The 288,358-nt window shown below is 45.5% G+C and overlaps 1 protein-coding gene, 1 long non-coding RNA gene and 1 other non-coding gene across 6 annotated transcripts; 1 reads left to right on the forward strand and 2 right to left on the reverse strand.

Annotated features, from left to right (window-relative positions):
* Positions 1–30,794: 30,794 nt before the first annotated feature.
* PRKCQ (protein kinase C theta) lies at positions 30,795–162,452 on the reverse strand. Of its 4 annotated transcripts, none has more exons than XM_032473991.1 (18): positions 162,278–162,452; positions 113,346–113,472; positions 109,801–110,000; positions 106,674–106,734; positions 101,734–101,896; positions 100,475–100,506; positions 100,296–100,381; positions 95,983–96,112; positions 92,606–92,715; positions 91,739–91,856; positions 90,214–90,374; positions 86,447–86,620; positions 54,952–55,043; positions 52,972–53,034; positions 50,558–50,696; positions 41,838–42,026; positions 32,531–32,659; positions 30,795–32,036 (listed from the first exon to the last, which is right to left on the reverse strand). In XM_032473991.1, exons 2-18 carry the CDS (start codon positions 113,461–113,463, stop codon positions 31,881–31,883), a joined length of 2,121 nt encoding a protein of 706 aa, XP_032329882.1. In that variant the 5' UTR covers positions 113,464–113,472; positions 162,278–162,452; the 3' UTR covers positions 30,795–31,880. The 4 variants fall into 4 exon arrangements, with proteins under 4 accessions (XP_032329882.1, XP_032329881.1, XP_032329883.1 ...); XM_032473990.1 differs by lacking the exon at positions 162,278–162,452 and adding an exon at positions 117,468–117,822; XM_032473992.1 differs by lacking the exon at positions 162,278–162,452 and adding an exon at positions 113,720–113,792.
* Positions 146,931–147,038, reverse strand: LOC116661628. Its single transcript, XR_004317581.1, has one exon. It is a non-coding gene; the product is annotated as a U6 spliceosomal RNA (small nuclear RNA).
* LOC116661573 lies at positions 148,742–173,923 on the forward strand. The gene is made up of 3 exons (XR_004317519.1): positions 148,742–149,987; positions 165,609–165,612; positions 173,912–173,923. It is a non-coding gene; the product is annotated as an uncharacterized LOC116661573 (long non-coding RNA).
* Positions 173,924–288,358: the final 114,435 nt, after the last annotated feature.

A 288,358-nucleotide genomic window follows, 5' to 3' on the forward strand; every position in this document is an offset into this window, starting at 1 on the left:
TCCAGATAAAATTATCGGGGCACCTGGTCTGACCGTGAGTGCTTTGCCTTTGGATGGAATACTCAGCCTGTGGCTGTGGAAGTGCTGGGTTACGGGAAGTTCTGATGTTTAGCAGCAGGGTGCTATCGTAAGACGGCCTGGACCTGGAAGGTGCGAGGCTATAATAGATTCCTACTTGAGCTGATCTTGGAAGTGACTGTGGCTGGTGCTGAGGCGAGGAGGCGTGGGGAGGGTGAGGAGAACTAAATTTTGAGCTAGGCTTTTTTAACCGTAAGGAAGTAAAACGCATTTCACTTTACTGAGAAGGGGTATCTTGGGCTAAGTGTACGCACGTGCCTCCCCAGTTTTGCCTGGTCCTACCCGTCCCACCCCGGGTCCCCGCTGCCTGGCCAGCTGCAGCAGCTCCCGCACCCAATCCCCAGTCCCGTGCCGGTGGTCTCAGGGTGGCCCTGGCTGCTCCCCTCACATCCAGACCCAGACGAGGGGCTGCACTGTGGCGTGTGGGTTCCCAGGTGCTAACCAGGAGGACTCAGCTGGAAGTTCACACACCAAGGCGTGAGGACAGCCTTGAGGATGTGGGATGGGGAGGGGGGAGCTTAATGCCCGTGTAATGAGCTCTGACCATTGAGATGGGAGACAGGAAGCAGCTGGTACGTAAATTCCTCTTCCTCCTCTCCCCACCTCCCTGCTGCCCCCGCCCGTGGGCTCTTCTGGGCAGTGATGCCATGTGCCCTTCCCCTGAATGTCCCACACGACTGCACCACCAGCTGTGTTTTCTTTCGAGGCCCTGACTGCTGGGCAGCACACCCCGTGTGTGTATTTGCTTTCCCGCATTCTCACTTCCCTTTCCTCTCGGTCTGGCTGCCCTGGGGTTGCACCCACCTCTCCGTAAAGCACCAGCGTGTAAGATTTGCCGCAGGTTTTGTTTCCCAGGCAGCACAGGCCATATCGGGGTTTGTTGTGAAGGTGCTCAAGGTTTGTAAGGGTAACCAAGAAGCGAGGACCGCGCCACACCCAATTTCTCTTTCTAACTCAACTTGCTTGCGAACGTCCGGGTCCGCCTGGAGAGTGAACACCCTGGTTGTCTTCAACAAAGTGCATCCACGTCTCTGCGTGTGTTTACTTTGGCCTCCTCTTCTTCCCGATGAGCCCATTATTTCCATATTACTTAAGTCAGATCTCATAAGGAGCCAAACTAATTGGTTTAACCAACGACTATCACATTCATTGGACAAATATTTTGTTCTGAGTCAAGTCACTTCTTGGGTTGCTGGCCAGCTGACAGCTGGGCGACTCTTGGGTTTGTGGTTCTCTCAGATGCAAAGAACTGTCTCCTTAAATCAGACTCACAGACACGGAGAACAAACTAGTGGTACCAGTGGGGCAAGGGATGGGGGAGGGGCCGCATAGGGGTAGGGGAGGAAGCGGTGCAAACTATTGGGTATAAAATAAGCTGCAAGGATGTGTTAAAGCCAATATTTTGTAACAACTACAAATGGAGTATAACCTTTAAAATTGTGAATCACCATATTGTACACCTGTAAATGTATAGTATTGTCCATCACCTGTGCTTCAATTAAAATGTGTTTAAAAAATAAAGTCTGTTGGAAAAACAGAGTCAGAGGAAAGGAGAAGTTGGTATGGCTTGTTCAGTAGAAATGCCAATGAGACAAAAGAGGGGGTTTCCACTGTCACGGATGGGCTACTGGGTGCCTTTCACGGGCATGTTTGTCCTTAGCTACCCGGCCTCTCACGTAGCTCCCTCGTGGCTGTGGTTCTGTGTGTGGTCCAACCTCCCCATCCTTAGGCTCTTGGACAGTGACTGGTTATGCACTTAAGCTGTAGCTAAGGTGTGCTGTTGTGCAGGTGAGACGATCCCCTGTCCTAGTCTTCAGGAATTTGCTAGCTAATCAAGGGAAAATGTACAGACTCCAAACAATGAACCACAAAGTCTTAAGGAAGATGTTGATGTGGGGAGGGAACTTGGGGTGGGGGTTACCTGGCTTGTGAATGAAGTGGTATCCCAGAGGTAGGAAGCAACGTGGAAAAGACAACGTGGTGGAAAAGATCAAACATTGACAGGTTGAGCAATGAAGGATGATGAAGAGAACTAGTGAGGTGAGCAGCCCTGGGGCTGCATCGCCCTGAACTTCTCATTGGCAGCTCTGGGAAAGGAAGAGCTGATGGGGGTTGTGGGGGACATGGAGGAAGAGGAATCACCTGTAGATTGCTTGCTCTATGTCAGACCTCGACCCAAGGGCTTCATTTAGGTTATATATATATATATATATATATATATATATATATACACACACACACACGCACACATATATATATATGTATATATGTATTTTTTAACTGAAGTGCACTCAGTTACAACTGTCAATTTCTGGTGCACAGCACAGTGTCCCAGTCATGCATGTACAGACACATGTTCATTTTCATATTCTTTTTCATTAAAGGTTATTACAGGATATTGAATATAGTTCCCTGTGCTAGACAGAACAAATTTTTAAAATCTGTTTTTATATACACTGGCTAACATTTGCAGATCTCAAGCTCCTAAACGCATCCCTTCCCACCCCTCTTCCCCCATCACCGTAAGATTGTTCACTATGTCTGCGGGTTGGATTCTTTTATTTAACGATCATAGCAACCTGGTGAGGTTTCACAGAGGAGGAAATGGAGATATTAAGAGGGGAAGTAATTTGCCTGAAGTCCCATAGCTCGGGGATGGGGGACAGGGTTAGGATTCAGACTTTCTTGAGCTGGACCACCTGCTCTCCCCTCCCCAGTCTCCAAAGGTGGGAAGACTTGACAGGTGTTGAAAAGAACTCCCAGGTCACACTCGGATGTGTTTTTGGTAAACACTTTCACGGTCTCCTCTCTCCTGAAGGCTGTTTACCTTTCTGTTTAGAAACACAAGTCAGAGGTGACAATGGCACTGGCCACTTTACCGCTCTCAGTGAATCTGCTGGTCCTCACAGTCTTGCACAAGGAGGACCTGAAGTTGCATGTTTTGTATCAGCTTTGCATTTAGAGTCCCATTCATCTGTTCAATCATCCAACACACACTTATTGAGCACCTTCTGTATACCAGGTTCTATGATGACCTTGTACTGGGCCCTAAAGTTACAATAGTGAACGAGGCAGGCAAGATTCCTACCCTCCTGGGCGCACAGAGAGGTGCCATGGGAGCCACCGGCCACATCTGGCTGCTGGGCCCCTGGTATGTGGGGAGTCCCTGCTGAGATGTGCCAGAGTATACAGTAGGCACCACCGTCAGCACCAAAATAAAAGGTGCAGGCTCTCATCAGTGCTGCTCTGCATTGATTGCCTGTCAGGCCAAGAGCATATTGGACGTAATGGGTCAAATAGCACGTGTTGCTAAAATTTATATTGTTTGTTCTTTTCACTTTTTTAAACGTGATTACTAGAAAGTTTAAGATCCTATATGTGGATCGTGTTATATTTCTACTGAACAACACTGTTCTGGGGAGAAAACGGGGCCCTGGGCGAGCAGTGGGAGCAAAACGTGCTCCCGGGGCCGGAGGCGCAGTCGCGTCCACTCTGGACGGCCAAGGAAGGACGTGTGGAAAGGCACTTGTGTCTCTGGCAAATGGTAGGTTTTGTTATTTTCAGTGTCATTCCTACGGGCGGCAATCTCACTTGTGCAGCTCGTTTAAGGGATTAAGTGCCCCTTTGTCTGACCGCTGGACTCGGGCACGGATGATGATTAGGTTAGCTCAGCCCTTGTGCTCTGAAGGCCTGGCTGCATTTTGAGGATAAGCTGTCAATGAGGTGTGTGTGTGTGTGTGTATGTGTGTGTGTGTTAAAGGGGCAGTGCTTTGTGTTAATAGTGAGAGTTAACATTCACGGAGAATTTACTGCGTGCCTGAGATATTCTTTGTTTCCTTGGGGAGGGCATCTCAAGCTGGTGGCAGACATGATTGATTTAATAGCAAACAGTGCAGTTTCAGCCAACAGAGGGAAAACATGGGGAGGTGCTCCTGTGGCCTGGGAGGCACGACCCGACCACCACCCAGGGCACGCTGAGGCTGCAGTCGGAGGTGGTCCAGGGTGGAGGGCGGTCACACTTGCAGCCTGTACCACCTCTCGGCATCAGACCTCCTGGGAGAGGGGCAGTGGGAGGCCTAAGCCAGGGAGGCAGGGGCAGTGCCACTCTCTTCCTGTCAAAAGTTGTTAAGACAGTCGTCTCCAAAACTCAAAATATCCAGCCAGGAGTCCTACCAATGAACACAGATCGGTTTTATGTTTGACTAATTTCTCTGGGTTCTCCAGAGAAACAGAAGCAGGTCAGATACAAACACATACAAACACCCATGTATTTGTATTTAAATATAGAGAGACTGTGAGAGAGATTTATTGTGAAGAATTGGCTCACACGATTAGGGAGGCTGAGGTCAACGGATCTGCAAGCTGGAGATCCAGGGAGGCTGGCGATGTGACTTGGTCCGAGTCTGACGGTCTGAGGGCCAGGGAAGCTGATGGCCTAACTCCCAGTCCGGGGACCAGAGAGGATGAGATGAGAGGTCCCAGCTCAAACAGCGAGGCTGGGGAAAAGGGTGAATTCCTCTTCCCCCCTCTTTTGTCCTGCTCAGGCCCCCCACAGGTGGGCTGACACCCCCACACGGGGGAGGACCCTCTACGTTGTAGAGCCCACAGATTCGAATGCTAAGCCCCCCAGACACACCCAGAAGCCCTGTTTAATCCGGGTGCCCTGTGGCTGGTCACGAGGACACGTGGAATTAACCTTCGCAAGCGCTCAGGGCTGTCATTCATTCACTCACTCATTCACTCATTCATCCAGTATTTACTGGGAGCCTGTTGTGTTCCAGGCACTGAGTGTGACGTTCGGGAATCAGTGAGGAGCAAAAGCAGACACTGGCTGCCCCTGGGGCTGGTGGCTCAGAGGGGCAGGCGATGTTAATCAGATAATTGGAAAGGCTGCGGATTAGAGAGATGGTTTCTAAAATTAAGTCGTTCTCCGCAGTCTTGGGCCTCGTAACTCATAAAGAGGAGAGTCACCAATTCCTGGCAGTCCAAGGGCTCCGGTTACCAGGACTTTGCTGGCTGGCTGGGGAGGCTCCTTGGTTCGGCTTGGTCAACAGCCTCACACCGAGCCAAGGTCCAGTCCCGTTAGCCTGGTGGCTCCTTCCTCCACCCCAGCCCCCCTCCCTCATCCTGGTTTGTTATTTGTTTGTTTTGGGGGGCGGATTCCGTCTTCAGCGATGAGCAGGGCTTCCTGTCACACTGCGGGGCTGATCACTGGCCTCTCCTTGGGGTGCACCTGGCTCTGCCTGCTGCCCACGTGGAGCCAGACGCTCACAGCCACAGCCACACGCAGGGCGGGGTGGGCTTCTGAGCCCAGGGCCCCCCTCACCCCCGCGCTCCCAGCACCACCAGGGCCTCTCGGGTGGATTGTGGCTCCTTTGTTTACAGAGCAGGCGCCTTCCCTGTGTCAGGCACCGGCCGGAGGCCGAGGCTCCGCACATCCAGCCGTGGGGCTTCCTGTTTCATTAGGTAGAAGGAAAAGGTGGAAAGGCCCCCCCCTGCCACCATACACACACATATATACACACACACATATATACACACATACACACATATAGACACACATATATGCATATACACACATATACACAACACACATATACATATACACACATACACACATATACACAATACATATACACACATATACACAACACGCATATATACACACATGCACATATATACACAACATACATATACACACAACATATACACATACACAGATATACACACTGATACACACATGCACACATACATACACATACACACATATAGGCACATATTACATATACACACAAAACACATATACACATAATACACACATATACACATAACATACATACATATACACACATAACATCTATACATACATACACACACACACATTAACCCCCCTCATCCATTTATTTCTCTAGTTCCCCTCGATACTGACATGCAGGGAGAAGCGAGCCCCCAGAACACAGGAGAAAGGAGCTGCCTCTGCCCCCGCGCAGGACTGTTAAAACCTGGTTAGTGTATCTGTGAAGGTGCCTTTCTGCTAGTCCTTTGGTGGTCGGTGGGCTTTGGCACAGACCTGAGTGATGCTGACTTTGACACCCTAGTCCTTCCCCGTCTGCCTCCGTGTCTCACATCTGGAGGCCTGGTCTCCAGAGAAGATGCACTGTGTCCCCACACTCTGCTGGTTCACAGGGCAAACCGCACACCATGGATGGCTGGGGGCCCTGAGCTAGACCACTCACTTTTCTGACTTGCCATTTGTCTCCTGGAGTAGCGGGGGCAGGAATTATGTCACACACACCTGAAAACGCAGGAGGGACCTGCCTCGCCATCTGTCAGCTCCAGTGAGCCTTCCCACCCCTCGTTCTGGCCATAAACACGGCTTGCGGCCCGGTGGTGGTGTGTAATCACACACAGGTTGTAAATACACGCACCGGATTGTTGCGCCTGGAACACACACTGGACACTCTGTCGAGCCTGTTGAATTAAATGACGCCAGCACCACCGCTGACCTAGGAAAGAGGAAGTTACAACCGAGAAGCCAGCGGGAGGAGAACCCATGTTGCGGCCAGGAACCCGGGCAATGCGATCACCTGTCTTCTCAAAAACAAGCGATGTGCATGTCAGAACAAGATTGGTCAAATACGTGGGACATTTTTTTCCCTCCAGAAACACCCCTTTCGTGCCTTCTTTTCATGACTATTTCCTGAAGGTCCCCCGTGCGGCAGGGCAGTGTTGCTGTCAGTGTCCCCGCGCCCCTGAGGTCCTGGCTGGCAGCGCACTGCTGAGTATGTTTTTCAGAAGTCATCCTTCTGTTTCTCCTGGTCCCACTTTTTGAAAAAGCTATCACGACAGGCCTGAAAAACCACTGTAATGTTTCCTTCATTCTCTCCATCAGTAAGATGCATGCAGACGTAACGGGCTCCCCAAGCAGTAAGACCTTCCAGATCCAGGGACAAAAAAAATTAGTGGATATTAAACCTGCTCGATATCAAAGAGCTATCGATAGTGATGTCACTTCTGCTCTGGGAATGTGTTATTATCACACGTCAGTGGACAGTACGTTAAAAAATCATCACTGAGCATGGAGCTCCCACATCAGTTCTCCTTACCATTAACTAGACCTTAGCACCTTAGCTAAAAACATGTCTTTTTTTTCCCCTCAAGATATTTTTCGAACAACCTTTACGGACCTCTAATTCACATGCCACAAAATGTACTCCTTTTAAAGTATAAAATGCATTTTTGGGGGATGCATTTACAGAGTTGTGCAACCACCACCATCACCTAATTTTAGAACATTTCCGTCGCCCTCGGAAGAATCTCTGAATGCATTTGCGGTCACTCCTCTTTCCCCCAGTCCCCAGCCCTAGGCAACCTCTCATGTATCACCGACTACAGATTTGCTCAGGCTGGACATCTCATAGGAATGGAGTCATATAATAACTGGTCTTTTGTGACTGATGTCTTCCACTTGGCATAGTGTTTTGGAGTTTCACCGACACTCTAGCGTGTGTCAATGCTTCATTCCTTTCTATTGCTGAATCCATTGTGCGAGTGGACCATGTGGTATATCCATTCATCTGTGGACGACCTTTTGGGTGGTTTACACTTTTTGGTTATTATGGACAATGCTCTGTGTACAAACCTTTGTGTGGACATATGTTTTCATTCCTTTTGGGCAGCTACCTTTGAGAGGAATCGAGCCATTTGGTAACCCTGTGTTTAACCTTTAACTGCCAAACTGTTTTACAAAGTGACTGTACCATCTTAAATTCTTATTAGCAGTGTCTGATAATTCTAATTTCTCCACATCCTTGCCAACACTTGTGATCGTCCATCTTTTTAATTTCAGCCACTCAAGTGGGTGCAAAGTGGCATCTCACTGTGGTTCCCCTACGACTGGGCATCTTCCCCCTGCTTACTGACTCTGTGTATACTTTTTTTAGAGAACTGTCTATTCAAATCCTTCACCCATTTTAAAATTAGGTTATTTGTCTTTTCTTGTTGAGTCATAAGGGTTATTTGTATCTTCTGGATACTGGGCTTTTATTGGATATATGATTTGCAAATATTTGCTCCAAGTCTGCTGGTTGCTTTTTCTTTTTTCTTTTTTTTTGGTACTTTGTTGATAATATTTGAATTGTAAACATTTTTAATTTTGAAGTCCAATTTATCAATTTTTTTCTTTCATCATCTGTGTTTTTGGTGTCATGTCTAAGAAATCATTGCCTAACCCAAGGTCATGAAGATGTATTCCCAAATTCTTTTCCAAGTTTTAGCTTGCTTTCTTTCATTTGGGTCTGTGATCCATTAATTTTTGTGTATGATGTGAGGCAGGGCCACAGGTTCATTCTTTTGCATGTTGATATCCAGTTGTTCCCAACACCAATTATTGAAAGGACTGTTCTTTCTGCATTGAATTACTTTGACATCTTTGTTGAAAATCAGTGACCACTAGTGAATTCTCTGTTCCGTTCCATCGATCTGTATGTCTCTCCAGATGTTAGCACATTCGTGCTGTTTGATTATGGCATCTATGCAGTAAGTTTTGAGATGAGGGAATGTAAGTCCTCTAATGTCATAGTTCTTCAAAAAATGATGCCTGTTTTGAAACAACAAATACCCATACAGTTTGGGTATTTGTAGATACTTTTCGATTTTGAAAGATTTGGAAAAATCAGTTGATATTCTTTCTTTAGTGGAGGTCAGAAGCTTTGCATGCCCCACTGTCCAGCAGTAAGAACACTGCACATAATGTGTTTTCTCATACATCTGTAATGGCATGGGAGTTAGCCCTTGGCTGGTTGTGAAGATCTTCTTAAGGAGCCTTATTTCAGAAGTTTGATTTGTTCCACAGATGTTTACTCAGCAGCTCCCATGCGTTGTGGGCTGTGCTTGAAGCCGGGGAAAGACAGATAAATGGGGCTCAATTCCTGCATTCAAAATGCCCACAGCCTGGCAAGGAACTGGTCAGAATTTTAGCACTGACTTTCTGGAGATGGTCAACTTGAACTCTGTCACTTTATAGGTTTGAAAAGGAAGCCTAGAGAAAGATTTGTGCGAAAGCTGTGGTGTCCACATGAGTAAACAGCTGTGAACACCGTGCTTTGCACATAACAGGCCCTCAAGAAATAAACGCCACGGTTTGCTCACTGGATGGTGCGAAGGCTGGTGGCCGGGCCAGCTCACCGTGGAGGCACAGACTCAGAAGGCTGACAAAGCGCTCCAGCCCCTCTGGGGGTGACTTTCGCATTTGAAGGTTCCTTTGTGCTCTCTGCCTGGCCCTGGGCTGTTGAAGGTTCGCCTGGCAGCCAGCTTTGCCTTGCAGGCTGCACTTTTCCTTTCTTTCTTTTTTGGCCCAGGGTGTCTCGAGACAGGTTGAATAACCACCCTGGAGTCCTGCCAGAGTCACAAGACGAGGAAGGGCAAGGAGCACAGCAGGAGACAGAGAGCAGGGTGGGGAGCGGGTGGTGGGGGGGGTGCGGAGGCGGTTGGGCATCATGTGATTTCAGTGGCTCAGCCCTGCTTAGGGGCCAGGATGAGTTTAGCCATCGAGACTTTCCGAAAGCCTGGCCCTTCCCCTTGGGGTCGTTTGCTTCCTCCTGTCTGGTGGGTTTGTTTGGCCATTTCCCCAAACTCAGCAGCACGGAGTTCTCTAGGCAGAGGCTTCATCCGTGCTGGGCAGGCAAGCAGTTCCAGGGGCCCCACGTGCAGTGCGAACTCAGCTCTGACCCAGACCAAGTCATCAGTGGTGGCCAGTGTCTGGCATGAATGGAAGCGAGTTGAAAGGACGAGCTGACTTTGCGTGCTCCTCTCTGCCACTTAATGGAGGAAATGAATTTGAATGCAGAGCAGGGTTACGTGCACATCAGAACTGAGAGAGAAAACAGCGTCGAAGTCAAAAGCAGGAACTGCAGACAGAGGGCCTCAGGTGGAATTGTGGCCGCACACATGACATTTCTGTGCCCAAACGTTCCTATCCAACACGTGCAGTATCTCTTTCTTTTATCCACAGCACTATTACCTTTTAGTAGGCATGCAATATATTTATTTATTACATTTATTGTTTACTTCCTGTCTTTCTCCTCTCCCACCCTTCAAGGACAGAAATCTTTGCTTTTGTGGTTTTTGGTGTATCCTCAGAATCTAGAAGACTGAGACATAGTAGGTACTCAAAAATATTTGCTGAATATGGTTAATAATAGTACCAACCTCCCCTGGATTGTTAGGAAGTATATGAGTTAATACTATTATACGTTCAGGGTGGTACCCACCGCATAGTAAGTGCCACATTAGCAGAGTGACCATGTGTCCCATGTCCAGCTGGCCCAGGACATCCTGTCGTTGACGTGTTTCCTGGAACAGTGCCACTAACAGTGCTCTACTTCAGTAAGAAGAACAAAGACTTGTTTTTGATATTAAACTATATGGTTTTTCTACGTATAAGTGTTTTTACTCATTTAAGACGTTTTAAAAAAATGAGCTACTATTTTACAGGTACCATGTTAGATTCTAAGAGTCACAGCCATGGTTTCTTCCCTTCTAGAACCTTCCTTCTGTGGACTGTCACTGGGGAACTTTACGAACATGATTAAGTAGACAACCTCATGCTTGAACACATGGGTAATAATAATAATTGGATTTACCTCCATGTCATTCTTTGCTGTTTTAGGAAGAAGTTTTTCATTTATTAGTTCTTACATCAACCCACCAAGGCTTTTTACTGATGAAAACCTGGGGCTCTGAGGAGACAAACAACTTCGAGAAGTTTGCACAGGTGGAGAGTGTGGGTCCCGGGCTCTGATTCCTACACATTTTCCCACTGAGTCACATTGGCTGCTGAGAGGGTTGACCAGAAGACCTGACAGCCCTTTTGTGAGATGGACTCATTAATTCTGCATTGCTTTCTGATATGCAGCTTTCTTCTTATTAATTCTTTAAAAATATATAGATTACACTGATTAAAGCTGGGATACATATTTTGAATTAAGGACAAGGCAGAAGAACAGATTCTTCCGACTTTGAATCTTGCCTGATCAGTGAAGGACATCCATTGTCCCTTCAGGTCTAAGATAAGACTGTCCTGTGTGTGGCGGCGGCAGCTGCAGCTTTTCTACGTTCCTCTGCCTCCCTCTAGAGACTCCAGTCCAGCATTGCTGTCATATATTTTATATACTATTACATATGTACATATAAAACAGCAACATGTAATATAATAGTAATATGTATTATATACATGTATAATAAAATGGTCATGTAAATACACATGTATTTTCTGCAGCAGGGAGTTAGTGCAAAAACACAGAAGCTACCAGATAAAGCCAAGGCTTTATCCCTGCTTCTGTCCTGTCCACACTCGTGCCTGGTGCGTGGGAAACTCTGTAGCAAGTACTAAGGACACAAAGATAAAAGCCTGACACAGGCTTGTTTTGTGTATCCTCTTTTCCCACTTAGCACACTTGGGCAACCCCTTTTTGTACTGGGAAAAATAAAAACCAAAAAACCAAAAACCCCAAATCCAAAACCAAACCAAACGAAAAAACAAACAAACAGGATTTAAAATATCAAACCACTTGTTCCATTTCTGATCTTTCTCATAGAAGGTTAAGGGTGGTGTTGCCCTGGAAACTCCATCAGGGGCTGGGACAGGTTTTTATTCTGCGTCTGCACATTATCTCCTCACCACTGTCATCCTTTCCTTCCCTCCTCCCTGCCCCTTCCTGTCCTCTGTCCCCCCGCCCCATCCTCTTCTATTCCTTCACTAATGCTTTTGTATTTCGTCTTTGCTCTGCTCTGCCAACCAACATTCTAGGCAAGGAAGCCAGGGACACCAATGGCAAGGCTCAGCCCTGAGGGCTGCTCTCTCGCCTAAAGAGATCACTCACCTCTGGGCTAGAACATTTTGTTTCCAGTAATTTGCGGATGGTAAACACTCAGAGGCAGGGCAGGGCAGGAGTCAGACTTCTTAATGACACTGTCATCAAACAAACATTAAGGAATCTGCTACCAGACCCGGAGTCAGAGCAAGACAGGACTGTTGTGTGGGTGATGTCTTCGACTTGGAAACCGGGAAAAAGTGGTTCTAGCATGCTCTCTTTACAGCAGGATCCAAGTGGCTTGTTCTACCATTTACTCCCCAGGGTCTAGCTTAGCATCCAGGCCTCCATCACTGCTCTCCTGCCCCAGTGTCACTGGACCAGGAGTCCCTGGGTCTCTCCCAGCTTACGGCTGCCGGTGGTGGATCTCAGATGAGATGTTTGATGGCCACAGGAGCGACGCTTCTCCCCAAGCTAGGAGCTTGAGGGAACTTGGAAAGGTATAGGGACGTCTCATATAGAATGCTGCGAGATTGTTCTCCGTGCACCTCATACTATCGGCCCCGAACTCACAGTACTGCAACCCACTGTTCCTGAAGCTACAGGGCTTGAATTACGTGGATTTATTTTTGTGTCCCCCATGCCTGGGATGTGGTTGAGCTCATTAATTGCTTATTTCAAGAATGAAGGGATGAATGAGGGGAGGGTAGAGCTCAGTGGTAAAGTGCATGCTTAGCATGCATGAGGTCCTGGGTTCAATCCCCAGAACCTCCATTAAAAAAATGAAAAAAAAAAGTTAAGAAAATAAATTTAAAAAGAAAGAATGAATGCTTGAATCAATGAGTAGTAATTAGCCTGAGCCATACTTTGTTCTTAAAATCGGATGCATGCATATTTATTTTTTCCTGATTCCAGTTTCTAGATCAACAGATATGTATGCTGTGAAGGCTTCTGAGGAAGGTCTTCATGATTTTATAATCTTCATGATGAGAAATAGGAAGAAAAGACAGAAGATACTAGGCTACAAAGTCAAGGGGTAAAAAACCCAAAGACAAACTTTCTAATAAAAGCCACCCAGAGATCTGATAGCCGAGAGACAGTCTCCAACCATCACGGCCACAGTTTTAGCAGTAAAAGTAAAAGACACAGAATTCGACCTTTTCCTGACCGAGGTTAGTTAAAGGCAAAATCTGCACCATCATTAGGGGGAGAGCGTGATCGTGTGAGGAAAACGGAGGCAGGCGGAGGCTAGAGGACTTGCTCAAGTTCTCATATAACGTTTAGGTTAAAAATTCCCTTTGCTGCCAAACTCCTTGACAGTGGACCCATTTTCTCTGTTTATCCTCGGATAATGAGCGGATCTGCTTGTTCTGGCAGTGGTTTTCCTCCTGGCAAATCGGTGGCTGAAGGCGACTCTACGTTTGGTCTTTTCTCCACTGGACTTTCAGGGGCTGTTCCTGACCGTGTCCTGCCCCCTCTCTCCCGGCTGCACGCCCCAGACGCCGGCCTCGCTTGCCCTCTTTCTGGCGGGTCTTCCAGGGACATATGGATAACCGCCTCAGTGTTGATTACCGCGTGCGACGGGCGTCTCAGCCAGGGCGCTCGAAGCCCCAACAAAACCTTTCTGATCTAGGATGTTAAGGAAACTCTCTGCAGGTGGTGACCATCCTGGGACGTACACACGTGGTCGAGTCACTGCGCTGCGCAACTAACAGGGATACAGTGTTGCAGGTCAGTTATACTTCAGAAGGAAAAAACAGCAACAACAAGAGAGACTTTCAACAGTAAAACGTGAAGCCAGGTGGGTGGGAAGGCGGCAACTGTGGAAGAGGAAGTCTGTTTGGTGTCTTCTAAACCACTCCCAGGGGATGACTCAGGTTTTCATCCTGCTTTTTTCCAAAAGGACATTCAAGTGCTTCTGGATGTGGGGTTGGGGGTGGGGTGGGGGCGCTGGACCGCTCCTCCCGGAGGCACCAGGCTCTGAACTGAGGTTGCAGGGGGACCAGCTACTCCCCGAAACCGCCCGTGTTGTCCCCCAAGCCCCTGGGAACCGTGACGGCCCCAGCACCTAGGGATCTGTTGCCACGGAGACCCCCTGGCTGGAGTGATGACCTCAGTCCGGGGGCGCCACGCCGGGCACGGCTGCACAGGGCCTGCGCGGCCAGGGTCCGTCCCCGAGGGCAGCTTGGCCGTTTGTTTGTTTTGGGCCTGTTTCGTAACCAACGCCGTTCACATTTTATCAAAGGGGAGAAAAAGCGTAATAACGGCTCTACCCTTTGAAACTGAGATTGGCTTGTACAACAGGGAAGTGCCAAGTGCCAGGTGGAGCTAAAATGCACAACATTTTAGAAGGTTCTTGATCTAGAATTAATTTACGTTAGAACTGGAAGGACCTTGGAAGAGACGGACACCAAAAGTCATCCTAAGATGGTTCTTCTAAGAGGCGGAATTGTGTTCTGGTCCAGGCTCTGTCAGCCGCTCCCCAGGTTACTTTTGTTCGGCTCTGAAAGGAACAGTTCGCACAGCGTGGGCTCCGCGTTCTTTTCCGCTGGAATCTTACGCGTCCAGAATTTGACTGTAATGTTGACGTTAAGTCGCCCCCTAGCGGCTAACGTTATAACTGCCGATTATATCAACATGGAATTTCTAGATGCCGTAAGAAATCTAAATTCTACAAAAACAGAGCGATTACCCTTTTAAAGGAAATAACACAGATACAACAGTTGGCATCCGAGACCTCAGTAGATGGTGGGGATTACTTCCATGCACAGCCGGTCCTCAGGTGCTCCAGGGGAACTCCTCACACGTGTGAAAAGAAACCTTGACACGTGTTGACTGCAATATTGGAACAGCAAAAATTAGAAACGGCCTAAATGTCTGTCAGTATGGACATGAACTGTAAAACATTAAAAATTCTCTAAGCACGCTGACCTTCAGGCAGCCTTATTTAAATCCGGCAAGATATACATCTAATTCTCGGTTAACACGTGAGGTTATAAAATTCCTGTGGTTGGTGCTGTGTTGTTGGTCACATATTTTGGTTCCTTTTAAAATTTTAAAAATATCGTACACATCACAAAGAGTGTAGAAACTGCAAATGTGCAGTTTAGAGAAGAATAACAAAATAAATCTCCATACATCCACCAAAAAGGCCACACACTGGGATTAACTGACATCTTTTAAGTCTTGTTAAGTCTATGGCTTTATCTCCCCTTCCCCACCTGCCTTTTCCTTGCAATTTATTGAACGAAACCTTTGTTTTGTAGGATCACCCACTGTGGACCGCACTATGACATTCCTGAGTGCACTTTGATAGATTATTCTATGTTCTGTATTTCCTAGAAATCAGTACTTGGATGTAGAGGTTTCACCAGACTCACATTTGATTTATTTATTTGTTTTCGGCAAAGCTGCTTAGCGACAGTGCTCTGTTCTTTCGCGAGGCAGGTAAAATCTGATTGTCTTTCCGTTAGGTGTTAGGGGCTGCGGATGCTTACTTAACACTTAGGTCTATTAATTTATTAGGAATTATTATTTATTCGAATGTTTATGGGTATTTAGATTGTTTCCAGGTTTTTGCTGCTCTGAATAATATTGCTGCACATATTCCTGTTTTTTAAATAATATATAGTGTATATAATATATACATATAATTATACGTATACAATAAAATGTATATACATATACGATACAAATACATACACAATAAAACATAAAATAATACATATACAATAATGTATATAATATATACACATAATATTATGTATATTCTTAGCTATTCTTGTAAGACATATTCTTATGCTTTCGTGTTAGTAACTTGAGCAAGAATTTCTCCAGAAACGGACTGGCTGAGTCCGAGGCATATGCAGGTTTAACTTTACAGTCAAACTGAACTGCTTTCCAAAGCAGTTGTTCTAGTGTACACCCCCGTCAACAGCGGGCCAGCAGAGGTCTTGCGGCTTTTCTGTCTTGTCCAACTTGAGTTTTGTGCCTCTGGTGGGTGTGTAACGGTGTTCCGTCGTGGTCTTCGTTTTCACAGTAATGGAGAGGGGGGTAAAAGGAAATTAGCGCAAGGGTTTGAAGCGACCAAGGATGTCTCACCATCTAGTCTGAGATGGTGGACAGAGGACTTACGGAAGAAAGATTAAATCCAGATGTTTGTTGCTTCTCAGAGCCTCATAAAACAGGGCTTAGTACTGGTATTCCCCGCCCCTCCCTTGAAGTTGCAGCAGTTATTTCTTGTTCGTTTTACATGTGTTTTCTGGAATTTCTGATTGGCATCCCATTTCAGCAATTCCTGAAAGAACTTTCAAACACCACAGCTTTGATTCCTATAACATGTTCTCCTCCATTTGGGTTAGAGTGAGCCGGCCCGCGGAAGGGCACTCCCCAGCCTGCAGCGTGGAGGGGACAGCGTAGCAAGCACGCCGGTGCGCCGCACAGCTGTGCCGGTCGTGGACGGGGAGAAGCAGCCAGGATTAAGGCAGCAGACCAGATGGGTTCCTTTGTTCATGCAATTGCTCCAATGGCAAAATGACAAGGCTTGTAAATGTAGAAAGGTCAGTGCATCATGCTTTTGGTGAAATGTGTTAAAAAGCTGATTGATACCATGACAAACACAAAACCTGAGACCTCGTTTAACCTCGGACTGCCTTCCATAGGAAACGTCCAGCAGGAACGCCTTAGCTGTCGGGGAAGAGGTTCTGGGGCGGAGCACAAGCCAGGTCTTTACCACATTTTGGGTTCTCACTCCTCAGTAAATGTCTTCATGTATTGATTGGTTGATTTTGAGATGATTTACGTGTTCTAATTAAGGGATATTTATGGGACGATTTAACACGTTACCACCTTGGCAGGATGTGCACTTTTAAAGTGACTTAAATCCTTAAGCAAAGGAACTAGGCGCCCAAATTGGAATTTCAAGTGCCAGCGACCACGCCTGGTTCTCTGGCTGGGACTCTGCATGACACTGGCCGAGAGAGGCCGATAAGAAAATACTTTTGTCTTCAATGCCTGTTGCCTTCTCAGTAGGAAATCTAGGGCAGAGGGTGGAGCTTTATTTCTAGGTCAACAGCTGCCAGGGTTGACCCCAAACAGCTTCACAGCCAGGGTTGTAAGAAGCAGTGGTGTTTGGAAATGCAGAAGGGCATTCTTGCTTTTTCAAAATGGCCCCGGGGGTGTGGGTCGTGGGCATTACTGGCGTTTAGTGCTTGGGGGCCGGGGGGCAGAATGTCTCACAGTGAGTTGAGCTGTTCCACCCAGCAAATAATGGTTCTTCCCCAAACACCAATCACTCCCTTTGAGAAAAATTACAGACGTCTTAGAGGGAATAAATGCTTTGGTCTTTGTGTTTTATAGAAAACCCAAAAGTTTTTAGGCAATAAGTACTTTTTTTAGCTTTTAATGAGAGAGGAGTTTGAGTTCATAGCCCAGCTCGATTCTTTAATAGTGATGTGACCTTGGGCTCGTGACGGCCTTTCCACACTTCAATCTCTCATCAGAATGGAGGGTAATCTTAGTATCTATCTGATGTAGCTGTTGTGACGACTACATGAATGAGTGCCTTTAAAGCACAGAGAAAGTCCCCCGGCCCATACCGGGCACTCAGAAACGTGAGCTGTGACGATGCTGACTCTCATCACTCTTGGGAAAACTTGCCGCCGCCCAGCAGTTCCTGCAGACGCATCGCTCGGACATGGGGAATCTCCAGGAGAGGAGAGCCGTGTTCTCCAGAGGGCGAGGCAAACTCCTGCGGCGCCGAGTCACCGCAAAAAAGACAAAAGGGGTCGGTCGTTGTGAGACAGTTGGGGGACATCGTAAACAAGCAAAACTGACTTCCTGATTTTGTCTGGGGATTGGCGAGTTCTAGTCCTTGGGGACGTGGTGTTCGGCAAGTAAACCATATATTGGAACATGCGTGTGTTTTCACGTTGGCTAGGACTGCCTTCCTGTGGCGGAGCCAGGTAGCTGCAGCACAGCCATTATGGCCGGCGCAGACGAGAATATTTACTGTCTAGTCCTTTACAGAGACTGTTTCCTGACCTCTCTGGTCTAGCACATAATTCACCCTGTGATGTGGCTACTTATCACTGCCAGGGCCTTTTCTTAACATAGTTCAAAAGATAACAGCCAAGGGTTTATATCATGATAATATCACTGATGATTGTAGCTAATGCGCATTTGCTCACGATGGCCAGACATGCTTCTAAGAACTTTACAGGAATCCACCCTTTTAAATAAGCACCTGTAATAATGTCTGGCATTTTAGTACCTCCCTCAAGTGCCTTCAGGTAGTAACCGGCAAGATCTGCCTATGAACGCAGGCAATAACCAGATGTAGAGCAGAGGCTTATAAATGCAGTAAATTTATAATAAGAAGAATCAAAGAAGGCATATTTGGGCAAAGGAGAGTTTAGCTATCTTGGAATTTGCTTCACGGTAGAAAAGAAATCCATTATTCTCAAATCAGTTTATTTCAATGCAACCCCAATAAAAATATCAGGTGGGAGTTTTAAAAGTGCCGTTTAGGCTATTTTAAAGGTTTATTTGTAATAGTGTGTCAGAATGGACAAGAAGGTTTTGAAAAGGAGCAATTGCCTCGCAAGACGTCAGCATCTTATAAAGTGATAATAACCAAAGCACTTGTTTCTTGGTGGACGAATAAACAGCTCAATATATCATAATAAAAAATATTCAAAGATACGTATGGTCAAATAGAATTTTAAGCCAGTGGGGAAAGCACAAGTTATCCATCAGGTAAACGGTGCTGAGTCCCTTGGTTACCCATTTGAAAATCTGTAATGCTAGATCCCTGCCTCACACCATACATTAAAGAAATTCTCGGTTGATTAGATCAGTGCTTCCTGACCAGTGTGTCTCTGCACACTGGTAGCGTGTCAGTGGGTCACAAGTGGCTTGAGTCTTTGATCCCTTCAGCATTTAGGCCAGCTAGGCACATAGGGTGTTGCCAGCATTCCTAGGTTTGTTGCTGTCTTCCACAGTCTTTCACGAGTACAATTGTTCATGTATCCTTGTTTTCCGTAAAAAAGATGACAATTTTCTATGTGCTTCAACACCTCTCAGAAGGTTAGGCTTACTTTAGAAAACAAGAACAAATGAACTATAAAATGAAAGCTTCTTATCTGTTATGAACAAGAAAACAGCCTATCCGGCGTTCCTCAGGCCCTCCTGCAGCCATCTATTCTTCAACCTACTTAGTTTTAATTTGCAGGTAGATACAGACGTGGGAAGATAAAAAATGATGACACTCACAGATGCGAGGCCAAGAAGCACTGGATTAAACATCTAAATGTAAACACATCCCTGGTATCCACTGGGGATTGGTTCCGGGATTCCCTGGGGATACCAACATAAGCAGATACTCGAGTCTCTTACAATTGGCCTGATACCCATGGGTTCTGCATCTGGGGATTTTTGGTCTGCGGGCAGTTGAATCCATGGTTGGCTGAATCTGCAGATATGGAACCTGTGGCTGCAGAGGGTGGACGGTATTGAAAATGTTTGAGCATTTGGCTTCTAGCCAAGAGGGAGTAACTAGGGCTATAATTACCCTTCTGCCTGAAACAACAAAAACTCAGTGAAATAAATGGAATAATAGCTCTTGAGACATTGAACATCAGGTAAGAGAGGACACTGATCCCCTAGAGAAAGGAAGCAAATGAGGCAAACCTTAGCGTTCTACTCCCTGGAGAAAGTCTCAAGGTCATGGTGAGGGTGGGGAAACCCAAAGATTCTGGAAGTTTCCTTGAGTGGAGTAGGTGGAACTGGGAATCCAGAGAATCCAAGCCAGCTAGACTTCACAGGACCATGTATCAGAGAGGAGAGGGGAGCACAGAGAGGGAACTCTGGAGGTGTGCAGAGGATCCCACTCAGGTCATCACCTGAGTATGGTACAGCTCGCCGTCTGCACATGCGGAAACTCCCCGTCGCTGGCTAAGAAACAACCAGCAAGGACTGGAGAGGAAAGAGCCCACGTGAGGGCGTTTTTCCAGAGAGCAAACCCTCACCTTCCACAGGACAGCGGCTAAAGGATGAAGGGTCATGCCTCACTCATTCGGTAAAACTATCCTTAGACTAATAAACATGTTTTTAGTCTTGCCTATCAGGCTTAAGCAAGATCGGAAAGGATCAGTTTCCAAGTAACTACCACATCACAGAACAAAGCTCCCAAATAGTTTTCACACTACAGAAATATCCAGGACCCAGCAAAGAAAAATTTTTAGTGCCTACACCCAATAAAAAAATCTACCAGGCAGACAAAGAAACAGGAAAATAAATACTATAAGGAGAAGAAAAAAAATCAGTTAATCAAAACTGATCCAGAAATGACAGAGACGATAAAATTAATTGGCAAGGACGTTCAACGTATTATTATAACTGCATTCCATAAATTTAACAAGCTGGAAGAAATACTGAACATGTTTAGTACGAGCATGGAAGGTATTTCAAAAAAGCAAATTAAACTTCTAGAGGTGGAAACTAATGTCTGAGGTAAGCAATACACCGATTGGGATTAATGGCAGATTAGATATTGCAGAGGAAAAGGTCTGTAAACCTGAAGACGTAGCAACAGAGGCCAACCAAGATAAAACCCAGGAAGAAAGTGACCAAAAAACCCCCCAAAAACCCCCAAAATCAAATCCCAGTAACAGGACATCAGCAGACTATGGGATAAATGGCCAAATACATATGCAGCTGGAATTCCCAAAGAAAAGGAGTAAAAAAGAAAAAATATTTAAAGAAAAAATGTCCCCCAATTTCCCAAATATGGTGAAAACTGTAAACCCACAGATTCGATAAACTCAAGGAATCCCAAGGACAAGGAACAAGAAGGAAATGACACTAAAACGTGTCCCCAACTTCTTAGAACCAGTGGTAAAAAGAAAGCCTTAAGCCCAAGAAAGCACATGTATACACATACACTCAAAATTCGCAGGACAATTCCAGCTCCTTCATGAGCAGCAGGGTATGAACGCCCTAATTTAGACCAAGAAGATGAAGGCATGAGGATAAGGTCATGGTGAGGGAGAGGGAGCGAGTCACACTGCAAACCCACGGTTACGGTCAGGGCTGTTCTTACAGTTCCCTTTATGCTGAGAGCCCCGGGACCATACGTTTCCATGTGTTATTCTGGGATCGGTGGGGTCACAGCATGGATGGAGCTCCGTTGTTGGCAGTAGCCTGATGTCTTTCTCTTTTGAAAAAGGATCAGACCTGTCTGTAGTCTACTTGGCAATTATGCCTTCTGGGCAAGTCAAATATTCGCCATGATGAACCAATCTGGAGCCTTGATGTGGCTGACCAGACATACCATGAGAACGAGCTATAAAAGCTTCTTATTTTTATTCCACCCTGGGGTTCAGCCATTTTAGACTAAACCCAGCTAGTATGATCAACTGTCCTCTTTTTTTTTTTTTTTAATTGAAGTACAGTCAGTTGCAATGTGTCCATTTCTGGTGCGCAGCACCGTGTCCCCGCCATGCATATACAGACATATATTCATTTTCATATTCTTTTTCATTAAAGGTTATAACAAGATGTTGAATGTAGTTCCCTGTGCTAGACAGATGAAACTTTTAAAAAAAAAACCTATTTTTATATATAGTGGCTAACATTTGCAAATCTCAAACTCTCAAATTTACCCCTTCCCACCCCTCCTCTCCCCGGTAACCAGAAGATTGTTTACTGTGTCTGCGAGTCTGCTTCTATTTGGTAGATGAGTTGGTCGTGTCCTTTCCTCTTGAAAACGTCGCCATCACAGGTGCCAACCGTGTCATTTACTCTTGGAGAAGACACAGTGTTGGGACACTAGAGGTCTCCCCGTCACTTTACAGCAAACAGCGTCTCCGAGGAGCCTTTCAACGCACGGTTTCCATGGCAACGGCGAGGGGAATTTGTCCCTGAGAGTAGGAGGGGGGGGCAGTCAGCGTGACTGTGGGGGCAGTTCAAAAATGGGTGGTTTCTACTTTTCTCTTGGGTGGATGGGATCTGTTGATGTTCCGAAGTACTGACTGAAATTTGAGTAGGCTTTGCCGGACTTAGATTTTCCGCTTGTTTTTCAGATTTATATCTTTGGTTGGACACCCAAAGCCTTCTTAAAGCCTGCAGCACTGGAAAAAACCTTGTGGTCATTGCTACAGGCCCTGGCAGAGACATTCTCTTCCCTGGTGGATTTTAAACTGACTTTTTCCAAATAACAGCATCCCTGTTGTTAAATGAATGACATGCTGCTGTTCGCGTTTTAAAGCACCACACATGAATTCTGAGAACCTTTGGGTTTATTAAAAAGGAAGGAAAGGATGCGTCTCTAAAATCTGTGAGGCAGCATCTGACTTTGACTGTGAAACATGTTTAGATTGGCAGCGTTTCTTGATATTTGCCTCTTGCTGGAGGATGCTGCAAGCTAGGAGTGGACAGGAATGCTTAGAGTAATGTCTGGTAGACGACGCTCCGTCCTCTCAGAGGTCAGCTGGGGCCTCTCTGCCTTCCTCAAGGAGGCAGGAAGAGCACTAAGCCTGGTTCCTCCTTTCTTGCCATTCTCTCCTCTTCTCGCCCCAGCCCCGAGGGTCGCCACGGGATGGAGGAAGGGCAATCTGTCTACTGCTCCTAACCAGCTGCTCCCCGCCCCTCACCCACTCTTGGCACTCAGTTCAAGAGCTGTCCGTGACCTTCTCCATCCAAATGCTGATGGCTCCATGTGAACCTTAGAGGTTAGAGGGAGACTTGGTGGCTGATTCCATTGGCCCCCATCTCCCCCCGAGTCACCAGCGTTCTGAAATACTTTTATTATGTGTTTTCATGAGGATGTTTTTTTTCATTCATTTTACTGGCATCAAAATAGTCTGTTCAAACTGGAAACAGTATTTCAGTTCTGAGTCGTTTTCTTGCACTATTTATTTCAGAACTTCCTCCCCTCCGATCTCTGTTTCTCCTTGTATCAGCCCTTTATTTGGACATTGAAACTCAGGATGGAAACTTTATTTTAACATTTTCTAAGCTTTCCTTTTGATCTATTTTCTGGGAGATTGAACTTTGTTTTTCAATCTATTAAGTTAAAAAAATTTTTTTAATTTAAATTTTATTTTTAAATTGAAGTATATTTGATTTACAGGGTTTTGTTTGTTTCAGTTGTACAGCAAAGTGGTTCAGTTATACATATATATTCTTTTTAAGATTCTTTTTCGTTATAGTTTATTACAAGAATATAGTTCTGTATGCGATACAGCAGACCCTTGTTGTTTATCTACTTTATATATACTAGTGTATATCTGTTAATCCCAAATTCCTAATTTATCCCTCTCCTCCCCTTTCCCTTCAGTAGCCATAAGTTTGTTTTCTATGTCTGTGAGTCTATTTCTGTCTTGTAAATAACTTAATTTATATCACCATTTTAGAGCCCACATATACGTGGTATCATATGATATTTGTCTCTCTGTCTATCTTACTTCATGATTAGTATGATAATCTCTAGGTCCATCCATGTCCCTGCAAATGGCATTATTCATTCTTTTTCATGGCTGAGTAATATTCCGTTGTGTATATATACCCCACCTTCTTTATTCATTTCATCAGTCAATAGATATTTAGGTTGCTTCCATGTCTTGGCTACTGTAAATAGTGCTGCTATGAAATTGGGGTGCATGTATCTTCTCTAAATAGGGTTTTCATCTTTTCTGGACCCCAGGAGTGGGATTGCTCGATCATATGGTAGCTCTATTTTTAGTTTTTTAAGGAACCTCCATACTGTTCTCATTAGTGGCTGCATCAATTTACATTCCCACTAACAATGTAGGATATAGTAATTAATTGGCTGTCATTTTGTACAGCACAGATAGTGTGCATCTGTATGATTACAGAAAAGTCTGTCGGACAGCACTGAATCACAGAGCTTGGGTGGATTTTGTTCAAGACTGTGTTGGCAGCAGTGGGATTACTTCGTCACATGCTGTTAGGAAAGAGCTGAGGTGCACTCAAGCACTCATGACGAATGAAGGTCAAATGAATCAAGACGCATAACTGGTTCTTCTTTGATGGTTGCAAGAGAGAAAAGCAGCAGGTGGACTGAGTCATCATGCCGCACGTACACAGCCATCTAACCGCGATGAGCTCAGAAGGACTTGCCCTACGGCAGTCAGGCCGTGCTTACACCGGGAGTGCTGGTGTGGTTCCAGCCTCCCAGTGTCATCATCGCGGAAAGTTAACGTTGTTCATTTCAGTGTTATCATGTTTGTAGTTTTATTTGTGTTAACTTTGACAAACCATATCTTTTCTCTGGTTTCACAGCTGTGTCAGAGCAATGCTGTGATGTTTGTGGTTTTTTCCCTCTTCATATTTAAGTTCGACCCCCTCCTTTGGTGACTGAATTTAGAGAGAATTAATTCAGAAAGAAATAATTCAGATAGAATTATTTGTTTCCCTGTGGAAGAGGTCTCTAAGTTCTTTCGGGACATATTTGTGTAACAGCAACACTGACACGTTGACAGATGCCTGCTAGAGATTAGGTGGTTCTTCTAAGTGGCCTGCACTTCTGCAATGATCTAGGCACCGTCTTCACTTCTCCCAGTGCCCCTGTGAGGCGGGCCCTGCTCTTGTCCTCATTCTAGACATGCGGGGGCTGAGGCACAGTGCCTAAGTCGCTCGTCCTCGGTTGCACATCCCGGGGTAGGGGGTGACGCTGGGATGTGAGCCCACAGTCTGACTCCGGGCCCCCCTAGCTCAGCCACGATGCTCTCTGCATCCCCTGACAGTGAAGGAGGGCGTGGGTGTTGCAGTCAAATGCTCTTTTCTTAAAAATTCTGGGCAAGATATGCAACCTTTTCAAACCTCAGTGTCCTGCGCTATAAATGGGGGCAATTGTGCTGCCCTCATGGGGTGATTCTAACGAGTAAGTGGAAAAGAGACCTAAGGCCCCTCCCACAGCGCCCAGGAGTAGCCGCCCAGGGTCTTCCGTAGGGAAGTCTGTTGCTCCCCGCTTGCCACCTAGGGGCTGGCCCGACAGCCACTTCGGTCAGCGAAGGGAGAACGTTCTAATGATGACTTTTACTGCTGAGGCTTCCTCAGCAATGGAAATGACGTAGAAGGCAGAGGACTGCCAGGCAGAAAACAGGTGCTTCCCTGTCTCTGCGGGAATGTCACTCCTTCTCCAGACGGCCCCTGGGCGGGAGTTACTCCCAGCCCCCCGCCCCTGCAGGGCGCTTCCCCATCGGTGAGCTCAGGGCCATGTAGAAACCACCCTGGGAGACGCTGGTCTCCCTGGGCTCTGGCGGTGGCGGCCCGCCTTTAACCACGGCCACCGTGAAAGGCAGGCTGCGGAGGGAAGCACCTCCGAGCAGTGCCTCCTGACCCGGCCAGCAGAGGCCCATGCGGGAGGCTGGATCTTGACCTGGGCCTTAGGGTAGGTTGGTTTGGGGGCTGTTTGCAAGATGTGGGAGGGCCTTTCAGGCCTGCAGGAGAAAATGAGTCAAAGCTCTGGGACAGGAATACACACCAGGTGTGTAGGGGCAATGAGTCAACCAGTCTGATGCTAATGGCTGTGTGGTGTGTTTTGCAAGATCTAGTTAATCTCTCTCTATCTCTTTTTCTCTCTCTCTCACACACGCACAAACCCTAGAGACACACTCAGGACTCTTTGGGCTCAAGATTTTGGGGGATACAAGGAGAAACAAGGCAGCCAGGGCTCTGTCTCATTGCCAACCTTCATGGAGACTGGATGGTGTCATTGAGAGAATGGCTTTATCCAGGGACTTAAGGTCCCCCCCGCCTGCCCGCCTTGTGACTGGGGGCTCCCACCTCTGCCAGGATGCTCCCTGAGAGAATTAAGAGTGAATTTGATGAGTTAGAGGACCGACACAGGGGTGGCCCCAGGATTGTGCACAAAACTCCCAGCAGCCATGGACTGCTCAGTAACCCAGGATGTTAGAGCCACTCCAGGTGCCCCCAGAATCGGTTCACCTTTGGTCACTATGATTGCGGTTCCCTATTAGGGTGACAGACCATGCTCCCCATCACTGCCTCTTTGCTTGGTCTCTCCCTCCTGGCTTCTGCTGTTTGTCCCTTTCACTGCCTTGGGTTCTGTTTTTTTTTTTTTTTTAAACATTTTTTATTGAGTTATAGTCATTTTACAGTGTTGTGTCAGATGGATTCTGCTTTGATGCAGGTCTAGATCCATCCATGTTGCTGCTACCTCATTCCTTTTTTATTGCTGAATAGTATTCCATTGAGTACACACCACAGCTTCTTTATCCAGTCCTCTGTGGGGGGACATTTAGGTTGCTTCCATGTCTTGCCTCTTGTAAATGGTGCTGCAGTGGACATTAGGGTGCATATATCTTTTCAAATTGAAGTTTTCCCTGGATATTTGCCCAGGAGTAGGATTGCTGGGTCATAAGGCAGCTCGATTTTTAGTTCTTTAGGAAATCTCCATACTGTTTTCCACAGTGGCTGCACCAAATTACATTCCCACCAGCAGTGTAGGAGGGTTCCCCTTTCTCCACACCCTCTCCAGCATTTACAAGATTGTGAATTCTTAAAGCACTTAACAAAAAAATACCAAAGTGCCACAACTTCCAAACCAAGGACTAAACCCTAAAGTGCAACTTCTTTAAGAATCCTTTCTTGGGGGGAGGGTGTGGCTTAGCGGCAGAGCACGTGCTTAGCATGCACAAGGTCCTGGGTTCAATCCCCAGCACCTCCATAAATATAAATATTTAAATAAATAAGTAAAGCCTATTTACCACGCCCCCCCCCAAAGAAACCAAAAAGAAAAAAAAAAAGAAGAAACATTTAAAGAAAGAACCCTTTCTCTTGGTGTACCACAGGTATAAATCTTTTTAAACCGAATGTTAATAAAATCTTCCACACATTAAGAAGAAACATATTGGCCCACATCTTGTACGTGGGAAGTACCTCTGCCCTGTTTGTCTGCAGGAGCAGTGAGGGGTCCATTAGAGCAGCCAACCTCTGAGTCCCAGTCTTCCTACAAGAAACCCTGGCCTCCCTTTCCTCAACGCCTTTGACTGCGGCCCAAGGAAAAGTTCTCATTTCTCTAGGCAAGCCTGAGTCTAGGCAGAAGCACACGATGCTCAGACCAACGCTGTAAATCAACTACACTTCAATAATAATAATAATAATAATGACAACAACAAAGAAGTGTAGCACGAGAGAGAATTGGGGGTGCTGGTGAGAGGGCCAGACTTCCATGACTGTCTCCCTGTGCTGATTCCCCTGGAAATGGAACGGGGAAGGAAGGCCAGGTGTGCACTCGAGCCGGGGAGTCCATGAAGACAAAGTCTTCCTACTAAGTCGCAGGGATGTGGCGCTGATGGGGAAACGCAGCTGTAGCCTGGACAAAGCAGGATCTGCTGAGAGGTCGGGCTTCAGGCCTCCACTTGGTGACTTTCTATGTCCCTGAGTTTCACCTTCCTCACCTACTGAATAGATACATTAATAATCAGATTTCAGAGGGCTCCTGTAAGAACAGAATGAGGCGTATAGGTACTTTAAAATAAGTAAATATTAATATCGTTAGTCGTCCGGCAAATTCACCTAGGCACCATTTATTAGCAGTGAAACATTATTCTGGGTGTTGTGGAGGGGATTCCAGACGTGGATGTGATTACTTCTAAGACCCCGCTCTCAGCAGTGCCTCCTGCTAGGGGTCCTGTCCTGGTGGGGGTCTCTGGGCAGCTTGAGAGCACTGGGTGTCTGGGCAGGGGGTGTAGGGGGCCCGGAATGAGGGAGAGGAGCGCAGAGAGAGGAAGAAGGGGGCCCGCAGGTGCTCTCGGGTCTGCGAAGCGTGGAATCAGTGAGTGTCTGTGTGTCTGGAAAGTATTGCTCACTGACCTTTGCAGCTGCCCAGGATTTTGATTCAGATTAGAACCAGAAATGTTCGAGCTGAAAGACAGCTTAGATACCATCTTCGCTGAGCCTCCAAGACTAGATGACTTGTTCACGGTTCCGCAGTGGACCGGAAGCAGAGCCACGTCAGAACAAATGACTCGGGCATCTCTGACCCTGGGCCTGCATCCCTTCCCTGCCCTGAGCCGCTTCCCTCAGACCCTCTGTCCTCTTCCTCCTCCAAGTGGAAGTGCTGGGCAAACATCCGTGAGCGTTTTGTGCGGAGCAGGACTGCCTGTCCACACACCTAGAGACCTGAGGTCTCACTGCTATGCTCAGAGCAAAGGACCCAGAGCGTCTTCACCATAGGTTAATTTGAGGCCGGCGATGCTAACTTTGCCTGACTGCTTTCCCATTCTAATCACTTTATTGTAAAGGTTATGACCCCATCGCAGCATTACCATGGCTCTCCCTGCTTACCCTCTTCTCAGCCCAAGCTCAGACGGGTTTCCCGCAGGTTCCCACCTCCCTCCGCCTTCCTGGATGAGGCGGCGGCAGGAGTAACCAAGTCAGGGGCAAACAAGTCTTTCAATACCCTCTTTACTGGTCCGAAATGAACCCCTAAGCAAATAACCTGCTCCCGTACAGACGTCCTCGTTTCCTCCAGTTTGATGGTCTGCTGCTTTGTCTTGGCAAGTTATTTCACCTTTAATTAAGTTTATTTTCCTCTTTGTTTCATCGTGCTCAAGACTGGTCTGATTTAGAAGCATAAGACGCCGGGGCTTGCTTTGAATAGAGTGTCAGAAGAATTGCCAGTTGCATGATGAGTTAGGGTGGCCACTAAGAATCATGGGGAACACATCTTGTACCAGGAAATTCTGCCACGTGTCACAGGCATCCTTCACATTCTAAAGCATCATCGTTGACAGGAAACAAGAGATTTGATTGGAAAAATTATAGTATAATAAGACCTGCAGAAATAGGGGGGTGAACTGCTGGTAGGAAAAATCTAAGAGTGAAAGCAAGGCACACACCCCCCCATCCTACGCTTTTAATGGATCATTTGGTGGCATAGACTTTTATTGTTGTGCTCTAAAAATTTATACAAAGAGACATGGGATGGAATAATACGAAATATTTTTCTAGCCGCCAAGATAATGACTGTTAAATACGCCAGAGGGCTCCTGGCTCAGGGCGCGGCCATTCTGGCCCAGGCTGTGTCTGGCAGGCGGTGGGGGGCCCTCCGACTGGCACAGCACAGCGGTCTTGGAGGAGAATGGGAGAGCAGATTCAAAACAGATTAGGAATTACAGGGCTGCTGGTTCTACGCTTACTTCTGAAAACAGCTATGGAATCTACCTTTACACGGTTTGTTAGATTCTGAATTTTAGTGGTAGGAGCGACGAAACACACAGGCCTTTGTGGCCGAGTAGGTATCATTTCTCCATCCCGTTTACGCACCATCAGGACTGAGGTTCGAGATATCCACACAGCATGGGTGGCGACCAGTCAGAGCCCACACAGACTGATGGGTGCTTACCAGCCGAAGGTCAGCCCCACGCGGGGCCACGTGCTCCTCTCTGTCACGCTGAGCCTGGCTGCAGAACACCCGGAGGACACTCGAAAAGGGGGACTGGCTCTCTAGGCTCAGAGGCCGCCCAGCGCCCTCTGTGCGCGTGCAGTCGGGTAAAAGCGAGCAACGGCAGAACTGGCTGTGTTTTATTTTATTTTTTATTTTTTTAGTAGGGAGGTAATCAGGTTTATTTATTTATTTTTAATGGAGGCACTGGGATTGGCTTAAAAATTTTTTTTCTTTCCTTTTATTTATTTAAATTTTTTGGGGGGGAGGGAGGTAATTAGGTTTACACACACACACACACACACACACACACACACACACACACACACACAGTATTTATTTATTTATTTTAATGGCGGTACTGGGGACTGAGCCCAGGACCCCGGGCCTGCTACGTGCACACTCTGCCACCGAGCTCTCCCCTCCCTCCACAAAGCTAGCTTTCAAAGGACGTTTTAACGGTGTTATTGATCCGTTCTGTCCCTGGAGTGTTGGGGTTGTAACCCGCCTTACAGTTTATAATATATGTTGTAAATGAGAATTAAAATGGAGAGAGAGGAGTCTTAAGATGGGAAGACTGGTTCACAGGCTATTAAATAAACCAGGCATGACGAGTAGGAGGGAAAAGAGAGCTAAGTACGTATTCTGGAGAGACTGCAGAGGCAGGCTCATAAGGATTCGGCTAAGAAAGAGAAAGCGTGCGGTGGGGTGGGTTAGAGAGGGAGGGGGGCTGGTCAACAGTGACTCCGTGGTTCTGAGCCTGGACGACCGGGCCTGTGATGGTGGCTTTAGCAGAGTCGGGAAATACGAGAGAAAGATCATAAGAAAACAGGATGAGTTCACAGAACCTGTGTGAAGCCTGGCAGAGAGGTCAGAACTGGAGGTGAGGATTGAGGTGCTCTGCACTGAGTGATCCTTGAAGGCATGGGGTGGAAGGAGAAAACCAACGGGAAGTGAAGGCGAGGAGGAGAGAAGGGCGTTGGAGGCATTTGGGGAAGGAAGAGGAAAAGGGGCCAGACGGGGGGTGGGAGGCGGGTGACGACAGGTGGACGGGATGAAAGAGGAAAGGGCTGTGTGAGAGCATCTCAGGGGCTGAGGTCACAGAACAGGTCTTTCCTTGTATCCGAAGCTGCAGAGACGTAGAAGGGGAACAGAACATTCCACAAGACCAGGCCAGAGGGCCGTCCCTGGAGGAGGCAGTGTCAGGAGAGAGACTGGAGGGCAGAGCTGAATTTGGGGGTTGGAGACGTAGAGGCAACACACGTAGACCAGGAGGTCAAGAAGTCTCGTGGGGCAGGGAAAGAGGAACGTGAGACCAATGACTCAAGGTTTACCGACTTTCTCGCCCATTTGGGGATGTTTAATGATTCTCAAAATTTAAAACATCACCTCAGTGCTAGCTACATCTTGATAATAACCAAAACAGAACCAGGTTCTTGGGGGCGGTGGGGACAAGAAGGGAATTCAACTATTCAGAGGCATCCTTCTTTCTTTTATTCCATTTTTACATATCCACCTCTTCATCATTAAGTCACAACATTTTACCAAAATATACAAACAGCACAGGTACTTTAAACACGTATAGCTAGAATTCTAATTAAATAAGATCGCTGCAAACAGCATGCATGGGTCCTTATCTTGAACGACGTCTCAAGAGACTTACGAGTCATCAAATCACCCGTAATGGTGTAATAAAAAGATTGCTTTTCTCTTCTCTAGTAGAATTACGCACGTCATTTTTTTTTTTCTTGTTCTAATGTGAGGATGGTGATGAGAGGCTGCCACCGATGCTGAGATCAGCTGAGAGTGGATGGACGAAAAGGTTTTATTTGCAGTAGAATGTCTCTATCTTGGTTGGACTCGAAATTTGATTACTACGATAAGATAACCAGAATAGGGCTGTATTAAACCTTCCACATCAATGACACGAACTCTCCCCACCTTCTCTCTTTCCCACGAATTTCACAGCTAGTCAGAATGAATGGATTTGTAAATCTCAAGTTACAAGCTACGTTTATTATGAAGAATTCCCATAAGAACCTGCGCAGGGCTTCCCCCACTCCTTATTTACACCTTCCAGGGATGTGAACAGAGTAAAACGGCTTAGTGGTTTCTTGTCTGTGGCAGAGTGGAAGCCACAGCCACGCCAGGCCACGTGCTGGCTCAGCCTTTCAGGAGTTCGTGCTCACGCTGTGCCTTCAGTGAGCAAGGATTTCACTGATCGGCAGTTCGTGCCCAAGGGAGGGGCCGCGATTTAGAGCGGTGTTAAGTTTTCAAATCTTTCACAGCTCGGAGAACCATCTTTCATCAAGTAGATAGCTGGGGTTAGTAATGACCTGACGTCAAGCGTGGCTGTGAAGGAAGACCCAGGGGCCTCGTTAGTGACACAGAGCTGGTTTCTGCTGCGCAGCCAGCGAGGGGCGTTGGTGGGCTCAGCCTTTGTGGTTGAGTGTTTCTTTTCTTTTCCAAGACGAAAAGGAACCCAAGAATTGTCACTTGGGCCAGTTCACAGAGGAGAGGCGGCAGATCCCTTCGTGGACCCGGGGAGGTGGGATTCAGGATATCAGCCTCTCCATCCTGGGGTTCATGAAGGAAAAGTTTCTGAACATGTTCTGGTCCATGCTGTTGATCAGAGCTCTGTCTGCGCACGACAGCCGGGGCTTCTCATTCAAGAATTCCTTGTCGAAGTTGCTGCAGTCATGCGGTGATTTCTGGATCAGAGTTGAAGGTGGAGGAGGGGAGGAAAAGGGGAGAAAATCAACCACTGAAGTCATCATCCTCACTTCCGCTGCCCAGGCTAGTACCTGTGTGTGAAAACGCGGGCATCTGCACTAAAGTAATACTTACAGATGGTCACGTGGGGCTTTTATTCAACACCTCTAAGATCCTGAGTCATCAGTTTATCAATGGTATAATTAAATTCATATAAAGGAATTCCATCATGCGTACGTTCAAATAAGGTCTAATGTTTCTAGTTAATAGCTTACGTATGAAGCAGGCTGGCAACCTTTGAAAAAGTGGAAAGCCCCAATCTGACCACTGTCCTGTTCGTCTGCAGGGGACAGTGGGAGGTGGGAGGGGGTGGAGGGTGGGAGCAAAGGGACCAGAGGAGGGAAGGCGTTTTGCAGATTATATATTCCTGTTCTTTGACCAACATCCTTTACGGCCGTTGGTCCCCCCACCACACGGCCCCCGGCGCTCTCACCACTTTAGGCCTGAACGGCGGGTCAATCTCCTTTCTTTCCAGCTCCTCCCAGTTGATCTCCCGGAACAAGGGGTGCTGGCGAATGTCTCCCCTCACTCCCAGGCGGTTTTCAGGTTCCCGTACGAAGAGCTGAAAGGGGACAGAAGGGGAAGAGTTAGTTCTCCAGGGGATGAACCTGCCCCCCTGGATGCAGGCGCACTTCTTGGCGTGGGAGCCAGGACCACGCACGCTTGACTCCACCAAGGGAAAGGACCTGGTCGTGGCCCCTGCCTTCCGAACCTTGTTTTCCATTTACCATTATAAACGATCACATCAAACGGGGGTAACGGTCTCCCTCGAATGAGCCTGCTGACTATTCCAGAGTCTGGGCTTCGCCCTAGAAATGTTATCTTTTAAGTAATACAGACCCGGATTGAAATCAGCTTTGCCCTGGGTTATTCGCAGGGCCTCTGGCAAGTTCCAGAATGCTCTGGGTCAGTTTCCTCATCTGTAAGGACTAACCACAACACACACACACACAACACACACACACGCACAGGTGTGCACGAATTCCTGGTCTATGAAACACCACGGCAGAGCGTAAGGAACCAAAGCAGTGGTGGTCTGGCTGGCTGCCCAGCGATGGAGTTTGGTTTCTTCCAAAGCTGCCTGCTTAGGGTCACAGTCTTGCTCTCAGGAAAAGCTCACTTCACATGCACCATGAACTAGTCCTGACCATCAGCTTCGGATGTTGTAAGGCATCTGAGGATCCAGAATCACTCCCCACTCCTGCAAACCTGCTGGACGCTAACACTTAATTCAGATCCTCTTTAATCACCTCTGACTCGTGTGCATATGTATTTCCTTCTTCGCACTGTCCCCTCTCTTGCCGCTTTCCTCCAGGAGGTCGAAACGGACACTGGCCAGGACAGGAAAGAAACCTGAAACTCTTCAAACTTAAACAAAACATGTCAAGGGCTTTAAGGAGTGAGGAGAGTCCAGACATGTGAGCTAGAAAAGTCTTGGGTCTCCTGGGGGTCTGGAGGAGTCACCCTTTTCTTTAATTAGCTAGATGTTTACTTATGAAATAACTCGTACTTACAGGGTGTCATAAGGAGGCTATGGGTCTTGAAAACAGAAGCCAGGTCACCTGCAGTGATTTTTCCATAAAGTTCTGGCAGAACTTGGCCTCCATTTGCACCCACGGACCTCTTGGCTTTATACCGCTAATGAGAAGAGGCTACGTGCAGCCAGCCTACTGGTCTTAAAACACGGCTTTCCTTATCTGAAAATCTTCAAAAGCTCCCTCTGCTCTGCAATCACTAACTAACTAACCAACCAACTAACTAACTAACTAACGTGCTGCAGCAAAGTGTAGATTTTTTTCCTTTATTTAATTAAGAGCTTCTTCTTTTTTAAATTTTTAAATTAACAGAACTTTTATTGAGGGATCATCAGTTACAACGTGTCAATGTCTGGCGTACAGCGCAGTGTCCCAGTCACGCGTATACATACGTATATTCGTTTTAAGAGCCTCTTCTTAAAAGCCCGTGTGACACACACATGCAGCCACCTAACACAGCCAGGTGGTAAACTGCTGGCCTGGCCCTCTTCCCTCCACTATACGGCGGTCGCTGAGGCCCCTGTATGGAAACTTGGGGTTCCGAAGAACCCCCATAGAAAAACCACTGCACAGTGGAAGTAACACGAGAATGTCATCTGAGAGGCTTATGACCCAGTGGCGTGGGGCCAGTTTTCTGAGTCTCAATTTTCTCACCTGAAAAATGAAGGGTCAGACAAGGTGATCTTTATGCCCCTGTCCTGACACCCCCCTGAGCCCCGAGGCTGGCCTTCCAGGCTCTCTGTAATGCTGACGGTCATCCTTTGATTCCAGTGTGACCCTCTCTTCTGTCCAGACATGTCCACTCACTGAATACGCCACCTGCCTTTCCTATCTCTTCACTTCTCCAAGGACACTTCCATCTTGCAAGGACTTGCCTTAATCCACGCCTGCTTCTTTCTGCTCCACAACCCCCCCACCCAGCTTCCCTTGAGAGTCAGGTCTTCTGCTAGACCATCCTGATTTTAAAGACTGATTATAAAAGCGGGTACTGTTGAAGTGCAGTTGATTTACAATGTTAGTTTCAGGTGTACAGCAAAGCGATTCAGTCATACACATACATACATACATACATGTATATTTTTAGTTTCTTTTCCGTTATGGCTCATGACAAGAAACGGAATACAGTTCCCTGTGCTATGCAGTAGGTCCTTGTTTATTTTATATACAGTAACGTGTGTCTCTTAGTCCCAAACTCGTTTTGCTGTACACCTGAAACTAACCTTATAAGTCAACTATACTTCAATTAAAAATAAGAATTAAAAACAAAAGCAGGTATTTGATCCCAACTGTCAGCTGAGGAAACCAAGGCTCAGTAGCTAAGAAAGCAGCTGAAGACCCCAGGTCCAGCCAGCAGGAGCGCCTGAATGACCAGCAGCCCCTTCCTGCCTCTGCAGTTGGACGGTCTCTCCCCTGTGCTCCACAGACCGTCTCCCCTCCAGGAGAGGAATGAGCACACTGTATATGCATTTATGCTCAAAGACTGCCTTCCCCGCTAGAGTTTAAGGCAGGCACCACTTCTGTTTCTGTTTCTTGCAGAATCCAGCCCTGAGCCATGCATAAACATAACCCTCAGTACATTCTGTGGACCGTGTGAGTAAGCCGTCTTCCCCCTTTAGTTTTTCCAGATTACGTGTCTTCACTCTCCATCTTCTGTTAGCTCTGGTTTTCAGCATATAGAAAAGTTCGCAGTAACACACATTTTTCTGTAGACTCAAGACACCAGCAAGAGTCAACAGATAGAAAAGCAGATTGGCTTTTTTTTTTTTTAGAAGCAGAAGGAGTAAGTGACTTGCCCCGTCTCCCTTCCCTTGAAACGATCCTGGTAAATGACTGACTTCACTTCTGAAGGACGTTTGGATGAAACAAGATTAGAGAGAAGGGGTGAGAGCTTCAAGAATACGCCCAAACCCAGCCTCACGTGGCTAGAGTGAAATGCTGCAGGGAATGGTTAGAAGTAACTGCCTCAGGCCAAGGGCACACATGCTCGGTTTTCCATTAATTTTTCTCAGGAACATAAGCCATTTGTTCCAAGAGGACCATGACAAAGCACCTTCTGAGCCTGGTATGTATGCTTCTGAAATTAAAAAATAATTCTTTTAAAGATAAAATGTATAATGAGAAGGTAATATGATCTCCAGCTTCGAGACTCAAAATTCTTTCTAGTTTTGCACAGAAAAGTATCATCTTTTCTGCCTTGTAGCAGGTCACCCCCCCCCCCCAGTCCTGGCGATGCTTGGTGACCTTACAGGAGGTCGTTGGCTCTGCCGCTGAGAGGCCGCACCAAAGGAATCAATGTTCGTGAAGAAAGACTTGACTTTGTCCATAAAAGCCGTCTGAGGTGTGGTTTACATTTAGAGGAAAAAGCACAACTCTTACATCAATGGCCAGGACGCAGCTGGAGTTTGTTTAAATTTATTTGACTGTCTGGGCCAGAGAGCAGTGCTTGGTGGCTGTGGATGGCCTCCGTCCGCCCACCCGCCACTGGAATCTTTCCTCCCTCTTTAGTCCCTCCTCAGATGTATCTTTCTACAAAAGGGAGGGGCTATTTCTGTTTGAGATCATTAGTTTTCCATCATTTTCCAAAGGGACAGGACATCCTGGGTGAATAAATTAGGAAGAAAGGGGCATGTCTTTGGCAACTGTCAACTGGTCAGCAGCGTCCCAGCTGTAACTCTTAATTTCTTTAAATTTTTATACATTTTTAAAAGCTTGCTTTCCATTTACAGTTATTACAAAATATTGGCTGCATTCCCCGTGTTGTTCATCCATCCTTGAGCCTGTCTGACACCCGGTGGTTTGCCCCCTCCTCCCCACTGTTAGCCACTAGTTTGTTCTCTGTATTTGTGAGTGTGCTGCTTTTTTTTGTTATATTCCCTGGTTTGTTATTTTTTTTTATATTCCACATATAAGTGGTGTCATGTAATATTTGTCTTTCTCTTACTTATTTCATTTAGTGTAATGCCCTCTGAGTCCATCCATGCTGCTGCAAATGGCAAAATTTCATTCTTTTATATGGCTGAGTAGTATTCCATTATCCATCTATCTATCTCACATTTTCTTTATTCATCTGTTGGTGGACATTTATGTTGCTTTCATGTCTTGGCTACTATAAATAGTGCTGCTATGAACACTGGGGTGCTCACATATTTTGGGGGGATTATACTATTTTTTCATTTTTCAGTTTTATTAGGTAGAATTGTTACAATTTGCACATATACAATAAGTATATTGCATATAAATACATATATACAATATACTGCATATAAATACATACATACAATATATTGCACTTTAAAAAATTTACAAACATGTACTGTTCATTGTTTCTAAGAACACTTAGGAGGTGCTCATATATTTTGAATTAGAGCTTTTGTCTTTTCTGGATACATGCCCAGGAGTGGGATTCCTGGGTCATTGGGTAAGCCTGGTTTTACATACTGTTTTCCACCTTGGCTGCACCAATTTACATTCCTACCAACAGTGTGCAAGGGTTCCCTGTTCTCCATGTCTTCTCCAACATTTGCTGTTTGTGTTCTTTTTGATGTGGCCATTGTGACAGGTGGGAGGTGACGCTGTGGTTTTGACTGGCACTTCCCTGATTAGTGATGTCCAGCATCTTTTCATGTGTCTGTTGACCTCTTCATTTCCTCTTTGGAAAAATGTCTATTCAGTTCTTCTGCCCATTTTTTAAACTGGGTTGTTCTTTCTTTGGTGTTGAGTTGTATGAGCTGTTTGTATATGTTGGATATTAGCTCCCTACCGGTCATATCATTTGCAAATATTCTCTCCCTTTCAGTAGGTCGTCTTCGTTTTGTGTGTGGTTTCCTTTCCAGCTGTAATTCCTGATGTGCATTTGCTCAGTGCACTACATGAATCCAGGTCCTCTGAGGGCGACAGAGGATGGAGTCTGGTATCGACACCACTACACTTACAGATGTCACTACATGCTGTGTTGTTTAGCTTTTCCAAAGGACCCATTGCTTCTGGGTTTCACATTATGTATAATTCCCTTGAGGAAGCTTCCCAGAAATGGTACTACTTTTGATTTTTTTTCAGAAAAGGGAGCTCAATGATATGGGGGCTGTTGGATCAAAATTACAGAGCAAAAGAGGTGCAGAGATGACACTAGAAGCCAGTCTCACAGTCAGAAAACTGCATGATGGAGGAGGGAGGGGACAGCTCAGTGGCAGAGCACACACCTAGCAGGCACGAGGTCCTGGGTTCAATCCCCAGTCCTGCCATTAAAAAATAAATAAATACACCTAATCATCCACCCGGTAAAACAACATTAAAAAAAAAAAGAAAATTGCATGATGGAAACGGATTTTTATCAGCCCAGCTCCTAAAACATGGGAGAACTTTCTTCTTCATGGACAAGAACAGAGAATTTTTATTAACTCACATGGGAAGGAGTAAGTCCAGAATTTTCCACATGGATTTAAAACCTCTTTCACCAACTAGTCCTTTTTCCTCCCCGTCTTCATCCTCAGTTGTCTTGATTTCTGCTCTACTCACTAAACTCACTTTCTGCTCTCACAGTAAATCTTTCTTCCTGCCTCTGAAACTCTGCAGGCGACATTCTTTTTTTTTTATTTTCCAGTATTTAGCCTTAGGTTTAGTTTTGCTTTTAAGCTTTTCATTTTGAAACAATTATACTGCCTTAGTCTGCTTGGACAGCTATTACAAAATGCCACAGACCAGGAGGCTTAAATGGCAGATATTTATTTCTCATAGTTCTGAAGTCCAAGATCAAGGTGCTGACGTGGTCAGCTCCTAGGGAGACGTCTCTTCCTGGCTTGTCGACGGCCTTTCCTTGGAGCATGTGTTTGGAAGGAGAGCTCCCTCTTTCCCCTTTTTTCATAAGGGCATTAACCCATCTCGAGGGCCCTGCCTTCAAGATCTCACCTAAACCTAATTACCTCCCAAAGGCCTCATCTCCTATAACCATCATGTTGGAGGTTAGATTTCGACGTAAGATTTTCGGGGGGGGGGGCGCTGGGAGGGAACGCAGATAATCAGACCATACACAGAGAGTTACAGGAGGATGAAGAGACAGTAGAGACATGTTCTGTGTGCCTTTCACCCGGCTTCCCTGACGCTCACGCCATCTGTGATGATCCTGTGGCGTCAGGACCAGGAGACTGGCATTGACAGTGTGCGTTTGTCTTGCTCTACGGCGTCTTGTCCCCTGTGTGGGTCTGGCTACCACCAGGACAAGCAGGAAACAGAACCGCCCTACCACAGCAAAGACCTCCCTTGGGCCCCCCCCACCTCGTACTCACTCCCCCATCCCCACGATTCCTAACCCCTGGCAACCACGGATCTGCCTTCCCTCTCCCCAGTGTTGTCCTTTGAAGACTGTTACATAATTAGACTCAGCAGGAAGTGACCTTTAGAGACTGGCTTTTTTCCCCCTCACTCTGCTTAATGCCCTTGTGGTCCATCCATGCTGTTCTGTGAAGCCACAGTTCAGGCCTTTTTATTGCTGAGTAATATTCCACACACTGGACTTGGCACCGGTCCTCCTGTAGCTAGGGGGAGCCCTTTCCCCGGGGCGGCCTCTCTCTCCTTGGAAACCACCGCTCCGGCGTCCTTCCGCAGACTTGCTTCAATGCCCTCCAGCTGGCCCCCACCCCACCCTCAGCCGGTGCCTGCTGGGAGCAACCCGGCCGCGTAGGCGGACTCAGTGTGCGAGGCCCGGCTGTTCAGCTCTAAGTGCGGGCGGAGGCAGCCGCGCTCCGGGGCCTCCCGGCCCCACAGGCTCTGCCCTCATTTCCTTTTCCTGGTAGATTTGGGTGGTCCAGGCCTTCTCGGGGCAGCCCTCGGGCTATGGATGCAACTGTGTCTCCTGAAGCCCCAGTACCGAACCCCTTACCCCCAGGGGGAGGGTGCGTGAGGTTACACCGGGCCACGGGGGGAGGCTCCGTCCTCCGAGCGCGCACGCCGCGCGCTGGCGGCCGGCAAGCAGTCGCCTGCAAGCCAGGAGGGCTCCCTGCAGGAAGCCGCCCTGCACCCTGAGTTGGACTGCCGGCCCCCACGACGGTGAGTAAACACACTCCTGTTTAAGTCTCCCCCTCGTGGTGTTCCGTTATGGCAGCCGGTGCCGGCTGACGCCCTGCAGCCAGGGCCTTCCGAGAGCCAAGCGCGGAACGGCGGCCAGCGTCCCGGCGCCGAACGCTGCCTTTACGGAAACAACATGCTCGCATTCCAGTCCTGCTAAGTTATTTCTACTGTTATCTTTCTTTTTTCTTTTTTACAATTGGTTAATTTTGAAATTAACTTTCGTTCTGTGCGTGTTTTGTTCAGTCATTAAAAGTGAATTTAATTGGCCGTTTGGGGAGTCTTCCAAGCTCATGGCTTGTCTGGGTCCCTCAGCTGAGGGGAATGGACGCGGACTTTTAAATACAATAAACCTTGTGCTGGTCTCCCATGCGCTTTGTCAGCACCTCAGACTCGAGATACTGATGCCTCGGGGAGGACCCCACAGTGGCCTCAGCGTTGCCGACAGCTGTATGAGAGAGATGGACGTGTATTTTGCCCTTTACATTCAATTCCGAGTAGTTCTTCATGAGAAAAAAAGCAGATTAGTGAAAAAAGATGGGCCGGGTAACCTGAAGTTTGTATTTCAAATCTACCGATAGTGTCTAATGTTGAAAGATCTTACCCCAGGCCCCTTTCCGTGATAAAAGCAAGGTTACAGACTGTTTTTGTAAATGATTCTTCTTTAACCCAGCTGAGATGAGTTGCCGGAAATCCAAACCCTGTTTGTTTAAAACACCTGCATTCCCCGTGCGCTTTAGATTTGGCCTCTTGGTCACTCCCGCAGGTCTCTCTTGTCCACACGGTTGCTGGGATGGCTCAGGAAACGTAGCCGCTTGTTACAATGTGTAATTAGCGTGTTGTATTGGCAAGACGTTCATTTTTCACGACTTGTTACACTCACCCTGTAGATGGTGTTTTGCATCCGCGAAAAAGGTAAATTGGGACCTTGCTTTAAGTCTAAATTGTTCATGATGGCTCCCAGGTGCTCCTTGTTCCTCTGCGTGGGTCCGCCCGCGGGCTCCCGGCTCCCGGCCAGTGAGTCTCCAAAGCTGGTTTACATTTGTAGCCCTGGACGCTGATTCTTAATTGATCCTGGGCTGTCATGGGCAGGGTTCCGACTCCTGCTTTGATGGTAAACTCTGGAGATTGCTGCCAAGAGCCTGCATTCTCAAGGTTTCAGGGTGAAAAATACATCAGTCATTCCCGTGAGCACAGGGAGGGAATGGGGCAGGAAGGAACCTCCATGCTGTTTCCCACGGTGGCTTCACCAGTTTACACTCCCCCCAAAGTGCACGGGGGCTCCCGTTGCTCCACATCCTCGCCAACATTTGTTATTCCTGGTCTTTTCAGTAACAGCCATCCTGGCAGGTGTGAGGTGGTTTGTCTCACTGTGGCTTTGACTTGCATGTCCCTGAAAATTAGCGATGTTTCACCTTTTCACGTGCCTGTTGGCTGGCCACCTGTGCGCCTTTGAGAAAGATGTCTATTACTTTGAGAAAAATATCTACTGCGATCTTCTTGTCCATTTTAAAATGAGGTTTTTGCTGTTGATTTGTAGGAGTTACTTATACATGTTGGGTATTATCCCCTTATCAGGTACACGATCTGCAAACATCTTCCCCCGCTCGGTAGATCTCACTTTGATCATTTTATTTGCTGTGTGGAAGCCTTTTCACGGTCAGAGCCCCATTTGTTTGTTTTTTGCTTTTCTTTCCTTTTGGAGTCAGATCCCGTAAAACATCGCTTAAGACTGATGTCAGTGAGGCTGTGGCCTCTCTTTTCTTCTGGGAACTTTATGGTTTCAGGTGGACTGAGATAGATGGAACAGGGACTATGGGAAACAAGCTGAGTTTTCAGCCAAAAATTGGCGTTCGTTCAACAGACCAATTACATCTCCAAGTGAGGCAATTCAGGAGTCACGGAACTGATTCCCGGGCGTCTCTTTTGTACATGATGCACGTGAGGGTTTGTCTTACACTCATTTTGAAATTCATCCTGTTGGTGCCTCAGTTAAAAAAGACAGCGAGCATCCCCTTTAAATCCGGTTCAATATAATTATGTTGACTCTCTTGCGTGTGAGTCAGAATCTAACAACTGAATGCGAGCGCTGGTCAGAAAACCTAATCCTAACCTCACGGAAGCATCCTTGACCTCCCATCTTACCTTCACCAGAAGGTCCTTGGCTTCCTTCTCGAGCCATCGCGGGTAGAAGGGGCTGTCCATGCGGATGGAGTGGAAGAGCTCCTCCTCATCCTGCCCGTGGAAAGGCGACTGGCCGATGAGCATCTCATACAGGAGGACTCCAAAGGACCACCAGTCCACGGAATGGTTGTATTTCTGGCCCAGCAGGATCTGCGGGACCAAAGGCAAGAGACGTAATGAGTAAAAGCAAGGTTGACCTGAAAACCCTGCGTGGACTTCTTCAGACCACCCAGGAAGTAACTGAGGGCCATGGCAGGCCCCATCAACTTTGTTTTGTTTTTTTCTCAGTTGAGGTACAGTCAGTTACAATGTGTCAGTTTCTGGTGCACAGCACCACGTCCCAGTCATGCATATGTAGACATATATTCATTTTCATATTCTTTTTTCATTAAAGGTTATTACAAAATAACAATGATTACACTGAAAACTAAGCTAACGATTGGATAGAAATGAGTGGGCAGTGACGAAACAGCAAACTTTTGAGTGTCAATCTCTGCTTTTCCTCTGGCCGTCAGCAAACCAGCGGAACTGTGCCGTCAGCCCCCGTTTTCCCGTCTGTGGTGGGAGGTGGACTCAGACCTAAGACAGCTGGTATTTGAGCCCGTCAGTGCCTCTGAGGTGAACGGCTAAACTGAACCCACGTGTTTTACGGACTATGGTTCTGAGTCTTTGCAGAAGGTTTCTGCCGTGAATCAAACATCCAAAGAGGTCACCTGGCCAAGTCTACCCCCTAAACCTAACTGGTCATGGTTACAAAGAGTCAAATTTTCTGACTATGCCGAGAGAGACTAGGATGATGAGCTGTTCCAATCCAGAAATCAGATCTCCAAGGGCGATGCACAGCTTGAGAGCAGTGCTCTGAGTAGAGGGAGTCTGGTCTGTCCTTCAGGGAAGTGCATCTAAGGTCTGGAATCCCACCTAACTCATTTTTGTTGTTGTTTTTTTGGGGGGAGGTAATTAGGTTTTTATGTATTTATGCAGTTATATTTATTGTTTTATTGAAGTATAGTCAGTTTACACTGTTGTGTCCATTTCTGGTGTGCAGCATAATCGTTCAGTCATACACATACATACATGTATTCGTTTTCATCAGAGGTCACTACAAGATACTGACTATAGTTCCCTGTGCTCTATGGTAGAACTCGTTGTTTATTTTACATATAGTAGTTAGTCTCTGCAGATCTTGAATTCCCAATTTATCCCTTCCTCCCTCCTCCTCCCCTGGTAACCATAAGTTTGTTTCCTATGTCTGTGAATCTGTTTCTTTTTTGTAAATAAGTTCATTAGTCTTTTTTTTTTTTTAAGATTCCATGTATAAGTGATATCATATGGTATTTTTCTTTCTGGCTTACTTCACTTAGAATGACAATCTCCAGGTCCATCCATGTTGCTGCAAATGGCATTATTTTATTTTTTATGGCCGAGTAATATTCCATTGTATAAACATACCACAGTTTCTTTAATGGTCATCTATAGATGAACATTTAGGCTGTTTCCATGTCTTGGCTATTGTAAATAGTGCTGCTATGAACATTGGGGTGCACGTATCTTTTTGAATTAGAGTTCCCTTGGGATATATGCTCAGGAGTGGGATTGCTGGATCATACAGTAACTCTATTTTTAGTCTTTTGAGGAATCTCCATACTGTTCTCCACAGTGATTGCACCAAATATTCCCACCAGCAGTGTAGGAGGGTTCCCTTTTCTCCACAGCCTCTCCAGCATTTATCGTTTGTGGACTTTTGAATGATGGCCATTCTGACTGGTATGAGGTGATGAGACTGACAAGGGCTTAATTTTCAGAATATATAAACAGCTCATACAACTTAATAATTAAAAAAAACAAACAACCCAACCCCCAAATGGGCAGAAGACCTAACCAAGCAATTCTCCAATAAAGACACACAAACGGCCAATAGGCACATGAAAAAACGCTCATCATGTACTTATTTTAATGGAGGCACTGGGGACTGAACCCAGGACCTCGCGCATGCTAAGCATGCACTCTACCACCGAGCTTTTCCCTCCCTGCCCCCACCTAACATTTACAGAGATTTCTGTCCACTTTTCTGGCAGAAACGGCTTTGAATTCTGGCCTTTCAGCAACTTCCTTGTTTATCGTTGGAAGATAGTCTACATGTCGCTCTGTTCAATGCTTGTCATCTCAGCAAACCAGGCTGTGACCTTCTCCAAAACGGTACACAGGGCCCTTTGATGGATGAGTGAGTGGATGAATAAACTAAACGGGGTCCTTCCACATAGCTGAAAATTATTCAGCCTTAACAAGGAAGGAAATTCTGACACAGGCTACAACATGGATAAACCCTGAGGACATTGTGCAAAGTGAAATAAGCCAGACACAGAAAGACGAATACTGTATGATTCCACTTGTGTGAGGCATCTAGAGAGTCAGGTTCACAGACAGAGTGGATGATGGTTGCCAGGGTTTGGGGGAAATGAGCAGCTATTTGCACAGAGTTCCAGCTGCACAGGATGAACAGTTCTGGAGGCTGGCCACACAACTATGTGGACCTATTTAACGCCACTGAGTTGTACTCTTAAAAGTGGTTAAGATGGTATATTTTACAATTAAAACCAGTACTGGGGGGGGGGAGGGTATAGCTCACTGGTAGAGTGCACCCCTAGCACGTGTGAGGTCCTGGGTTCAATCCCTGGCACCTCCATTAAATAAATAAGTAAATGAAATAAAAAATAAAATAAACCTAATTATGTCCCCCAAGAGCCCCCTCAAAAACCAAACCCCCCCCAAATCCCAGTACTTCGTAGGAGCATAATAGCAATTTGTCAAATGGAGAAGAGGGGAAAAATCCTCGTTTTTCATGATTCTTGCTCCCAGGTAAAACGGGCAAAACTTCTTTATTATCCAAAACAAAACAGGGAAGGGATAATAGGATTGAAGGACCAAATCTGAAAAGCAAGACTGGGACCCTTTCAGGATGGACATCCTTTCCATCTTGCAATTTAAGGCTTAGCTCAGTGCACCTGTGTGAGCACATGTGTATGCTTCACACACACATGCACACACACACACACACATAGGTCATCTTACTATTAGCATTCCTTATTCAGAATGGGATTTCTCCCCTTCCTTTTTTTTTTTTAAATTGAAGTAGTCAATTACAGTGTGTCCATTTCTGGTGTACAGCCCAGTGTCCCAGTCATGCATATATATACACATATATATTCATTTTCATACTTCTTTCTATTGAAGGTTATTACAAGATATGGAACATAGTTCCCTGTGCTATACAAAAGAAACTTAAAAAAAATCTATTTTTATAGGTAGTGGCTAACATTTGCAAACCTCTTAAATGGGCCTTTGGGATGAATGGCAGACTTGCAGCACTGATGGCCTTAGGAAAGGAAAATGACACAACAGTTCTAGCCAGCCCAAGACTGGGAGAGGACTGCCTGTCCTGATGCTGGTGGACTTCTGGATGCAGTGACCATCTCTGGCCCCTTCCCCACCCCAGGCCTGTCCTTGGAGTGAGAGACACCACCACCACCACGTTGTGATGACCCACAGAATGTTGCAGTCCTACAGATGGCTTCCACCCTGCCGTGTGGTCTTGGGCAGACTCCTAACCCCTCCTGCCTCATCTGTGGAAAGGGTGATGCTATGTGGCCTGCTTATGACTAGGCAGTTGTGACTTTCCAGTGAAAAGCAGGAAAGACAAGGTGCTTCATCTTCTGGAAGTGACTCTGTTCTGTAAAAATGGGTGCCAGTTCATCCAGAGAGATGCTTGTGAAAATAAAGATCAAGTTGCAGACAGGATTTCACAATCTGCCGATGGCTTCCAGCATAAAAGCGCTATCAGCTGGCCTTTGCTCAATATTTGAATACGAAAGTTAATATTCAAGTTTAGGGAAAAATAAACTGAGCCTCAAGAAATAGTCTAAGCGTAGACCTGGGGGGAATGCCAGAGAAAATAAAGGTCCACACACGGCACAATCTTAGTGCTGGTAAAGTCTCCTTAAGTGGGGCCCAGCTCCCATGCAATGCCCAGGACGTGCCACAAGGGGGAGCCCACGGCGACCAGAAACTGCTCTGAGCATCGCCTAGTGGTAAACAAGTTCATTTGGCTGGACAAACGGAAGGAAATTTGGGGGACAGGAGACAGCTGTGGTGGAAATTAAGTCTTCCAAGGCTAGGTGATGTGAATGAATAATTTCAGCCTGCAGTTAGGAGGAAGCAGCAAATGCAGATTCACAGTCAGTCACACACTGTACGAACGGAATGCCTGCAGATGTCTGCCGAGTGTCCTGGTGCTGCCCGCACTTCACGTGGGTTATTCATAAGGACCCCAGAAGCAGGTCCTGCCATCCCTGTTTAGCAAAGGGTGGTGGCTGGACCCAGGGAGGGTATGTGTCATCCCGGTCCAACCTGGTCCTGCTCACCCTAGTCTGTATTTCTAAAGAAATGGGGAGAAACTCTGGCTGGAGTGGCCCTTTTTGTCTCAGCCCCTGGTGCCTTCTGATGGCCGTGTCACCTTTGGTCCTGTTCCCGCCCCATCTTTACTCTCATCACTCGGATAGTAATGATGTTACCGCTTCATATCAGAGTCCCCCGTTCTTACAGTGAGAAACCTGCAATTCCGTCTGCCTCTCGGAGTGAGGGGGCTGAAGTCTGCACGGGGCTCACCGCGTTACGTGCACAGCGGGGTCAGAGTCGCTAGAAAACCAGGGGACCGCCACGGCCTCACTGGTTTCCGAGTGACTCCTGCTCAGGCCAGGGAGCTGCTTCTGTGTATTGAAATCCCATGTAGTTTACTAAAAGGCTGGTGTGACTAAAAGGAGGGTGTCTCAGGGGGCGGGTGTTGTAGCTCAGTGGTAGAGCGTGTACCTAGCAAGCAGGAGGTCCTGGGTTCAATCCCCAGTGCCTCCATTAAAAAATAAATAAACCCTAATTAACCCCTGAGAACTGCCCCCTAAAAAGGTAGGGTATCTCCCTATCTATTTCCTTATTCTTTGTCAAAATGAGCATCAGCCTCCGTCCAGCTATATGCTGGACCCTTGGTCCTGCAATCATAGGGCACAGGGAGGCACAGGGCTTCCGGGAAGCTGTCAGGACCATGGACTGGGGACACTACTCCCCAGTTTTGGGGAGCACAGTCTGCTTTTTGTGCAGCCTTCCTGATGCTGCTCTGAAAGGCATTTACTTTTGTGTTTTGGGTTCTCTGCCCACGTCTTTGAGGTCCCCAGGGAGAGGGCAATGGGACAGTGAATGAGAAAAAGGAAGAATTCACAAAGGAGATGGTATGTGACTGGAGCTTTGAAAGTGCGTAGGATTTTGGTGGGCAGAGGAGGGAGAGGCTAGAGAGGTTTATCGTATAAAAAGGCTCAGCAGTGGGGAAACGCAGCACACGTTCAGAGGTGGGTACATGGGGTGGGCTTTTTTCAGGGAACAGGTGGTGGCTGCTCTGAGCTGTCGGGAGGAGACAAGATGTTAAGATAGATAACTTATAGTCGCTAACTGTGCGAAATTCAGCTCATGGGGGAACTGGGTAACACGTGCGCGGTGTAGAGGAGACACAGCACAGACACAGTGCGCAGAAGCGGGAACAGCTGATTATTCCAAGAAGCCAGAAGCGTCTTTAGGGACAAGCTGGTTTAGAAGTGGGGAAAACCGCAGAGTGGATGGTGAAGGAGCATGAGAGATGCAGGCAGGATGGACGTCTCGCGATGTATTACTAAGATCTTGGCTCAGGATTTTGGCTTGTACACAGCTGATCACAGGGACCACCTGAAGATTTCAAAGCTGTAACAGGTCTTCCTATTAGACGGGTAAATCTGGTGAGGTGGTGGCCTTCAGAACAGGGCAGGCACCCCCAGGGCCCACCAGACGGTGTGACGAGACATGGGAAGAAAAAATTAGAACCTGTATTTACACGAGTTAAAAAAAAATCTGAGTGACACTGGGGCCCTCGTTTAGAGATCTGAACAGCGACTGGGTTTCCCGAGGGAGGGGTTGGGGGGTGCTGGGGCGTTCGTTTTCAGCAGCTCGTAAGGTGCGTCACTCCTGCTATGATTACTTGTTGGTCTTTTGTGTTGCGTGCCCGGTTAAGGGGGTCCGTGGGTTCTGTTTTAACGAAACTCATTTTTGCAAAATGGCAAGTCCTTAGCAAGTTATCTGCAAAGAGGCTTGGACTGGAGACCACGCTCAGTAACGCAAACATGTAAGGAGCATGAGAAAACGGCCGTGTGAGGCCTCTCACTCTGGGGAACAGTCTTCGTCACATCCCAGAGAGGCTGGAAACAACGCTGATCTCAGTGAATCAAGTGTATCAAAAACACCGTTGCGAATTCTGGCCTTACATCCACTACTGTCAACCGTGAACCCTGCCTAGGTACACATGGTAGTGCCTATCTTACAGTGCGCCTTTTCTGAGCCGTCTTTTCCAGCTATGCTCCCATAAAACCAGGAATTGAAGGCAACGAATCTGATCTTTGAGTGCCAGAAGCATAGGGTTCAATTAAGGTTTTAAAAAATGACTGAGCCTTGTTATTTTAAATAGGCATAAAATGAACCATTAATAGAATGAAACTTAGTTATTTAAGACGATTCATTTCATCTTAAGTTGGGCCTGTTCTGTTTTCCACATGCTTTCTAACACAGACTAGATTGGTTGGTGATAAAATTTAATTAATATACGTATGTTCAGGATGCTTTTTTAACTGATGAGGGAATGTGATCAGAAAGGTTGAAAATAAGTAAAGAGGATGCATGGCGGTTGGGCGGTGATGGAGAGGAAACTGGGGAGAAGGTACCACTGGGCTCCAGACCAGAGATGCTGGGGGCCTGGAGTTAGGGCAGCAATGGCAAGTGTGTGTGTGGGGGGGGGGGTGGCTGGAGGGGCACTGAATTAATCTCCAAGGGATTCAATGTGAGGCTCAAGAAAGAATCAGCGGAGGGTCTTTGTCACTAGACTGGGGGTGTCGAACAGACGTGAAGAGTTCTGAGGTCTCAGTGTAGAAGGTTCTGGTGTTTGGATTTGGGAGAACTAGTTTTCTGGCGAGGTGAAGGGATGGACTGATGTGTACGTGGGCGGGGTGGTGGGGGGAGCAATTTCAACACAGAAATCGGCCTTGGGTGGGACCTGCTGGGCTTGAATGGCCTGTGACGGTGAGTGGGCGATCTCAGGCAGGAACATGGACATGCAGGTCTGGAGCAAGCAGTCTGGGATGGCTGTACTGATTCTGCAGTTGAGATCCTAGCCACAGAGACGGCTGTTCATGGAGAGGGTCCAGGAGGAGGAGAGGAGGACCAAGGATGGGGCTGCGTGAAGGCGCGCAGGCTTGAAGATGCAGAGAGAAGTGGGTCTGTGAAGCTAACTTCTGGGAGATGCAGAAGGAAACAGATCAGGAAGGAAGGGCTGCCAGGGACAGGGTATAGTGTAAGGCTTCTGTAAGCAGGATAGCTAAAGGCCCTAGCTTCTTGCTGACCAGAGCCCGATCTTGCATTTAACCACGGTGAAGTCAAAATTCAGTGCTTATGCAGAGGTCTGAGCCTCCTGCCTCTCAGGCCGAGGGTGCCACAGCTGCTTGGACAATGACAGGGCTTTGCTGCTAAACTTATTCTGCCCAGGAAATCAGAGTTCCATCACCGCTCCCATTCTCACGTCTGGTTGTTCGCTCGTTCTTTGAAAAGGTGTCTGTCAGCACCGTAATGCGCTGAGCCTTGTACTGGTCCTTGGATATAAAAGTGGGTGTCAGGGCACGCGGCCCTACGCACGGGGAGGCTGCGCCAGAGCTGCGCGCCCCGCGCCGGCGGCAGCGCCCTGGCTTCACGTCTGGCCCCCAGCCTGGAAGGGGGCCCGCGGGGCAAACCGCGGACGGCGGGTGCGGGGCACTACCTTGGGCAACGTGCGGTGGATCCGCAATTATTCCAAAATACAAAGTTTTAAAAACGTGAATAAGAAACAGCTCCTGACGTTAGAGCGATCGTCGCATAGAGGAGAGAGAGTCAAAGATAAAAAGCCAACGGCGGTAAGCTGGTGCCTGGGGAGGACCAAGCGGGGAGGGGGCTGGTCTCCCCGGCGGGGAAGGGGGCGGGGCGGGGAAGGGGGTGGGGCGGGGGCGGCGGGGCGCCTTCCGAGCATGCGCTGTTCTGCCAGGGGCTCCCAGCGCGAGCGCGATGGCTTGGGGTTTTGTGTTAACTTTCACAGGCTCTCCCATGTGACCAAGCAACACAGGAGAGAAGTCTTCCCCTTGTACAGAAGAGGGCGTGTGGGTCCACGAGACCCCAGCAGCCTCCCCAGTGGCAGCGTGCAAACCACAGTCTCGGTTTCACTGGTCCCCAGTGAGAGCCCTGGGCTGACTCGGGTGGATGCCTGCGAGCCCGCCCCGTGTCCGCCTGGTTCTTGCCTCCTCTGCCTGGTCTGGGCACAGTGAATATATTTTAAGGCTGGGGGGTGGGGGCGGCGTGATGGACAGGACACGCCGAGTCGCCCGAGCCCTGGACACGTGATGACATTAGCAGGGTACCCCCCCACCCCCTCCCATAAAACACCTCCGTGCAGCCGCATGTGTCAGATAAAAGGCAAAACAAATACACATCCTGGAACATAATGCTCCAAAGTCTCCTGGTTTTCAGGGGAGCAAGAGGCAGCGGTGCCGGCTGGGGGCGTGCCGAGGGGTATGGGCCGGAGCAGCACGGCCTACCTCCGGGGCGATGTAGTCGGGGGTCCCGCAGAAAGTGTTGGTCCTGGCATCTCCTACCATGTTCTCCTTGCACATCCCGAAGTCTGCTATTTTGATGTGTCCGTCTTTGTCTAACAGGATATTGTCCAGTTTCAGGTCTCTGGAAAACAAAGCAAAATCTCACTTGAACAAATAGTTTTGTTAAAATGGAACTGCCACGTGAGGGGTGGTGCGTGTCCCATCGTGGCCTGAAGGGTCTCGAGGGGGTGCTTTGCTGGTCTTCCTCCCTCCTCTCAACCCTGTCCTTCCATCTACAACTCGGCTCGTAGGCTCAACTGCTTCTCCTCCGTCTTTTTCTCCTCGATCAGCATCTCTGCTCTGGACCCACAGTCTTTCTTGGCCCAGGTCCGCTGTCTCTGGGCCTGGCTCTGACAGAGCTCTGTGTCTTCCATGCCCAGTGTGGCACGTGGCCCGTCCCCAGAGCTCGGTCAGTATCTCTCATAGGAATGGCAGAGCAGGGATGCTTGCTTTCCCACGCGTGATCTTCTGAGTATTTGAAAAATGACACCAAGGTTTTGCTTGTCTTTTCCTGACCAAGTGGAGGAACTTTATTCCTCATTGGCATGGTTTTCAGCCTCTCCAACACTGTGGCCCCTACCCAGGTCCACTTCCTAATCCACATTCAGCGCAACGTTGGTAGCATTGAGTTTCTGCTACATCAAACTTACTTGCCTCATTTATAGCCACATACATATGTTCCTAGGAATTTGGCTGAAGTTTGGTTTTGAGGTCATCCTTAGGGAGCCAGATATCCAGAATAATGAACGTAACATCTAATATTAGAATTTATCTCACATGCATTTTATCATTTGATTCTCACAACAGCTCTTTGATCTGGAAATACTCTTGTTTTTCATATTTATTACATGGAAAATAAAGCCTCTTAAAGCTTATGCAGTCTGTCCCAGCTCACATGGTCAGTCAGTGGGCTATGATGCAAATTAAAGCTTTACCCTCTTTTACAATCCCTTAAACCAAGCTCACCCAGTCTTTCGCAGTGAACCAGCCCTGCTATGATATCCAGAGTCCGCTGTGACTGCCAAGGGTACATTGTAGCCAATTCTAAAAATACGTGTTCTCTAGGCTTCAGGCTAACAAGCTGCCTGTCCAGCTCTCAGCCCACCCTCTGAAGTGGGCCAGGTGAGCTGGAGACAAGGTCACTGAAGTGTTGAGAGATCTAAGTCAGAACAGGGAAGGTCCACAGGCCTGCCCTGCAGAGCCGGCCCCACAAGGGGAAGAAAGGGCTGAGGGCAGAGGAATTCGAACTAGAAGAGACACAGGACCCAAAGGCCGGAGTGTTCGCTGCGCCTCACACAGCTCACAGGATGCCAGCAAGGAACTTCAGGGCCCAGGTCACCTGGCGTGGCTCTGGGAAGCACCTGCCTCCCCCGGGGCAGCGCATCAGGCATCAGGTGCGAGGAGGATTCAGTGGAAGCCTTTCTTTCCGTTGTGCGGTCAACATAAGCAAAGCTTTTCCGTTTGGAGGAGGCAGAGGGGGAGCCAGAAGATCCCACTTCCAAATGCAAGTCTTACCGCTCAGCTCAGCCGAGCCGATCAGCCCCTCTCTGGGCCTCTGGTGACTTATCTGTGAAGTGGGCACAGTGCCTTCAGGTCATCCTGCCTCTTCCCTTCACGTCAGGTTCTCAGCTGTCCCTCCTCACCGTGGTTACCACACGGGCCTGCAGCCACCCAGCCAGCACCCTGTCTCTGTTACATGTAACTCTCCCCTTGATCTGCAATGAGCCGGGAACCAGACAGCTAAGCTTTTGAAGATGTGGACGCTCGGCAGAGGTCAGCTGTGCTTTGAGCAATTAAGGCGGCCGCAGTACAGTAGCTTTCCTCTAAGGGTGTGAGATGATGGTGGACAACGGGTTCCGGACAGACATCTGCTCGTGGAAGAGGGTGTGCGTGGCGTCCTGTGCACTTCGACACGGTGTGGGCACGTGGCTCTCCGCAGGTGTGTCTGAGTGTTCAAGGAGGGACTCCCCTGCTCCCCCCGCCCAAAAGGAGGACATTCAGAAAGCAAATCCGGGCAAGAACAAGAGCTACAAAGGAGACAGAAGAGAGGGAGCAGCGGAGAGACGGCAAAGGGAAAGAGTAATGGAAGGAAATGACGCAGAGGCGAGGGTGAGGGTAAGAGGGTCGGAATAAAGAACAAAACAAGGTCAGAGCTCCACTCCGCCTGAGACTGGAATTTCTCCCTTGGTTGACAGTAGTCACCATCCATGCTGTCACCGTGGGCAGGACGCCTGGGTGTGGAACTTCCTGCCACAAAGGCACACTGACCACCTCGCGTCACTCAAGCACAACGGTTAAATCACCTGGACCGGGAAATCCGGGCGTCCCAGCACCTGTCTCTGAGGAGTAAGATTTACCTGTAGACGATTCCCTTCGAATGAAGGAACTGCAGACCGAGAATGATTTCAGCAGCATAAAACCTGCGGGAAGGAAAAACCAAGGTTTCAACATGAATGTTTAGCAGAAAACCAGACCCCCCCCCCATTTTTGTGCAAGCGAGCACTCTGGCTGGGCACCACTCAGCTACACACACGTACGCAGGCAGTTTTGCACACGTGCAGCTTTGCTGAATTAAAAGGAAGACGTTATCCGTCATCCGTTGTACACGTCCAGCTTCAGCCCTGGGAGGATGACACAGCTGGCGTCTTTGGTCCTCCCTGCATCCACTGCGGACCCTTATATTTTAAAGTATGCTCAAGCTGTCATTTTTTTTGGCTAATAAAACATAAACACTAAATGTAACAATACAATAGGGAAATAATTTTCCCTTTTATCTTAAAGTCTACTTGGAGCCCTTAGACCCGTGTGCAGGGCCATTCCACACAGACCTGACTTGTTCAAGGGTAGGAAATGCAGCCTGAGGGGGAGGAGAAAACACAGGCGGACCTCGGCGATGCCGCGTGTCCGGGCGCAGACCACCGCAATAAAGTGAGTCACGGATGTTTTTTGGTTTCCCAGTGCAGATAAAAGTTATGTCAACACTACACTGCAATCTATGAAGTATGCAATTGTCTAAATGTCTAAAAAAAAATAGTACATACCTTAATTTAAAAAATGCTTTATTGCTAACCACCATCTGACAACACAGGGTTGCCACAAACCGTCAACTTGTAAAAAAACAAATAAAAAACCCTTAAGTATTTCTCAAGCGCAAGAAGGTGCCGTGCAATAAAGCGAGGTATGCCTGCATCAGCAGCCGGGAGGTGAAACCTGGCTTCTCCACCTTCAGTGGTGACAGACTCAAAGCAGCTGAGCTCCCATCATCACAACTGGGATTAAAGTCAGACCGAAGGGAGAACTTCCCGCAGGTGAGGTCTGCCGGGTCTCAGAAGAATGCAAAGACCCCTCCTGGGAGGCAGTGAGGACAGATACACAGATGTGTCTGTGATGGCCTTCACTCCTCACAGAGCGGGAGGGGATGGCAGATGCAGACAGTCCTTTCTAGCAGGAAGGTGCCCATGATTTGTCTTGCTGCAGAAATCCCATAAAACTGCCTCTGGGCACTTGGCTGATGGCTCCTGGAGCCAACGGGATCAGTGGCATGCTGTCCCCTGGGCTCCACAAAATAGCCGTTTCAGCCCAGGTTTCCGCAAGAGCTGGTGGAACAGCCGAGCGCCCCCCACCCCCGGCCGAGGTCCCTCGGGGGGAGTGAAAGACTGCTGAGCACACAGCCAAGGGGCCAGTGTGCACTGCACTTGTAAGTGTGCCTGGAGGCAGGGTTTTCTGGCTTTTGAATGTCACCAGCGGTTTGATTACTCAGGAAAGAGGGCCCACGGGGGACCGGGCCGTGGGGGTTCTGTAGGACCCAGCTGCTGTCCCACCTCGTAAGCTCCGCCTGCTCGCTTTCGCCTGCGTCTAGCTTGATGCCAAAGAAGGTAAAGATTTAGTCTTGAGAGAGAGGATGTGCCTCTTCCTGTCTCCTAATTCTCCAGCCCCCAAGGCCAAATGCTTTCCGCCTTCACACAGAGCCTCCCATTACGGGTCTCCAGCCCGTGACCCCCTTCGCCACGTGTGTTCCCTCTGACTTCAATTCAAAGGGGAAATACTGCTCCTGGGTTCAGATTCTTTAGAAGCCAGATGAATTGGGGTGGTTCCTTAAGAAACTAAGTAGTTGATTTGAAAACAGACAAATGAAGCAAAACCGGCTTGAGTTTAAGCTTCTCAGGCTGGGAAGACAGTTGCCTCATTTGATGTGTCCCAGGGTCACCTGGGCCCCCGGGGTTTAGGCTCACTGAGCGAGGAAACAGGAAAACGGCCAGGAAAACAGGACCCCAGGAAAACTGTGGGTCCTCAGTGCCCGACGGGGACGGGGGACCCAGCCCTGCGTGGGCTCTTACGTTGCTCTGCAGAGATCGAACTTGTGGCAGCTCTGGATGTGGTACATCAGGTCTCCCCCGTTGAGGTACTCCATCACGAAGAAGAGGTTCTCCTGGGGAAAAACACAGCAACCCCAACTTTTAGCTTCTTTAAAAAAAGAAAAAGAAAGCAAGGATTACTTTTTCAATAGATTCGTTATTTCAGAGGATCCAATTCTGATTTGAAATCCCTTACAAAAAGGCTGCCAACAGTACAGAAGTTCCTTAACAAACGAAAACAGATTTACCATATGATTCAGCAATCCCACTCCTGGGCATCTATCTGGAGAAAACTCAAATTTGAAAAGACACATTCACCCCAGCATTCACAGCAGCACTGTTTACAACAGGCAAGACATGGAAACAACCTAAATGTCCATCCACAGATGACTGGATAAAGAAGATGTGGCATATATATATATATACACACACACACATATACATACACACACACACACACACACACACACACACACACACACACACACACGTACACAATGGGGTATTACTCAGCCATAAAAGAGAATGAAAGCATGCCATCTGCAGCAACCTGGGTGGACCTAGAGATGATCATACTAAGTGAAGTAAGTCAGAGAAAGACAAATATCATATGATTTTTTTTTGTGGCATCTAAACAAATGATACAAATAAACTTAATTATAAAACAGAAACAGACTCACAGACATAGAAAACAAACTTACGGTCACCAAAGGGGAAAGGGGGTGGGGGAGGGATAAATTAGGAGTTTGGGATTAGCAGACACACACTACTGTATATAAAATAGATAAACAACAAGGCCCTACTGTGTCGCACAGGGAACTAGACTCAATATCCTATAATAAACCGTAATGGAAAAGAATATGAAAAGGAATATGTACATAACTGAATGACTGCTGTACACCAGAAACAAAGACAACATTGCACACCAACTAGACGTCAATAAAAAAACAGACTGGCAAGAGAACTTAGCTGATCTGTAGCATTCTGAACGCCAAGGAGCCCGGGGAGCCTGGGAGCGGTGTGTGACACGCTTGCTAGGATGCTATGATTCGGCAGCTGGGGCAGAGCACGTGGAAGGGACCAACTGGACTCGCCCACCAGACAGTGCAAGGGTGTCGGGCACCTGCTGGGTGTTAACTGTATACGTACGACATTGACAGTGCAGAGGACAGTGCGCAGAGCACATGTCGGGGGCTCTGACTCCAGGGACCTTGAAGGCACTGAGCCCTGCGGCCCTTGGCAGCAGTCGGGAACACACTCTACCAGAGTGCGGGTGGGGCGCCCGTGCCTGCCCCACCCACCAAAGATGAGACGCAGCCCTGCCTTCAGGAAGCCCACAGTCAGGTCTAGTCTGCCTTCTCGCCAGCCCCGATGTCACCTGTTGCCAGCCACAGCTTAGAGCCAGCATGTCTCTCCAGGCAGGACACCATGCGTGTTACTGGAGCCAGGGCCCCTGGATGGCAGCCGTCGGAAGCAAGGCTGAGTGGCCTTCAGGTTGTGGTCAGCGTCTCAGAGGTGGTGACTTCCTGGGAGCCCGAGCTCCTCCACTAGGTGGGACCATGTGTCCTCAGTGAGGACACCTAGGAGCTGTGAGCACCCCGATTTCGAGAGTCCTCAGGAACCACAGAATGAGTCATCTGTTCAGTGTGGAGAAGGTTGGCGTGTCTGTGCATGAATTTGCACCTGAAAACCTCACCTGGGTGACTTTTTAACAGAATTAACCTTTAAGTTTTGATGTGAGGCTAACCGAGAGGCCCTGGGGCATACGAGGTGATGGTGGGAACTGTCTTCTGGCCCGACAGTGACACACACTGCCCGCCCTTGGCACTGAGGCCGGGTCTCCCCAGAACTGGGAAACCAAGTACTGGGGCAAGTCTCTCAACTGGTGAAGGTAAATGTCCTGCTTTCCCCAAAGTGGATCTTGGATCTAAGTCACTGGAGCCCACCCTTCCTCTGGTGGAAAGGCCAAAACTCTCCGCTGGCATAAACCCCAACTTAACATGGATATTTCTGGTGTAATTTGAGGTCAGCCCCTTGCCCCGTGGGCACACGCTGCTTCCTCGTTAACACACCTCACGAGCTCTTGTTCTCATGATTCAGTAGGAACAGCTTCTCACCTTCGCCGTTTTACCCCAAACTGTGACGGCCTGTCCTCACAGCCGTGGCATCTCCTGAGTGCTCAGGAGAATGAAAGGTGAGAAAGTGTCAAGTAAGACGGTTTATCACAGCTCTCAGAGGGGAGGGTCCTTTTAAGCGTGAGGATGCTTACTAACTCCTATAAGGGCTGACATTTCGGAACTTGCAGATGCTCAGTTTGGACTTGGAGAAAGTCAGGGAAGGTGACTCCAGGGAGAAGGGTAACCCTAACCTCTGCAGTGGTCCCGTCAGTTCCCGTGTCTAAATCAGACTCTGCACCTAGTGGGGCTGGACTGTGCAGTGGATGAGAACATAAGAAAGCACAGGGTGGGGCCAATGCTTGCTACCATGGGCATCCCCAAAGGACCGCGCTGCCGCGGGACTGGAGATTACACAGCAGTGGGATGTACAGCGTGTTAGGTGCCACACTTATTTCTTCTTTTTTTTATTTAGAAACAAAACATTTATTTAGAAACAAAATATTTAGAAATCCAAACATAAACATCTGGATTTTGGCCTTCTCTTGAAACATCGGAAGCCTTTGCAACTCAAATATTCTCTGATGGCAACAAACGGCTGGAGGGCGTGATGGCTGCCCCTTCAGAAGCCCGAGCTGTCCCGGCATCTTGGTCTAGCCCCTTTCACTAGTTTTTATGATCTGTTTGGTCCCTGAAGGCCACTTGTTTTCTGTGGGGAGAGTAGGGTGGGGAGTGACTGAGTCGATGGTGGCGATGGTGTCTGAGTTGATTTTTTTCTTTGTTTTCCTTTATTTATGTATTTATTTTACAATATTTTTAAAATTGAAGTATAGTTGGTGTACAACATTATATGTTACAGGTATATAATATAGTGACCCACAATTTTAAAACTAAAAAATTTTTTCCATTTATAGTTATTGTAAAATATTGGCTCTAGTCCCCGTGTTGCACAGCACATCCTTGTAGCTTATTTTGTACCTGACACTTGGTACCTCTTCCTCCTCCACCTCCGTCTTGCCCCTCCCCCTGCCCCAGTGGTCACTAGTTCCTTCTCTACATCTGAGTCTGTTTCTTTTCTGTTACATTCACTAGTCTGACAGCACACGTAAGTGATAAATTACAGCATTTGTCTCTCTCTGACTTCTTTCACTCAGCATGATGCCATCCAAGGCCATCCTTGCTGTGCACCAGAAACTAATAAACATGTACAATCAACTGCACTTCAGTTAAAAAGCAAACGGACAACCCGTTTAAAATATGGGCAGAAGAAGTGGACATTTTTCCAAAAGAGGAAATGCAGATGGATGCCACGCTTAATTCTACTACAAGATGTTATGGCTCCACAATCTTTCAAAAGTCTGTTCCAGTTCTCATGTTTGTATTAATCCAGGGGCACTGAAAAAAGCTGTTTGATTGTCTTTGGTTATTTACGGTGGAATTCTGCTTCAGTGTAAGCCTTTGGTTTGGGTGAATACCAGTGAAAATGTGGGCTTCTTAAGGGGGAGGAGGGCAGTCCACGCCTGGAGGTCCCGCTTGGGCAGGCAGGATGGGGAACCCACTATCCCTGTGGTGAGTGGGTGTTGTTCTGAGGATCCCTGCCCACTTTGAGGGGGTTCCAATAGCTGTTTGGAAGTCTTGAGACTCCATTCCTCCAGGGAACGGCTGGGTCCACTCTGGGCCCAGTGAGATGGCTCTGTGATGAAATCAGCATAAACGTCTGCACACATAAACCGGGCAGCCCTGGGATCTGGGTTTTGAGGATCACATTTTGAAGGATGGATAAACCTTTTACAAGTTGAATCCCAAACCCCAGTCTTAAAAAGTAAACCTATAATAGACTCAAACTTTCCTACATGGATGGGGGAAAAAAAAGGCGAAGGAACCCTGCAGGGACGACCAAGGGCGTCAGAAAGAAAGACCCTCTGGATCGGGTCTGGAAGAACCACACCCAGAAGGGTGAGACTCAAGGCAACCGTTAGGACCACAGGCTTTGCCCTTACGCAGACCCGAGTTCCGGGTTCCTCTGTGCAGTTGAATCCTCCACTTGTAAAATCGTAGGAGTAACAGTCCTGCTTCATAGGTTTGTCACGAGCATTCAGTGGGGTGATGTATGCAGAAGGCGTGCTTAGGGCTGGCCCTCAGCACACACTGCATGACCGGTCACGGTTGTCATGATAGGAGACAATGGAAAAGCCAGTCAGAAAGAAACAGATCCCAACAGAATGAAACACATGGAGAGAGACTCCAGGTTCATAAACAGGAAGACAGTATTATATTGCCAAGATGTCAGTTCTGCCAAGCTTGACCTACAGATTCAGCACATGCCAACCCAAACCCCAGTGAGTTACTTGGTGGGGATCTGCGAACTGATTCTGAAGTTTACCCGGCGCAGAGGCAAAAGATTCAGGGTAGGTCGCAAAATTTTGAAGAACAAAGCTGAAGGACTGACACTGTCAAATTTCAAGACTAACTATAAATCTACAGCAGTCAAGACACTAGTGGCACCGGTCGAAGAGAAGACCGCGAGACCAATGGAACAGAAAAGCCCAGAATCAGACCCGTGTAAATATCATCACCTGAGCTTCGCCAAAGGAGCAAACGCACTACAAAGCCTGTTTAAGAAATGGTGCTGGACACCCTGTGTTTTACAGCATTTCCACATTTTAAAATTTTCATTTGCATAATGTCAGAAAAACAAACAACCCTCCCCCGCCTGCTCCCTGCCCGGCAGGTACTTCTCAGAGAAAAGAACGGCACTGTCCTGTGGCTCTCAGACAACGCGGAACGCGGAGAGTCAGATCTCCAACGAGTTACTCTCCTCTAGTGTCCTTTTTTGTTTTATATATTTATCTTTTATTGAAGTCGAGTCAGTTTACAGTGTTGTGTCAATTTCTGGTGTACAGCACAGTGCTTCGGCCATAAAGGAACAGACATATATTCATTTTCATATTCTTTTTAATCATAAGTTACTACAAGATGTTGAATATAGTTCCCTGCGCTCTACAGTAGAAACTTGTAGACTCACAGCCATAGAAAACAAACTTAGGGTCCCAGCGGGGGAAGGGGTGGGAAGGGATACATTGGGAGTTGGAGATTTGCAAATGCTGACAACTGTATATAAAGTAGATAAACAACTGTGTCGTCACTCTGTTCCAATCAGAGCTGAGAGAAAGGCAAACAGGCGAGCGAGGGGAGTGTGGCTTGTGAGCCACGTCACCAGGATGCAGACCTCTCTTTATGCTGGTGACACATTAACTGATGCAAATGACTCTTCCACGGGAGTAAGCGTGGAAGCTGTAATGCTGCTGGGGGATGGGGGTGCTCCCTGGACTTTGTAGACTTTGTCCATGTTCTCATTTCCATGTGCTGCTGAGTAGCTATGTGACCAGGTGAATCCCACCCTCCCTGGGCCTCAGCCTCCGACAAACGAGAAGGATGGGTGGTGAGGCCCTGGACGAAATTCCCCTTTCCTAGCCTAAAGACGCCCTGATTTTTGTCACCATACGTTTCATTTCTTTTCCTTTTTCTTGGGGGAAGGTAGGAAACGAACACACTATGGTCATGGAGTGCATTACAAGACCCACGTGGCGCTTCCCAGATGATAAAATTCATATCTGTAAGAGGACGCTGTAGCGTACAAGATTCTTAAGAGAAATCTTTGTCCAGAAATGATGCATATTTGAAGTAAAACGAAAGGAACACAGACGAGCCTTCCCTTTGAAAGTTCCTCCAAGGAGGTGCGCGTTACGGCTGGGTTCATGCGGGCCCAACTGTGACCCCCCGAAGAAGGTCACAAAGCAGAGGTCGGGGGCTCCGTCCTGCTTAAGCTGGTTATTCTAATCGGGCTCTGTGTCTCGAGGTACCTAACTGCTTTATTATTTATTTTTTTTTTTCTTTATATATATATTTTTTATTAAAGTACAGTCAGTTTACAATGTTGTGTCGATTTCTGGGGTACCTAACTGCTTTAGTGTCTAAACCCCACCACGGACAAGGGCTGACGAGCAGAGTGGGCTAGGACAGAAGGTGGCTTCGCACCGCGCTGAGGGGGCGGGCGTGGCGGGGGCGCGACTTTCCCACTGGGCTTTGTGATCTGTTTCTGAATCAGTCGTGTGCTCCGCTCTTTTAGAACTCAAGCAGGCATACTCAGAAGAAGAGTATGAATTATTTCTGATTTCAGAAAAGAGTCCAAACAAAGGATCAGAACTCAGTAACCTCTAGGATATGTCCCCTAGTCTAAGGATTTGGCGAGTAAGATTTTTGCTTTGCCTACTTAGGCGGCAAAACCATAGCATTTTGACCAGTCGCTCCATGGAAAAGTGAATGTATAATAGGAAGGTGGCCTGCCTTAGGGTGTTTCGTCCTGCAGGGAAATGGCTAAGGTTCTTAATAACGAGACAGCAAAACACTGGGCCTATTTCCATCCTGTCAGTGAGATCAGTTTTAGCTGCGGTTGGGTAGTACAATGGTCAGGGCCACTGGAAGAAGTGATTCTCTGAACCACGGGGAGACCCTCTCACTAACAAAGCAATTGATAGCACCTCTCAATAGCATTTCCCTCTCAGCTCTCCAGTTTGCAGATACACTCACAGCATGCGCTGTTCTGCACGTGAGGCCCGTGAAAACAAGAGTCAGTTAAGTATTGCTTTGCTGGGATTTTCTGACAACTGAAGACAATAATCAATGCCGATATTCTATAGACAGACGGGGAGTCAAAGCTCTGTGGCTCTTTTTTCTTTAAAAAGGTTTTTACTCTTGCAAAATCATTTAAATATATGTATTGAGTACTTTGAAAAATTCAAAGTAGCAAAGGATTCTGTGTGTGCATGTGAACAAAGCACTGTATTTCCCAGAGCTACAAATATCTTTTCACCACTTGCGCTATGGGCTGTGTATTTTCTCCTTTTATATACTTGAAAACTACGAGAGATCACTTTAGGGGACCTCTAACATCTAAATTCCTTCGTATTTATTTCCTTTGTGAAATATCTCTGTAAAATGTGGCTGTAAAGGTGATTTATACTGGTAAAAAGGAGGAAGGTGGGGTACAAGCAGTATACAGGAATAAAAAGATTTAGATTGCGAATCTAAGAACTGGAAAAGTCATTTTTTCAGACAATAGATGTAATGTACTAATCTCAGTGGTCAAGGCCGAATCCTTTCAATCATTCTGGTCTAAATTTAACAAAGACACTGCGTTTGAATCTCGACCTTTGTAGGTGCTTCACACTATACTGATGCCCTGAGTCTGAGCTCGTGTCGGGGTGGAGGTGAGTCCCCTTCCGAGTGTGGACCACCCCCGCGGGGGTGCACACCTTCGCTTCGATTTACTGCCCCCCCAAAAGCACGGTTTTCATTTGGAATTACCAACTGTGAGAGCTGCTTTCTTGACAGCTCTGTGGTGGGGAGGTGGTGGAGGGGCACCTGTGTCGAGGAAGCACACAGCGCTGGGGTCAGGACTGCCCAAGCCAGGAGCTGACAGAGCCAGCGAGCCCCCAGGTGGGGTGGAGCTTGCATCCGGGCGGCACACCTGCCGGGCACCTGGAGGTCGGGCTCACCCAAACTTCCTGCTTTTTTTTTTTGGAGGATGGTAGGTAGTTAGGTTTATCTATTTATTTAAAACAATGTTTTCTAAATGGAGGTACTAGGGATTGAACCCAGGACCCTGTGCATGCTAAGCATGGGCTCTACTACTGAGCTATACGCTCCTGGCCACAAACCTGCTTTTACATGCACACACCACGTGATGCTCAATTTCTTAGGTAAGCTTGTAATTTAGAAGGCTGGGGCCACCCTGAATCTGGAGCACTTTATTCCTTACTGAGCTCTAAGTTAAAACATCCTAGAAAATAGGTTTATTTCCCTTTTCATAACAAAAAAAGCCCTCAAAAAGCAAACCTAACAGATAATCATATATGTACTTTCTATACCTAGAGTGTGTATGTGTGGTGGGGGGTAGGGGGGAATGGCTCTCTGCAGACCAGCAAACGCATTCACTAGGGTCTGCTTATATTTCTCCTGTAACTTCCGTTAGTGACACTCCCTGCTTTCAATACATTTATTCGTATGTGTCAGAAGTAACGTGAGTTTCTAGAGGTTTGTACCCGGACCAGGAACGTGGGCTCCGTTGGTATTTTCTGGCTTTATTGTCCCACAGGGTCGCCCGGCATTAACTAACAAATTATTTTCTTTCATCACAGAAGTACAAACAGGGATCCACGTCATGAATTTAAAAATTGTTTTCCCTGATGTACCTGGGTCTCTACTGAGAGGCAACAGAGCTGTCAGGCCGGTGGACTTGGCCACCAAACTGGAGCGTGAATCCTGGCTGCCCTGCTCAACAGTTGTTTGACTTTTGGTGCCTTTGACCTCTGTAGGGGCCACCTCAGTTTCCTTGTCTGTAAAATGGGAACAATTATACTGTCTACTTCAGAAAGTTGCTGTGAGGGTCAGATAAGCTGAAATAGGTAACGAGCCTAGAATGTGGACTAACACGTGGTAAATGCTTATAAGTGCCGGCTGTTACGATGCTTGTGTTATTACAGACGATACATATGCACATGTGTGTAGAGAAATTTATGTGCATAAGAACAGAAGGGTCTCTAGAACAGACTGAGTTATAACATAAAAGGCAAGTTTTAAGGAATGTGGTTTTGATGTGAAAATGACCTACTCTGCTGAAAATTTTAAAGTTACTAAATTATCACTGCTACAAAGAGAAAAGAGATGCAAAAAACAAGATGAAGGGAAATACTAAAAAAATCCTACCTCTGGGTGCCTTTGAATGACTGAACCAGGAACAACTCTCTCCTTTTTATAATGCTTTTAGCGTATTTTCCAACTTTTGAAGTACGTTTTGGTATAATTTTATAATTAGGCAGAATATTAATGAATTTTCCTTAAGAATTGTGAGGAGTTTTCTGTCACCTGACATTTATGTGGTACAGATTCTCAGCATTTGCCATGGGGGTCTGCAGCCTGGCATGGAAATCTAGATGCAGTGTTTGATGTAAAGTAAGATGCTCTATTTTTTTTTTTTTTTTTTTTTTTTAGCTCACCTAAGTTGAAGCTGGCAGGCTGAAGCGTTATGATGAAAGCATGACCAGGCTCAGGGGAGTAGAGTCAAAAATAAAAATACTTTAAAATCACTTTTAATCAAAGTAATACAAATGGAGTCATTCCTTCAAAAAAGAATATAAGAAAAAGATCGAAAAAGGGAAGTGTCAGTAAAATTTTGTATTTACAATATGAAAGAAAAATGATTAAATATAAGACTAAGGTGATAGATTTAGCAAAATCAGTAGTGTAATTCTCAGAGGACTGTTTGCATACACAAATGTTCTTCAGAGAAACTAAAAGCCTCAGGGCTGTCAAAATATATCAATATTTAAAACATAAGATCATTCTTTAAGGGGACATTTTGTGAATAATCTAGAATTATTAAAGGGAAATGTAAAGAGAACTCAGTCATTTTAATATGATCTAGCTTCTGCCCTGCTTTCTCCTTAGAATGATGACATTTGCTTTTAATAAGAGAATGAAAATAAAGAACATGGAAAAAAGAATAATTACAGTCATTTTTCTAGGTCTTTTTCCTCCAAAGACTAGTAAAGTAATGTAATAAATTTTATACAAGAGAAGACTTGCGTATCTGAAGAAATACAATCAGAATAAAACTATTTATTGCAAAATGACCAAGTATACCAGCAGCCTTTTCAGAGCATCACGTGCTAAGCATACATAATAAACACTGTGACACCGAAGATCACAGTGTAACAGTATGGAAACTGGAGCGCAGACTTCAAGCCAACTGTGGGATCTGTCCTGTTGTAGCCAGTGGAAAGTGCTGGAAAGTGTGCCCTGCAGAATTCAGGGGAGCTGGTCCATATCTAAAATTAAGTGAAATAATCCACATCAAGTATTTAGTCCAGTGCCTGACACAGAGTAAGAACTCTTGACATATTCACCTTTATTATGTGTATTGGTATTATTTTGTTACAACAAAATGTGTTCTATATTCCTATATGTTCTCTATCTATATATGAAAATTATACATATACACGCACACATATACACACATACATACATATACATATGTATATAAAATCTTCTGCAAAACACCTTCATAATGACCAGGAAGGTCAATGATGAATTTAGAATTCTTCCAAATCTCGCACCAGTTAAGTGGCTACGTGGGGAAAGCACCCTGCACCCGCCCCCCTCTAGCCCCTAGCCTCCAGTTTCCCACAACAGACCCTAGGGAGATACACACATGCTTCGAGCACGGATTAGGAGTGGGGTTGAGTGGAGCCTGGTCCCTTGCTCCATGGGGAGATGTGTGGTTAGAGGAAGGCCCAAGGGTGGCTTGCCTGGTTCTAAGGTTCAGGACATGCAATGGGTAATTCTCCAGTTGAGCTGAGCTGGATTTGGTGCTTAGGTACCTTGAAATCTCAACCCTGCTAGCAGTTCTGGACTGACAGTGTGATCTAGAAGAAAGACTAGAGCGTGATCAGAGGGGCTGACTGTTGTTGGATCTCAGTCACCTTAGCTGCAAAATGAGAGGATCTGACCTGATAATATCTCTCCAACCCATTCCTACTCTTAAGAGTTTCAGATAGTCTGTCATGACAAGAGGAAAAAATGAGTATGACAAATCAAACTAGTAACCAATCAAATAGGCAACCAAGAGGCCCCTCAACAGGTGAGGGCTAAGTAAACTGGTCCATCCAGACAATGGAATATTATTTGGTAATAAAAAGAGATGAGGTACGAAGCCATGGAAAGACATGGAGGAATCCTAAACGCATGTTGCCTGGTCAAAGAAGCCAACAGAAAGGCTATTCTCTGTATGATTTCTATCTGGCATGGAAAAGCCAAAACTGGAGACAGAAAAGAGATCCGTGATTGCCAGGGGCTGGGGGTGGGGGTGAGAAGAAGAGGTGGCACACACAGGATTTTCAGGACAGTGAAACTATTTTGTTATGACACCATAATGGTGGATGTGAGTCATCCATTTGTCAAAACCCTTAGAATGTTCCATAGAAACCCTAATATAAACTATGGACTGTAGGTAATAACAGTGTATAAATGTAATGCCTCGGTGGCAGCAGGCAGACTGCACTAAAGGAAGACGCTAAAAATCGGGGGGCTGTGAGGGGTGGCGCCCCGAAGGGGAACTAGGGGAAGTCTCACACTTCCCACCCAGTTTTTCTGTATCCCTAAATCTGCTCTAGAAAAGTCAATTAATTTAAAAACTAGTAGCTACAGAGGAGCCAATGCATTAAAAACAACGCGAATGTGTAGATTAGAAGAAAACATCCTTCAGATTTCTATTCATATGGAATTCTTAAAAATATTAATAAAATAATGACTAAAGAGGATGGAGACTACCCAGTTCTACCAAATTCTTGTAACGTTTTTTCTCCCTGTGAAGGTGGATTCACGCGAAGGAGGCGGCATTGCGCCTCCTACTTAAAACCTGGAAGGCATGACTTCTAAAAGCACATCTTTGTTTTGGTTGCTAGCATCCATTTAGTCAAAACATTTGTAACTACTTTTCTAGAAATAGTTTTCTTTTTTTTTTAAATCGAGTTCCTTGGAGAATTACTGTTTATATAACGTATTAAAGAACTAGGATTTAAGAGCTCATTCAAATTCTGGGTAAATGCAAATCATTACAAGATGAGGGTGGAAGTTACGTAAGTTTTATTTTTTTTTAAAGCTTTTATTGTTTTTTAAAAATTTTATTAAGAAAAATTTCCATTCTTTTTACATGCTCTGCACACGTCTCTCAATCTTGATTTTTTTTTCCTGAACCTTTATTTTTTAAATTTATTTTATTTTTGGAGGTAATTAGGTTCACTTATTTATTTTGGGGGTAGGTCCTGGGTTCAGTCCCCAGGACCTTGTGCATGCTTAGCATGCACTCTATCTCTTGAGCTGTACCCTCCCCACTACGGAGTAAGTCTTATTTCAACTTACTTGTCTTGAAGACCTTTCTCACCTTGCCAGTGTCCATCCCTGGGGAATTTCCATCACAGAGACACACACAGACACACACACACACAGCCCCACCCAAACAGCCCCCCTACCCCCAATGGATGGCCCTTGGATTGTCCCTCCCCATCTGTGCTTCTGTGTCTCACTCCATCTTTGCTGAGCCCCCGCTGCTGACATATCGGCCCCTTCTTCTGTCTCCAGGTTCTCCGTCCCGCTCCCATCCCGCTGCCTTGCAGCTGGGGCGGCTTCCTGCTGCACTGTGGTGACGACAGTCGTGGTGAGCCCTCTCAGATTCCCTCCTCTGCTGACTTAAGTCTCTCTCCTGCCTCCTCCTCACACGTCCTCTCTCAGAAGTGACCCGTCTCCTTGTGAGGGTCTTCTGTACCCTTCATCCTAACCCCATGCTCTTCCAGAATCTTCTCCACAAATTCTTCCCTTTGGTCTCTGGCATTCTCCAGTACCTGTAACCCCTGAACCCTGTAATCAAAACAAGCTTCCATCTTCGGAAACACACTTTCTGAAAGACTGTGTCACCACTGGATCTGCCCACCTGCCACCCGCTCCTTGAGACCCTGTAACCTGACGTACGCCCTCAGCCTCCCTGTAGGATGCTTCTATTCCTACTAAATGACACAGTCAATAGGTGACCTCCTACGTGGATGGACCTGGAGACTGTCACACTGAGTCAGCCCGACAGAGAAAGACAACTATCATATGGTATCACTCATATGTGGAATCTAAAAAATTATACAAATGAACTTATTTACAAAACAGAAACAGACACAGAAAACAAAACTACGGTTACCAAAGGGGAAAGGCTGGGGGTGGGGTGTGGGGGGAGACAAATTAAGAGTTTGTGATTAGCAGATACACACTGCTACACATAAAACAGATAAACAACATGGTCCTACTGTACAGCACAGGGAACTATATTCAATAGATTGTAATAACCTATCATGGAAAAGTATCTGAAAAGGAAGATTTATGTATGTATGTAAAACTACACCAGTAACTAACACAACATTGGAGATCAACTATACTTTGATAAAACAGAAAAAAAGAAAACTGCTAAAGTACTTAAGTAAACAGACTTATCAGTTACTTACAAACAGGGACGACACAAAAAGTTAATTCTCGTCTGAGATCATGGATACGTGTTTTTGAGGATGTGGTTTATGTGGTTCTTTTTTTCCCTGCTGAGGCTGCGATGACCGTTAGCAGTCCTAACTCCGCTGGAGGGTGGCTGGATTAAAGTGCTTTTGAGAGCTTCAGTCGAGGCGGTTTCTGAATAAAACACTGGGCATTATAACCTTCCGGCGATCTGGGGTGGGTTTCACCCTCAAATGGGTAGTGGGAATATCAGAATGACATACTTTTCGAAAACCTGCCGCGCCAAAGGAGTTTTTCTTCTATTTCAAATGATAACTTGCAGTTCACCTGGCGCATTCTCCACAAAGGATTTAGACTTGTCGGCAAATGCTTTTTTTTTTTAATAAATGTTACCGTTTTTTAGGCAAAAAAGGGTCACCCTAGGTTACAAAGGAATGTGAGGTGGCTTGCTGAAAGTTACACGAAGCGTCAGGCATCAACTCGCGCTCTGAAATCATAGCTGGGACCATGGGGAGGCTGGCCAGGAAGTTAAGCTTCGCGTGTTCTAGAAACGGAAAGTGAAACTCAGCCTTCTTTGTCATGAAAGAGAAATTTCGAAGTCATACTGACAAAGGGTCGCCTGGTTCCGACCGGTGTGCGGGAGTCAGGGCAGTGCGGTGAATACATGAAGCAGCACCCGCGCCCTAACACCTGGGGGGGGGTGGTCTGTGCGGCGGGGCGGGGGGAGTCTGGGCGGGGGGGGGCTTCTCCCACACGCAGGGGGCAGGGGCCTGCAGACGTGCTCCTACGATCTAGAATGTCATGGCGGTGTGAAACTGTAACGCTTCTTAAATGAATACAAGATGGGCCTTTCAGGATTCAAAGACACAGATGAAGGCAGACTTTAGTTTACTTTTCATTTCTAAAGAAAAAGTATTCCCTTAAAAAAAAACAAAACACAGGCATAGAAAACAAATTTGTGGTTACCGAAGGGGAAGGGTTGGGGGAATAAATTAGGAGTTGGGGATTAGCTACTCCTAAAATACAAACTACTGTGTACAGAACAGATAAACCACAGGGTCCTACTGTGTAGCACAGAGAACTATATTCAACAGCTTGTAACAACCTATAATGAAAAAGAATCTGAAAGAATATATACACGTATAACTGAATCACTATGCTGCACACCTGAAACGAACACATTGTACGCCAACTATACTTCAAAAAAATTTTTTTTAAAGCCTGAAGGTAATAAAGCTATAGCTCCAGAACATAAGAGAATGGATGCACCTCCAGGTTTCACAGCCAGAAATTGTGTGTATGACGTGTAAGGCATAGAAGGGACAAAACCATTACTTAAATGTCTTACTCTGCTGCCCAGATAATAAATCAGAAGTTAACTGCAAAGAATGCATACAGCTATAATAACAGTAAAATTAAAATATTACTCAAAACAAAACAAAAAAGTGTTCTCACTGTGTTAGATGCAGCTTTTCTATTTTTTTTTTAAAAAAGGAGACAATAGCCTCAAAATGAAGTTACTGGTGCTAAGCCCATCTCCCCACACTGAGACTTAAAACGTAACCTGTTTGCAGTTCCAAGCTCCGCCCCCGGGATGTAAGCTTACCCGGTCAGTCTGCAACTTCCGGGTTAGCGCTAGTGAGGTAACCCGCCAGATGGACCCCTCGCTCCCCTAGAGGAAGGGGACCTTGCCTGAAACCAGCTGCTCTTTCCTTCTCCCTCCCCGCTTGTCCCTGTCAGGGTCTTCCGTCCCACACAGCCCCTGGCTCCTTTCTAAACAGACGGCGTGACGCCCAGTCCATGAATCACTGAATAAAGCCAGCTAGAGCTTTCATTTACACAGCTGAACTTTGTGTTTTAACAGACTTGGTGATGGCGACCGGATCTGAAGGAAACTTCTGGCAGCTCTGCGGACCACAGGAGACACAGGTGAGAGCTCTTGGACTGCATCCTTCCCGGCCTTGCCGAGGGCTGTGGGTAAGTCCCCCTCGGTTCTGGGCGCCGGTCTTGGCCCTGAGTATGGATCTAACTGAACTGGCTTTCCAGCCTCCCTCTTGATTGGAACCCCTGGTTCCACACTGGGAACTGCTTAGTCTGCAGTCCCCCATCTGTTTGGGATCCTTCCCCAGATTCCGTGTTGGGAGCTGCTGGTGGCCGCCGCGGCCCCCCGTTTGTCTGGTACCAGGCCGCAGCGCCGTTCTGAGGGGTGTGCTGGTTCGGCCCCTTCCCCAGTCTCCGGGTCCACGTGGGGAATCGGTGGTGCCGCGCGAGGCCTTTGTCTTGGCCAGGCTGCGGTGACACCGTTTGGCTACTGCTGGTGTGTTAAGGCGCACGTTTGTTTGTCTTGTGTCGCGTGGATAAAGGCTGCTGCCAAGGGGAATTTCAGAGGCAAAAAAAGCCAAAAAATTGGTGCGCGTGGATCGAGCATTTCAAAGCCGTTGAGAGCACTGACCACCTAACCCAGGGACTCCTGTGTTAGGAGAAGCTGGTCACAGACTAGGTCAGAGTGGCCCCAGGTTGCCTGCCAACCTAAAAATTTCCACACAGCGGGGACACTGTGCAACACCACACAGTCCCCAACCCTGAGGCACAGCCCTCTTAAGTATTCGTCTGGCTCTGAGAGACCCCGAAAGCCTTCGCCGGGAAAGCGAGACCTTTAGACTCTGGAGTTAGGTCTGCCACCTTCCGCACACCTGCTTATTGTCTATCGAAGATTTAGATTTTGTATCTACAAAAATGGCAAAAATCTTACTGCAAATAACTTAGGGTTGTTGTTTTGGGTCTGAAGAACCTAGCTTGGCAGCCGTCAGGTTGGGGCCCCACAACGTGGCTGGACAGAAATGTGGCTGAACCACCTCTGTGGCTCAGGGCTTTCCAAACGCCGGCAGCGCTCAGGGAGGGTACGGCGTCATCGTGGGGACAGTTCCAACGAGTTGAGATCACTTAAGAAGCGCACTTGAAAGTAAGGGCTCCCAAGTCAACCAGACTGGGGACACCTACTTTAACTGGCATGCAGCAGGCTTCAGAAGGCTTCAAGATGCCAAGATAACTTCATTAAAAAACTAGTTGCAAAAGGCTAGTGCAACACTAAAGGCCTAAGAGGGACCTGAAACAAAGACGGTAAGACGGGCTTCACACGAGTCCTACTGCTCCCTCCTGCCGCCCTTTAGTTGAGTACTCGTTCCAGTGACCCTGTCGACACGGCCTTTCTAAAGAGACTACAAGACTGTAAATGAAAGTCCACCAAGTCAGTGGCCTTACGCACAGCCCCACGCAGACCCGCAGAGGGGGACCACCGTGAGGACGCCTTCCAGGATTGCCGAGGTTCTGAGGGACTTTCTGGTGAACCGCCACGCTATTCTCTTAAGCAGCTAAGGCAGACCAAACTGAAAACTAACGGAAAACAGTTGCCAAATTCTTACAGACGCTCGAGCTGCACGCTCTGCTTTAACCCCCGCTCGGAGCCTGCGGACGGGGCCCGGGGAAGCTGGCAGAGGTCGGCCAGGGCGAGGATCCTCACCGGAGCCAGCTTCCTGACACGGCAGGAAAACACGACTTTCGCTCCCTCCCTGGGGATGCCTCTCAAGTCCAAGAGGTGGTTCACTGCTGCATGGAGCATTTGCTGTCTGTCCCAGCGGAGGCCTGGCAAAATGTTTACAAGGATTTTTTGTTTTTAAAGTAGCTCAGTGTTTAAAAGTTGGTCAGAAATAAGAGGCTGCTACTCAGAGCCTCACAGGAATTTTTTCAGGCCTCTCCCCCTAAGCCAAAATAAAACTGTGCGCACCCCGGAGAGAAAGAAAAAAGCTTCTAAAGCCCTTGTGAGAGGATTGACTAAAACAGTCCAAAGGCAAACAGCTCTAAATCCAGAACATAGAAATCTTTTCATTTCTGTCTTAGCTAGAAATCTTCCTGATATAAAAGAAAAAAAGCAAATTACGGACAATCGCGTTGAATGGGATGGGCTAACCTATGATGTCATTTAGACGTTGGAACCCAGTTCTCTGGGGACTTGAGAGCCACTGTCATTATCTTACAAATCTTTGCAAAACTAGAAATGCAGCTCGAGGGGCAGTTCAAAATCCAACTGTTCCTTTTACCAACCCCGCAACCTCCCCTGTTTATCTCAAAAGGCAAGTGTGTATTCTGAAGGTCCGTGGGAGCGATTTTAAACTGAAAGTTATAAGGTCTGTGTTTGCATCTATATTTTTGTGTGTGTTGCTGTATATGCGTTATTCTATGCATGGTGTTTTCCATCTCTAGATGGTATTACAATTAATTTGTAAAAGAGCTCGATTTAATTGGGTTGAGGAGAATTAAGCATTAATATGAATTAAGGATTCCTAAAACCCTCAGAAATACACGGGCGTACCTCGGTGATACCGTGGGTTCAGTTTCAGACCGCTGCAGTAAAGCTAATGTCACAATAAGGTGCATCACACTGGTTTTCTAGTGCATGCAAAGGTTATGTTTACATTATGATGTGGTTTCCCAGTGCATGCAAAGGTTACGCTTGCATTATGATGTGGTCTATGAAGTGTGCAATAGCCTTTTGTCTAAAAAAAAAAAAAACCTATGTATCTTAATTTAAAATACTTGATTGCTAAAAAATGCTAACCATCATGTAAACCTTCAGCAAGTTGCACAATCTTTTTGCTGGTGGAAGGTCTTGCCAGGATGTTGGTGGCTGCTGACTGATCAGGGTGGTGGCTGCTGAACGTGGGTGTGGCTATGGTAATTTATAAAAATAAGACAACAGTGAGGTTTGCTCCTTTGACTAACTTCCTTTCACAAACAATTTCTCTGGAGCGTGCAAGGCTGTTTGATGGCATTTTACCCACAGTAGAACTTCTTTCAGAACTGAAGCCAGTCTTCTCAAACCCTGCCACTGCTTTGTCGACTAAGTTTAGGTACTAAGTCTTCTGTTGTCATTTCGACAAGTCTTCACAGCATCCTCACAAGAAGTAGATTCTGAATCAAGAAACCCCTTTCCTTGCTCATCCATAGAAGCAGCTCCTCATCCGTTCATGTTCTATGATGAGTTTGCAGCGATTCAGTCACATCTTCAGGCTCCACTTGCAGTTCTAGGTCTCTTGCTGTTTCCACCACATCTGCAGTGACTTCCTCCACTGAAGTCCTGAATGTCTAAGTCATCCATGAGGGTTGGAATCAACTTCTTCCAAACTCCTGTGGATGCTGATACTCTGACCTCTTCCCATGAATCACAAATGTTCTGCATGGCATCTAGAATGGTGAGTCCTTTCCAGAAGGTTTGCAATTTAGTTGGCCCCGATTCATCAGAGGAATCACTGTCTAGGGCAGCCTGAGCCGCACAAAACGCATTTCTTAAATAATAAAGCCTGCAAGTTGAAATGACTCCTTGATCCATGGGCTGCAGGGTGGATGTTGTGTTAACATGAACACAACAACAATCTCATTGCACATCTCCAACAGAGCTCTTGGGGGACCAGGTGCGTTGTCAATGATCAGTATTTTTTCTGAGCAGTAGGCTCACAATTGGGTTTAAAATACTCTGTAAAGCATGTTGTAAACAGATGTGCTGTCACCCAGGCTTTGCTGTTCAATTCATAGAGCACAGGCCGAGTAGATCCAGCACAATTCTTAAGGGCCCTGGGATTTTCAAAATGGTAAATGAGCACTGGCTTCAGTTTAAAGTCACCAGCTGCATTAGCCCCTATCAAGAGGCCAGTCCTTTGAAGCCAGGCGCTGACTTCTCCTCTCTAGCTATGAAGGTCCTACATGGCATCTTCTTCCAATATAAGGCTCTATAATCCACACTGAAAATCTGTCGTTGATGTGGCCGTCTTCATTGGTTATCTTAGCCAGATCTTGCTAAGATAAGTTGCTGCTTCACCTTGCACTTGGATATTATGGAGATGGTGTCTTTCCTTAAACCTCATGAACCAACCTCCGCTAGCTTCATACTTCTCTTCCGCTTCCTCAACTCTCTCAGCCTCCTTAGGGTTAAGGAGAGGTAAGGCCTTGCTCTGGATGAGGCCCTGGGGATGCTGTGGTCTCCATTATCAGCAATAAGGCTCTTTTGCTTTCTCACTATTCATCTGTTCATGGTAGCAGCACCTTTAATTTCCTCCGAGAACTTCTCCTTAGCGCTCACACCTTGGCTAATGGTTGGTGCGAGAGGCCTCGCTTTTGACTTCAAGTCAGAGATGTGGGGGCTCTTCCTTTCACGGAACACTTAGAGGCTGTTGTAGGGTCATCAATTAGCCTACTTTCAATATTGTCATGTCTCAGGGGATAAGGAGGCCCGAGGAGAGAGACGGGGGAATGGACAGTCAGAATACACGCGTTTGTCAATTAAGTTTGTCGTCTTATATGGGCGTGGTTCATGGTGCCCCAAAACAATTACAATAGTAACATCAGTTATCACAGATCACCATAACAAATATAATAATGAAAAGGTTTGAAATATGGCGAGAATTAACAAAATGTGAGAGACACGGAGTGAGAAAATGCCGCTGGAAAAATGGCACCAAGAGATTTGCTCAGTGCAGGGTGGCCACAAACCTTTAATTTGTTTAAAAAAAGAAAAATGCAGTATCTCGCGAAGCACAATAAAATGAGGTCGGCCTGCAACAGAAACGAAGCCAAACGCTTCTGAAGTTCAGAAGATCTGAGATAACCTTTGGTAAGTAACAGCTAATTGATGTTTGTTGCAAGTATGTCTTCAGAATGATCAGTATTAAAAATACTGCGGATGTACAACTTCATTCTGCTTGGTTTATTGGTCAAGTAAATCCATGTTAGCTCCGTTACAAAGGTTTTCAGCAAGAAAAATAGCCCGGGATGGTGTCTGGCCTCGTCCAATGTCTCATGACATTTTTGCGGGTGTCTAAAACATGATTATTGAGGACAAATGATTTAAACTGATGTAAATGGGAACAAAAGGTTTTAGATAAACTTCTAAAGAGGAACTAAATATATCTGGGTCTATTAGAAAATATTTTTAAAATTGTTTCCTCTGAACTTTTTGGTGTCCTGAAATCTTAGTTTTGCTAAGTTAAAGGATGGCTAGTCATTGAATGTCTAGATCATTTCCAAATAAGATAAAGTACTGAAAACCTAGTTACTGAACAGAGCTCCATCTACTTTTGGCTTCCTTTTACAGAGGAACCAAGTATATTTGGGTCTATTAGAAAATATTTTTTTGTGACGTACTGAAACTCTTACTATGAGAAAGCATATGTTCAAGAAATTTTTAAAAGTATAAAATGCATCAAGCCATAGGATGCTAATATAAAAAGACAGTTTACAATTGTTCATTTTCACTAAAATTAAGGGTTTTTTAAAAAAGGGTTAATTAAACATGCTTATATATATAATTAAAGCTATTAGAAATGATAAGGACAACATCTCTGCACGCAGGGAAAGTAGGGGGTGTGGTTTTGGCAAAAGAAGTTATGAGGAATGGAGATGCATTTTTATCGAGAAAAAAGAAAGGAATTTCGTCTTTAAGTGAGACTGGTTATTTCAGAACGGTAAAAAGGGAAAACACAGGACAAAATCGAGGAAAGTTTGTGGGGAAAAGAATCTTGGGAACTGAATTTTATGCCCGGGCAAGCTGGCTAAGATTGGAATGAATTTAAGTGAAAAAAAAATTTTACTCAAAATTAGAATTGGTTTTCTCTATGTTAAAAGTTTTTTTTTTTTGATTTTTGGTCTACTTCTGATAAGAGATTATGAAAGGTTTTTCCAAAATAACCTCCTATGATTTGGATTATCTTTATCGGATCTTTGATTAAACTGAGCCTTCTCTATTAAGAGAGTTCTTTTGAACAATTATTTAACTTTCTGTATTTACCTGTGAAGTCTTCAATCGATCACCTTGGTTAACTGGATAACTACTACTTCACAGTGACCTAATGTTCCTATTTGATCAAGTGTTTTTAAACCTTTTGATTTTTTAATTGAATAACAGTTGATAACCTTTTTATGTTTTTAATAAACCTAGCCCAAATCAAATTCTAAATGAAGCCTTTTTGACTGTGAACAAACTTTAAGATTTTCCAGAGGGTCCCTGGAACATTTCAAAAGATTTGTTTTCTCTCCTTATAAAATGAAAGATGTTAAGCTAATTTGGGTTACTTGACGTGTAAATGTCATGGAAAGCACTGTCAACACCAAGCCTCTTTTATGTTGTATTTGTACAGAAAATCGTGTTCTCAACATTGATGTGTCCTGGTATCATGTAATCAGTCAGAATCCGGCTGTTACCTTAAAATGTACATCAGAGCAATAACTACAGTTCCTTATCAAATGAACTCTCATCAGGTCTTCAGCCACGGGCATCTTAAGTCTTTGTCATTTACCAAGAGTTACTGTCTTGCTTAGAGGCTTTTGCAAAAGTGTTTCTTCAAAAGGGCTTCATCTCTGAGGAGATTCATGGAAGGGGCTTTGGCAAACACAGGTTTATGTTAACTTTAAACTCGTAAAACTGACCTGGGTAAAAATTTCCAGATCTAATGGAAAAAAACTGGATTTAAGCAGAATAAGCATTAGTAACACAGGAATGAACTGATGAGGACGATGATTACAATTTTTACGATCTTCTGTTTGAAACATTGCTGGCACTTCAGTGTGTTTCCCTTTCCAGATTTGAGATTTCTCTTGAGCTGTCATGATTGGCAACAATTTGGTAAAGTCTACCTCTGTAAACAAGGGTAAACGTTTACTTTTTTTCTTTATCTGATTTCTCCAGAGACTCTTGAGTACTCCCTTTATGGCAAAACAGTTATTTACATAAGGTCAGTGAGCATCTGCTCTCCTGGGAACAGAACTCAGTTGCCTGTATTCGCCATATTACCAAGGCTTTGACTGGAATTTCACGTGTGAGAGACGTGGGCGTAGACTCAGATGTGACCAGACTAAGCTTTAAAGAACTAAGACTGACTTTACGGAGCCAATCAAGTCCCTTGGAAAAACTGAACTCTCACTCTGGTACCAAGGCTCCCAGGGCCTTACCAGGTGAGTGTGAAAGGTGACTTCCTGGCAGGCCCGGGAACCTCAGGACGCGTTTTGGACCTCAAGAGAGGAATTCATCCAAACGTACAGTATTGAAGGGAAAATCTGATTCCAAGGGTTTGGCTTGGCTTCCTGTCCTCAGACTTTAGAGTTCAACATGACATTCTTTACAGCGAGCAGTCTTTAAATGTGCTTACATGGTCACTCACTATTCTTTCTGCACTTATGTAATTAACCAGGCCCAGTTTAATGCAAATTCGTTTTACTGAGATTATCTTTGATAAAATAAATGCAAGTGATTGTAGAGAAAAAAAAAATGATGCCTGCACCTCTGTAGATACTAGATTCGAATCCCGTTAATCGTTTTTGAGGTTTTGTTACATAGCTGTAAACTGGACTGGATCTTGACTGCTTCTGGTTTGCTCAGTTAACTAGCAATGACTCTGCAAACCGACATTTCCAGTTTCCTCCCACCCTTCTGATTTGGAACCACTAAGAACAAAGACTGCCCTTGGGTCTCTCTGGAAGGGACTAAGCCAGATTTTCCTCCCTAACCAGATGGCAGCCAAGCCACAGGGACTGGGGTCCTGGGTGTACAGCTCACAGCTGAAGGCATCCCCCCCTGACCTCTGGTCTGTGGACACCGCCGAGGGCCTCGAGAGCAAACTGACCGAGAAAAGCAGCAGCCTGCCATCTCACTTTAAGTATGAAACCCTCTCTTCAGTTTCTTTGGTCTGGCATTGGCCTGGGACGATGCCCCCAACACCCCTATCTCCCAGGCCATTGCTAAGTGCGGGGGTGGGGTGGGGTGGTACCTTTTAGATTGCTGGATTTCTCATCAGAAAAACTCTGATCTCTCCATGATAGGAGGGAGCCCCTGGTCTGTGTCCCTTTCTCTGGTTAACAACCCCCAACTTGGGGAACTTTGCATTCAAGCTCTGTACAAAGAAAGGGACACAGTGCAGGTGACCGAACACTTCCTATGCCAGGGCCCTGTTCGTGAGCCGCGGTGACCTGTCGCACCTGGATGAACACTTTTGAGGAAGTGGAAGCTCAGTTACATAAAAACACTGAACAAGCCATTCGGCTTAAAGAGGTGACTCCTTCAGTGGGGTGTTTCTTTCCATTTTGATTGGCTTGGGTCCTGCGGCTGAAGAGCACTCCAGACATTGTCCCCAGCTACTGCCCACCGAGTAAATGACCTCCCTAAGAGGAGAACTTCAGAAAGGGATGAAGAGAATGGCCAGCTTAAAAACGGTCACCCCGAACTCTGTGGCCTGTGAATGCCACACAAAGGATCATAGGAAACAGAGCTTTGGAACTGCAGTTGGGAGTGGTACTAATGCCTTAAATTTTGATCACATCCCTCAGTTAAGCTGAGGGTCTGATCAAAAGATGGGGGTGGGTGATTGTTTAAAAAAAAAAAAAAAAGAGATAATAGTCCCACAATGGAATCATTTATGCTAAACCAACATCTCCAAACCGGGACTTCATGCCTAACCTAACTGCAGTTCCAGCCTTCCCCAGGAACGTAACCTTAACCGGTCAGCCTGGAACCCCCTGATCAGCACTAGTGAGGGTCCATCTGGCAGACCCTTTCATCCTCGAGAGGAAGCTTCCCTTGTCGCTCCCTGCTTCCTGCCTAGAAAAGGCTCCATTTCACACAGCTCCTCAGAGCGCCTTTCTGTGTGAGAGATGAGATGCTGCTCGAGTCATTAAGTGTTGAAAACAGATAACTGGGTCTCTAAATTTACTCAGTCGGATTTTCTGTTTTAACACTTTCCAGACCCTCTGGTTTTCCCCTGGTGGTGTCACAGATCAGAGAAACTTTGGGTACTTGAATTATTAATATTTTACTCTAGCATAATTAAAAGGAGAGGAAAGCTATTTTTCTGTGTTTTTTCCTTCCTGTAGGTGAACATTTAGTTACCCACGAGATGACATGTCACTAAGACACTTCCGTGGTATGGGTGCGTAGGAAGCACTATCTGGACAAAGAAGTAGGGTAAGGCTGAATGCTCTTCCCCGTTTCCAGCTGGGAAGGTTCACCTTTCTTAGCTTCCATTTTCCCATAGGTAAAATTGAACAAAAATAGCTACTTCACTGGGATTAACAAAATTAGATATACTTAAAGTTCCTAGGAAACTATCTGGCACAAGATAGGCTCCCCAAAAAGGTAGTTTTAATTATATTTTTCTTTAAAGTATGTTGGAGCAGAGATGGCTGGTTGCCTATCTTTCTTTCTTAGTAAAAAAAAATTTATTCTGGATGACAATGTGCCCATCTGAAAGATTCAATGTTCTAGCTTTCCTTACAGCTATAGAAGAGTCAGACAGATGTAAGCCAAAGTTTTTTGTGGGCGTTATGGAGAAGTGGTTTAATGAAGAAGAGTTACTCTCTCTTCCTCCTGCTTCCTGAATAGATTGTGGCTATGAGGGCTGGACTCCAGCAGCCATGCTGGCCTGTGGAGTACCTCTGAAGATGGAAACCTAGTGCAGTAGATGATGGAACAGGGCAGATGGTTCCTGGATCTCTGACATCATAGAACTATCATACTTGCTTTGAACCATATATGTGTTACTCCGTTTATATGAAGAGAGAAACACTTCCATCACATTTAAGTCATTATTATTTTGTGTCCTGTTACTAGCAGCCAATGCAATTTCTAATCAACATACACATTATTTCACATTTATTCAATTCTGAAATTGGGAGATGGCTTCTAGTATATAGTTTTAAAATAATTTTGTCTATCAAGAAAATAAGGCATCTAATTATTAATGGTGTCTTAAAGGAAACAGATTATTCTTCCAAGTTAGGACTTCTTTTTTCCTATTTACTACTTAGAGAACGCTTTCCTTTTCCTACCTAATTCTAATTTAATCACCAGTTTTAGAGTCTTATGAACAGTAGGTCCCCAAGAGACGTTTGTTGAATTAATTTAATAGCAACCTTCTAAAGAAAGTAGTTTGTGAAATGTGCTTTCAAGGTTTTATGATTAATTTATATTTAAAAGATTTTAATTTACTTGTTAGCAAAGTTAAAAGATTCCACCCAAGGACCCACCGATCTACACATGAAACAATTTCTCCTGAAAAGCTGATGGAACAGCTTCTGCACGAGAAATGACAGACCATGTAGAGCTGAATAAGAGGTATGGAGACCCTGCATCAACAGGAACTACCCGTGACACAGTGATTTAAAGGGCACTTAGACTACGTGTGAAGGAATCCACTTACTAACCCCTAGAGCATCTGCCAAACACATGGGGAACTGCTGGGACTCACGCCAGGGTTGGAGTTTTTGAGGACTGTAATTTTTTGTATCCCCTCCACCTTAATAGATGGCTAAGAACAAAGTCCAGACACTCTATAGCCAGCCAGCCTGCCAAGGCTGCCACAGCATGCCCCACGTCCAACCAGCATGGCCACGGGACACCCTAGCTCCAGCCTTTCTGTGAAGGCAGCCCCAGCATGCTCCAGACCCCCACAGCCAGCCAGTCTGCCAAAAACCCCAGAAAAACTCCTAATGAAATAGAGAAAAGTTAGTTACCTAATTTAAGAGTTCAAAGTAACGGTCATAAAGATGCTCACTGAACTCAGGAGAAGAATGAACACAGGGAAAACTTCAACAAAGAGTTAGAGCAAATCAAAACTGAGTGATATGATAACAAATGAAAAATACACTACAGGGAATTAAAAGCAAATTAAACGATACAGAAGAATGGGTCAGCAATCTGGAAGACAGAATAGTGGGAATCACCCAACCAGAATAGCAAAAAGAAAAAATAAATAGAGGCTAGCTTAAGTTACCTCTGGGGGACAACATCAAGCCTACTGACATTCACATTTTAGGGGTCCCAGGAGGAGGAGAGAGAAAGGGGCTAAAACCTTCCCTGACTTGGGGATGGAAACAGATATCCAGGTCCAGGAAGCACAGAGAGTCCCAAACAAGATGAACCCAAAGAGATCTGCATCAGGACACACTATAATTAAAATGGCAAAAATTAAAGGTAAGAATATTAAAAACAGCAAAGGGAAAAAGCAAATAGTCACAAATAAAGAAACTTCATCAGAAACTTTTGCCAGAAGGCAGTGGCATGATATATTTAAAGTGCTGAAAGGAGAAAACGTACACCAAGAATACTCTACCTGGTAAGGTTATTCTTCAGAGTTGAAGGAGAGATCAAGAATTTCCCAAACAACAAAAACTAAAGGAGTTCATCACAGCTAAACTGGCCTTACAAGAAACGTTAAAGGGTCTTCTTTAAGTGAAAAGAAAAGGCCATACCTAGAAATATGAAAAAAAAAAATCTCACTGGCAAAGGCAAATATATAGTAAAGGCATAGGACAGCCACTTAAAAAGCTAGTATGAAGGTTAAAAGAAAAAAAGTAAAATGAACTATAACTACAAAATAAAAAGATGTAAAATATAATGTCAAAACACACTGGGGAGGGGAGTACAAATGTAGCTTTGAGAATGCTTTTGAGCATTCAAGCTTAAGTGACTTTGAACTTAAAATAAACTGACATATAAATATATGTTGTTGAGACACATGGAGCTCATGGGTAACCAAAAACCTATGATGCACAAAAAATGAAGAGAAAGGAACACAAGTGTAACATTAGAGTCACTGATCAAAACCACATGGGAAGAGACAAAGGAACTAGAGGACCCACAAAAAGAGCCAGAAAGCAGTTAAAATGGCCGTAAGTACATACCTAGCAATAATCACTTTAAATCAATGCTCCAATCAAGAGACACAGGGTGGCTGGATGGATAAAAAAAAAAAAGACCCCTCTACATGCTGCCTCCAAGAGGCTCACTTTAGATCTAAAGACAGACTGAAAGTGAAGGGACAGAAAAGGATATTCCATGTAAATGGAAATGAAAAGCTGGGGAAGCAATATTCATTTCCAACAAAATAGACTTTAATACTGTAACAAGTGACAAAGAAGGGTATTACATAATAATAAAGGGCTCAATCCAAGAAAAGGATTTAATATCCATAAATATCTATGCACTCAACATAGAAGCCCAAACATATGTAAAGCAAGCATTACCAGGCACAAAGGGAGAAACTGAGAGTAATGCAGTAACAGTAGGGGACTTTAACTTCCCACTGTCAGCAATGCATAGATTAGCCAAACAGAAAAATCAACAAGGAAAAGCTGGCCTTAAATGACACATTAAACCATAAAGATATACAGAACATTCCATTCAAAAATGGAATACAGATTCTTTTTGTACATTTTCCAGGTAAATCATGTTAGGGCACCAGAAAATTTAGACTGAAATCATATCAAGCATCTTCTCTGACCACAATGGTATGAAACTTTCCAAAATCTATAGGATGCAGTACTAATAGGAAAGTTCATGCCTACCTCAAGAAATAAGAAATATCTCAACCAAATTTTATACCTAAAGGAACTAGAAAAAGAGGAAACAAAGCCCCAAGTTAGTAGAAGGAAGGAAATAATTAAGATCAGGGTGGAAATAAGTAAACTAGAGACAAAAATAACAGTAGAAAAGATAACTGAGACTTAAGGGGTGGTTCTTTGAAGAGATAAACAAAACTGATAAGCTTTTAGCCACTTTCATCAAGAAAATAGATGGCTCAGATAAATACAATCAGAAATAAAAGGGAAGTTACAGCTGACACCACAGGAATACAAAGAATCATGAGACAACCTCAAAGAAATGGATAAATTCCTAGTAATATTCAATCTTCCAAGACTGAATCAGGAAGAAATAGAAAATCTGAACAAACCCATTACCAGAAGTGAAACTGAATCAGTAATAAAATAAAACTTCCAATAAACAAAAGTCCAGAACTAGACTGCATCCCAAAGGAATTCTACCTAACATATAAAAAAAAAGTAATGAAAAGTAAGGAATGCTTCTAGACTCATTCAACAAGGCCAACATTACCATGATGTCAAAACCAAAGACACCACACAAAAAAAGAAAATTACAGGCCAGTACCTCAGATGAATATAGAGGTAAAAATCCTCAACAAAATATAAGCAAACCAAATTCTTTCAATATATTGTTCAAACACCACGATCAAGTGGGATTTATCACAGGGATGCAAAGATGGTTCAATATCAGCAAATAAATCAGTATAATACACCATGTTAACAAAACGAAGGATACAGATGATACAAAGCATTTGACAAAATTCAATATCCATTCATGATAAAAACTCTCATCAAAGTGGGCACAGAGGGAATGTACCTGAACATAATAAAAGCCATGTGTGACAAACCCACAGCTGGCATCATATTCCACGGTGAAAAGCTGAAAGACCTTTTCTTCTAAGATCAGGAACAAGCCAAGGACGCTCACTCTCATCACTTTTACTCAACATAGCATTGGAGGTCCTAGCCATAGCAATCAGACAAGAAAAGGAAATAAAAGGTATCCAAATTGGAAAGGAAGTGAAACTGTGACTATTTGCAGATGACATGATACTACGATCCACAGAAAACCTTAAAGACACCACGAAAAAACTATGAGAGCTAGTAAATTCAATAAAGTTTCAGGATAGGACATGAAAATACAGGAATCTGTTCCACTTCTATACACTAATAATGAACTATCAGAAAGAGAAACCATGAAAACAATCCCATTTGCAACTGCATCAGAAAATGAAATACCCAGAAATAAATCTAACCAAAGAGGTGGAAGACCTGTACTCTGAAAACTAAAAGACACTGACACAGGAGATTAAAGAGGACACGAAGAAGTGGAAAGATATCCCATGTTCATGGATTTGAAGAATTAATATTGTTAAAATGTCCATACTGCTGAAAATAGCCCACAGATTTAATGCAACCCCTATCACAATACCCATTTTTCACAGAACTAGAACAAATTATCCTGAAGTTTGCATGCAACCACAAAAGACCCTGAATAGCCAAAGCAATCTTTGTTCTGTCAAGCAAGTCCCACACTGCTTAAATCCTCGTTGTTATATAAATTAAACCAAATTGCAAAAAGTAAGCAAGCAGATAAAAGAGTCCATAAATAGGGCCCTTTACCAACTGACTAAGTTAGAGAATTACTCGGAGTGAATCATCATTCATGTCAGTGGCTGCTTTTTACACTCACCAGTGGTATTTGCTTACATACAAGGTCTGAATGAGAAATCAGGGCATCTCAAAACAACTCAGCGTCCTTCAGAAAGTGTAATGCAAGCTTTGCCTCCCCACCATCTCTTATTTCTAAAAGGACTCAATTCTTTGAAATCTAAGGAGTGAGACAGTCATTTTAGATTTGATGTGTGGATTCTCTGCCACGTGTTCTCACTCATCTGCTTCTCTGGTTTTGGTAAAGCGTTACAAAGGCTTGGGACCTTAAGAGCATTTCCTGTAACAGGAACAAAGCAAACACTGCCTGAGATGGTAACTGACAAGCAGAGGCGGAAATATCCCCGTTTTCTGCAAAGCGGGATTCAGAACAGCCTTCCCCGTAAAATGCAAACATACAAACAAACATACAAAAACTGTGGGGAAAGATGCCAAGTGAAGCCGGATTATATAATGCCTCCTAGAAGCCTGGTCTGAAGTGTATTTAGCCTTCTGACAAAAGCCTCGCAATATTTCAAGAGGAAAAGTGGACAGCAGGTCTAGAGCGCAGAGCAGGAGAGCGGGGCCGAGTTCCTTACTTTGCCGTTTGGTGACGTACCTGCACCATCCCAGAGCAACAGAGACTTTTAATCTCCAGGAGGAAATTTCTAGCAGGGAATTTCTCGAACCCTCATTATCAGAAATTCCAAACTCCTTCCTGCTGCAGAACATAAGCCTACTTTCTCTTAAACAGCTTCTCCTAATCCTTCTACTCCTTAATGCCTCCTGGTTGCAGCCCCTCCACCCCTCTTGCCCAAGACCCTTTCTGCCTATTCAAATTCTAATTTCTAGTTTTTCTCAGCTCTGGTGCTTAGAGCCTACATTCCTCAGTTTAACATTACTCACCACCTTTAGAAGGATCATTCTTGCCTCTTTTATCAGAGTATGAAATTCTCCAGGTTAGGAACTGTATTAGATGCTCCTGTACCTTTCACAGTGCTTTGAATACACATATGATCACTGAGTGCTTTTTCACAGTCAGTTTCTCTTTATTTTAGTTTAGTGTATTGATCATTTAGAGGTCCTCTGTAACTTACACACATACTAAGGTAGGTCATTATCATCAAGGCTTGAAACAGAACAAGAGAAAAAAATCTTCACCCTCTTTCGCCCTTAACCACGTGGTCCCACGTGGGTCCACTTACTTATTCTAAGTTACACTCAGCGGGGATTGGATCAAGAAGAGCAGAGAAATAAAGAGAGAAAATCATAAAGCTCGTCCACGAGGGCTGATCTACAAGGATGTTCATTTCAGTGTTATTTAAACCAGAACAAAAAGTTAGAAACATTCTGATTAGATAAGTCACATTGTCTTAACATATTTAAACCTAGAGAGTGTTACAAATGCAAGTTATGGAACAATATGTACATATAGTGGGTCGCTATTTTTATTTTTTAAAATCTAGTGGCTGAAAAATCTAGAAGGCTAAACTTCAAAGTATTAATAGTGATTATATCCAAATGGCGGAATTATATATGCTTTTGTTCTCTGAGCATGTAAGTACCTTCCAAATTTTGTAAAATGATCCCAAATAACTTTTAAGTCAGAAATTTTTTTTTAAAAAATTTTTAAGGAAAAAGTTGAGGAGGAGAATCTTCCCAGAACAGGAAAGACACTTCTGACAAAAATCACCCTTTTGCCTCACTGCTCAGGACCTCACTGATCCATGCTGAAGGATGACCTCCTACTGTCCTTAAAAAGGACAATAACAGTGCATGCACATCTTGATCTGTTTTTTCCAACTTTTGTCTCTTCAAATACACGTATGGTAGACGAACAGACAGGTGCCACACCCTGTCTCCCCCCTACAAAGCACTGCTGTTACATAAGTCACACACTGCTTAGAACCCTTGTATGTAAGTTAAACCAAACTCTGCAAAACAGGTGAATAGACAAGTTCAGAAGGAAAGGAAGGCCCTTTACCAGCCAAGACATTAAAAAAAAAAAATTAACATGTCAGTGGTGTTTAGAGGAAAAGAAACTTGTTTAAATAGATGGAAGATGGACTCAGATAGAGAAGAACTACATGGAGACAGCACCCCACATCTCCAAATGAGGGCTGCCAGGGGCACCCAGCTTTACTGGGTGAGATATGGATGAAGGGGTGTTGGGGTGGAAGCCTTACCTTGGTCTGGAACGTGCAGAACATGTGCGTTAAGAACGGATGCTCCCAGGCCAAGGAGAGAACTCGCTTCTCTACCATTGTACACTCCACATCGTCGTCCATCAAAACCACATCTTTCTTTAAGGCTTTTATTGCAAAAAACTGATTGGTTTTCTTGAACTCTGCCAGGAAGACCTAGAAGGAAGGGGAACAAGTGACTTTATTTTAGACTTCGGATTCACACTCATTAAAGAAGAGCCACAAAGTCCTTCTCCGATCCTCCGCCATCCCCTTTTTATGGAGGCAAAACAGCTTGCTGGCGTGGGATGGTATGAAACAGTTCCATCCTCTCTGTACCTTTCAAAGGGTTTCACAGAGCTACTGTGCACATGGGATGGGTTATTATCAGCCCCTGAAAAATTCTATCTAAAAAAGTGTGCCCTGTCTGCCCAGGGACCTGAGTACGTTTATTTAAAAAATTCACAGAGACAAATGTGCACTGAAGGAAGCAGCAGCAAGTAGTGGAAAGGAGGACTTGACTGCTCTTGAAATATCACTGAAAATGAGCGTACAACCTTACTCCAAGTTTTACCCACTTTTTCAAGGCAAAAAAGAATGTGTGAGGAACAGAGGTGTCCTGGTGTGCTTAAAGAATGCATCGCATTTCCTCTGATGGTACAGACACCAGTACCATCTTCAGGACCTACTATGTGCCAGACATTCTGCTGTGTGCAAATTTTATTGTCTGTTTAATTTTTAGCTCAGAACACTCTGCAAGAGATCGTAATTAAAAAAAAAAAAAAAAACTAGGCTCAAAGGATAACTTAACTTCTTCAAATTCATGGGGCTACTCAGCGGAAAATCTGACTCCGAAGTTTACTTTTGCCCCTTGCTTTCAAGAACACCAGATGGCACATAATGGAGAGTTTCTCCAGCTTTCACTTTTGCAAATGATGCAGCAACAGACAATTGACAGCAGTGAAGACGTGGCATTTGGAGACAGAAAGCTCCAGCTCAGGCCTCATTTTGCAGATGCTTTACTAGCTGTGGGAATGTGGGCAAACAAACTAGCCTTCCTGGGGCTTCAGTTTCCTAATGTGTAAAAGGGTTAACTCTCACTGCATTGCTAACTTACAGGACTGCTGTGAAAATCAAAAGGGAAGTGATTTGTGAACTACAGAATGCTTTCTAAATGACAGTGGTTGGAATCTAAGAAATGAAACGAATTTATATAACAAAACAGAAACAGACTCATAGAGAACAAACCAGCCGGTTAGTAGTGGGGAGAGGGGAAGCGGGGAGGGGCAAGATGGGGGAGGGGATTAAGAAGAACAAATTATTATGTATAAAATACATAAGCAAAGGATTCTATTGTACAACACAGAGAAATACAGCTATTTTGTAATATCCTTTAATAGAGTGTAATCTATAAAACTATTGAATCACTATGTTGTACATTTGAAACTAAATATAAATCAACTCTACTTAAAAAAAAACAACAAACCCTTGTCACGTGTTTCTTTTAGTAACTTCTAGGGAACGTTGAAGTCAGTGACGCTAAACCAGTAGTGAAAATGCACATGTCTATGTTTAAAATAATATAGTGTGGACACATAGCTTTGGGGTAGTTGGCTCAATAGAGGGGATAAAGCCCAGATGAGAATTCAGGCAAACAAGTGATGTGCGTATCTCCAGAAAAACACGTAGTTTGTTCTCCTGGGCCTCAAAGTCAACGCAGATCCAAAACACAGAGGCTGCCATATTGGTGAGGAACCATATTTTCCATGTAGAGTGAAAAGAAAGAAGAAAAACAAGTGTTGGAGTATTTTTAGTGTTGTGAGAAAAGGAAATAATGGCTGTCCTATTCTGCTTCAGTGTGTCACCCCCATCACCTTGGGCCCCACGTGCAGTCCCCTGGGAGTACAGGGACCTGGGGTTCTGATGGTGAGGAGCTTACTGCTTTGGACATAGAGCAGAGGGTACGTGGAGCTCTCAGCTGTCCCTCGGGTTATTTGCTAAGGCATACAGGTTTAACTTAATGCCTTATTAACCTTGCTGAAATGGAGAAATCCGCACGGGAACAAAGACAAACATTTCATTAACAATTAGAAGTCCTCTTTCGGTAATTGCTTCTTTCAATAAAACATCCCCAAACCAGCCATAAACTAAGAAGCTGAAAAGGCAATTTCCATCTCTGTAATGTGCTTTCAATTTTTGGTAACAGGTTATAATTGCACATTAATTGATGCTAAATTTTAATGAAGACTGGCTGTAAAATTGCCTATTACACTCAGATTAACACCAAATGCGCCTGCTGTGGTTCACGTCATTGTGGAAACGAACTAAATGAGCTAACAGATATCAGCTACGGCCTGCAGGACAGAGTGGATTTTGCCCAAGGCGATGCCTTGGTATTTAAATCCAAACCCCAATTGCAGCACAATGTCACTCAACCATGGCAATGCCCGGTTGCATTTTTGCTTGTTTATTATTAAGTAAACCAGGTAGGTTTTGCAGCCAAGGTGAGCAGGTGCTGAGCGTAACACTGGCCTTGACTGAACAAATTCATGGACCAGTAGTTTCCATCTAAAATTCCCCTAAGAGTGGCATCCAAGAATATAAGACGACAGAGGTTCCCGTGAATACTGAGCCTTATTATCCAACAACCTTAAAGTCTATATTCCATGACACCCCTCTTTACCGTCACTGGCTTGAAAATATTCTCTGGTCACCAATAGCTGATTATTATTTCTCAGATTATGCCTTCTTCTTCCCTGTCCTCTCCTCACCCTCTGTTGACTGACTGCCAGCCATGACTTGAGTGAGTGGCAGGAATAATTGAGAGGAAGGACCTGCTCCGTGAACCTTTTCCCAGGGCTCAAGCTACAGTCGTATTATGGGCTGAACTGCGTCCTTTCCAAATAAATCCTATGTTAAAATCCTAACCCCCCAGCACCTCAGCGTGTGACCATATTTGGAGGCAGGGTCTATTCACAAGGTAGTTACGTTAAAACGAGGTCATCAGTGTGGGTCCCAGTCCAAAATAGGGCTGGTGTCCTTATAGGAACGGGAGATTGCGAAAGACGTGGAGGGACGACCATGCGAGGACACAGGGAGAAGACAGAGCTCACAAGCCCAGGAGAGAGGCCTAGGCAGAAACAGCCCTGTCCACATCTCGGTCTCTGACTTCCAGCCTCCAGAGCTGGGAGAAACACATTCCCACCGTGGAAGCCCCTCGGTCTGCAGTACTGGGACACGGTGGTCCCAGCCAGCGACTATGAGGCTGAGAACACTCGGGAGGGAAAAAAAAAATCACACAGAAAGTAAAACCACACCCCAGCTTTGAGAAGGGAGCAAAACAACAACAAAAAACACCAATGAAACAAAAATATCTCTGTGAAAGAGGAACTGGCTGAGGCACCTCACTTCTTTGGTGTCTAAAGATAGCAAACTCGTAAACTCGTGGGATGGACACCTGACCTGAGAACCCTGATTCCCCGGCAGCAGGGGCTGACTTCCTAGGGCCTCCGGGTCCCTATTCATACACTTCTCTGTCTTCTAACATGTATAATATAATAAAGTAAGTATAATATAATATAGTAAGTATAATACAATCTAATCTAATCTAATCTAATCTAATCTAATCTAATCTAACAGTTCCTGACCAGGAATGCCCTCTGCACACGCACACGTGGGTTTGGTCCCACCGGTCCCCTAGTTCCACTGGCCAAAAGTTTGCTCTGCAATTTCTGGAAGTTGGTCCGCAGACTCCTACACGCGGATCCTACCTTGCCAAAACTTCCTTTCCCCAGCATCTTGTGCAAGATGAAGTCCTCGATTTTTAACTTCATATGTAGAGATGGTCTTTCTCTGTTCAGTCCAGGTTCTGGACGGTGGCACGCCTTCTCCACCTCATCCAAGGGCGACTCCCAGGAGATTCCCTGAGGCTCTGGAAATGGCAAGCCAACGGTTAAAAGGAAAGAAGGAACCGTGGAGGGTCGTTCTAGCTGCTTGGAGAACACGCTTTCCTTTCCACGTCCCACTCTGAAGCTCTGTTCACAAAAGTGAAGAAAGGTTCCTGCGGTGCAAAAGCATCACCTCCTGCCTGTGAGCCTGGCGTGGGGCGTGTGGTGTGGGGACCGTGTCCCTTTTTGCAATAGACCCGGAAAATGTTCAAGTTAGGAAGCATTCCAGTCAGCGTAAAGCCATGTATGCAACAGGAATGGACACTTTTTAATAATGTCAGATCATGGGCAAAGAGGAATTTTAACCAAATTTGAGGGAAAATGATTCTTTCCTGCTTGCATGGCTCGCAGACACCGTGGCGTCAAGTTCTGTGACTTACCACGTGGGGGAAGAAGTAACAGACAGCAGGTCATTGAAGATCCAAGTCGCATCCTTCACCACAGGCTTCAAGTCAAGACACTGCCTACTCTGATCATCCCTGAGACACAGTCTACTTCTCTGCCTGGAGCAGCTTTCCAAATCTAATCTAAACCTTTCTTTAAAAATTTTTTCAGTCAATTTATTCCTCACCCCATGCCAGAGGAAGTGCAGAAAAACTTTTTTTGGAACCTTCCTCCCACCCCCTTATAACGGTTCTTTTTTAAAAATTGAAATACATTTGACATACCACGTTGTGCCAATTTAAGGCGCGTAACACGCTGAGCGATACATTTATACACCGTGATGCCACTGGACAGTTAGCACCTCTGTCACAGCACATAGCGTTTCTCTTTTGTGGTTGGAATAAAGACATCTATTTCCCAATCTCTTGGTTTGTCTTTCACGTTCTCCGTAAGTCCCAGGAAAAGAAGTACTTTATAATGATGCTGAAGCTACCCAGGTGCCAGAACCACACGGGCACGTCTTCCATGAAGGACTCTGGAACAGTAGCCTGGATGGACTTCCATCGCATCATGAATGTTAAGGACGCCGGGCTTTTCTTCCTCCTCCTAATCTTAAACGTCCCAGAAAAGCCTCAAAGGTGCGGAATCAGATGGGCTGGGGTGTTCCTACTCTTATGGTGGATTTGTTCCTGTAAAACCGCTTAACTGTGGCAGGCAGTGACACTGCAACCCTAAGGAAAGGTCTGCCGTTGTTTCCTCCAGGCCATTCCATCGCCCCCCCCCCCCGCAAAGGCTTCACTCCTAAGAAGTAGGAACCTCTTAAGCTGGGGCTAGATCTGTAACCTCTAAATAGCAATGAATCATTTACCGGGCCAGGTAAATGGAGAATCTAAACCCAGAGGACTCAGGCCTACCAGGCTTCGCTCCGGACCACGACCCTGCCGCGGGGCAGGAAAGCGCGTACCTCTTTTCCCCGGAGCTGGAACGTACGGCAGCCTCGCTTCGTCTTTTATGGAGCACGGGAGACCAATTTCGACGGGACCTTCTCTGAAGATGTGTTCAGAATCTCTTAAGCAGCGAGCCTAGGTTACAAATAAAGAGTGAGACCACCGGGCACTGACTGGACAGCTCCGCCTGCCGTCCGAGGGCAGGAAGCCGCTGAAGATCCTAAGTGCACAGGATAACGCAGCTCTCCCGTCCCTCGGAACTCTCAGGTCCCCACATCCTAGGAATGTCTGCCGTATTTTATGCACCAGCAGAACGTGTTTGCTCCTTCATACTTTGCCGGGGGGCTACCTGACTTCTTTCATGCCATCTACATCATTTGGCCATCATTTGAAGACCGACGGGAGGGGAACTAGCTTACACAGACAATGCTTAGTCTTAGAAAGGGTTTGTTCTCGGATGTGAGGCTTCAGCACGGTGCTAAGCGGCAAGGCAAAAGCTGCCGTGGACTCAGTGTTCTGAGGATGATTCTCAGGATGATTCCAGCAAATAAATGTTCCCCCGCCACCCCCGGCTATTAGATAACCCTCGTATATAGGTAGAAAGCTGGCAATACATCCTCAGTATGTTTCTGCCCCTGCTCAGTCTGTGAAGGAGTTAAGATCTTATAAAGATCCACACAATACAAATGCATTAATTAAGTATCACGGGGGTGGGGATTAGGGCACCAGGATGGAAGTCAGGGTCAAGGCAAGTGCTCAGAAACAGACCTCATGTTGTCCAGTAGGGCTGCTACAGTCAAAAAAAAAAAAAAAAACAGAGGGCCTGGGACAGTCCTTGTTCAGTTGAAACTGCGTGAACTTGTCACCTAGAAAGCCTTTCCTACCTGCTGAGTGCTCTCGATCATTGCCAGCGCTTCAGCCATTAGCTTCTGGTTTATGCCACAAAGGTTGGCCACCTTTGTCTGGCACCTGTGATGTACGTTCATGCCACATGCTGAAAGGAAGGAAACAACACCTTGAGCAAGAGCGACAGGACCGACTTCCGTGGACTTGGCACGTGGTCTGTCGTAGGGGCATGTACGTCAGAGGAATAACCGGCCAGCCCCCGCACCGTCCTCTCAGCAGAGGGAGACACTGGAGACGAATAAATGGGGGCAGTGCTTCTACGATGTCCCTGTGCGTCCATCTTCCCTTCCCCAACACACACACACGCACACACACCCACACCCCCAGGTGCTCCTTGGTGTGATGCTGGAAATGACTCCCACCCAGGCGGGACCAGAGCCTCGCTGACGGGGGAGGAAGGTTGCTGCTGGAATGCATTTAGACTGTGCCATCGCTGAGAATAAACAGATGAGTTTGGCTCTCATTCCAGGGCTGATTCCATATTAGCTGGTAGTGACGTGAAATGCTGGGATGCAAGGTCATTACTCCCATGCTAGCCAGGAACCCAGGTATCCCCTGTCCCACGTGGGCTGCCAGGGGCTCCTTTACCCTCTAGACTGAGCACAGGCTGCAGCTCAGCCTGAGAACTGGAAAAGAGGCAGCGGGGTGGTCCCCGTATACGTGCGGGGGCCGGGGTGGGCGGAGGGAGAGCGGTCTGGAGACCACGTTCTCACCACCCGGGGGAGCTGGGCTGTTTGACTAAATGACCTATAGCGGCTTCTAACTCTGAGACACCCCCCTCCCCATTCTGGAGGAGGGTTCTGACTCCTTAGTCCTGAAAACAGCACGACAAAGGTCTACGCTCCACCTACTCCGACTGTGGGAACCCTCTTGTATGGGGAGGGTGTGCACCTGTGTGTCTGCATAAAGACAATTCTTGCTTTGTGTTGTCAGTCTTAGAAAATTCAAATTCTGGCTTATGAAACATCACCGTTATGACAAAAGAAAAAACTAACAAAGATGTCTAAACACCGGCGGTTAGAACCCCGATCTCATGTCCTACTTGCTTCTATAAAGGTCTATCAGCAGGGACTGTTAGAGCGGAATTAGGCAGGAGAAACGATAAAATCACGCTGTTTTGATCTTCTTACCGTATTATCAGCCCATGTGTGTGCAAAAAACTTGGCACAGTGGCGACTCTCAACTAGGTGCTCGCCAAACACAACTTGCTTTCATCTATTAATTTGTTGGGATAAAAATCTCATTGAAATATTTTAGGTGAAATTTTAGCAGTCTTCACCTTTAAACTAGATAAATGGTTCATAATAAAACAAGAAAACAGCATTTTCTACATAAATAAGTATAAACTGTCACTTGTCCCATTATATGTGCATAAAGTCATAAAAATCCATCTGAAATGAAATCTATTTTAATGTAATAAAGAAACTGCTTATAGTGACTTCTCCCCGCTGAATTCTGCACTGTTTGCGCCACTCATACTTGGACCCGTGGGGTTAGCATCACCTGTGGGGTCAGAGTGAGGGGTTAGCACCTTGCTCTTTAAAACTGTAGCAGAGCTAAGCTCCTCCTGGAGAAGGAAGGCCCCGTGCCCACTAGGAGAACGTCGCTGAGTCTCTTACTAACCTAGTAGGTGATAACTCAGTCTCGGTGAGTGCAAACAGTCCCTTCTGATGACTAATTTCATGTGAATTTTAGTGGAGAGAGAAAGGAGACAGGGTCAGGATGGAGGGGCCCTAGTTACAAAGGAGGCTTATAGGAGAGCAAGAAGAAGAGAGGGCGGGAGGCGGAGAGGCAGACAAGGGCATGGGGGTGGGGGGTGAGGAGACCCGCCCCGCGGGGTTTACAGGAGGAACAGAGTGGCTCAGGGAAGGAAAGGGAGGGGAGGAGGGGGGAGGGGAGATGTGAGATGTAGGAGGATGAGGACTGAGGGAAGAGAAGGGAATGGAGAAGAATGTTGGAAAAAGACAGAACAGAGCAGGGCGTGGGGACCGGGAAACAATGCCAAGGAATGCTCGTGGAAGTTCTAAGCTCGGAGGCATAATCACACTGTTGGGACCAGCCTGGCCGCTGCAGGTGGGGAGCCCAGGCTCCGGGGAAAGAAAACCTCAACCGTGAGACCATCGAGACCATTGTGGGATTAGAGGCGCTGTCAGATGGGGACTGGATTATTCCTCTCCTGTCTCTGTCCAACCAGAACCCTCTGAGATGCCCTCTCTCCTGGGAATGCTAATATAGTCTCTACAACGCCACGCCCTCTTGAACAGGTGTAGAGGAGAGCGCGCCGTGGTGCTACCGAGGGATCTTAAGGTGAACTTTGACTACATGTGGGTTTGCCTTCAGGAATGATGTGAAACCTAACCCGACCTGCCTCCAACAAGATGTCACTCCAGGCTCCACCAGACACGTGGCTGCCGCTGGGGTGGGGACGAGGCACTGCTAGAGGTGGCCTTCCACCTTCAGCCGTCACTTAGGAGATAAGACATGCATCCGCTGGGGGGCACACATTAAAATGGGGCCGGCACGAAAATATAAAGTGCCTTCTATGTTTAACAATGTTAAATAGAAAGGTCCCTGCCGAGCAGGACACATCTGTTTTGAATATGTGACCTGGCCGCTCACCCTCACTCAAAAAAGCAGAAGTGTTTTGTCCGTTCTGGTTAGAGTTTTCAGTCCTGACCCCCTAGTCCTGGTGTAATAGCAGCTCAGTTTCTAAAGGTTATTGCCTTAGCAACCTGGATTTTTAGAGCAAGCAAGCTCTTTTTTGCTTTTTCTCAGAGTCGGGTTGAATAACTCAATGGGTTAAGGGCGGAGGCGTGGGCTCTGCTGTCAGGTTGCCTGGAGGGAACGATCAGAGAGTCAGAGCCTCTTACTGAGTGGAGTTCACAGCACCCTCTGGGGACACGCTCTGCAGCCTGAGTCGTGGAGTTCTGTGCAGGACTTCCCACCAGCCAAGCAGACATAGAGGCTTGTTCCTTAATGGAGCCACAGACAGACTCATACTCGCTGGTGCAAAGGAGAGGGACAGGGGCAGGTCCAGTGAACAGGACCAGTCAGGGGAAGATGCTGCCTTCTTTCTCGCAGGGACCAGGTACAAGAGAGGGCATTGGGCCAGGAGCCTTGACGTTGGACCTGATCGATTGTGCACTCATCTGGGATACAGGAATGGGCAGGTGAGAGTGGAGGAAAAGATGACAGTGGATTATTGTCTGGGAAGTTCTCATGCACGATCACGGGGCTCTTCCGGGCTGGCTGGAGAAGTCAGTCATCTGGTCCCCATCCTCCCTCCCAACCTCGTCCTCTCCACCGGTGGGGGGGTTCCGCAGGGTTGGGGCGAGCTCATTTCCCTGGGACTCACCGTCACACTTGAGTCCTTGCCTGGCCAGGCCCCACAGCAGGGTCCCACAGTGCTCGCAGAAGGTTGGGCTCTTGTAATTGTAGACCTTAAATCTATGTGGCATGTCGATTTTGAACCTCTCCTTGTGGAACTGAAAGAGGAGGAGAGTGTGTCACCGCAGGCACGTCCCTGGGTCCCCGACTTTTCATGCTGTAGCAGATATTTTAGCATAATTAACAGAATAATAGAGACATTGCAATGATGTGTGTTGTAAACCTAATTTTTACTTGTCAAGCCTTCAAGTCGTGTTCAAAGAAGGCAGGGAGCCATAAGCTCTTCTAGGTCAAGGGCAAGGGTGTGATGTGCACCTGTCGAGTGACCTGGACACGGCTGAAGTCCGAGGCATTCGCACAGACAGGCTAATGTTTCAGGAAGAGGAGGCCAGGGTTATTTATTTAAATGGGCGCTAAGTAAACGTACTTCCTTTCCTATTTTAATGTAATATATCCTTATCTCTTTTGACCTCGAGCTTTAACCTTTGGAAGATGTAACATGATGCCTCCTGTAGAGGGAACATCGCTTCGGGTTTGCTAGTGCGGGAGCCCAAAGAATAAACCATTTTCACACCTACTGTACCTGAACTGGGGCGACAAGGGGTGAACACTTCCTCCAGGGGCTGCAGACAAATATGTCACATGTGTTACCTTTTACGCGTGTGATAGTGCATATAATCCTCAAAACACCTCATGTGAAGTAGCCTCTGTTAGTATCCTGATTTGACAGATAAGGAGATTGAGCACAGAGAGGGCAAGACGCTTCTCTAGGACACACAGCCATTGACTGAGCTGGAATATCTCTGGGCCTGGCAGTCAGACTCTGAGCGCATCCTCTTACAGCACCCCTCTTCCCTCTCAAAATAAATGTGGTCATTTAGCGGGTGGGGAGAGGGAAGAGGACCAAGGGATGCTGGCAGTAGATATAGTCAGATTTTTACTTACAGTGTTCCAGAGTCTACATTCTCTCCTTTAATCAAACTTATTACGTGAACAACGAAAAATCAGGCACTTTGATTCCTGGTCAGAATACCAATATTCTCGTGCAGTATACAAGAATACAGTGTACTTACTTGAGACTTACCATCTCCATAGAAGTTTCTAATTAAACAATTTGTTTGAGAACATGTGTAGTAAAGCCGCCTTATTCACTGAAGTGGCACATGTTCCCGCTGTGGATACCGGGCAAGACTGGGTCTTTACAATGAGTTTCAAATGGCTTGAAAGTCGCCCAGCACTTACTCGAGACATTCTCAACCAAAAACTAACTTTCAGAATTCTTATTTTGTGTAAACGTTTTCATGTAAAAATAGACGAGGTCCAGACTGGATGACTTCTATGTCAAAGCTTGAACCCTAGCCCAAATGGTTCAAGGTGCATCTGGGAAAGATGAGATATCTGTACTTTCTAACACGACAGTCACCAAGTTGTGAAAAGGTGTGCTGTGCATGCTAAATACACACTGGACTTGGAGAAGTCCTATAAAAAATAATGTAAAATCTCTCAATTTTTATATTGATCATATACTGAAATGATAATATTTGGGCAGACTGGGTTAAAGTATATCATTAAGATTAATTCCACCTGTTGCTTCCTGCTTTTTTAATGTGGCTCCTTAAAAGTTTAGAACACTTGTGACTCATTCTACTTTTACTGGACATTAGCCATCGAAGTTAACAGTCACGCTTACAATTTGTGATTTTCCCAGGAAAGCTGAAGGCATCAAGGAAAGGGGAGCAGGAGGGTGGGCTGGAAAGTGGCAATTTGATGTAAACAAACAGAAACATCGGCCTGTGAGACTGAGATCTGAATTCCAGCCCCAGCTCTGCCACTCGGAGGCGGCTGACCTGGGCAAACTACATTCACCTCTCTGAGCCTTAGCAGTCACTTGCAATACGAGGTTATCCCCTTCTGGCTCTCAGTTTTAAAAGAAATTCTACTCTGGAAAAACTCAGCCAATTTGCTTCTCTTTGCCCCTCTGCTGGAGAAAATCACACTCCTGGGCAGGTGGATGCCCTCAAACTCGAATGGACTTACGACGGCTCCGCAACCCTACCGCCTTTCTCCAGTCCCTTGCTTTCCCATCTCTCAGATAATGATTTTACAGACCCTCCTTCCTCCTGAGAGCCACTGGTTGCCTTCTTTCTTCCCCCAGTCCTCAGACTTCACGGAGGACACAAGCCACCCAAGAGAAGCTCCTTCATCTGTCCACCCCAAACCTACAAACCTACCTTCTTCTGCGATCATGTTGTCCTAGCCCCTCCCTGTCCCATCAGAGACTCGCCTCCACGTGGCTTTGGACCTCTTCCCCTCTTGCCAGGATTGACTGCTTTGATGGCCCCTCTCTCTCTAGCTTCATCCAACACTCGTCTCTCCCGAGCGATGGGAGAATTTCTGTCCCTTGTGTTTTATCTCCTTCCAGCTACTGTTCGACTCCAGGGATCTCCTTCCTGGCTGATCTTCTTGATAATATTAATACATAGGTTGCTTCCATGTCATCACCTTCCAGGAACTCTTAGTGCTGGCCAGTGGGCTGAACACCTCTACAAGCCTCTGAAGCTTCTCAGATGGAGGGCTCCAAAGAGGTCCACGTGGCCTTCCCTTTTCTCTGCATCTCAGCTGCACTGAACACACACACCTCTTCTCTCTCTGGCTTCTGTAACTTCACTCACTCTTGGTGTGTGAAGAGGACTCTCTGAACCCTTGTTCTCACTCTACCCCAAGCTCCTTCTCTCATACCTAACGGCTAATTTTAGATTCCTCTGGGGTCAGCTCTGAGCCCTCTTCCCCCTCACTAGGTAATCTCTCTGGCAGCTTTAAATTCCACCTGTATGATAGTCACTCCCAAAGGAACAGATTTGGTCCATTGGCTCATGTAAATTCCAAGCGCAAATAAAATTGTCCAGTTGGTACCTCTGCCTGGATGTCCATAGGCATCTCAGACTGACCTTGTCCAAAACTGAGATATGAATTCCTCCCTCCAGCTCTCTCCTTCCTGTCTTATTCACATTGTCGTGGCTCTGCTCTCTACCCCACCACTCAAGACAGAAACCTGGCCATCATCCATATCACTCCACATCCAATCCATCAGCACAGCCAGCCATTTCTAACACAGATCACCTGGAGCTCTGTTCACTTGGCCCCATCTCCACTATCACCACCTTGGTACGAGCCACCAACCTCCCACCCTGGTGGGACTCCGTCAGTCCCCGCCAGTTTCACTTTCACATCCCCACCCGCCGTTTCCCTACAGCCGTCACAAAGCAACTTCTCACTACCAGTTACATAAAATGCAACCAGGGGCTAAAAGATCCCCGCCCGGTCTAGGTCCTGCCACGTCCCCAACTTCGTGTTTCGTTCTCTCTCTTGTCCTGGCTGCTCCGGCCATGCCAACTCATTTCATTTCCTGGACACGGTGGGCTCCTCCCCTCGGGCCCTGTCTGTGTGGGGGCTCCTTCCCCCTGCTGTTCACAGAGCGGGCTCCTGTCACTTCCAGCTCTCAGCCTATGTGCCTCGTCCCTTGGGAGATCCCCTGACCTTCAGTGCAAGGAGGTCACCCAGTGATTTTCCATCCTCACACCCTGTTGGCTATTTTCATAGCACTCAACGTAAGTGGAAACTGTACGCAGCCATTGGTTAATTATCCATTTCTCCAACTTCATGGTAAAGTCCATGGAGGCAGGACCAGGTCTGTTTTGTGCTCTGCAATACATTGTACCTAGTAGCGTATCCATGTATTCGATACACAGCAGATGTTTGCTGAACCAAGAAGGAAAGGGTGGGAGAAAGAAATCAGCCTGACTTTCCAGCTCCGCCTGCCTCCCCCACAGAGTGAAGTCTAGCTTGTCCCCAGATGATACAGCTCAGAGTTCATTCTGCAAGAAATACTTGCATCTCAACCTAAGAATTATACTTCTGTTACCATCCCTTGTAAACACTCTTATTTTATAACCCTTTGCCTCCACTCTTTAACTGTCAGATGCCACAGGAGTTGTCCTCATATAATTGATCAAAACTATGCTTTCTGGCCACTTTCTATTATGTGTTCCTGGAAAAGGGAGAGTCATTAAAATTCTTCTTTTGCCTTTCTTATCCATCCTCTAGTTCTGGATCTCAGAAACGATTATCATTGAAGAGGAAAGGGTTTTAAGGAGACTGATGTCCATTGAAAAAATTAAGGATTCAGATTCAGGCATTATTAACAAGAATCAGTGGGCTGTAAAATTTAACGTCAGGATAAAACCATCGTGTTTTAGACAGAGAGGCATCTAGACCCCGTACCATGGTTTCCCGGCTGTTGACGGCTGACCCTGTGCACTTCGCTATAACTTTGTCGATACACTTCTTGTGAATGGCTGCGTTGCATTCTGAAAAGAAAAGATGACAGCTTGAGATTTTCAGAAGTTAAGGAACGACCCAACGAAAAGAATGATGATAATATGACAGCACTGCTCACTTACGTCGACACTGGTAGCCCTGTTTGTTCAGACCCCTGCAATAAAGCACATGTTTGAATATTTACGTGGATGTTTGAGTCAACAGCAGTACCCAAAACATTTAAAAGATGAACGAGATCTCATGGCTTCTACTAGCACAGAGCGTTTTCTGATCAGCAGCCCTACTATTTGCCAGAACTTTTAATATTGTTATTCATTCATTCATTGGTTAATGGAGGTACTGGGCATTGAACCCAGGACCACATGCGTGCTAAACATGCGCTCTACCCTTGAGCTGTACCGCACACTCCACATGTTTTTTGTTTTAAAATGCTTTGTTAAAAGTCTGACAAGTAATTGAGAAATTACTGATTTCCTTGTCACTTGCACAGTCTCCACACAAATGTGTAGCGATGAACACAACCAACCAAAAATGGGTCACAGGCTCCTGGTAGCAGATTTCCACGTCTGTGCTTAAAAATTCAATGTATCACTAATCTCAGCATGGGTTAGCAAAGATATCTGCGTAATGTGTTGTCTCCTCTTTCTGACTATCTGAGAATATTTGCAACTAATAAATTCTCAAGCTTAAGACTGAGTCCTGGGCAACACTCACTATTAGGAAGGAAGGAGATTCAAGCCGCTGGGTGAAGACAGTTGCTGGAAAGCCACCAGAAGGCTCTCTGCCCTTTGGCTTCCCTGGCTGAGCTGGGGGTGGGCATTAATGGAGTCTGCATGAGCCCGAAGGGAGGAACGCCCCCTAGGAGGCGGGGAGGCTGAGACCAGAGACAGGAGTCGTGTCAAGGGTCCTTTCTCCCATCGCCCTCGCTGTGTGGTTACTGACGCTGGACTCCGTTTGAGGGCTGTTAAGACACCCAAGAGCCTTGTAAACATCTAAACCCATCAGTTCCAACGGGAAAGTGTTGCCTTTTGCAGACATTAGTCCCAGCGCAGCTGGGCTGTCAGGGTGGTGGCCGTTTCGACTGTAGAACTGTGCTTAAGAGAGCGGCATCTCGCTCTTCAGTCCCTCCCACTCACCCCCATAAGAAACGGAAGACCTTGGAACCTTTCCCTAAGGGAGCTGACTGCCTCACTCCACAGAAGCCACGTTATGGAAATATTCTATATTTTCTCTATAAGCCTTCGCAGTCCAGGTGAACTCTCAGGTACCACCTGTTCCGGCACGCTCCGCCAAGGCGGACGGAACACGCTGGGCCTGGCAGATTAAGGAGATGTGACAAGATGCATAACCTGAAGCTTGGAGTGAAAGGGCATTACCGTACCACACAAACTCGTGGCAGACAGAGCAAAACGTGGGCTGTGGGAAGAAGGTGGCAGTGAACTCATGGCACTTGACGTGGTGCACTTTCGCCTGTTTGATGGCTCCTCGGCGGTGGTGCAGAGCAAAGAAGCCTTCAGGCTCAAATTCACTCATGTCCTTTGTGTCTGCAGGAAGAGGACAGGGGACAGAGTCACATTCTGCAATATGGCTGTCACAGCTGGGGGCAGGGGGGTGGGGAAGGGACAGAGGTGGATGAGGCATTAGACAAGCACTGAGACCAGTAAAAACCCAGGCACTTAGTGAGGTCGGTACAATACTAAGTGTCTCTCCTTAATTCCAGAATTATCAGAGGATCATAGGACTGAAACAATGAGGCTGGATTCCTGGCTCAATCCTTCACGACACTGAGCTTACCTCTTTCAATTTTTAAAACCAGAAGTCAGAACTTTCAAGGTATTTACCAACCTCTCGTGCTCACTGCCAATGGTGAGTCAGCCAGACAAGGCAGGAAGTGGCCAACACTTCTGCCGTAATTCTAGAGAATAACGTGGTTACTGACAGCAACTTGGACTCAATTTTTTCTTTTAGGTTCCAGGACGCTTTACATCTGGTTGTTTAGGACAGAAGAGAGTAGACTGGAGGGAGCTGGCCAGGCTCGCAGGGGCAGAAGAACTCTGGGAAGTGGCTTATGTTCTGGTTGCCGACGCTCACGTTACTCAGCTGTGCCAGCCGCAGACACTGCCAGTCAGTGTGGAAAGGGCCAGAGGTGAACAGATCACTGCGATTTTTTCTTTTCATGTCTAGGTAATTCTGGATGTTACCTTGTTAGCTACATCAAATCATCACATTCACATTTCTCCTGTTTGCCTGGGCTCTGGATGCCAGTGAAGGCACAGTGCCCTGCACCCAGATGGCATCTTCCCCCAAAGCTGGTAGAATTCTGAGCCTACAGCTAGGATGCCAGCCCCGGCCGAAGCCCAGGCCCACAGAAAACACACACCAGCAAGGGGGTCACGGCGAGGCAGCATGATGGAGGCTCCAGCACGCGAGAGGGAGTGACACGGTGAACAAGAAAGAACAAAAATCATCATCATCACAAAAAAAGGATAATGGACGTAATGGTTCTAATTCCTAGGACTGCAATGTTTACGTAGCTTCAAGATTCTTGGATTACTTACTCTATTTCTTTAATTTTTCCAAGTACAAAAAAAAATGGAGATTTTGGGAGACTAAGGGGCTCATGTTTCACAAATGTAAAGAGTTAACAATATTTAAGCTAAATTACTTCCATTCTGGCTAAGCTGTGGCAGAGGCTGGACAACACACTGGAGGCACATGTTACTGCAAAAGACCCTATTTCCCACACCCCTGACAGCGGCCAAGCCAGAAACCCACTGGGTGGAGAGAGGCGGGGTGTACAGCTGGGGACGTGTCCCCCAGAAGCCCAGCCCAGTCCCAGGACACACATTCTAGGACTAAAGCCCTCGCCACAGTGGGCCACACACCTGCTCGACGGAAACGCCAGGCTCCCGGAGGAGGAGGGCTCCTCTTAACCATCCAGAGAGCTCCTGAGGCGGGGCTTCAGACTTTGCCTGATACTTCAAGGTGCGGCAGCTTAGGGCTTTTTACTAGGACTGGACTGGAAATAAGTCAGGTTTGGTGGACAAGAGATTAAATGTAGGGTCACTGAGGCCAGGGCCTTCTTCTGCAATTTCCGGTTTAAGTGTAGAGCTCACGTTACACCTTGTGACTGGGGCAGCAGGCCGTTGGTCATCAGGATTTGACTCATTTCTATTTTGGTCCAGATGACACGAAAGGAAGCACAGAATCGCTTCTGAATTCAGGGATGGGAGTGAATTATCTGGGAACTCTATCTGTCTTACTGTAAAAAAATTATATGTATATAATTTAATAAAAATATATAATTAATTTAAATATAAATACACTTTAATAAAAATATATAATTAATATATGTAATTATATATTATATAAATTTATATAAATATATTATATATACTTTTATAAAATTTTATAGTCTAATACTTAGACAATTAAATATATATAAAATAGTGCCAACTATCCCTATGTGACTATATGTATACCATAGTCTGTGTGGTGTAATACTGTACATTTAAACCCATCAGTGCTAGAGACAAACTAGTTCCCTTGCTCCTCCCTGTGATGTCCTTTATCCTCTAACCATTTGAATCATTACAAGAAAGAAAATGTATAAAAACTCAGAACCCAAAAAATTCTGCCTGCTTTTACTGCTCATTTCTGAGGCAATTTGCTCCTCTGCCTATTCATTGGCTTGGACAAGCTCATTGGTTTTTACATGTTTGGTGATTCCTTTTATAGCACTGGCATCTGTTTATTCAGTTTAATCTATTGCTTGCTTGTGGTCAGATGCTTTCCGGGCAGCTCTGGGCAAGCTGCTGCACTGAACGTGCTGAAGAACTAGGGGCTGGTGCCCGTGCCTTCGAGCGGCTACCTGCCAGGCCAGCGAGACACGGCGCTTACACAGAGAGGAGCCCACGATGGTGGGGAACAGGCTTGGAGACACGCACATCTGTGTTTTAGGAGGCAGGAAAAGGAATTACAAAAAAAAAAAAAAAAAAAAAAAAGAACAGGAAGAGGCAGCTAAAGAATTAAGAGGAAAACTTGAGCAATATGACATCGGGCAAGCCAAGGAAGAATGTTTCTCAGCACTGACAGATACAGAGAGGACCAAGGAATTGAAGGTGAAGAAACACATTTGTTTTGAAGGTTCATTCTCTTGCAGAAAGACATTTAGCAGAATGGTTGAAATATAAACCAGATTCTCAGGGTCTAAGGATTGACAAGTAGTGAATTAGTAGGGACTAATATACTGAGCTGCTTTTCCAAGAAATGTATCAGGGAAGGAAAGGAAAGAAAAACTCATGGAGGCAAAACGGTTTTTTTTTTTTTTAAAGATCTGTTTTCAGATTGGAGAAGATGGCTTAGTTACGTATTTCTTGGCGACGAGGTAGAAACCAGAGAGAGAAGAAAAGCTGAAGACGCCAAAGAGAAAGCAAGGCTGACAGAGCAGAGCTGCGAGGATGAGAGTCGGGAGACCATGAGAGGGAGGGACGCTCTGTGAGGCAGAGGAGCAGCAGGAGAACGCAGAACGCAGCAGGTGTGTTCTTCCCTCCTCTCTCGACTGCAGTGGAGGGAAGGCCGACCTCCAAGACTAAGAAAACAGAAAGACACCTTCAGAAGCCGAGGAGTATGGGAATGTTTGGGATAGCCATTGTGTGGGCATCAAAAGAAAATAAAAGTAATGTCTAAACGCAGAGTGAGTCCAACCGAACAGTTCTGCAAACACCCACTGAGTACCTCCTGCGGACCGAACATGCCACCTGGTGCCGGAGTTAAAAGGTGTGGTCCAACCACGGCTTTCCTGCCAGGAACTGAGAGTCCAGAAGGAAAGACAACTGAGGTGGTACATGTCAGAACATAAGTATTCACGGAATGCTATGGGACCACAGAGGTGAGAATATATATATTAATTATATAATTTATATATTTATATCAGCAAAAACAGGTATACACAGGTGGAGGTGAGAAAGAGGAAAGCTGGACAGAAAGGTCCTAGCAGAGATGATTCCTGAGCTGGGTTCTAATAATGCACAGGAGAAGGACGCGCATGGTGCCGTGTGTGGTGGGGAAAAGCCACAGGCGCTCTCTCTGGATGGGAGAAAACGAACAAGGGTTCAGAGAGAAGGTATCTCAGGACATGAGGATTGCTAGTGTGGAGCAGAAAATGTCAACGGCCGCACCCAGAAGATGTGCAGGCATCAGATTGTTCTGAACATTTCCCTGTGGATAATCTGCAAACACCGCAAGGCTGCAGGCGGGCCAAGGGGCAGAACGAAGGCATGACAGCTTCAGAAGGGAGCTTTACAGAGTTCACTTTGGCAGGTGGTAGGAGTGATGGCAATTCAGCAAGAGGTAATGACAGAGGAAGGTCTGACTCCCAGCCCTGGGTGGTGGGGAATTCTGAGTCACCATCTGTGGGGTGACTGGGGGTCACTGAAGGGACAGAGAAGAGTGTAAGAAAGTGTGAAAAGATGAGACGGGGGAGACAACCAGACAGGGTTCGAAGCCACCAAGAGTGATGGTCAGACAGCAGAGGAAGAAGAGAAAAAGTGATTTCAGCACAGAGAACCCCTGGTCACAAATGGGGATTTGAATGAGGAAGAAGGGGGAGATTCGTGTGTGGAGAGCAAAGAGCCGTTTACTTCCCTGCAGAGAAGAGTCAGTTCACACATCCACTCTGAGGCTGGAGCTTTTACGAGCAGTAGCGTTGGATTCATTGAAACGGCACTTTGACGACAGAGATACACGCAACAGGAGGAACTGATGGGCTGCCTATAAATGCGACTTCTGTGACCGACCTCTGGGTGTGACACGGAACTGAAACTCTCCAGTGATGCATTTTTTTCCCCTTCCTTGTTGCTAAAGGGATTGGAGGCGACTAACCTGAGGCGTTAATATTTCGCCACTCTAGTGTTAGGGAGAACGCCTGCTGGTTTCTTATTTATTTCGTATCCTCCTGGTAGGTGTGACAACTTCTAAAGTCACATCATTTACACACAGACGTTGTGTCCACACACACTGACCCACAAGCAGAGGCTCTTGCATTTACATCAAATTCCCAAAGGAAAACACAGATGGACTCGGGAAGCACCGATGAATTCACGCCACGTGAAAACGAAGGCGTGTTCTCTGTTTCTGTGTTTATCTGGCCCCACGTAGTGTATTTTCAACTCATGCGTGAGCGCCCCTGGGAATTTTAAGACAACTCCCCATGCTTCCATTTCCTCCTAATTCTCTGCTATTGGAAAAGGGGAACAAGTTGCCCATCAGAAGAGACATGCCCACCTCACCCCAAAAACAGGAATAAGAAATGCCACTTGCCACTCATTTCCAGAAAGTATCTCGCGTTCATTAGCATCCGGCCTCGAGGTTTCAGCTCTAACTGGTTGAAAGAAGGAGAGAAAAAGGCGTCAGAATGTGGGACAAGTGCTGAGCTGAGTGACGCCACAACGGGCCAGGTTTCCCGAGCAAAACCCCAGCACGGTTTCCGTCCGTTTTACTCGTGTTCTCACCAGCACAGCACAGCGTCCGGGAACGCGGCCGTCCTTTTACTAAAGCCCCTCACCAGCTCGTTAACTGGAGCTGGAGCTCTAAACTCCCTTTAGGAAGAAACCAAATCCTAACACAGATTCCAGCTGAGCCCCTCGCCCTGCGCTAAAGAGCCGGGATAGGGCGGACTCAGATCTCGATGGTGACAGGAGAATCAAGGATGCTGGGACCAGCTCACTCGGAGGACGAGCGGGTCCCCTTTGGAAGGAAAGAGGAATTCTTTTTGGGGGGCCGACACACACTTGCCTCCAGGGAATGAAATAGGAATGGCCTCTCTCTTTCCCAAGGAGGGACCCTTTCCTTTGGGAAGTGGCTGATAATCTGCGAAGGGAAATTACAGATTGTTCTGGGAAGGGGTACAAAATATATTTCAGTGTCATCATGTAGCAGGGACCAAAGTGACCTTTTAGGAGATGGTGCAAGAAATCATGTGCTATGACGTAAGGGGGAATATGGCAAATCTGAGACAGCCTGGCCGCCATCGATAATTCACTAAACCATGACACTATGGCCAACGTGCCGAAAAGCAAGGGAAGTAAACAGAAGTTCACTGCTGATCATGACACCCATGGGTAACCAGAAACAGTAAGAAGCGTCTTTCTGAACTCAGGACTGAATGCGAATCATGGCTCAATAATTCACTGGTTGTGTGACCTTGTGTCCATCACCAGACCTTTAAAGATCACTGGGCAACTGACATAAGAGACTTGCCAAGTCACAGCATTACTACTGGAATTTTATGCCGTGACAAGCTGGTGCTGCTTGGTTAACTACACACCTTCATGCAAGCTTAGAGTCATGAAAAGGGACGTGCTTTTGCTATTAAGGGTATATACCATCGTCTCTGGTTTATGGAATAAGTAATAAATATGGAGGCAAAAATAAAACTGCAAGACCAGGGATGAGGGACTCGTTCCCAAATGGAGCAGCAAAAACTCAGTACCAGGGGACTGCAGCGTTATCAGTTTTCAGGAATTAGTGGTGATGGAGGAAATTAAACCAGTTAGCTACTGGAAAAATAATATCCCTAGAACAGTCACATTCCGTCACGTTTTTGAGAGTGAGGAGGAGAAAAACACGCCGACAGGGAAAACCCTGGGGAAGCAGAAGGAAAACCTCAGTGTGTGGAACCTGGACGGTGTCTGCGGAGCTGAGCGGCCACTTGGAGAACGCAATTTTTCTTTTTTAAGATACAGAAACTAATTGTAAGAAAGCAGATTTCAATAGCAGCAAAGGGAACCATAAGCCCAAAGCAGCCTGTTGAGCCTCAAACATTAGAAACTAGCCTTGAAAACAACAAAGATGGAAAATGTAAGAAGGTTGCCGGTAATTCAGTGAGGATCTGGGGGCCACCAAGGGCTTATATCTTAATAATCCAGAATGCAAAAATCTGAAAAGTCTGGTAATGATAAAAATCAGAAAAAGTCTAGGCAAGAAATCAAATGCAACGTTAAGAGATAAACATAGAAAAGCAACCTGTTTGTCAGTGATGCCTACAAAAGAATTCTTAAAATAATTGTCATTTCATTAACTGAGAAGGAAATTAAACAGCATGGTACTTTAAAAACCGGGATTTAGTGACGCTTCCCTTTTTTAAAAACTATAAGGTGGAAAACAAATGGGAACGGGGGAAACACTGAGGAAGACTTTCTCTGGTTTCTCTCTTCTTTGTCTGAGCCTCACCAAATGCTCCCGTGATTCTGATGTAGCTACAGGCTCACCGGCTCACCTTCCTGGTTTGTGTAAACCTTTAACACAAACTTGCAAACCTATGTGACTGTGACGTCATCCACTGATTTGCCCTCTTCCTACTCACAGAAGCAGCTACCCAGGGGGAATTCTGCTCCCACGCTCCTTTGCCCACAAACGAGGAACTGCCCAACAGGTTCGGCTGAACCAAGTTACCTAAACACATCTAAGCATGGGAACCTGAAAAAAAAATCTTTATGTATCTCTATCTTTAAAGATTAGTGACACAAGCAAAGATATATATATATATATATATATTCCTGAAAAATACTTTTTTGAGGCCAAAAATACGCAGCTAACACAGAAATCTACTTTTTAGGCTTGTATCATTCCCATTTTGAAATCTCTGATTTGAAAATCTTTTTGCTGGAGTTTTAAAAAAATCAGAGTTACAGGAAGTAAAACGCAGAAAGTTAAGATTCTCTGCCCTTACATAAATGGTGCAGGCATCTGAAAACATTTTCTGGGTTTTAGATCATGCAAAAGCAATTTTTACTAGAATGTTTCCTTTAATTTTTGTACCCCAGAAATTTTCATTGAATTTTTTTTATGCTTTCATATTTTACTTTTCCCTTTACTATTGCTAAACACTTGCCACCAACCTAGTTATAATGTAAGTTTTCAAAAACTTGGTGTGGTAACATGGACTGTGTATGCTGTACTAAATTTTTAGAGCAAAGCAAGCTAAGTGAACACATCCTGGCTTAAAAAAAAAAATTAGAGGGACTGAGAGACCAAACACTACATGGAGTTTTGCTCTACATTCTCGGTCACCTACCCGTCATCTTATGTGAGTTCTCTTATGAAGAAGTCTACATGATATCCTGATAAATGGACGAGAGTTAGGTTCCCACGTTAGGGGGGATTTGTGACATTGCCAAGCTTGCTTTAACGGTTGTAAGTCAGTACCAGCTCTCCATGGTCTAAGAGACCTTCTTCCCTTACGTAAGAGTTAAAGAGATTTGAGTCTGTAGTGAATAATCACTGTCATTATCAAACATGAGTAAGCGGCAGGGAGTCAGTCTACTCCAGGCCCGTGCGTTGTCCCTTAGGGGTGACACCGAAATGCTGAACTGGGCTTCAGTTACCGTGACATGTATCACTTAACGGAACACACACTTCACACAGAGCCCCCGGCTTGGATTCTTACCCAGACTTCCGTCTTCCCGTTGTTCTTCCTGCATCTCTCGGCCAGAGAGTGGAGCTCCACGGTGGTTTCAGAGATCAGGTCCACGTTCTTGCCCTTCACGATGATCTGCATCACTCTGCCTTTGTTGATGTGGGCGTCAAACGTGCTGTCCCAGGGCGGGTACATGGTCGGCTTCTTCTGGATATACATCTGCCCGTTCTCTGGGGACAGAAAGAGATGTTCTCATTACTCCTTCAGCCGGCTCTGCGGGACAGTTCACCTCAACTGTGGCCCCCATTCCCCCTGCTCTCTAGGACACATGTCTGTTGGGAAGAACAAAAATAATGCATAAAAGAGTCAGGGCCACTACAGGACAGAATGAGACAGCTCCGAGGTCTACACGCAAGGTAACACACTGAAACTTAAACGCCAACCTGGATAATTTACGCAACAAAAATCTGACAGTGTCTTGGTAATGCTCTTTTCCTGTTCAACAGTTAGTCGCTTCTCTCTGAGTGTGAACCCCTGAGCAAGTACAAAGAACCCAGGAGCTCAGCCTGGTGTGTCTGGTGGGGTCCAGGGACCTAGATCCCACACTGTACAGGTTTTACACTTCTATGCTTTTTGAGGTCCTCCCTTGTTAATCTGTAAAGGGTGGACCCATGGCTGATTAATTTCACCGACGTCTAGTAAAAAAATAATGGCTATGAAACCACTGTGTGTTGATCTGAAAGACACGGAGGCGTAATTTCAGGCTTATAACGAGTGCTCCTTTGAAAAGGGATTTAAAATCTTCCGTTTGACACACATCTACTAAGAGGCAGAACCTTGAAAACATCACAGCCATTATTTCCTTCTCCCTCATTCTCCAGCGAGGGTCCATTGTGTGTAAACCATGCATTCTAAGCAAAAACTGAGGAGCAGCCCAGAGGGGTGGTGATTGTCATTCACAGGAAGCCAGCGGTAGACCTGCGGGGCGGTGGGAGTCGGAGGAGGGTCAGGACCAGGAACCCAGGTCAGGATGACAGAGCTCAAAGGAAGCCTTGCCGGCGCCACCAGGTGGTTGGGAAAGCGTTTCCTGGTGGGATGTAGCCGGGCCGCCACGTCTTCTGTCCATCTTGGACCCTCTGTACTATTTATTCTTTAATCATCTCAGACGCAGAAAACTGCGGCCGTGTTTCAGTGTTTTGTTTCTTGTGATCATAAGCATGTTAAGTGGCAGAGCCAGCAATTCAGAGATGTTGATAAAGCAAAAGGGAAAAATCCTTGTGAAGCGGGGAAACAGAGCAGCTCTGACTCCTGATGGTCCTCTCTCCCCAGTGCACGATGCTGAAACAGAACAGGCAGCCAGCATCTGCTGAATTACTTTTCTGCGGGGGGCATGAAAGGATTTGAATACGGTGAAACTAAATTTTAGGTAAACCTGGCTAAGAGAGGTACAAACTCGGACAATACGGAGGGTGGAACAGGAAGGTGAAGATTTTCATGGCTTGTTTTAAAAAAATTTAACCGAGGATTGGACTTTAAAAAAAAAAAAAAACAGCAATATTAATGATCGAAGCAGCATCTTACGTCCTCAGACTTGAAGTCATCCCTGATCGTTCCTTCCAACCATAACCACTCACTCTCCCCACTCTGACCAAGCACAGAAATGCCCACATTTCTCACACTTTCATTCACTGGGTTTGTAATCATTTAAAAAGAAGACCAGAACTCAAGATGCTACAGTTTCCAGTGAGTTTGACCATTTTCAAAGGCTCCCAGACCCAGAGCTCTGTGTCCGGTTTGTCCCCCTTCTGTTGTCTTTTCATGTAAAACGCAGCCTTCCACCCTCAAGACTGGAATGTGCTGAAACTCGACGGGAGCAACACCTGAATTCTGACGTTCAGGGTGATTTCTTTCCAGAACAAAATGAAAACAGAATCAAAAACAAAAACCCTCCAAACTCCACAAGCTAACCTTTTGGAAAAAATAAAGTCTCCTTTATTATTTTATCGTGTTCTCTTGCTGCACATGGCTGATCAGACCAAGTTCAAAGGCAAGGCCAAAAGAAGAAGAAGAAATAATTTTTAAAAAAAGGCTCTCAGGAGGCAAATGTCAGTGAGACCTATGGCTGTAAAGGGAGCTGGGTCCAGGAGACCCATTAAGTTGAAAGCGGCTTTGAAAAACTCAAGACATTTCACACTTCAAAGATTTCGGTGACATTTGGAAGGTTTTAGATTGGGAGCAAGTGCCATTCTCACTTTCAACTAAACAGGAGAGAAATCCGGGCGGAAGGGAAATCGAGATGATCAGACGGACTCCTCCGCTTTGATGTGCCCGGGGTGGCTGCAAGGATGGAGGGCGTCCACCGCGGAGGAGGAGTCTTTTAACCCTCAACAGAGCAGGACTTGGAACCGCAGGATTCTGCGCTGGAAAATCCACCCAGAGGTTCTCAGCTGCAAAATCAGGTTCCTCGTGCGTCTGCAGATGTCACTCCCTTAAAGGACTACTCTGTACAAAACAAGTATCTCGCCATCTCTCTCTCTGGCCCCAGCACTTTCCTCTCCCCTCCACCCGGCTCTGGTGGCTTCACTTCACATGACTCACCAGATGGCACTTTTGTTTCTTGCCCGTCTTCCTCTGCTAGGAAGGAAGCTTGAAAGGAAAGGCACTTTTTCTGACCCAGCATACAGTAGGCGCCCCATAAATACTTTCTATAGCAATAAATTATAATGGCTCCTGCTGTCACCGTGACCCTGCGTCGGTGGCAGCCAGGCTTCCCTACAAAGTGTCTGCTAAAACCAGAAATGTGTGTAGGGAAATCGGGGAAGGCAGTGAGGCTGGGAGGCCCTTGGGGTGTCAACTTCCTCCCACTTTTCCTTTAGAAAATCCATAGAATCTTAAACTACAGGAGCAGCGGCAGCAGATGAAGTGATCGCGTAGAGATTCTGGATAGAACAGGATTATTTTAATGGAAAGATCTAAGTCCATAAAGGAATCTCGGCTCCGTCACCCTCTCCCCCTCACCGCGGACTTCTTAGGAACATTTAAATTTGACAAAGCATGACAATTCTTTCACTCCTCCAGGGTCTTAGTAAACAAAAAGGTACGTTTTCTGAAATTTGGACTCTAATGGCTAATCACACATCCTCTGTAACACGCACCTAAGTTTCGCCGAAGCAGCAGCAGACCGTGTTTGGAGCTGGCTCTAAGACCGTGCAGACTTAACCCACCTGTACTCACTGGGCGCGGCCAGGCTTCCCACTGCCGTGTTCTGCTTTAGCTCACGCGTACGTCACTCCCTCACGGACTCCCACACAGCGTCCTCAGCGCGTTTCTCCTTTCCCTTGTTTATGTGGGGAACGGGACCACGAAGCAGGGCACGGGGCAGGAGGCCCGGGCCTGGTTCAGAGGCTGTCACTAAGCCACGTGCCCCCCAGAAAGCCCTTGGCTCCCCTGGGCATCAGTTTCCTGAGCTGGAGAATGAGGTTGAACCCGATGACCTCGAAGACCACGGAAGGCCTTGCCTCCCAGGTCACAGCACGCTCCTCCTCCCCCGGGCCCCAGCACCCACGCAGGCCTACCCGATTCCACGTACTCCTTGACGAGCACGGCGCAGTAGGGGTTGACGGCCTCTCCCTGACACGGCTGGCAGGACCCGCAGTCGAAGTTGGACAAACCAATTCGAAGAAATGGTGACATGGTCGCTCCCTGCAAAGCAACAGAAAACAGATACTGTTTGGGGGCTAGAAGACACATTATTTTGGGGGTGTCCCATCCCCACCTACCCAGTGCTTTATCTCTGACAGCCAGAGCCTCACAGGGCTCGACCCTCCATTCAGACAAATGCGTTACTTCCCCTCTACCCCACACACTCTGGGCTCGCCCCACATCGCAGGCCGGCCAGAGAAAGGGGCCTGTGGGAGTGGGTGCGCTGAGGCCTGCGTCCCACTCTCAGTCCAGTGCACTTGTGTCTGACAGCTGCCGGGAGGGGCGGCGGCGCGCCACCATCTCAATCCCTTCTACCATTCAGGTAGGCCCCCGGGAAACCACACACACCAGCAAAATGAGTTTATAAAGAGTGAGGCCCTTCTGACTCACACCGGGTAAACATGACACCACAGAATTCTTCCGTGGGCTATTTAGGGGCGTGAGGGGCCTGGCTCGGGGCATTTACTTAGCAGCTGATCTCTGTTTACTTTAGACACACACACAAACACACAGACACAAATACATATACACATATACACAATTACATGTACATATATACAAACATAAATACATGTACACATACACACACAAATACATGCACATATGTGCAGATGACATTCTATATATAAACACACACATATACACATACATGTATATGGAGATGACATTCTATATAAACACATACATATGCATATATACACAAACACACACGTACATATACTATATATATATGTAAAATAAGCTTTTAAATATTATGAACCACTTAAAAACCTTAAATCACCATAAAACAGCACTTTATTGTGGAAGGGTAAACAAAATACTTCATAAAAGCCAAATTACTGACTATTACACTTTCCTGGAGACACAGGTGAACGTCACCGCAGTGCTGGCTGCAAGTTCCAGGATTCTCGTCTGATCCTTCATCTCCTGTTTCTTGCCTGTCCTTGTCTGGTCACTTACTTCAACTAAACGCCTCCCTCCCCCTTTTTTTTTCACCCTACTTTCCCACGAGGTCCCATTAATCTGAAACCATCAGCTGGGGTTAGTGATAAAGTTACTTCCTTGCTTCCTCTTGTCTCTTGAACTCATTTCTCCCCATGAATTTCCCCGAAAGTTCCTAAGCCAAAGGTATCAACAAGAAAGCGTCAACCATCTCTTCCACCTTTGTGTTAAGGAGGAAAACTGCTCAGGATGACAGGACCCCAGGTGTGAGAGTCAGTGACACAACTGGAAACCTGGGCGCCGTCATCCTGAACCCAGCGGCGCCATAAAAGACCGCCCGTCCTCTGGAGCGCTGGCGGTCTTTGGGTCATTTTTGAACCTACAGAGAGACACATTAGGGGATCTTGACAACTGCTGTTAATTTCACGGACATTAAGAAAGTCCCCATTTCTTTTCTTTTTAAACTGAAGAATAGTCAGTTACAATGTGTTGATGTCTGGTGTAGAGAAAAAATAAAAAGAAAGAAAGAAGGAAGAAGGAAAGGAAGGAAAGAAAGGGAAGTCTCAATTTCCTGCAGTGCAGCTGGTTTAACTAAAGGAGACGGTTGTGGAATCATCACGACTCGTCGGATGGTCTTCGCCACCAAAACACATTCCGTACATATCACACTGCAGAATTAGCAGCCAGATGCTTCCAGGGTTGTCTTTAGGGGCCCCCCTTCACCCTCTGAGCTTAGAACTCTTGGGCAGCAGTCTGGCTAAGAACTGGGAATTCTCTGGAGAAAACTTCTGAGGTCCCCCCCCGTTCCTGGGCCAGGTAGGACTTCCAGACAAATCTGTCTTTCTCTGCTCCTCAGGAACAATCACCAAGAACTATCACCATTCGTGGGAGTATGTACCACATGTGGACATATCGAAGATTCGCTCAACACCAGTGAAGGTAAACGATTCATTCTGACCGGAGCCTGGAGGGATCACTGACGCATAACGTCTGAGTCACAACCACTGTGACCTTTACTGACGGGTACGTCGCGCTGCTGTTTGCAGGCTGGGTTCAGAATCAGGCACCAGCAGCTCCACGTGCACCTGGGAGCGTCCGCTGGGGAGCAGACGGAAGGCTCCAGGGCACCCAGGAGCACCCTCCCCTCCCACAGGGCTTGCTCGGACATCCGCCGTCCTCCTCCTCCTCAGCAGCCCGGACTCGCCGGCCCTGTCCCCTCAGCCGCGAGCATTCGGACAGTTTGCCCAACGCATGTGTCTGTCTGGTAGCACTGCCCCTCTTCCGAAAGGTCTAGTCGCAGTGATGGAGCTGACATTTTGACATTCAGAAGGCAGAACGTGGCGTTGAGTGCTTCACCTCACGCATTGTTCAGCAAAGCCTCAACTCAGGGGTGCCTTTTTAGGGCAAAAGGTAGCATTTTATTCCTGAGCGACTCAGAATGTCCTCCCCTTCTGTGACAGGACTAGGTGATCATCATGAAATGAAGAAAAGACACAAAACTGGTAAAACTCTCCTCATAATTCCATCAACAGAAGCAAATTGCAGTCACTATTTGGATGGATTTGTCTCCAGTGTTTTTTTTAATGAACGGGTGTGGGGTTTTTGTTGTGTGTGCTATAGTCATGCTGTGTGTACACGGTTATATTTGACTTTTAATTTAATATTTCACCATAAAACCTGTCCTAGCTACTATGTCATCATTGTAACCTTTTAATTCTTGCATAATATCCTATTGAGAGGCAGGATATGTGTGATCTGCTTTACTAAAGTCTTACAGTTACTTACACATTTAGATTGTGTCCAGTGTTCCCATAATAGAAGTAATGCTCTGACAAGCACCTTCTGCAATTTGTTTTTAAATTTAGGGAGATTGACTCAGACAAGCTCACTAGAGAACTCTCGTATTAATACGTCAAGTGATATAATTATTTCTTCTTCTTTTTTTAAAAATTATAGTCAGTTACAATGTGTCCATTTCTGGTGTACAGCATAATTAATATTACTATTTCTAAGGTCTTAGACATTTAAGGAAAATAATAAAATGAAAAGGCAAAGATTGCAGACGGCATTATCTCATTCTTTTTTTATGGCTGAGTGTCACTGTGCTGTACACCAGACACTAACACAACATTGTAAATCACTACACTTCAATTAAAAAAGTTAAACTTAAAAAAAAAAAGAGGCAAAGACTTAGAGAAATATTTATGGTAAATGCAATGGACAGTAAGTTGGCGTCATTCTTATAGAATAAGCAAACACAAATTTGTAAAAACAAACAAAACCAAACCCCAAACCCACTACTCATGCCCCAATTAAACAAGTGGCAATGATATAAACCATACAAAATACAAAAAATACAGCTGTCACTATTTATGTGGGAAATGTTTAGCCTTATGAGCAATTTAAGAAATGCAAAACAAAGCAGGATACTATAGAATCACATTTCTATGACATTCTTGAAAACACAAAACTATATGGAGAAAAAAACCCAGTGGTTTGGGTAGGGGGCAGATTATGATTAAAGGGACAGTATGAGCAGTTTGGGGGGAGACTGATCTGTTCCATGTGAGTGGTCACAGAAATCTAGACTTAAACTCGCAGAATTATACACCAAAAACGAAAGTCAGTTTTGCCATATGGTATTTTAAAAACCCAAATACAGAAATATGCTGTGAGCATTTCAAGGCATAGATTAATTCAGAGGTTATATAAAGAACATACAGTAGAAAACTGAGAATTCATAGAATAAAATCTTAAATTAAGATCTGAAATAATCAAGGGTAGCCTCAGTTTACTAAAGAGCAATGGTCAGAGCCTCAAAAAAACAGCTTGTACTCTATAGTACTTAAGTGCTTCTGAAATTTTGCATTTTGGTGCAAATCGCTGAGAAAAAAACATAACATTAGAATTTGATCATGCATTTCCTTTGAGGATCCATTAATATATTAAGTTGAACTTAAATTATAATCATAAAAAGAATTAAAATATTTAAAACATAAAACACAATTTTTTTTTAGCCATGCAATTAGCAAATAACTTTGAAATACTCTTACCCAGCACTGGCAAGGACAGCATGAATCGTCCAGTGTCACACAATGCTGCTGTCAGTGTAAGTTTCCTCAATCCTGTTGTGTGTGTGTATGTGTGTGTGTGTGTGTGCTATATGTAAATCTCAAGGGCCAAGAAGACGTGTAACAAGTACATGAGGATGCGACAGACATGAAAGACTTCTGTGGGCTGGCTTTTTGTGCTCGGAGCTGATGGTGAGGGAGAAGGGGGGTTTCCCCCGGGTCTAAAATAGGAAGGAGAATTGCTTGTGTACAGAAATACACGCGCTGGACTCGCATCTGTCAGGACTGTCCTCCCCCCCCATCTCTCTGGAGTGTAAGTTTCACAACTCTCTTTGCTGCCAATCACAGTGGCCTCGCCCTTTACAACAAACAGTGTGTGTGAGACTGACCAGCTAGTGCGGAGGCCAGGTCCCTCCACACGCCTCGCGTGCAAGCAATGAAAGCACACACTCAGTCTCTCCTGGACAGCTCCCAGGGACCCCCGGCCTGCCAGGTGCAAAGCGGACTCACTGTCTTGCCTTTCAAATCTGCCCCTTTCTTCTGTGTTACCAGCTCAGTGACTGGTACCAGGACTCCCAGCCGACATCCCCGGTTCTCTCACCCACCACAACCAACTCACTCTCCTTCTGCACCTCCTCTCGCTCCTTCCCTGGGGTCTTGGCTTCATTCTGCATCATCCCTTGTTGGGCCCACTGTAGCAGCTTACCCCGTCTCTCCCTCCGGTCCTGTCACCTCTCACTACCAGTCAGAGCTCCAGGCTGCTGCCCAAAGGATCTCCCGTAGGATCACACAGAGCAACTGCCATTCCTCCAACTCGTCATGCTGTTCTGTAGCCCTGGGCTGCTGGCAATACTGCTGCCTCCCTGGACCGCCTTCCTACTTCACTCCATCCTCCACCTGCCCCCCCACCCCCAACTTGCTCATCTTTCAAGTTCCCGCTCAGTCTCTACCTCCTCTGTGAAGCCTCTCCGCCCTCGCCTCCATCACCCTCCCTCCAACACATCTTGGTGGAATGTACCCGGCACCCGCAGGCCCCGCCCCCTCAGCTCCAGGGCACCCTGAGAGACCTGTCGTATCTATTTGCCTCCCCTCTGCCATTTCAAAAGTCTGAGTAGGGTAGACCCTGTCGCTCCACTCTCTGTCTTTGTCTCTGGCTCTCAGTTCCCAAATGTGGGGGACAGAGTAGAGCCCCATGTAATCCTATGTAATCCTTGAGGCACTTCATTTACTCAGAAGCGGGTGGGACTCTACCTACAGGAGTCCGTCCGGTTTTATCTGCAGTTTATTTAGCAAACACCCTCTGGAGCGTGTGCATGTGGGTGCCTTGGCAGACCCTCGCCGAGATCAAGGCTTCTCTCTCTTACCGCATTCGGACGATTCAGCCAGATTCTCAGGCTGGGGAGGAGACCACGCGCCGGTGCACACAGGGCCGTATTTCCCTGTAACACACTGGTTCCTGCTGGTCTCCCCAAACAAGACTTTGGGCTCTGAGAGCAGAAACCACATCTTAATCTTCCATGCACCTCCAGGGTTAATCCCTCTGTGTGATATTCAGCAGGTGCTCAGTGCCTCTTTGCTAAAGAACTTAATTTTCAAAAGCAACATTTTACAGAATCTCAGCCTCCACGTACTTCTACTGCAGGAGGGCACGACGGTCCGATTAGGCGGCAGACAGTGGCCGAGGAAGTCAATACAAAGGAAACGTCCCCGCGTTGTTACAGGCAGAGGATCAATAATGGGATGAGCCTGGCTGCAGGCGTCGTCTAACCTCCCTGAGTCTGTTTTCTCATTTGGAAAATGGTGATAATACCATTACGTGTCTCAAAGGGCTGCGAGGACCAAATGGGAAGACACGTGTTGGTGCTCAGAATGGAGCTGGCGCAGAGTAAACTCTAAAAATGTTGGTTGTTGTCGTTGTTTTATTATTATTATTACTACAACTCTGATAATATTTTCCAGCGCCCTTTACTGGCATGATTAGTGTGTACTGAAAAAGGGCAGGGAGAGGGTGGAAATAGTCCTTCCAGAGCACACCTGGGCACATCTTGTCTGTGCTCTGCCCGGAGCACCCGCAAAACCCCGCACGCCTCTCTCCTGCGGCACTCCCTCCCTCTGCCAGTCCCCACGCCGCTGGCCCTCGCCGTGATGAGCCTGTCAGGGTGTCCATCCAGGCATCTGTGCTTTTGCTTTCTCAGCTACGAAATATCATCATAATATGCTCTCTAAATTTGTAGAGGCGCCTTACCCGTACAGCTCAGTGTTTTTAACCTTCAAGAGTGACCCCACCTGTCTCAGGCAGGTAGCCGTCACACAGGCACACGGTCAAGTATAATTACCCAGCGGCGTGCTTCAGGGCACAGGCGGTCAAGTGCTGGGAGGGGAACTCTAGCCTCCTGACTCCCTGGTGCGGACCCACCTGCTTACCTAGACTGACTCGCCTGCCCCGGCTCAAACCCACCAAACACTTGCCAAAGCGGATGGGGGCAAATTCCATAGAAACAGAAAGCGATGGAAGTTCTCTGCACTCTCATTAAGACTTCTCTTCCTCTGCTCTGTTTTATTGCTGTAATTTAGTATTTCTGATTTAGTATGACAGTGTTGCTACATTTTATCTTATTTTATTTAAGGAACCGTCTCAGGGACAGAGGGAGAGTCTCACAGAAACACCAAAACCTTTAACACGTATAAGAGAAAACACATATGAATTAATAGCAAGCTTGGGAATGAGAAAAAGACACATTCAATGGGTTCCAAATGTATCAGATCAGCCAACATTTGGTAAATTAAACATCAGGCCAATTTTGGCAAATTAAGCTAAACGACCTAGTAAAAACAAAGTAACCTTCACTGAAGACAGTGAACTAGTGGACGATCATGTCATGGAGGAGTGTTTTATCCCATTGCTAAGATGTCAACGTGGTAAAAAATCGGATTAAATATTAGCCTCTCGCCCCCTGATATGACCTCAAAAGTGAATTAAAATATTAAGTATGAACTGAAGATAATATTTTAAAATAACCCCAACAGTATGGGCTGCAATGACAACAGAAAAAAAAAAAAAAAAAAAACCAACAGCCTAACTTCCGACCAGCTGTTAGAACTAGTGGGGAAGGGCCATTTACGACAGGGGCGGTGACACCTTCCTACCTGCAAAGGCTAACAGGGCTCCCCCAAGCCCAGTTATGGAGTGAACCGTGCCCCCCTCCCCAGTTCAGGTGTTGAGGCCCGGCTGGTCTCCCCAAACAAGATTTTGTGACTGTATTTGGAGGTGGGACCTTTAAGGAGGCAGCTAAGGCTGTATGAGATCCTAAGGGTGGGCCCTAACCCAACAGGACGGTGCCCTTAGAAGAAAAGGAAGAGACAGCAGAGACCTTTCTCTCTCTTTGCCACCTGAGGACACAGAAGACGCTCTCACACACCAGGAAGAGACAGCGCGCGCCTCAGAAACTAACACCTTGAATCTGCAGCAACGCGGATGGCCCTGGAGACCGTCATTCTAAGTGAAGTCAGCCAGAAAGAGAGAGAGAAATGCCGTATGGTATCACTTACATGCGGAATCTAAAAAAGAAAAAAAGACAAACGAACTTGTTTACAAAACAGAAACAGACTCACAGACATAGAAAATAAACTTATGGCAACAGGGAGGGAAGGGAGTGGGAAGGGATAAATTGAGAGTTTGAGATCTGTAGATACTAACTAATATATATATAGAATAGACAAACAACTCCATATTGTAGGGAATTATATTCAATATCTTACAGTAACTTATGGTGAAAAAGAATATGAAAAGGAATATATGTATGTTCATGTATGACTGAAGCATTGTGCTGTGCACCAGAAATGGACACAACACTGTAAACTGACTAGACTTCTGTACGTATATCTATACATATATACATGCATAGATATATATACACACACACACTCACACATAAAAAAAAAAGGCAAGCAACACCTTGACCTTGGACTTCCAGCCTCCAGAACACTGAGAGAATAAACTTCTGTCCCATAAGCCCCCATCTGTGGTTCAGCAGTCTGAGCAGACTACTATAACATACCCTCTTCCCCACCAAAAAAAAAAATAGTGTAGAAATAAAACAAATACTGAAATATAGACAAGAAAGCACCTGGAATGGCATTATCAACATGCTGACACTTAATTTTAATGTGTGACCTGGACAGTCTCACGAAAGCACAGTTCTGATCGACTTAACACAAGTACTCAGGAAAATTGTCGCAGTTCTTGCTGAATCGAATCGTGCCTGTTAACCTGTTGTTTAAAAGCCTCCACGTGCCCTCCCCACACGCACAACCCAGCCTAGCTCGACCTCTGTTTTCTGGGTGTGCCCGACTGCGTCTCCAAGGCTCTGTTTACACCTGCCTTCTGCTCAGAGGCTGTATCCATCTCCATGCATGCCCAGAGGCCACCCTTCAATCCTTCTCATCTTTCAAGGACCTCACTTCTGCACTGCCTCATTCAGAAGTTCCTTCCTGCTGCCCACGGGAAGAGGAGCGATTTATCCAATGGATGAGTTTTAGGAGAATAAACTGCTCGCCCAGTCCATCCAACCTCCCCTCTTTGGCGAGGGTCTGCTGGCTTTCAGGGACCATGTTTCTCCGCTCTTCTCTGCCACCACCTAACCTGCCAGTCCGGGGAGGCCACTGTTGTCCAGCATTGTCTATGACACTGTGAAGGAACAAGGGCCAACCTATCTGCTTGGACACTTTGGCCCCATCCACCAACCCAGCCTGTATCACCAAGTTGATGTTTTTTCCCTCCATCTCCCTGACTCCTGATCTGTCTCTCCATCTGTTCCACCCGCATGCACAGCCTGGAGGGTTATTTATTGTTACAATTCACCAAACTTTGCAAGAAGCTTTCCATAGTGTATATTATTCAACCTTCTTATCAAGCCCGTGAGGGAGGTGTCATGACCTCCATCTACAGATAAGAAACCTGAGGCTTGAGTGAGTGAGTGGCTCGCTGAGGATCCCACAGCTGGGAGGTGGTGGAGCCTGGGTCTCAGCCTTGGTTGCTAAGTGTCTCCACCCAAACCAGCCAATTATTTCTTGTTAGATAATGCCTTTTAAGGTTAGGTCAGGGAGGAAGTGAAAGCACGAAGGTTTCCCCGTAGAGGGTTTCCATCCTCTCAACCAGTCCTGAATTAGAAGGCCCTACCTGGAGCTGTCACACCGGCCTCCCCGGCCGTCTCGGGGCTGCCTGCGCGCTCAGTTACCTTGGGTACTAATCTGACATTTCCTTTTGTCAGAACCTGTGGTTTAATGACCTGTCTTCCTGCACTATGGCTACGATCTGAAGAGGTTAAGAGTGGGCAGTATGAACAGAGTTGATGTTTCTCAGAACAAATTAAGCTCTCGTGTGGAAGCGAGGTCAGCACACTGAGCCGGGGGTCCTCAGCTGCTGTCCCCCTCCGTGCCTGCTCCGCTCACGCCATGACCGTGGGCTGGTTGGTGCCAGTGAGGGTTCCTGGGGCCGATGTCCAGGGCAAAGCTGACTGCCTCGTAGAAAGCTGGTCTCCTTGGCACTACTTTCTGCCCACAATAGGGTAATGACTTACTGAATCCAAAGATGCTGCCTCATACGGAAAGTAAATTTAATTATGGGTCTGTTCACTGGGTCAAATTTTACTCTTAAAACCCACTCTTCTCTGTTCACACAGCCAGAAGGGAAGAAAGGTCTCTCTTTTGTTGGGTGAGAGAGCTTCATGGAATTCTGCACCAAATATTCTAGCCCCATTGGAAAGTCTTCCTCCCCCATCACAGTTCATCTCCTTTCTTATATAGAAAGCACATGCAGGTACCATCTGACTTCTGTGTACCAAAAGCTTTCTTAAAGAATTGAATAAAAGGTTATCACAAAAAATTGAGCATAGTTCTCTGTGCTACACAAAAGAACCTTTTTAAAAAAATCTATTTTTATATACAGTGGCTAACATTTGTAAATAACAAACTCCCAAATTTATCCCCTCCCACCCCCTTTCCCTGGTAACTGTCACTGACTGTATCTCAATAATAATAAAAAAAAAATTGAATAAGAGATTAATTCTGTTTGAGTCTAGTGCCTTAGACCACTCGGCCATCCTGACACACGGATTAATTCTGTTTGAGACCCAATATAGAAAGTTTTTAAAAAGACACTCTTCACCACAAAAAAAAAAGAAAAAGAAAAAGAAAAAGGTAACATGTGAGGGGATGGGTATGTTCATCAGCTTGACCGTGCTGACTGCTTCACACTGTATATGGAAATCGAGTCATCAAACTGTACGCCTTAAATACACATCCAGTTTTCAGCTGTCAATCACAGCTCAGTGAGGCTGGGGCAAAGAGGCAGTTTTCTCAGTGACTCCACCATCTGACCAACCCCGTAGCTCTGATGAGACACAGGATGCTTCGGAAACTTACTGACGCACCAGAGGAAGGAGTTCTTCCTCCGTTAAGTCAAGCGCTCGGGGAGGAAGACACTCCACCTGGGTGTGGGGCGTCCGTTCGGAGCTGGGGCCCCGGCGCCTGGACTGAGACGGTCAAGGCGAAGTCGCAGGACACACGGCCCCTCTCCCCCGGCCTCGGCACGGCGGTACATACCAAAGGGAAGGAGAAGGCACAGGCAGGAGCTCACAGGCGTGCCAACGACACAGCCATCGTACAAAAGCCAGCTCTCCCCAACCGCACAGCCTTAGACGAGTGGCCTCGCCTGTGGGGGACTCTGTTTCCTGGTCTGCAACATGGGGCCCACGGCAGACCTACTTCACCGTGTTGTCCCGAGGGTTAAACGAATCAGCCATTCAATGAAATGCTTACAACAGTGTTTGGTGGAAAAGGTGGCTGTTAACATCACATAGGACTTCTCCAAAGGGTCCTCAGAAATTCTGATTCTGAACGAGATTAGCTGCCGCTGAAAACTCACTCACGGACCGTCTGACCTGGCCTAGGGCACACCCAACCCGCTGGCAAAGGAAACGGGGTGATGGGGACCGCTGTTCTTCGTCACTGAGCATTCGCTAAGCCTACCTACTGGGCATAAACGCCGTGCTGGATCCCCAGACGTGACAAGGTCCCTGTTCCAAACAAGCCTGGGGACCTCAGAATGGGGGAGACCGCTCTCATCCAACAGGGATCAGAGAGGGAGGCTGGGAGAACCTGCAATTTCTCACCATCGATCCTGTGGCTAAACTGACGTGGCCAGTTAACGGGGACTCGGCACCAAGAGACAGAAAACAAGAAAGGGCGACGTGGGCTGTCACTCCTGGGGACGGCAGCAGCAAAACACTCCTGTCCTCCCAGCGCTGCTCTAACACCGCACCCCACTTCCTCCTGAGGGTGTGTGACTCTTTTCAAAGAAAATACAGTATCTGGTAGTATCAACAGAGCGAGCGGAAACAGCAACCTCAGTCCGGCGATGAACTAACAGGCCTGGGCAGAGTGACGCACACGGAGCCCTGCGTGCGCCGGCCGACAGGCGTGCTGTCCGAGCTGCTGCTGGAGACGGGGGGCCGGGCGACCGCGGCTGGGGACCGGGAGAAGGAAGAGGCAGAGGCAGAGCGGGGGTCAGTCTGGGATGGATGTGTGGGTGCAGGTCCGGGGGGCGGCCCACAGCAATGTCCCCGCCCTAGAAGTGAGTGGCTTGTAAAAGCGTGTTTGCGATTAGAGCTTAGGATCCGTGGCAGCTGAAACGAGATACTATTCAGGTCCCCAGAAAAGCCCATTAACACCCCATTTCTCTATTAATCCCGAATGAAGTCAAAATTACGACACGAAGCACCTGCGGGTCGTGGTTCTGGCTCGGGGGTCCTCTGCTTGTCTTCCTTTCTGTGACATCTCAGATTTATTGCGGGTTGAGTTGCTCATTTAGGGTCTAATTTCTCAATTTAAAAACCGCAGGTGACTCTGATTCTAGGAAACACTAGTTTACTGAGCGAGGCGAGGACGTCTGTGTTCTGGGTCACAGCTGCAACGGACCCCCTGCCCGCACGACGGGCCCCCACGGGCTCAGAAGCTCCCAGAGCGCGGTCCTAAAGAACCATCATCATGAGCAAGGGGCGGGGGGACACTGTTCAGAAACACAAACCCTCCAGCCCCACCTGGACAACTGAATCAGAGACTAGGGGAGCAGTCTGAGTCCTACCCGGCCCTCCACGGACTGCACGTGTAGGTTCCAGGAGCACTGCCCTAGAGGGAAACCCCACAAGGCCAGGCTGCGCCTTTTCCATCTTTGCTCGGCGTCTAGCACAGTGCCTGGCACTGGGGTGGTTCTAAATCACTGGTTGTCAGCCAGGGTGACCTTGCCTCCAGGGCACACGTGGCCAAGTCTGGAGACATCTGTGGTCGTCACCAGCAGCGGCAGAGGGTGGGGCTGGCATCTGGTAGGTTGAGACCGGAGATACTGCAGACAACTTACAAAACAGAAAAAAGACGCTAATGAACTTAATCTGCGAAACAGAAACAGACTCACAGACAGTAAACAATCTTACAGTTACTGGGGGAAGGGGGTGGGAAGGGATAAATTGGGAGTTCGAGATTTGCAAATATTAACTAGTATGTATAAAATAGTCAACAACCACCAGTTTCTTCTGTAGAGCACAGGGAACTACATTCAATATCTTGTAGTGACTTATAATGAAAAGGAACGTGAAAATAAGTGTGTGTATGTATATGGATGACTGAAACACAAAGCTGTACGCCAGAAACTGACACACTGTAGCTAATTAAAAAAAAACAACTTACAATGCACAGGACAGTGCCCCCCAGAACCAACACGTCAGTGGTGCTGACACTGAGAAACCCTGATCTGCGTGAGTATTTTAAATGTGGGGGTGCCAAGAGGATCTCCCCTGTTCATCGCTCCCTGTCTTTCATCACTTCCCCGTGCTCAGTGAATTCTAGCCCCACAATGGGAAGGGAACCCAGTGACTCGGGGGCATGGGTCTCTCTTTTCCATGCTGCCCCCTCACTCCGCGGCCAAGAGAAGCACCGTAACCGACAGGTACCTTTTGAATATGCAAATGGATACGTGAGTTATGACTGAATCCATCCGTGAACACATCAGCTTGTTGATCTGCTCTTTTTTCTATTTTTTTTTCTCTTTGAGAGCGGAAAGGGCTCTTAGTGACCAAGTGGTCTGCCCTCTCCTGTAACAGACGAGGACACCGAGACGCAAGAGAAATTAAAGCAGGTGATCAAACCTGCCTGCGTAATTAGGGGAAGAAGTGTTAACCGAACCCAGGTCTCCTAGGTCCTTACTCACTCCTCTTCCCACTGGGCTGTAATTGTGCTCTTGCAGATATCGCTCAGGGAGGAACAGGACTTGAACAATGACCAGATACACGGAAAGATTACCTGCACCGCCAGAGGCCAGACCCTCCGCCCACTCACACTGGTGCTTGTGACCTGTGCTCGTCCCACTACTTCTGGGCGGCGCAGCAGCCTCACGCGCAGCAGTCAAGCGCTCAGCCAGGGAGTAAACCCAGCTAACTGCTGATTAGTCATATTCCAAAAGGGGGCGGGGGCTTTTCTGTATTCATCATCCACATATAAAATATGGACAGAGGAAGAACTTTGTTTCTCTGAAGGAAAAAAAAATGGTAAAAAGAAAAAGAACTATTTGATTACGGGGTAGATCTCTTGCAAATGCCAAGCCTTGGCCTTGAATTTTTAGGGAGCTCTCGATTATTTTGCAATCAGAGCTGTCGCGTGAAATGGGCTTCTGCCTTTTCTTGTAAGATGGCAGCCTCTTAAGAGGACAGCACAGCATCTCACAGCAGCATGTTCACTGTTCTCCCGAGAAGAAGGTAGGTGGAGTCAGTAAGTATCTTCATTTTGACAAAGAATCCACTATGGACTGGTGGCAAATAACTGACACGCGTGGAGAACTGACAGTTTACAAAAAGCTTTTCAAAGATGAGGTTAAGAAAGAGGTTGCTGGTCCTAATAGATACTAGAAATTACTATCTTTTTAATGGACCCTTCATCTCAGAATTTGAGAAGCATTATTCTGCGGTACCTGTTTCTATCACAATACTTACTAAATGCAGTCTATCTACTTTGTTTGTTTTTTTTTTTTAATTTAAGTACAGCCGATTACAACGTGTCAGTCTCTGGTGTACAGCACGATGTCCCAGCCATATTCTAGTTTTCTGTTTATATTTTTATATTCCCCCCTTAAATGTAAGCTCTATATAGTTTCAGGATTAATGTCTAGTTTGGCTTTTTTTTTTTTTTTTTTTTGTAAATAGACTTCATTTGTGTGTGTGTGTGTGTGAAGCAGTCAGATTCATAGCAAAATTCAGCAGACAGGACAGAGACTTCCCGTATAAGGTCGGCCTGACCTGAGCGCAGCCTCCCCACCATCAACACCCCCCACCAGATGTACATGTGTTCCTTAAACAGATACAACATCGTCACCCAGAGCCCCCCGCTTACATCAGCGCTCACTCTTGGTGTTGTTACTCCGTGAGTTTGGACAAACATATGACATGGATCCATCATTGTTGTATCCGACTAAACAGTGCCACTGCCCTAAAAGTCCTTCTGTGCCCCACCTACTTCTCCTTCCCTCCCCTCTAGCCCTAGTAGATTTTTTTTCTTAATGTAATAATGTGGAGACAGTGTGGTGCTGGCAGCAGAAGAGCTGAACAGATCAACAGGACAAACTGAATGTCCTGAAACAGATCCAAGTATTTATGAAAGTCTGTGTACGATGTTGACAGTCAAGTCAGGAAAAAAGGAAGGATTGTTTGATAAATAAACTGTGCACACTGGCTAAAACCTACACTAAAGCTGACATCAAAATAAAATTCAGATAGATTGATGATGTTAATGTAGAAATAAAACTTCTAAATTACTAAAGGAACTAGATATGTGGAGTGATGATTACACCCTTTGTAATTAGGATTTCTTAAATATGATACCAAAGACAAACACTGTAAAGGAACACACTTCTACCCTATTTTACCTAAAAACTGGTACTGAACATTATCAAAGTACCAGACACATGGCCAAATGGGAGACATAACTGTAAAATACATGGCAAAATCTTTGAAAAATACGTGAAAATCTCTTAACTATCAATGAAAAAGTCAAGCTTGGCCATTAAATATTATTTGCCTAATTAAAAAAAAAGTAGGCAGAGGCTAAGAGCAGGCCTTTTACAAAAAAGAACATGATCATATTGCAAAAGGACTAAGACATGAAAAAAGTTCAATTTCACTAGAAAGAAATGTAAATTAGCCACTTCCATGATCCTGTCTTTGCGATTTCAGTCCACAAAGCTCTGAAAATAGAAAAACAAAATACGATTCTGTAGTGTAAACTAATTTTGTAGCAAAATCTGATGTTGGCTGTTTATGGTCTATTTAATCCCACTGAACATAATTGTGCTCCCCCCGCCCAAACGCACAGCTTGCTGGGAATATTTTGTCCTACGTAGTGTATAACTTTATCATCTTTCTCAAACGTGAACTGTGAAACGGATTTGGCTATCATAGTTGCGAGAAGGGACCTATCCACTCTTTATGGAAGAAAATGTGTATTACATGGCTTTAAAATAATCAGGCAAAACTGAAAAATAGTGCTCTACACTGGAATTTGATACAACCTTGTAAAATGACTATAACTCAATAAAAAAAGTTAAAAAAAAGAAAAGAAAAACGATAAGGCAAATAAATGAAGGTATGTAAATATGAATGTCCACTGCAGCACTGCTTAATACTACTACAACTGGGAACAGCCTCGATGTCCAAAAATAAAATGTTATTTAAATATACTATGGCAAATAGCAGCCATGAAATATTTTACAACCAGTAGATTGTTACTCACTAAACTTACAGGATATAGTTAAAAAAATGTGAAAAGGAAGATGTGTATGTATGACTGAAACATTCTGCTGTACACTAGAAACCGACACACTGTAAGCCAACGATACTTCAATAAAAAAAACAATAGAATATTTAAAAATAAAATTAAAAAACAGAAAAGAGATGTACTAACCATAGTGAATATAATAGGAGCTCATTTTAAAAGATATAAATTTACACACATAAATCGTAATGGGAAAAACTTTGGACCAAAATGCTATCTCTGGGTGGATTGGATTTTAGGTGATTTTTATTTTATTTTATATTAATTTTTTTATTCCCTGTGCTATACAGTATGAACCTGTTGTTAATCTAGTTTATATATATTAGTTAGGATCTGCAAATCTCAGATTTTAGGTGATTTTAAATGGTTATTTTTGAGAGGTTTGCAATGCTAATTTAAAAAAATTCTTTGTAACAAAAACTCATTTTTCACACCTAATAATTTGGGGCAGTAGGATGGTCAGTTTCCATCACAGAGAAGGGAGAAATGGACGCGGGTAGAAGTGGAGACTTTCTTCAAGGCTACAGGACTTGTAGGTCTCAGGACATCTCCTGACCCTAAATATTATCTTAATCTTTTTCCACTGCAGGGCCTCTGGGCGCCTGGCCCCAGAGGATCTCCTGGCAAGCATTCAGATCCCTAGCTTTGATAACATTTGGTAATTTAACAAGTCACTCTCATTAATACCAATTCACTGTGAGTTTAGTAGGTGGAAATCACTGGGGGACAGTTCTTAGGCGCCGAAATCACAGCTCTGGATATCAAGAATCCTTCAGTCCTTATCCTAGGAGATTCCCGGTGCAGGAAACAGCAGTGGTCCACAACTGCATTAACAGTTTGTTTAGATCAGAACATATAATTTTTTCCATAGAAGTGTTACCTGTGATGTTGAATCCACATCTCACATTTTTTTTTACATTTTTTTCCCTTTCTTTTTTAAATTGAAATATAGTTAGCTTACAGGGATAAAATGGGAGTTTGAGACTTGCGGATACTAACTACTATATATAAAATGTATATACACATTCTTTTGAAGACAATGGTACTATGAAACCACCTACAATAGAGTTACGATAGATTTACTAGGAAATGCCTCCCAAACTCCCATTTGGGGTTTAGGAACACATCCTAGAACAGTAGAGTCAGAGATTCTTCTCCCGACTGAGTCGTGGGAGCGGGTCCTCCCCCTCCCCCTCCCCCAGCTCCAGGTCCCTTGAGGGGCTCCCAGGGCCAAGGGCGGTGAGGAGTAAGGGGCTCTGGGGAGGTGGGCAGGAGTGAGGGAGACACGCCCAAGTGATGCGGAGTGTGGGGAGCAGAGCGCAAGCAGGAAGAGGTGACTGGTGGCAACAGATAGTTCAGGAGTGGGGGAGGGATGGAGACACAGGTGTGGCTGCAGAGTGATGCCAAGGAAGGTGAACCGGGAGGAAGAGGAGGAGGGAAGAGGACGGGTGCAAGCGGCGGGCTCCATCAGAGGGCGTCTGAAGGTCGGGGCGGCCTACGACACGGACTGTACCATGGGCACAGAGAGCTCCCTGCACTTGGGCGTGGCCAATGGCAGGTGAGCCCGGCTGATGTGTAACTTCCTGGTTGGGACCATCTGCCTCCTGCCACTGGCTAGAACCTGGAGGTGGTGGCGCTGCATCACCTTGGCGACCACCATGGCGATGTCCTCGACCACCTGAGCCTGGACTCTCAGGTGGGAGGGGATTGGAGCCCTGTGACAGCAGCAAACACACAGACTAACGAACACCACCCTCCACAAGAAACGAGTAAGAATGCCCTATGACCCAGCAATCCCACTCCCGGGCTTATACCCAGAGGGAACCTTAATTCAAAAAGATACATGCACCCCAATGTTCATAGCAGCACTGTTTACAACAGCCAAGACATAAACATCCATCACAGATGACTGGGTAAAGAAGTTATGGCATATTTATACAACAGAATACTACTCAGCCATAAAAATAATAAAATAATGCCATTTGCAGCAACATGGATGGACCTAGAGATTGTCACCCTAAGTGAAGCCAGAAAGAAAAGAAAAATACTGTATGATATCACTTATATGTGGAATCTAAAATAAAAGACAGACAGACTTATTTACAAAACAAAAACAGAATCACAGACATAGAAAACAAACATGGTTACCAGAAGATGGGGGGGGAGGGATAAATTGGGAGTTCGAGATTTGCAGATACTAACTACTATACATCAAATAGATAGACAAGTTCCCATTGTAGAGCACAGGGAACTATATTTGATATCTTGTAGTAATTTATGGTGAAAAAGAATATGAAAATGAATATATGTATGTTCCTATATGACTGAAGCATTGTGCTGCACACCAGAAATTGACACAACACTGTAAACTGACTAGACTTCGATAAAAAAAATATATAACCCATGGCATAGAGGATTGTCCTAGTAACAAAATACAATTTTATCAGCATACTCTAAAGTCCTCCTCCTCCTCCTGCCCCTTCTTCCTCTCCCGGGCCCCACCCCCCAGACTGACCAGCCAGTCCTCCGTGTCCTGCTCACAGGAAAAAACAGAAAGGATGCGACATTGGTAACCAAATGGGGCATCGGGTGTCAAGGCCCTACTCTCGTCCCACAACTGACAGCACAAAACAGACCCAAACCACCTTCTGGGCACAGATGTTTTCCTGAGGTTTAAAAATTTGAAATTCAAATTTGTTTGCCCGGGGAAGAACTCTGGAAGAGGAAGCAGAGGAACCATGTGGCCGTGCCCTCAGACTGCAAGGGGGCAGAGGCTGAACTCAGGGCGGCAACTTTTGCCCCTTGAAGACAACAAAGCCAACAGTATCTTGGAAATGCTCCCCCCGCACCCCAAATTCTCAACGTCTCCCAACCTGGCCGCTCAGAGAGAAGCGAGCCCTGGCCAGGCTGCCACGGGAACAAGCTAATGATGCTTAAGGGACAGAGAGGCAGGGGCTGAAGTGCATGGGTTCCGAGGGGCGTGGGCCCGGGCACGTGGGAGAAAGCTCTGCACCGAGGGCATCTGTGAATGGCTGGAGGGCAGTGGGAGATTCTTTTCCTTTTTTTTTTTTTCTTTCAAACAGGTCAGAACAGATTCTTTTCCTTTCTTGCTTTTGCTTGTTTTTAAAACTAACATCTCATCTTGTTCTAAAAAGGATGGAAGGCAATACGCTACTTTGTTCATCTGTACCTCAGTTTACCTCTTAGGAACCACAACAGGTGACATTTATTCAAAGTGCTCTTCACAGAGGTTTCCTCCATTTTCATGCCACGGTCTCGCGACATCCAAGGTGATACAAGCACCCATTTATTTTACAGGTAAGGAAACAGGCTCAGAGAGGGTAAGGACATGCATCCAAGGTTGCACAGCTAATGGTGGTGGAGCGGGGACTGGACTCCAGTGCCACAGGTGCCAACTGGGGGGCTCTTTGCTGCACCGTTCTCTTCCTTCCTGGGGTCTGCTCTGAAAGCACAGGGCTCTTTGATCTCCTGTACACTGAGTTCTGTCCTGTAATTATTTTTAATTGCATCTGACAGGGTGAGTTATACTGACATCTTTGTCAAGAACCCTTTGGGTTCCCCCCGAGTTCCCCGTGGCTGGCCGTTACTGCAGACGCGATGATGAAAAGGTAGCACTCATCTCTCAGGCTTCCCCAGGGCTCTCAAAAGACAGTGCACCTCAGTTGCTCCTGACTAGAGAAGCCGCACTTCTTGTCTTTGCAAACTCGGGTCAGGAAGGGCTGGAGCAACCCTGCCTTTTTCGGGTTCCTCGTCCTCGGTGCCTCCCTTTCCCCACACTTCCTCCTCTCGGGCCTCTGCAGTTCAGGGCTTCCTCCTTGGTGATGGAACTGGAATACAAGCCAAGTGACGGAACAGAGCATCTGGCCTCCAGGCAAAGAGGAAGGAAGACAGGAAGGAGTGGGTTTGCTTCCCTGCACCGTCTCGCTCCGGGAGGAACGTGCACGTCGCCTCCAGGAGCAGAGGGGATGGGGCTCCCACCAGCTGCCCCCGGGATCTGCCCCCAGCTCCTGCTGAGCTGCTTAGTGTCTAAAGCAAGAGTTGCTTTTCCAGGGTGACAGTCCACTGTGCTAGGCTCCAGCATCCAGCCTCTGGGGCCCCCAGGACTGGGACCCGGGGGTGACGGGCTTTGGGGCCGCAGGAAGTGGGTACATGCAAGTCTGGCGCAACCTAGCTACATCGAATCCAGCTATTTCCTTGCTGGGCTTTCGGTAAATTCAGGATGCCAGGCTGGTTCCGACTGGAGGTAAAGGACTTTCTAACAGGAATGACTTCTTAGCAGAGGGAGAAGAAACATTGTATAGAGGCTTCTCCCCTGGGAAATGCCAAACCAAATTCTGAGTTTAACATCTACAGTCGGCATGACTGGGTTTGAAGGGCACAGGGAACGGCTCTGTAAAACCAAGGCTCTCCCCACTGGTTCCTTCTGCTTTCGGAAAACCCAGGCAGCACTGGAACAGCTGGGAATGTCCTTGCTTAGCTGTGATGTCACGGTAATGACACCGAGGCGACACAGGCCTGACAGTACGGTTCCCTCCCTGCCACTCTGGGAAGTCTGAGTTGGAGTCAGACCACACCTCCTAGTTCAGGTCCTAGGCTGTCAACTTTTGACTTTATTTCCAAACGACCCAAAAGGCAATAAACTACTTTTATTTTTAATAATTGAAAGTGACATGGTTCAATATCAAGTTACGGTTCTCTAGTACTAGGAAAGAAATATTAGTGACTTTAATCATTAGAGCCCCAGTTTCCTTTCTGCTGATCCAAATTATTTTGTTTTACTATAACTTCAGGACTCATCAGCCCTGAATGAAAGTAACATACGTTAGAACTCAGAGGATATTGAATTTTTCTAAATTTACATACATTGACCTTTTGGATAATCTTTCAGTTTAGCACTCTGAATCACAAATTACACACAAGTTCCTTCTAGAGAATACTGTGACCACTCAGATGTGCATTTAGCTATAAAAATCCCTTTTAAAGAAACAGAGTTCTAGTTGGTTAGAGATTTTGTTCCTGTACTGAAACTCACCTCCCCAGGTAACACTTCCCCCACCGATCCTGGCTCTGTCACCAAGGGTACCCTGAAAAAGCTGAGTAAGTGTAACGCCTCCGTCCCAGCAGGTCCTGTCAGCTAGCCAAGGGCAGCTGACATACCACTGTCTTTTCTTCTTGGTGATAAAGCTCCCCTGTTCCTTAATTATCGTTCCTTATTATTTTCCATCTTTTCTGAGAGTTTCTAGACACATGGTCTTGGTCACCCTTTCAGGGACACAATATGCTTTTTGTTGTTGTTGTTGCCGGGAAAATTAATGCCTACTTAAGAGCCTTTTTACTGTAGAAAAGTAACTACAACATAAAATTTACCATCTTAACCAATCCAAAGTGTACAGTTCAGTGGCATGAAATCCATTCACATTGTGGTGTAACCATCACCGCCATCCACCTCCAGCACTTTTTCATCTTCCCGAACTCCATACCCATTAAACGATAACCCCCTCTCTCCTCCTCCCCACCAGCCCCCCAGCCCCCCAGTAACCACCGTTAGACTTTCACTCTCTACGGAAGTGCCTATTCCAGGCATCTCACTAAGGGCAAGCGTACAGTATCTGTCCTTTTGTGTCTGGCTTATTTCTCTTTATGTAACATTGTTGTCAAAGTTCGTCCACACTGTAGCACGAATCAGGACTTCATTCCCTTACAGAGCTGAATAATATTCCACTGCACGTAAAGATCACACTTTGTTTACCATTTACCTGTTGATGGGCACCTGGGTTGTTTTCATCTTTTGGCAACCGTGAATAATGCTTCTATGAACATTTGCACACGTGTAACTGAGTCCCTGCTTTCAATTCTTGTGGGTACATATATACCCAGGAGTGGAGTTGCTAGGTCCCATGGTAGTTCCTTGTTTAACCTTTTAAGGAACCATCATACTGGCTTCTACAGCAATTACACCATTTAACATCCCTGCCAGCCACGCATGAGGGATGACACTTATTTTCTTTTTTTTCCCCTCATCCTAATGGGTGTGACGTGTGTCTCATTATTGTTTTGATTTGCATTTCCTTAATGACGTTGAGCGTCTTTTTGTGTGTTGATCTGCTTTTTAAAACATGTCCAGAATAATCAGTATCCTCCAGATATTGTCAGATCAGCAGAGGAAAGGGTTCTGTGACCTCCTGGAGACCCCTCAATGCAGGGTAAGAATAAACTGACTTTTGTGGAAGCTGCATTCTGCTGTCACCTCACACAGAAATACTGGTCAAGCTCCTGAATCTTTTCAGTGTAATGTTCTAAAGCCAGATTCCCCCCACCCTGCCTTGCGCTCGACCATTTAGGCTGTTGAATCCACAAGGAAGCATTTACCAAATTCAGATCTCCACTGGGTCCTGGCCTGGCTTTCCAGTCCAGGTGATCATCTGACTCTGATTCTGTTGACCGTTCCGCTTTGCGTGGTCAGCTGTCAACCTGGCCCGACTCCTAAGTCTTCACTAAGGTCATTTATTTCTACACATCCCGATGACACGAACAGAATCAAGTTCAGACTTCTGTGACCTGTCACTAAAGCCCCGTCCTACTTGAATTTGAAATGAGCTGTGGCCTCCTAGGTATTGTTCGTATTTTTAACAGGAGTGTTATGAGACATTCTGTTAAGCATCTTACTGAAATAAAAATTTTCTCTCACTCATCTAGTGTTTCGTCATCTGGTAATGCTACAAAAATGGAAATGAGGCGTGTTTGGCATGAAGCTTAGTCTCTACTGAGTCCTTCTAATCACTTTTTTTTCCCCTTTTGCAACTAAACAGAAAATGTCCTTCTGGACTATAACCCTATTTGTCTCTTTTAAATGAAGACTGGAAAGTTACTAGTTAGGACACTCTTTTCAATGATGCTTCTTATGCAGATGCTACATATTAAAATCACCTCCCGGTCTTCTCTCTTCCCTGTGCAGTGACAGCTTCTCTTCACTCTTTTCTCCAAAAAGTATTCATATTACAGTTTCAAATGGTCCCCCCCTCCCCGCCCCTTCCTCTTTGGAGAGTATCTGATTTCTAGATGAACTCATGTAAATGCTGAACCCAAGGGCATTTCTGTACGATTGCATTTAAGGTCCAGGGAAGAAACCGCATCTTTTCAGCATGTTCCTGAGTGTCAGGGCCGGGAGCCGGGGCTTGCAAGGGGCCCACGGTTCTCACAGGGGCCAGCCCTTGTGTTCTAAGAATGGAGAGGCTGGATGAGGAAGGAGCGAAACCGGGGAAAAATCTCTTCCCCGCTGTGGGCCTCAGCCTCTTTGCCTATAAAATGAGGGAGCAGAGACTCAGCTCTCGGGGCTGTTTTGGTCCCCAACTCCCTCCAGCGCACGAGGGTGTCCAGGCTGGCGGGCTGTGCTCGCTGTGTTGCTGACAAACCTGCCGTCTGGGAGAAATGTCCTCGAGGTCTGGTATTATGGGAATAACACACAAATGATCTGTTTAACAGTATCATTCACACAATAAATACTCACTAAGCATATATTAAACGTGCTTCATGCTCGAAATGCTTGCATTTTAGTGGAAGCAACAAAACACGAATACGAGCGCTGATGGAAAGCGTGGAGGTCAGTAAGGCAGGAGCAGTGAGTGCGTGTAATTCAGCAACTGGGTTGTCAGGTGTGGGTTCCCACCCGTTTTTAGGTGTTTGATTGTAGCAGTAGGGGCGCACGTGAGAAAGTCAAAGATCAGCTTAACATGGAAGAATCTGATGTTACAAGGTCACCTGCCCGCCGTGCGCTTCAAATTCCTTATCTAAAAAGAATGGAGGCGATAAAGGCTGCCCACATCACGGCTCCCCTAGGTATTCCTAGAAATACACTGGAAACATATATAATCCATAATGTGCAACGTATTCAAAGCCAAGTTCGCATTCTTTTCATTGTTTCTGCCAAATGCAATAAAATAATTTTTTTTTAAGTTTTCGTTTTCCGCTTGGGTGCAGAAGGTCCCAAAGTTGGTGGCAAACCTGTTTGCCAACACGCCCTTTCCCTACGTGGGGTCCCTCCGCAGAGCTCGGAGAAAGGCCCCGGTCAGGAGTCAGCTCCTCTCCCCGGGGTGCGGGAACACAGCCCTTTAGACTCCTGGCAGGGGGGCGGCCAGCTCCTGCCACTGTCCTTTGAAGTCGCTCCTTCAATATAGCAGCTCCCGGATTTCTGTGTGCTCAGTAATTGGTGTGCACGCATCCTGCTGGCTTTAGTTTTAAAAAGAAAAGGAAAAGTCACACAGGTGGTATCCGGGCATCGGAAAGTACTGCCAGCGTGGCCTGTGCTTCCCGATGCTCTGCTGAGCCCACTCTGGCTCCTTTCTATCCCCAAATGGAGAGGAAAAAAGAAAAAATGTGTGTGTGTGTATATATATAAATAAAATACTGAATCACTTTGCTGTACACCAGAAACTAGCAATACTGTAAATCAACTATACTTCAATTTAAAAAAAAAGAAATTATGTGGAATCAGTGGAAGATATAAATCAATAAATGCCTTAAATTTCTTTTAAAGAATGGGAAAGGGTGGTGTTGGGGAAAGGTGAGAGAGGAAAAAGGACGCGGTCTGCCATGACTGAACTCACCAAGCTCAAGCTCAGAGTAAGACTTCGGGCAGCAGTGCCTCCTGCCACTCTTATCTGTTACAGAGAAACTAACCGCTGCTCTGTGGTTACATAAGAAAAGCAAACACACACCTCCACACACTCAGAACGCCGTCATTGATGATGAAATATGCTCACTCCTAATGGTGATTTCTGACAACGCTCCTCCGCCCGCCGGTCTGCTCTCCAGGGAAAACCGTGCCAGCGCCGGACCGAAGACCAGCCTGCGCAAACCCGGGAGGCGCCATCCGCTCTCCACCCCCGTCCCTCCTGTTGCCTATTCTTCAAGTGCATCCTTCCTGGATGAGATGACAGAGATCTTGTTTGTCTTACACTTTGTGTAGGCGGTTGTCAGGACTGGAAACCAGCATGCCAGTCCCCCCACCCCAATTACTGGAAGGGGAGAAGTCATCTCTGGCCCCATAATGCTAAGAGGGTTACCATTTTTTCAGATGGTTTGCTTGTAGCTTCAAAGTGAGTTTCCGTTTTCCCCCCAGGTAACTAAAATGGACGGTATCATTTGTCTCACTGAACAGCTTGTTAATACAGTCCACCCCTCACCCCTGATTAATCTAGGATGTGCGTAAAATTCCACAAGGAAGTGAGAGACTGAAATGCACTTTTGGGAAACACATTTTGGGGAATGTTGGCTATATACCAAGACAATTTTCGGTGCTGAGTTGAATGTGTTTAAGTGTATGACAGATTTTTACAATGAAAATATGAGTTAGATGTGTTTAGGATTCATTACTGTTGCTTGAGCACCTACTGTGTGCTGGATGGAGTGCTCTATACTCCTCTAAAAGAATGCCCAGAGCAGCTCTGCAACATAGAAATCGTCATCCATAACCTACAGGTGAAGAAACTGGGTGCAAAGGTTAACTACCTCCTGCAAAGATTTACAACAAAGAGGGAAAGGAGTCCTGATTCGGCACCTGAGTGCCCTTTCCAACACACCAGGCAGCCAGAGTGTCTATTTTTAAAGGTGGGGGCCCCCAGACAACCTAGTTTTTATTTTAAATTATTTTAAAATTATTTTAAATTTAAATTATTTTACATTTAAATTATTTTTTAAAATTTTAATTATTTTACATACCCCCAATTAATCAAATATCATTAAAATAATTTGTTTATTCCGACATTTCACTGATTCACACTTACTTTCCTTACAATTAGAAACGGCCAACAGGCACATGAACAAATGCTCAACATAGCTAATCATCAGAGAAATGCAAATCAAAACTGCCATGAGGTATCACCTCACACCCGTCAGAACAGTCATCATTCAAAAATCCACAGACGATAAACGCTGGAAGGGGTGTGGAGAAAAGGGAGCCCTCCTACACTGCTGGTGGGAGTGCAGTCTGGTGCAGCCATTACGGAAAACAGTATGGAGGTTCCTCGAAAGACTGAAAATAGATTTACCATATGACCCAGGAATCCCACTCCTGGGCATGTATCCAGAGGGAACTCTAATTCAAAAAGATACACGCACCCCAATGTTTACAGCAGCACTATTTACAATAGCCGAGACATGGAAAGCCTAAATGTCCATCGACAGAGGACTAGATAAAGAAGTTGTGGTATGTTTATACAATGGAATACTACTCAGTCATAAAAATATAAAATAATGCCATTTGCAGCAACATGGATTGACCTAGAGATCGTCATTCTAAGAGAAGTAAGCCAGAAAGAGAAAGAAAAATACCGTATGATATCACTCATATTTGGAATCTAAAAAAATACAAAAAAAAAAAACCCACTATGAACTCTTCTACAAAACAGAAACAGACTTGCAGACATAGTAAACAATCTCATGGTTACCAGGGAAAGGGGGTGGGAAGGGGTAAATCTGGGAGTTTGAGATTTACAAATGTTAGTCACTACATGTAAAAATAGATTTAAAAAGCTGCTTTTGTCTAGTACAGGGAAGTATGTTGTAATAACCTTTAATGAAAAAAATATGAAAACGAATATGTCTGTATATGCATGACTGGGACACTGTGCTGTGCACCAGAAATTGACACATTATAACTGACTGTACTTCAATTTAAAAAAAAAAAAAGAAATACAAAGGAGTTACAATACCTGTATATTTTAGAAGAAAGGCAAGACAGCAAAATATCAGTACCACGTGAATTTCTGTTTTATCGTTATGTGTGGGATGGATCTAAAGATCTGAGGCACTTCTGTGCCCCCACCCACCCCATCCAGGACCAGGGCATCGAGCACTGCTGTATTTATCTCCGAAGCAACTGCTGCTTAATTGCTAAGCGACTCCAACCTTTGGGAAGCCCTGTGTAACCATTAAGGACAAGATCCTGGGAAGAAAAGGGAGAATGAGTTTGTTTGCACAATACTGTATTTTGCTATACTTTGCTTTTTCTCTACTTTTAGACAGACCCCCCCCCCCCAAGTCTGTAAGACCTACAGAGTATCTTGCTCTTTGGGTTTCAAATAGCATAAAGAAGGCATCCTTTATTTTCCAATCAGTTATGGGGTTGGCCTCTCTGAACTATGCAGTGTTTGCTTCTAAGATATGCAGAAGCCTACTCTGTAACACGGGTGGCATATTTACTTTCAGAAAACTGGGAAAGCTATATTATTTTAGGTGCCTAATATTCACAAACTTTTATGACTATTATTTTCTACATAGTAAACTTATTGCTTCCTCTAGATTGGCAAGGTTCATTTAATAAACTGTAGATTTCAAAACAACTTGACTTTTCTCCTCAAGCTTATTTCTACTATGAATTGGGCGTGGAGTCATTAATTCATACTAAAGGAGAAAGAAATTCTCAAGACAAACAACTTATGGATTAAGTTAACATTTGGGGGGAGATTCAGAGAGAGAGGTTTGGAGAAAACAACATTTTAAGAATCAAAAGAGAACATAAGTAAATTTTTTCACGGGAATTTTACCAGTATGGGGAAAAATCAGTCTAAAAGAAGTTAACCTGTTTGTCACAGTTTTAATTCCTGCCATTTGACATTTCCTGCCAGAAAGTTCATGGATGGCTATATGTTTCCACCAAAATCAACCCCACTCGAGATTCTTCATCAGATTTGCCACTTTAATGACCCACACTGACAACGTAAGTGCCAGTTTGCCCACTCGGACAACACAGTGACCACAGAACAAACTGGTGACAGCAAGCAGAGATGCTGTGATTAACTCCACAGGGATGGACTCTTACTGACTCAGGACAAAGGAGGACGACAAGTTAACTGAAAACCGGGCCCTGGCTTCTGATCTGACTCTTTTCAGCATGTCCTCAATACCTGCGTTTATCAGATAACGGTTCAGCCTCCTCTCTTACCCATGAGAGACCCATTCCCACCATGTATTACACCAGCTTCATTTTCCTGAGCGACAGGGGTCTGCCGTTCCTGTCCCCACGTTCCTGATTTACGGGTGGTGGGGGTCGTGGGGATAGTGGCAGGAAAGAGTGAAACAGACAATCGCTGTTGCAATCCTGGGGCCCTGGGAGCAAGCAGATCTCTCATTTACTAAGTAAGGAGATTCTCCAGTGCAACTAAGCATGGTAATAACTGTGCTGTCAATAATGTGTGCCATCAGGAACTAGGGAAATGAGAAAAGCATGTTTCTTGCACCTGGTCCTCATGAAATTTATAACTTAGGAAGGGAAGAGAAGGAAGCAAGCGTGTATCATGGACCAAAGCACTGTATGCGTCACCCATCACTGTTCATGACTCATTAGATCCTCACACCAACCTCTGAGGAATGCGCTACTGATCCCATTTTACAAAGGAGGCAACAGAAGTCTAAAAAGGTTGAAGTAGAATATTATTCAACCCCATGTTAGAGCATATGTCAGAATATCCTTCCTTTTCAAGGCTGAATGATATTCCACCTTTTGTATATATCACCATTTTGCTTATCCATTCGTCTGTCAATGGATGTTTGGGTTGTTTCCACCTACTGGCTATTGTGAATTGTGAATAATCCTGCTGTGAATGTAGGTGTGCAAATCTCTCTTTGAGCTATTGGATCATACCAAAATTCCATTCTTAATTTTTCTGAAGACCTGCCATATTGTTTTCCATCGTGGCTATACCAATTTACATCCCCAACAACAGTGCACAAGGGTTCCAATTTCTCCACATCCTTACCAAAATTTGTTAGGGCCTTGCTGTGCAACCATCACCACCGTCCACCTCCAGAACTTTTCCATCTTCCCAAACTCCGAGCCCAGTAAACAATAACCCCCTCTCTCCTCCTCCCCACCAGCACTGGGTCATCACCACCTGCACGCTCTGTGAAATTGACTAACAGTGTCCTCATGCAAAAATGGTGAACACGTGAACTTCAAGCAGATTGTAGTGACCTTGGGTTACATGACTCACACACAAAGCAACAGAGGCCAGTAGGTGACGTGCACATGGATTTCTGAAGGAGCTGCAATGCTGAAGAGAGGAAACTGCATAGTGGCAACTTTAGGACAGAAATGAGGCTCAGAGAGGGGAATCAAATAAACGGCACTGGAATAGGATGATATGATATAAGGGCGAGGTAGGGAAGCAATATGAAAATCGTCCCCCTTTTTGACAGCTGGGTCAGCGGTATTTAGAGGGGAGGCGGCCAGCTCCAGGCCTGGGGAGGAAATGCCGTGCTTGATGACAAGTCCCTAGCGTAGAAGGCACTGCGTGAGGCCACGCCCACGGCTACAGGAAGAGGCACAGCTGGGCTCCCACCAGCTCTGGCTGAGGGATGACTGGCTGCAACACCAGATACTCCTCCAGTAAGTCTCTTATCAGCATTTACTTCCCTTGGCAAGGAAAAGCATTTCCATTAAAAAGAGCTGAGTCCAACGCCTTCTTGATTTATTTGCGTCTCCTCTTGAGGGTCTGTTCGTGTCGCCTGTAACTGACCCTAAAGCCCAGTGGCTCTTTGTTCACATGTCTCAGCAGCAAAGCCTCTCATCTCTCTACGTGATGCATATACAAAAGCTGTTTTTAGGAACTCCTATTTCAGACAGAGTAAATTCACATGGATAAAGCAACGCTCTGAAACAGATGGCTAAACAGAAAGATATTTACCAAACCGCGATTCTATGCTCTCACTTGGATGGGAGAAAAAAAGACATCCGTTGTTGTGGACGTGTGTCGAAAGTAAACATCAAGGAAGAACTGAAGGGGTCCCAAAGCAAATCGGAATGACTTCGCAGCTAACGCACCATACCAATTTTATAACACTGTCGTGGGGTTTCACAAGTGGATTCACAAAACGGGGGACGGTTTAGGAATGACCTCTTCGTCTACTGAGCATTATAGTTAGAATTATTCCCTTGTTATCCCCCCTTTTCTTATTTTATGGACCATGCTTGAGAAGCAACCAATAATATGAGAAATTCAGAAAAGGCAAGTTCATGGGCACAGAAAGTGGAATGATGATCACCAGGGGCCGAGGGGAGGGAGTCACGTCCAGACTTTCTGCTTGGGAGGATGAAGGCGTTCTGGAAACTTGATAATGTGAAGGTCGCGCAACACGGTGAATCTAATTAATGCCACTGAATTGTACACTTAAAATGCTTAAAATGGAAAATATCACGCTATGTGTATTTTTACTACAGCAAAAGCAACAGATAATGTAAGCACGTGATTTATTACTGAATCTGCTGACAACAGTAACTTAATTTTTTAAATCTCATTCCTGGTCTGCTTCGTTTCCTGTTTCCTAAACAGGCTGCCTCACACTTTTTCTCCTTCTTCTCCAAAACCATAACTCTGCCTTCTCCACCCCCAGCAGATAAGCTTGTCTATTTTCACCAAAAAAATGGAGGCCACAAGACAGACATTGGTTCAACGTCCTTCCCTCTCGCTCAACTTACCTCTTCTCCGCCTCTTATCCTCCCCTGAGGATCCCATGTGAGCGCGGCCCTGGGCACATCCCTGGAACCGGAGCCCTTATTTTCCTGCCCCGCCCCGACATCCTTGCGATTTCAGCCTCCCCCACTCCCACTCGCCAGTGCGCTCACGGGGCGCGCATCCCCTGGGAGGCCGACACCGCGTCTCCCGCAGGCGCGGGGTGTGGCTCTGCCTCCTCGCCCCCTCCAGCGAGCTCCCCTTGCCGCCTTCCGTCTGCTTCCCTGCCCTGCCCGCCCCCCTGCTGCACCTGCGGCCCGAAGGGCGCGGGCGAGGCCCGTTTCCAGACCCCGGCTCATTCCCGGTCTCCTCCCTCCGCGCCCCGCGCCCCGCCAACTGCCCTTCCTCCCTCCTGCCCTCCCGCCTCTTCGCTCACTCTGCAGGCTGCCCTGTGGGTTCAGCTTTCTTTACCTAACCCTGACGGAACATGTCCAGGTGTTGACTGCTTTCTGGCTCATCTCGGCCACGTGGGCGGCCCCAGCGACCCTCTACTTAGCAGCAACTGGAAAAGTACATTCTTCTTGAGCTACGCTTACGCGTCCTTCAGCCCCGAACGTTCATCTACACGCTGGGCCTCTCCAAGGTCCTCAAGCACAACCGAAACAAATGCGGATTCTGCCTTTTCCTCAAGGCCCCTACCTCTGCTTCCCCTCCTGTTTTCATCCGCGGAATTACCATCTACTGAATCGTCCAGGCTAGAAGCATCAGAATCACCTGTGAGGACTCCTTCATTTTCATCCGTCACAAATGACTGTGCGACAAGCCCCATGAATTTGACCTGGTCGTTTCTTTCACATGTGATCCTTACTGTTCAGTCCTTTAGCTTGAGAACATCAGACATTTTCCCCAGATGCTTACAATAGATTCCTAATTCGCACCAACCCCCTTGTCTGTGCGCTGCCTACCCCTCCTCTACCTTGGCCATAAGAAATGTCTTTCCAACTCTTCCATGTCGAAAAACATCAAACGCCTTCCCTTTGCCTAAATCATTAAGTCCAGACTCAAATGCCACGCGATTTCTTCATTACAGACAAACTTCCAAACTTTAAGGGAATTCGACTCCGGCTGAAGAGGTAGCTTACACAGGGCATTTAAAAATATTTTGGTTTCTGAAAATGCGTTCTGCTAAATAGCTCTGAATTTGTTTAAAAGAACCTTAAGCAAAACAAATCTTCCCTCACACAACTGTCAAGATGAAAACAGACATAATGTTAGCGCTTTTTTTTAAAGCTTAGTAAACACATGGAGGAGATACATGCAGAAACCCACAACTGATTTAATTTGCAAAACCACAGCTTTAGCTCCACTAAAGTAAAGATGACTTAGATAAAATACAACCAGAAAACTGAGATAAAAGATACGGGGTAAATAAGTTAAGCTGACGACTTAGCAAGCAAGCCTCGTGGGTGGAGCATGAAGTTCTCGGAAAGCTTTGGACGAGAATGCCGTTAGACTGACCCCAGGGAGCCCCTGGGAGCGTCATGCTCCCCAGGGAATCCCTGCTTGCGGGAGGACCACCATCTCCGGGACCACAACCCCGCCTGCTTGTGAGGATACGGGCACCTGGTGTCAGGAGAAGCAAGACTTTGGGGTTGAAGCTGCACTTTTGAGGTTGGCGAAGGAGACTGTCGGTACATGTTAGGGCTGTTTCAGAGCCAGAGTTAAATCCTGGACGTCACGAGGCCTTCGGTGTGGTCTTCACTCCACCACCAACCAGCCGCGACAGCCTGAGTACCTCCTCTGAGCCCCGGGCTCCCCGCCTTCAAACTGAAGGGTCTGGAGAGAATAACTCACATTTATACTTACTAAAATTTGACATTTTACTATTTTTTATCTTAATATGATTAAGATCAGGGCAAAAGTTTAAGAGCCAGCTTTTATCCTCAGGGTGAAAAAAAAAGGAGAAAGACTATGTTAAAATGGATCAGCAGTATTATTCCCTGTTCAGTGAACGATTTACAGCACCACGCGCGTCCTCCAGCACAGCGAGGCGTGCTCCCTCCGACGGGGCGTGTGTGGACGTTAAAAGGAACAAAGGACGCGAAAGCACGGGAGCCCTGGGCTGCAGGGATGGGAAGTCATCGGACAGCCCTTTAGTTTCCTTCCACTCGTTTGCCCACCCGCTGACATGGCAGCAAGAGGCCATAAAAAGTCGCGGAGGTTTTTTAAAAAGGTACAGCTCCTCAGTACTCATCAGAACCGTCCTAGTCAGATCCCACATATCGACTCCGACAGCAAATGCACACGCTGACCCCCTGCTAAGTCTCAGGAACGTCGCAGCAAAGCAACACAGCGGTGACAAGGGAGCCGACGGCAGACCTCGTGGAGGAACAGAGACAAGGACCACAGCCCACTCGGGGCCAGGGGAGGGCAGAGCATGCCTTTTCCATGTCACCTGGTGAGCTGTCTGCACCCTCCTCTGTCTCTCCTTCCCTGACCATGACTTTACGGCAGTGAGTATCCATTAGGTGTTCTTCCTGTCCCTCACTCTCCATCAAAAGCACGCACCTAGGAATCTAAGAACAGGCCTTGTCTCTTCACCTCTCCATTCTCTTTGCTGTAATTTCATACAGTGCCACAATCTAAATGATCTTATTTGCACACTGTTTAGTTTTGTTTTTGAAGTAGAGTTGATCTACAATGTTGTGTTAGTTGCAGGGGTACAGCAAAGTGATTCAGATACATGCGTGTATATATATCTTTCTTTTCCAGATCCTTTCCCATTGTAGGTTATCACCAGGTACTGAATATGGTTCCCTGTGCTCGACAGTATAAACTTGTTTATTTTTCACATAGCAGTGTGTATCTATTAACTTCAAACTCCTTATTTACCCCTCCTTGACCCCCTTTCCCCTTAGGTAACTGTAAGTTTGTTGTCTGTCTTCGGTCTATTTCCATTTTGTAAATAAGTTCATCTTTGCCATTTTTTTTTAAATTCCACATACAAGTGGTATCCTACGGTATTTGCCTTTCTCTGTCTGCTTTACTTCACTTAGTAGGATAATCTCTAGATCCATCCATGTAGCTGCAAATGGCATTATTTAAAAATACGGGGCATTTCACGAATGTGTGTGTCACCCTTGCACAGGGGCCGTGCTAGTTTTATCTGTATCGTTCCAATTTTAGTGCACATGGCGCCAAAGCGAGCACCACGTACCATTTATTGACCGTGTTTCTCCTCCAAAAGAAAAGGAAAGTAGGCCTCACGCGGGCTGGGACCCTGGCCTCCTCTGCTCCCCTGTATTCCCCACACCCGGGTCAATCACTGACCAACGATCAATGACGCGTTTGATCAGTCAGTATGTGCGGACTGAATAAATCCCAGCCGGCCCCACCTCCATACAAAGTCCCATCTCCTCTCAGTTACTGACGAAGCTGCTCCAGCGTGCAGGGAGCGTCATCTCAGCATTTATTTGCTTGCATTTATTTGTAAGAGGACCTGTATGTCCTGAACGCCCGAGTTGGCAGGATTTCAGGTATCGGAGTAAAGCGAAGTGTGGACTTTCCAGCGGGGTGACGGAGGGTATTCTCAGGTCACACCAACGGTGGTCACCCTTTGATTTGCTGGGACGTCTACTCCAAGAAAAAAACAGGTTCCTCTATGCTGGCCACAGCCTCCTCCCTCGCTCTCTGGCCAAATCCATAAATCCTCTAAAAGTGGGGCGCTGGGTGGGCAGGGCCCCACGAGGGTCGGAGGATGAGGTTAAAACAGAGGCCACAGAAAAGAGGAGAAACGTCGTTTCTGCCCCCAGGAGAATGCCTCAGGGGTGTCCTGTGCCCTGGTAGTTACTATCATGTTCCTAATTCATTCATTTTCAGCTAATATTTACATTCAACCTCTGAGAATGGCCCATTTGCTCAAATATGGAACATCTATTTATTTCTGGTTGTTATTTTGCAACCCAACCCCCAAAATAATAAAGTTCTTGAGATTAAAAAAAAAAAGATCCTTTGGGAAATACTGGCAAAAGAAATGCTTTCTTGAATAAGGATATCGCTTTGAACTTTTTGGAATCCCGGGCTTCAGGAATTCATCAAATAAAAACAATTAATAAATAACAGACATAAGAGGGATCAGAAAGTTCATCTGGATCTTATCCGTGATTCACAGATACTAGAACAGACTAAAAAGCAAATGACAAAGTGACCTCTGGCAGGTACTGAAAAACAAGGTGTAACAATGGATCAATTCCCCCCATTTCCAGAAAGACCTCAAACTTCTAAGTTATTACCAAAGAACGTTAATCTGGCTGCATTCCTCACTCACTTCTAATTTAACAAACTTTCTCCTCCACAGCTCTTTGCAAGTTACAGCAGGCAGTATGTACGTGTGTGTCCACCTATGACAGACTTGGCCATTTTAAAATGTGCCCCAAACAGTCCTTGAGATCTAAGGAGGGAAGAATGTCTCAAAACTCATTCCTTACAACTCATACCGCTGTCACGTAGTATTTTAAAAAAAAAGAGTCAGTAGGCACCGTATATTGCCAAGTTCAGGCTAAGCCAAGTGGAGCATTAGAGCATAAACTCTGGCGTCACACTGCCCGGGTTCAAATCCCCGCTCTGCTGTTTTAGCAGCTCGGTTGCTTTGAACGAGCTGTTGGACTTGTTTCCTCATCTGCAAAATACGGGGACAGCAGTAGGGCCCACCTCACGTGAGTTAACAGATGTAAACTGATCAGGGCAGCACCAGGGCTGCAGAAGCAGCTCGGGCTGAGTTATGACTCTCAGTCCTGAGTTCATACACTCAACAGAATCAAAGAAACGATCATACTTTCTTCCTCCACTGTGAGCAGAAAAAGCATTTTCTCACGACAATTACTTCCTTTACAGTTGTTTTGTTAAAACGGTGGCTCTGGGCGCTTTCAAGGTGGGGCTTCCTCACTGGGGACCAGACACCCCCTCGCCTCTCCCCAGCGGTGCCACTTCCCCTGAAGCTTGTCACTGGCGTCAGGTACAGCCGTCAGTTTCACTTTCACATCATTCTGTCAGTTTGGCTCAGGAGGAAAAGACACTCAACCGAGTGAAAAAAGCGCCTTCTGGGATCTAGGAGTGACAGCCCCAGTCTTCCCAGGAGTAACTGGGAACTTCTCTCTGCCCACATTCCCTCTGGTCCTCTAGGCCGGGCAGTCCCCTGTCGAGAAGGTGTGCGGAGGGGTGGGGGTCTGGACTGTTTGGAATCGGGGTGCCCTGCCTTTTAATTTCAGGCCCGGGATGCCCTCGTGGGGTGCGACTCCCACCTCTGCGTGGACGCGCACGGCTGGGCCTGGGGTCGGTCTTATCTCTGTGCCTTCCTCCCTGCCCAGGACACTGCGCTGCGCTCTAGCTGAGCACTCCTTTTCAGTTGCTGGGCTGGGCTCCTGTCCTGTGTGTACCTAGTGTGTTCTCTCTCTCTGCGCTTCTGCAGACCTGCGCCCATCACTTTGGGTTCTGTCCCACGGCTCTCTCTTCACAGCTCTGACCCTCCTCCTCATCGCACCCACCTTCTTCCTGTTTGGGGTTTTCTGGTCTTCCCTCCAGGCGCCCGTGCACGCAGACTACACTCTCAGCACAGTTGCTGAGCGCTTGCTGTGTGGGGGGCGAACTCAAGGCTCGACTGCAGAGAAGGAGACTCGATCCCTGCCCTCAAGTGTGATGGGGAGAGAGGGGGTGTATCACCACTGCTGAGGTAGCTTCCTGTGCTTGAAGCCAGGGCACTGGGGGAAGGATGTGTTAATACAGCGAGGGGTGCAGAAGCCTTCACAGGGGAGGTGATGTCTGAGGGGTCAGCCAAGCGAGGATGCGACAGGCCCACGTGGAGCCGTGCTAACCAAGAGGCAGCTGAAGGACGATGCGGTGTTCAGGTCCTTGTGAGACGGGAGGCTGGAGGGGCAGGCAGGGGACAGACCAGGAAGGACCTGGCAGGCCATGTGAAGGGTCCTGATTTTATTTTGTGGGTGATGCAGAGCAAGGCGGAGAATGGTGATCAGATTTTTGTTTCCAACAGATCCTTCTCGTAGCAGAGTGAAGAGTGAGACTAGAGGTTCCATGTCAGAAAATAAATGTGGGGTCGCCTTTATGAAATGTCATCACATAACAGCCTACATGTTTGTGCACAACTGTTTTCCAAAGACGGCTGCACGAGCATCTCCTGTTCCAAAGCTCTTCTGCAGGGGGCAGTCGGCAGCCCCGCCCTGTGACCCTGGCTAGCCTGGAACTTGCTTTGACCAGTAGAACCCGACAGAAGTGATGCTCTGTGAATTCTTGGTTTGGCCCTTCAGGTGTCTGAGCTTTGGCCAGTGTGTGCTGGGAGCACTCCCTCTTAGCATCTGATCACCAGGAGAGGAAACCCGAGGCAGCCGCACAGAGAGAAAGAGAAGGCACGGGCGGGGCTCAGTCTTCTGGCCGTCGCCACCAACCACAAATCTGAGCGGTCCCATCTCAGGTCTGTCCATGGCCTCGTGAGAGGCCCCAGGTGAAGCCCTGAGGAGCAGGGCCGGCCCAAATCCCCCATCCGCAGAATCATGAGCAAATAAAATGGTGTTGTTTCAAGCCACTTAGTTTTGGGGAAAGTTTGTTACACAGCGATGAACAGCCAAAGCAATACTGCAGGTGGAGTGCATGGTACCTACAGCCCTGGCTGTTTCAGGACAAGAGCACTGGCCCACGGCCAGCACGGGATAAGCGGTACTTCCCTGAATCACTTATCCCCAAATCTTACTTCAAGCCTGTGTCACACCTAACTGATTAGTGCTCAGGCTCCTTAAAAAGCGATTCTTAGAAAAGGTAATCCTCTGATTCCACCTCGCAAAGAGCCAAGAAAACACCATGCGTGGATTAAAATTCCCGGGAATTCAGTCTGAACATTCCTATTGGCAGTTTTTTTTTTTAGACAAACATCCAAGTAAATATGTGTCCCACTTCTTGGACCCGCAGAACGTTTGATGACTCTTTATAATTTGTCTTCTTAGCTGTATTGCTACGCATCTTGAGAGAGACCAGGACTTGAATAAACGGTGTCCTCTCTCTGGGTCTAGAGATTTAGACCCGGAGGCCTAGACTGTTTTTCCACAAGAAAATATTTACAATATTTGCCCAGGAGAAAACTGATTTCATATATTTAAATGACGATATGTTCTCTCTGTTTTGAAAACCTCTAATCTGTTCTTGGAAGAGGAGCGCTCGCCCTTCTTCCTTTCATTTCTACTGAAATCATAAAATTCAAACCCAATGTTACGTGTTGACAGGTCTCTACTGGCTCCACCAATGGGAAACGGTTAACGGGTAGGTTTGTCTTCATTAATTCCTAAGATTATGTGCTAATTTATGTTTAGCAATATTGGCAATTTTGGGGTCAAGTAAACTTGCATCTATTTTATCTTAATAAGTAACACAAAGTCTTTCCTACAGCTCAGATGGCTTTATCTCCTAAAGCACTTTAAGTCACAGACCAAAGGGTACTAGAAATATTAACAAATCTCAATGAAAAGAACCCGAGTGGTAGAAATCCTTCTTTTTGCTGAGACGGAGGAAGGAAGGTTAAAGTACCTTGTGCTGCACCTTTGGCAAAATTTAAGCTGCCTCTGCTTCAGAACCTGGCATTATGCAAGTTATTTCTCACTGAATTATTTCAGCATTAAAAGGATTTTTATAAAACCCTCCAGGATTGGCTTGGTTGCACGAAAGAGGCAGAGTAAATTCCAGTTCCTCTTATGAAAGAGTTTATTTATGGCCACTGTTAATACCAACCCATCTGTACAGCCTAAATATGTCCTAAAGTACATGCTAATTGATTTTTCTTTTCAAATGACTGATGCAGAAGAATTAAAAGAGCCCCCATTCCTAGAGGGGAGAAGACTGTCTGGCTGCTATTCCTCACCATCTTCCCTTCCAGACACGAAGCCCACTGGGGAGGTCAAGTTGTTCACTTTGGAGAACCAGCGTTTTTTAGAAAGCCTGGTCATTACCTTTCTTGTGCTACCATCATCCTTAACACAGTAGAAGAAGAAAAAATGTGCTGTTGATGTCATCCTATGAAATTTTAATTTGCAAAATCTAAACTGTATATCGTTGAATGCTTTCAGTGTTTGGGCGACTGCACACCCGTTTACCGGGGAAGGGTTACACATCCCACTCCTGGTGATATTCTCTCGTCTTCACCCACATTTCTGAATGCGCTGGCTGCAGCCTGGGATCCATGACATGTATCCAGTACTGTACCACCCCCGGGCCCAGGTGAAACCCTGGTCTGACTGGCACGTGTGGCTACCAAAGGAGCTCCCCCTCAAACAGCTACAAAATGTTAGGGTCAGGAGGCACCCTAGACCAGCCGCCGTCCAACTCGCTCAGCTTACAGTCAGTTTGGCAAAACAGGAATGAGACCTTGGTCTCCTAGCCCCCACTTCTGTGGCCCTTCTCTCTGCCTTCTCGGCTGGGCGGCTCTGAAAGGCTGGCGTGGTCACCAACAAGGTGGACCAAGGCAGGGGCAACGATGCCACCAGAGCCGAGAGCCACTCTCGCTCCAGTCTGTTCTACCGAAAAGGGCAAACTATCTGGATCCTTAACCCCTCTGTGTGCCAACTTCCATGTATCCTCACTCACTGCAGGGAGACTGGAGAGCAAGGCGGGGAGGCTGGCACCCGGGCACCGGGGAGGGAAGGGGAGGGAGGCAGATGAAAAAGTTTAGAAGCCAACCCAGAAGCTACACAGAAGTCAGCGCCTCCACGGGCAAGGATGTGCGCAGCCCTGCGAACCTCTTCTCAGTCAGACCCCTAAAACGCACCTTAGGAACATGGGCAGACATTGCAGAGATCAGGGCTCTTACGGCCTGAAATACATAGCAGTCATAATCAGAACCCTTCATGCTGGCAATTAGAAACAAAAATTAAATACATTCCCTGACTCTGAGAGGTTTCTGTGAACTTCCTCAAGGTGCAGTCTGAGCTCTGCGCCTAGAGTTTAAGAGAGAAAAGAGAATAGAAATAGAACAGAAAGTAGAGACTAGGCAATCGGGGACCTAGTGTATGCCCTGAGGTGGGCATCCTTAGGAGATCATAATTGAATTAAAATATGATCACTGAGCTCTGGTTCTGACCTAGAAACTCTAAGTCCCAGAGACACAGGAAAGCACAAGAGGGAAGGCAGACACGTCACAAGCTACCTGGGAAAGGTGTACCAGGAAGGGACACTTGTGTGGGTAACTGCCAAAGGGACTCTGGCTGAGAAGGGGTGTGGACAGGGGCCGCCTGATTTTATCTCCAAAAGGAAAGCGGGACACGTGGGTGAGAACCATCAGGCTTTAGGAAGGCAGGGGGGGTTGAGTCTCCTACAGGCAGAAGCATCTCTCTTACTTTGCAGACACAGGTGAGCGTCACTCTTTGGCTGCCCTTATGGAAATGTCACAGTGGGACTCAGTGCTTTTCCCTTGAAACCTCATGCCATTCACGCAGCAAGTGTGCCGTGAAACCCTTCTCCACAAACCCACTGAGGTCGCGCGGGCTTTTGAGGTGTAAGCCCAAAATCTAAGCTCCGGTTTTAACATTGTTTTAAGCTGTGGCTTAACTGCCGTTGGGAACCCCTGCCAGTGCCCATTCCAATTCATTACTGCTGGGGTTTATTTTTAATCTTCTTTAAAAGATTATGTTTTTCTCCCCTTTGGTTTCATATTTTTGGTTATTCTACCTTTGAGTCTGTTAAATGATTTATTACTCTTTACTTTCAAGACATTTTTCTTTGAATGCTCTCAATTATTTAATCTTTGGTACTTTTTTATCATCTTAACTCTCAAATTTAGTCTTACTTTTTATGTTGCTTAATGAATTTTGAGATCATTATGATTTTGTTCTGAAGAATCCTTAAAATCCTTCATCGTTTCATTAAATTTTTTGTTAACCTTTTATCCTTTAGTATCTTCTTTTTATTAAAATAACTTTTGCACTCTCTGCACACCTGTACTGAGCAATGTACCTACTGCCTCATCCATTTGCTTGTATGATGGTTCAGAATATTTCAATATTACTTTTTATTTCCTGATCATTCTTTTTTTTTTTCTTTCACGGTTGGCATTATAAAGGTCAGCAGAGTGAGAAACCGTAAGGGTAACAGAGACAGAAAAACCAGAGACGCGGAGATGGAACCTCTCCCTTGGAGTGAGTTGCCGCTTAGCATTTTTAAATGTTTCCCACCACCTTCAACTCTGCCTTTCCAGCAGAACATGTCTAGACAGTTCTGAGGGCGGCAACGGCTCTGCTCGTGCGGACGTTTACACTCCTGGGCTGGAGCCTTTTCTCTCATTACTCAGCACACAGTCCCTTCGACGTGACAGCTGCTAAAACACACGGCTCGTTTATCTATTCCCCTAATAGCTGAGTTCCTACTAGACATTGGATATGGCACTAGATACTAGGGATTTGACCAAGAATAAAAGAGGATGTGCCTTCTGCCCCCGTAGGGTTTACAATCTGTTGGGACTGTCAAAAGGCAGACAGACAACGGCAGGACATTGTAAGCGCCCTGCCAGGGAGCACGCACTGATTCACTGCCACACGTGGTGCTGCGCTGTATATAGAGGACCTCGTATGTGCTTTAAGAACACGTGGGGGAGGGTACAAAATCCTAATTTGGAGGGCAGGGAGAGTCTTCCAGAGGAAGCGATGTCTAAGCTAGGCCCTGAAAATGCAGGGAACAGCCAGAGGAGGGAGAGGGCGAGAGGCTGGGCAGAAAGTTCCAGGGGGCAACGGGACACACAGGGCACTAAGAAGCCTAAAGAGGCTTGGATGTGGAGGGACGCGATGTGAGCGGTGCTGGAGAGAGAGGCTGGAGAGGCCAGGGGCGTGCAGACCAACTGGAACCTTCTAACTCATGCTGAGGAGTCTGGGTTTCCCTCCAAGTGCACTGGGTAGCACCGGAGCATTTAAAGCAAGGAGGCTCAGCTCTGGGTTCTAGAAGGATCCTGCCCCCTGCAGTGTGGAGAACGACCCTCAGTGACAGCGACCAGCCCGGAGGCTACAGCAGCAATCCAGAAGAGAGATGGCGGCGGCCTGCAGACAGAGTAGGGAGGGGTAAGGCGGCGGGAATCAAGAGACACGCAGCGGGTGGAACTAACAGACCCTGGTTCGGGGTGAGCGGCGGAGGCGAGGAGTCATGAAGACACCCAGGTTTCTGCTTGTGCAAGGACAGGTGATGCCAGTGCCAGATTCAGAAAAGGACGGGAGGCAGGTATCTGTGGAAAGAGAAAGGGGAAGTCGAGGCATGCAGCTCGGGGCACGTGGTGTTGGCTGCGCCCATCAACCCGCCGCAGAAGAGGACTTTGGAAAGGTTTCGATTGGGCAGTGGTCAGCGAGGAGAGGGCTGTCAAGGTCAGAGAGGGATGAGGTACCCGCGGGGTGAGAACACTGAGGAACGCCAACCTTCCAGGGGACAGAAAGGAGAGGAGGAGCTCACAAAGGAGGAGAGACGAAGGAAGGAGAACGGGAAGTGGGGGAGGCATGCGAGGGAAACGTTGCCCCAAGGGTGCGGAGATGCGCGGACTCAGTCTGCCGCAGAGAAGACAAGGGAGAGAAGAGCGGAATTTAGCAAGAACTGGAAAGAGCGAGCGTGAATGTGACAGACGCCCGGAGGCAGAGCCAGCTGTCTGCGGCCAAGACGTGGAGAGAGGACACAGGGCAGCGGTGGAGAGGACAATTTAAGGAGTCCAGCTGTGAAGGGGAGGAAAGAGAAGAAAGTGGCTGGAGGAGGGCGTGGAAGGACGGCCTTTCTCTTTAAAGCTGGGAGGGGTTTCAGCATGTCTGTGCAGTGAGAATGGGGCCAGCAAGGAGGGAAGGGAGGAAAATAGGGCCCGAGAGGAGATAATCAAGATGGAAGGTGAGGAAATATTTTTTCGCTGTAACAGACAGGAAAGGTGGGAGGGTGGGTCCAGGGGGAGCTGGATCTGCAGCTCTGTGACCGCAGGGTGAGGTGGCCTTCATCGGGAAGACTTCCATTTTCCCAGCAGAGCAGGATGAGGGGATGGTGGTGACAGGTGGCGGCTGGAAACAGCTGCTGCAGAAAGCAAACGGGGGTGGAACAGGCGAAGTCGGAGAGCCTGGCCGAGGCTGAAATCACGGAATCACAGCATCGTGAATTTGCATAGCTGCCTAATTCTGTCGAGCGGAACTCATCAGCCCGGGGGCACACCCTGGGAGAAGTGGAGAGGTGGACTCTGCTCCCGCCCCACGCACTCCAGCTTCAGATAAAAGCACATCACCTCACATGGCACCGAAGATGCGGTCTCCTCCCCGTGGCAAGGAGGACACTCCAGGGGGAGGAAGGGGCGGTGGCCACTGTCATCTATGTCAACTTCAGTTCAAAAAATCAATACTATTTTCCTTCCTAAGCGATTCAGTTCCTTAGGAAGCTGATAGGGTAGATCCCAAGATTCATATTCTTCTTAACAAACGTGGACCCTGGTCACAACACTCTCCCTGAGAAAACGTCTTCCCCAGTCAACTGACGAACAAATTTTGGGAATACAACCCATGGAGGCATTGAAAGATTATATTGGGAGCCAAGAGATCAGGGTTCCTGGCCAGTAATTTGTGTCGTGTGACCCTTCTCTTGACGTCTGCAAGCCTCAGTGTCTCCTCTGCAAACTGCGACCCATCCACCCAATGAGCAGGACTTCGGGAGGACATGACCCCATGTAGCCAGGCCCCTGGCACGATGCCAGCCAGCTAACACGCCTTTCCTCTCCAAGTCTCCCGCCTCCCTCCAGACCTGAGCTTGTGTGACTTAAAGGAACACTGTGGAAAACTAAGTGTCACAGGTGTACAGTTTTCAAACTTTCAGGTAAGACACATGTCCCGAACTCCATGACCCAAAATTTCATGAATTACTCTTGCCCCATGAAATGCGTTCTAGTATTTTCCATTCCGTTCTCTTTCACGTGTACAGATACGCTTGTTACAACTCAACGAGTTCATTTCAGAATCCAATAACGGATTGTGTCTTGCGGTTTGGAAAACACTGGGTGAGGCCTGTTTTTGAATCACGGAGAACAATACATGAACGGACCGCAGAGTGGAAACTGCTGACTACCGCCCTCAACACACAGCTGACACGAACTCCTCCCCAAACTGCGAGAAAGGCGTGCCCGCTGCCTTTCGCGAGCGACTTGGCTTCTTGCTCCCCTGGGATGTGAAGAGCCGTCTGCACTGACCATGGACTCACAGCGCTCAGTTTGCTTTGGAAACTCACCCTTATCTTGGCAACACCCTACTTCCTAGATGCTTATTTTAGCATCTACTCAGGGTGAACGACCCACAGACGGGACCCACAGAGATGGGAAAGAGGATAAGATGGCCGAGGGCAATGAAGAGCCTGCTCTTTGTGCTTCCAGCTGAAGACCCGTAGTCCTGCCAACCACGCCTCCGAGCGGGAGCCTCCGGGCTCACCCCGCTCCCTTCACGCGCTTGCTACGCTCAAGCCAGGCTGTGTTCCTTTCTCTCACTAGGACGTATTCTCGCGTCCTCAGGCCATCCTAAAATGTGGTTCCTCTCTTCCAGAGCATCCTCACTGCCACACTCTCTCACACTTCCTCTAGGACATCTTCTCAGACACCCCGGAGCCACTGGTCCCTTGGCACCACGTACGTTCCCCGTACTTACACATTCATCCTGCACTGATTTACTGAGGGGTCTCTGTGTGTCAGCCCCGCCGTAGTAGCTGGGAACACAGCTCCGGACAAATGCCAGCCCTCGTGAGCTTCGATTCTCAAGGTGGACACAGACAAAGCAAACAAGCCAACATATAACACAGTTGTGCACCGTAATATTACCAACCGACACATCACAATACACATACATGCTGGAGTCACCATGCTTTGCTGTAACTTCCTCTTCCCCTGGCAGCTTCTCCCCCACGGGTTACACACCAGAGTGTGTGGCGCCGAGGCTCACAACAAACGCTTGATGAATGAAAGCACAGCCGTGCACTCTTTGGTTCTGTTGTCCTGGGAGTCTGTCTTGTTTTGATCACACGCAGGAGATAACGCAAACTTTAACTCATCTGCGAAGGGTCTGGGGTGCACATTTAAAGTTTGTAATACTAAGGCCATGCCTATGTGATTCTCGACAACTATTCATTTGTAAATCCCGGGGGCCTTCCTGTAGGAAGGGGCAGCCCTCCCTGCAGAGACCTATAGTTATCTGTTAGGAGGCCTCCTGCCCGTGGCTTCCCTAGTCCTTCAGGGATGCTGGAGTAGTAACTCCTCCAATTACTCTGCACTAGAATGCGGGACATAAGCACAGGATGAGATGGGGAAAAAAAAAAAAAACGAATTCAGGAGCAGAATCAGTCCATAGACCTCCGATGTCAGGCATCAAATGGTTCGGTAAAAAGTTAACCGGTTATCATGCCACACCTGTTAGGATGGCCACAATCCAAAAGACAGCAGACAACAAGTGCTGATGAGGATGGGGAGACACTGAAACCCTGTGCTCTGTTGGAGGGAACGGGACGGGGGGAGCCGACATGGAAACAGTACGGTAGGTCATCAAAAAAAAAAAAAAAAAGAAAAAAGAAAGAAAGAAACACAGAATTACCATTTAAACCAGCAATTTCATTTCTGCATACGGAGCCAAAAGAATTTAAAGTGGAGATTTGAAGAGAGAGATTTTTTTACAGCCATATTCAAAGCAGCATTAGTCGTTAAGCCCAAATGTGGAAGCAAGTGTCCATGAACAGACGAATGGATAAACAAAATAGGACATATACCTACAGTGAACTATTACTGACCCTTTTTAAAAAGGCAGGAAATTCTGACACAGGCCACAACATGGATGAAGCTGGGGGGCATGAAGCTGAGCGAGACGCGCAATTCACAAAAAGACAAATACCATATGATTCCATTTATACGAGGTACCTAGAGCAGGCAGCTTCAGAGACAGAAAGCAGAATGGAAGTTTCCAGGGGCTGGAGGAAGGGGTGAATGGGGAGTTATTATTTAATAGGTGCACAGTTTCAGTTTTGCAAGATGAAAAGGGTTCTGTGGATGGATGGTGGTGATGGTTGCATAACAATGTGAACGAGCTTAATGCTACTGAGCTGTACACTTAAAAAGGATTAGGGTGGCAAATTGTATGCTATGTGTACTGTACCACAATTTCAAAAATGTGATTAGTAGGTGATCCACCTCTGTGGTTTATGGTCACTGCTTGGTGGTCATACAAACCTGACTTCACCACTTACCAGCTGTAACATCAGGGCAAGCGACTTAACCTCTCTGAGCCTCTGTTTCCCCATCTGGACAATGGGGATAATGATGATGCTATTAATTTATAAAAGCTTTGCAAAGATTAAATGGGACGGTAATGTTTGTCAAATACAAACAAAATTGAGCATAGTATCTGGTACATAAATTATAAATAAAAATGCATGGATAAAACCATGCCTTACTGCTTTTGTTAGTTCCGTTACTACCATCAATATTATTAGCTTAATTCAAAAGTTAACACCAATCTATAGAAGTACGTGTGGCCAGTGTGTGCCTTTAAATATCTGCCAATCTCATCCCAGAGCAGAAATCTATGATTCCAGGCTTGAGGTGAGCCAGTCCTAGTTTCCAAAATCCCTGGTTCCCGTTCCATCCCAAGGATATTTTTAGATGACAGAGCAATGTGAATTTGTGTATAAATGCTCGACAGGTTAAAACAATGAAAGATGTTTCCATTACTGCGAGGAAACAGCTTTTTCATCTTTCCGCTTCAACATCATGTTTTTCTATAAGATTCTCCTGATTCCTGCCTTAACAGCTAGAACAGGTATTAAAAATCAAAGCTGGGTGCATTCCTGCCTGAAAACAAGACGCTCAAAGTTTTAAAACAATAGACAGAAACAGAGAGTTAAAGGCTACGTATGTCACCACAAGACTAGTTCCCTTACTTTCAATTACAATTTGATTTGGGGCAATAAAATGACATAAAATTATATAAAATCAAATGATACATCTATGTTCTCTGGGATTTTTGACCATACAACAATTTTTTTATTTATTAAATGATTTGTGAAAACTACTTGGAAAAAAATAGATAAAAGATTGAACCCTATGAAAAGGAAGCCCCCTGAAGTCAAAAATACCCTTATTAACACACAGTCTCATTACAGTACTACATTAGCAATACTTCCAGGGGCAAACAAGGTCATCAGTAACCCTAGACCATGAAATGCGTTAAGGGCAGGAAGTACTGATTCCTACTCGTATTTTGAAAGAAGACAAATGTCCTATCATCAAATTCTGCACTGTAAGAAGATTTGTGGAGATTAATTCCTGAATGCCAGTTACAGATTTGTACATAAGCCCACATGCTCAGAAGAAAATCCTAGAGCTAGTCCACACGGAATTTTAGATAAAACATCAAATTCATTACACAGACGAATTTCGAGAATATATTGCCGCAGAATGAGGGACTTTTAGAGAAACAGCCAAAGGCAAACAGGCTATTCAAGGGGGTCTCCAGGACCTGCCATAACAGGGAAAGCTCACATCTGTGTTGAAAGGGGTCTTTGAGACTCTGAGAAGGACCGAGGTGTGGCTAGCTGAATAACATCCCTGCACACCTGAAAGACAAGTGACCTACCAACAAAAGGAAGTTCAGCTGCTGATCCAGGTGCCTTCCAAGCAGACTCAGTAACGAAGCCTCTGTTGGAGGGAGGTGGGCACCGGCGGAGGAACGACAAAGAAGTTGGTGCAAGAGCTTCTTGCCGTCCGCGAGCCACTACCTGCCGCACAAGACGCTGGCGGAAGTGAACATGACAAGGCAGAGGGTAGAGGCAAGAGTCCTCCCTGGAAGTTTACGTTTTAAAAGTTTACAAGAAAAATCACAAGAGGCTGGAACAAAGGCTGGTGACGCCGAACAGGCGACTCTTGAAATCAGAGATAAAAGTTTATGAGGCAGGGAAAAAAAAAACCCAAAACAAAACAACTTAATTTAGACTTAATTGCTCACTTGGAGGAGTTCCACAGCTGGGGCTTTGAAGCTTTTAGAAGCTCCTCCTATGCTGTGTCTTTAAATATATGTGCGTTCAATCAGCAGAAGAAAGACTCACAAGATACGTCTGCGTCTGCGGCAGACACCTGCTTCAAACAATGGACTGATCTCCGAGGGATGTTAAACAGCTGTGCATGAACTTCAAAAGTAATTTGCAACCAGATTAGTAAATGTCACCCTCCCTCCCACCAGACACAGCATTTTTTAAAAGAGATGAAGCATCCGCGGTAAGACTGCCATTTTACAGGACTTAACAAAGATCGGTTAGGGGAAAAAAACGAAGACGGAGATTCACAAGGTTGGGGTGGGGGTGGGGCAACGCGGAACTTACGAATAGGGCTTGTCTATTAAATATCCCCCTCTCCACCACCACCAGGAAAAGCCAGTGATGGGACAATGCAATGGGAACAACAAAACCACCAGACGTGTGTCCAGAAAGGGCACTGCACCTGAAGGACCCACACACTCCTTAGGGATGGGTCATTCTCTCCACGGACAGGGACAAAGCAATGCGTTTTCAGTCTTCTCCCCTTGTCATCACCCCCCTCCCTGTCAGCTTGGGCCATCACTCCATCATCTTTTATTAGCACCAGTTTGAGCAGGACAATCCCAAAGACAGAGCAACACACTAGCGCTCTCCCGGCAGAAATCCCAGCATCTCCAAGCGCGCCTGCCTCGGGTCTCCCCTCGTGCATCCCCGTGGTGAGTGCCGAGCCGTTAGCATCCATTTCACACTGATAATCTGAGCCCCAGTAAACATCCAATAAAAAAGGCATTAACTCTACTTTCTTAACCTGTGGCCCTCAAAGCTCAAAAACAAACACTCTCACCCAAGGTCACAGGACTGAGCACCAGACTTTTTTCGTTATCCATCAAAACCCGCCTCGCCTTGCCCCCAGCCCCCTGAAAAGAAACTTGGTTTGTTCGGAAGCGTTCATGCTGGCAACCCCGTCCGCTTCTCTAGCAAACGCCAAGAAAACTTATTTCACTGTGGACAGGTTGCCGCTGCACCAAACAACTCTCCTTCCAAATGTGTGCCGAGAACTTAAAACTCACCGCCGCCCTCTTCCCTTCCTCCCTTCCTCCCTCCCTCCCTCCGCGTTAGTTCAGGTGAGAGAAAACCCGAGAAGGGAGAGGAGGCGCCCCGGCCCCAGCCCCGGCCGGCCCCCTCCGGGCCAAGGTCCGCGCGCATCCCGGGCACCCCAGGCACCCCACGCGCGAGGGACCACGGAAACTAGACCCAAAGTTTGCGGCTCTTGTCGCTCTTTCCGACTCCGTGGTCATCCTGCTCGCCCCTTCCTGGACCGGCTTCCCCTCCACCCCGATCTCCGCCCCAGGCCCCCCGGCGCCGGCCCTCTCCAGCCGGCGGACCGGCGCGGGGACTTACCTGCCAGCAGCCGCGGGGGCCGAGCGCGCGGCGGGGCGGCGGTGGCGGCGGTGGCGGCGGTGGCGCGGGAGCGGGCGGCCGGCGGGGTGCGTGCGCCCGAGGGCGGCGCCGGCCAGGGGGCGCTCGTCACCCCGCGGCCCCGCCGCCGAGCCGGCTCCCCGGACGCCCTCCCCGGAGCCGCGGCCCGCGCACCGCCCGCCGCGCGCCGCGCGCCTCCAGGTCCCGCCCCGCGCGCCGCCCCGCGCTCCCGCCCGCGGCGCCGCGGGTCCGAGGCCAGGCCCCGTCCCCGCGCCGGGGAGGCTGCGGCGCGCGCCGCGCGCGCGCGGGGGAGAGGGGCCCTGAGACCACATGACTCTCCATCTGACCAAACCGAAAAGCGAAAACGAGCCTTCCCACGGGAAGGAGCGAGATCATTAGGCAAAAAGGGCTCCGTCTGTTTTGCCGGCTTTTACACCACAAAGGATTTGTGAACGGAGCTCTTTTAAAATGGCCCAGCTGAGGAGGATTGAGTGCCCTTCTGTCCGCTGGAGAAGCCTTCCTAAGTTCTGTCTCTGACTTCAATGGTTTGTTTCTGCACACTGTCCTGTTCTACATCATTTCCAAAGTCGCACTGCTTTAAACTTGGCAACCCTTGCGGCTGCACTGAGATGTCCCACCCATGCACTTGTCATTTGAAGACTTTCACGCCTGGTTGGTGGTACTAATGGTGCTCGTGGTGAGGATAATTGGGGTGCTTTTCCCTGTACTCTATACGGTTAATTGTGTATTCAGGTTAGAAAACCTGCACACTGGTTACCAGTGCTGCTGCTCCCTCTCAGCTGTGGCCCAGTGGTTAAAATGCACTTGGTCAAGGCGTTTGCTGCTGTGACGTACTAAGCCCGGATTAGTCTGGAAAATAAATAGTCCTTTTTCTTTTCTTTATTCTCTTCCTTCTTTCCTCCCTCTCTTCTTTTTTTTCCCTCCCTCCCTCCCCTCCCTTTCTTCTTTCTTTTCTTTCTTTCAATTAAAAAGGTACGAAAGAGCCAAACCTTGGATTAGCAGGCTTCTGATTATGGAAATATAGACCGTCAGCTGAAAAGGACCTCAGACTACACCTAGCTCCAAACTTTTAAAGATGAAAAACCGAGCCCCAGGAGGGTTTGATGACTTAATTCACACTGCTGCCTTGTGGCAGGCCTGTGCTGGGAAACCAGAGATGGTAACTCTTTCCCCTAATCTGTATGAATTCAGCAAAGCAAACACACTCGCCTTTTAAAGATAAAAATATGTTCTCTGAAAGTTATACCCCCACCTCCCTCTGCATTTATCAATAACTAACAGCACTGAATGGACCCTCAGGCCAGGGTCATCCAGCAGAGAGGCTGCCACCTCTTGGAAGATCATAGCCAGGAGGTCTGAGCGTGGACCGACCTCCACGTGCTGGCTCGCAGTAGGCACTCACTGTATATTTGCCATTGTGATTTGGTGGGAAGATATGTCTGTGGCTGAGAACAAGGTGGCAGAGCTGGAAGGAGGACCCCTGCTGAGAAGGCCCCGCTCCTCTCGGCAGACTGCGGAAGAGAAGCCTCCTGCTTCCAGGTGCCTTCCTCCTTTTCCTCCTGCCGTCCTTAAACAGAGCCCATCACACGGAAGAGAGACGGCAGACTGTGATTGCCCCAGTGCCAAGGAGACAGCAAACCCAGTCATTCCTCACTGCTGGGGTTTTCATGGATTATTTGAGAAGGTTAAGTACATGTAGGAGCTCAAGGGAAAAGTCTTATGTCCTTTTAATTTACTCAATAATCAGTGGCTTTTATGATATCACTCATATGTGGAATCTAAAAAAAAGGACACTGAACTCATCTGAAAAACAGAAACAGATTTGCAGACTTAGTAAAGAATCTTACGGTTACCAGGGAAGAGGGGTGGGAAGGGATAAATTTGGGAGTTTGAGATTTACACATGTTAGCCACTGTATATAAAAACAGATTTTTAAAAAGTTTCTTTTGTGGAGCACAGGGAACTATGTTCAATATCTTGTAATAACCTTTAATGGAAAAAATATGAAAATGAACAGATGTCTATGCATGACTGGGACACTGTGCTGCACACCAGAGATGGACACATTGTAACTGACTGTACTTCAATTAAAAAAAAAAGTCAGTGGCTTTTAAAACATTTCCAATGGTGATGGTCGTCATCATATTCGGAGTTCCTGTCCACTGGTCACTGCGATGAGAGCTTCCGATATACTATTCATTGAACCGCCATAACACTCTTAAGAGGTAGATATTATATCCTCACCATCACCTCTGTTTTAGAGATGAGAACAGTGCAGTCTAGAAGGATTAGACAGCTTGCCCGAGATCCCGCATTTGATAAAGTACCACAACCAGGACTTAAACTGAGGCCCGCCTGAAGCAGAGCCCTCGGGCACTGTTGAATACTGCCTGCGTCCTATAACCAGACCCTCCACTCTCTGCCTCTCTCTCTTTGGGACAACTGGTCTCTGGAGACCCATGTTTCTCTGTAACCATGTGGTCCTACAATTGGAAACCCATTAATCTGAAGACTGGATCTTGTAAAACAAATCCATCATATGTCAGGAAAGAGTTTTTGTTTTTGTCTTGAATTGCATCTAAAAGGGGGAAAAAAAATCCCAATTTGTTCTTGTTCCTGCTGGGTGTTAGGGAAACCTGACCTTTCCGACCCCAGCGTCCAGTGCAGCCGGCCTTCCCTGCCCCCCGCTACCCGGCATTTCTGCTTCGCATCAGACATGGTCTCATTGTTTTATAAACATGGCTGCTGCTCAGAAGTTCTCCACACCTTTATTTCCTGGAAGAGGAAATTGCATTTCCTGAAGGGGCTTATGTGGGTGGTGAGGTTCCACTCATTCTTTTAAACACACCCATACTTTCAGTTCTGTACTTCTCCCCCCTCCACACTTTCAGCTTCTGCCCTGAAGTTTCCTGGAATCGCGCTGAGGACAGACTGGGGGGAGCCGCTTCGGTTCACTTGAGCTGGGAAAGACGCGCTGCCTGCTCTCCGTCCAGGGCTGGGGGGCGAATGACTCCCTGGGATCTCGGCTCTGGAAACATCGCAGTCCATCTTGCCTCAACTTGGGGTTTGCTGAAGGAAGCCTGAGATGTCTCTTTGGCTTTAATTTGGCCCTACTCGGCGATGATTCGCTACCTCCCCAAAAGACCAGCTCTGGCTACCCTTCTGTGAGGCTGACCTTCCACAAAGGACATGGGATTGGAATGAAAAAGAAAGTGTTCTTATTATGAGCCTCAATTTGGAGAGAAATGGTGTTAGGGGAGAAGCAGGGTATGACCATACTACGGGAACAAAGGATCGTTTCACATGGACCCTTCCATCTCTGCAGAAAGTCACCACTTGGGGGAAACCAGCTCGGACAGTTTCATGAGACGTTGGACTGTCCAGCTGGCTGCTTTTCCACAGGCCTGGCAGAGTGTTTATAAAGCGGTCCACCTGAATCCCCAGATGAATTGGCTTGGAATTGGAAGACCACGACCCACCCTAACCAAAGATTTGAGAAGCATGCTGAGTCTAGTGTAAATTTATTCAGAAAAATGTCAAAATTATTGTAGGATCTCTGGACAAAAGAGGCAGAGACAAACAAACAAACAAAAAAACCCCAGGTATTTTATTGTACATTATTACATAGTAACTATAAATGGAGTATCATCTGCACAGTTTTTGAATCGCTGTGTTGTACACCTGAAAATAATATAATACTGTAAGTCAACTGTACCTCAATAAAAACACCACTGCTGCTAAAAAACAGGTCTTTTAAATTCACAATCTGGACACAGGAAGGAGAGTTTTTCTTCTTTTCAATCCATCTTTAGACATCCAGGTGGGGAACAAAAGGATAATTATAAGTTAGAATATTTTATTGCCAAATGAGAGCCCTAAAACCCTGAAGCAGAAATTGGTTCTCCTTTTGGAGAGTAAGTAAAACTTGACTACTGTTGATAGTAAGGTTTTCTGTTTGTTTGTTTGTTTGTGTTTAATATTGAAATACAGTTGCCTTAGGGAGATTGTTATCAACTCTTCCAGACCATGAGTGCGGTGGTGAAAGGTGAATGCAGATTTTACCCTGATGTCTGAAAGGAATAATGTTCATAATGTGATATTTTTGGAAGTTCTGTTGTCATTATAAGCTTAGTAATGTTGAGCTAATTTTAAAATCTTAGACAAGGTAGGGGAGGCCGGTGTTACGTCTTCATTTAAGAAAGAGATTATGAGTGAACCTCATACTGGCTAAAACTCACTGTGCGTTCATGGCTTGTGTCTGGGCATGGTGACAAACACTTTGTTTCAATTATTTCATTTGATTTTTACAACAAATCCCTTGAGATGAGTCATGGCAATGAAAAGAAAGTCCTAATTGTTAGTGATGGGAAATGTAATAAAATTTGCACCTCCTACTCATTGCTAAATTAATATAGTCACTGGTATAAAAATTCAAATACTCTCAAGGAAGTCGTATACTGAGGGCACAGGAAGACCTTGACAGTCATGACTCTCTTCTCCGTGTGCAGCTTTCCTGACTACGCCATAGTTTCAGCCATTCACTTGAAAGTAAATATTTTGTGAAACGAAAATATAAGTAATTTCTTTTTTCCTTAGTGGTGAGAACACTGGCCCAAGGAGGCTAAATTGGCCATATTTGGCTCTTCTATGAGTAGGTTAGATGTGCTCTGTCCCATGGTCCCGTTTTATCCTGTGGTGCAAGCATATCACCCTTGAAATGGTTTTTCAGCAACAAATGTTTACCCTCGAGTTTGGTTATTTCTTTAAACTTATATTGGCTCGTATGTTGTGAGTAGATCCCAGCTGACTTTTTTCTTTTTTCCTTTCCTTTCCTTTTCACTTTTCTTGTCTTTTCTTTTCCTGCTGGTCACTAGGCAGTCAGCAAACAAAAGACTAAAGTCTTACATTTGGGATTCAGCACAGCATTCAGAGAGCAGATGTTCCATCTCCATTTTATACATCACACACACACACACCCATACACCTGAATTGCCCAGTACTTGAATAAAATAACTCTGATGATTAAAGAAAAATCTGTAATATTTAACCATATCAGTAGCTTATATTTGTACATTTACACAACACAAAAAAATAAAGAAAAATAAATTAATTCTTTTATATCTCATATTTGAACTTGATGGAGATATGCTCAAAAATCAGATATACATTGTATTGTTTTAAAATTCATGAAAAGGGAGGCTTTCCTATTACATCTGGCCAGTTTCATAAGGCAGATTGAGTAGGTAAACCTCTGAACTACTTCGATCCCTATAAACCTTAAGAGGAGAATGTTGTACTTTGAAAGGTCAATTGCCCTTTGTAGAATGTCTGTACCATTTACATGTGTCATCTTGGTTAGCCTCATAGCAGTCCTGTACCAGGGCTGGTGTTACTTCCACTTTACAGATGTTAACATTGAGGCTCCAGTGGGTTAGTAGCTTAATCACACAGCAAGTGAGCGGTGGGGGCAGAATCAGAACCCAGGTGGGGCTCACTTGGACCAATGCTGAACTGTGTCCAGAGAATTCTGGCCACTAACGAAAGAGGCTAAACACAGAGGTCATATTCTGCATGCAGAGTTTGAAAAAAATAATGTTTATAATTTTTCATATGGTAGAAGTTATGCATTTATATGTACGCACACACATCTAGAAATTAGAGAAAAGAAAAAAGACAAAACAGATTACCCATAACTTCACAATCCAAAGACAATAAACATTTTGGTATATTTCCTTAACATGATTTTATCTATAATTTTTGGAATTATTTTATTTTTAGAATAACTATTATATGTTGCCTCATTGTAAACTGATGAATACTAAGTATAGAAAATTTGAAAAATATTTAAATGTATATAAAACAAATTTACAAACCCTAGTAATCTCAAAATATAAAGATCACTGTTAATACTTTGGTCTCTTGTTCTAGTCTTGGCTGAGAGCACGTATCTTGAGACTGAAGCTGAAACCATCAGCAGCCCACAATTTATAGTTTGCAGTCTGCAATATCTGTTTAAAAATTGTTTGATTTTTATTTGATTTGTTGACTTTTATTTGTTGAGGAGATGCAAATATGACTCTTAGGGAGATGATTAGAATGTTCTGGTTGCTCTAAAAAGACCAGCTGCTTTGCTTTTTACTAAATGACAAAAATTACTCCTCCACACACAAATGCCTTAAAGGATGAATAATGATGCTGCTTAAATTTGCCCCGTAACTCCACAGAATGGCTTAAAAAAATTTTTTTTTCTTCAAATGTAACTTGTTTTAAGCAGTTTCCACTGCGCAGTGAAAGAAAACCAACTCCCTGTTTACCTATTGGGTCACGCACTTTTAAACCAGAAGAAAAAGCTTTTGGTCAGGCTAAAGCGATTTGTACTAAGTTGCCAGATTAAGTAAATAAGTTTGGGTGTTACATCAATTCAGCAGGGCTGCAGAAATGCAGGCTACATTGTAATCACACTAAGAAAGTTTCTCCCCCAGCAAAAAAACAAGGAAGCCATTGATTGAGAAGCTGCATATCATGTGACCTGACCTGCCAGGAGAACTTAAAAAGACTTAAGAACTTAAAAAAGCTTCTGAGTGAAGCAGCTGAGATGCCGCACATTTTAGCTGCTGCAAGGTGATTACCGAGTTCCCACTGTTCCTGGGCAGGGAGTGAGGACCAGAGCCAACGAATCCGAACAATGAATCAATGGAAAGTCTTAAAACATGGATGTTTGAGATTATTACGGCCTTTTGCGTGCTCCGTAGAGTGTCGAGGCACTGAAAAGTGTCTTTTCTAAGAAGCTACTGTACATGCATTTGTTTTCCTAAATCTCTATTTACTTCCGTTTTGCAGACTCTCTTTCTTTCCCTCGTGATTTCCTTTGGATAGAATGGAGACTTCTTCCCTGGTTCTAAACTTAAATTCTGCCCCCCTTTTTTCCCCCTTAGCTAAAAAAGAAAATCTCCCAGATTCCATAATCTACTTTGTAACTCCCTGGACATAGTGACTCCGTTATGTACATTATGGGGAGGAGGCGGAGAAAGGGGAGTTCTCGTGCAAATTAGTCCAACTTTGGGAAACTTGTAGTAGCTACTAAAGCTGAGCATGTGCAGACGCGGACCCAGGCGTTTCATGAGGACATAACCCACAGATATGTATATGGACGTGCACTGAAAGATGGGTACCACGTATTTATTGCAGCACTGTTCATAATCACTCCACGCTGGCAACAGCCCAAGTGTCCACCAAATGTAGAATGAATAATTAAATTGTGGTACCTCAGTCAGTGGACACGATGCAGCAATGAATTTTAACAAACTGCTGTGGTCTGAACAAATCTCATAATCGTAATGTTGCGTGAAAGAGGCCAGGTCCAAAAGAAGACATGCTGTGTGATTTCATTTCCACAAAGCTCAAGAGTGAGTAAAATGAATTCCTGCCGTGAAAAGTCAGGAGAGCGGTTGTTACGTTGTGGGAGGTGGATGGTACAGCGTCTGGAAGTGGGCATCAGCGTGGCTTAGGCTGCGTTGGTAACATTTCATCGCTTGACGCAGGAGGGGGTTACACGGACATGCCCACTTTGCAGAAGTTCATCTCACTGCACGTACGTGGCTTGTGTACTTTTCCCCACATGTCAACCCCAATTAAAAAAAAATTATTTGGAAGAGACTAGAAATAAGTGTTGGTGAGGACTGGAGAAAAGGGGACAGCTGTGCACTTTTAGGGGGAATGTAAATTGGTGCAGCCACTATGGAAAACAGTATGGAGGCGCCTGAAAAAACTAAAAACAGAGCTACTATGTGATCCAGCCATCCCCCTTCTGGGCACATATCCATGGGAAATGAAATCATTATCTCAAAGAGATACCTGCACTCCTGTGTTCACTGCTGCATCATTCACGATAGCCAAGACAGGGAAGCCAGCTAAGTGCCCATTGATGGATCATTGGATAAAGAAATAATAGTGTGGAATACGGAAAAATATTCAGCAAAAAAAAAAAAAAAAAAAAAAAAAGATTGAAACCTCGCCGTTTGTGACAACATGGACAGACCTCGAAGGCATTATGCTGAATGAAGTAAGTCAGAAAGAGAAAGACAAATACTGTATGATCCCTCTTGTACGTAGAACCTAAAACCAAAAAGCACTAAGTCCATAGACACAGAGAACAGGTTGATGACCTGGGGAGGGGGGCAGAGGTAGAAATGGGCGAACGGTATGTTTATCAGCTTAAGTAAATTGAATATTGAAAAGTTATTTGAAAATGAAATGCAGTATCATATTCATAAAGTCCTTTCTCTGTAGCCAGAAACAGGGTCGGTGGCCCAGGTGACGGACGGCTCATTAGCCCAGTGAGTGCAGACCGTGTGGCGGAGGGGTTAATTCTCTCTTCCCTCTGTCCCGCCGTCCCTGTCTGCCTCTGTTTTTCTTTGTCTCTCTCTTTCTGTTTCTCTGTCTCTGTCCCTCTGTCTCCCTCCTTATCTCTCTCCCTCTCTTTGTGCTATTCAACATGGCAACAAGGTAAGCTTAATGCCAGTGTGACCTCAGACAAGTCACGAATACTTTCTGGGTCCTTTTTTCTTGTTTGATGCCTGAAGGAGTGAGACATAAGGTGCTTCCAGTCCTTTTGGCTGCTCACCGCTCCAACTCTAGGCTCCTCTTCCTCTGGGAGGCTCCCCTGCCCTTTGATTTTCCCAGCAGCCTCTCTCTGAAATCCTACCACGCACCTGCCCACTGACAGCCTCTCAGCCTCAGATCTGCGCTTGTGTCTTTGTCTCTGTCCCTCCCCTAGTTCCCTACTGCTGCACCCTGTTCAGTGTAGATAATATAAAATATTTGTTCTAGAAAGGCAAAATTTCAGTAAAAAGAATCTTTGAAGTCCACATTACAGTCAGTGGGTAAGTGCCTCAAAATTTTTAAAAATAGAGTATTTCCCAACTTGGGTGAAAGGCAGTTCGTGACAATTTCCAAATGCAGTCTAATCAAGAATGTAAGTACAAAAAAAAAACAAAAACCAGAAGAATGTAAAGTACAGATGGGAGGAGGTAGCATGTCTCAGATTTAAACATCATGAAATAACTGGCATAAAATATAAAAGCAATCAAGAACCACCAGGTACATTTTTACTTGAGATAATTAAAGATAAGGTTTACAGTGATAGAGAGCTTGAGAGATGATAAAGAATATTAAAAAGGATGGTTAAATTTTGTCTGCTTGTCTGCTGAATCATTCAAGTGTACTTAATTGTACTTTTTAACTTCAGGAGCTGAAAATGTTCATTTCAAAAGATGTGTTCCTAAACTGCAGAAGGATAAGGCTTGATTAACTTGATGAAACATCCTTTTGACAACACCCGCCTTCCTCTATCATAGTGTTTTCAAATATTTCTTTGCTCATGAAGAACCCATTCGATCTGTGGTTTCATCTCCTGATTGATCGGATACTAGTTATCTCATGCGGTGGACCCTCCGTGATGGTGGTGCGTGTTTTTGCATCAGAGATGGATGACCCAGGCAAAACTGAGTTTCTACACCTGCCGAGTCCAGGATCAGGTGCTGGAACGGAATCTTTCAAGGAGCAGCCACGCCAAGGCACCAGGTGCTGGGCTGAGAGCAGAGAGAGGTGTAGCAAGAGAGAGTGCGCTGGACGGAAGGAAGGTCCATGTGGTCCAGGTTCAGATGGACTGCAGGCTCCTGGCTTGTCAGCCCACCCTCTGCCTGCAGCCCTCGTGCAAACCTGCGAGTGTTAGGATGTGTCCTGTGACAGTGGGTCAGCAGGGTCCTGGGGGCATCTCTGGTGTTGCCAAGGAAGCCAGGGCAACAGGGGGAATTTGCAAGCCATGCTTTTAGTAAAGCGTAAATGCTAACATATTTGGTTTCCAACTCTCAGCCTTCGAGAAGCACCATCACCTTTTTCTTTCTCTTCAGTAGCAGCTAAATGCTGATTATCAAAGTCTTCTGATGACACAAACTTCCTGCTCACATAGTAGGTACTCAGTGCATTTTACAACACTTCTCTGCCTCCAGTCACCTACCTCATAGGGAAGAGTTAGTTTAAATAAAGTATATGGAAGTTGCCAAGTAAGCCTTCAACATATATCCCCACGCCTTTCCAGTATCTGCTGTGCCGAGAGGCAGGGTGGTGTGTGCAGAGCGTACGGGCTTCAGAGAAATGCAGCTCCAGGGCTATGCTCAGCCTTCAGCGTTGACAAGCTGGTGGATAAGGGCGAGTCTCTTCATCTCTCTGGACCGCAGTTTCCCCAGCAGTAACATGGAGTGATGAGTAAGTGACCATTCCTTTCAATTTTAGAAGTCCATAAGGTACAAAATAACCGAACTCTGACAAGTAGCTGTTTTTTTTTGGGGGGGGGGTGCGGTTTACTCTGGATAATTAAATGTGGTTTGTATTCAGCTGAGACTGATGGACGCAAAAGTTCCATTGTCAGCTTACCAGAATTTCTTGCAGCAGAGGAAGCTGTCAGTAATGAGACATTTTCATTTCCAGCGACAGGGACGCAGTGTTTTAAAGTCTTCTGTTTCGTTGTTCTCCTTCATGCTTTCACTAAAACACAAGTGGTTTTCAAACACAGGAAAGAAAACATGGTAACCTGTGGTTATGATTTCCACTAGAAAATAGAAAAAGTGTAGCTCAGAAAGAGGGTTTGTGAGGAACGCTTTTAAATGTGAAAAAAAAAGAGGTTTTTTTTTTCTTTTTCTTGAGAAGAACACTATTGTTATTTTTTTTAATTGAAGTACGGTCAGTTACAATGTGTTGATTTCTGGTGCGCAGCAGTGTCCCAGTCATGCATAGACATACACATATACTCATTTTCATATTCTTTTTCATTAAAGGTTATTACAAGATATTGAATAGAGATGAACACTGTTAATTGTTGCAAGATTCAAAAGCTGTTGGAAAATAGAGCCTGACTGCACCTGTTGTCACGACCAGAACAGAGTTGCAGACACACAACTGCGGTGGTGACAGTGTCTCAAACATTTTCAGTCCTCCAATATGTGTTCAAGCAGCCTCTCTTCTCTTTTAATTCAAATTCTGGGAAACTTGGGGGAAATATCTTTCCAGGTAACCCTTCCCATTTCTCAAGGGCTCTAAGTGCCCCTTATCAGAGCCCACCTTGAAGTGAGCTGGCTGCTCAATGCAGCTCTTCCTCTAGCATTTCATCTTCAAGGTTATTTTCAATGCGGGTTCTGTCTTCCACTGCGATCAGTTGAGTTTACTCTATGTCTGAAATTAATGAATCCTTCGGGAATATGTGTAAAAGAACACCAACTAAGCTTAGGATGTGAGCCTGTGTCTGAATTTCACAGCGAATCAGAAGGGAATGCAAACAACAAACCAAAAAAACAAAAAACAAAAAACAAAACCGGTTTTTGAATTTCCTGAAACGTACCCATCAAACACTATTAGAGATGCAAGTAAGTTTTATGTAAATTCTATTTTCCTAAGACACTGTCATTTTTGACCTTGGAAATCCTCCTTTCAGATGGTTGAGTTACTAGCAGTGAAGGGAAAACCACTCTTGACTAAATCTCAAGCATGGGTTGGAGAAGCCATCTGCTGAGACTGCCAGAGGGAGGTGCATACGAGGAGGGAAAAGCACACAGTAGGCTAATTTTTTCCCTCTGCTGCCCACCGACCACGATCGAGTAAGAACATGGTAAGTAAAGCTCTTTCTTGTGTCAAGAGGAACTGACACAAGTGCTTGTCACATGTGGGTTCAGTCTGGGAGGGAACAGCAGCACATGTAGAAGGAGAGGCAGTGAGCGGCTCTGCGCCTGCAGGCGCTTATCTGCCGCAGGGGGAGATGTTATCGGCGTGTGTGCGTTTATCCACAGGCACAGGTGCGTATGGTGAAACCTACACCCGCGTCATTGCAGGACAGCCTTGGGGAGACCCTCCCCTGCAGCCTGTCCTCTGCACGGCGACCAGAAGGACCCCGTTAACACCCACATCCCATGCAGCACTCCTCTGCCCCCGCCCCCCAGGGGCTCCCTTCTCTGACATCCGCCCCGGCCCCACTCCCGGGGCACCTCTGTGAGTCATCTTCCTCACTCAGCGCCAGCCACACCGGCCTTGTCATGCTCCCTGGCATGTCAGACAAGCCTCAGCCAGGACATTTGCACAAGACCTCCTCTGGGTCTTGGCTCCAGCATCAGTTTCTCAGTGAGTATTTCCCTGATCACGCTACTTAAAAATTGCAGCCCCTAAAAGCCCCCACACCCATCCATCCATACCAGTGTTCCCTCTATGTCCCTAGTCCCCCTCCCAGTTAATTTTATCTCTCTGGAGCATGAGCTCCTTGCCAGCAGGGACTTTTTTTTCTGTTTTGTTTCCTATCATTTCCCCAACAACCTGGCACACAGAAGTCACTGAAACGGTATTTGCTACACAGATGAATTAATTAAAGGTAGCTAATCACAATACACTTACACGTGTATGAAACACATTCACTCATACATTTATGGTAAAGAAGTGAATGGACGTAGATTTAGTAAACCCTTACTTATCACAAGACGTAGTGAATCTGATGCAGCCATTATGGAAAACAGTATGGAGTTTCCTGAGAAAACTAAAAATGGACCTACCACGTGATCCAGCAATCCCACTCCTGGGCATATATCTGGAAAAGATGAAAACTAATTAAAAAAGATACATGCACCCCAATGTTCATAGCAGCACTATTTACAAGAGCCAAGACATGGAAGCAACCTAAATGTCCACCGACAGATGACTGGATAAAGAAGTTGTGGTATATGTACACAATGGAATACTACTCAGCCATAAAAAAGACTAAAATAATGTCATTTGCAGCCACATGGATGGACCTGGATATTGTCATTCTAAGTGAAGTAAGCCAGAAAGAGAAAGAAAAATACCTTATGATATTACTCATATGTAGAATCTAAAAAAAGGAAAAAGAAGACACTAATGAACTCATCTACAAAACAGAAACAGAGTTGCAGACATAGTAAGCAATCTTATGGTTACCAGGGGAAAGCGGGTGGGAAATTTGAGAGTTAGAGACTTAGAAATATTAATCACTATATATAAAAATTGATTAAACAACAAACTTCTGTATAGCACAGGGAACTATATTCAATATCTTGTAATATCCTTTAATGAAAAATAACATGAAAATGAATATATGTGTGTGTGTATATATATATATTTATGTCTGGGACATTATGCTATATAGCAGGAAGTGGCATATTGTAACTAACTATACTTTAAAGAAAGAAGTAGTGAATCCTTGTACAAATAAAAACAAAGAGCAAATGCTTTTTAATTTATGTCTTTATTTTCCCCCCCAATTTATTGAGGTGTAGTTGACAATTGAAAATTGTGTGTGCTGAAGGTGTGCAATATGATGGTTTGGTCTGTGTATACGATACCATATTGTTAACTATAGTTATGTTGCTATACACCAGCTCTTGAAAAACTGGATTCAATTAGTTCTTTCATGTCGTAAGAAGTATTTAATATGCTTACAAATAAAAAGAAAGAGCAAATTCTTTACTGAATGGAAGTCAGAAGAAGCCCTTCAGAGAATAAAGAGGATTTTAGGCACTTGTTTCTGGGTTCCCTAATCCAACGAGAGGGCTGGTATTTCCAGAGTGTGAGATGGACATACCTATCAAGGCAAGTGAAGCTAACTTCAGCTCACCTTTCAGACTGACAGGACTGCTTGCTGACGTCTGCTGTTTGGGTGCTGGCGGTCTCTGTTTGGTGTCTGCTCTGGGGAATGCCAGGTAGCAGAGGAAGAGCCACCACGTGGAGCAGACACTTCTTTATTTGTCTTGAAATGTTTGCCTTTAAAAAAATCAGCTTTGCAATTAGCAAACAGTGAGACTATTTCTAAACATTTTGATTAGAAGAGGGTGGGGCAACATTTCTGTCATCACTTTTAACTCTTCACTACTTCACTAAATCCATTGCCTAGTCCTTTCCTCATCTCCAGCTTTGTTCATTCAGTAAGCACTTACTGAGTATATATTGTGGAAATGAGGCTCAGCCTGTGATTTGGGGGACTTACATTTTGGTGGGAGGCGCTAGAAAGGTGTATTCGTTCTGCTAGAGCTGTCATAACAAAGTACCACACATGAGGCGGCTTCAACAACAGAAATCTACTTGTCACAGTTCTGGAGGCTGGAAGTCCAAGATCATGGTGTCGGCGGGACTGGCTTCTCTCCCTGGCTCGTACATGGCCACTTCCTCCCCGTGTCTTCACATGGCTGTCCATCTGTGCACGTCTGGTATCCTAATCTCTTCCGCTTATAAGCACAGCAGTCTCATGAGACTTGAGCCCACCCGAGCGACCTACTGAACCTTAGTTACCTCTTTAAAGACCCTGTCTCCAAATACAATCACATTCTGAGACACTGGGGTGTTAGGACTTCAACACATGAATCATGGAGGGGGGAGGGGACCCAAGCCTATAACACAAGGTAAACGACTGCTCTGGAACGTGCCTCTGGGAGGCAAGGTGTCTCGAAAGCCTTCGGAGGGGAGATAATGTAAGAGAGATCAGGAAGAATGCGTCTGCTTCCTCCAAGGGGAGAAATAAACACAAGTCATTCCAGGAGGAGGTCACAGCCTGAGAAAGACAGGAGGCTGGGCAAGTTGGCAATGCGCCTGGGAACCGTGGAGACATCCTCTCCGAAATGACTAGCAGATGGGAGGTGGGGCGCGGGGGACGCTCAGGCCCAGGGGGCATTGCACGTGGGGAAGGAGCCTCACACTCAGCGGGGCAGCCCACGTGGTCTGATTGCATCCGCATTCAGAGCCCATCCTGCAGAAAGGAGCTCTCGGCAGAGTCGCCTGCTGTGCTACTCTGGTTGTTAAATCCCCGCCCACCCCAGCGGATGGGCTTGCGGAGAAATTCACAGTGTTGCTGGTATTTGCAGCAAGTTGGTTTGAACAGTGACTGCTTTTGCCTTTTGTGACGAAAAGACCTGCTTGCGCAGCATCCTTGGAAGGAGACACTATGAGGTCCAAATCTTGTTGTTGGATGCCTCAAACTGCTGACAGAAACCACATTTTGCATGTTCCTTTGCCCTGCTTTCTAGCTGATGGGGACTTGTCAACTGTGGGTAAATGTGGTAGATTTTCTTCCATTTTCAGACAAAAATAGCTCTTGAAACTAAGGCTATCATCTTTCTGGTGTGCTTTTTTTGTTGTTATTTTTCTATAAGTAAAAAAATACACCTGGTACAGAAATTGACATATTGTAAACTGACTATAACTCAATAAAAAAAAAAAAGAAAAAGAAAAAGAAATACACCTGCTAATGTCACTCAGGTATTTTCCCAACACGCGCGAAGCTTTTCAGTCAATAGAAACATCACCACAGTACCACCAGAGATAACAGACTTATTAACGAGTGTCGGGGACTTTGCAAATTTCTGGAATTTTTTATCCATTTTGTTGTCTCAGCCGAAGGAAATTGAATTAGGTATTAAAATGCTTTTTGCCAATGATCAGTTGTAGAAAATTTTAGGCTGAGTTGCTAATGTAACAGAATTATAATGCTCGTTTACTAAAAGTTTAAATAACTGAATCTTGAAGAATGGAAAGAACAAGATAAAAGCTATGGCATCTTTCAAGATTGCCTGAAAGACTTTTTAAATGAGAAAATAGAGAGCAGGTGTCCCAAGCGATTTGCATGGATCACATGAAACAACTTTCAGTTTACTTTCTTCTCGAGTCAGAGGGGAAACAGCAAAGCTCAGTCCATGGAGCCTGACGTGGCCACCCCTAGATGAAAAGTGAGTTAGAATTTATGGTCCCTGCAGAAATCTAGAGATTTAATGGAGACATTTAAATTCTAACCAACGTCCCTCCTTTAGACAAGAGTCTGTCACAACTGCTGAAATTATAGCCAGGAGATTCGCTGACACCCCATCACCCAACACTCATCCTCCAGTATTTTTAGGATTATATGGAAAATGAAACTTTAAAAAATTTAAGCTTCCTTTAATCGGTCACTTACTATAGGTATTTTATAGACATAGTTATTATAATAGACTATGAGGTGGATGTCATTTCTCCCATTGTACATAGAGAGAAATTGAGGGCCAGAAAGTAGATGTAATCTGCACCAATCCTATGGTCAGAAGATGAAATTGGATGCACCTCTGACACCAAGCCTGTGTTCTGATAGCCTTCCAGGTTAAGCATTCAAAGAATATTTGTTGAGTGAATGAACTTTTTCAGGAGAATGAAAAATATAAGATTAAAAAAAAGTGAAATAAATTAAACTTTAAAAGAGGCAGCTGAGTCCATCTTCCCACTGCAGATTCTGAAGATTTTCTCCTGCCCCACCCTGACTGCCTAATCATTTTATCATTGAAAGGCTTTGGCTGTATTAGGGGGTTAAGCTTCTAATGCTTTGTGAACATCTTAGAAGCATCTTCTAAGTCTTAGAACCTAGAGGCAATGATTTCTGTAAAAATCAATGACTTTGTTCCAAAAACCCCCAGGTTTGGAGGCTGGAAGGTTCAGGCTTAGATCATAAGGAGGGCCTTGCCCCTTGCCTTGAATACAGGGGTATTCAAGCATTATTCAAAATTCCTGCATTGACTTCTTACTCTTCCCAAGATCTGGGGGAGCAGTCGTGTGGTTCAAGGGCAGACTGAGGTTTCCTTGCTTGTGTTCCACTGTGTGACCTTTCTTAGTGCTCCTGGTCTGAAGGCGTCAAGTGTGACTGGTAGCAGCTTGAATCAACGGTCAAGAAGACCCTACTGCTGGTGGAATAAACATCCAGGTTTCTTATTCTGAACCTCTAGTCCCTCGAATTTCTCCCTCTGTTTCCATAAATGTCCTCTCCCCTAAACCAGCTGATCTGTCATTTCCTGACCACGCCACGCACAACCCCATGCTGCAAGCTGAGCCCTGACTTAGGCTCAGACCAGTCCTCAGCCTGGAATTCCCTGCCTGCAACTCTGCCTGTTCAGACCTTGCTGCATCCAACTCACGCTCCCCTGCTCCCCTGAGGAGTCACTCTAAAGCTATTGATCTGTCCTTTGTGCCATTTATTTAGTTCTTAGAAGATACTATTACGTATTATTATTTTAACGTTTGCCCTTATCTTTTATCATTTACATTTTAGTCCTGCAAGCAGGGGTTTTTTTTTTCGCCCCTACTTGATCCTCCCCAAGACTTAGATCACATTTTGAAAATGTGCACACCTAGAAGACACAGCCAGACAAGGTTATTATTGATGAAGATGAGGATGAGCAATTTGTCTTGACTTTTAAAGATAATGAACCAAAGCTCGAACTTGAGGGTAAAACACATGGCTGCTTCCAAACCTTACATGATGACAACAGCTTTCAGCTGAACAATCATCATGGCGTTGCTGTGTTACTGATCAGTGTTTAAATCACTACAAAGGATGGAAGAGACAAGGTGTGGCAACCATGTGGCTTAGAGCTTAACTCCCCATGAACCCTTCACTCCCGGATAACCCCAATAATATAGCATGGTGTTTTTTTCTCACCTTGGATTCCACCCCCCACCAAGGCAGAACTAGGAATAAGAATTCTTATGGGAATAACTTACTTCGAGAAGGGGTTTCAGAGGATAGGAATGGGGAGGTGAAGAGAGTGTGAGAGGGAAGGTGGGAAAGCCAGCCCATGGATGCATCACAGAGGTGGTTACTGCTGTGGGCAACTGGGGCTCAACCCCAGGGACCACTTGAGGAATGGTGTACAGTGTTCCTCAGAGTTGCCTGTCCAAGACAGAAATGAAGCGCTAAGCCACTGGCTCCCACCCCACAGTCAGGGGTTGTTCCAGCAATCTGCCCACTGGCGCGGTCCCTGCAGACATCCCTCACGGAAGAGGCAAAAGCGTGCCCGGACAAAAGGCAAAAGATGCTCAGGGCAGCTGAAGTGAGGTGCTGTCAGCCCTCACCTGCGCGCAGGTGGTTGCTGCGGCATTGGCCAGAGCAAAGGATGTGAGACGAGGCAAAACGGTGCCTGACACACGTTCTTTCCCGGTTAAGCTCACATAGGACCTCACAACCCGCTCCAGGCAGTGTCCCAGGGGTCTGTTGTTCATTCACTGGAGATGGCGTGTGAACTAAATCACTGTGCCCCTCCCCTGAATAGATGATCAAAAACAGTGTGGGAGCGAGTTTTTGCTTGTGCCTGTATGAAAAGCACCAAACGTGGCTGGCTCATCTGGTACTTACAAAAGATGTGGACTTCCTAGGTGGGTTTTCACTGGAGTCAGTTCTTACTCTGGGAGGATGGAGAAACACGGCGCTCCTCGCAAGCCCAGGTAAGGAAGCCAGACCAGGGAAGGGGTTCTTGCCCTGGACATGGATGCTGTTTGCAACGGAAGCTGCTGGTGCCCCGGGAGGCCCCCCGGAGCTTCTCCAGGGAGGCACCAAAGGTGACCACCTGAGAACATGGAACAGCTGAATGTGCTTGGGTAGTTTATGAGAATCAATATTTCAATATTTGAATTAGTTTATTGAGTCGGTTACAATGTGTATCAACTCCCCTTCGTCTCAGGAAAGTTTCTTTTCCCCCAGTGGCACACCACAAGCAGATGCGGCTCATTTCCTGCTTACACAGGAGAAATCCATTCGATAAATACTGTCTGCAAAAGACAGAAGTGAAGCGAGAAGCAGAAGAACAATAGAATCGGTTATTCAGAATAACATCCGTTCTCCAAAAAAGAAGTTAAGATGCACAATTGTACTTTAAATGGCCACCGACAAGGTGCTCCGTGAAGAATTCCTCTCTGGAGCTGTGCCTTAGGCAATAAACACAAGATAACGTGCTGACAGATTACAGGTTAATCAACAGCATCTTCCTGGAGAAGGAAGCCTTTAAACGGGAGGCGGAGTCACGTGCTCAGCCACACGCACTAGTTGTGCAACTCTTGGAAAGTCTCGTGTCTACCACCTGATGTTCAAGGCCCGGGGAACCACGCGGGTTTCAGGCTGGACCCACATAATTGAGAGAAAAGTTGGGTGCGGGTGTGTGTGTGTATATGTATATGTATACACACACACACACATATATATGTGTTTATATATATTCTGAGATTACACATATTGGATTTCTACAAATGCCCCACTTTACTTTTACAGCATATTTGGCTTCTAGACTGAGTAACTGGGGGAAAAAAGTGAGATGGTTTCTTACCACGGTTTGGGTTTGGAGGCTCAGAGCCAGCTTCTCTTTTAAGCTGGCAAACCTCCAATACACATTCAAGTAAATGATAGCAAACCAGCCTTGGTGTGAGCTGAGAAGAGCCTGTGAGTGGACAGAGCGAGCTGGTTGGTTTCTGGTGGCCGGGGGGGGGGGGGGGGGAATGTTAAAACAGCTCACACAATCCGTTTCGGCTCTGATGGAATATTGGCCTTTCTCTGGCTTTGTTAGTAAACTTCCGAGGTAATTAGGTGATTTCAGCGTAGAAAAACAGTTACAGTTTAAAAACGCTCATGGGAAAAAGTGGGAAAAGATGCAGAGAAAACAAACTTGCCAACAGGAGCTGCTCCGGGTCCTGAGGGACTGTTTCTCTTCTGGAAATCAAAAGGCCCCAGGTGTTCAGTTTGCCAGCAGCACACACATTCTCAGGCTCACCCACACAAGTGCACCCCAGTTTAAATGTATTATTATTCGATTCCATGTTAAATGGTTATTCTTTGTAAGTCCTCTTAGGGATTAATTGTGCAATTCTAGGAGTTAAAGGCAGTCATAATTGAAAGTCAGATCTCTTCATCTGCAAACGCTGTTTAATTCTGCGTAACGAAGCATCATCATGTGAAGACGGATGGAAACTTCATAAAGCGGACATTTTTCATGCAGCTGTGATCAGTGGGTTTCTAGTAGTGGAGAAAAACAGAATTTGCATATGCAAACCAGCACAGCTCCAACAGTGTCTTAATTGTTGTTATTTATAAGAGGGGTAATTAATCAGCATTCATACAGCATGCTAGCTCTCAGTTAACTGTATAGATCCACCTTTCAAAATAAAAACAAATTCATATTTCCCTCTCATTTGCCAAATTCAACATAAACTGAGAATTCTTAAAGCGAGAAGCTTGTCAGAGGGAATCACCCACTGGTAGGACCCATTTCTCTCTTGCTATTTTTCTGGCTATCTTGAATATAGTAATCTTTTTTCTCTTTCTTTCTGAAATAAAATTGGAGAACTTTAAAAAATATGATGGAAGTAGCTCCGATGAGAACTCGAAAACTCCACAGCACAAGAAGGGAACAATGGAACGCAGTTCAGAGTTCACATTTCTGACCCAGGTCACATGGGCACGGAGGCTGAACTGCCTTCCGCGCTTGTGAGACAGCTGGTCCTCCGTCCTCTCGGCTTGCTCTGACTCCCAGTTTGTTTGCCAAGAAGAGATTCCTGGCAAGTCCCAAACACCCGTGCAGCCACTGGCACTGCATCATTTCCCTTAACGGTTCTTGGTGGTACTTCATCTAGAAATCCTCGAGGGACTTGAGCCAACACTCTGGATCGGTGTCTTCGCCTGCCTGTCTAGAGCGGAGGCTGCAATGCTAAAGGTTTCATCTCCTAGAGCTCCCATGCAGTTAGGTTTTCCGGGTGTGATTGAGGTCTGGTGAGCAGAAACATTTGCTTGGGGCTTGGATGCGAGAAGGGCAATGAGTATCCTCTCTGTTTGGGTCCTAGCTGCGCTAGTGCGGTTCTGGGACCAGAGCGTGTGCAGGCCGCTCTCATCCCTGGGTCGGACGCCCCCTGGAATCGGGCTGTGGCAGAAGCAACAGCTCTCGTGGCTGCCAGAGACAGCAGCGTAATTTAAAGTTGTTCCTAGACGTAGAGCCCAGGGTTTGTTTCTGCAGTTTTCCTAATGATTCTGGGACGTGTTTAATAGCCCGTGATAAGGGTCTTTTCTTTCTTAAATCAGCTACTGTGTGGTCTGTTCTCTGCAACTGCACTTTTACCCTAATAATAGTTTCAGAATTCCCAAGAAAACGGGGGCATTTGGGGATGGTAATCTTATCCGGTTGTATTTGAAAATAAGGATACCCTACTACAGAATAGGAGCTGTTTTTCACTCTGCCAGAAAGCTTAATGAAAATAGTATAAGATGAGTTCAGCGATTAATACCTTTTTTTTTTTTTTAAAGACACAGAGGACCAAGGAATGTCTATGGATGTTCTAAGAACATTTCTTATGTCTTATAGCCACAGGCTGATGCAACTAGAAATCCGATGTGTTCTGCCTTCCTGGGTTGCTGAATCACATCAAAGATTGTCCACTTCCAGCCTCACACTGCTGTGTGCGTGTGCGTGTGCGTGTGCGTGTGTGCGTGTAAATAGGACAACTCTGGGGAGAGGGGATTGGAAGGAGCATGTCTGAGCAGATTCCAACCTTAATGAAGCTCCCTCACCTGCAGAAGCAGACCCTCCTCCCCTGTGGCTTAATATGAAGCCCTCGCCCGGGGTGACGACCTAACCAGGGGATGGCCGTTCTCTCACTGCCTCCAGACTCCTGATTTCTCTATTCGGACAATGCTGGAGTCAGGCTCCCAGCCAGACTCAGGGAGCAAGTTTAAAGCCTGGCCTGGGAGGCGAAGCCTCAGACACTTACTGAGTTGCAAAGTTTGCTAATTAATACCAGCGGAAAGCAGGGAAGAGCGGGTGGGAGTGGGTGCTAAAGGGCATAACCAGGAAGGAAGGAACACACTGTTAGACGAGGCTGAATTTAGCAAGTAGGGGCGCTTCCTAGAGATTCTGGATTCTGTGTGTCAGCTTGAATAGCTGAAAATAGTTCTCGATATTTGCTTGGAGGGTTGACCCAAACGTGGACTCGGACTAAAGTGCTCTGAGATGCCAGAGTGCCGTGGCTTAAGGCAGAGGAAGGAAGCAAAGGCCTGAAGGAGGCAGAAAAGCTGCGGCGGGTTCACCGTGTCCAACTTTCCCACTCACCCCCGTATCACTTACCTGCTGCTACCGTAACAAAATCTGCATAAGCTTAGTGGTTAAAACCAGCACGAGCACCTCGCGTCGCGGTTCTGGAAGTCCGAAGTCCTGAAATCAAGGTGTCGGCAGGCTCATGTTCCCTCTGAAGGGTCTGGGGGAAAACTTAACCTTTTCCACCTTCTAGAAGCCACCGCATTCCTTGATTCGCGCCTCCTTCCTCCACTGTGAAAGCCGGGAGTGTTGCGTCTGCCAGTCTGTCTCACGCAATGCACATCTCTGCTCTCCTCGACACAGCTCCTTCCCCAGCTCTGAGCCTTTTGTTTGCCTCTTGTAAGGACGCTTGTGATTGCAGGGGCCCACCTGGCAATCCAGGACACTGTCCGCATCTCAGAATCCTTAATCACACCTGCGGAGTCCCTTCTGCCTGGCGAGGCTGACACAGGCACGAGTCCTGGGGATTAGGGTGTGGACATCTTTGGTGACAGTTACTGTCTACCATACCCACTAACGACGTCCCCTGAGAGGGGCCAGAGGGTTTGTCCTTCCCCAAGGCATTGAGAAGTGTGTAAATGAGGGAAGGGGAAGGGGCTTTAAAAGCCACGGAGAGGGGCAGGCCCCTGGGAAAAGGGCCCCAGGAATCTGGAGCGGCTGACAGAGGTGGCGCCTAACGACAAGGCGGGCGCAGTGACCAGGAGGTTTTAAAGGAACCTAGGAAAGAGCTCATCTTAAGAGGTGACAGTAAGGGACGTACATATGATCTAGAAACGAAACTAACCTTTGCTGGGAGGTGGAGCAGAGCTCTGTCACTCCGACCCGTTTCCCAGCCCAACTTCCACGAGTGCTCAGAAGAAAAGGGGTTGAAAATAAACATCAACAAATCAATTGAAAAACCAAAAGGAAACAATAATGACTGGGAGAGGCATTTCTTTTTTTTTTTTCCTTTAAATTCAGGGAAATGTGTCGGGAAGGGCAGGGCACGCACCGCTGGCCGGCGGGGCTCTCAGGGATGCCTGTCCTCGATGCTGGACCCAGCAGAGCCCCAGCTGTGGTGGGTGGAGGTCTCAGAGCCATCGCAGTTGTGTTGATGGATTTAGGGGCTTATTCCGTAGCAGGAGATGGGAGAAAACTCATAGAAATAGATAAGAGGGCAGACTTCCAGGAGGACTGAGATTGTGGCAAAGAATGAGAAAAGATTGTCCCCGGAGAAATATTACTACCACGACGTGACACTGATCACTTCTCACGTGCCAGCCTGGACTAAGCACTTTACATAAATGACACAGTTGAATCATGATTTTCTCAATTGCGGGGAGCAGGTAAGCGAGGCTTAGAGAAGTTAAGTGCTTTTGTTGATAATCCCCAACTGGGGAGTGACCATCACTGGGTCCTTCTGTGCGAAGTCCAACCACGTCATTCCACTTCCCCTGACGGCCGTTTCCCTCAGACCTGCACAGCCCATGGACATCAGGTTACACTCTACGTGGGAACGGAGGCTTGGGAAGGTGAGATAACTTGCCAGAGGTCCCGTGGGCTCTTATGACAGACCTGGGGCGAGAATCAAGGTTTCTGACTCCCAGCCCACGGTTTCAGCACAGTACACTGTGTGACTGTAAACTGACGTGTGAACGAAGCTTAGAAAATGAGGTCAGCCTTGTCTACAAGTGATAAAATGGACCACAGATACCCCAGCCCGGTGGCATCCGGATGAACATTCACCCCGAGGCGAGAAGGAACAAAGACCTGTGTGTGCGGTGGGTCCTCCGCTTCCCCACCCGCCAGGCTCACGTGACACGGACCACGTCGTGAACCAGCGGCTGCCCCACGTACTACTCACCCGAGGGATCAGATGCTCACTCAGAGCTGCAAATATCCATGTGGATAATGACAGTGTCACATTGAGAAGACACAAGTGAGTTAAAGATAAATCCACACATGATATAACATATAAAGTTGAAAAAAATGTCAAGCAATGCTATGTGGCTTTAAGAGTCCCTGCACACATAGTTCAAGTATAAAGAAATGCCTGGAGGTGATACCCCTCCTGTTGAAGAGGGTGGCTCTCTTGGGTTGAAGCTGGCTGAGGGGACGGAAGCATAAAGGGACGAGAAAGCGATGATAACACTGCCCTGAATTCATAGCTGCAAATCCGATGAAGAGTTTGGCTTTTTCCGGACAGTTTTATCCAGGGCTCCAAGAGCCATTTTTGGTGTTGGGACCAGTAGGGGTGGGGAAAGGGGTGGAAAATCTTGGAGGCGGCCCAGCTGTGTCTAGATAAACTGGAAATTTGCCCTGACAGTTTTTCCTCTATTGTGCAAGGCAGGGCCAAGCGATGTCATCGGGACACGCAGATGTCTCTGACCTCTTCTGTGACTGGTGCCAAGAAAAATGATCTTTGCAATCAAGTGATGCTCCTTCCCCCAGCCCAGCCTCAGCTCTCTACCATTTCTATTCCTGTGGCCACAGGCCAGATCCCTGGAAACTCAAGAAACCTTTTTATTTAGAGAAATCGTGTCCTGCAGCTTTTAGCTTCAAAAGGGAGTGCTGGCTTATCTCCAGGATATTAGAAAGGCTGTTACTAGGGGGCACACCCACACAAAAAGCAAATTAATTAATTCCTCCCTACCTTTTTTTAGATTCATTTATGCATTTGTTCATTTAAGGAGCAAATATTCATTGAGAGTCTACCAAAAGACTGCAGAGACAGAGGTTAAAGACGCAGCTCCTGCCCTCCAGGTCACTATAAACAACAGAGGAGACAAAGTGGGGAACAGACAGATATCACACAAAGCCGTGACACCATGGAGATAAGAAGGCAGGAAGATGGGAGCCCAAGAAGGATCACCTAACACAAAATGGAGGAGGCTTGTTCCGGGACAGCTTCAGAAAAAGGGTCCCATGAGATAAGTCTGAAAGGATGAGTGGGAGTTAGCCAGATGGAAAATGGGCAGCAGCAATTTTGGACAGAACAGCAGATAAAAAGCCAAAGGGCCGTGAGAAAGCACGAAGCATTCTGGGAACTGCCGGAGCCAGGTCTCAACAGTGATGATGTGAGATGGGTCCTAATTGGGACCATGCAGATGCTCAATTCCCCCGGAAATCAAGCACATGATGAAAGCCGCTGTACATGAAGTGTCTGTCATATGCTGGGCATTGTGCTTGCAGTTTACACGTATTCACATTTAATTTCTACAAAACTCCATTTTATAGACAAGGAAGTGGTTTGGACAAGATTTAACCCTGATTTGCCAGCCTTCTATTGCTCTCTTTCCATTGTTGCTACATGGGAATATAAGATTCACGTTGCCTACCGCACAGATATCGTGATGATCAAATGATACAGTGGGTGAAAACACCTGGAGAAATAGAGCTACACAAACTTTTAAGAAGAAAACTAGAATTGGTAATAATGCACTGATAATTCACACTGTGCTTACATGTAGGAAATAATTTAACCAAGACTTAGAAATGAGAAGGAACTAGCCAGGCATAGGTCTGGCATGGGAATAGGGAACACACTTCCAGGCAACGTGTGATGATCTCAAGGCAAGAATTTGTTTTGTGAATCTGAGGATCTGAAAGTTAGAATGACCGAAGCATCGAGAATCAGGATTGAGGTTAGAGAGGCAGGCGGGATCCAGAGGACACGGGTGGAAACAACAGTATTTATGGATGTTGAGCCACCAAAGGAGAGGACTATTCTGGTTATTATGTGGTTATTTCTTAGCTTGAAAGCCACCCTTTCACACTCATTTTTTTTTGATGCTAAGATGGAGAATTTTCAAAACCATACTTCTGCTTTGTCAGCTCCCAACCTGTTAAGCTCTGCTGAAAGGAGACACTAAAGGGGAAACTGGAAAGCTGGAGGGATAAGAAGGGACCTGTTCCTTCCTGTTCCAGCATTGCTCTAGCAAAGATTCTGCACCTTGGTTGTGACAGTGAATTTCAATTCACATTTTTCCTAATGATCTCCTATTCAGTTTCATTTCCACTGCATCCTGACCCTGAAATACTGGCAACAGCTAGCTGGTGACCCCTCCTTAGATTTCTGCCCCATAGAATGTCCCTTCCACACTTCTCATAATCCCAAGCTTTTAATAATTCCAACCATATCTGTCTGCTTAGCCCTAGAGCAGTCGCTGTTTCCTGCATGTACAACTTTTGTGATATCTCAGTTTTTCCTTTTCACATTCTCCAACACCTGGTTAAAATTCTTATATTAAATTCTTTCTGTTAAAGTGACTAGTGTGGCTTCTGTCTTTTGACTAGATCCTAACTGACATAGATAAAGTTAAGAAAAGGAGACAAGAATAATTTCCATCTTTCTAGCTTAAGTTGGGTGAATGAACATACTACTGATTGTGATGGGAAGACTTGCATGAGAAAGCTTTGTGGGAGAAGCAAAGGTTCAGTTTTGAACATGTAAAGTGTGAAATGCCTATGAGACAACTAAGTGAAGATGCCACAGAAGCAGATGGAGAGACAAATTTACATCCCAGATCCATGGCTGGTAGAAACAGATGGACCTACATGGAAGACAGGAAGTTTGGAAAAAAATCAGGAAATTTTTATGGTCTGAAAGCCAAGAGAACAAGGTGTTATAAGAAGATGTGTGGTACTGGCAAAAGAAAAACCCTATAGATTAAAAGAAAAGAACTGGGAACCCAAAAATCAACCCTCACATTTATGGTCAACTGATTTTTAACAAGGTTGCCAAAACTATTAATTCAGTGGGGAAATAATAAGCTTTTCAATAAACAGTGGTGGAACTACTGGATATCTATATGCAAAAAAAAAAAAAAAAAAAAAAAAAAAAAAGGAAGTGGACCCCTACCTCACACCATATATAATGTTTAATTCAAAATGGACCTAAATGCAAGAGTTAAGACTATAAAACTCTTAGAAGAAAACACAGGAGCAAATCTTTGTGACTTCGAATTAGGCAATGGTTTCTTAAATATGACACCAAAAGCATAGGCAACAAAAGAAAACAAATAAATTGAACTTCATCAAAATTAAAACCTTTTGTGTTTCAAAGGACACCACAAAGAGAGTGAGAATACAAACCACATAATGGGAGAAAGTATTTGCAAGTCATGTATCTAGTAAGGACTTGTATCTCGAGTATATAAATGACACTTACAATTCAAAAATAAATGACAAGTAACTCACTTACAAAGTGGACCAAGGATTTCAATAGACATTTCTCTAAAGTAGACATAAACATGACTGATAAATGCATGAAAAATGCTTGTTAGTCATCAGGGAAATGCCATCAAACCCAGGATGACATACAGCGTCATACCCACTAGGATGGCTGTAATCGAAAAGATGGACAACAAGTGTTGTTGAGGATGTGGAGAAACTGGGACCTTTGTTCATTGCTGAGGGGATTGTAAAATGGTGCAGGCACTTTGGAAAACATTCTGGAAGTTCTCCAAAAGGTGAAACATAGAGTTGGCATTTGATCCAGTAATTCCACTTTTAGATATATAACCAAGAGAAATGAAAAATAAATAAAATGTGGTATATCCACTCAATGGGACATTATTTGGCAATTAAAAAGGAATGAGGTACTGATACAAGCTACAACATGGGTAAACTCTAAAAATGTGCTGTGCAAAAGAAGCTAGCACAAAAGATCAAATGTTGTATAATTTTATTTAAATGATGTATTTAGAATAGATAAATCTGTAGAGGCAGAAAATAGATTATTGTCTGCCTCAGGCTGGGAGAGGGACTGGGGAGATCAGGGAGTGATGGCTAGAGTGCAGGGTTTCCTTTGAGGGTAATGAAAATGTTCTAACAGTTATTGTGGTGATGGTTGCACAGCTCTGTGAATATTCTAAAAAAAAATTGAATTCCATGTTTTAAATGAACTATTTGTGTGGTATATAAATAGCATCTCAATAATGCTGTTACAGAAATCACTATTCTTGTAGCAAAAAAAAAAAAAAAACAACTAAAAAACTGGATGGTGAATTGCAGAAAATGCTGCTCAGAGGATAGAAAATAGTCAAATTTTTGGTCCCCTGGTAGACAGTGGTCACGTGGACAAGCGCAGGCTCAGTGAAGTGACAGGCATGGGAGTCAGTTTGGGGTAAACTGAAGAGTGAGGAAGTGGAAACAGTTTGTGGAGAGGGACTATTTCAGGTGGTTATTCTGTGAAAGGGGCCAAAGAGATGCTTAACATCTGGAGGGAGCGATAAGGTCAAGAATTTATTTCTCATTTTGCTTTTGAGATGAGAGATGCTAGAGCATGTTTTCATGTTGATGAGAGAGAGACTGGCTGATGCAAGGGAAAAGGGATGGCACAAAGACGGAAGTCTGTGAGGGGCAAGACCAGAGGGAGCCAGACCACACGCAAGGAGGCTGCCTTTGATAGAAGAAAGGGCACTCCTTTCACGATAACAGAAGGCAAGAGAGGAAGGTGGAACTCAGCTGCAAATAGGTTTATAGATTTGGAGATGAGGATGTGAGTGAGTTACAGACGAGGGGAGTTATCCAAAAGTGCGCGCGTTAGGGAGGAGGCAAACAGGGAGGAGAGGGAAAGAAGTATGACCCTGTTCCTGGGGGAGGCTGGCACAGCAGGCTTCCCAGGGGGGCCTCTTAGAGCCCGCATGCCGTGATGAGTGTTTACTTGAGATTACGCTCGTCGGTTCAAAATGAGACTTCTCCGTGAACTCGGCCAGACCCCAAAGGTTGGCCTGGGTTGAGAAGCTGGCAAAAATGATGATTTGGACCTGCCTAAGGTCACTTTCACTTTGTTTCACTATTTTGTCACCAAAAAGGAGAAGCAAAAGAGATTTTAAGAAGATAAACATTTTGTACCGAGGAAGGCGATCACAGCTTCCTGGGGCTTCACTTGTTCTTCCCAGAGACGAACTCAAGCACCCAGGAATCAAGAGCCTCCAGGTGGAGGCCTTCCTCCCTTCTTTGGACTCGAGGAGGGGGACGAGGGGTGATGGAGAGGCCAGCCCACGTCGCTGGGGCCCAGCTTCTGGGTTCTGAGCTCACAGTTGCTGGGCCCCCGGTACACAGCCAAGTTCGCCCGTGTTTTACTTCTCGCCTTACCTTTGCGTCTGCTTTCATGGCATCGCCTGTACCCCCTGCAGCCCGGCCGTGGGAGTTCCTTCAGAAACACTTAGGTGCCTGCGGGCGACAGTGGGGAAGCGGACGATCCATGGGATGCTCTCTGCTGTTTCCCTTTAAAAGCGCTTCAGCACAGGCAGTAAGATACATGCGTGTTCACTGAAGCTCCCTTCTAGCACCGAGCTTCTCAAATGGGAGCCTGTGGGATGTCGCTAGTGATTCTGCAGAAGATGGTGAGTGAGGTAGTCACCAGTTTTTGAACTTGACACACAAAGCTAGTGTCCCAGGGACCCAGCTGGAAGCGTTTCCTCCAGCCGTGTCGCTTGGCAGCAACACTGGGATCGTGTTCGTTCATTTGCGTCCATTCTATTTTCTGTGCAAATTCGGGAGGCTGTTGCTAATTGGTGAGCACCACACTGCGTGTGGTGGAGGAACTTACGCTGGAGATACGAGCCTCTTTCTCAGGAATCACCTCCCTTGCAACCCTCCCACATTCCCGACTGACACGCCGACTGGAGCAAACAAGTTGTAGCCGGTGCAGCAACAGGACAGTGCAGGGAACTTTCAGCGTAAAGAAGGGATTTTTATGTGCTGCCACTGAAGTTTCCCTCCCGCCATCCTGCTGTCGTAAACACTGCGAGCTGTGGATTATGCAGGTTAGAGATCATTTCATTGTGACATCTTCCTTTTTTTTTTTGCAATTTCATTTCAGTTGTTATACGCCCTGTGTTATAATTTATTGCATTTATGTTTTCAAAGATGTCTGAGGTACCATCTGGTGATTTTTGAAAATGGGATGTGAGACAGAAGAGAAGATTTCCAGATCTAGGTCTACAGACAATTCTGATAAAGAGACGAAGTGACAAAGAATTGCAATCTTCTGAGTCATTTCATTGCATCAAAGGTCATGCAGGAAATCTGTTTGTACAATGAAAATGCTTATCAATGGATTTTGTGGGTCAGCCAAGGCGTCCTGCCCCATTTTGCATTCTCTGTGGCAAACCACTTACAAAGGCGGCAATGACTCCAGCAAAACTGAAAAATACTTTTATGTGAAATCTGACAAGTAAAGGTACTTACTATTTAAATAGCCTTTGGAATCTCAAAACAGGCAGTATAAAACAGTCATGGAGCAGGGTCTCTTTCAGAAAGATGGCTCAGAAAAAAAAGGATAAAAAAATAAAAATAAAAAAAAGATGGCTCAGGAAGCAAAAAAAAATTTTTTTTTTAGTAGCAGAACTTACTGCCCCCCAAAGGATAAATGATGCCCTTGGTGAGAGCCAGCACATAAAACTATACTGAGTTAAATGCAAGGATAATTTACAGTGTAAGAAATGGAAACAGTTCCAATCTCACACAGTATGAGAAGCTGACATACTGGTGACAAGCCACTGGGCACTGACGAGGTTTCGTACGATAAACTGATAAAAACAGCATCTTCGTCTAGCTTGACACCGAGTCATCTGTACGGCGTGTAAATAATGATGAAATTCAAGAAGTCTTGTCAGCTACAAAAAGCTGCTCGAAACAAACCAAGGCCAAGATATAGTTTCTGTTTTGCCTTCTTAGCTTGAAGTAAAACACCGCCTTTGGAGGAACCGTGTTGGAACCTGTTCTGATAATCTCTGTGGTCCGCTCTATGAGCAGCTTTCCTTTTCAGTAAAACAAGAAAATTCTGACCTTGTGACAACAAACTGATTTGTTAATCAACAGGTGCTTGGGTCGAGATTTCCTGGGGAGGAAATGGAAAAAGTTTTGGATGATGCTACAAATATCATTATTTTATTAAGCAAAGACAAATTCAACACAGATTTTTTTTTTAATACGTGAAAACTCCAATAAAGAGACATAATCATCTACAAACAGAAATTTCACTAGTGTGTTTGGGGGGGTCCTCTTAAGGACACAGAAGACCAGATCTTGTAGAACGCTTTGAAGATGCAGAATGGCTGCCCTGACACCAGCCAAACGGGCAGACGGTTTTCAACAAGGGAATCGGTTGAACAAGTCCTTGAAAAACCCTGGCGATGCTGTTTCCCCTCCAAATGTCAAGATTTTTGGATTTAGAAGGAAGCTGAATTTTGGGGAAAAAAAGTGTTGCAAAAGAAAATCTCAAGATGTTTCTCTGTGCTCCTTGGGCCTAACCCAATCGACAAATGTCAACTTTACTGAAAAGAACCTGTAAGAATGCAGAACAAAACTGAACCATACTTCCCCTCTCGGTGAACACAAAGCACGCAGCCAGGCAAGGGAGGTTTTCGCTGAGTCTTGCTGGGGTAAGAACACAGTCCCGAGGGAAGAAAGATGAATTCTGTGAGCTGCAGCCCGATTGTACATTCTAGGTGAGGTCTTCTGTCCCCGGAGACTAGTCCTGGGCTTCTGTGTCAGAAGCACGTCACAAGGAGGCAATGGCCATTTCGCCGCAGTTTTTAGTTCCTCACACAGAAGAGCAGGCTTTGTTTTGTATCACAAGCACCAAAAGCGAGGGCGAAAATCACTGCATTTCAGTTGAAAATGAAATCTGGCTCGACTCAGAATTGAATTCTCATGCGGCACCAAGCACGCAGAGTTTTCACATTAAAGAAGTAAATTTCATCCTTTATTTTCAGTTTCAATAATAATGTTTTTAAAATGCATATATATATATATGTCTATCAAAAAAGATGAAGAGATCAACACATAATTTTGTAATTGCCTATTTTTGAGCCTGATTATATTACTCTGTAAGAAATTCTTTTTTTCAAAGTGTTGCATAAAATCATTTCTTAAGCAAAAAAAATGATTTCTTAAGCTGTGTTTTTATTCATATTGCTTTGGCTTATGGTTTGAGCTTTGCTATTTACTGTTTTTCAATAAGTTTTCATGCTGTAGATAATATTCATTAAAGAAAATTTATATAATCTTTGAATAAAATCTATTGAACAAATTTAGAAAAATTAAATTCTATTCTGGCTTTAGTCAGTTATTTAACAGAAGTTCATTAGATTTGTGTTACAAGTGTTTTGAAAAAGAAAGGAAGAGCTTAATTTTGAGGAAGGTCAAAAACTAAGCATAACTGTTTTTCCTTTTTCCAGCAAAGATAAGTTAAAAAGTCATTTTTAGTTTTAAACAAGGGAAACAAATCTCCATGTGCATATACTACACACCATGTAGGTCATGCTTTTTTGACATCTGATACCCTGGAAATTATTTAAAGGGTCCCCCCCCCCCCTCAAAATGATCGAGAAAGCCTGCTGTGTGGGGCAGTCTGTTGTTGTCTTAGAAGTTCATGCCATGAACACTGGGGTGCAAGTATCTTTCTGAATAAGTGTTTTTGTTTTCTTCAGATACATTCCCAGCAGTGGAATTGCTGGATCATACGGTCGTTCTAGCTTTAGTTTTTTGAGGAACCTCTGCTCTGTTTTCTGCAGTGGCTGCACCGCTTTGCAATCCCACCAGCGGCGCACCAGGGTTCCCTTTTCTCCACATCCTCGCTGACGCACGTTTGTTATATGTGGTCCTTTTTTGATAATAGCCAGTCTGGCAGGTGTGAGGTGATATCTCATGGCGATTTTGATTTGCATTTCTCGATGATTAGGGCTGTTGAGCATTTTTCCATGTTGGCCACCTGCACATCTTCTTTGGAAAAAATTGTCTTTTCAGGTCTTCTGTCCATTTTTTACTTGGGTTCTTTGCTTTTTTTTTTTTTTTTGATATTGCATTGTATGAGCTATTTATAAATTCTGGATATTAACCCCTGATCAGTCATATCATTTGTAAATATTTTCTCCCATTCAGTTGGCTGCCTTTGCATTTTGTCAATAGTTTCCTTTGCTGCAGATAAATGGATAAAGAAGCAGTGATACAATGTCATATTTCGCAGCCATTATAAAGAATGAAATTCTGCCACTCGGAACAATGTGGATGGACCTCGAGAGTGCTATGCTTAGTGGAAAAAGTCAAACAGAGAAAGACAAACACTCGATGTTATCACTTATACGTGAAATTGAAAGAATAAAACAAATGAATGTATTTTACGAAACAGAAACAGACTCACAGGCATAGAGAACAAATTATCAGTGAGCAGAAGGAAGGGGGAAGGGGCGAGACAAAGGGAGGGGATTAAAAGACAAAAACTACTACGTATAAAACAGACAAGCAACAAGGGTATATTGTGCAGCATGGGGAAACGTGGCCATTATTTTATAATAACTTTAAATGGAGTATAATCTATAAAAATATTGAATCACTATGATGTACACCCAAAACTAATATGATGTTGTAAAGCAGCTATACCGCAATCATTTAAAAAAGTATTTTTTAAAAAGAATCTCTCAATTTCCCTAAGGTTATATGACTAAGAAGGAGCAGGGCCAGGATCCGAACCCTCGTGACATCCTCAGAGCCCACCTTTTAAACCACTGAGGCTCCTTTCTAATCCTGGTGGACACGGACCGTTATCGACCGTGGGGAAGTACGCCTGCTGGCATTTTCTTCTTATGCGTCTTCTGGTCTACACCGGGGCGGGGGGGAGCCCTGCCCGAGCGCTCCCTGCTCTAAGGCTGGAAGCGGGCCCACCGCCGTGGCAGGGAGTGCGTCCCCAGGGGCAATGCGCGCGTCGTCGGTCCTCCTCCAGGGCGCGCGGGGCCAGGAGGGAAAGGGGGAGGCTGGCGCCGACCGCCCCCCGGTCTGCCAGCAGCCACGAGCTTGCTTTCACTTAGAGCAATGCGCAGAGGGATCCGTACACCTCATTTCACGTGTTTCACCAAGACCTTGACTCATAGCTGCAGGATGTAGAATTAGTCACCTTCATCAAGCAAGTGACGGCAAAATGCTTAGTAACGATGTCTAACCGGGGCGTTTCCGGGGGACCTTTGCTGTTGAATGAGGAGATAATGGATGACGGCATGGAGAACGCAGGGGTATAAAAGGCACTTGGGTGTTAATGCGCTTATGCCTGGTTCAATACGACGGCTTTTTAAGTCAACTATTCAAATAAATTGACATCATTATGGTGTATGAATTTAAAAGGGGTCATCATTCACTAACTAACTGTATTTTAACACATACTTAGGAGCAACCAATGATTGGTGCCAGGGCACAACAAAAGGTGCCTGGCGAGCAGTGCTCTGAGTACAAAGGATGAGGTCTGTTACCACACCTATGCCTCCACTTACCCACCGTCTCTCCCCACGGACTCATAGGCTTGGAAATGTCCTTTTTCTTATGTATGAAACACCGAACCATTAACCTGCAAAAACAGTTCTGTATTATTTCTAGCTGAAGCTCCTTTGAAAACAAATGAACAGCCTGTCCTCTGACTGCGTTTGTACCACATTTCCCCCCACCCCAAAGGTCATATTCAAATGTACATTTCAGTTTGGGTGTTTTAGTTGAAAGTAATAGAAAAAGCAAAAGCCCCGAGTATCTTAAACAAACAGGGAGATTCACTGGCTGGAGGCAGAGCAGGCCTCGCGGTACGATCAGAGGTCTGGTCCTAGTCCCAGAGACTTCTCTGCACTTTGTTCTCTTCCGTAGATCAGTTCGTCCTCAGCCTGGTTTCTCTCACTGGAGAGAGACGGTCAGAATGATAGCTGAGCCCCATGGCTTCTAAACAGAGTGGTGGCCTCTCACCGCTGCCCAGCATCTCACCAATTGGTCCACACTTGTGGATCCTCATGCGCCCACCGGCTAAGACTTGGGGTGTTCGAACCAAGAGAGAAGGGACTATCCCGACTGGCTCAGGCCCATCAACTGCCCCATCACCACTGCCCCCGTAAGCTGAGAATGGAGTCAGACACACTCACATTGTGCATGTGCTACACACATAGCAGGGTCGTGTGGAAGTTGTGGAGACAGTTACAAAGTCTACTGCACCGGAAACCTAGCCACCGTGTCAGCAGAAGCCATATATATAAGTGGTGTGAGGACAATGACGAACACTGGCTCCATCAAACTTACCCTTGACAAAGGCCCTCTTCTTGACCAAACTCAGGCTCCTCTGAGCTCTCTTCTCAACTAATGGCCAGGAAGGACTGCAGACCCTCAGCACAAAGGATTTCGTCCAAACCCCTGCACTCAGAGACTTGAACAAATACCAACATACTTTCCAACAGCTCAAGGTCCCTAAGACAACTCTAACCGTTCTTAAGTTCCTATTTGGGAAAGCGCAAAGCTGCCAAAATAATTTACCATTTGCTCTAATTAGCATCTGAAAGGTGGGCCCCTGGTCTCCTAGTCTCCGTGGGAGGACAGGAGCCTCACTTGGATAACAAACCCAGATGGCCTAATCACATCAACCAGCTGCCTTCCCTCTTTTTGTAAACTTCCACTTCCCGGATGCTGCTCCAGCCCCCAAGATCCCCTGCCCTACTCCCATGTTCTCCTTTCAAGTGCCCAGTCACCTCTGCTCACGTGGAGGATGACATCGGTTTATGCTGGACTCGCTTCCTTACTGCAACAGACTGAACTGAACCCGTTTTCATCACCCTTAACTACTGTCCAGGCCGTCAACTTGGATGCCCTGTTCGTCAAGAATGAATTCCAAATCCCTGCTCCTTCCCTTCCTCCCTTCACTGTAATTTCTCTGGGTTTATATGCAGATTTTATAGCAGTGCTTACTCCTCGGGGCTTTGAAGAACTGCTGAAGCCTCCTGACACCTTGAAAAACTAGCTGGCTACAGATCAAGAGATATAATTTGACTTTGTTGATTTTATGAGTGATGACATTGTGGCTGTGAAGAAATGCACAACATATGTACGCTATGCTTGATTTTATAATTTAAAATGATGATTTAAAAGTGATCCATCAGGGCTTTCATATTCCTCATCCTTGATTTATGGGTTTACTTTTAGATGAGTAAATCCCATTGAAATAAGTCCCCCGAGGCTTTCCCGGAGATGGGAGAATGCCTTTTTTTTGCTGGAGAAGCAGGGAGGCGAAACTCTTTTCCTTCTAATGGACCTGGGAAGTTGCAAAGTTCAAGATATTAAGGAAACCCTAGGCAGGTAGTTCTTGAAATGTTTGCATCAACTAAGTAATTCATTTATTCCGTCAATGCTCTTTAACTTGAGGCTGCCAAAAACACCCCGGTAGTTACCCAAGCTGGACTTTCTAATTACTGCCTCAAGTGAGGGCGCCCATCATGTGGGAAAATGGGGTGTTCCAGTAAGAAGGCTATTAACAAAGAGCAAATTATAAGATTAGGATGAGTTGGGGGAGGGTCTAAGGAAGCACAGGTTTTCTCTAGATTGAATAATGTCTATGATCATCTCAGTAAATCCGTGAGGACAGGGAAGAGAGAGGAAAATGAGCGTAAAGCCATAACTCGTAAAGAAGTCGTAGTCAGTCATTTTGGCCAAGAGATGGGGGGGGTGCTGTGTGGTACCTCTAAGAGGCATACGTGAGCTGGTTTCTGTCTGTGCTTAGGCAAAATTCAGGGTTGCTTCATCTAATTTTATCACAGTCTCAGCGCAGCCTTGTTTGAGGTTCATCTGAGGCTGTGAGATGGCGTATGTTTGGTAGGACAACAACACGGCCTAGGTGCTCAGAAGTGCCAGGCCAGCTTCTGATGTCAGGGGCTGCTCTCTCCTGCTTTCTCAGCTCACTCAGCAGCGCTAAGCACTCGTGTGCTGGGGTGTCACTGCAAATTAGAGATGAGTCCTGTCTTCAGGGAATTTACAACGTAGTGGAAAAACAAAACAGGTAAGAAATAGGAAATTGGCATTTATTTAGTTAACAAAGACGGATTGCAGGCCCTGTTTGGGATGTGGGATATATTAGTAAAAAATGGAAGAGATCCCTGCCCTCAGGGAGTCCTCATTCTAACAGGAAAAGACACAATAAATAGTAAAACAAAGCAGTGTACTAGTGACGTTTTCCAATGGTAATTGTAGGAAAAGAGAAAGTAGGCAGAGTTGGAGGGTTGAGACCGTGAGAGGGCGAGGTGGACCGCAGTACTAAGCTGGGTGAGACAGAGGACACGCCGGGTCAGAAGAACGTGGAACCATTAGGTGAGGGGCTCCATGATCACCCAGGCACACCTTGGGGATATTTGATTCATTTTTGTTTGACAATCTACGAACCAGAGAAAAATAAGATGTGGGCTATTTTATTTATTTTATACTAGAGGTCCAGTGGGTATGTTGAGTCACTACAGCTTTATAGAAATGTTACCTGTATTTGGTATGGAAATGGAAAATAATTTTGAGCATGTTTTCTCATTTATCTACATTTTACAAAAAATCTAAACTGCAAACAAAATTTTGTACCACAGAGGAGGAGGAAGAGACTCCACGGGTCTCTGTTTATCTACTGTAACTCCTGTTGACCTTTCTTCAAGCCTTGGGTGTTGGACTCTGAAATGGATGTAAACACTTCTGCCATCACCAGACTCATCCAGTTCTCCGTCAGCCGTAGTGCCTTGTGGCCCACTCACTTCTCTGAGATTCTCATTTCTGCCAGTTGTCTTAAAATAGCAGTGTTGTGTTTCCTGTCCCTTCATCTACGATCTGCCTGTCAATAAAGACTTTTTTTCTCCTGTCAGGACTTCTCTGCAGTGAGGAATGAGCCAATGTTATCCTTTTCTTAGGAGTGGGGCCTGGAAGGGAAGTCTGGGGAGCTAGGTCCTCAATCAAAAGGTGGAGACGTATGGAGGACGTAAGTGGAGAGATCACCTCACACCACCAAGAAGAGGCGTGTGCTACCTGGTCATCGACTGGCATATTGTCGACTTGAACCATCTCTTCCTTTCCTCCATTTCAGTTTTAAAAGCTTTCTTGGGGATAACAACTACTTGCTTTTTTTCCCCTCCTGGTTGGTGCCTCAGCGTCTTTGAGATGTTGCTTATTTTTTTAGATGTCATCACAGACAGATCTAGTCCTGGTGAAACGGTGACTGGGGGAAGTCTATCTTCTGTCTTCCTAGTTTCAGTGCTCTTTCCTTAAGAGTCAAAGAATCTCAAAACAGGAAGGGACATTAAAAATCTTCTGGTCTACCCATCCCATCCACACTCAAGACCCAAGCTCATCATAGAATTCTTTGTTGAAATGTCCCCGATGAAAGGAAATTAATTTCCACACAAGGTAGTGCATTCCTTCTTGCCACAACTTTGATTTTTTGTTTGTGTAGTTTCCACCCATTAATTACAGCCCTAGCACTTAGGACTATGAAGAAAACTACATTGGCTCTTTTGGGAAAGAATCTTTGAAATAATTTAAGATTATTTTTTGATGTGTTTAATTCTTTACCTTCAGTTTTCTTCCCTCCAGGATGGACATTATCAGTCTTGCTTTTTTTTTTTTTTTTTTTTAAATCTTCTTACGTCTATCAAATGTACTCCAGTGTTTCACAAACTCGAAAAAATGAAGATGCCTTAAAAGTTAACGTGATACATTATATATTGTTGACTTTAGGTTTTTTTTAAACCTATGTAAATATAAGTGGGGTATAAAACCCTGCTGTTAATGATTCTTAAACACGCAACTTAGAACTTAAAAATAAGCAAAAGGTAAAACTGATAAAAATAGCAACATTAATATAAATGACAGATTAAACTTGTCTTTTATTGAAACCAAATTGTTTTTGATGTGAAGATGATACTGCTATGATGCAAATTCTTTTTATTTCAGCAAGTATATACACCTTGATGCCTTGTAATAACCTAATTCTCCTACTATTTTTTCTGTATGAAAAATGAGGATACAAAAAAATGGTCTCATAGGATTACTGTAAGTATTGCACAAAATCATGTTGTTAACAGTCTTTGGTGCAGAACAGTCAAAAATGGCAGATACTATTATCACTATAATTTGTTATTGCTGGTGCTAAGTATATACTGGTGTGTAACAGCTATTTACAGATTTGAATGGAATTCAATAAAACCATGGCTGATAAACATCTTCCAAATTTAGGGCTAGTTTCCATTCCCCAACTTGACTTTTGAAATCTGCTCTAATAGTTTCTGGTCATGACTCTAAACTAAACAGACTTGCCAGTTGCTCACTGGAAAGTGGGTCATTTCGTGCAAGCAAAGCTGGGGGGAGAGTTACAATGATGCATAGAGGGTATTCTGCCCTGCATTTCCCCGTCAGCGACGCTACTTCTATCAAAGAGCCGAAATGTTATGCCAGAATCAAGCAAATATCGTTGACCTGTCTTCATTCCTTTGGATGCCCCAAAGATGGATAAAGTTTTGATTTTCTCTGTCTTTGAATGTAATAAATGGCAGTTTCCCGAAGGTTAATGAATTGCACACAGCCTTTGGTGCGGTGAAACTCTGCAAACCCTTCTTTCCATCCATAGCACCAACCACAAAGAGTAGATGTGTAACTTCACTTTGGGTCCTGAAAATATATCGTCTTCCTGCTGACATTCACCAAAACTTGACTTTAATCACACTGTAAGTCAAAGAACAAAATGATGTGGATGTGCGTGTTAATTGTTACTTTTAAAGACCTTACACAACAGAGGTCATCACCTTGGAATCATTTGTCTTTTTTTGGATGGTGCTATTTTGAGTCATAAAGCTCAGATTTTTACTATGGGGCAATAGGATATTTTTGACTGAGCACCATCCCTGAGTTTGATCTTTGTTCCTTGGTTGTTATCAGTGGAGCCACCATAGAAGACTTGACTAACACAAAAATATTCAAAGTTGTGTTATCTGTTCAGTTTAAGTTGAGAATTTTTCAGAATACTTGCTACAGAGACACACTAAAGGAAATACACACACACACACACACACACACACGCCCCACGTGGCTTTCTGATGTGTAGCTAAAATGAAACTAAAAGACCTTGGTTGTTTTGAATCAAGTTTTCTCATAGTAATTTCCAGTCATTGTTTTTTAAAATGTCTCTGTCAAGAGAACTAGAGAAGACCTGCTCTGCCCTGGCCCATACTTTAAGAAGTTACACTAGATTTTTTATTTGGGACTATTTGAACGTGCAATTTCCAGATGCCTGACTTCCATGTATCCAATCTCCTAAAAATGATCTGTATGACAAGGCACTTGGGGCAACTTCTCAAGCTCTTCTTGGCCTTCTCCCCTTCTCTTATGTTATCAGAGAAAGACAGACCACTCATCTATCTGGGATCTTAATATGATGAGTTCCCTTGGGGCCCCCAAACTTCTATGCCTTCAATCAAATGATCAATTAAAATCAAATGGTGTCTCAAGTCATCTCTTAGTCAAAGCATCATAAAGCCGTTATAAGCCCCTGTGGGTGAAGCCAGGCATTAGAATGATGATGTTTTGGTCCAAAGGATATTCAGAATACAGACATATCATAGAAAATGGGATTGCCACAAGGGTGACACTTTTTAAATATTATTACTTCACCTTTTCCATTCTCTGAGTGTTGTCAAAGAATGCATCACTTCAGAGGGAACATCTGAAAAGAATGAGGCAGAGAATCCGGGAAGCCTGGAGCGCAGAACAACTGCACACACGCTGCAGGTGGCCGCACTTCCGTGCAATCCGGGGCAGAGCTGTTGGCAGACCTTTGCGCCTCCCTGGTCTGTTCATTCATCCATCTGTTTATCTTAAAATGTTAGAATTTCAAAATTTGGTAAAAGGCTTCTATGCGTATCTCCTTTGCATGGTCAGCGTTCTCAGTGGCAGCTGACACTGGGGAATCGCTCATCCATCTCTGTCTCAGTCTGAGTCGCAGTTGCATATTTTGTGTGATTTCAGAGAAGAAGAAGGAAATGTTTCCGTATTTATTTTTTAAAACTATCTCTTTAGGAAAAATACAATAGTTTTCTATGCTGTATAACAAATTGCCATAAAACTTAATAGCTTAGAACAACACAAATGCATTGTCACACGGTGTCCCTGGGTCAGCAGTTGGGGTAGGACTTAACTGGGCTCTTTGCTGGGCATCCCACCAGGTGAAATGAAGGGGTCGGCCTGGGCTGCTGCTCTCATCCGGGCTTCAGAGTGCTCCACTCAGCTCACTGGTTGTTGGGAAAACCCCTTTCCTCGTCGTAGTATGACTGGGGTCCTGTTTTCCCGCAAGCTGTTACCAGGGGCCGCTCTTAGCTCCCGGAGGAGGCCGCCACAGTTCCTTGTCATGCGGCCTCCCTAGGGAGCTCACAGCATGGCCATTAGTTTTGTTTTGTCTTTTCCCCCTCCCAGGCTGCAGGCGCACAGCTCCTCTGTAAGGGCCTCTCCCTGATTAGATGAGACTTGCCTAAGCTATCTCCCTTTTGCTGAACTCAGAGTGAACTGATCTGCAACCCAGTCATTGGAGTATGTCTGCACATACTCAGAGTGCAAGCCCACAATCCGGGAGAGGCAGTTACACAAGGTGCGTACAACACAGGATGGGAATCTTGAGGACCATGTCAGAATTCTGCCAGCCACGGTCCACCCTCCGGTTCTCCATCACTCATGGCCCTCCCAAATGCAAAATATATCCACACCCTACAAAGTTCCCAAGAGTCTCATCCCACTACGACACCAATTCAGAGCCCAAAACCTCATCTAAATTTCACCAGCTCAAATCCCAAATCTAAATCAGAGCCGGGTGGGAATGAAGCTAGCAGACGTAGTCACCGAGCGTAGCTGCCAGGGCACAGTTTCTTGTCATCTGTGGTTATGTGAAATTAATGACACAAATCATTTGCTCCCAACATGCGATGATGGGACAGGCCTAGGATAACAGACGCAGATATTATGGTTCAAAAAATGGGGAAATGGAAGGTAAAAAAAAGAAACCCACCCATCCTTTCAAGGCAGTTCCAAAATCCAGCTGAGCCAACGGAAATTTCTTGATTGGATTTCCAGGCCTGGGAATAATTCTCCCCGGCTCACGGATCCACCTTCTGGGCTCTTGGTTCCACTTTCTGAACCATCCTTCCTTTTTCACGAAAGGCGGCTCCTGCCTGCAGTTGAGTAGCTTTATTAGCCTGCTTCCTGCCCGGGAATCTGGGGAGTCCAACAGTCTCATCTCATTGTCCCTCTTAGCCCATGATGGCAAAGTCTTGACTGAAACAATTTTCTTAAGAAATCTGTGGACCTTCAGTAAATTTTACTGGATTTCATTCCATTTAGTAAAAGCCATGTTTTCAGGATCATCGTTTCGCTGTCTCAGGCAGCTGTGAGAGCACTGAAGGACGTCGCCCTCAAGCTTCCCAGAGGCCCTCTGTTTTGATTGAAGCACACCTTGTCTCTTGAAAGGGTCCTTTGTTTAACTGAACACGTTAACCTTTTAATCTTTCTGAGGTTTATTCTCTCATCAGCTGACGGCCATTTGGGTTGTTTCCAGTTTGGGGCTGTTAAGACTAAAGCTTCTATAAACTCTTGTTTACAGGTCTTTGTGTGGGCGTATGTTTTCATTTCTCTCGAGTAAATACTTAGGGGCAGAATTGTTGGGTAACAGGGTAAAAACATTACAAGAAACTGCTTAACCTTTTTTTCCAAAGCGTTTGTACCATCTTACACACCTGCCAACAATACATGCAAATTCTAATTGCCCAGTATTTTCAGTTTTAGCCATTTTAGTGGGTGTATAGAAATAGCTCTTTGTGACATTAATTTGCATCTTCCCAATGACAACATAGTGGGCATTCTTCATATGCTTGCTGGCTGTTCACACAGATGCCTTTGTGAAGTGTCTCTTCACGTTGCTCTGCTCATGACTTAATTACACTGTCTTTTAATTATTGAATTGGAGGGTTTCTTTACATATTCTGGATACTGGCTCTTTTTTCAGCTATGAGTGTTACAAACAGTTTCTCCTGGCCTGTGGCTTGCCCCTTTATATTCTTAACCATGTTTTTAATGAGAAACTTTAAATTTTGATGAAATAGAATGGATCCATTTTTCTTTGGTACTTCATAATGCCTGGTTCCTGTCTGATACGTATTTGTCTACCCTCAGGTCATGAGATAGTCTCCTATGACTCTTCTAGAAGTTTTATAGTTTTAACTTTTACAGGTAGTTCTCTAATCCACCTTGGGTTAAGTTTTGCACGCAGTGTGAGGTATGCAGCAAGATTTGTTTTACTCCATATGGACATCCAATTGTCGCATCACCATTTGTTAAAAGACTTTCTCTTCCATCTGCCCCGAGCCTACTGACGGCAGTGCCCTTGGTGAGGAAGGCGTGGTGCTCACGCCGTACACATCGCTCATAGGGAGCGCCACAGACATTTATCCCACTGGGGACACTATTTATGACTGAGTGGGCTCTTGGGGCTTTCATTATCAGCAAGAAACCATAAGGGGGCTTTGAGCAACAAGATTTACTCTAGGGCATGCTGGAGACACCGCACAGGTCATGGGTAGAGACAGTGCAGACATGGGGCTCTGCCTTTATTAGGGTCAAAAAGTGGGGTGTCTAGGGCTTGAGGGTTCATTCTCTATTGGCTAATTTAAAGCATAAGAATGGGAATTAGGGCACAAGAAGGGAGAAGCTGTGTCACCCAGCTGGGCAGTTACTGGGTTACCCAGGACTTCCTGGAGGAAGGAGCTTCTTACAGGGAGGCGGTGCAGTCTGGCTCCTTATCTGGTTGTCGTGCAGCTGGCAATATGTTTATTCATGAAGGATGTCTTTCGAAATGGGTGCCTTGGCAATCAAAAGCTTAATGTCAGGCCCTTACACGACACCTATATTTTCCCATAAAATTACTTTTGTGTCTCAGTTGAAAATCGTTCCACCATATAAAGTTGGGTCTAATTCTGGACTCTTTTCTGTTCTATTGCCAGTACCACACTCTCTTGGCTGTTAAGATTTAAAGTAAGAAAGGTAGATTATCCAACTCCATTATTCTTTTTCAAGATTGTTTTGACTGTTGTAGGTGCTTCAAGTTTCCATATACATCTTAGAATTTTTTTGTCAATTTTGAAAAGGATTCATGGAATCTAGAAATAAATTTGGGGTAAATTAACATCTTAACAATATTACATCTTCTGATCCATGAAAATAGTCTATCTTTTCCTTTATTGAAGCTTTCTTTAATTTTTCTTAGCAGTGCTTTGTAGTTTCAGCACATAGTTGCTACGTATCTTTTGTTAAGTTTATTCCTAAGTATTTTACATTTTTGACACTAATGTAAACAGAATTTTTTTTGTTTTAATTTTATTTCTGGTGATATAAAGAAATAACTCATTTTTGTTCATTAACCATGTGTTTTATAACCTTGATAAACTCACTTATTAGTTCTAGTAATTCCATTGATGATTCCTCAAGATTTTGTTTAAAGAATGGACTTTAATTTTAGAGTTTTAGTTTTGTAGCAAAACTGAACAGAAGGAACAGATTTTCCCCATATGCCCTCTGCCCCAGCACATGAGTATCATCCCCTGTTACTAGCATCCTCCACCAAAGCAGTACATTTGTCACAACTGAGGACCCTACCCAGGTACGCCGTTATTGCTCAGAGTTCACTGTCGATTTTCACCCTTATGTTGCACATTCTGTCTGTCTGGACTGGACAGGTTTTCAACAATTTTGAGGAAGTATCAAGGAATGTGATCGCTGGCTCAAATGGTAAGGGTATGTTTAGTTTTATAAGAAACCACCAAACTGTCTTCCGAAATCGTTGTATCATTTTGCATTCACATAAGCAGTGAATGGAAACTTCTGTTGTTCTACGTTCCTGTCAGCATTTGGTGTTACCAGTGTTCTGGATTTTGGCCATTCTAACAGGTATATCAAGGTAGCTCGTTGCTCTTTTAATGTGCACTTGCCTGATGGCATGTGATGTGGAGCATCTTCTCATATGCTTATTTTCCATCTAATATCTTCCTTTCCCCCAGATTTATTGAGATACCATTGATGTAGAATAGTGTGTAAGTTTAAGTATGACATTCCATTGTCTTTTGGCTTCCATTGCACCCTCTGAAAAGTTAGTCATAGTGGGAGAATGACTAGCTGGAGCAAGGAGGACTTTTAGGGCCATGAGAATACTTTGCATGATGCTGTAATAGTGGGTATATGTCATTATAGATTTGCCCAAACTTGTAGAATGCACGACACCAAAAGTGTATGCTAATGTAACCGATGGATTTGGGGTGATAGTGATGTGTCAGTGTAGGTTCATCAGTTGTAACAAATGTCTCACTCTGGTGGGGCATCATAATGGGGAAGCTATGCACGTGTGGGGGGATTGGGGAAATTCCTGAACCTTCTCAATTTTGCTGTAAACCTAAAATTTCTTTTAAAAAAGTCTTTAAAAATATAAACATCAACAAAGTTACTCATAATTATTGTCCTCCATGTGAAGTATGTCATTTCCCTCTGCTTTCAAGATTTCCTCTTTACCTTTGGTTTTCACTAGCATATAATACGTTTAGAGCCAAGTTTGTTTCAGTTTATTTTTATCCTGCTAGGGACACTGAATTTACTGGATCTGTAAAATTACGTTTTCATACATATAACTTTTCCGTACACACTGTATGTTTCATACAGTATGAAAGAAACTAATGTTTAAACGTTTTTTAAAAAATATTTTAAGATGTTCATAGGGAGAAAATTTTAGAAGTAAATCTGTGTATAGAATGATACAGTACTAAGGTACGATTGCAACAAGGAGATTAGGAAAAACAATAAAATCTATCTGACGCAAAGTATAATTTATAAAGCAAAAAATACATGGACAAAAATGGTAAGCCAAATGAATTTTTAAAGTAAAAGCATTTTTTGAACTAATTATAGTTTCTTTCTTAGGGTAGCTACCATTTACGTGTATTTCCTTCAGTAGAGAAGGAGATGATTCAGATTCTTATTCTGACAACTTTTTTCTTCTCTTTTCTCTTTTTTATTTATCTATAGTCTACCCAGAACCTGGCATTTCTAATATGTCTTATGGCATGACTTTTGAAACTAGAATAAAAATGCAAGTTCTAATACTAAACATTTAAGTGAAGCTTGGGAATTAAAGCTAATATGTTATATCTTATCTCCAAAACTGAGTTTCATAAAATGTAGAATTTATTGAAATAGTCTTTTGTGTATTAAAAAAACTCAAAGAATAAGGAAATAAAATTTACTATAAATCATAGGTATTATCCATTCAAATTTAAGGTCACAGACAGGAGAAGAGAGAACAATATTAATATTAAAAAGAGAAAAGTTTATTACATATAAAAAATTACTCAAACTGAATTCTTTTTTTAATAGGTGATTCTAAGAGAGTCAGATGGCTTTTTTATCGTTCTTTTCTCTACTTTGTGTAATTTACCTCAGGTTAACCCTTATTTCTGAAACCTGATAGTCATGAGATTTTTTTTTGGCACTCATTAATTTTTAATGAATGAGTTATTGTACTGGTCCTAACATTGGACCATCTTTGGAATTCTGTAATTATAAACATTTGTTTAAAACATAGGATTCATGCATCCATGAGATGTTTGAAATGGATAAAGAACGGGTTTTGATAAAAATGACATGAGTGTGACTTTGGAAAGGACGCTTACCCTTGTGTCATGTGCTGCATTTCCCCAGTTCTTTTCAAGGCTCAGGAGTCTAGTTTACAGCAGGAGCAGGAAGCCTGATCTCTGTCCGTAGTTCCACCGTGGACTTCACCATCAAGTGTTCTCTCTTGTGTAATTAATATTCCACGACCTTCTTTGTTTGGGGCCACCTTTCCTCTTCCTTCACACTCCTCGTCCCCAGTGTCCTTGCCCTCACAGCATCTCTAAGTCTGTGCTGGTCCCCCGTCTGTCGTTCCTCCCCCCGTCCATGCTCTGCTCCGTACCTGACCTCTGCAGGCTGTGTGTCTCAGGCTCCCACGTCACCTGGCTTTCCTTCGGGAGCAGCTGACTAGGGAGGGGTTAGAGGGGCTGGAGAAGACAGGGCATCACTTTTTTACCCTACAGTCTCGGGTGGTGTGTCTTGTAGGAGCTGCACCTCCTTGAGACCCCAACGCCCACCAGACACATGTTGGGGGGTGGTCCCAGCTTCCATTGGGGGGGGTGCTGAGCTGGGGTCTCAGGGGACACTGCTTTTCTTACTTTGTCCCCAGCCTCAGGGCAGTCCTGGCTGCCCGCTGTTGCTACTATCTGGGTTATCTGATGCCTGGGTTTGGCTTCTCAGTTCCTTTCACCAGCCATGTAACCTCTTCTGTGCAGTAAATTCCCTTATTGTAAATATTTGAGGAGCTTTTTTTTTTTTCTTGGTTAAACACTAATGAATACAGTCACTTAGAAAGTGCCTTCTTCTCCAGTTTCTGTAACAGCATGTGTTGTCCCAGTCATGGTCCTCAGGGTGGCCCAGTGGCCGAAGCAAAAACTCAGAGTCTTCTCTCACTTAGAGAAAGTGAAACGCAGAATCGTTTTCATGTATATGAAGGGCCACTGGCTAGTCACCTACTAAGTGGATTATTAAAGATTATGAACATTTAAACTACATATAGCAAAATGCTTTTAATAGCATTGGTGAAAAAAATTCCTAAATATTGTAGATATTAATTTATAGTGATTTGCCTACGTATGATTTATCAATACAATTATTTACACCGTGGGATGATACCTCCCTGATGAGCTTGTGAACTTCAAATCTGACCACGTATTACATTTTAAATTAAAAAAAATTAAATTAAACAATGTTAAAGTTTTTGAAAAATAGAGGTTCCTGGAAGTTAATCCAGACTTACTGGTGACTCACTGGAGACAGGAGGCCGGAAATCTCTGCTTTGAACAACCTTCCAAAGCAGCTCTTTGTCAGCTAAGTTCTCATTTTCATCACGGGTGTTTCAGAAGACAGAATGACAAGAAGTTTGAACACAAATACCATTTGCCGAAGCTTGCACTGATCGACTGTTGGATTATTGACTTTCACCTCTGAGAAGCTTGCAGGAACTGGAAAGAAACCTTGGACCTGGTACTGAAAGAATCCAAATCCACTTCAGACATTCATGGTGCACAGAGAGGGGCCACAGGGCTTTCCTTGAAGCCATTAACCTCTGAGGTTGACTGCAGAAACACTTAGTCTTCCTGAGGTGTGACCGTCTGTCTGATGGATAGAAAAGGGGGAAACGTTTACTCATATCAATTAATAAAGAAGTTCTGCAAAGATGGTACATTTCCAGAAAGTAAGTCAACCCAGAGACACAGCTAGTCCTCTCTGTACTCGTTTTGAACTCCCTGCAAGTCAGATTTAGTCTGGGTGAGAAACAGGGTCGCAAAGCAGTGTTTTCTGAATATGAATCCGTTTCCAAAGTCCGTGTAAGCCCTTCCTGGGGGTCCTTGGGGCTTTTCACGTGTGCTCACTGCGGGGAGGTCACTGGCGGCCGATCGGGGTGGGGGGGCATTCTCCCCGTCTGCTGTGGTATCAGGACTTGGTGGTGGGCACAAGGCTGCCAGGCAGACATTTCGCAGCCTTTCCTTGAGCTGGGCCTGGCCCAGAGACTGAGCCCTGGCCGGGGGGCAAAGTGTGGAAGTGATGTATAGAACATCTGGTTCTTGAGGGAAAGGTCCATTCTTTCCACCCACTTTCTGCTTTCCTCCCCCCTAGGGGCTGGGATGCAGATGTGGCAGCAAGGATGGGCTTGCCGGGGACCCGGATGAATGAATGAGCCATTGGAGAGGAGAGGCCAGGGGCCTGGGGGCCTCCCCAGAGCAGCCCATGGCATCAGCTAGGAATTCTAAGGAAAGAGAAAGAAACGTCTGTCCTACACGGGCCAGTGTTTCCAGGTCACTGTTGCACACCCCACAGCCGTGCGCTCAGGTGTGGACGTGTTGCCTTAGTCACCGCTGACCCTCTGCTCCAGCCGCTTCTGGCTTACGGAGGCCGCCGGGGCCTCGGGGGGAGCCTGACTGGCGCTGGATATTGATGGGGCCTATATGTTCCTGTGAAAGCAGTTTTCAAAGGGGCCGAAGCGTCCAGAGTCTGCTACCCCCAACACGCACAGGGACTTCTCTCATACACACATCGGCTCTTTCTGGGTCACGGTTCACATCACTGGCACGACTGGACACATCGATGCCCGTGTTCCGCTCAGACAAGGTGAGCTGTCCGGTCCATGAGTGAACACAGTTCAAGATTATTCCAAGTCCATCACTAGGCAACTATCGCAGTGGGATTTCTGCCAGACTGAGTGACAGACAGACATAAAAGAGGGGAGGACTGTGTGTTTGTGGATCTTACTTTCAGGAGAGAACATGGAAAGGTTGAGCTGAGCAGCACACAACAGCTCTTCTAGTCCAATCTCCCAATCTGCAAACGTAGAAAAATCAAGGCTCAGAGCTGTGACTCGCCCCGTCTCACATCCTCTCGAGGCCGTACTGTCTCCTAACGCTGTCTTCTTTTCATCTTAATATGATGCCATCAGTCATTCAGGATACGGCTTCTCAGGCCTTTAGGTGCATCTGAAGCACCTGGGATCTGAAACAACAGAAGTGTACTTTCTCCCCGTTCTGGAGGCTGGGTTCCTGCGGGGGCTGATTTTGGGGAGGACCCTCTCCCTGACTCAGATGTCACCTTCTCCCTGTGTCCTCACATGGTGGAGAGAGCGAGTGAGTGCTCTGGTGTCTCTTCCAGTAAGGACATTAATGCCATTGGATCAGTTCCCCACTCTTAGGACCTCGTTTGACCTTAATTACATCGTTCCTCCAAGCGCAGACTCATCGGTGGTCAGGGGCTTCGACACGGGAATTTTGTGGGGGGATAAAATTCAGTTCCCAGCAGCCACCTCTAGTCAAGAGGGCAACCTGAGATGCTGATGGCATGAAACAGAGAGGACTGGTAGTTAAGCTTAACAAGGCCTCCTGAAACTGCCCCTGGAGAGGTCTCCTTCTAGAGCTCATGAGAAACACAAACCGTGAGGAGGTGGCTGTGAAGGAAGGCTGCTTGGAAACGTGTTCTCCACGAAACTCAGGATGTGCCGAGACTGGCGTCTTCTCACACGGCCTTCTTTGCCTTTAAAAGACTCCCCGTTTTCCTTAGCTCTCCTCAATCGACAGGCAATCAACCTCCAGATTCTGCTTGGTTGAGGCCTTAGGACCTTTTCTTTGCTTGCTTACGGGTCTTTGGAACAAACCGCCCCGCGCTTTGTGTTAGCCGCGGGGACCGGAGAAAATGCTGCCCTGAACTTTCGGGGGGACGATTGGGGGAGGGAAGTGCGGGGAGAGGAGCAGTTTTCACGGGCTCCTGGGCAGCAGAGAAGCAGGCATCCCACGGCTGTAAGGGCCGAGCCCGCGCAGCTGGTGTCTGCTTCCCAGGTGCATCCGAGCTGCGCTGGCTGCTCTCCCGCGGGATGAAAAAGCATCCTTCTCCTCGCCAAGGAGCCCAACGGAGAGGGTCCTTCCACAGCTTCAGAGAGAGAGAGAGAGAGAGAGAGAGAGAGAGAGAGAGAGAGAGAGAGAGAGAGAGAGAGAGAGAGAGAGAGAGAGAGAGAGAGAGAGAGAGAGAGAGAGAGAGAGAGAGAGAGAGAGAGAGAGAGAGAGAGGGAGAGAGAGAGAGAGAGAGAGAGAGAGAGAGGGGAGGGAGGGAGAGAGAGGGGAGAGAGAGAGGGAGGGAGAGAGGGGGAGAGGGGGAGAGAGGGAGAGAGGGAGAGAGAGAGTGAATGCTGGATGTTAGTGAGCGCGTGAGTGACAGATTGCAGTGGGGTAGGGATACATCATGCGAGTTTCTGAGATGTTAATGAAATAACTGATTTACAACGCGACTTCCATGACATTTAACTAGTAATGCTGAAACACATGCGTATACTTAAGACTAGTTTATAGCTCCTGGATTTATTTCTCATATTAATCCTTTCAGACAAGGCACGCTCAGACCCGTATCTTTATGTTTGTATCCTGAATAATAATAACACTTTATTTTTTTGCAGACTAGATCAAAGCTTGCAAGCATTTATTATCTCTTTCCTATTGTACTCTGTTTTCTGAGAGGACGAAGTATCTTAAATCCATTTGACCTATGTGCATGGACCTGACCATTTGAAAGAGGCAGAGGCTGCGGTAAACGTCCTGCCTCAGGTCGCTGTGTTGTCCTGTGTGAGCAGCCTCTTCCCCGACCCTCTCCCAGCCAAGGGCAATGTAATCGTCACCCGTTGGATCATCTTCGCCCCGGGTTTGGGGGCTGGCGTGGCTGAAGCCGGATGGAATTGATGAACTCCTAGTCAGAGAGTCAGCTGCAATGCAGAGCTGGTTTATCCGATTCTCCGGTTTTAGAAGTCAGCCCCACCTGTTTGTGGACAAGTCCAGTGTTGTGTGCCTCTTGGCGTCTCGGTCTCCTTCGTGCTCCCTGGACCTGGCTTTGCTTTTGATGCAGATGCTCTGCCCTTAGAAGCCGGTTCTCCCAGTGACCCACCTTTGCAGGCTCCTCCTGCTGCTCAGCGCGGGGACCTCCCTGAACGCCTCCCCGCATTCCTGCTGGGATGTGTGAGGCGCCGTCTCCACTCTCCCTGGTGTTTCAGGGTCTCCTGTGTGTAGTGTGTTGCAAGGCATTTGTAACTGCTAATCGGATTCTTCGTATTTGAGCTTGGTTTATTACCATTTCTGTTTAAAAGATTAAAGTGAATTTGTGGTTTTTCTTAGAACAGCGTCACTCTCCTGGCGTTATGGTCTGTTCTCCTGAGAGGGGTAATAGGGTGATGTGGTAAATATCACTCTGAGAATCATGCACAACCAGAGATGTAATCACTGAGGCCACCCAGTCTGTGGCCACCATCTGCTGCAGGTGCTCACCAGGAGGAACGGTGGCAGCCCTAACCCAGGACATGGAAAGTGTATGGAGGAAATTCAGCCTCTGAGGCATCTTAGGAGGAGCTGGGGAAAGAACTGAATATAAATATTGTAGGAAAAAACCCCATCTCTTTATCTATGTAATCTATGTCTATTAATTTACTCTGCCTAATTCCTAAAAAACTCAAGGTCACTGAGTAGACGGTACAGCCTATGAGACATGCCAGCAGGTTAGCTGTTTCTTTAAAAGACAGTGACTTGCAGGGATCCAGGACTGGTCTCAGACCAGCACAGGGGGTCGAGCCCAAGACAGGCTTTTACTCAGAGGGGAGTATTTTCCCACAAGGACACACGCCCAGGTGTGCAGTTACGACGGACCTGTGAAATCAGTTTGATCCGTTTCTTTCAGCCACTTAACATGATACTGTGAGTGTTTCTTCAAAAGCATCTCCTTTTAACGATTGTATGCTAGTCCACCGAAAGGCAAAGACAGTGTTTGCTCAGCTCCTTGCTTGTTGAATATGTGTTATTCTCAAGCATCGTTATGACGAATCACACTGCAGTCAGCACAGACTGGGGAGTGTCCCCCGGACCTGGCTTCTCAGCAGGCTTGAAACATGACAGTTGTGGGGCTGGTAGGACCGTGTGATGTCACCGGTCCGAGCAGCTGTGCCGGCCCCAGCAGAGAGTCAGCACCAGTACTTCCTGCCTTGAGTTTTACCTTTTCATTCGCAGCAATATTCCAGTTCAGCCCCGTCTCTGGAATCTCAGAAGCCCCTCTGGCTCCCCGTCTGATGAGCTCTTGGCAGGAGCTCTGATTGCCAACAGCTGCGATTCATTGTGCCAAGGATGCTGGTGGTGCTCGACACAGGAGAGGTCAAAGCCGCCAACAGCCCCGTGAGGTCCTGCTCATGACTCCTGTTTTTCAGAGAGCCGACCTGAGCACCAGGTCTGTCAACTGATTACTGCAGGTTCCACTGAAAAAGGGCGTGGACAACTCTAGTCCACGGCCAGATGGGGTGGCTGATCTGTGGCTCTTCCATGTCTCACGTTCGGCTGGATATTAGAATCACTTGGGAAACTTCAAAAAAAAAAATAAATAAAACTCCCATTGTGTCGTCTACACAGCGGGATTCTGGCTTAAATGGTTCCAATGGGACTCAAGCATCAGGACCTACAAACCCTTCAGGTGACTCCAAAAACCAGCCAGGATGGAGAACTGCGCGCTAGTAGGGTCTTCCGAGGTCTGGAACTTCAATCGTTGATAAAAGTATCAAAATAAAAACGCTTCTAATCATGTGAATTCATTTTGCAGCCTTCCTAAGAATCGTGGAAGGACAGGGCGGGTCTTAAAGGTGTGGTATATGGAGGAGCTCTGGGATCTATTTTTCTGTCCTGGGGTCAGAGGCGCATGAACACAGCACTCGGAGGCAGAGAGATGCTGGACATGGAAATGGGGACATGTCTCTGAGATTCACAGGTTTTTCACTTCAATCTCTAATCTCCCTGAGCAACGAGGCTGTCAGTCTGTCCGGTTTGAAACCCTGTTAAGTCGCGATGTCACTGCCACCTAGTGTTACTGCTTTTGTTTTCTTTTAAGATTTTTTTTCCCCTTCATTTTCCTTCTTTCCCTTCCCTCCCTCCTTCCCCCCTTCCTTTCCTCTCTCCCTCCCTTCCTGAAATGAAGCGATGTTTTAAGACTAGGCTAGGAAAATTAGCTTTGGCTCAGATCTATTAAGATCTAAGCTCGTATTCCCAGATCTAGTATCAGGGCTCTTGTGAGAATTTTGTTTCTAAACTGCTATGATTCTTGTATATTTTAGGGGTCAGTTCCAGACTGAAATTAGGTAGCCATGAGGAATTCCAGTTGATTTATATCATCCCCCCTACCCATTAATTTTTTTTTTTCAGAAGGAAAATGGTGCTTGGAAAATATTTCTAGAATCTGCCTGATTTTGTTTCGTGTTAGCTTCAAAAAAAAATCAGTTGTTAAACCAACCAGAACAACCACACAGAAAGACATTTAAGCAAAATGTGCAGCATTCTGGACAGTGGCTGCCTTGGGGCTAAAGGGGGCGAGAGAAGGTGACCCCGCGATTTGGGGGTTTGACTTGTCCTCTCCTCGCTTTGTTCTCCACAGCAAGCCCACCGGCTGGTCCTGCCAATGCCACCTCCAAAATACATCCCTAATCCTTCACCTGTCTTGGCTCCCATTGGTACCAGTTTAGTCCAAGCCATTAGCATGTGTGGCCTGCGGACATAGTCGCTTACCTGCTCTCTTTGCACCCACTCCTGTGTCTCAGCAGACTCTCCTCTGCACAGTAGCCAGAAATGCCTGCAGAAACAGGAGTCTGATCGCGCTGCTGGCCCACTGAAACCCACTCCTGTCCTCTCTCACGACCCAAAGGGCTCTGTGCAATCTGCCTCTGGCTTTAACTCTGACCTCACCTCCTACCGTGCAGCCACCCTGGCCTCCCCGGGGCCTTGGCACTGGCTGTCTTCTCTGCCTGGAACATCCCTTCCGCAAATCACACAGACACTATCCTGTAGATCTCGGCTTCCGTGGCACTTCAGGGTAGGTCTGGATCACCCAGATCCCTCTCTTTTGTTACTCTTTTATCTTTCATAGTACTTATTATTAGCTGGAATTGTTTTGCATATCATTTATTCACTCTCTCTCTTTTTTTTTTTTGCTTGTCACAGTCCAGCAGTATCTTCCCTCCATGGTAATATCTTCCCTCCACAGAAGCAAAAGTCTTGTGTCTTTTTTTTAAAAAGCTTTTTTTGGTGGGGGCAGGTAATTATTAGGTTTATTTCTTAATTTTTTTTTTAGTGGAAGCACTGAGGATTGAACCCAGGACCTCATGCTTGCTAAGCACGGGCTCTACCACTGAGCTACACCCTTCCCCCAAGCCTTGTGTCTTATTCACTTACAATTCCAGGTGAATATTCTAGGGCTTAGAATAATGCACGCAGTAGGTGTTCGATAAATATTTGCTGAAAAAAACAAAAGGTAAACGACTGAATGAACTTAGGCTCATGAGTTCTAAGAGTTACCGTGCACCCTAGACCATGAGCACGGGTCGTAAGCAGGCGTGAGAAGCAGGGTCCTCTTGTTGGGGGTGTGTTAATGCAAAGGAAGCCAAACATGTGTAATCATATCGCCTTTTCAGACAATATCACCAGGTATGAGTCTCAGGCTTTTCTGCCCAGATTCCTCCCAAACTGTCCTGAGCCCTTCCAGAAAGAATGCCACATGGGCTCCGTGAACTAGGGTTCTTGCTACCAAATGACATTTGTCATTTTCCTCTTTTTTTTTTCCATCTGGCTGTGGGAACCTTCCTCTCAACTGTGAGTCCCTTGAAGTCGAGAACTGGGTTTGATTTCATTTTATCTTTGTACAAACCTAAGCTCACGCCTGGTACACCCAAGGTGCCTGGTAAGTGTCTGCTGAGCAGGTGAGAGAGCGGATGGGTGAGGACTGATAACAGCTATTTCCACGATGCCTTTGCCACCGTGTGTGCAGAGGACGCTGCAGGTGCTCGTGCCCATTGCTCCACACGGAGACCTCGGGGACCCGGTGGTGCTGGAGACACTGGCGCGATGCTCAGGTGCCCCACACTCAGAATGATGGTTTTTATTGTAGCCCATCCCCCAGCCTAACTCCAAGCTGAGGATGGACAGAGGCCGGGCCAGGAATGAAATAACAGCCACACTACTAATAAGAGAGAGAGAAAACCAGTGGCAAGCAGGACACCTAAAAATGTCCTGTAAACGTCCACATCTGGCCACGAAGGAGTAATGGGGAGCTGATGTATGCTCTTACCTAAGCAAAACATATGAACAACACATTCAGACGCTGGTCACTAGGTAGCACGTGAAAGTCATTCCCCAAGAAGAGGACAATCCCCGGGGAGCCTCTGAGCTCACTGCCTGCGAGGAGCTTCCAGGCGGTGGTGCAGGGCTGAGCACCCCTAAGAGAGCCTGCGGTCTTGCTCAAATTATGGATCAGAAGTCAGAATTTGGGGGCAGCCAGGCTGCTGGAATTTGCAGGGTGCAGTGGTGGAGAACAGGAAGACGCACTAGAAAGTTCTACAGACCCGCAGAGCAGTGCCGCCCAGCCTATGACTTAGCACGAAGCTGCCCCTGTGCACGAGGCCAGGGAAAGACCCACCAGAAAGAAGTAGGAGGCGCAGTCCCGGGAGGAGACACGGAAGTGGGGGTGGTCCGTGCTCCCACCAGCAGGGCGCAGAGACCTCCTCACAATGGGACGTCGGGAGGGTCCTCAGCAGTGTTTTGCCGAGCGCCCCCCGGGGCAGGCCCTGCCGCCCGGGGAGCGCACCGAGTCAGCACACGGCGTCATGCCTTTTCCTCCGTGGCTGGTTGTGTTCAGCGCGGTTGGGAGACTTGGCTTTGCGGTGGCACCGGTGACGATGTGCTGGCGAAACCGTGTATGTGAACCAACACGCCCTGTCTACCACTCAGGCACTGCCCCGATCGCCGGCCTCAGGGACGCGCACTGCAGCAGGGCAGGCTGCCTGCGGGTGTGGGACCGTGCATCCTGAGCTCCCTCCCAGGTCGATGTCTGCGGAGCGGTTCTTCAGAGTCAGGGAACCTCAGTGCGGAAAGGGCACGTGGCGGGCATCGCGTTCAGTGCCTTCACTTTATGGATGAAAACGAAGGGCCCGGTTACCCTGCTGGGGAAAGTTGCCACTGGGATGCAGCCATGTCCCCAGCTGTCTCTCGTCTCTCCGACCTCCTACAAAGTGGCCTGTGACGCCTGGGTCATTGGTGGCAGTGGACAGAAAGCTCTGGCTTGGACCTGTGCTGGACCCAGCAGTGGTGTTTGGATGCCTCTGATCATGTCCTTGAGTAGAGCTTTGAACCAGACATCCGTTTGCTTGGCAGGGCGGTGGGGGGAGGTGCTGTCAAGCCTTTTGGGAGGCATTAATCCTCAGAAGGGGAGGGGGCACGATGAACTTGACCCAGTGACAGCCCAGCCTCGGGCTTCTGAAGGAAAAGGCAGTTTTCAGCACAGGATGGTGTTGGCCACTCTGCTTTGCCTTCCAGGCTTACGGCAAGAGAGAGAGCAGAGCTGTTATAAGTTTTTTTTTTTTTTTTTTAAAGAGAAAAAGGAAGAAGGAAAGCACTTCACATAAAACTCCACAAGGCAGTGCAGGACTAGCTGTCTCTGGTACCTCCTAAGAGAATGTAACAGAAAAGGGAGACAGATTTCCTGCCCTGTACCCGCGCACCACCACCCGGCCTTGACACCTCCCGGGCTCCCAGGCGCAGCAGGGGTCACGTGTAGGAATCTGGTTCGGACAAAGCAGCCGTGCTGTCCCTCCGAGACGCACTGCCCCCGGGAAAGAGCAGAGGGCTGGCTGACGCTCGCAGACTGGGCGACAAGGCTGGGGAAGAAGGAGGAGCAAGTGTCTGCTGCATTTTAGCTGGAGGACAAACAGGACGACTTCTGGGGACTCTGACAGGCCTTCACTGGAGAAGAGGTCTTACTATTGACAGGCGAGGGCAAGAAACAATGTCCATTAGTTCCCAGGCACCAAGAAGTGTCAGTGGCCCCGAATTTGGAACTATCGGCTTAGACCAGTGGTCTCCGGTGTTTCTAACCGTTCCCCTTCTACTTGTCAAATGGGAAGAGGAGGCACGACCCCTCAGTACATGTCCATTCTTTATTGGTTACCTCTCTCTTCTATGCATATATTACTGTGCTAATGTAGCATATATGTTGTAAAGATCGTATGAAAATAGACACTAAAGAAGAATGAAATAAAGACAAATAAGAATGAAATTAACAGTAACTTAAAACATCACAATAAAATATTACCATTAATAATAACAGGGTAAAATGCACACCAGGGTAAGCTTCACCTTAAACAACAATGGATGTAAACAGACATCTCAAATAGTGTCACTAATCAGAGTGGCATCAAAGAGGTCCTGACGATCTCCTCTGACAGTGTGTCGGTGGAGGTGGGGGAAGCGAATAAAGGAGAGTGTGGTTTTAGAAGCCCTGCTAGAGAAAACGCCCAAAATGTTAAAGTCAAAGCTGCCATAGACTGGGTGGCATAAATAATAAACATTGATTCCTTATAGTTCTGGAGGCTGGAGGTCCAAGGTCAAGGTGCTGGCAAATCTAGTGTCTGGTGAGGTCTCCCCTCCTGGCTTGTCGATGGCCACCTTCTCACTGTGTCCTCATGGGACAGATTGCAGAGAGAGAAAAAGCAATCTTGCTCATCCCTGCCCTTGTAAGGGTGCTAATCCAATTCAAGAGGGCTCCACCCTCATGCCCTCACCACCTCTCAAATGCCACCTCTCAATACATTACCTTGGGGGTTAGGTTTCAACATGAGTTTTGGGGGAGGGACACTGTCATTCCGTCCACAGCAGACAGAGTCAGAGGATCTGACACCTTCCACGTCCTTTACATCACAGTGAAGAACCTGAGTCCCGCAGAGGTAAACATGTTAAGCCAAAGCAAAAGCACAGAGTGATACAGTATCATGTCCTCTTCAAAGAAGTGAAGGTGATTCAGTGCTGCTGAATGGAACGTGCAGGGAGCGGTCTGTCTGAGGAAGGGGAGAACGGAGCACAGGGGTGGGGGGAACTGGATGACGGAGCAGTGAGAGGTGACGCAGGCCTGCGATTAGGCGGGATTTGTATGACACAGAATTTGGACTTTAATCTTCTAACCCCAGCACTTAACCCACGACCAACTAAGAATTCAGGATGTGCGTCAACAAATATGAAGAGTCAAAGATTTCACCGTGTGTGTGTGTGCTAGCAAATGAGCTGCTACAATGTCCTGGGTGCTGGTAGAAGGCGTGAGACCCCCCAAGTCAGCATTCACTGTGCACTAGTGTAGCCAAGTGTGAGCGTTTTATGTGCTCGTTCCCCAAGTCCCACTCCCACAGTGAGGAGGGAAGCCCCATACAAAAGACCGGCAGGACCCCCAGGCAGGGCCACCACTCTCCTGCCGGCACCATCCGGTTCCCTGGCCCAGAGGCTCTATCTCACTATTTGCCTCTGAAACGGCTTATTTACCCCTAAAATTCTATTGGTTCCCTGAGCTCACTCCTGAGTGGTTATTTTCCTCACTCCTGATTGGTTATTTCTCTCCCTCCTGATTGGTTATTTCTCTCCCTCCTGATTGGTCCATTTCTACAAACTTGTTCCTAATTAGTCAACTTTTCTTATACCTTGTTTGCATGTGATGTTGCAAAGCGTAAACTGGCAGCCTATAAAAGCCTGTGTAAACCTACAGACGGGGTCCAGAGCTTGGAGTGTTAACTTTTTTGGGCGTGCTGGCGTAACAAACCTGAGTTCTCCAGCTCTCCCAGTGCTGTTTGGTCTCTTGTTAGGATCCAGGTTGCTGTCACAACTGAGCTGTAACACTGAGCTGTAACACATTTTTCTGCAACAACAGGTTAATGGGCAGAGGGCCAGGCGGTTACTTGGAGATGAAGGGGGTTGCATTGCAGGAGAGAAGCCTGGAGTTGAGGGAAGCCCATCTTTTATAATAGGCAGTAGGCATGCCTGCCCTCTATTTTGGAGGAGGTGTGACCTCTTGCTTCCAAAGCTGTATTCTGTGTGATACTTGAAAAGATATCCTACAGCAGAGGGCAGTCAGGACCTTGCTCCCAAAAGGCAGAAACATGCGAGACCCATGGGAAATTACCTCCCAGGAACGGGTCAGTAAAGAGACCTTGAAAGATCTATGGATCATGCACAAACCCTGGTTACCACACTCCCTGGCAGGCTGTGAGAACCTGATTCAGAAACACGGGCAGTTGTTCTGAATCATCCTGGCAACGAATCGTGGCAATGGATACCCAGGTGTCAGCACAGAGCTGCTGAGTGAATCTCCAGCAAACAACAGTAAACAAGTGGAAAATTAAAATAATTCCATATTTTAAGTAACAAGGATCATTTATTCAGCTGGAGAAAGCTGTTGGGTTATGAATACTATTTCTTGCACTTTATTCTTAGTGAAGTTATATATTTTCCCTAATGAGCATTGCTTATTTTTATAAACACCAGCAAAATCCATCCAGCCAGCCATCCATACACAAATACCTCCATACATACTGTTTTAAGCACTACCCTATACATGTCTTGTAGCGTGTTTTACGCAAAGGTCTGACAGAAATAGATGTGTTGACTAGCTCTCACCTTGGACAAGCCATCGAACTTTATAACTTTCTAAAAAATAATATATAACTTTTTATGTGCCTTGGTTTTTACTTCTAATAAATTTAGAACTTGGATTAATTAAAAAAATCTCTTTCTTTATGATTTTTTTAAAAAAAATTCAGATTTCAGGAGGAGAAATTAGGTTATCTATTAGCCATAACTTTTAGGCTGTAAGAATTGTGACACTGAACTTATGATGTCAGGGTTTTTTTTTTAGTTTTTCTCAAATATTTTAAAGCAGAAGTAGCCTGCATTCCTGCGGTGGTTAAATACGGTTCAAAGAAAATGCAGAGTAACTGAGTATTGATTCATGGTTCCCTGTGTCTCCATAAAGCATGAGACCTTTTCTCTAAGCTAATGACTAGGTTTTTAAAAGGGATTAGGTTTGGATCTTAGGTTTAGACCTACTCCTTTCCACCTTTTTTATACATTTGCTGAAAAATGGGGTGGAGGGACAACTCCAATCACCTGGCAGCTACACGAGAGGAGGTTGTTTGTTTAACTGACTTGCGAGCCCATCCGGCGATGTCAGCAGACGTGGAGACCAGCAGGGCTGAGCTCCCTGACCTCCAGGCTCTCACAGGGCGCGGCAGGCTTCTTGTTCCTTCTGTGCGGACACAGAGGCTCTGGCAGTCAGCTTTCCAAAAGGAGCCGAGAAGAGTTGCTCAAAGACTTTTGAATGGATTGTGGGCTGAGAAGAGGAGGGAAGTAAGGGTGAGTCCATATCCAATGGTGACCACCAAGTATTGCTGAACGGGTTCGTGTGCTTGTGCCTTTGTGGATCCTAGAGTGACCCGCTACTCAGCCCGGCAATCTTACTCTGTTGATTCAACTGGCTGTGGTTTCCATCCATTTCCAAAGATTTTACCCCAGGAAATCGTCACGAATTCAGCAGAATACATTTCCCCTCAAGTCTCCCTGCATCTGCTTGTTAGTTACTGTCCATCACCCGTGCGCCTATGAGCTCTGACCTGTACCTGCATCCAGGGTAGTGCCCTGTGAATGCTGACCCCATTCTCGCTGAAGTTAAAACTGAATCCTTCTCTGTTGCTGACTATATTAACAAGAATTATGGGGGAAAGTGATAATTTGTTCATAGCATCAGTGTGAGCATAATACGATTACTATAATAGCTAACATTTAAGAATAATCACCATGTGTGTGGCACCACCCTGAGCATGTTAAGTTATTAATTTAAGCGCTTAATCGTCATATTCATCTTCTAAGCGGGTACTGCTATTATCCCTCTATTATAAACAACAAAACTAAACACTGAGATGTTAAGTCATATTACGAAACAGAAATGACAGGTCCGCACTGGTAATGATTCTGCAGGTAAAAGCCCAGTTTCTGCTCCATGACAGGAGAAGCTTCTATACGTGGCAAAGATGGGTCATGTTTACCAATGATCCAATGAGAGGCAATTTCTGTAAAGGTACCTGCAGGCTTCATTACATGTCATTGGAATCCTACAGAGCCTCTGGGTACCTCACCTAATTTGCAAAAATGGCACAGATGCCTCTATTTTGTATCATTGTCTCCAAATGAAAAGGAAACTTGTCATCTGTCTGGCTTGTTAGCTGAGCTTTTGCTAGAAAAGAGGACTTTGTGAGAGTTCTACGTGACACAAGGGTTAAAGTTTGGACTTGAGCTGGACTATATAGAACTAAATCTCGATTCTGCTGCCTACTAATGGTGTGACTTAGGGTAAACTGCTCACTCTTTAAAGACTCAAATTTTGTCATCTGTAAAATAAGGGTGATAATCTGACTTACTTCCTAGATTTCTCTTACCCATTAAGGTGCATAATTCAGTGGGTTTTTTAGTGTACTTACACGTGTGTGGACTATCACATTCTGTAATTCCAGAGCAGGCTTATCATCCCCCAAAGAAACCCCATATCCATTAGCGGTCACTCCGTAGTCCTTCCTCCACTCCAGCTCCTGGCAACCACCGGCATACTTTCTGTCTCTATGGATTTGCCTCGCCTGGGCATCCCATATAATTGGAATTATACAATATGTGACCTTTCATGTCTGGCTTTGTTCACTCAGTATAATGTTTTCAAGGTTCATCCGTGTTGTAGCATACATCAGTACTTCATTTACAATTTTTTATGGAACCATAGTCCACCGTGTGGAATGTAACGTCTTGTTTATGCGTTCATCAACGGAGAGACGTTTGGGTTGCTTCCGCCATTTGGCTGTGATTACTGACTCTGTACATCGTGTGCAGGTTTTTTGTGAACATATGCCTTTAGTTCTCTTGGGTATATAATCAGGTGTGAAACAGTAGATTCAATTCTATGTTTAACTTTTGAAAAACTGCGAGAGTGTTTTCCAAAGCGGATGTACTGTTTTGTATTCCTACACAAATATACAAGACTTCCAATTTCTCCACATCTTTGCCAACACTTGTTATTTTCTGCCTTTTTGGTCACAGCTCCACTAGTGAGGGTGGAGTGTCAGATCAATGTGGTTCTGACTTGCATTTTCCTAACGACTAGATATGACAGTGCATTTTCATGTGCTTATTGGACGTGTGTATATCTTCTTGTGAGAAATGCATGTTAAGACCCTTAGCCCATTTTTAAATAGGTTATTTGTCTTTTTGTTGTTGAGATGTAAAAGCTCTTTATATATTCTGGATCCCAGACCGCTATCAATCTATGATTTGCAACTACCTACTTGCATTCTCTGGGCTGTCTTCACACTTGCTGACAGTTTCCTTTGAGGCACAGTGGGTTTTAATTTTGATGTAGTCCAATTTTTGTATTTTCCCATTGTTGTTTGTGCTTTTGGTGTCATATTGAGGAAACCATCAACTAACCCAAGGTCATGATGATTCCCCTGCCATGTTTTCATTGATAAGTTTTAGACTTTTAGTTCATATGTTCCGGTCTTTGATTTATTTTTGAGTTAATTCTGTATCTGGTGTGCATAGGTGTCCAACTTCATTCTTTTGCATGTGGATATTCAGTCGTCCCAGCACCATTTATTAAAAAGACTGTTCTCTCACCATTGAATTATCTTGGGACTCTTGTCAAAACTCAACTGACCATTTGCATAATGGTTTATTTCTAGACTCTTGACTCTATTCCATTTGATCCATAGACTTATCTTTATGTCAATACTATTCTGTCATGATTACTGTAGCTACATAGTGAGTTTTGACAAAGGGAGGTAAGAGTCTTACAACATTGTTATTCTTTTCCAAGATTGTTTTGACTATTCTGTATCCCTTGCAACCCATCTAAATTTTAGGATCAGCGTGTCAACTCCTCCAAAAAAGAAAAATGGCAGCTGGGAATTTGAGGCGATTGCATTGAGTCTGTAGGTCAGTTTGGGAGGTACTGCTATTTTTATAGTATTAAGTCTTCCAATCCATGCACAGAGGGTGTCTTTGCGTTTGTTTAGGAATTCTTCCATTTCTTTCATCACTATTTTATAGTTTTCAGTGTACAAGTCTTGCGCTTTTTTGTTAAATTTATTCCTAGGCATTTTATTATTTTTGATGCTATTGTAAATGAAATTATTTCCTTCATCTTATTTCTGGGTTGCTCACTGCTAGGGTGCTGAAGACCAGTTGATTCTGTGTGTTGATCTCGTACCCGGCAACCTTGCTGGACTGGTTTATTAGTCCTAATAGTTGTATTATTGTGGATGCCTTGGGATAGTCTGTACACAAGGTCACGCCATCTGCAAATAGAGATGGCGTTACGTCTTCCTTTCCAATCTGAATGCCCCTTGTCCCTTTTTCTTGCCTAGCTGTCCTGGCCAGAACCCCAGCACAATACTGAATAGTGAGGAGCACTGGTGAGGCCAGACATCCACGTTTTGTTCTTGACCTTCACAGGAAAGCATCCAGTCTTTCGCTAACGAGTATGGTGCTGGCTGCAGGGCGTTGCGGTTACCCTGTAGCAGGCTGAGGGGGCGCCTTCGCCCCTGGTTTGCTTAGCGCTTTTGCTGCGCGCGGGTGTTAGAGTCGTTGCTCCTATCCTGACGGTCATGTGCTTTTCATCCTTCGTTTTGTGAACACGGCATATCACCATAGGCCGCTGGTCTGCAAGACTACTGTCGCAGCTAGGGGGACGGGGATGGAAATAGGAGAAGCTAAAATGACAGACAGCTCACTATTCTTACCCAGATTCAGTTGTTTTCCTTAAATAAATGCTCCCTGAATTGTTGCAAGCCTTTGGCTAATTCCCAGAATTCTGAACATGATGACACGCTTTTCCAGTGTTGCTTTTGCTTTTATGAAGGAGTAGCTTGGCAGAGGTTTTTACCGCACCATTCCCGCCAGCATCCTTCATGTGCTTTTTGTAAAGACTGCGTGAGTTAGTAAATCTAAGCTGCTTGCAGTAGTACTTGAGGCACAGTAAATGCCATAGAATTCCATTTAGTAAATTTGTCTCTAGTTCAGCTGGGCTCTTGGAAAAGTCTGCTGGGCTAGGAATAAAGGAGTGTTTTTTTTTTCTTTCCCCTTTTGCTTACAGAAAACAATCTATAAGGAGCTCAGTGCATTTCAAAAAAAAAAAAAAAAAACAACAACAAAAAACTCAGCAATAACTGCAGGCTTTTATCTGGTGGAAGGCAATTGTAACTCTGAACCTTTTCATCTTCTTCCCGGTATCACTCACCGAAAATGACTTTCCCACTTTTTTTAACAGTCGAGGATTCCAGCCTGGCTGGCAAATCTGGTTCTTGCTCTTTATTACTTTCAATAATTTGTGCATAATTGAATGCCCTATATTTCAGAATCAAAGGAAGAAAAGAGAAAAGGTTGGTAAAATAATATAAATTATATTAAGTTAAAAATTACTTAGAATTGGGAGTTTTTGTTCCGCCCAGGGGTGCACATCTCTGCTATTATTCTGCTGTTTTGAAACTTCCCTCTTGTTTCAGCATCAACAGGAAATTTGATTTTGCCTCTTCAAACAGTGTAAGCCACAATTGATGTTGAAAGAGAAAAATCGCACAGCATTTATTCACTTACTTCCTAATTTACTCCACGTGGGAGGGTAGGCTGGCGAGTGATTCGTGTGTATGTGTGCATTTAACATTGATAGACTTGGCTGTATCAATAGTTTTGAAAACACTAAATTTGTTAAATACGGGGTCTTTCGGGAAGCAGAGGAGTATTTTTGATGGTGGATGATGCTGACTGCTTTTCTTACCCTGGCTGCTGCTACTTTCCCCAGCTCCTGGATCCAAATTAATCCGTTAAATAGTTTTCGATTTAAAAACAAAATGAAACAATTGAAGTCCTCTGGGAGGGCCCCAGTGGGATCACTGTCACTGTGAGATCACTGCCCCATCCCGCTTGCCTGGGTAACAGACGACCTGTTTTCTCCCTCACTTTGGCGTCTGTAGTCTGAATGGGTGGTGGTTTTTAAAGAACTAACCAATCAACTAATTAAAACAAGCTCTTCACTTTTGATCGTTGCCTTTTGGCCTTCTACCCACACACAAGCATTTCATTCGTTTTCCATCTGGGAAGTTGAGGGGTTGGAGAGACATCGGGGCTGGTTCGCGTCACCACATAAGTCCCGAGAGCGAAGCTGCTCCTCTGGCAGCGCCTAGAGACAGTGACAGACTCGGGGGGGAAACTGTCCTTAAAGTCTTCCCGGGAGAACACTGAGGTTCTTACAAAGGTGTGTCACGAGTCTCTCTTTTTAAGGTCACTAATTTAGGACTGTAACGCCTGGCATCTTCGCCAGGCTGAGTGCCCGGAGGTCCTCTTTCCCATCTGCTGTCACTAGGTCTGTCCTGCCTCGTTGGTCTCAAGGCTTTCCTACAAGGGGACTTGGGTTCCCTATGAATACAAGAAAGGCTGTAACGTTTTTTGTTTTTGTTTGTTTGGGGTTTTTTTTGCTTTTTAAATTTTTTATTATGATTAAAATTATGCAAGAGCAAAGGAGCTTATTTCAGTGAAAATAACTCATGTGCACATCATATTTACAAAACGAACTGTACAATAAAATATATAAAGTTTTCATACTTTGCACTTCCATCGCCATCTTCCTCTTCATCACGGATCCCATATTTCTTATGCTTTTTATTTGCTTTATCAACTTCTGATTTTCTCTTTCTAGAAGGTTCACCTTTCTCATCACTGGGGAGTTTTTTCTTTGGGTAATCTTTGACTCTTAGCTCCTTCTGATCCCTCATCACTGTCTGACGGGTGGATTCTGGCTTGTTCCTCTTGAGTGCCCCCTTTGTATCAGTTTTTTTTTAATAGAATGTTGTCTATTTTCAGCATAGTGTGCTTTAGATCTCTAGGATTGATTGATTTGTTTATTTTTAAAAGTTTTATTGAAGTACAGTCAGTTACAATGTGTCAATTTCTGGTGTGCAGCACAGTGTCCCAGTCATGCATACACAGGCATATGTTCATTTTCATATTCTTTTTCATTAAAGGTTATTAAAAGATATTGAATATAGTTCGCTGTGCTATATAGAAGAAACTTTTTAAAAATCTATTTTTATATATAGTGACTAACTCATACATGGAATCTAAACAAAAAAAGAAAAAAGAAAAGAAAAAAAAGGACACTATGAACTCATTACAAAACAGACACAGACTTGCAGACATAGTAAACAATCTTATGCACCGGTTCTGAATGGCAGCCAAGCTGACGGACTCCTCGCCTTCCCCCTCCTGCTCACGTGGGTCACATTCCAGGTAACCAGGGCTCAGCTCCTGCTGGCGCAGCTCCTCCCTCATTCAGCGCTGCTGAGATTCCCTGTGAAGAGAAGCCCTCGAACGTTCTTCTTTCTTCATCATCTCTGTGCGTTGGTAACCGGGATCGTGGCTGGCCATCAGTAAAAAGATGTCTGATCTTCTGTATCTTTGAATATCCATCTGCAAGTGACAGGGTCACCTTTCTATGTGTGACACTGTCTGTAGAGTGAGGTCTCAGTGTGAGTTTGTAATTTAAGGTTAATGAACTGCATAGTGGCGGCTGCCCCGCTGCTGGCTGGGGAGCTCCTCCCTCTTTCCTTCCTGAAGTTCAGAGCTCACACGTGGCAAAGCCTGGATCTGAGTCCATACTCTCTGATTTTCCAAGGAAATTACTACAGTAATTAAAAGCAGACTCACCCAAAGGAATGATTAAAAAGCCCATTTTCTGCAAAATCTGTAAGGGAAGGGGTATCTTTTCCATCTTGACTTTATCCTTCTTACACAGTTAGGGAGACTGCAGTAGACAGAAAGCTTGGGAGAAGAGATGCTTCAGGGGACATCTGTGTGACAAAGCTGGACGGTGACTGCATCTCGGTGGCGCCCCCAGCCTTCATGCCATGGTCCAGGTCGGCATTTCCCCAACTATCTTCACAGCAACTTGAGTTCCCTTGAGGTGTAAATAGATGCTTTTGGACCAAAGGACTCTGTGGGCAAGTTTGGGAAATGGGCCTTTTCTATTCCCATGGGATAGAGTTGTAAGTCACCAAATCTAGAAAGAAAGAAAGGAAGCAAAGAAGGAAGGAAGGAAGGAAGAAAGAAAGAAAGAAAAGAAAGGAAGGAAGGAAGAAAGGAAGGAAGGAAGAGAAAAAAAGAAAACACAGTACTGAAGGGTCCTGAGCTAAAGAAAAAAAATGTTTAACTTCGCTCTCGTGTTTCCCAAGCCTTTGACCCTTTCACTTGGCCAGTTGGATGGATCACTTCCCTCCGCACTCCACGCCCTCCCACCCATGTCCTCCACCCAGTCAACTTTCATGACTATTACGGTCAGCAGGGGACTATATTCATGGCCCTGTTCATAATTAAGTCTGGATTTACAGGTGACTTAATACTTAAGATTTAAAAGAGCTTTGAGTTCTCCCACAGCGTGAGAGAACTTGAGAGAAATGATGAAAATGTTCCGTATCTTGAGTTGGGTGTGGGTTGTGTGGATGTTCACATCTGTCAAAACTTATCAAATTGTACCCTTAATGTCAGTGCATTTCATTGTATATAAATTTTGCCTCAATAATAAAAAATATCTTTCACTGTACCTCTTTGAAATACTTGGTGCTTGTTAAAACTCAGAAGACTGAAATGAATTCTTTAGGGCCACACAGTATCTTTATGCTGGACCTAGAGAACAATGGGGCTTTCAAAATCCTGTTTCCTGGCTCCATTTCCCAGTTACTAAACTTATTTTACATGAAACTGGAAATAGTTCTGTGTATTGAACCTATGACTTTCCAAACGACCCCACAGATGCATTTAAATATGTCCATAACCTTGAAAATTATATGGTTATCATTTCGTATCTATTTTGCTACAAATATTCCAGTGGTAATTTTTTTTTTCCTTCTCAAAGTTCTAAGGTCAAAAGTATTGCAAAGAGCCTGAGTGGCGGAGTGTCCCGTAGTTACAGCAAACCTAGATTTCTCTTTTGGTGCCTTAATCCAGCCACGGCTGTGCGGGGTTCAGTTTCCAGTAGGGGAAAAGTCAAGCTTAATGCGAGAGGATCGTAGCTCCCCCTCCTGGCCCTGTGTGATTTTTAAATCCTGCTTTTTTTCTCTTCTTTCCTGCAGCTAGACTCAGTCCCTTGTAATCGTAAGGGAAGTGATTCTTCCAAGGATTCTCAATCTCCATTCTTTGGACCATTGATTACGAGCCCATCAGAGCCAAGTTTCATGTGGAACGTGGTGTTCCAGATGCCACCCCCTGCGGGGACGGAAGGGCGCCCTGTCTGGGCGCTCCCATATAGTAACCCGTAGCCACGTGTAACCAGTGACCACTTAACGCTAATGAACTGGTGCAGCTCAGGAACTGAAATTGTAGTTTTATTTAATTGTGATTAATTTAAATTTAATTGGCCATCTGTGGTTAGTGACCACCACGTTAGACAGTACTGTTCAGACGTGAATAACCTCTCTCCGTAAATGCCTCAGACCTGCTGGAGCGCTGTTAACCAGACCTACCGCTTTCCCTGCCTGAGGGCCGGCAGGACAGTGGGACCCTCTCTGCAAAAGCATCCTGCCGCACTCGGCAAAGTCTTCTTTATTCTCTTCTGCTGTGTCACTTCACAGCACCTGCCTCCTTAGAGTTCGAGCCATGGCTGGGTGCCACATCCAATTTAGAGTTTTCTGCTTCATGGCATGGTGTTGCCCTGGCATAATTCAAATAGCAAAGTCAGATCTGAATTTCTCCGAGGCAGTCGTCTGTAGGAAGATACCAGCCCTGGTTTCAGAGACACATTTAGACAGTCAGATCCAGAGAAAGGGAAAAGGCCAGCCTGTGATGGGGGCATCTCGCCTTTACTATAATCTTATCAGGGTTTGTAGCAGAAACAAGATGTAGTGATGGTTTCAGCAGGACTGCCAAAAGGCGACTGGAAGAGGGGAGACCCTTGAACACCCCTGCTAACAGCATCTATGGTCGTCCCCCACCCAAAACCGCCCGGGAGAAGCACACATGAGAAAAAAACAACTGCCAGGTCTCCCGCCTCTGCTCCCAACTAGACTGTTACCCATACGATCCCTTTTACGAAGGTTCTAAAGCTTCCTTGAGTAAGCCTGATCTGCATGAAAATGATTCACCAAAGCTTTTCTCTAAATAGAAAGACCTTCTAAAGTGTGAATGATGCAGTAAATAGCATGACTTTTCAGAGCCGTAACCATGTGAAAAGCAAGGATACACCTGCATTTTATGAACCAGTGACTAATGTTCCAAAATAGACCCAAAGCCCATCACGACACAGTGTTCCGTCAGAGAGGGGCTTATAACTGGGTAACAGCATGACTTAATACTGAAAATTGCTTTGAGACAGTTTGTAAGGAAGACACGGGGCAAAGATTTACTGCATTGTGTGGTGTTGATCTAATCTTACTCTGTCACAGAATCTTACTCTGTCACAGACTGGAATTGTGCTTTTAAGGAAATAGATACATGTTACTGAGGGTTTCAAGGGAGCTAAAGGGTACTATGTGAACAGATCAAAATTTCAAATTCAGACTTTTCCTTCTCTCAGATAGAGAAGAAATGGGATAATTTACAGGATGGATAAGAAGAGAAAGGAAGGAGATAAAAGACCCCGGAAGGCTCTTGAAATTGTCATTACTCGTCTCTGACACAAGAGGGAAGCAGAAATTAACTCAAGATCCCTCTCGGCTGTCCAAGTTACCCACAAATAGGTACTCTTCATATAGTAAAATGGACAGACATTGAAACAAAGTCGTTTAAGGTTCTCATTATGAAAGTGTTTTTTATTATTTTAACATTAGAAAGAGAACCCACAAGACCTGTTTTTGCTGTCGGGGGGAGATTACAGAAAGGAATGCACACAGACCTGTGAGATTAGGATTAGAGGCCAAACAAATCTGGAGTCATCATGGCTCAATTTCACAGTAACTGGGTGACCTCGGACAAATCCTGTCACGACCTCTGTGAATCCCATTTTCTTCATCTGTGAAGCTAGGGTACTCACGCCAGCCCATATCCCAGAATTTTTGCAGGGATTCCATGATATAATGTATGCAGGGGGAACATATTTCCAAATCAGGTGAAGGCCCCTGTAAGTGGGAGCTGCTATGGTTTCTTTTTTATAATTCTTGGCACAAGCCTTGTGTTGTTCACAAGTCTTGTGAGAATGAAGTAAAAGCATTTCTCTTGAAAGTACTTTTTGCATTGTGTGCAGAACCTGATTGCTGCCTGGTTGTTGTGTCATGTGGACTCTGTGTGTGTGTGTTGGTGGGGAGGGGTATTTCCTGTCTCTGGGGAAATTAACTCTCAACTCGCTCCCTTTGCGAGGCCACTGTCCCCGGTTCTCATCCTCTCTCCTCGACTTGCGGGAAACGAAATCACCTTTCATTTTCAGCTGTGAGTGTTTACGTGTGATCTGGGTTGGGGAGCTGAGGGGCACACGTCTCTTAAGAACATAAGCTATGATTTGCATTCTGAGGAGGAAGTCGGGAAAACTTGGAGCTGATGACTTAGAGTTTAAAAGGAAGAGATCTGATGTATAGTTTAACCAAGTGGACAATACACTTTACAATGAAGCAAAAATGACCAATCCATAACATTTTAAATGTGGAAAACTTTGTGCTAAAATAAAAGCTGCTCAGGCCTGTGCACATGATTTACGATTATCTCCCTTTTTAGAAAGTTATCTGTTTACTGTACAGCACACATCCAACATGCAGACACGTCTCTGGGGAAATGTCTAAGACACAAAGAACATGTCTAATGTTCAAAGGTACATTAAAGCCTTATTCAAACAAAAGATGATACCTGTGAATAACAGTTTTTTTAAACATCAAAAGAGATTCTAGAGAGAGCCTGTGGTTGGCAAGAGTGGACCCTGGACCTGCAGAGAAGCACTGGCTACTTCGTATGACCGCAACGAATTACACCGAATTTCTCTAACACTCTACCAGGTCTTGTCCATTCACCAAGAATTAGTGAGACTTCACTCATTCATTTGTCAGATGACTGCATGAGTCATAAATCATGTCACTTTTCTCCCCGCCTTCAAAACGTCTTGGGATTTTTCAGGTTTTCTGGTTCTGTGTACCCAGACCCAGGCTCCTAATTTTTGCCGCCTCTCCCAGGTCACTCGCGACAGCACCCATGGGGCCGATACCTCAGGCTGCAGGCTCTTTCATTCCCCAGTTTCCTCCATGTTCTGTTACGTTAAATTCTCAAGCCTGTTTTCCTCTTATCATTCCACTTGGCTGAAATCTTTGCAACCTCCTTCTTCATTTTAGTACTGCCGTTTCTTGAGCCAGCGCAGAGCCTAGATCGGCATTTACACCCGTTGTCTCTAGTCACAACAACAATCCTTTAAAGGGTCATTCCCGTTTTAGAGATGACAAAGCGCTCGGGGAGGTTAAGGAGTGAGTGATATGTGCCCACGCCCCTCTCCAGGCTCCGTGCAGCTCACGGCGACACGTCTGCAGAGGGTCCTTCTACCTCTTTCAGGACCGTCTAAAGACGGGTTCGCTGCTGCCTTTTATCCTCTTTTTCTCCTTTAAGGATCTTTCTCTGTCTTTCCACACCATTGTTACATTGATCTATAAATGAATTACGCGGTAACCGTATGAATTATGTCCATTCTGTGCTCAAATGGGTCAACTCCTATTAAGCGACTTTTTGGTTTTCCTGAAGAATGCTTCCTTGCTCTGCCCGAGTTCACTTGCCCATCGCTTTCTAAGCTGGCTCCGTTTACACTTCAAGGTTCAAGTGTTATAAGCACGTGGTTGTTACCCAGTCACTGCTCGGTTCCCCTCTCCCTCGCGGGAGGGGTTTTTCTGCAATATCAAAACCCCTCAAATACATAGGAACGTGAGCAGTTGAAATTCCCACCAAAGGGAGAAAATAAAGTCACTTTTCCTTCACTCAGTGGAACTCAGCATTGTCATTTGTGTAGAAAATCTGCTGGCCCTGCAGTTCTTACTAATTACCTTTCACTGCCAATGCCTCCTGCTCTGAAGCAGGGAAGGGAACGTACTCTGGAAACTGTAATTGGGGTGTAGGTTATTTGCAACTGAGGCCAGAGGTAATCATTAGATTCAGCAACTTGTGGTTCCATAAAAACTGTCTGTAACAATGCAATAGGATGCTATCTCTTTTAGTGAACGCAATTATTTTTTTTCAATCCCTTTTCTCTATCTAAATATCATGTCAGTAGAAATAAAAATGCATTCCTGAAACAACAACAAAAAATGGTGAGTGCAGACATTGACACGTTGTCACTGACAATAGTTCAATTAAAAAAAAAAGGTGGATAGATCAAGCTCTTTGTTCTGAGATTTTTGTCTTAACTCTCACCTTGCTAAGTGGACACTTGCCCCATTGAGGCAAAAACAGAACACAGAGTCGTCGCTTGAAGGCTAGTCCCCAAAATATCAGACACTTGGAAAGCAAAGATGCCCGTAGGACTCCCTCCTCTTCTATGGGTACTGTCAGAACGCATGATTGCCTTAGCTGAGGATACAGTCAGAATCTGGTGCCGCAGAAGGAAAAACATCATGGTGTTAGGGGGATGATAGGATTGGGCATTCCTGACCTTCAAAGCAGATTAACACGAAACAAAGCAAGCCAAGACTCTAAATATTTAGTGGAAATGTTACCATTTTTGGCAGGGAAAGATAATAAAATCTTTAAAGGGTCATTTGCCTGGGGATGGTCATGACCTTGACAACACAGCTCCATCCACGAAGCGATCACTTGGTAAGTCCGTACAGAGGGACTCCACCTGCGCGTACCAGCTCGGTGTCAGTTTGATCTTGTTGTGGGTATTTGGCGTTTTGTCTCCAGTTTTCAAAGGCTGTTGTAAAAACATGAGCAACAAAGAAGAAAATATCTTTGCCTTTCTTTCTTCTACTCCTAATTTCTGAGCCGCACCCCCCTCCTTTTCTGCTCTTGACCTACCTTTGCAATTCCCAGCACATCTGTGCCGCGCTGAATGCCAACGTTAGGTCAACAGATGTTGTCGTGAAAAACAAGAGCTAGAAAATTAGAAAATCTCACTGCTCTGCAATGCTTATTAGCATGAAACTGCGGCAACATGCTTTATATTTCTTCGTAAGTGGCTCTTGTGGGCATTCTGCTCAGTGGCTTGTATATTTTTAAACCTTCTTTTTTGAATAAGTGTTATTTCTGTAACGGAAAAAACACTTAATGTGTAAATTATAATGACCTTTTTATGACCTGCCCTTCTCTTTGGCCTAGTCTATGTGACGAAGTCTGATATAACACTCGCACGCGTATAGAAAAACTATGGCTATTAACAAAAAAAACTTTCAAAAACATGGCTTTGAAAAAATTTTAACTCTGCAGTTTTGAAAATGTTTCAAACCTTCCCTTTGCTAAACAGAAAATTCTTTGAAAACTGACTAATGTTCTCAAAAAACGTTTAGGCAGATTTATTAAAAAAAATTGATTCTTATCCTAAGATCGTTTCTTTGTAAGTGAAAAGTCTGAAATATTTTTTAATCCAGATTCAAATAATTTCAAAATCACTTTAGATTTGTTCGTGCTATAAAGAAGACATAAGCTTTAAGGAAAAAGTTTGCTCTAGAATCTCATGAAATTGTCGCATCCAACATCAAATTTCCAAAAGCAAGATGCCTACCCTAAAATATGTATGATTTTCAGGGTGAGACTGATGTTATATAGAGCAAGGTTGCGTTTGGACGCCCCCAGTTTCCAGGTCAGCAGATATAATACACATTTTTTAGAGCCAACACTGGCCTCACCCACAGTCACCAACGCCCTTGCGACGTGTCTCAGTTCATAACCATACTCCCGTTCGCTCTTGTTGACTTGCGGTAAAGGGAACACAGATTCCTGGCCCTGGGAAAGTATTTCTTGTGCCTTTATCTGTGTAATAAAGGGTTTGAACTAAATCCTTTCCAAGATACTTACCTGATATGAAATTCTGAAGCTCTTATGTTGCAACGTATAATTTTGGAATTGCTCTGAGACACACATGCCTTGGAACTTACAACAGAACGCTGAAACGGAAAGTCAGAGTATATTAAATTATGTAGCTTTTGTCTTCGGCATTTTTAATAATAATGATAATAATAATAATAAAATAGTTGTTCTGTTTCTTTAACTTTGTCCTGCGCAGATAGCGGATCATTCTCACGCAGGTTCCTGGGGCCTCTTTATAACAACTCTCTCTTTAACCCTTATTTTTTTTTTCCTCTTCCATTTTTTTCATGGTTTTCACTCTTTAACCTATTTTTTTTCTTTTTCATTCTTTGTTTTCTTGTTTTCTCTCTTTGCTTGCCACAAGGTTTTCTCTTTTCTTGGTTCTTACTTGAGATTTTGTGAAATTAGTTATCTCTTGGATAGAATAAACACCATGAAAGTACCGGCATTTTAGGGTTTAAAGAAAAACATTATTTTTCACAACACTGAATTATGGCCACTTAAATGTTGGGTGAGTCTGTACCCCCTCCTGTTGATTTAATTAAAATACCAACATAATTGTGCTGGGTCACCATGCTTTTTTCCTTTCTACTCATCTGAGTGTTCATTTTCTGGTCATTTCCCCTCTGAAAACCTCCTCTTACGAACAGATTTGACATTTTGTGAGCATTTCATTCTACTTGAGGCCTGAAATTGCCATTACCAAAATGGAGCTTGGAGAGATGCTTCCTGGATTTTTAAATGCTTTTCTTTTATGTATATAGTCAAATCAAGATAACATAAGGAGAAGGAGCAGAGATAGTCTGCATCCGGGAAGAACATGGCCCTTTCCCCTTTTTCCCTCTCCCACAAATCTAGAGACTTGGGCCATTAATATGGGATTGCTTTTCCTGAATACCCACAGGGTTAGAGTGTCCAAAATGTGGCCACGGCCGGGGTGGGGGGAAGGGATCATCTGTCTTCTAGGTGACTTTGGGGCAAAACAACTTGAGATTTAAAAACAAAATGATGCTCTCTGAGTGAAAAGTCTAATAGCCAGTTCTGTCCTTCTAATGGAACAGACCACCACAAGCCAACAAAAACAGAAAAATGACTGGTTTGATGACCTTCTTATTTTGGGGTAAGTTCAGTAGTAAATACAGGGCGCAGTAAGTAGGTTAATTTTGTTAGGAAAAGATAGCAAGACATCTTGAAATTCAGAAAAAAATCATGAATAGTCTTCTAGAAGAATCTAGAATTTGTGTCTCTATGCCCCATCTTCTCCTTGTATAAGCGTCATCACTGAAAGGAAATTCGAAGCTGGAAATTCTCAGAAAGATTTCTCAGAAATACACTTGGCAGTGGTGATGGATGGATGGTAACAGTAAAAGTTTAATAAAGATATGTCATCCGGATTTTCCTTTTAAAGAACAAGTTTTTGCCTTATACTTATCAAGGAAATGTTTTGACCCCGAGCAACTAACAGGTACTTTTGTTTTTAAATGTCAGATTAGGCATATGCTCCTTGTGATTGCTGTTGGAGGACTAGTACCATGACCACATTGAGAATGAAAACAAAATCTCTTTGAAATAACAAGTGTAAGATGCTCCCCCAGCAACCTCCCCCCACTCAACGTCACTTCAGCGATTTGACAGGGATTCTGGGCTCAAGAGACTTGCTCTCCTCCAGAGGGTCCCACGTGCATTTACCCATGAGCACAGAGCATTCTTCATAGTTGACATGTACGTATTATATAAATTTAATAGGTCCTGAAACTACTGGAAAATCTCCAAGTCGGTATTGACTGCCAAGGTGATTTCAAAGTCCCTGGTGATTCTGTTCCAGGCTCCCTCGAATGCACATTTCAGGAATAGTTTTAACAGTGGGCACTTGGGGTTTGTGTTCTCCTAAACCTCCTGGGAGGCAGGCTTGCTGTCATTCAGATACTAAAGCTTTACTTTATGGGTCTGAAAGGGCCAGCTTTCCCCGTCCCATTACTAACCAAGATCAACTACTGTTTAAAGGTTATGACAAATGACAGAAAGGCTTCTTTTTCAGTTTCTGGCCTTACTGATATGTCATTAACTCAAGCCTCCTCCGTGTGGGTATCACACAGAATGTTTACTGAGTGCATTGCCTGCCGGCAGGCATTCTCTCCCATGAATTTAGCATCAGTTCTGAACCGCCCTCTGCATCTCCTTTCATTCTCAGGAGGAGGGGAGGGTCCTGGGTCCCCCAAGTTTACGGCTTTACTGCAGTAAAGAGGATGCGAGGAGGTGGGAAAGGAGAGCCTCTGGGGGCTTCTTGTGTTCGCATTCAATCTTGAATTGAGAGCAGTTGCCTGGGAAACAAAACCTAAAAAAAAAAAAAATCTCATTTTTGTATGCATCTTCAAATCTTCAAATGGCAGAATATGCTTTTGTGTTGAAAGGAAGTCCTCTGAGCCTAAAGGACCACGAAGGCCAGGTTTATGATCCGCCCAAACCACCTCAGCATACCATGGACACTTCCTCTCACACTGCTCATCAAATAGAACATGCTTATGTTAAAAACAGAGAGAAAAGGTGAAAATGCTCTTCTTTGGTCACATGAGTTGCAAGGCATCAGGGAGCTGCAGAATGGATGCTGCAAAGGAGTCAGAAGACCCATTTTTGGAACATACCTCTAACTGGCAATTTACATTTTAACTTCTGCTGTGAACTTAGGCTGCACATCACAAATATACCTCCCAGGCTTAGCTTCCTCAAGCGCAAAAGAGAGGGTTGTTCTGGGATCCAAGATGCCACCTCTCCCCACCTCCCATCCTAGAGCAAACAATTACCTGGGCCAGTGAGAGTGTAGCTTAAGAGTGCTGATCAATGTCTTTCAACAAACATTTATTGAGTATTGATGATGTCACCCATGTAGGGGTGGGAAAAAAATTCCCAGTACCCTCTTAGGTTATGTCCCTGAGGCCTGTGAATTAACCTGACAATCAATAGACTAATAGGAGAAAAGTTTTATTATGTTTGCACGTGGGAGCTCCCTGGGAAAGAACTAAGAATGGAAAGAAGCAGTTAGGCTTGAAAGCTTATATACCATTTTACCGATACGTCATTTTTTTTTATTTTGAATTTTTTAATGCACAAAAAGAACATCCCAGAAACAGAACGTACTGTCTTATTAATGATGAAGAACTATATAAAGAGCCCCCTTCCCACTCAGTAAATAGGAATATAGTGTAAATAGATGTGAAAGGAGGTGAACACTTTAGGATTAAATGCAAACCGTAGAGTTGTATACAACATTCATATATGGCTTATTGTCTCATAGCAATATTATTTTCACAATGATGTATATGACATACCTATTGGTAAGATGCTTTTGACTCAAAAGTTAACCAATGATAGTAAATGGTAGAGAAGTGACTAGACAAAGGAAAAAGAGTTTGGGCTTCCAGGGACAATACATTGTGGGAAAGTAAATCTATGGGGGAAAGTAATGGAAGAGAAGGGTTGCTTAGTAAGGTTTGCTGTGCAGACTCAAGTGTGTGTGTCTCCAGTGGTAAGAGTCACCTCTGGTCATTAAGAGTCATTCTCCTTGTCCTGGTATCAGAGAGGGCGGCATCTTTACAAACAGAAATGTGTGTCCTGCTCTTACGCAGAAAGGAGGCGGGCAGAGTGTTTTTTCTGCACCTGCTGCTTCTTAGTTGCCTTCAGCTCAAAATAATCTTATGCCAAAGGGGCATATTTTGGGGTGCATCTTCGGATACCCCTCATCAGAAGGCTGATTAATCGAAGGCATTAATTACAAAAGCTGATTCTCCTGCATTTAGAGCATTGAAGAAAGACACTGATTTTTCAGAGATGGTTCCAGCTCAAGAATGTATTAGGGTTGTTTTCCCTTCAGAAATACATTCAGCAGAAATGTTGATTGTGCCGGAGATGACTGTCATAATGAGTGTGTGTGTGTGTGTGTGTGCCACCAAGCATACGAAGAAAAACAAATATTTGGGGTGGAAAGGATACTTTCCTTCCAGAGGGCAGTATTATGTGTTTTATTCCTCAAAAGCATGATGTGGTTACAAGAAAGCCTCATTGTTGGTCTAGGGGAGGGAAGGGCAGTGACTTCGCTGGTGTTACTGTTATATGACGTAAAAACAAAAGACATTTTTCTTGGGGAAGATAATTACTCAATAATTAACTTGCTATTAAATAAGTAACAATTTGCATTTTTGTGAACAGTGCATCTTTATTTTTGCCTTCGTGTTGGCAGAGTCATAGGCACATGGGAGAGCTCTAAGTGAACACCTCAGTTAGAGGATTTTTTTTTTTCAAGAGCAGGTAACTTCCTTTCAAATGAATTCTCCTCCCTCCTCCTGCGTGGCATTTCTTTACCTCTTATCTCCAAACGTCCAAATCCAACCCCCTGCTTCAGACCTGTTTCAAGTGCTTCCTTGTGCGTGGCCTCCCTTGCTGCTCCTGTCCCCTCTTGGAAGTGCCACCGCGGACAGTGTTTTCTGTCTCCCTTGCACAGCGTACCCCTCTCTGCCATGTACACATGTCAGCTGCTGCATGATCTCAGTCTCCCACTGCAGTGTAAGCTCCTGAAGGCAGAGGCTCGGAGTCCAGCATCATGCCCTGCTCAGAGCCGTCCTTAGTGCATATTTCAAGAATAAATAAAAAGGTGGGTGATGGAACAGTGAGTTCTTGACAGTTCTTGGAATGATTAGCCACCCTGTTGATTATGTTTGGAAAACCTTTGATTCACGTATTTTCAAGCAGTAGATACTCGAGGACCGCGCTTTAATAATAATAACAATCTGATCAAACAAAAGGAGCAGCACAACCCATCTTCAGCAACAGGATGAACAGCAAATGCGTATTTTGTCAAACATGAAATATAAACAGTTTTGAGACCATCCTCTGCCCTTGGATGGCTTACTGGCCAATCTCCTGGTTTGTATGGAAGAGCGGAAGTTGACTGGAATATCTGGGTGTGTTAGGGGAGGGGAACAATCATCGTGGAGCTTAGATAAAACTTCTTTCAAAGGCCCTCTTGCATTTAGTGGGTGAAATGGTTCTGATTTACCACCATCAATAGTATAATCAGGGATTACCCAAGTGGAACCTTTCTAGAGAGAGCTGGAGGAGACAGAAGGTTATGGAGGGACACCTGATTGTCTGGGCATCTTCATGGATAAACATTCTGAATCTCAAAAAAAAAAAAAAAATCAGTGCAGGGAGCATTGCTGACACACAGGGAAATAAAGCTTTCATGTGAATTTGAAAGGAAAGGGTAAATTTCATGATCATCTTACGGCTGCCAACAGAAATAAGTCACTCAGATGGCGTAACCTGGCTCAAAGGAGAGATTGACAAATGCGTTTTTAGGTAATAACGAAGTTGTCATGGTGATCTGAAATGAAACCTTATAATTTGGAGCAATGTGGATGGACCTAGAGGTGATCATACTAAGTGAAGTGAGTTAGACAGAGAAAGACTAACACCGTATGAGGTCACTTATACGTGGAATCTAAAAAATGATACAAGTGAACTTACCTACAAAATAGAAAAACAGAAACAGGCTCACAGACTACTATACACAGAATAGACAATAAACAACAAGGTCCTACCATGTAGCACAGGAAGCTGGGTTCAATAGCTTGCAATAACCCATAATGAAAAAGAATATATACATGCGTAAGTGACGTATACCAGAAATTAATGCCGCATTGTAAATCAACTCTACTTCAATTTAAACATTTTTTTAAATAAAAAAAATTAAATAAAATGTAACCTAATAAACAATAACAAGAGTTCTTGGAGACAGGAGATGAACAAACCATCACGTACCTGTTTTCAGAAACCACCTCGCAAGTCCCGCCTGGGTGGTGTGGGTTTAGCTTCCCTTTGGAACAGGGATACTTGACCCTGTATTTCTGTAGGTCCTTCAGGGCTGAGCAAGAACTGACACATACTCTGGACCGTGTCAGAGGCTCTAATAACTGTGTTTGGCACATGTAAGTGCTCAGTTCATATCTGCTCTTATTATCATTTCCCGAGGTCCAGCGGTATAACTTTGGATGAGTTGTCTGAAGTCCCTTCTGCTTCAGCTTGTGGGGCTCCTGGTCAGATGCTCACAGCAGGAAATCCTGCCCCAGCCCAGTTTCTGGAGGGGAATAGCATTCCTGGCCATCAGCAAAGCTCCCCTCGCCCCTACCCCACCCCGCACAGCAGCCCTTTCTAGAATGGACCAGATGGGTGCAGCCCCCTGAGGGAAGCACTCAGGTAAAAAGGCAATATTGATACACACACACAAATGCTATGAGAATGGCAAAAGGCACTAAGGAAAAGCAAAAAAAAGGATGCTTGGCCCAGTCTTTATGGGGACAGAAAACCCCCAGGGGCAGAAAAACAGAAGCAGAGAAAAGACAGGTTGTCGGCAGCCAGTGGGGTGAGCGAAGACTCGGGAGAGCACGCAACTCGTCTGTAAGACGGAAGATTTCTATGAAGCTGGATCTTTGCCTCATTCCGGTCCAGGAGAGATGTCTCACCTGCGGGGGCCTCTCTGGCCTGATTGCATAATAGAGTTACTTCTTCCTGTTGTGCCTTTGACGAGGATCAGATGCTATTTGCTAAGCACGGTGAGCTGCTTGGATGAAAACAAGATAAACAGCTTGCAGTGCTATCCATCCTGCCAGTGACCAGCCAGCAGGTAGGATTCTGTCTCTGTAGGAAACCATTTCCATACGAAACTGAGAGAAGGAATACAGTTGACTTGGCAGTGTTTCTGTTTTTTTTTTTAAACAAGAAGGGATGAAAGCTGGAGCCTGGAAGATTTATCCTGATCTGAAATGTATGAAACAACACTTAGAAAAGACATCTTTTGGTGTGGATGGGGAGTCTTTAATGAAGCATTTGCTTGGGTCTCATTTCCCTTTGTTTTTCACCGGGTTCATTTAATTCGATGGATCCTCTAAGCCTCAGAGGAGTGCCCCTGAACCCATATGAAATCTCATAAAGCTGGGTGAGCTGTTCAAGCTGATGCAGCCTCCGTGGTTGTGGTTTTCATTGGGCTTGCCTGAGTCAATCCAGGCTGCCCTGGCAAGATACCACCGGCGGGGGAGCTTAAACCAAAGACATCTATTTTCTCACGGTTCTGAAGGCTGGAAGTCCAAGACCAAAGTGCTGGCAGGGCTGGTTTCTGGTTCCTCTCCCTGGCTTGCAGGTGGCTGCATCTCCCTGTGTCGTCACATGACCTTCCCTCGGTGTGGGCGAGAAGCCCTGACATCTGTCCCTCTTCTTACAAGGACACCAGCCCTATGAGAGCAGGGTCACTGTGATGACCTCATGTATCACCTCCCTACAGCCACCATCTCCAAATATGGTCAGAGGGGGGCTTCATCATATGATTTGAGGAGGACTCAATTCAGTCCATCACAGGACTGTTCACAAAAGTTTCATTTCCCCTACTGGGCATTTGGAAAGATTATACAGCCCTGCTCCCTTTGAAGATGAAGATCACTGTCTAGGTACCTCCAAGTACATCATTACCTGATCAAGAAACTCTCAGGGACTCACCAAATTAAATATAAACCCTTGACGCTGCATATAAGTCCTTCCCTGACATGTACCAACCAATCTGCCTCCTAGTTTTGTCTCTGACATGCTCACTCTACCTGAAAAACACAGTGAAGACCCAACTCTGAGCCTGCGTTCATTCTGTGTTCGTCTCCCTGCCTCGGGTCCCCCCAGTCTCTCTCCCACACTCCATTCATTACCATCCATCCTGAAGGCCCCTGGTCTTACGATTCTCTTCTTGATTTCTTTCACTGTGAATCTCAGCTTTTCTACGGCATTTCTCTGCACCCTGTAGTTCTCTGTAAAGTACTTGTTATTATGATTTGTATCCTGGTCCCTGGCACGCCGGTCTCTTATCCTTTGCAGGACAAATGGTCTTTTGGTTGTTTTATTGAACGTAATACCTAAGCCCTCTGCCTTGCAGGTGCTAAATATATATTTGTAGAATTATATTGAATAGGAAGTGGTCATCATAAACTCAACTAATATTCATTCATGGAAATAGACATGGATTTAGACATTTAGATATATACATATACATAAGTATGTAAATATTTACATTTATATATATCGTATCTATAAATTCTAAGGTACTAAAAACATTCATGTTTTTCTGGATCATTCAAAGCATCGTCATAATTCTGTAGAGAGGCAATTTACAGAGCCAGCATTCCCGTATTCTCATTCAGTAGCTAGGAGGACAAATTCTCTCTCTCTCTCACTCTACCTGTAACTTCCTTTTATGTGAAGTCCTTGCCCTCACTCCACTCCACAGAGATCTGACCCTCCGTTGGCAAATTTGGATGGCCCCATTTATCTGACCTGGTCCGTGCTGCTCTGTCTAGTTACACATCATTCAAATTGGTCTGTGTTCCCACTGATTCACCAGCTACGACTTGAAAGATGGGATTTTTGAAAAATCAGCTTTCAGGGCTCATTGGTGAGAAAACTCACCTATCTTTGTTTTGAGCACTTTGGAGAGAGGGTTTCCCACACTTCACGCGGCTGTACCCTGAAACGCCAGAAGGGAAAATCAGGTGGATAATTTTTATGTCTGTTGCTATGACAACTAACCCAGCCACTTCCGTGAGGATGTGGACCATTATGCCAAAGCAGGGATTCTCAGCCTTGAGTCCCCAAGCCACACAGCCAAGTAAATCCTCCAGATCCCCCCTTGGCAACATGAAACACAAAATCAAGGACACCAGAATTCCCATCCTGTTGTGCGGAAACACCTGTAAGAGAAGCCATAAATGATTCACTGATAAATGCTAGAAATCAGAATAAATTGCCTTGACGCATTATCATGGCATGAGCCATCTGGAGAGGCCCTACGATTCACAAGTCGTGGCCAAGATGGCACTTGGGGAGCTGCTCAGATTCACAGGAAAGAATGACCACTTTCTCACACGTGTGAAATCCAAGAGCCCTGGGTGTCAGCCAGCATTTCATTGTGGTTGCAGGGAGGGAGTTTAATTTCAGGTGTGGAACACATGCCGTGCTCCACTGCATCCGCAATACCAGGAGAAGCTGGATGCCCGATGGCACCTCTGCTCTGGTTCTAATTGTACTGGTACCTGAGTTCTTACAGTGATTACTGAAGGACTTGGGTTTATTGGCAGCGTTCCCCTGAGAGTCCAGCTGGAGTTGAAATATAATCCTTTCACTTCGCGCTTCAAGGTCCTTCGCGCTTCAAGAAATGCCACCATTTTGATTTTACAAAGCTAGGCAAATCCTTTTTCTCTCCCTCTTAAGTAAGGAAAATGCCATCTGTAAGAGAATAAAAGTCAAATGTACAATCTGCAAATAAATGACTTTCACTCTTATTTTGAAAACAATAGCCATATTTCTGAAAAGGATTTCGGTGTATGTGTGTGCACGTGTGTGCATGTGTGTGTGCGTGTGCATGTGGGTGTGTGCACATAGGTGTGCACGTGTGTGCGTGTGGATGTAGGGAGACAGAGGGCAAAACTGGCGCTCACTAGTAGGTATCGGGTAGAAAGAATTTGGAATTGCTATTTTACTCTGGTTTTTTTTTCCCCCCGAGGGGCTAAATTTTAGCACAGCACTTCTTGTTCCTTAATTAATGATTAAACAAATTCAATTCATGATTTAACTTAATTAAACAACTAATGAATTTGTGTCTGCAGGAATCACTAATGTGCGTCTGAGGCAGGGCTCTAGGGCATGGTTACCTCAGTTCTCCACGGCTCAGTAAATCACACCTCGAGCTGAATGCACCTCTTTTCTCATAGAAAGCCACGCCCCTGAGAAGAAATGGGAATGCAAGCTGGGGTAGCCACTGTGGAAAACAGCATGGAGTTTCCTTAAAAAAAAACTAAAACTGGAGTTACCATATGATCCAGCAATCCCACTCCTGGGTATATATCTGGAAAAGACAAAAACTACAATTTGAAAATATACATGCACATCAATGTTCATAGCAGCACTATTTACCATAGCCAAGACACGGAAGCAACCTAGTGTCCATGGGCAGATGACTGGATAAAGAAGATATATATACACACATACACACACAGTGGAATACTACTCAGCCATAAAAAACAGTGAAATAATGCCATTTTCAGCAACATGGATGGACCTGGAGATCGTCATACCAGGTGAAGTCAGCCAGAAAGAGAAAAAAAAATACCGTATGAGATCACTTATATGTGGAATCTAAGAAATGATACAAATGAACTTAAATAAGTTTTATATAAATACAAAACAGAAATAGACTCACGGACATCGAGAACAAACTTATGATTACCAAAGGGGAAAGCGGTGTGAGAGAGGGATAAATTAAGAGTCTGGGATTATATATACCCACTACTATATATAAAAGGGATAAACAACAAGGACCTACTGTAGAGCACAGGGAACTATATTCAATATCTTGTAACAGCCTATAATGGAAAAGAATCTGGAAGAGAATATATGTATATATGAATCACTATGCTGTACACCAGAAACTAGCACAAAATTGTAAATCAACTCTACTCCAGTTAAAAAAAACCTCACACCTCTGCCATATCGTTTAGTCTCTCGATCTGAGTTTTGCTATATGTGCAGATCACTCTTTATGTGTGAAGATAGTCTTTCTGATACATTTTCTAAGGGATATATATTCAGAAATGTATTTTCAATAGTGCACTCAGTTTAGTTACTTTTTTTCTAAAGCTATTTAGGCTCATCATTGGAAATGCTCCCGGGCAACTCATATCAGCAGAACACACCATCATCTTGTTATATTTTTAGGCATCTCATTTTATTCTGAAAGTACAATTACATCTCACAAATCTAACGTAAAGGCTGCTCTGAGAAATAGAAAATCTGGAAAGCAATAGTTTTCATTCGTTTCAAGTGGAAGCCCTTCCACTGGGATAACCAGACATCTCTCTCTCCTGGGTGGAGGTGCTACTTTGGAATCAATGGAAGACAGAGAAGGGGGAAAGGTAACCACCCCATCTCAGAACCTGATATCCGTTCGGGGCTTTAGACACCTTCGCTCAGCTGAGATATTTTCATCTTGATTTTCAAGGAGGAAACCAGGGTTTGGAGGGATGAAGGGCTCGCCCGAGGTCACCAGGCTAACATGCAGTGGGGCCCGAACTGCTTCGACGTCTGTCTGAGTCTGTGCCTCACCATCCACGTGAGCTGCGTCAGGCACGCGCCTAATTGGTAGCTTGAGGTTCTAATGTAATTTTCAGCAGTTTGTTTTGTGAAGCAGGCAGGCATTTCCCTTGGAATCTCATTGCCAAGATCCACTTGCTTAGCAAACCGTTCTATCCCTGGGTAGCGCCAAGGAGAAGCTTAGCCATCCCTTGACTTTTTTACCCCCGACTTTAAATGAGTGAAGTCCTGTCTAATGAGTTTATACAGCAGATCCACACAGTTGGAGCGGGCACTTCATAACTGGGTCATTCTTGTGCTGCAGGCTGGATGGAGAACACAGTTTTGATGAGAAAAAGCAGAGGGCAATTGAGAAGGTCTCTGCGGGAAAAGCAAAACTGTCAAGCGCCCCCTTGCCTTGTTAATTTGGAGATTACATTGAAAAAACCCAACCTGGCTGCTGTAGGTCTCTTTCTGTAGGTCTATATTTTGGAGACAGAGCTGTCTCAACTCACCACTCTTTTCATCCTGGATAGACAAGTTGTCCAATTTTAAGATAAGAAAGAAATTCTAAAGAACATGGATTTGTCCAAGTTCTTCACCTTGGCCAGTGTCTTGTCTTGCATTCAAATGCGTAGTGCCTCTAGTTTGTCGTTTCTCAGCCCTTTCTTTCTGAGCACCTAGAGAGACCAGGGACGTCTGAGCCCCTGAGTAGCAATTAGTTTATTTTCATTCCGTGGACACACATATGACTTGGGAATCTTACCATATTTCTTTCATTGTTTTGTCTCTTAAGGAGTTTGGAGGAAAATTTGTGTCCAAATCTTAGCAGTGGCATGCAAATTTCACACAAACGCACACGTGGCTAAAAATCTATTCTCCTGCCCTGATTTCACCTGCATGCAAATTTCCTCATCTATATTTTTTAAATTCTGCCATAATTGAGGGCAAACTGATAAAAGACTCCTTGGAACATCCAAATTTGAATTAGAATTTGTCTTTAGTAAGCTACTCAAATTCCTTTCTGTCTGAGCAGGGCTGACTCACAGAGTCCTACTACACATGCAGCTGTATGAAAGGCCCATGCGGATCATTTGCGTCTTTTCCTCCATGAATGGAATCTGTTGTGAGCAGCCTTAGATTCACAGCAAAATTAAGAGGCAAGTACAGATTTCCCATATACCCCCTGCCCGCCCACCAGCCTCCCCCATGATCAGCACGCCCCACCAGAGGGTGCCTTTGTTACAGAGAACCTGCACTGACACATCTTCACCACCCGGCGTCCATAGTTTACGTTAGGTTCCCTCTTGGCGTTTTACATTCTACAGGTTTGGACTGATGTGTAACGACATATGTCCACCACTGTGGTTTCATAGAGAATATTTTTATTCCTACTCACCCCTCCCCTCCCCCTTGATGACTCTTTGGTCTGTGAATTCATAATCATTTATTTTTGCTTCTAAGTGACTATTCCGGCAGGCTTAACACAGAGAGAACCTTCTCTCTGCTAGCCCAGGTCCTGCCCCACCTTTCTGCCTCCTAGGATCTCCAGGGGATCAGCAAACTAACTGAGCACAAATAATGGCCCTGACTGCTGAGCACCCAGGGAACCGCGTGCTCATTTACCGATAGGAGGTCAACACTTTTCCTCATAGCACTCCTGCAGCAGAAGACTGAGTCATTGTTTACAAATGGAAAAGAACTGTTCAGCGAGGCTGGGTAGCTCACCCAAGGCTATGCTTGTAAGTGGTGAAACACAGTTTCAAACTCATCCTGGGATGGCGAAAGCTCTTCCACTCTCATTTCTTTCTTCCTTTTCACCAAGACACCCACTCTTTCCTTTTAGTAGAAACCCCTGTTTCTAAAGTCCTTGTTCTGAAATTTTCAAGACACGTCAACCCTGTGAGTGAAAAACAGTGTGCTCTACACATCTTTGCTGCTTGACTGGAAAACAGACCCTCCACTGGGCATGAACGTGAGTGCCAAGATTTTCCCATGTAACGCCCAAGGTTTTTGCTGATTAAACTCCTCCCAAGGGCCATTGGTGTGGATGCCACACAGAACCAAGCACTGGGCGCAGAACTCAGAAAGAACTGGTCTCCTCCAGCTGGTAGGCGCGATGCTGTGCTCTGCAGGATGCGCATTCAAGGACCTTGTTTTATTTGTTCTAGGGTTTTTGATTCATCTCAGGTGTCTGATGAACAGCAATAAGAGCAGGACAATGGTGATAATGGTGGCCCTGATAACGGTGCTGCAGTCATTTCTATCCGCCTGTGAGAGAGCAAACTGTCGTCTGAGGGATCTGCCAAGACAACATGTATGAAAACGTGACGTGGCTCACGCAGCTCCGGCGTGCCCTGGCCCCGCTGCAGATAATAAGAAAGCTGTCCGTGTGAACTCACAAACGTCCGGGTGGCTGTGTAACACGAGTGCCTCTGAAGCTCTGTTTCACGGTCGTGTCGGAGGGCAGCCTCCAGCAGCTAGGTCAGGCAACAAACACTTTGCAGGAAGAACACATATTCCTGAGGGAGATGTGAGTGCATTTTCCTGGCAAAGCATCCATCATGTTTAGGAACATCTTCGGAGAAGACGATGTCTTTCTCTGGAGGAGTTCCGTTCAGAATGAGCTGAGAAGACGCGGGGGTGCCTCATATATTTTAAACCTTCTATCAAAACTCACTTGAACCTTGAGTTTTAAGAACTCAGCCATGATTGAAGAAATCTGTATCCACGCTGTATGATAGAACTACGGAGCTGGAGAAGGTTGGGATTTTTTTGTTTGTTTTTTTTCTTATAATTCTGTAACTCACCCGATTCTAGCCCAGGGTCCTTACGTTATCAACATTTCTTTTATTTAAAGGAGAGTAGGTTCAGAAATTGTCAGAAACCATAGGTATCGCAGCAACAGCCACTGGACAAGACAGTGTTCCTTTTCTCGGAAGGATGCTGGAGAGGTCCCCAGACTCAGGGAGGCAGTGTGATAAGTTCTGCATTCTGTGTTACCGATGTGGCATGTCCCGCGGAAACAAGATGCTCTGGAAACAATTCAAAATCTCTTACTTAACCTCAGAAGGTGTTCAGACATGCTGGGCCTCCACGTAATAATCTAGCATGAAATTAAAACCCAGTGTTTTAAAGTGAATAGAACAACCCACAAGTTGATAGTACGTTGTAATGGCTGTAACGGTTAATATTAATAAACCAGACCGGAAAGACCCATGCAGAGGTTAGAGGTCTACACCACACAACATTCACAGTCTTTCATAACGTTCACTCAGCATGGAAGCACATTACAAAAAAACGTATTTTTTCCCCTGAAGTATAGCCCTGGAGTTCTCTCACTGCTTCCAAGCTGGGTTTTGCTGATGTGGGTTCTTTTTTCAGGACCCAGCAAGGGCCTTAACTTACACGCGGGTTTTTACCAGGGGGAGAAAGGGAAGCGAATTGACCGCAGGCAAGGGAACCGCTCAGCAGAGCTGGAAGTGGCCTGCAACTGCACTGCGGACCGTGAGGACAGCTGGATTTTGAAAAAATCAAGGTTTAGCCGGCAAAGGGTTTGTGGTTTTCCTTCTCTTTACCTGATACAGTTTCTGTGAAGAAGTTTGAGGACGGGTGTTGGCGAGCAGGAGGGACGCTGGCCCTGAAGCGAGGGTGGCCGGGCTCGGCGCCCCTCCTGCCCCCCCGCCGGGCTCCGTGGGCACGGGCGTCCGTGAAGTGCTCCGGGAAGGCATCCTTCTCGGGCTCGCCGGCTCCCTCTGGGAGGGGACGCAAGAATCTGCTGTGTTTTCTTAAACTGGGGCTCCATGGACGGGCTTTGGGAGAGACAGCAATTCCAAAAATAGCGTGGGAAGTGTAAATGTTTCTGCATTTTTCTGGGGTCGGAGTATCATTAACAAATGAAGTATCTCTGACTTACTCTATGTTGAACTTTGGGTTTGTAATTTTGGTTTCTTTAGCTTTCTGCTGCCTTCATGAGTGGAGCTCATGAGCCCTAATTATTTCAGACTAGACTGGACTCAAATGGTAAAAAGCCAAATGTAAGTATTTATATACTGAATGAGTTGTTTTGAGAATAAGTAAATTCAACGCGCAATAAAACCTTCTGAGCCATTTATCTTAAACGTAGGTTTATGAAAATGCTCAACAAATACTCTGGCAAATTGAGGCACCCCACTGCAGAAAAGTAGGGTTCTTTCATAAAATACATATTATAGACATTTATTCTTTCCCTCCACTAATCTTGCCACAATAGAAAGTGTACCAGGCTGGACTGACCATGTGAAATGATGTTAAAGCAGACATCTCAGGGTGACCTCCTGATCTGTTAACAGCAGAATAAACACACATCCCAATATTTTTTTGTATGTATGAATATATATTTTTATTGAAGTAGAGCCAGTTTACAATGCGGTGTCAGTTTCTGGCGCACAGCACACGCTTCAGCCACACATGTACACACACGTATTCATTTGCATATTCCTTCTCACCGTAAGTTACTACAAGATACTGAGTATAGTTCCCTGTGCTGTACAGCGTGAACTTGCTGTTTATCTATTATCTATATATCAGTGAGTATCTGCAGATCTTAACTCCCAGTTTATCCCTTCCCACCTCCTTCCCCCTGACACACCCTTATTTTAATGGAACACAGTGTGGAGGACGCCAGCACTGTAGTAAGTGCGGCCATGGGAAGATAAATTCAGTGTAGAGAATGCGGCTGTCTCCTTGGCTCTGTCTCCTTCCTCCTCTTTATTGTCTTTTCCATTAGATGCAGGCAAATCGGTTGCTTCAGGCTCTTTTATCTCAGAACCCCCACACTGGAAAGGTCAGCTTTGTTTCTTTCTTGTCTAACTGTTGGGTTTCCTACTGAACTGTCTCAGGACTGGATCATTCCACCTTGTGACTTGAGAATATCAAATCAAGCAGTCTACCTACTGCTGTTCATTGCACGTAACGTGCTCCCCAACTGACCTTGACTGCAAAATTCTGAATAATCAAAGGCAAGTAGGCTGGTGTTAATAATGACCATTATTTCCACGTTCTTCTTTTGCAATTCCACACAAAATTCCATTTTATGAAATAGTTTCAATTCAACTCCCTAAATAAAATTTATCATAGACGGTGTCAAAGACGTAGAGTCATTTCTCTATGTAATTATATGACTGAACAATGGCACAGTGGATACTGTGAAAATTCTAAGTGCAGTGAATATTGAGACTTACAGGGGAAGAAGTCTCTGATACTAGAAGAGAAATAAATTGTAGCACCAAAAAAAAAAAAAAATGCTGATTAGGTATCAATCCAGTGGAGAACATTTTATGGAACATGTGTAGGGGGAGCACACAAAAGATAAAGTTAATTAATACTGCTTTCCTTTAGGGGGAAAAGACCTATATATTTTCCAAAAGTTAAGTATGTGATCTTTGTATATTGTCATGTATGTGATTTGCCGGCATTGGGCTAAGGGGTTTAGATAGGTATGTACCTCAGTTAATCTTCCATTATTGCTCTCATTTTCCAAAAAGGGAAACTGAGACTTAAAAGAGAGATTTTTATAAATTGTCTAAAGTCTCCCCGATTGCAGGACTAGCATTGGAAAGTCAAGGTCGTCTGATGCCAGATTCTCCATCCCAAGATTTGTTTGTACGCAAATCTTCTGAGTACAAAATCAGGTTTCTCAAGGAAAGGGATTGGTGGGTCAGATCCTCCAGGTGCCCGAGAGCTCCTGCAAATGGAAACTTTAGATTAGAAACCACAGTCAAACACCACTGACCCTGGTCTGTTTTCTTGAAATTGAGCTCTCTGTCTTCAGGGAACCCAGTTCCTTCCTATGTCCTTCCTCACTCCTGTTTTGGGATGAGTGGGAAAAGTCATTAAAGGGGTCACTGTAGTTTAGTCACAGAATATTAGTGCCAGATCCAAAGCAGAATGTCTATAGGGTCACCCGGCCCATCAGAGTGTCCCCTCGTTCAGAAACATTCATTCGTCCATAAGCCACCCGAACGCTGATGGCCATGCTTCCGGATTGTTCAAGTACATGAGCACGTGTCACATGACCCTAGTTTTTAAAGAAGATTTTCATTAATATCTAAGAACATTTTGCTTGGAAAATATGTACATAAAAACGTGATGTTGTTCATTTCTGTCCAATAAGAGTACGGTTAAGTTGTGGGGTGTTTCCTGTTAATTTATATTTTCCATTTTTTCCTAAAATTTAAGTAATACCATGTCTAGAAGTTTTAAAAACACAACTCAACAAACAGATATAAAGTGTCTACTGTGGGTCAGACATTTCACTGGGCACTAAGGACGCAAAAAGCTTCAACCTCAGGGGTGTGAACCCCTTCAGGGGATGGACCCTGTTGGTCTCGTTTACTTCTTTTGGCCCAACGGCTTGGACTGATGCAGAGTAGAGCCCTGTAAATATTTGTTCAGTGCATGAATGGAGAGACTGATGGACAACGGAGAAGTTAATATTTTGGAGGCATTGGTACAGAGAGATACACAGGCCAGAGTGAGTGGCTGGAGGAAGAAGGGGGAAATCCAGCTGGTAGCTGAGTGAGGAGGGATGTCGTGAAGTGGGGGCTTTATTCAGGGTTGATACCTGAACTGTGTCTTATATTGACAGGTGAGCGGGGTGGGAGGCCACGGTGCCCAGAGGGTGAGGAAGGAAGCCGTGTGAAGCAGCAAGCGCTGGCCAGCTCAGAGCAGGTGGGAGCGGCAACAAGGGAAAAGAGAGAGAATCTTTGGGACGCGGAACCTCTAGAAAGTAGGAAAAGTCAACTTTAAGTTTTTGCAGGTACAGACTAAGGGTTACCTGCAAAGAAAATTAAGATGCTGAAATAAAATGACTTGCTAATGCGGAACAGCAGAGAATCAACAGATAGAAGAAAATACAGGAAAAAAGAAGTTACAGACCAAATCGGAACAAGAGTCATTCTTTCAGAATCTCTAAGTGCTAGTTCCACTGGCATGAAAACAGCACAAGTTGTAACCGGGGGCAGGGAGAGTTCTGAGTGGTTTTAATGGACTTTAGCTTACCTATCTTTTTTTTTTTCTAAAATAATTTGCACATTGTCATTGTGTCTTTAATAAAAATGAGCTTTAAGAGGACATCAGAAACTCACTAAATAGGTTAATTATACAAATATTTAGTGACGTGTTTTTAAAAAGCTAGTGTAGGGGTTTAATTCATTTCTCAGTAAATCCTTTTAACATCTATCTAGAGCACTGAGTATTTCAGAACGATAGATGAAAATAAAGAAAAAAAGAAAGGAAGGAAGGGAGAAGGAAGGAAGAGAGAGAAAGAAGAAGGAGAGGAGGAGGAAGAGGAGGTGGAGGAAGGAAGGAAGGAAGGAGGGAAGGAGATGGAGGATCAGTTCCTGGAGATCTTGCTGTGTGTAGACAGTAGACCCCACCTATGGGCAAAAGCAAGTTTCGATACTTAAAGAATTTTGTCTCAGCAAGCTTCGTACATTGTCTGGGTGCTCCATTACTGTCGCGCACTGAGAAATGATCAAAAGTATGTGCTAAAATGAGTCAGAAGAGAAAACAGAGACTGCCTGGTGCCATGACTAACAGGCCATTGAGAACTGGCTGTCAGTTATGGTCTCACAAATAACGTGGAAAGCAGTAATGACCACGGGACAGAGCCCACCGCTGACCCGGGCAATCACGTTCCTCCCTGGAACAAGGGTTTCAATAGCAAACATTTCCCCCCTAAAATACCTTACAAATGTTATTTACAAACTAGAAATAGACCCATGGATAGAATACAAACTATGGTTACCAAAGGAGGAAGGGGGTGAGGGATAAATTAGGAGTTTGGGATTAACAGATACAAACTACTGTATATAAAGTAGATAAACAACAAGGACCTACTGTATAGCATGGCAATTACAGTCAATATCTTATAATAAGCTATAATGGAAAAGTATCTGAAAAAATATATCAACGTGTAAAAATAAAACACATATACATGTATGTGTATAACTGAATCACTTCGCTGTACACCTGAAACTAACATTGTAAATCAACTACACTTCAAAAAAACTAAAAATTAAAATAAAAAAATCCTTACCAACACATACAGACTCCCTGAGAATCGGTACTGTCTCCTCCCTCTTTTGTTAAAAAGAAAAAAGCTCGAAACTATTGGAATTTCATCTTAAATGTTTCTGCTCTGGTTTCCGGACTCATATCTTCTAATCTTAGTAACTTTAATCTGTAACTACGTTCCGTGTCAGCAATACCAGAGCCCCTTCCTGCAACTTCACACGCAGTCTCTCTGGCAAATATGGAGCATGTCATTTTCTGGATGAGTAACAGGCACCGAGTGCACGGCAAGAGATGGTTTTACGCCCCGGCTCCTTGTTTAATCAAATCAAAGCAGACATGGTTGATTACATGGACCAAAAGCTACTGGATAAACACGTTTGTTCAAGAGTAACTAAGCATTAGATAATATTATGTAATGTGGAAGTAAGTAACTGCCCGGCTTAATGTTACAGTTTCCATGGCAACCACATCAGTGCAGGGTAAAGATGTTCAGAAATACTGGTTTCCTTCAGTGCGTAAATGGGAAGTCTACACTCACACAATGTTTTTGGTGTTCTCTTAAAAAAAAAAAGTATTCCAGTCATTAGAAACTGATCTTAAGTATGAATGAGGAAAAATAGTGGGGCTTAGAAACATTACAGGTTGGCTTTGCTTTTCCTAAGTTCTTTAGGGATGGAAATAATGGTCCGGTTGAAAGAGGCAGAAAATGGCATGAATTTTACATGGGACGTTAGCTGCCCTCGCATGCAGGGTCCAAGTGCCGTGGATTTTTTTTTTTCGCCTTCTTTTCCAAAAAACCAAGACAGTGATGGCAATAACAGAAGGGAAAGTCCCAGCCAAACGATGAAATGAGCACTGCGGAGGACGGTGCCTGCGGAAAGCAGGAAAGATTAATTGTGGGAGAGGAGGCTTCGTTTTGTATTCAGCCCGGCTCGGCAGCAAGCTCTCGCCCCCTTTATCTGCTGCGGCAGCGCAATTACAGCGCAGGGAGGAGACGGGAGCACTGGGGGGCCGTCGGAGCCCGGGGCCAGCATTGTTCTGGGCTTCGTTATTTCATTTTCATCCCCCTGGGTCGGATGAGGATGAAGTTAAATATGACAGGTTCTTTTGAATTGCAAGTTACGCATGCGTAAGACTTCGAGAAATCCAATTATTTTTTTTACCCTGTGGTTGAAGGGAAATTCAGTCCAGTGGTCAGGAGGAAGGGCTGGGAGCCAGGAGAGCTGAATTCGGCTCTCGTCTTGTTTACCTGCCCTCTCTATGCCATCACTCCTAACAGCTCAGGTGCGGTTTTCCCCAAAGGCTGGACTTTTAATTATAGGAGATTTAGAGGTCCCTTCCAGTCTGAAGATGTTCATTTACTACAGACCTTAACTTTTAAATTCCTCTTTATTGGTTCTTTGATACCCTACCCCAAGGAGGTTAGTGTCTTTCTAAGGTGTGCTTACAGGGCACATGGTGTCTCCATTTAATAGTTTCATGACTCTGGGAAAGGTGCATAATTACTCTGGAGCTCAGATTTCCCTACACGTAACAGGGAGATTTAAACGCCCACCTGGCAGGGCTGTGAGGATGTGCCATTCTATGAAAAGTACAAAGCACAGTGTCTGGACCAAACATCCACTGACTCTCATGGTCCTTCATCATTGCCATGGATCAGGAACGTGTCCTTTTCAGGGGATTCATGAAGTCCCCCCAATTTCAATCTTTCTTCTTTCTCTACGCTCTCGAGAAATACTTGACGTACACCTCGATGGAGGAGACAAATAGCAAACTCACAAACCGATTCTGTGTTATCATCGTGGTCCAGGGCAGGGGTCAGGGTGCTGTCGCCCCTGAGCCCAATCCGGCCCACTGCTTGTTTTGGCAAATAAAGTTTTAATGGAACACACCCATGCTCATCATTCATATATTGCCTACAGCTGCTTCTGCCCCGCACAGTAGGACTAACCAGTTGTGATGACGCCTCAGATATTTGCACCTGCCCCTTTGCAGGAAATACTTGCGATCCCTGGTCTAGGGTAATTATTTCCAAATTGATGTGAACGTCTTGACTTCTCTTGGCTGCCCGGGTGCAAGGTCTGTATAATTCTAAGACTCCATTTCATGTGTTAATGTCCCTAATAGAGGTAGAAGGTCTAGTTTCTAAATACTATGGGAAAAAAATAGAGATATACGTAAGTGTGGGTGACGGACCTTGTGGCTGTTCTGCCAACCGCTGGGGAAATTCGTTCTGTTTGTGGCAGGATAAACGTCAGGCGTCCAGGGTCCTAGCCCAGTGATCTTAAGCTGGCCAGGAACTACCGGTCGTCTGACACACCTGGGTTTACTGATCTGCTGCAGGGAGGGAGAGGCTTCCCTAGGGGGCGTTTTGCCAAATGAGAGGGAAAAAAATAGAGGCATTGAGGACTCTGGGGAAGGAGATAGTTTGGATGAAATCTGAAGGAAGCAGGGTTTTGATAGGCAAAGTAGTGTAGTGTACAAGCCAAGATCAAGTTTAGACTGGAAAGGGTTTCCATGGAAACCATAAAGTTAAGGTGGATGCAGAATGTGGCGCCCGGAAGTCTTTTATCTGAAGCTCTGCCCCGGTCTTGTAAATCGCCTCTGCTTCTCAGAGTCAAAGAGGGACCAGGTCCTCCGGGTGGAAGGCGGAAGTCCCACTCTTCCTGCTACGATTTCATTCAGAAGGAAGTCCTGCCCGTCCACGACTTTAGGGAACAAAGTTTCTCAGTGAGTCACTCCAAGAAGGGGTTGTTATGACTCATTAGAGTTGCAGTGTGTCCTTGGGAAAAACACTTGTTTCCTGTCAACTTTGCAGCTGCCTGGGTCTGTTATTCCAGCCTGATGAGCAGCCAGGAGGCTTTTCTTTCCTCAGTTACGTGAGCTAATTTTTGCTTTTTCACCAGGAAGGTGATGATGGTAGGTGTGGACAGTGGGGAGGTACAGAAAGGAGAGGTGGGGTGGAACAAAGTCAGCGGAGAGGTAAATTCGAGGCACGTGGTACCCTGGAGGGAGCTCTCCTACCGCCCAGCACAGAGCCTGGCATCTCGCTCCCAACTTAATACATTTGTGCTAATACCTGAATGGACCGTATTGGAGTGGTCGTGAAGACTCTTCAGCATCAGTGAGCAGGAGTATTATTAATTACACTCTTACGTAGAATGTCATGATGCCCATTTTAATGTCTAACCAGAAAAATGGAACGGAAGTGCTGACAGCCAACCATCAAATGGATCATGATTTTTCTCTCAGACACTCAGAGTCATGTCAGGGTCATTCTTCACAGTGACAACTGTCGGTCGGAAACCACCAGTCTGAGCAATAACCGTTCCCTCTGTGGTTTTAGAGAACAGATTCTAGAACCTGAGAAGGGACCCGATTCCTGCAGTGTCAAGGTTTGGGAAGGACAGGATGTCCCAAAGGCTGGGTCAGAAACGAACCTTGTGACTCTGGGAATTGAAAACAGGGCAGAACACAAACCCGCTGACCCCGTGACTCTCTTACTGCTTCCGTGTCACCATCATGGAGACGCAGGAAGCGACACGCAGGGCAGGCAGCCCATCCTCTCCAAGCTCCCAGACTTCCACCCTCCGCAGCTGATGGACAGGGTGCTTCCGGTCTGCTGCAAGCTCGGGGGGTAGGATCGGCGGAGAGGAAGAAGCGAACCAACTTCCCACGTTCAGAGTGCCTCCTCCGCCTTTCAGAGCAGAGACCCCTTGTCGCCATCACAGACTGATCTTAGAAGATCTTCATTTCTCTGAATTTATGTGTTCACCTTCACGCACCCTCAATTTTCCCAATCTCTCTGCCCTTGTCTTCCACAAATCGCTGCGAGCATACGTTACCCTCAGCCCGGAGTATTCTTTCCAGCCTCGGTCCTCTTTCTCTTGTCCTCCTCATCACCGCTTCTCCACGAAGCCTCTGCACTAGCGGGAACCCCTCCTGGCAGTGGGGGAGCCTGAGGACTTTTACATCAACTAACTCCACCTCCAGGTCTTGTCCCTGGAGCTGGGGAGGAGGGATGGTACAGGAAACCGGAGCTGGACGGTAGTTAAAGTAGTAAAAACAGATCTTCCCCAGGAACTATGACAAGAGGGGAAAAGAGACCTCAGTACAGAAAGGACTGGGCTCAAGTCCAAGTACAAGAAGGTCATGTGGGGATTTAGAGCCAAGGAGTGGGGGTTGGGGGTCAGTGGATGGAACATTAGTAAGGGGTAGCATCAGGGTGAGGGCGGGGATGCTGGCTCAACAGACAACAGGATTCTTTCTGAAGCAGCCCGGGGTCTGATGAGACATCTGATCAAGAATTTGACCAGATGCAGAGGCTGATCAGATGCGGAGCAGGGACGACTCTCTCTGAGCTGACTTAGGATTCGCGCTAACACTGGGCCATGCGGGTCTGCTAAAGATGAGTCTGATTTGGGAAGAGGGCAGAGGGGCCTGACTAGAGTCTGGTTAAGGAGAGAGCCTTTATCAAGCAGGGAGGTACTGGCTCACAGGACAGGAAGAGAGGTGGGCAGGGGAGACTGTGAGTGGAGAACAGGTGAATTCACCCTGCGAGGCCCGCACCAGCCGCGGGGATGTGGACGGAATGAGAGTCTGCTGTGTTTGTGGACACCCTGGGTCGTCACACTCAGTGGGGAGACTGGCTCCAGTGCTTGGAACCGGGTGAAGGCTGGCACAGGAATTAACCTTGATTCGAAGCAGCTAGGAGCAGAGAGCAAAGCCCTGAGGTCCTCAGAAGATGGAAAAGGCCATCTTGTGAAATACAGTCCTGTAAGCTCAGCCTCATTGTTCAGCTAAAATAATTGTTTATAGTATAAGACATCTCATAGGAGGAGGAAAAAGTCCTAACTGATGGAAAGTAACCAGCACCAAACTGGAGGATAATAATGAAATCCAGGACCAACAGCAGTGTGGTTTTCTTGGGGACCAATACCGCCAGGCAAACTTAATAGCTTGTTCCTGGAAAAAGAAATGTCTGCGTGCGCACGCACGTGCCCGCCACACACACACACAGCGCCTGGTGAATGGCTGAGAGGAACACGGCAGATGTTACTTATTTGGATCTCACTAAAGCTCTGGATCAAAGTGTCTCATGAAATTTTACTTGCAAAACAACTTCAAATTGGCTGGAACAGGAGAATTCCGATGCAGACTGAAAACTGGCTCCGAAGCCACAAACCAGAGGTAACGGAGCTGATAAAGAAGTGGCCACAGATCTGGTGGCTGGGAAGCGTTTAGCAGAATGTGCCCCAGGGGCTCCTGTGAGGCCTGAGTTCATTAAAAACCTTTATCAAAGAGTTGGAAGAACCAACCCACAGGATGAACACGAATTCTGCCAGGAATACTGAACTGGCCAGTGTCAGAGAAGGCAGGGCAGACCGGGTCCTGGTGCAGAGGGAGAAGCCGAGAGGTGAGCGTTGTGCACAGGAGGGAAGAGGAAGGAACAGGGCGCGACCCTCCTGGGGAAACTCCCAGGATGCTGATCTGCAGGCATTTAGGTCGTGGGACTGCATGGAGACAGCCGAAGGGCCAGGCAAGGGAGGACAAGAAAACAGAAAATTGGGTGTAACTTGATGCAGCTGCTCAGCGGCCCAGAAGGAAGGACCCAGCTTTGCCAGTTTATAGACTTTGGGGAGGCTTCTTTAAGAAAAAACAAGAATTATTAATTTTAAATTAGGCACAGGACCTTTGAACATGACCACCGCAGATGAGGGGCCCTGAAGCGTAAGCTTGGTGAATTTCACAGTGACTCTGCCTACTTTGCCCAGCAGAGCATCAGTACAAGGCTTCCTCTTCCTGGTGTGGAAAACAGGAGAGGAGATGGGGGGATGGAAGAGGAAGGTTAAGAGAATGAATAAAGCTTTGTCTGGGTCCTCGTGGGAACCAGTCTCGGCGAGACCCACGTGGTCAGCAATTAGCTGGCAACGAATCTATCAGCACAGATCCTGAAACAGCATACACCCCATTCTATTATAACAGTTCTCCAGCTCTATCAAAAATCTTTCTTCATATTTTTAATTGTGAGCTTTTTGAGTACAGGTCTGCCCAGTGGCCCGCAGATTTCACTGTTGCTCAACTGTGTCTGAATCTGGCTAAACTGCTCACTGGTTCTGTCTCCTCTTCCTGGTTTCATAGAAAGACCAAATTTCTCAGCCTCTGTCGTGGTTAGATTGGGGCCAGTTTCTGGCTGATGGATCACGGGCAGAAGTGCTGGACACTCTGAAACCCACATGGAGAGCATGAGCTGAAGATGGTGGCCTTGTAAGAGGGAAGAAAAATGAATTCCTGAGTCACTGGCTGGCAGAGGACCACCCGGGAGAGCTGTCTGACCATGTCAGAGTGACATGACTGAAAAAGTAGATTGTTACTGAATTACACCACCGATACTTTGAGCTTGTTTGTTACAGCTGTCACCGTGACTAAGAAATTGAATGAATGGGTAGAATTGGTTATGTATTGTTCACTCTGCCTGGATTTTTATTTCATCATCCATTTCAAGAGAAATATGAAATTACAGTCTCACTCTCAATTATTTTTTGAGCATGACTGTTCTCCACTGAACATTAATAGTTCATTTAGTATTGGTGAGGTATTTTAATGTTTTATCTGTTTATTTTCTCACCTATTTCTTTAAAGGATTTTGGAGTTGAGCAGGAAAAACAAAAATGAATAAACCAGTTTGTAAAATAAATGCATTTACAGGAGTTTCCTAAGAAAAATCTACGCTCAGTGTTGGGTACCTTGGTAACAAATAGTCCATTTCCATTTGTAGGGACAAGCAAGTTAGCTCTGATGAAGGAAGCAGAGGTCATGTTCTGGAAAACTGATAAGGTAGGTTAGAAATAAGTCCAAAATTTCTAGCAGCATTCAGGTTGGAGGTAAAAAAATGTTTTAAAGTTTTCATTGTGGTAAGATACACATAACATAAAAGTTACATGTTAGGTTTTAGTATTAAGCACATTCACATCATTGGGCAGCCATCACCACCATCCATCTCCAAAGCTCTTTTCATTTTGCAAAACTGAAACTCTAGACCCATAAACAACAACTTACCATTTCTCCCCTCCCCCAAACCCCTGGTACCCACCCCTCTACTTTCTGACGACTCTCTATGGTTCATAGAAGTGGAATCTTATGGTACCTGTCTTCGTGGCTAGGATATTTCTCTTGGCACAATGTCCTCAAGGTTCATCCATGTTGTGGAACGTACTGGAATTCCCTTCCGTTTTAAGGGGTTGATGAGTTTCAGTCTGAATTATTTCTTTCCAAACAGGGAACCAAGAGGTGCCACATCTCCTTACATGGCTGATCAGGGGACCACTGCTTCCCTAGAGTGTCTTAATGCTCCCCGGAACCCAATCTGGGAAATACCTATCTGAGTCTTCATTTAATGGGCTCTCTCCAGATTACAAGAAAGAACACTTGAGATATTCAGAGCCCATGGGACAGAGCATGCAGGGGTAGCGCTCCCCTTCCTGGACAGCAGCATTGCTTCATAATGCAAAACGGAAATGCAGACCTCAAATAAACACCAGCGTGTCTGGCTAACGTCGCATTATTTCCCCTATTCTGGACATAGTTACTGCATCTGAAACTGGGCAGATGGAAGTACCATCTCATGAAAAGTTGTTCCCAAGCTCAGCTTATGAACTAGGGGGTGTTCACGGGGTTATGCCGTTGAGAAGGCAAGAGCCTCAGATGTATGAACCCAGCCACATGATCTCAACAGTTTAGAGATTTAAAAACTACAGTTACAAGCTTGCCAGGACATTGTAATTTGTTTGGTTGCATTCGAAGATGTTTATTGCAACACCGTCCATTTCTGGAAGGAATTAGGGGAATTCACGGATAAACACGGATTATCTTCATGCAGCGGGACACTATACAGCCTTCAGGGAGATGGGATACTAGCAATTAAGAAGTCACAAGGATGAAAGCAGGGAGCCACGGTCTATGTTTATAGGATGACGGGTTTGGGGTGAGGAAGTTACACACACACAAGAGTACGCTGAACTGCCTTAGAAGGACTTTGAAAAACCTCAGACGCCCTCATCGGTGGAGTTGTTATCATCTGCTGCTGCCAGCTCCTCAGATCGCTGCTGTACAGAGACGTGGAAGTCAGATGACAAACGGCTTGGCCGCGTTGACCTGGCTGAGCTGAAGCAAGCCCCGCCCCAGCTCAGTGTCAGTTCCGTTTTCCCAGAAGCCGGGAGACCTGGGTGCACGTCTGTTTGACACACCCACGCAAAGCTGCTCCATCGTGAGGTGCCTTGAGCCCAGTTTGGCTCAGGGTGACCCTGAGTTTGTCAAAATCACACTCTAAGCTGAAAACCGCCTGGGGCGGCACGGGGGTGACCCGGGAGAGCCGTGTCCGTGCTGAGGAGGGGCGGTGACGTGGAAGTTCCGCTTATTCCACGGGGGGGGGGGGGGGGCTTGGGTTGCCGCCCTCTTAGCACTGGTTGTGACCTTCAAATCTGCAAAACTGCCTTGGACATCACGGGAGGACAGACGTTGCTCATGGGCCTATCGTTGCATTTGGTTTCCCAAATGAGCTGGAAATACCCATAGAAATGCCGTGTCTTGCAATATTCTGCATAATTTTGTTCTGTTTGGATCGCCCATCGTCTGTCAAGAAAACAGACAGCTTTCTTGTGAGTCGTGTGTTTGAGGCAAATCAGCTTCAGTTTCCAGTTTCTTCTGCTCATCTTTCATTCCAGCCGGGGGCGCTGGATTCTGACAGTGCCTTTTCTTTGCATATTGATCTTGGTCCCCAGTAAAGGCCTGATACATGTAAAAATCTTGTGTTTATCATCTGCTGTATTTTTGATGTGAGATTTATTTATGTACTTTTTTCCTTTATAAGCTGTTCAGTGTTCGAGCTATAGAGCCCAGATGGTTTTTCTATTCCCTTGGTGTTTCCTGCATGTGGATGATTGTTTGGAGATAGTCTAGGGTACCGTGAGAGTGTAGTTTCTGCAGTTACTCTGGTTAGCATCACCACATTTATGTCTTTGCCGGCATGAAAGAATATTCAATCTATCAACGTCCAGAAATCACTTCAAACAAATGGCCCTGTGTGTTTTGAAATCATGTGGGGAAACCCCAGGCTTCAAATCACCATGAATAAATAATTACCCTCTTGTTACTGCATCCTGCCTAGTTCCGTGACGAGGCGGAGCTGATGGACGACGTTGCTGGTTTGCAGCCACACGTTCATTAGAATGTGCTTTTCTTGTAATCCCCACGGGCATAAGCTTCCAGAGGACACGTGAGAAACACGCTGCATCCACATCGTACAAAGAGCTTGGTGGGTTTTTTTAAAAGTAGAGAAAGAGAGAGGGAGGCAAAGCTTTCCCTCGAGCTTAGCCTCTAGATGGCCAGTAAACACCTGCTCGGTGGTTCAGGGTTCCGGGCTGGTGACGTGGGAGGTCACGTTGGATCCAGGTGGGTGAGAGGCCAGCACCAACAGCACAGGGGAGGAGCTCCTCGGGACACCGACTGCATGTGTGGCCCAAGATACCTGGGGATTCTGGGCAAAGAACGTATCCAGTGGTCAGTAAACCAAAAATAAGCAGCCACACTCTTGGGACCGTGCTTAGCTCTGCTCCACAGGCATCACCGTGATACTGAAGTCACGTCGAGCCCTGCAGCTAAAGGCCGCCGGGAACACACCTGCACTGGGGTGACGTGTTTCTCTGCTGTTGCTTTTGGTTTTAGTTTTTATTGAGTGTAGTTGATTTGCAATGTTGTGTTGGTTTCAGGCGTACAGCAAAGTGATTCAGTTACACATACATACATATATATTTTCTTTTCAGAGTCTTTTCCATTATATGTTATTGCAATAAATTGAATATAGTTCCCTGTGCCCTGCAGTAGGTCACTGTTGTTTATCTATTTTATATATAGTCACATGTGTCTGCTAATCCCCAGCTCCTCGTTTATCCCTCCCGTCCTTTCCCCTTTGATAACCATAGTTTGTTTTCTGCGTCCGTGAGTGTTTTTGATATGTGAAAAATTTATATCAATTTTTAAAGTTCCACATATAACTGATATCATATGATATTTGTCTTTCTCTGTCTGACTTCAATTAATATGATGATCTCCAGGTCCATCCATGTTGCTGCAAATGGCATTATTTCATTCTTTTTATGGCTGAGTAGTATTCCATTGTATGTATAACCGTATTTTCTTTATCCAGTGATCCGTTGCTGGACACTCAGGTTGTTTCCATGTCTTAGCTGTCGGAAACACTGCTGTTGTGGACGCTGGGCTGCGTGTGTCTTTTGGAATTAACAGTTTTCTCTAGATACACGCCCAGGAGTGGGATTGCTGGGTCATATGGTGAGTCTAGTTTTAGTTTGGTCATACAGTCCTCCAGAGCGGCTGCAGTGATTTACGTTCCCACCAACAGTGTAGGAGGGGTCCTTTTTCTCCACGCCGGACGAGGCGGGGTTATTACTAGCCGCAGCAAGAGAGAGCACACACTGGGAGAACCAGGGGTGTCTCAGTACAAGACAGTGTTTGAATGAAAACTGCTATAGGATTCAGGCTCCTATTGGGTGATTTTGGGGGAGAGTCTAAGGAAGCAAGATTTACTCTAGACTAGGTATTGTTGGAAAACAGGCAATTCTATGAGTGGTACCTCAATAAATCTTCTGTACAGGGAGGGCAAACTAAAGTCTTCTTTTTTAGGACAAAGCTGGAGTTGGTAAAGATGTAGCAGTGACTTACTTGGAAATACTGGGGGAACGGGGTGTCTTGGGTGACCTGATCCGAGTGGATGTTCTGAGATTATTTATGTCCGACGGGAGAATGCATGGCTGGGCTGGAATCTTCGGGCCAGTCCTGATAACACTGAGGCTGAGGCATAAGGTCATTATTAATTCCCAGATGTTGTGGGGTGGAGGCGGGGGGGGGGGGGGCGGTTCGCTTTCTTTTTCAGATGTCATTGAAGAAGTCAAAATGGAGCCAGAGACCCCCGGCTGCCCAGTTCCCTGCCCGGCTGTGACTTTGTCACTCTGGCGTAGGAGGTGACTTAACCCAGATTGCCCCAAACGCAGACTGTCATTAGCACTCCCCTCCTCCCGTCCACCTGTAGGACGGACGGACCCTCAAGTGGGGACGGTTTGCTCCCCTCTGAACACGAACACGCCCATCTCCTGGAACCGTCCTTTGTTAGGAGACAAAAACATCTCTTCCCTGGATGGGGTTTACATGAGCTGGGAGTAAGTGGATTTTTCAGACTTAGGCAAGAAGGTGCATGTATTTCAAAAGTATACCCCACCCATGCCAGTTCATGGAGACACTCATCTATGTACCCTAAACTTAGGCGGGAAGCCCCATAAAAAAAGACCGGCAGGACCCCCAGGCAGGGCCACTACTCTCCTGCCGGCACCATCCGGTTCCCTGGCCCAGAGGCTCTATCTCGCTTTTTGCCTCTGAAACGGCTTACTTACCCTTAAAATTCTATTGGTTCCCTGAGCTCACTCCTGATTGGTTATTTCCTTCACTCCTGATTGGTCCATTTGTAGTACTTCATTTGCATGGAGCTCTCTCCTGATTGGTTATTTCTCTCCCTCCTGATTGGTCCATTTCCCTCACTCCTGATTGGTTACTTCTCTCCCTCCTGATTGGTCCATTTGTACAAAGCTTGTTCCTAATTAGTCAGCTTTTGTTATACCTTATTTGCATATGATGTTGCAAAGTGTAAACTGGCAGCCTATAAAAGCCTGTGTAAACCTACAGACGGGGTCTAGAGCTTGGAGTGTTTATTTTTCTTCGCCTGTTGGCTTAGTAAACCTGAGCTCTCCAACTGTGAGTGCTGCTTGGTCTCTTGCGGGGATCCATGTTGCTATTACAACTGAGCTGTAACACGTTTTTCTGCAACACAATTTCTGAATGCGAAATGGTGATCCTACCGCAGCTTTCTCCACACATGCCTTTCAACTCTGAAGTCAGGAGACATTTAAGGAAAATATGAATGGGAATATGTTTGGCTGAAAAGTTTGAAATACTTTAAATAGGAGTCTCTTTAAATATAGCAAAGACCTGAACAAACAGCATACAGTAGGTACGGATCAAAAAGTGAGTTAATTGATTTAATTAGCCAAGCTGTTTTCTTCACTTAGATGAGGAAGGGGTGGCTCAGTTATTAGGATTCCTTTTTTTTTTTTTTCTTTTAATCTGTAGCAGTAATCCATTCCCAATGTAAAATTGCTTGGAATAAGAAAAAACAAAGAAAAATAAATAAAAATCGCCACCCAGAGACAACCATAGCTAATGGTTTGGGTCTTTCATTCATTCAGCAAATACTTTGCAATTACCCGTGTGTAGTAGATACAGTGTTGGCAGCTGGGAAGACACAAATTGATAAGGCAGTCTTGGACCTGGAGGATCTCATAGGTATGTGGGCAAGACCAGTTGAATAAGTAGATAATTAAAATATAATTTGGTAAGTACAATGGTAGATGGAGTCTCAGGGCATCATAAGGACCCCCCAGTAGACGAGGGCGTGAGACGGTGGGGTAGGAAGGAAGCCCACTTCACGCAGAAGTCTTTGTTGAATAATTTAGACAAAAAAGCTGGAAAGGAGGAAAGGGAACCAGTATACCATCTCACCTTCCAGCAGCAACCGGAGGCAGGCTCTTTACGCGGCTCTGATTCTGCTGCACGGATGTGCTGTGATTGCTCTGATAAGCTTAGCGATCTCTCTGGTGATCAGAAGTAGGCGTTTCCCGGTGGCACGATTTCTGTGACTCGCGTCCTTCCGTTAAGCTGGTAAGGCTGAGACACAGAGTCACGATGGCTCCGTGCCGAGTTCTTTAGGAGGAATTTGGGGATCTGTACATTATAAGCAAGGGGGCTAGGATTCCGATTTTGTCATGTTTTTCTAGTAAAAGAGTTTGTTGAGTTGCTGGGGTCGGGGAGGAAGGGGGAGACAGAAACAGTGAGCACACACGTGCACACACACGTGACTTCAGAAGAATCCTGTCTTCTTGCGTCTTACTGTCCCTTCTGCTCGCCTGCTCCAGTCCCCTTTCTAATTTTGCCTTTGTAGCTGCCACTGTCCATCAGGGTCCCTTCAAGGAGCTGGTCCCCAGCAAATTCTCTTTGCAGGCAGGTATTCCTCAAGCTCCTTTTGTCCAGGTGGAAGCAACACTGGGGAGACAGTGAGTGTAAGAGACACCTGCAGAAAACAAGATGGGTCTGTAGAGTCGTTTAGAAAACGTGGGGAGGGGAAGGAATTTCAGCAAATCCATCTCAAGGTACATTGCAATGTACCTCCCCGGAAGGTCCAAGCTAATTAATATATGGGAGAGGTTTTACTTCAGATAGATTTCTGAGGGAAAAAAAATGGTGAATAGAACGCCCACCTGAATGACCCACGGCAACCAGAAGAACGCTTCTCTCATCTTTACCAAATATGGGGACTGGACAGAAATCCTTCCACTCAGTTTCTGTGAGGATGGGGTGGGCTGCTTGCCGTGACGTCAGCTCTGCCAGCCTTGGAGACGGGTTCCTGGCAACTGAACTGATTACTGGTAAACTAGATGCTCAGAGACAGCTCTGAAATTCTGTATCCTTTCCACAATGTCCAGTCTTAACAGCGGTGACTTAAAGACAGGACCGTGGACGCCTGAGAGAGAGGGAAATAGCCAGGAGTGAGCAGTGGTCCGGGCAGGGAGGGCCAGCCATAGGCAACCGAACAAACAGAACGGCACAGACAAGCAGAAGGGACGCTCAGGGCAGGAGCTGTCCCGCGGCACCAAACCTATGATCAGGGAGATCTTCAAATAAGTGCGGATTTGCCCAGGAAAACAAGATGCGGGGATGACGCGGTGGGTCGTCGCTAACGTGCCTCCAAGGCTCACCAGTCCACTGGTCCAGATGGAAGCAATTTGCTCCTCATTTCTCTCATAACTCCAAACACAAGGTGTGTGTGTGTGTGCGCGCGCACATGCAAATGTGTGTTTGTGGTGTTGGAGAAGGGAGAAGTGGCTTATGTAAATGTGTGTAGCACCCAGTTTATGGAACGTCTCAACCAATTTAAAGAAACATTAACAAAGAGAGAAGTGTTGGCCAAAATCCCTGGGGCTCAAAGGAGCAGGGCAAACAGATGACAAACAACCTCTGGACTCCGCGGCATTTCACTAATTGGCACCGTTTGCCCGAACTCGCCGTTACTTTCTCTGCCAGCTCTCGGGATGGGGAGGGGCCTGCTTGCTTTCCTCGCCAGCACAAAGCTCTGTGCGAGCCCAATAAAAGAGGAACGGAGAGGCGAGGGGGTGGTTAAATTCCCCTTAAGCTCACCAACTCGTTTCTTTTAAGCCTGTTTCATTTCTTGGAAACGCCGCAGTGAGCCGAACTCAAGGAGTCCCAGAGTTGTCACCCCCTGGCCGTGGCTGGCGTCAGCACATTTCCCTAGTTTCCGCAGGCCAGACTCCCTGTGCCCGGGGCCCCGCAGGGAGCACCGCTGAGCCCTTGTGACGGGGAGTTCTCCGTCCCCGGCCCTTCATCTGCGCCCTGAAAACTGAGGCCCCTTTAATTTGCTTGTAAAGAGGCCTCTTACAAGCGCCCTTAAATCTCTTACCCAGAGGTTTAAGAGCCCCCGGCCTCACGCTAAGCCCCCCAAGCATTTAGCCCCCAGGCACGGCCCGTTTTCTTGGGTGAGCCCTGGGCACACAGACACGCACGCATTTGATGTTGTTGGGAAAGCGCAGGCCTGAGGGCCGGTGGCCTGGGTTTCTGGTCCTCGCTTTCCCCTCGCCAGCTGTGGAAGTCTGGGAAAATCCCATGAGCTCTTTGCGTCTCAGTCTCTCCACCTCTAAAACAAAGGATTTAGTGAGAATGTCGTAGGAGGCCGCTTTCGGCTCTCGTGCTCTGTTTTTCTTTCATTCTGGAGCCCAACCAGGTGTCAGGAAAGTCGTGGGAAACTCAACTGGCTTAAGTTCCACGGAGACGGTGCACTCGGCCACAGCTGGCGCCTGGAGGCCGGTGGCCACGGTGTGTCCCATGACAGCCACAGAACACGGCCGTTGCAGAAGCGGGTTCAAGTTGCCAGAGCAGGGGTGTCTCCCTTGGGCTTAAGGTCTATGATGGAGTGGCTGGAGAATGGAAAAATGAATGAAAAAAAAATGCTGAAATCCTAATTCTACCTTGAAATGGGCCAGGAAGGGATGAAGTTTCCTCCTCTATCAGCATCTCCCACGTCCGGCATCACTTGCTCTGTTTGGCTCCCAAACAGGTGCTGCTATATTGGATTTTTAAAATCAGACTGAACGGGTAATTAAGACACGAGTTAATAAGTGCTCCCTTAGTAATTTGTGTTCCTGCTCTGGAGTCAATAAACGTATGCGATGTTAGGCAGATGATAACAGGTCAGCATTCCCCATTCTAATGAATCTTAGAGAAATGCATTTTAAGTATATACGGGAGATCTTTTCCCAGTGTGTCTGGTTTCTGTAGTTCCGTTTCTTTCTCTTCTCATTGGAGCTGACTCTCTAATCCCAAGCACTGGGGAGAAGGAGAGGTTTCTGTTAAGTAACATAGGCACGTTCCCCTTTTTTGAATGAAAAAGACCACATGCTGTTCCCTTCTGGCTTTTGGACACCTGTGTGTGTTATGGTCTCTGCAGAATTGGGACCAATAGGAGACAGATAGATATCCTTGTTTATATTCTTTATAATAAATCATACACATGCATGTGATTTACTATAAGGAATAGGCTCAACCAGTTACATAGACTGACAAGTCCCAGATCTACAGCCAATAAGCTATGAGCTGATGGTACAGCTCCAATCCAGAGGAGACCCAAGAAGAGCCAATGTTTCCATTTAAGTCCAAAGACAGGAAAACACTGATTCTTCAGCTGGACAGCTGTCAGGCAGAGAGAGAACATTCTTTCTTACGCAGCCCTTAAAAAAAAAAAAAAAAATTCAGATCTTCAACTGATTGGACGAGGCCCACCCACACTGGGCAGGGCAATCTGCTTTTCTTCATCTGCTGATTCAAACATTAACCTTGGGAACTATATTCAATACCTTGCAATGGCCTATAATGAAAAAGAATATAAAAAGGAATATATATGTGTGTGTGTGTGTATAAATGAATCACTATGCTGTACACAAGAAACTAACACAACAATGTAAATTGACTATAATTAAAAAAAAAGTTAATCTCATCCAGAAACACCTTCACAGAAATACCCAGAGTAATGTTTGACCAAATACCTGGGCCCCCGTGGTCCAGCCAAGTTGGCACAGACAGTTCACCTTCCCAGCGTCCATGTGTGCCTCTATGCACGGAGGCTGAGAACATACCTTCTGTTTCTCATCTTCTGGGTAAGTGGCCTTGGACATGTTAGAGCCCAGGATTGGGTAAAGAGTCCTGAGATGTTTGCAAACTCTGAACCAGAGGCTTCGTCAGAGCTGTGGGTTTTCTGAGAAGATGTCTAGATTACTGGGCTTACGAGGGCTGGTGAGACAGGAGGGGCCCTGGGCAAAGCATTGCAAAGATTTTCAGTCTGTCTGCTGCTTTTTCACTGTGTTCAAACCTACCCTGGATCCTGGCCCTTCTCACGTCTCTTCTCTGTCCCCTCCTCTCCCCCTGCTCCCCTGACCAGCGGCTGGCTTCAGTCCCACCACCAGGCCTCTTCCGGCTCTCAGCCGGGGTCAGCTCATCCCCCTGAGTGACAAACGCCTTTTAAAATCCTGACTTCTTCCCAAAAAGTATTGCTTCTAAAAGGTTGATTCATTTTTAAAATTTTTGTTTTATTGACACAAAACTGACAAATAAAAATTGTGTGTGTTTCAGGTATACAACGTAATGATTTGATACATGCATACGTTGTGAAATGATTACCACACGTTGTTAACATTCTGCATGTGTGGTGAGGATATTCAACATCTACTCTCAGCAAACTTCAAGTAGATTAAATCTCTAGAATTTACTCATCCTGTGTGTTTGAAACTTTGTACCCTTTGACCAATATCTTCCTATTTCCCCCACCCTGAAACATTGATTCTTTAGTACTCAAAGTCTTTGCATTTCAAAGGAGAGACTAAGATGGACAGATGACTTACTAAATTCTGATTCGAGGTTGGGATGCCAGCTTTAGTACTAAATTTTGTATTTCAAATCCTGTGCTCACCAAAATCTTTGGGAGTGGCTAATTCAAACAAAATGTGTGTCTGTGTAAGTATATACTGTACACGCTCAGAAGTTTTCACTGATCCTCATGGTTCCTTCAAGTCATTTATCTTTTTATTTACATATTCACTTGTCTCTCTCATTTCCTTTATTCATTAAAATCAAGTTCACTATGGCCCCCCTATGGGAATAAAGATCATGTTAAAAAAAAAGAAGTCCCCTTTCATCAATTTTAAGTTCCTATAGCACACCAAAATACAAGTCACTCTGGCGGGTAGAAAGCTACCATTAATCAGTGCCAAGTTTGCTTTACCTAACTGATAGTAAAAACCAAGCGTGGCCTTTTTTAAATCACATTCTTTTATTATTAGCATTGCTATTAATTTTGAAACACACTTAAAGAACCAGCAGCGCTCGGAAATGAACGAAGGTAATGGGATTTCTCATTATTCCAAAGAGGCACCCGGACTGAGTGTCTTAAACTGTGCTAAGCGGGGAGGAGGGTGGGCGTGACATCACAGTTTCTGGACGGATGGATGACACGAGTCTGATGTCTGAGCCATGTGGAGTTTAAAGACTCGATGTGATTTTTATATGATTAGGCACAATTATGAGAAGCCATAAAAAGGGGGAAAAATACACACTTCCATATTCAAATGGAAATAAGTGCCTCGTTAGTAATAAAAGCTCCAGGTTATGTTCCTCTGTGACCTTTTGTTCAAACACGCTGCCTGGAATTTGCATAAGTAGTCAGCTGTGTGTCTCAGGGCTATTGAAGTAATGTGATCACCAATCCAGGCAGCCTCGTAAACAGTGTTTTTCTCCTTTTCTGGCGCCCTTGTTTTCACAGAAACACAGCTGTACAGCACCACCGGAGAGGTTGGAGAGGCAGAGACAGGAGACAGGAGCCTCCTGGATTAACGGGGCCCCACTGGGGCCGCCTTGGGTGAGCGGATGCAAGGCTGCCTCGGGCCATGCTCCTCACTCCTGCTCTGAGCGGCAGCGAAGGGTCTCGTGGGACAGAGACGGTGCCGTCGCGCCGACCAGCCTCGAAGGCCACCTGGAAACGGGGCTCGTCCTCCAAGGCGGCCTTTGCGACGCCTCCATGTCCTGCCGGAAACAGTGGAACCGGCAGGGATGGCTTGAAAGCCTCCTTGGGCCTCACTGGGACTTCATAACCACTTTCTGGGGAGTTAAGTGTAAATCAATCAGAAGCACATGGAGTCTGCATGTGGAGCTAGAGAGTCAGCGGGAGAGAGGCGCGTGGGGAGGGTGGGGTGTGGAGGCATGAGGGGAAAACGTGTCCCATGGAACTAATAAAACGCCAGGGGTTCCAGACAGAATAGTCTGGCTTTGCCACCAGCTTGCAAAGCCTCTGGGATTCCCAGCCCTTCTGAAGTCTGATGCCCAGTGAAAATCCGTTACCCGCAAGTAGAGCGTGTGGTTGGCGAAGTCTCTGGAAGGGCGCCGGCTCTGGGGAGGCGGGTGGAAGCCATGTGGAAGGGGTCACCGCGGACTCAGGTGGGGGGGCCGGCGGGCGGGCACCTGCTGTGGATGCACCTGCAATACGTTTGCTGTATAGCCCCGGAACGTTCCCCCAGATGAGGCGAGGCTGGGTGTAAATCAGGTCTAACCCCACAGCCGCTCGTTCTCAGTGGATGAGGAAGGGTCTGGGAGGGGAACTGCTCAAAATACTGGGACGGCCACCTACTTCTGCATGGATTTAAAACATACAACCTGATGCGGAGAGAAGACACAGCCATGTCCCGTTTTGTCGCTAATGTGTATGAGCTTAGATAAGTCACTGTACCTCCTCTTCGACTTGCCTGCCCTCCCAGAAAATGAGAGATGTGGTCTTTGGGGCTCCTCTGGCACTAAAGTAAGGATCTACCTCAACTGACATACATACAAGTGACAAGTGACAAGTGACTCCTGATAGTCTTGATTCCTGAAGCCACCCACCTGTGTGACCCTCCTCTGATCTGGACAGCACAGATCGGGGATCAGGGATCTTCCTAGAAAACTTGGGATCACTGGATGGGGAGGGTCCGGCACAGTCCGAATGCGTTGTGCTGAAGCTGGGACAAATAAAACCCACAAAGGAGGGCGGAGACGGACAAGCAAGAGCCACCCCATCTTCAAAGAGACCCACAGAGACAGGGGATGGGAAGTGCGGCAGATAAACCCCACCCTGCCCTGCCTTCCTCTTCTGCACACAGCCCTGGAATCCAAGCAAGAAAATCAGTGTCCATTTCTTTGTCATAGGAAAGCGACCAAGACCAGGAACAGATCACTTCCTTCCAATAGGGCACTCCGCTTTTTATTTCAGAAGTCAAAGACACCAGCCATTAGCGACTTGCCAAAGGACCAAGTACAGCTTAGGGCAGCTGGGCCACAGTGAACGTTCTTCCTGAGATAAAACATAAGATTTAGGGCAATTCCCCCACGGCTTCTACGGAGAACAAAAAATGTGCAGTTAATACCTCACCAACAACATGTGGCTTTAGGACAGTGATTTGATCTCGGCTTGGAAGTATTATCAAGTTTTCATCAGGAAGAATTCATTATATTTAATAATGACATCAAAACTTGGCCAGTGGCTGTACTGGGAAGAAGAGCCACATATAGTACTGTTCCAGGATTGAGGGGGCTATTTTGAAAGTCAAGAGCTGGTCATTCTCTGATTATATGACCTTGAAAATGTCATGGAAGTGTTTTCTGCCCAATTGCCTCATTAAATTATAATCAGAGCTCACATTTATAGAGCACTTTACAGTATTTTACGTTTGCTTTACATTCATTTAATCCTCATAACAACCCTCTAAGTAGACGTTATGCTCTCCATTGACTAGACAGGAAATGAAGGCACAGAGCGGTGAAGTAACTTACCCAAAGTCACACAGCTTGGAAGGACAGAGCTCGAACTTACATTCTGATCTCATCAACTCTAAAGCAGACGTTCTCCATCCTCATGCAGGGTCATACACCGTCTCCCCCATCGTTAAAGGGACACAGTGGTACCTGCGGTTCATACTAGGGTTGACTTACGTCTCAGGCACTGCCTGTGGTGGTGGCAAGCTTCCGTCTAGTTACTGAACCCCAGCCCCACCACCCCCACCTCCAGCCGCTCTGCGTCTTTGGTGAGCGCGTGGGAAACCATTGCCCTCTATGGGTCTCACTGCTGAGTTATAAAACAGGGAAAGCTGACCCCCTTACCTGTGTTCCCCTCCCCATCTCCCTGGCCCTCTCTTCCCAAGAAACACGCCCAGATCCACAACCCCCCTTTAGCTCCAACCTTCTAGTCAATAATCCTCATTCCTCATTTCCCATTTCCAGAAGAAACATGGTCTGTGAGCGTGGCAGAAAAAAATTTAAGATAGCAAGACGAATGACTGACATCAACAGGATACCTGGAATGTGCCGAGGGCTGGGCTAATTGCTCTGCAAACAACAGCGACAACAGTAAATCAACGTGACACTACACCCTTCCCGTGGTCCAGGCACGAAGTGGAGCTGCCATCCCCTCCTCTCAAGTCCCTGCCCTTCAGCCGCTCGAGCCCAAATTCTGACTAGTGGTGGCTCCACATCACACACGAAGGGCACTGGGTTTTGGGGGGTTGAACAGTCATGTCCTCATATTCCAAAATTACAGTTTATTTCCACCTCTTCCTTTGAAATTCTCATTCTCCAAGCTGCAGGATCTCAGGTGATGAACCAATAGGAAAACAGCGTGGTGAAGTAACTCATACTCGATTGTGGATGGCTTCCAGCAGCTCAGTGCATCACCCTTCCTGGGGAGAGTCACCTAAAAAAGCAGGACGTGTGCTAATTCACAGGAGTGAGTGCATAAATGGTGGATGTTCAGACCATAAGGGCAGGCGAGGCTTAGGTAAAGTCTTGTAGGCACATCATAAGTGGTTATGAGATTAGGATGGGTTCCAGGCTTTCTGGAGCGTTGGAAATATCAAAGAAACGAGAAGACTCAGCAATTCTAGGTCATTGTGAATGGTAAACATGCCTGAGCGACAAGGCAGGCGGCCTTGGGGACGGATGGCCTGGCTCTGTGGAGGCATCCAGAGTGTTGGCCGCTCTCAGCCCAGCCAAGCACCATCTCAGTTCTCTGGGCCTGGTCCCCCTCTTTTGCCTCTGTGAACTGGGCCAGGCGATCTGCGCTGCCTCCTCCGGGTCAGGTGTTCTAGGCTGGCAGGCCTCCTTCCCGTCTTCCTGGGCAAGTAGGCGAGCACAGGTATTGGCTTGTGGGATCGATTTAAACTGGCTTGGAGATGGACGGTGAGGATGGAGGAAGAGGACTCCCTAAGCCTGTTTACCCAAAGTCTCCCCAGTTCACTTGGGCAGCTTAATAAGCCCACATTCCCTAGAGTGTGGAAATTAAGGCAGCGAGCGAGGGCCTTGTGTTGCTGTAGAAACAGGCGTCAGGGGGTTTCAAGTAAATCAGCAAGGCAGCCAGCAGGGTGAAGGGAAAGAGCGCGGCTGTCACGCGCTGATGGAAGTTACCTGGGCTGCACACATATGCACCCCCCCGCCCCCCCCCCACGGCTTGTGGTCTTGTTTTACCACCAGAGTAAGAAGGACAGAGTGGGGCTGACTGTATCTATTGTTAGAGCAGTTTTGGGTTCCCAGCATAATTAAGGTAAAGGTACGGAGGCTTCCCGCATACCTCCGCCCACGCACAGCCTTCCCCGTGATCGGTATGCCTCACCAGGACAGGACGTTGTCCTTTCCCAAGGAGGAGCCTGCATTGACGGGTCAGCATGGCCCAAAGTGCATAGTTGCCGTTCGGGCTCTCTCTCGGTGTTGGACACTCCGTGGGTATGGACAACTGTATAAAGACAGGCACCCACCATGATAGCATCATACAGAGTATTCTCGCTGCCCCTGAATGCTCTGTGCTCCACCTCTTCATCCTTCCCTCCCCGCCGATCCCCTCACAACCACGGATCTTCTCACTGTCTGCATAGTTTTGCTTTCTCGAGAATATCGTAGAGTTGGAGTCACACAGTCAGCAGCCTTTTCAGATGGGCTTCTCTCACTTGGTCATATGCATTTAAGGTTCCTCCATGTCTTCTCACAGCTGGATGGCTCATTTCTTTTTAGTGCTGAATATACCCCATTGTCTGGATGTACCATTGTTTATCAATCCTCATAGCTGCTGACGGACATCTTGGTTCCTTCCGAGTCTTGGCAAGACGGACTGCGCTTCAGTTGTGAGTTTGCCTTCCTAGTGCCTTGCCTGTTTCAAGGCTATGATTCACAAGAATCCAGGGACCGTGTCCTCTTTCTCCTTGAGGCCCTAGTACCTTGCAGAGGGCCGAGCACAAGAGGAGCACAAACTCATGAGTGAGTTAATAAGTCAGTAAACACTGGCCCCCTTTCCTCTGCCTCATTCCAGCCTTCAAGCTGTATCCTGTTTTCGGACAGTGAAAAGTCACACTATTTTTTGTGATTTCCTTCTCTGCTATTCTCCCTCAAGGTTGCCTCCATGGGGACTTTCATAGTTTCAAATGACCACCCCTGTAACTAGCCACTATCACCCCCGTTCACAATGCTCTCTCTTCTTACTCTGCTAAATTTTTCTCCACTGGACTTTTCACGCCGTGACATTTACCATATTGTATTTTATTTACGAATTGTTGATGGAGTGTCTTCCTCCCCAGGATGTAAGTTCCAGGAAGGTTCCATGCATCACTGTGTCCCTAGTAAGGTGTGCCTGCATCATAAGTACTTCATAGTTGTTCGGCGAATGAAGCGATAAGTAAATGAAGAAATAGCTGAATGAATAAATGAAAATGCAGCAGGGAGAAGAAATTTGAAGAAGTTGCTCTTAACTTTCTCCTTTGTACACTGGGTGTATAATTTCCAAGTTTCCGTTTTCTCCTCTGCAAAATGCGGATGAGAATGAAGCAGAAGGCATAGTGTCGTGAGGATGAGGCGAGGTGGCGGTCACCGGTGCCTAGTGCAGGGTCTTAGGGAGAGCAGTCATGGGTGGAATGAAGTCTATGATTATTGCCATATTGATTATCTCTCAATCTAGCGATCTTGAATGTTTTAGGAGAGAACCGCTCAGACGCCATAGCGTGTGGGCTCACTCTCAGGGGTGAACGTCAGCCTTAGCAGCAGAGCGCTGGCTCCCCTGGGTTGGCGTTTTATGTTTGGGGCAGCATCTCCGGGGACAGGGACAGGCCTTCTCCGTGGGGCTCCCTCCCTAGAAGGTCTGAAATGCCTCCGTCGGCCCCAGGTCAGTGGTGAGAGGCAGAGCCTGCCACCCTTCCCCCTCCTGGAAGCCCCTCTTCTTGCCCATGAAAATCAGCAAAGTGACCATTTTCCCAGTCTCCTGAGACCAATGAACATGACAGGAATGTTGGAACCCAATTTTTCAGACATGAGTGCTCGCAACGAGCAACGTAGCTTATAAGAGACTTGGCCTCCGTGATGCCTGCAGGTTTGCACGTGAATCTCAGAACACCTCATCCATCACCTCCACCCTGAGCCATTCCAGGGACCAGAGCAACTGATTTATTTCAGCCTTGACCATTACCGGGAGCAGCATTACTCTGAGAGCCCCATGTCTATCCTCTCATTATGTCTTCCACTTAAAAGGGGGAAAATGTTACTGAAAGGGGTACCTGGTCCAGGAGAAAGAACATTTGAGTTGCTGCAGTTTCCAGGAAATGAGTCTCGGACCCTGATGACTGCGGTGTGCACAGTGACAACCTTGGCTTGCAATGAGTCATTCTGCCAGTACAGGTTTTTAAAGTCTTAGAATGGGCAATACCCTGCAGCCTAGCAAATTCACTTCTAGGAATTGGTCCTATGGAAATAATCAGAGATTTATACTCCCTGGGCATCCCTGCCCTAATTTACAGCAAGGATGTTTCTCATAGGAGAAAAAATTGGAGACAACCCACTAAAAGGGATTGGGTAAATTAATTAGGGTGCCACCCTTTTGACAGATTGCTAAGTAACCATGGAGGGAAGAAGACAGGTTACAAGCCAGTATGTAAAGAATGATCCCCAGGCTTGTAATAACAAAGAGGAGACAGGTGCTTAAACAGGCAAAATGTTAATGCTTTTTCTATGTAAAACTTTCCATTTCTTCCATGTGCATTTCCGTATTACTGGAACGTTTTCATTATAAATATATATTAATTTGCAATCCAAAAGGAAGCAAATATTCCTTTTGCTTCCTTTATAAAAAATAAGGGGAAAGCTTGTTAGGCTTGGGGGCTTCTGTTCTGTCAGCTCCAGATGTGTGATCTTGGACAAGCCACCTGCTAACTCTTTCCTGCCTCATTTGCCTCATCTGTAAAATGGGAGCAAAACCTGAACCCATCCCCCCTCCTAGTGTTGCTGTCAGGCTCAAAGGAGAAAGTAAAGGCAAAGGGGGTTTATACATATTATATATAGTAACTATATATATAATTTTTAATGTTTATATGTATGTGTGTATTTTATGTACATAACTGTGCCTTTATAATGGGATAAAAGAGAACTGAGGTACCACAAGTGTAGAATTAAGATTAATGAACCCAAACTATTTGTGCTATGTGATGTCATTACCCTGAGAGAATCCCCGTAATGGTACAGAATGTTATAATGCTATATTACACCTCTTCTCGTTTGTTTGGTGTCCCAGGCAGAGACAAAATCCTCTCTCCTTGAATGAGGCGGGCTTTCCCTCTTTTGATCACAAACCTGATGCAGACACATTTCTCTTCTGCTGAGAAATGTGCATTAAAAAAAGAACGTCACTCCTCTTTGTCTTCGGTGGAAACTTCAACCAATGAGATGAATGTGAAACGTTTCAAAATGCTGCAAGTTCTCCTTTCTGGAGTTGCCCGTGTTCAGTGGGTAATTTGGATACAGTCTTAGAGCATAAGGGAGCATAAATTATAACCAAAATGGAACTGTTGGAGACAATGAAGGAAACTGCTATTATTTAAAAAAAAAAAAAAGCTGAGAGGGAGAGACATTTGGGGAATGGAAATTAGGGCAGGTTTTGAAATATTTTCAAACCCATTTACTACCATCTGTTAGGACTCTGTGTTGCTAGGAATTTATTGTTTCCTATCCATGAAATCCTCTGGCTATGGAAAACAAATTTGCTACAAATGATTAAACTTCCTTTTAAACGTCAAAGAAGTAATGCAGAGATGAGGTGGCAGGCTCGGACTCAGAACCATGGGCCTGGCTTTTAAGGAATGTCCCATTCCACAGTTTTTAAAATGCAGGAGCTTTTGAAGCTCGTTTTTGTCCTAAAGCCTCCTCTGCACCCTTCTCCACCTGGGAGGGACACCCAGCTGATGACAGAGCTGTTTACAAAGCTCAGACACGGGAAATGAGTTCTGTGAAGCTGCCTGCCTAGGACAGCCTGCAAGGGCAGGCAGGTTACTCAGTATTCCCTGAGATTCCTACAAATGAAGGCAGCTTGGCATTCAGATCCATTTCTCAGACTGTGGAGTTAAAAAGAAAAAAAATTCTGTCAACAGATTGAATCTGATTGTGTTGTGAAAATGGAAATCAAACAGTAAATGAGAACTGGTTTGCCTGGGTCTCAGAGATGAGTGAATTTATAAAAACAACTTGTATTAGCCGAAGATTTCTGTATTCCCAACGGCTCAGCTGAACCAAGTGGAAATTCTCATCGAGATTCCCAAGTTCGGTTCTTCTCTGAATTATGAGATAATTCACCTGCTCGCAGGCCTCTGTTAATTTCCCGTCTCATCCAGAACCAGATTGAAAGTCTCCCTTGCGTCATGCGGGGCTCTGTGTGAGCCTGCTCTGCTCCAGACATACTTGGCTGCCTTGCGGTTTCTTAAAGTTGCAAGCTGGGTACTTCCCTGAGGCCTTTTTTTCTGGCTATTACTTCTGGCTGGAAAACTCAGATGACTAAGCCTCTCAACCCATCTTGGCCTTATCCGAAGACAACTTTCCTGACCGCCTATTCAGTGAGAATTCCCCATTTCCTCTAGAATGAGTATCACCTAACTTTGTATTTATTTATTGCCTGTCTGCTCCACCCTCTAAAATGGCCCAGTGAGTTTTGTTCACCGTTGTATTCCCAGCACAAACCAAAGTGGTAAGGCTGAGCGAGATTATTTATTGTTCAAAAAATTTTCATTCCCGCCCCTGCCCTTCGAATACTGCTTTACTGATGTTCACTTGGCTGTGCAACGTGCTTTGACCTTCATGGTATATGAGGAGTATTTTCCTTCCCCTTGACTTTGGTTTTGACCATAAGACTTGCTTTGACTGATGGAATCTTAGTGAACAGAAGCAGGTAGAGGCTCCAACCATCTCTACCTTCCTGCCCCGAGGAAAACTCAAATCAGGTAGTTGCTGATTCTAGGATGATGAGAAACATGTGGGGTCCACCTGCATCCTAGCTCACAGCCTAAAGCCAGGCTCAGCCAAGTCCACCTTAACTCAGCTGGACTCCAGTTGACGGAAAGACGCATGAGCAGGAATTAATCACTAAGACTTTGCTGTTTCTTACACAGCAAAAGTCAACTGATGTAAGAGGTCCAAAATGTTTATTGAAGGAATTAATAGTTAAGAGTTTAGTGTTTTAAGAAATTCTATTCTAATGCATAATGAAATATTTTATACCTTTAAAATGTATGTGAAAGCACACAAAAACCCAAGGATGTAGGATGTGATTTGGTTTGTTACCCTGGGATGAATGTTTGACAACAGATTCCTTTTTCAATGGAGTTTATCTGGATTAGGGGAAAGGAATAACAAAGTGTACCCTAGTTCTGGTACTTTAATGCTGATGATTAATATAAATACCCAGCAGTTTTCGTGTTTTCTTTGGGACAGTGGATGGATGTGTGTGTTCGTGCATGTGTGTGTGTGTGTGTATGTGTGTGTGTATGCTGGGGTAAAGAAGATGGTGAAATGCAATGGATTGGAGAGATGAGTAAAACCTCCAAATTGAAAAACTACTTTTTATACCATGGTGTGCACTTGAGTTATACTACTATTAATTTTGATAAGGATATTAGTAGATACATATAGTGATACATAGATATACTGATAAGTACACTGATATATCTTGAATGCAGGTGAATACTTCATTTATAAATACATTTTTTTTCCTTTTAAGTAGCTGCAATAACACATTTTCAAAGCACTTAAATAGTACATACTCCCTATCTTTCAATGAAGAATGGATTCTTAAATCAGACAGAACACCGTCTTCACATTTTTAAAGAATTTTCAGGAAAGGTGCTTTTACAACTTCTCTAAGAATATTGTTTGTGTAGGTTTTTGGTTTTTGTTTTTTTTTTAACTATTATACTATTCAGTATTTTTTATGGCCCATAAAAAGAAAAAGAGAAGCCAGAAACAAGGAAACACTGCTGGTTTAAAGAATTTGGGGCTCAAAATTGATCTATTGTCCAAGTGTCCCTGCAGTTTTTACTGACAGTAAAATTCCCGGGGAATTCACATGTTAGTAAAGCTTGGGTTTGTAGGTTTCCCAGTTAATGACATTTGGGGGCACTCACAGGTTGCAGAGTTTTGCCAGTTGTGAAATACGGCCAGCCATAAGATGCCACCACCACTGTTGCATCCACAGAACCAGGAATCAGCCAGGGATCCACAGCATAATGGACTGTGGGTGCCAGGTTCTGAAAACTCATAAATCTTGGAGCCTGCCAAGAATGTATTCGATTTCCAGTGGAAGAATTAATGTGTGTTTGCCAAATCCGCCTTCTGCTCCACTGAACACTCTTCACTGGAAGGTACTGTCAACAGAGAAAAAGAAACCCAAGCTCATTTGACTGTCTTCATGGACATTTCTGCAAACGGAACATAATTTTGCCATTAAGATAATCAGATAAATGTGTTTTGTTTGGTTCAGAAGGCTTTAAGAATTTTTGACCTAATTATAGAATTTTCATTTTAAATCTGAAACACATGGGTAAACATTCAGAGATGACGTAGCATCCTCCAGTGTGTAGAAAGGAGCATCCTGACAGATGTTCACGGTGAACTGGATGTGGAAGAAATATCAGGTGTGATTTAAGTGATGGCAGCAGCTAGAATTCGACTTTGTTGCCAAAGACGGGAAGAGAGCTGAGCTTCTGCCCTGCCTCCCCCAGATCTTTCCATTTCTCAAATGCACTTTCCTCCAAAGATGTGTTTTTCCTGCCAAGGCTGCCCTTAGGAGTAGTCAGAATAGATTGGCTTCAGGACTCACGGTGTTTTTCTGGGATGCTGGGATGTCTGTAGCGCAAATAGAACAAACCCGCAAACGCTCCTTCCTCCGAGGCTAACGATGAAAGCCGTCCCATCTGTTTTTAGGGCTTTGGTTCTTATTATATAAAAACATTCCTCAAAAGGCGATGCTTTAATGTCTTCTCTGACTTTTCAAACTTAGTGTAAGTGAGAAAGCTTAGTGATTACATCGTTGTATGAACAAATGTAGCTCCAGGACTGTTTGCTACGGCTCTGCAGGTGATTGCTGAAATCTAAGAACCACCTAAGTGTCCAGCAATGGGGCATCGGCTAAATAAATGAGGCTACTTCCGCATAATGGCAGAGCCACTGAAAGGAACAGTGAAGAAGGATTGTTAGAAGTCAAGGAAACATTCACCATGTGCCAAGGGAAAAAGGCGGTTTACAAAACGATGTAAAGTACGGTATCATTATTCTATTTACCGTTGCAAACAGGCAAAAAGACGCATACCAAAAGGTTAATAGGGGTTATCTCTAGGTGACAGAGCTATGAATAATTTAAATAATCCTTTTACATATATATGTTCTATTTTCTGCGAATGAAATGGTGTCAGTCACAACCTAGATCTGCCCCAGGTGAGCGCTCGATAAATGCTTGTCCTTAGGGTTATTGGTTACGGTGCTAATGATAATACACTAAATAAATTCTTTATAAATAAGTAAAATTAAGTATTACATTTATTTTTATAAAATAAAAGCTTTTAAAATTCCATTTCAGTTTCTGAGGTTGGGTTTGGGATATGTGTGTGATGGGATACACCAGCCGGGAGTCAGGGAGGAAACACAGGGAGAACGTCCAGCTATGGACCGGGAGCAGGTGGGCAGGAGGGACAAAGTCGCCCGGGGGTAGCAGGCAGAAAGCGGACTTTGATTGCTTACTTTGTGGTGCTGCTCGGGGCCACATTTCTTTGGCACTGATGAATCCTGGTGAAGTAATACGCTCTGAAATTCTGGCAGTCAGCTAATTTCCTCCACAGCTTTTCCCTCCCTTCGGAATGAAGCTTGTAGCGATATCTCAGAACCATTGAAAAGACATGAAGAATGATTCTCAACTCCACTGACTTCCTTAAGGGACTTTTGCATCCCTTCTGTGTCTTAACCATGTACTCTTATCTTCCCCACACTTAGAATTTTTTAATTGCTTTTTTTAATTAAAGGAAAAAACTGGAGAACAATTACATGTATGCTGGTTCTAAACACACCCTTCAGGCATGTCAGGAAAAAAAGGAATGTCTAATTTACAAGGCAAAACAGTTTGTTCTTTGTTTTTGTTATTTTCTTTTAACCGAAATTTCTCTTTCTAAGCCTTGTGAAATGATAGTTAATTTAATTTAACTGACACTAATAGGAATTCAAGTTAAGTGTACCAAATGCACATAGTTTTTATACTTTAAATTATCAAAACTTCTTGGAAAACAAACCTATATTTCAAAATAAACTCAAAAATTTCAAAACAAAATCAAAGTTTTATTCCAGAAGCTAATTCAGAAAATGCTACTCCCTTACAAGTAGGCTGTTGAAAACCTGATCACCAGGTCAAAAATCAGCTGATTATAAATCATAACTGACAGTGCTCCTTCTCAGCCTAGAAAAAGCTGCATTTGTGTGTTGCGTGTAGGTGTTTTTCTATCTTTGCTTTGCTAAGAAACTCATTAAAATTCACTGTAAAAAGTTTGGAAGTTATTTTTCCAAGAAATGAGGAATAAGAACATAAAAAAAAAATTTAGAACGTTGTGAAAAAGTATTAGGGAAAGAAAGTGGAAATTTTAGGAAAAGTTGAAGTCTATTCAACAGTTATCATGCAATTGCTTCAGACAGAAACTCATTCTGCTTTGTTTGAAACACATAATGCTTGTGCAAAAATTGGCTGGCTCATAAAATGTTCATGTTCATCATGTTTAGAAATGGAAAAAGAACCTTCAGGAAAATATTTTGTTTATTAGTTTGGAGAGGGAAAAACATCCTTGGGGGGAGAACGAGGTTTAATGAATTTATTCTTCTCCCTGCACCTGCAACCCTGCATTGCTAGTTGCCATCATCTCAAAAACCCTACTCGGGGACTTGAAGCAGCGTTGTGCTGAGTAAGCGTTTCCTGGACGGCGTCGTCCCAGAGACGCACAGTGGTCTCAGCATTTGCCTTTTTTTGCCACTGACAGAGAAGCAGAAGCAATACGTGAGCCAGACAAGGGAATTATTTTATAAAACAAAAACAACTAAGCACGTGTTTTAAAGGTGGCTGCAAATCCTCTGACACTCCTCTCATTGAGGGGAGGGGGGCTAACTGCCTCCTCTCTGCCCATTGAATCTGGGCTGGCCGCAGGGACCCATTTGTAATGACAGGGTGTGGCAGAAGTGACACCCTGTGGCTTCCAAGGCTAGCTCGGAAGAGGTCATGCCATGTCCACCTTGTTGGCCAGAACATTTGCTCTTAGAGCCCTGAGTCGCCGTGTAAGCAGCCCAGCTACACTGAGGCCGCCATGCTGTGAGGGGGTCCACACCGCACGACGCGGTCCTGCCAGCGGTCCCACCTGAGCCCAGTCTCGAAGTCATCCCCACCCCAGTGACCAGACATGGGACTGAAGGTGCTTCCCCAGCCACCTCCCCAGATGATTCCAGCCCCAGATGTTTGAGTCACCCCAGCATTTGAGTCTCCCCAGCTAAGGTTCCAGACAGCAAGAAGCAGGAAGAATGCGTCCTAGCTGTCGCATTTTTTAAAATCAAAGTATACCAGTCCATTTACCATGTTGTGTTAGTTTCTGGTGTACAGCACAGTGATTCAATTATATATATACACACACACACACATGAAAAGAAATTCACATTCTTGTCCATTATAGGCCATTACGAGGTATTGAATATAGTTCCCTGTGCTCTACAGTGGGACCTTGTTGTTTATCCATTTTATGTACAGTAGTGTGTATCTAGAAATCCCCAAATCCCAATTCATCCCTCCATCCCCCCCAGTAACCATAAGTTTGTTTTCTATGTCTGTGAGTCTGTCTCTGTTTTGTAAATAACTGTGTGTACCATTTTTTAATTCCTGTCCAACAGAATCCATGAGCATAATACAACTGATTTTTTTAATTACTAAACAGTTTTTTTTAAAATTTTACACATCAGTGGGTGACTGGCACATTACATACTTTGGACTTCTGATGAAGTGGAGTAAATATTTGAGGAGATGGTAGTCTGTAGAAATGTTACCCTGAAACTCCCATCTTATTTCTGAGGTAGAAGCATTCAGATTATATACACATGGTGTTTTAATACAATATAAATGTACAAAGTGCCTTTAGCTTTCAGTAGAACGGAATCAGGGGGGCCTTTATTCCAAGTCTGTACTTGGAATACTTCAAACAGGACAAAATAATTGCTTCCACAGGCGCACCTGTAAGGAGGTGACATTTTGTTTTCCGCTGGGCTCTAGTCCAGTTTTTGGCCATTTCTGGTGTCAGTTTATCCACAAATGCTCATCTGTGTGCTCTGGCTCGACGCAGTGACATATGCTGATCGCATCACAGAGCGAACACGTCACCCAGGCAGTTTCGGGGACCGTTCGCCAGGGTCTCGTCGGGGCTGCAGCCAGGCCCCTCGTTCAGTGCGTGTGGGTTTGTTTCACAGCAAGCTTGTGTTACAAAGTCGGATACAAATAACAAGTCTAATGTTTAGGCCTGCAAAGTAGAAACAAATGTACAGAAAAATAATGGTTTAGGCTCAGGTAGCTTTAATCCTGGCAATTCTCTTACTGCAATAACCGTTCAAGCGATACCATAGCCCCGCTATTTTTACCTAATTATCTCTGGAAAGGAAATGTCACTCCATTTATAAGGACACCGAAGCCCCTTGTTTGACTCTTGTATTCATTTGCAATGTAAAAATTCAAAACGATTCCTATTTGTCTTTAAAAACAGAGAATGCAAAATCATCAGGCCGTCTGCTTTTGAGGAACGTTTTTTGAATCATCATTATCAAGCAGTTATCTATTAATTTCATTTTTTTATTGAATTTATATTAATTTTAAATAGACAAAATGATAATTTTCCAGAATCCTTAGAAGATCTGCATCAGTCCTGCACTTTGATTGCCTGGTGAATGTGACGCCAATGATGCATGATGAAATATGTCACATGTACGGGTGAGGTTCTGTCAGGGGCAAACTGTGGCACAGGGCCTACCCTGTAAACGCGAAAATGGCGTGTCTGGGCATC

The sequence above is a fragment of the Camelus ferus genome, chromosome 35 (genome assembly GCF_009834535.1).
Source record: "Camelus ferus isolate YT-003-E chromosome 35, BCGSAC_Cfer_1.0, whole genome shotgun sequence".
Lineage (NCBI taxonomy): Eukaryota > Metazoa > Chordata > Mammalia > Artiodactyla > Camelidae > Camelus > Camelus ferus.

What these genes read in the sequence shown, in the direction of transcription:
- PRKCQ (XM_032473989.1), bottom strand. An exon ending in ACGGGAAGACGGAAGTCTGG is followed by an intron (nt 106,735 to 109,800) that starts GTAAGAATCCAA and finishes TCTTTCAACCAG; the next exon opens with TTAGAGCTGAAACCTCGAGG. An exon ending in TCTGCACGTTCCAGACCAAG is followed by an intron (nt 55,044 to 86,446) that starts GTAAGGCTTCCA and finishes GTTTTTCCCCAG; the next exon opens with GAGAACCTCTTCTTCGTGAT.